Source organism: Symphalangus syndactylus, chromosome 11, assembly GCF_028878055.3.
Source record: "Symphalangus syndactylus isolate Jambi chromosome 11, NHGRI_mSymSyn1-v2.1_pri, whole genome shotgun sequence".
Taxonomy (NCBI): domain Eukaryota; kingdom Metazoa; phylum Chordata; class Mammalia; order Primates; family Hylobatidae; genus Symphalangus; species Symphalangus syndactylus.
In genome coordinates, this window is record NC_072433.2 from 83,641,888 (window position 1) to 83,930,245 (window position 288,358).

The 288,358-nt window shown below is 39.0% G+C and overlaps 1 protein-coding gene and 1 long non-coding RNA gene across 2 annotated transcripts; one reads left to right on the top strand and one right to left on the bottom strand.

Annotated features, from left to right (window-relative positions):
• Nucleotides 1-22,817: 22,817 nt before the first annotated feature.
• Nucleotides 22,818-225,624, top strand: LOC134731747 (uncharacterized). The gene is made up of 3 exons (XR_010114305.1): nt 22,818-23,740; nt 87,354-87,440; nt 225,413-225,624. It is a non-coding gene; the product is annotated as an uncharacterized lncRNA (long non-coding RNA).
• Nucleotides 98,444-140,807, bottom strand: PCSK1 (proprotein convertase subtilisin/kexin type 1). Its single transcript, XM_055233367.2, has 14 exons — nt 140,422-140,807; nt 136,767-136,871; nt 133,512-133,622; nt 131,090-131,236; nt 129,668-129,744; nt 123,851-123,939; nt 120,120-120,292; nt 118,560-118,772; nt 115,996-116,096; nt 108,068-108,301; nt 106,988-107,145; nt 105,450-105,583; nt 102,956-103,117; nt 98,444-101,470 (listed from the first exon to the last, which is right to left on the bottom strand). Exons 1-14 carry the CDS (start codon nt 140,599-140,601, stop codon nt 101,093-101,095), a joined length of 2,262 nt encoding a protein of 753 aa, XP_055089342.1. The 5' UTR covers nt 140,602-140,807; the 3' UTR covers nt 98,444-101,092.
• Nucleotides 225,625-288,358: the final 62,734 nt, after the last annotated feature.

A 288,358-nucleotide genomic window follows, 5' to 3' on the forward strand; every position in this document is an offset into this window, starting at 1 on the left:
TGCCAGATTATTATTATTATTATTTTGAGACAGAGTCTTACTCTGTCGCCCAGGCTGGTGTGCAGTAGCCCGATCTCAGCTCACTGCAACCTCTGCCTCCTGGGTTTTAAGCAATTCTCTCTGCCTCAGCCTCCCAAGTAGCTGGGATTACAGGCACCCAACACCACGCCCGGCTAATTTTTGTATTTTTAGTAGAGATGGGGTTTCACCATGTTGGCCAGGCTGGTCTTGAACTCCTGACCTCAGGTGATCCACCAGCCTCGGTCTCCCAAAGTGCTGGGATTACAGGCATGAGCCACTGCGCCCGGCCCTGGATTATTTTTACTGTAAGTTTCATTCTATTCAAATATTTATTTTACTGAGTCAACTCATTTTTGACTCAATGTATTGCTATGTAAAATGTTCAACTAGCTAACAACTTAAAAAAATTAGATCATGTGCTATCTCTATGCACTGACTTGGGCTAAGTCTTTTCCTCTGCCTTTGTATTTATTTCATTCCTATATATAACTCTTTTGGACTTAGAGTCACAATGGTTTGAAGAAAATATGTGGAAGAAAACTGACCTGTTGTTTTTATTTTTAAATTTGCAGTATGCTTCTTCAATGTAGCTCACCTCAGGGAGCATTTTAGAAGTCTTTTCCTGGAATCCTATGAACCCTATGGCATAGAGTTTTATAAATGACTGTTTTGGTTTGACTAGCATGGCTCCAGCTGAACCAGTTCTCACTGTAATGTCCAGGAAGTTGATTTGCGTTTCTCTGTCTACACAGAAGAAACACATGTTGTGTAGAAAAGAAATTGCCAGTCTCTGAACATTTCCCTTTGCAGTGTCTAATATAGAAATCTGTAAGCATTTATGTAGATTCTAGAAATATTTGATCTTTTAATATTTTTGCAAGTGTCCAAACCTAAGTGATATGTTTATATACATTTTCTCGTTTAAAACAACTAAGTCACCAGCTAAGGTTGCCAGCATTTCATTGACTATTTCTAGCCACCAGGCTTTGGAAAGGTCACTCTACTTTACATGGTAGAGGAAAGTAAATAGTTCTGTGCAGCTGTCAGCAGAGGCCTTCTCACTTGAAGTTATTTTCATCCTGTATTGAAATGCTCTATTTCCTGTAACATTAAGTTTTCCGAAATAGAGGGAGAGCAAGGCATATAATATTTGTCTGCTCATGTCACCTTACCAAGGCTACTTGGCACATAAGCATCTCCAGAGGAAAGCTTCATTAGTTGATAGGGAAACAGTCACCAATGTTGTGTTTCTCTATCTGTGGATCATTCACTACAAAGGGAAAAACTGCTTCCCTGTGTTTGTTACTATGGAGAATACTGAAGCAAACAAACTAATAGAAATTCTCAATAAGAGACTCAAATGCATAATGGAAATAACTTTGTTTTTTTCATGAAGAAAAATAATTGTTACCTTGAATAACTATAGTGCTTTTTGAATCTCTCTTTTGAATCGAATGCCCCCCATGGAGATGTAGTAAAAATGAACTACTGCTTTTGTGCCTGAGTGGGATAAGCTGATTTTCGAAGGAGACATGCTTGACTTTGGTCCATGTCACACTATTTAGAGGGTGATGGAAAAGTAGTACAATGCAACCTTTTTGAACCAATGAAATCACTGAGGACTTTATGCCCTGGGCATGACACACTTCTTTCAAAAATGGGATTTGATAATGACATTGACAGTGGGAAACAAAAGTGTTTCTTCACTAATTTGAAGACAAGACAAACGATATTTTGAACAAGAGGCTAGTCCCTTATTGCCTAACAGAATCGAGGTGTATCAAATCTTTACTAACTTAGTCATCTCTGAATATTTTAGTCTAGGAAACCAAAATATGTTCATATCAACCTATGATATTTCTTCAGCTAATGATTATTTCTTTCAGACAATATAACTGGGGATTTATTTGCAATTTTTCCTACTTGCCAGACATAATGGAGATTGAAAAAAATAAGTGTCAATGAAACCAGAATGACAAAAAGTCCTATGAGAAGTGTCACATAAAGCAGACTGCTTGTTTCAAAATATTGAAAGTGGAAAAAATACACGAAATGGTATGTGCAGTAAGATGTCCAATTTTGTGTACAAAGGGCATCATGGATGCACACATATATATATATATGCACACACACATACACAGAGTAAATTGAAAGATTAACAGTTGTTATGTCTAAATGTGGTATTATAGAAGATTTTAACTCTCTTCTTTGTACTTTACTATATTTTTCAAATGTTCTACCATGAACAGTTGTTACTTTTATAATTAGAATATAAATGCTATAAAATTCCTAAAGTTTTGTGCAAATGTTTTCTATAGTTTTTCCTGTTTAAGAGGAGCTGTATTATTTCAAGTATAAAACTAGACAACATGCAAAAAATCTAATTGGATTTCAGATCCCACATTACAACATTTCCTTCTACAGAGTTTGCTACACTCTCCGGCCTGGTTAGATCCTCTTTTATTTCTCTACATCATGGTCTTTTCACTAGAAATAATACAGTATCTTTGACTTTGCTGGTACCTTCCATTCTTCCCACTGAAAATTGATGTCTGTTAAGTCCCTTTAAAATATGTTACAAAACCATCTTCAGGAGGCCTTTTCTGGCTAAACCTCTCCTAGTTTGATTCCTTTCAAATGTAAATCTTCGGCTTATGTGTATTAAATTCATAAGATATTACTTTATGGTTATTGTCACATTGTTTTATAATTCTTTGCAAATTATCTTCTGTTGAAGCATCCTTCTGTGTCTGGAGAATAAATTCTCAGATTACAGAGGCTAGGTCTTTGCTATTTTTGTTACCTGCAAAACAACCTGAAGAGTGAATCTATACTAATTTCATGATGCTAAAAATAGATAGTATCAGATAAACCAAGAATCTTGTGAATTGAAACTGAGCAGAGATATTTGGGTAAATTTCTGACTCTTAGTTGCTGGTTGTGTTAACTCACTGCTGATGTCTGCTCAACTGTGTTGGTTATATCCAGGCTATTGTAATACTGCGGGTTTGGAGGAAAATGTGTCTTTGCTATCTGTTCCTCAATTTTCATCATGGACTGGTTTTCAGTAACAGAAATGCTAGGAAGTTGTCCCAACTTCAGATTTCATAATGGCTTGCTGACTACCCTCTTGGGCCCTAACTGATGCTTTTCTATTGCTTCTCTATATTCGATAGTGTTTGGTAATTGGGTTTGCATTACTCTGAATTGTTTTTATGTCTTCTGGTTCAGTTATAAAATCATAAGAATTGTAAAACTGGAGTATATTTTCAGTGTGAACAATTAATTACATTCTCTTAGAAAGATTTTAATGCACAAGATAGAAATTAGTGCATTTTTTTACATATTTAGGCAGCTTTCTTTTCCAGTAGGTTATTTTGTCACTGATGTGTAGCATTTGATAAAGAGTCAGAATCAGCTGGAAAGTTTTGAGCAGGGAATTAATATGACTGAGTGCTTGTCCTTTCCAGGAAAATGTTTTTGAAAGGGAAATTCAAGGAACAACAACTGCTTTATTCAAACGAATCATTTGAGGAAAAACTTGGGGGTAGAGAAGGAAGCAACCTAATAGACAATTTCTTATTTCTACTGTGAGTAAGGTTTTCCTCCATATCCAACCAGATGTAGCAGTGCATGTGTCTGGTGGCTTTGCTGTTGCTGTGGCAAGCTGCTGCTGGTGAGGGAGAGAAATGGGGTGATGTCATCCCTTCCCTCATCCCAACCTAGATGCTTGACATGAAACAGCTCTCGGGATGAGATTTTTGTAGCAACTCTCTCAACCCATGGAACATTTTTTATGCTCTCCTCATGTCTTGCTGTTAACTAAGCAGGAAGATAAACCTGAACCAATGGGAATTAGAAGTTTATCCTTTGCTAGTGACAGAGGAGACAAAGATGAACTAGGCTCAAGTAATCTGAAATAGCTATCATTTTTTGTTTGCTTTTATTCTTTTTTTTCTTTATCTTAAGTAGTGGTATGGCTATGCCTGGCTTCCACGTTTTTAAATCCTAGTAGAACCAACAAAATTTTTCTTCATAGTTTATTGTGTCTTTCATATAAGACCCGGGAGCACTATATGCAGAACAATTTCTAAATAGAATGCTTGTAAGCAAGTTAGAAATGACTAGAGTTCATCTCCCATGGTCTTTTTTGTGGTGAATGTGCGCATGCTCTCAGAGAATAGAGAAATGTAGAAGCATCTGATTCACATTCATTTCACTCCAGCCAAACTCCAGTCTTACCACATATACAGATCTGTTGCCACATAGTATTTGCTTAATGCTAAATAGAAATCTTGCTGAACTTTAAACATGTGCATGTAGCCTGATGACCTTAGGCCCACAGGAATCTTACACAACTCATCCTGGACTTGTTGGAAAAGAAGCTTCTCTGTAGCAATGGTGCAAAACCTGTAAGCCACCATTACAAAACAGGATGTAAACAATCCAGAGGCCTGGGCTCAGAATATTCTCTTTCTCCTCTTTTGACTTTAAATCTATTTCTTTTAGTTTCTGCTTAGTAAGAAGTGCTTGTAGCTGAGTAATACAGACCACCCTTGCTAGGCAATCCAATAAATTAATCTTTGTTTCAAATTGCTATTTGGCAGTCATTAACATAGGATAAGAGTAATTGGTCACCTAGATGGCAGAGACAGAATTCTGGATGCAGAAGGGTATTTGACTTCATTTCTCACTGTTGAAGTAATTGTACTTACTTCTGTGTATTGCCGTGAAGTCCAAATAAGTTATTAAAAGTAAAGTGCTTGGGACAGGGCCTGGCAAATGGGAAGTTTAGCAATTATTATTAATTCTAAATATATTCTATTGGGAATATTAGTGTCTTTTTTTAGTGACTGAGGACAAATTTGAACTACACTTGACAAATACATAGGCTTTTGAAAACCACTAACTGTGGGTTAAGAAACTTTGTATGTAAGCTTTTATAACCTTTTCCATTGAAATTAAAACAAGTAACAATTTAAGGCCAAAATACTTGAATAAGGGGTCTACATATTAGCTACTTTAAGCAATTTCAGTTAGGGAGAAGATTTGTGAAAAATGCTAAGCTCTCAGGACCCTAAATTAGGAGAGTGTGTATGTGTGCACCTTAAAAATTAAAGACAGAATTCTCTATTTCTAGAAAGGCCTAGTAAATTTTTAACTGGGCCGGGAGCAGTGGCTCACGCCTGTAATCCCAGCACTTTGGGAGGCCGAGGCAGATGGATCACCTGAGGTCAAGAGTTCAAGACTAGCCTGGCCAACATGATGAAACCGTGTCTCTACTAAAAATACACACACACAAAAAAAATTAGTCAGGCGTGGTGGTGGACACCTGTAATCCCAGCTACTTGGGAGGCTGAGGCAGTAGAATTGCTTGAACCCGGGAAGCAGAGGTCGTAGTGAGCCGAGATCACACCATTGCACTCCAGCCTGGGCCACAAGAGCAAAAAACTCAGTCTCAAAACAACAACAACAACAAAAAACATGTAATTGATTCATTAGCTGGATCTGGGATCAAAGGCAACGAAGCACCAAAAAAAGAAGGCAATAGAAAAAGACTGAAATATTCTAATAATGTCACTTTAAAGTGGTTAGCCATGGCTTCTAGTAGCTAACTGAAACGGTTGGGGGAGCAATCACAGGGTTAGAAAATATCACAATGCCCTCCTCTTTGATAAAGTTGTACTTCTTGGCTCCCCTGCTCCCCTGCTCCTGTTGAGTGCAATCCTCTTTCCTCCTCCACAGCACACTGGTCCCTGCTTTGTTGAAGCATGCATATTTCATAGAAGCACTACTACTACAAGCTCTGGGTAAAGGACCCTGATATGAAGTAATATTTATCGTCAGCATTCACATATACATCCATAGCATTTGGTTTGGTAGAAAGTTTGTCTAATAAGACTATGTTTTATCATTTCAGTGCTATGTAACTTTTATTTTCTATTGTATTTATTTTTATTATATATTGACAAGTTATAGTTGTATATATCTTTGAGGTATGAAGTGATGATGTGATTTTTTTTGTGGAATGATTAAATCAAGCTAATTGACATATCCATCACCTCAAATATTTAACTTTTTTTTTGCGATGAGGACATTTTTTGAGATTTATTCTCTTAGTGATGTTGAAATGTTTAGTACTCAATTAATAACTATGTTCACCGCACCATGCCACAGATTTACAAAAAAATCAAATTTATTTCTCCTATCCGAGGCTTTGTATCTTTTGACTGTCCTCTCCCTATTTCCCCCCAACCCCCATACCCCAGCTTCTGGTAACCATCATTCTACTCTTTGTTTCTATAAGTGCAATAGTTTTTATTCCATATGCAGTGTTTGTCTTTCTATGTTTGACTTATTTCACTTAGCAGAATGTTTTCCAGTTCCATCCATGTTGTCACAAATGACAGAATTTCTTCCTTTTTAAAGGCTGAATAGTATTCCATTGTGTATATATACCATATTTTCTTTATCTGTTCATCCATTGATAGACACTTAGGTTGATTCCATAACTTGGCTACTGTGAGTACTGCTGCAATAAAAATGGAAGTATGGATATCTCTTCAACATATTAATTACAGATCTTTCAGGCAGATACCCAGAAGCAGAACTGCTGAATCATATGGTAATTCTATTTTTAGCTTTTCAAAGAATCTTCATACTGTTTTTTGCAGTGGCTGTGCTAATTTGCGTAACCACCAACGGTGTAGAAAGGTTCCCTTTTCTCCACATCCTTGCCAACACTTATTATCTTTTGCATTTTTGATAATAGCCATTCCAACAAGTGTGAGGTAGTATGTCATTGTGGCTTTAATTTCATCTCCCTAATGATTAGTAGTGTTGAACATTTTTTCATGTGTTTATTAGTCATTCATATGTCATCTTTTGAGAAATGTCTATTCAGGTTCCTTAAACTTTTCTTTATCTAGTTATTTCTTTTCTTTACAGTTGTTTGAGTTGCTTATATATTTTGGATATTAATTACTTATCAAATGTATGGCTTGCAAATATTTATTCTCAATTCGTAGGTTATCTCTTGATGCTGTTAGTTGTTTCCTTTGTTGTGCAGTAGTTTCTTATTTTGATGTAATCTCATTTACCTAGTTTTGCTTTTGTTGCCTATATTTTTGGGGTCAAATCTAAAATATTATTGCACAGACCAATGTTGTATAGTTTCTTCCCTGCTTTCTCTAGTATTTTTATAGTTTCAAGTCTTATATTTAAGTCTTTAATCCATTTTGAGTTGATTTTGTATATGGTGAGATCAGGGTCCAATTTTATTCTTTTTTATATGAATATCCAGTTTTCCCAATACCATTTAATAAGGAGATTATTTGTTTCTCATTGAATATCCTTATCACCTTTGTCAAAAATCAATTGACCATAGATATGTGTTCATTTCTGAGGCTTCCCATTCTGTTCCATTGGTTGATGGAACTGTTTTTATGCCAATACCATGCTGTTTTAATTACTGTTGCTTTGTAGTACAGTTTGAAATCAAATAGTATGATGCTTCCAGCTTTGTTTTTTTTTTTTTTGCCCATGCTTGCCTTTGCTATTTTTTTTTTTTGAGGTCCATAGACGTGTTAGAATTTTTGTCTATATCCATGAAAAACGACATTGAAATTTTTACAGAAATTACATTGAATCCACAGATAACTTTGGATAGTATGAATATTTTAACAATATTAATTCTTTCTATCCATGAACGTGGGATATCTTTCTATTTATTTGTGTCTTCAATTTTTTTCATTAATGTTTTATAGTTTTTAGCTTACAGGCCTTTTACCGCCTTGGTTAAATTTATTCCTAAGCTTTTTTTTTTTTTAGTAATTGTAAATGAGATTGTTCTCTTGATTTTGTTTTTGGAAACTTCATTGTTAATATAGAGAAATGCTAATAATTTTTGTGTGTTGATTTTGTATCCTGCAACTTTACTAAACTTGCTTTATCAGGTCTGTATTAGTCTGTTCTCACATTGTGATAAAGAACTACCTGAGACTGGGTAATTTATGAAGAAAAGCAGTTTAATTGGCTCAGTATTCTGCAGGCTGTACATGAAACATGGCTGGAGAAGCCTAAGGAAACTTAGAATCATGGCAAAAGGCAAAAGGGAAGCTGACACATCCTACATGTCTGGAACAGGAGGAAGAAAGCAAAAGGGGAAGTGCCACACACTTTTAAACAATCAGATCTTATGAGAACTCACTTGCATTATAAGAGCAGCAAGGGAAAAGTCCACCCCCATGATCTAATCACCTCCCAACAAGCCCCTCCTCTGACACTGAGAATTACAGTTTGACATGAGATTTGGCTGGGGACACAAAGCCAAATCATATTATCCTGCCCCTGGCCCTTACCAAATCTCATGTCCTTCTTACATTTCCAAGCCTAATTATGCCTTTCCAACAGTCCCCCAAAGTTTTAACTCATTCCAGCATTAACCCAAAAGTCCAAGTCCAAAGTCTCATCTGAAACAAGGCAAGACTCTTCCACCTATAAGACTGTACAATCAAAAGCAAGTTAGTTATTTCCAAGATACAATGGGGGTATAGGCATTGGGTAAATACACCCATTACAAGATGGAGAACTCAGCCAAAACAAAGGGGCTACAGGCCTCATGCAAGTCCAAGCAGGGCAGTCATTAAATCTTAAAGCTCCCAAATCGTCTCCTTTGACTTCATGTCTCACATCCAGGCCACACTGATGCAAGGGGTGGGCTCGAAGGGCCTTGGACAGCTCCTCCTCTGTGGCCCTGCAGTGTACAGCCCCTGCAGCTGCTTTCATGGACTGTCATTGAGTGCCTGTGGCTTTTCCAGGAGCATGGTGCAAGCTGTTGGTGGATCTACCATTCAGGGATCTGGAGGACAGTGGCCCTCTTTTCACAGCTCTGCTAAGCATTGCTCTAGTGGGGACTCTATGTGGGTGCTTCAACCCCTTGTTTCCTCTCCCCCTGCCCTAGTAGAGGTTCTCCATGAGGACACCACCCCTGCAGCAGACTTCTGCCTGGACATCCAGGCATTTCCATACGAGCTCTGAAATCTAGGTGGAGGATCCCAGGATCCCAAGCCTCAACTCTTGCCCTCTGTGCACTTGCAGGCTTAATACCACGTGGAAGCCCTTGTGGCTTACAGCTTGCACCCTCTGGAGCAGTGGCCTGAGATGTATCTGGGGTCCTTTTAGCACAGCTGGAGCTGGAGCAGCTGGGACACAGGGCGCCATGTCCTGAGGCTGCAAAGAGCAGCAGGGCACTGGGCCTGCTGACAAAACTATTTTTCCCTTCTAGACTTCCAGGTCTGTGATAGGAGGGGCTGCCACAAAGGTCTCTGTAACACCTTGGAGGTATTTTCTCCATTGCAATGGCTATTAACATTTGCTTGATCTTTACTTATGCAAATTTCTGCAGCATTCCTGAATTCCTCCCCCAGAAAATGGGTTTTTCTTTTCTACCACATAGCCAGGCTGCAAATTTTCCATTTATGCTCTGCTTCCCTTTTAAATATAAGTTCCAGTTTCAGGTCATTTCTTTGTTTATGCAGATAAGCACAGGCTTTTAGAAGCAACCAGGTCAGTTCTTGAATGTTTTGCTCCTTAGAAATACCCTAAATCATCTCTGTCAAGTTCAAAGGTCCATGGATCCCTAGAGCAGGGGCACAATGCCACCAGTCTCTTCGCTAAAGCGTAGCAAGAAGGACCTTTTTTCCAGTTCCCAATAAGTTTCTTATCTGCATCTGAGACCACCTTAGCCTGGACTTCATTTACAATATCACTATCAGCATTTTTGTCACAACAATTTAACAAGGTCCAGAATGTTCCAAACTGTCCCTTATCTTCCTATCTTCTGAGCCCTCCAAACTGTTCCAATCCCTGCCCCTTACCCACTTCCAAAGTCACTTCCACATTTTCAGATCTCTTTATAGCAATGCCCCACTTCTCCGGTACCAATTTTCTGTATTAGTCCATTCCCATATGGCTATAAAGAACTACCTGAGACTGTGTAATTTATAAAGAGAAGCAGTTCAACTGGCTCAAGGTTCCACAGGCTGTACAGGAAGCGTGCCTTAGGAAACTTAAATCATGGCAGAAGGTTAAGGGGAAGCTGGCACATCCTACATGGCTAAAGCAGGAGGAAAAGAGTAAAGGGGGAAGTGTTACACACTTTTAAACACCCAAATATTATGAGAACTCACTCACTATCATAAGAACAACAAGGCATAAGTCTGCCCCCATGATCCGATCACCTCCCACCAAGCCCCTCCTCCAAGATTGAGGATTACAATTCCACATGAAATATTGACAGGGACACAGAGACAAATCATATAAAGTCTTAACAGTTTTATTTTGTGAAATATTTAAGATTTTCAATACATAACATCATGTCATCAACAAACAGGAACAGTTTCACTTCCTTTCATATTTGAATGCCATTTATTTATTTATAGTATACTTTAAGTTCTGAGATACATGTGCAGAATGTGCAGGTTTGTTACATAGGTATACACGTGCCATGGTGGTTTGCTGCACCCATCAACCTGTCATCTACATTAGGTATTTCTCCTAATGCTATCCCTCCCCTAGTCCCCCACTCCCCGGTTTGGGATGTTCCCCTCCCTGTGTCCATGTGTTCTCATTATTCAACTCCCATTTATGAGTGAGAACATGTGGTGTTTGGTTTTCTGTTCTTCTGTTAGTTTGCTGAGAATGATGGTGTCTAGCTTCATCCATATCCTTGAAAAAGACATGAACTCATCCTTTTTTATGGCTGCATAGTATGCCATGGTGTATATGTGCCACATTTTATTTATCCAGTCTATCATTAATGGGCATTTGGGTGGGTTCCAAGTCTTTGCTATTGTGAAAAGTATCACAATAAACATATGTGTGCATAAGTCTTTATAGCAGAATGATTTATAATCCTTTGGGTATATACCCAGTAATAGGATTGCTGGGTCAAATGGTGTTTCTAATTCTAGATCCTTGAGGAATTGCCACACTGTCTTCCACAATGGTTGAACTAATTTACATTCCCACCAACAGTGTAAAAGCATTCCTATTTCTCCACATCTTCTCCAGCATCTGTTGTTTCCTGACTTTTTAATGATCGCCATTCTAACTGGCATGAGATGGTATCTCAAAGTGATTTTGATTTGCATTTCTCTAATGACAAGTGATGATGAGCTTTTTGTCATATGTTTGTTGGCCACATAAATGTCTTCTTTTGAGAAGTGTCTGTTCATATCCTTTGCCCACTTTTTGATGGGGTTGTTTGTTTTTTTCTTGTAAATTTGTTTAAGTTCTTTGCAGATTCTGGATATTAGCCCTTTGTCAGATGGACAGATTACAAAAATTTTCTCCCATTCTGTAGGTTGCCTGTTCACTCTGATGATAGTTTCTTTTGCTGTGCAAAAGCTCTTTAGTTGAATTAGATCCCATTTGTCAATTTTGGCTTTTGTTGCCATTGCTTTAGGTATTTTAATCATGAAGTCTTTACCCATGCCTATGTCTTGAATGCTATTGCCTAGGTTTCTTCTAGAGTTTTTATGGTTTTAGGTCTTACATTTAAGTCTTTAATCCATCTTGAGTTAATTTTTGTATAGGGTGTAAGGAAGGGGTCCAATTTCAGCTTTCTGCATATGGCTATCCAGTTTTCCCAACACCATTTATTAAATAGGGAATCCTTTCCCCATAGCTTGTTTTTGTCCGGTTTGTCAAAGTTTTTTGTCAGGTTTGATGGTTGTAGATGTGTGGTGTTATTTTGCAGGCCTCTGTTCTGTTTCATTGGTCTATATATCTGTTTTGGTACCAGTACCATGCTGTTTTGGTTACTGTAGCCTTGTAGTAAAGTTTGAAGTCAGGTAGCATGATGCCTCCAGCTTTGTTCTTTTGGCTTAGGATTGTCTTGGCTATGTGGGCTCTTTTTTAGTTCCATATAAAATTTAAAGTAGTCTTTTCCAATTCTGTGAAGAAAGTCAATGGTAGCTTGATGGGGATAGCACTGAATCTATAAATTACTTTGGGCAGTACGGCCATTTTCATGATATTGATTCTTCCTATCCATGAGCATGGAATGTTTTTTCATTTGTTTGTGTCCTCTCTTATTTAGTTGAGCAGTGGCTTGTAGTTCTCCTTGAAGAGGTCCTTCACATCAGTTGTAAGTTGGATTCCTAGATATTTCATTCTCTTTGTAGCAACTGTGAATGGGAGTTCACTCATGATTTGGATCTCTGTCTCTTGTCTATTATTGGTGTATAGGAATGCTTGTGATTTTTGCACATTGAATTTGTATCCTGAGACTTTGCTGAAGTTGCTTATCAGCGTAAGGAGATTTGGGGCTGAGACAATGGGGTTTTCTAAATATACAATTATCTCTTCTGCAAACAAAGACAATTTGACTTTCTCTCTGCCTATTTGAATACCTTTTATTGCTTTCTCTTGCCTGATTGACCTGGCCAGGACTTCCAACACTATGTTGAATAGGAGTGGTGAGAGAGGGCATCCTTGTCTTGTGCCGGTTTTCAAAGGGAGTGCTTCCAGGTTTTGCCCATTCAGTATAATATTGGCTGTGGGTTTGTCGTAAATAGCTCTTATTATTTTGAGATACCTGCCATCGATACTTAGTTTTTGAGGGTTTTTAGCATAAAAGGCTGTTGCATTTTGTCAAAGGCCTTTTCTGCATCTGTTGAGATAATCATGTGGTTTTTGTCATTGGTTCTGTTTATGTGATGGATTATGTTTATTAATTTGTGTATATTGAGCCAGCCTTGCATCCCAGGGATGAAGCTGACTTGATTGTGGTGGATAAGCTATTTGATGTGCTGCTGGATTTGGTTTGCCAGTATTTTATTGAGGATTTTTGCATCAATGTTCATCAGGGATATTGGCCTGAAATTTTCTGTTTTTGTTGTTTCTCTGCCAGGTTTTGGTATCAGGATGATACTGGCCTCATAAAATGTGTTAAGGAGGAGTCCCTCTTTTTCTGTTGTTTGGAATACTTTCTGAAGTACCAGCTCCTCTTTGTACCTCTGTTAGAATTTGGCTGTGAATCTGTCTGTTCCTGGACTGTTTTTGGTTGGTAGGCTATTAATTGCTGTCTCAATTTCAGAACTTGTTATTGGTCTATTCAGGGATTTGACTTCTTCCTGGTTTAGTCTTGGGAGGGTATATGTTTTCAGGAATTTATCTATTTCTTCTAGATTTTCTAGTTTATTTGCGTGGAGGTGTTTATAGTATTGTCTGATGGTAGTTTGTATTTCTGTGGGATTGGTGGTGATATTCATTTTTTATAGTGTCTATTTGATTTTTCTCTCTTTTCTTGTTTATTAGTCTGGCTAGTGGTCTATCTATTTTGTTAATCTTTTCAAAAAACCAACTCCTGACTTCACTGACTTTTTTGAAGGGTTTTTCATGTCTCTATCTCCTTCAGTTTTGCTCTGATCTTAGTTATTTCTTGTCTTCTGTTTGCTTTTGAGTTTGTTTGCTTTTGCTTCTCTGGTTCTTTTAATTGTGATGTTAGGATGTTGATTTTAGATCTTTCCTGCTTTCCCTTATGGGCATTTAGTGCTGTAAATTTCCCTCTACACACTGCTTTAAATGTGTCCCAGAGATTCTGGTACATTGTGTCTTTGTTCTCATTGGTTTCAAAGAACTTATTTATTTCTGACTTAATTTTATTATTTACACAGTAGTCGTTCAAGAGCAGGTTATTCAGTTTTTACGTAATTGTGTGGTTTTGGAGTGAGTTTCTAAATACTAAGTTCCAGTTTGATTGCCTGGTGGTCTGAGAGACTGTTTGTTATGATTTTGTTTCTTTTGCATTTGCTGAGGAGTGTTTTACTTTCAACTATGTGGTCAATTTTAGAATCAGTGCAATGTGGTGCTGAGAAGAATGTATATTCTGTTGGTTTGGCACAGAGAGTTCTGTAGATATCTATTAGGCTGGCTTGTTCCAGAGCTGAGTTCAAGTCCTGGATATCTTTGTTAATTTTCTGTCTCCTTGGTCTGTCTAATATTGACAGTGGGGTGTTAAAGTCTCCCACTATTATTGTGTGGGAGTCTAAGTCTCTTTGCAGGTCTTTCAGTAGTTGCTTTATGAATCTGGATGCTCCTGTATTGGTTGCATATATATTTAGGATAGTTAGCTTTTCTTCTTGCTTTGATCCCTTTGCCATTATTTAATGCCCTTCTTTGTCTCTTTTGATCTTTGTTGGTTTAAATTCTGTTTTATCAGAGACTAGGATTGTGACCCCTGCTCTTTTTTTGCCTTCCATGTGCTCAGTCAATATTCAGCTCTCCCTTTATTTTGAGCCTATGTGTGTCTTTGCACATGAGATGGGTCTCCTGAATACAACACACAGATGTATTCTTGTGTGCTGACTTGTGGTCTTGACTCTTCAACCAGTTTGCTCATCTGTGTCTTTTAATTGGGGTATCTAGCCCATTTACATTTAAGGTTAATATTGTTATGTGTGCATTTGATCCTGTCATTATGATGCTAGCTGGTTATTTTGCCTGTTAGTTGGTGCAGTTTCTTCATAGTGTCTATGGTCCTTACAATTTGGCATGTTTGTGCAGTGGCTGGTACCGGCTGTTTCTTTCCATGTTTAGTGCTTCCTTCAGGAGCTCTTGTAAGGCAGGCCTGGTGGTGACAAAATCTCCCAGCATTTACTTGTCCATAAAGGATTTTATTTCTCCTTCACTTATGAAGCTTAGTTTGGCTGGATATGAAATTCTGGGTTGAAAATTCTTTTATTTAAGAATGTTGAATATTGGCCCCGACTCTCTTCTGGCTTGTAGGGTTTCTGCCAAGAGATCCACTGTTAGTCTGATGGGCTTCCTTTTGAGGGTAACAAGGCCTTTCTCTCTGACTGCCCTTAAAATTTTTTCCTTTATTTCAACCTTGATGAATCTGATGAGTATGTTTCTTGGGATTGCTCTTCTCGAAGAGTATCTTCGTGGTGTTCTCTGCATTTCCTGAATTTGAATGTTGGCCTGCCTTGCTAGGTTGGGGAAGTTCTCCTGGATAATATCCTGCAGAGTGTTTTCCAACTTGGTTCCATTCTCCCTGTCACTTTCAGGTACACCAGTCAAACACAGATTTGATCTTTTCACATAGAACCGTATTTCTTGGAGGCTTTGTTCATTTATTTTCACTCTTTTTTCTCTAATCTTATCTTCTCACTTTATTTCATTGAGTTGATCTTCAATCTCTGATATCCTTTCTTCCGCTTTATCAATTCGGCTATTGATACTTATGCATGCTTCACGAAGTTCTCGTGCTGTGTTTTTCAGCTTCATCAAGTCATTTATGTTCTTCTCTACACTGGTTATTCTAGTTAGCAATACATCTAACCTTTTTTTTGAGGTTTTTAGCTTCTTTGCATTGGGTTAGAACATGCTCCTTTAGCTCTGGGGAATTTGTTATTACCTACCTTCTGAAGCCTACTTCTGTCAATTCATCAAACTCGTTCTTTGTCCAGTTTTGTTCCCTTGCTGGAGAGGAGTTGTGATCCTTTGGGGGAGAAGAGGCATTCTGGTTTTTGGAATTTTCAGCCTTTTTGCACTGGTTTCTCCCCATCTTCATGGATTTATCTACTTTCGATCTTTGATGTTGGTGACCTTTGGATGGGGTCTCTGATTGGAAGTCCTTTTTGTTGATGCTGATACTTTTCCTTCTGTTTGTTAGTTTTCCTTCTAACAGTCAGGCCCCTCTGCTGCAGGTCTGCTGGAGTTTGCTGGAGGTCCACTCCAGACCCTGTTTGCCTGGGTATCACCAGCAGATGCTGCAAAACAACAAAGATTGCTGTGTGTTCCTTCCTCTGGAAGCTTTGTCCCAGAGGGGCACTCACCAGATGCCAGGCAGAGTTCTCCTGTATGAGGTATCCGTCGGCCCCTACTGGGAGGTGTCTCCCAGTCAGGATACATGGGGGTCAGGGACCCACTTGAAGAGGCAGTCTGTCCCTTATCATAGCTCTAACACTGTGCTAGGATGTCCACTGCTGTCTTCAGAGCTGTCAGGCAGGGATGTTTAAGTCTGCTGAAGCTGTGCCCACAGCCACCTCTTCCCCCAGATGCTTTGTCCCAGGGAGATGGGGCTTTTATCTATAAGTCCCTGACTGCAGCTGCTGCCTTTTTTCCAGAGATGCACTGCCCAGACAGGAGGAGTATAGAGAGCCAGTCTGAGCTACCTTGCTGAGCTGCAGTGGGCTCCACCCAGTTCGAACTTCCTGGTGGCTTTGTTTACACTGTGAGGGTAAAACCACCTACTTAAGCCTCAGCAATGGCAGATACCCCTCTCCCAACCAAGCCTGAGTGTCCCAGTTCAAGCTCAGACTGCTGTGCTGGCAGTGAGAATTTCAAGCCAGTGGATCTTAGCTTGCTGGGCCCCATAGGGGTGGGACCTGCCAAGCCAGACCACTTGGCTCCCTGGCTTCAGCCCTCTTTCCAGGGGAGTGAATGCTTCTGTCTCACTAGCATTCCAGATGCCACTGGGGTGTGAATAAAAACTCCTGCACTTAGTTTGGTGTCTGCCCAAATGGCCTCCTAGTTTTGTACTTGAAACCCAGGGTGGTGGCATAGGCACCAGAGGGAATCTCCTGGTCTGCCAGTTAGGAAAACCATGGGAAAAGCACAGTATCTGAGCCGGAGTATACTGTTCCTCCCAGTACAGTCTCTCACAGCTTCCTTTGGGTAGGGGAGAGAATTCCCTGACCCCTTGCACTTCTAGGGTAAGGTGATGCCCCACCCTGCTTCAGCTCACCTTCTGTGGGCTGCACCCACTGTCCAACCAGTCCCAATGAGATGAACTGGGTACCTCAGTTTGAAATGCAGAAATTGGCCGGGCGCGGTGGCTCACGCTTGTAATCCCAGCACTTTGGGAGGCCCAGGCGGGCGGATCACGAGGTCAGGAGATCGAGACCACGGTGAAACCCCGTCTCTACTAAAAATACAAAAAATTAGCCGGGCGTGGTGGCGGGCGCCTGTAGTCTCAGCTCCTCGGAGAGGCTGAGGCAGGAGAATGGTGTGAACCCGGAAGGTGGAGCTTGCAGTGAGCCGAGATAGCGCTACTGCATTCCAGCCTGGGAGACAGAGCGAGACTCCGTCTCAAAAAAAAAAAAAAAAAAAAAGTGAAATGCAGAAATCACCTGCCTTCTGCATTGATCTTGCTGGGTACAGACCAGAGCTGTTCCTATTCAGCCATCTTTTGGATGCCTTTTAATTCTTTCTCTTACTTTATTGGTCCACAAGGACTTCCAAACTGTTGAATGTAAGTGGTGAGAGTGAGCATGCTTGTCTTGTACTAGATTCTAGAGGAAAGGGTTCCAGTTTTTCACCATTGAGTATAATGTTAGCTATGAGTTTCTTACATATCATCTTTACTGTGTTGAATCACTGTTATTCCATAGCTAATTTGTTGAGTGTTTTTATCATGAAAGAACATAATGAAAAATTTTGTCAAATGACTTCCTTCATCTGATGACATGATTATATAATTTTCTGTCCCTCATTCTGTTAATGTAGTCTATCACATTTATTGATTTGTGAGTGTTGAATCATCCTTACATCCCAGGAATAAGTCTCACTTGATCATGGTGAGTGATCCTTTTAATGTGTAGCTGAATTTTGTTTGCTACTGTTGTGTTGAGGACTTTTGCACTGATGTTAATCAAAAATATTGTCGGGTAGCTTTCTTTTCTTATGATGTCTTTGTCTGGCTTTGGTATCAGAACTATGCTGGCCTTATAAATAGGTCTGAAAATATTCCTTCGTCTAATTTTTTGTAAAAGTTTGTGGAGAATTGACATTAGTTATTCTTTAAATGTTTGGTTAAATTCAGCAGTGAAGCCATCAGGTCTTGGGCTTTTTTTTTTTTTTTTTTTTAAATGGGAGACTATGGATTACTGACTTAATCTCATAACTCATTATTGGTTTGTTCAGATTTCCTATTTCTTTATAATTCAGTGTTTAGAGGTTGTATGTGTCTAGGAATTTAACCATTTCTTCTAAGTTATCTAATTTTTTGGCATATAATTGTTCTTATGATCCTTTGTATTTTTGTAGTATCAGTCATAATATCTCCTCTTTCATTTCTGGTTTTGTTTATTTGAATCTTTTCTCTTTTTCTCCTGGTTAGTCTAGCTAAAGGTTTGTAAATTATGTCTTCTCAAAAAAAAAAAAAAAAAAAAAGCCCCAACTTCTATTTGTGTTGATCTTTTGTATTATCTTTCTAACTTCTATTTTATTTATTTCTGCTCTGATATGTATTATTTCTTTCCTTTTCATAACATTGAGATTACTTTGTTCTTCTTTTTCTATTCCCTTGGGGCACAACATTTTTTTTTTTTTGCTATCTTTCTTCTTTTATGACATAGGCATTTATTGCTATGAAGTTTCCTCTTACAACTGCTTTTGCTGCATCCCATACATTTTCATATGTTGTGTTTCTATTTTTGTTTGTCTCAAGATGTTTTTAAATTTCTCTTTTAACTTCTTTGTTGATTCATTGGTTTTTCAGGAACATGTTGTTAATTTCATATATTCATGAGTTTTCCTAGATTCCTTCTGTTATTAATTTCTTCTTTTATTGTGATCAGAAAGATACTTGATATGGTTTTAATCTTAAATTTGCTAAGACTTGTCTTGTGGCCTAACATATTACCTATCCTGAAGAATGTTCTATGTGCACTTGAGAAAAATGTGTATTCTGTTGCTGTTGGATGGAATGTTCTGTATATGCCTGTTAGGTCATTTAGTCTAAAGTGTTGTTCAAGTCCAATATTTCCACATATCCATTACTAAAAGTGTTGTATTGAAATCTCGTATTATTACTGTATTGCAATCTGTATCTCTCTAAATAGTCTTAATATTTGTTTTATATATTTAGGTGTTCCACTGTTGGGTGCATATGCATATGTATTTATAATTGTTTAATCTTCTTGATGAAATCACCAGTTTATCATCACATAATATCCTTCTTTGTCTCTTTTTACAGTTTTTAACTTAAAGTTTATTTTATCTGACATAAGTATTGATATTCCTAGAAAACAAAAATTCTTTTTTTTCTATTTGCATGAATATTTTTCCATCCCTTCACTTTCATCTAAGCATGTCCTTAAAAGTGAAGTGAATTTCTTATAGGCAGCATATAATTGGGTCTTGGTTTTGTTTATCCATTTATTCACTCTATGTCTTTTTATTGGAGAACTTAATCCATTTACATTCAGGTAATTATTTATAGGTAAGGACTTATTATTACTGTAATTTTGTTAATTGTTTTCTGGTTGTTTTGTGGATACTTTGTTTCTTTTTTCTCTCTTGTTGTCTTTCTTTGTGGCTTGATGGTTTTCTGTAGTAATGTATTTTGAATCTTTTTTTATTTTTGTTTTGTTTGTCTCCTACAGACTTTTGCTTTTTGGTTACCATGAGGCTTACACACAGCATCTTATAACAGTTTATTTCAAGATGATAGCAACTCAAATTTGATTGCACACAACAACCTTACACTTTTACTCCCCCATCGCTCCATTTTATGTTTTGGATATCTGCATTTACAGCTAGATGAATTTTAAAGTTAATTTTCTCCCCTGGCTCTCCTTTTATGAGTACCTGGTTGTAAACTTAGTGCCAGATGTCTTCTAAGATACCTCAGATTTCACAGTAGAAAATTAGTCTAAGGGTTACCCCTTTGTTGTATTTCTTGAGACCCACTGATTTTTTTTCCTGCCCCTTTGACAAACATTTTATTGACTCAAATTAGCTATTCATGAAAGAAGCACTGTCCTGTCTATTTAGGGAACACCTCAGGAATTTTACATCCCAACACCAAGGCTATCAAAACAAGGAAGATAAGAAATGTGTTTTTGAGAGGTAAGGCTGACTGCCCTGGTGAATTAGTCTTGGTTTTGTGGTTTGAAACTACTCTCTGTTAGTGTTCTAACTAAGAAAGCAAAAACAGCTGGTGCAGACACAAACTAGTTAAAGGAATCTTTCCATATTTTCCCTTTGTAGTATTCAGAATTACTTCATAAAATGAAAAAGTGCTCAAAAACATAGTTACTTAGCTATATTGTGCTAATATGCCTAAGTGGTCTCTTTTTACTAGTTTAACCTACATTAGCTATAAGTTCAATCAAAGTTCCTCATCTAAACCATAAAACAGAGAAAATAACTTAAGTGACCTTTTCCTCAGTTTTCTCAAAGGTGGTACATAACTAGGACCTCTCTAGCTTCAGAGAAGAGACATTTGTTCATTACATACTATGGATGTTGTAGTTATTAGGGCTTAATTCTCTCAAAACTGGCTGAAAATGGTTGATTGACATTCAAGTATACCACTGGATATATAGGATATAAATTATTGCCAACAAAAGGATAAAGATCAAAAGCCTTCAGTAGTGAAAATGGTCAAACCATAATCAAACAAAAAAGATACTGCTTTCTTCAACTCAAGTTTTTTTCTGTCTTAGACATAAAAGTTTATTTTAAGATATAATTTATATACAGTAAAATTCACTGTGTTTATGTGTACAATTCAATGAATTTTGGCAAATGTATACAGTCAGGTAACAATCACCAAAGTCAAGATATAGATTTATTTCCTCATGACTTTTGTAGGAGTCAATCTGCCTTCTCCACTTCCAGTCACTGGCAACGACTGATCAAACTTCTGTTCCATAGTTTTTTCTTTTCCAAATACCGTATGCATTGAATCATTCAATATGTATTCTTCTGAGTCTGGCTTCTTCCTCTTAGCATAATGCTTCTTAGATTCATCCATGCTATTGTGTATCAGTAGTTCTTTCCTTTTTATTGCTATGTAGATATAATGATTTATCTATTCACCAGTTGATAGACATTTTGGGTTGTTTCCAACTTTAAGCATTTATGAATAAGATTGCTTAAACATTCATATGCAGGTTTTTATGTGGACATAGGCTTTTAGTTCTCTCGGGTAAATACCTTCATCTAACCTTCACTTTATAAACTGCCAAACATTTTACTAATGTGGAAATCCCACCAGCAATACATAAACATTCAAGTTGGTTTGCATTCTCTTCAGCATTTGGCACTGTCGGATTTTTTTTTTTTAATTTTGAGCCATTCCAATAGGTGTGTCATGATATCTCATTTTGTCTTTCAAGTTTTAATAATTAGATTTATAAAATCAGTTATGAAAAACATCAAATAATTGAAGGTGTATCAGACATCAAAAAGATGTTTCTGTTGTTTTGTTATCATTGAGTCTTGGCTCTTCACCATGTTTTCCTGTCCATGTTGGACCACTGAGCTATCATTAATCCTAAATTACAAGTATGCAGTACCCAAATATACATGGCTGTGTATTCACAGGAACCTGCTTTCTAGCTTGTTTGGGACCTTGCTATCATAGGATTTCTAATGGAATTATTAGAAGAGTTTTTGCTCATTTTTTCACTCAGTGGTCAGAGAAATATTTTGCTGATTATCTCTAAAACTGAAAACTTGTAAATTATTTTCTGTAATCTTCCAAGCCAGTCTCATGTAGAAAATTGGTTTTTGCCATAGTGAGAGGAGAATTAAAGTTGTGGGAGCTACAGCACCAATTTTCTTTTCATCCTTGCTGAAGTTGGGCATCTTTCCTCTTGCCTTTATTTTGATTATTTGTTGGGCCTTGTGATCACTTGCTTTTGTTAGGCTTCCTCTTGCTGTTGCTAAATGTTGGGATGAATTAGGAACCTCGTCCTTTTTATGTATTTGTAGCATGGGTGAAGCTGAGCAAATGGGTCTCCAGTGCCTCTTCTCCAGCTTTGACTAGACCAAGAGCCTTCTCTGCTACACAAACATGGCAGGATCCTTCATGACTGTTCATTTGTACAAGTTTGTTTATTTGTTTTTGTTTTCTGCTGAGAATGACTTTGGCTTCCTTTTCTGCCTAATTCTTACTTGTTCTTCAAGATCAGACCAAGTATTACCTCCTCTATGATGTCAAATTCCCTAAGCCTTTTAAGTCATACCTGCTGAACTCTTTTCTTGTTTTATTTTAATTCACATTGCTCTGTGATAATCTGTTCACATTTCTGTATCTTTCCTAGACGCTGAACTCCTCCCAGTCAAGAAGCACATGCTGATTGTTACTGACTTAACATAAAGTACACAATAAATACTTTTGACTGACCCTTTAAATTTGCAATATAGCTACATTTAAATGCAGAGGTTTTCTTTAACTTCAAAAAGGAATGATAGAAGCATTTGCTAGACAAGAAAGTTTGTTTAGTAAAAGCCATTTATATATTAATATATTTAGGCAAAGTGGTGGTCATAAGATTTGACTGATCTCAGGATTGGATTCCTCTCACCCTCACCCAATGAGTGTGATTATAAACCACATGTTATGGGAAAGAAAAGTCAAAGAGTTAAAATAATTCTGTGACTCTTGTCTCCATTGTTAAACTGTGATACGTGTATAAGTAATTGCTTTAATCATGTCAGCAAAATATTAGGGCTGTGGGATTAAACAATTGTTTAGTATAAGTATGTCCCATGCAATATTTGAGACATTCTTATAATAATAAAAAAAGTTTGTTGTTTATCTTAAGTTCAAGTTTAACTACATGCCCCTTCTTTTATATGACAACCGTAGCCAAAGGGAAACTTCTGCACTTCACAGAGTGGAAGGACTGACAGGGAATACAGACAGCGCTCTTGGAAGTCAGTTCAGAAATATACAGTGGACAATGTGAGGCCATGATTCCTTAGACTGGTCAGTATACGTCAACTCAGCAGCATGATCATCTTTGCCAGGGTAGAGTGCAAGACCAGAAACTGAGATCAGAAAGAGAAGTGGGAGTGGTGAAGTCACTGACCATATGGTCATTTGGGTCAAAAATGGCACCATTTAAAGGTCTGTAACTATGGTAGATTAAAGATAGCCGCAAATTCTTTGCTACTATTTTTAGTAGAGGTCTATTGCCTTCCCTTTGAATGTGGACGGGCTCTGTAACTGCTTTGACCAATGGAATAATAGCAGAAGTGACACTGTGCCAGCTCTCTGAGCCCAGGCCCTAAATATCTGTAGATTTTCACTTTCTGTTTCTTAGGACACTATTTTTGAGATCTCTGAGCCTCCATATAAGAAGTCCAGATTTCCTGAGACTGCCATGCTGGAGTAGCCACATGTAGGCACTTTGGGTTGACAGATCCAGCTGAGGCCAGACCTCCTGCTGTCACCATCAAGTGACATGAGAGAGAACTGTTGTGGACCATTCAGACCAGCTAAGGGTTGAATACCCCCAAGTGAACTCCTTCAAGCCACCCAGAGAAAAAAAAAAAAAAAAAAACCCACCCAGCTGAGCCTGAGCCTTCTCTGAATTTCTGACCCATGACATCTGGAGATATAATAAAATGCCTGTCTGTTTAAGCTGCCAAGTTTTGTATGGCTTTGTGACATAGTAATAGGTAACCAGAATAGTGAATATAAACAGAAGGTTCCCTGACCACATGGTGACTGAAGAAAGAAGTACGTGCCATCATTTTAGTATGTAAACTTCTCCATTTGCTTGTTTGCCAAGAAGATCTTGCTTAGAAAGAAATCTTACCTAGAATGTGATACATAATAGAGCTCAAAGTCAAGCTGCCCGAGCTGAAGCATAGCTAGGAGTCCAGAGTCACATCTTCTCTGTCCTCTTGTCCTAAACTCCCCAGATGCCAGGAGATGTTCTGTAGCCCAGCTGTGAAAGATTGTGAGGTATGTCTGAGACCTAATCTAAGAGGCAGGGGAACCACAATAAGATGTGCAAACCTGGGACTAGATGCAGAGAGTGTTACCACGGGAAGCATGGCAAAACTGTCAGCATCAGATAAAGCCCTGCTTAAATGTGCAGAGGAGATCAAGAGGTCAGGTTGAAAGCACCAACAGCTGAACATGTTGTAACAAAGAAACTTTCTAAAGGTAGAGGGGAACCCTGAGAGAATGCAGCGAGAATCTGAGAACCCCCACAGGGAGTGTCATCAGGAATCCCAAAGGATAATGATGCAAGAAGAGGACTCTGACCTAAGCCACCCAGGGCCAAAAGACTATACTAATTCCTTTGTGAGGAAAGATGAAATGAGACCACACCTGGGTTATATATGCTGTAATTACTGATATTTATCTAACTTAATTGCAAAGTAAATCTGTTTCTAGTTTTACTCTGGCTCTTCTCAAATTAAGTCTTTTGTTTTCCGAATATTACACATAAGATCTCTGTGTAGATAATGTTGAATGGAATGTTGAACTGGGAATGGGTGGCCTCAAAAGATTATCTAGTTATGTTCTTGGTGCCTAAAGAGAGACTAGGTTTGAGTGAGCAAGGCCTCTGTATAAAAGATAATAGTTAGATAACATACACCGAGGGAGATACTTGTCCAGCTTGAACATTACCATACACATTTGACATTTCAGAAGACCACTGGTTTATTTAAAGCAAGGCACATGTACATTATAAAGGTGTCATCCTGGCCAGGTGTGGTGGCTCACACCTGTAATCCTAGCACTTTGGGAGGCCAAGGCAGGTGGATCACTTGAGCCCAGGAGTTCGAGACCAGCCTGGGCAACATAGTGAAACTGTGTCTCTACCAAAAATACAAAAAAAAAAAAAAAATTAGCTGGGCATGGTGGTGCACGCCTGTAGTCCCAACTACTAGGGAGGCTGAGGCAGGAGAATCGCTTGAGCCCAGGAGGCAGAGGTTGCAGTGAGTTGAGATCATGCCACTGCATTCAAGCCTGGGCAACAGAGTGAGACTCTATCTCAAAAAAAAAAAAAAAAAAAAAAAAAAAGAGTGGTGTCATCCTATTTTAGAATTAAAACCTAGCATATTTTGTTCTGTATATACTTGAAAAATAATTTTATCTAATGAATATGTATGATGATCATAATAATTATTTAGTCATATTACATGAACCCTTCTTCCAAGGAAGTGCAAAGCTTTTAAACAAGCCACTTCTAAAAACTGTCACATCCTATTGCATGCAGCAACAATCAGAGAAGCCCTGACTTGGCATTTTAGTATATTAATAGGCTGAGTGAATTCCTAGCTTAACTGAGGTGGGCCCCTTGGAAGATCTTATGGGTGTTTTATTAGGAAACAAACCAAACATATAAAGGTTTGGTAATATCTGCACCCTGATATTATTCTCAATATGCATCCACAGCCTACAAAGCTGAAGCTCCTTCAGAGCCAATAATGCTGCATGCTGTAAAAGCAGATCAGCAAATAGTTCAGATTTATCCCCAATCCATAATGCTGACCACATAACAACAGAAAAACAGCTATGATAATGCTATCATGGCGTGGTCAGTTGTTGTAACAATAGCTCAATGGCTTGATAGCCTCAGCAGTAAAATATCTAGGCATCTGAACTTAAAAAAAAAATCACAGCAATTTTTAGTGAGAGCAGCAAAAACATATTTGTAACCATGTGACGCTGATTCATTTTCTTGCCTGTTAACCTTCCTACCGGAGCAATTGCTCCCCTGGCTGGATTGCTGGATGATGAAGTGATCAATTTCTGGACACCCAGCAAATTGCTATATATTTGAAACTCTCCAGTGCTGGAGTAGGCAATTATTTTCACTTCCAGCTCAGCTTGGTATGTTTAACTGAACTCAAAGAACTTTCTATGGGAAGTGAGTGCTTTTTGCCAATGTATTGGCACACACATTTCAGAGATAATGGTAATAGCTCCACAAGTTTTCAGGAACTGTGTTTCTGGACTGATTAATTTTATTGCTCCCATAGCTTTTGGTTCCAGAGGGCCATAGTCTTCATATACTTTAGCACTCCATGAAGGCTTTCTTGGTACTGTTCAAAGTAAGATATAACAAGTTGCTGTGTTACATACATCTTTACACCTTCATTGCTTGTTCTCCCAGGCACACTATCATACCCAAGGCCACATGGTGAGATATAAAGACACTGCATCTGAAGTCAAGGGACCACGGTTTCAAATTCTCAATGTCCCCCTTGCATGATGGGCAACTGACATATCACTCCGCACTTTGCTTCTTGATTTCTTCATTGAGTGGCAGTAAAATGGTTGAGTCTGTTCCCAGCTGTCAGACTGCCAGGGATATCCAGTAGTTTGGTTTCCTATTCTGGAAAATGATATTAGTAGTTAATGCTACAGTGTTTACTTTGTGCCAGGCCATTTCCCAAGTACTTTACATATATATTTACTCTTTTAAGTCTCATGACAACCCTATGGGAGTGTGTTAGTACATTTTGCATTGCTATAAAGGAATACCTAAGACTGGGTAATTTATAAAGAAAAGACATTTATTTGCCTCATGGTTCTGCAGGCTGTAGAAGCATGGCACCAGCATCTGCTTGACTTCTTATGAGGCCTCAGGAATCTTATAATTATGGCAGAAGGTGAAGGGGAAGCAGGCATGTCACAAGGCAAGAGAGGAAGCAAGAGAGATGCCAGGCTCTGTTAAACAACTAACTCTCATGTGAACTAACAGAGTGAGAAATCACTCATTACTTCAAGAACAGCACCAAGACATTCACAAGGAATCTGTCTTCATGACCAAAACACCTCCCACCAAGCTCCATCTGCAACATTGGGGATCACATTTCAACAAGAGACTGGGAGGGGATGCACATCCAAACCATATCAGGTCAATGCGATTATTCTCATTTTGCAGATGATGAAAATGAAACACAGAAAAATAAAGAAACTTGTCCAAGCTTGTACAGTTGATAAGAAACAACTTTGAACCCAGGGATTTGAACCCAGGCAATCTGCTCCATAATCTGTGCTACACTACCTTCCCCTTGGGTTGTTATATAGGTTAGTTTACTATCAATGAAATGTGTATAGTAAGACCAATCCTACAGACTTCACAGGCGTGATCTGTGTATCAGAGTCACAACAGATGCGAAAACAATGTGAGATGAGCTGAAAGTGCTTTAGAAACCATAATGTATTGTTACCTTCTCTTCAAAGTTACCAGTAAGCAACCTCACCTTTGGGTTCTAGAACTTCCAGATGATATTAGGTGATAGAAAACTGAATCACTATTTAGTTATTTGAGAAAGTCCATGCCAAGTGCTCCAAAGTGAGTGTCTGCTGTCCAAGTCAGGTGTCTGAACCTAGAAAAAGGCCAGATAAAAGTTCCATCAATGAGCAGTGAAAAGTCCAGGGTCAGCGGGTGGTTTTTAATTAGTGATACCAATGAGGAGCCTAGTTAGCTATGAAGAGGTGTCAACACCTTTCCTCACTACTAGGCATAGCAGAGATCCCAAAAGGAAGTAGTGAGGAAAGGTGTTGATACCTCTTCGTATCTAATCAGGCTCCTCATAGCAGAGATCCTGTTGAATTCCTGTGTCCCCCTGCTGAAAAACAAATGTTTCTGGAGCCTTCAAATTTCATGCCCTGGTGAAACATGAGGGCTCTGCAGTAACTACTCCTCCTAAGAAAGTTACAGCATTCAAAGGAGCTGAGACTGACGGCTCATTAAAAATGTTGTGGCCTCTTTTGCAAAGGCTTTTGCTTTTTTTTTTTTTTTAATTTATATATTTTTTTGAGACGGAGTTTTTGCCCAGGTTCCCAGACTGGAGTGCAATGGCATGATCTCGGCTCACTGCAACCTCTGCCTCTTGGGTTCGAGCAATTCTCGCGTCTAAGCCTCCCGAGTAGCTGGGATTACAGGCGCCTGCCACCACACCCGGCTAATTTTTGTATTTTTAGTAGAGATGGGGTTTTACCACGTTGGCCAGGCTGGTCTTGAGCTCCTGACCTCAGGTGATCTGCCCGCCTCAGCCTCCCAAAGTGTTGAGATTACAGGCGTGAGCCACCGTGCCCGGTCGGCTTTTACTTGCTTTCCTCTGAGCAGCACTGGGGCTCCTGGATTAAATCTGACTTAAAGGAAGAGAAAATCAAGTTGGCATTAACATAAACAAAACCTGAATATAGGCTAAATTCAAGATTGAATAAGAAAAACACATGTAACTTGCTGTTCCTCATCACTCACTGCATGTTTTTCCTAGTTGTGCAACTAGACAGTCCCTCGCCCCTGAAAAACTATTTAACCTTATAGAATTGCAGAATAGTTCAAGTGGCCACATTTCCTTTGAACAATTTCTCTTGCAGGCTAGGGGGATGCAGTTGGGTGTCTGCCATCTAAGACTTAAAACAGAGGTGGCGCACCAGCAGCCTGCAGTCTGAATCTGACAGTCCCCCTTCCCCCAGAAATTTAATATGTTAAAATAATTGGTGACTTGTCACCATGATTCAGAAGTCAGATGAGTTCCTACAAAATCTAGACTGATGACAGGAGAAAATGGAGGATTGCAGCAGTAGGCCCTCATCCTTATATGGGTACAGCCTGGTAAAGGTGAGAGTGCTTATCTCTCCAGGTTACCTGCCTGTTTCATCACTCAGCGATCTGCCTAGCCATTGTATTCATTGAGCTCCACCTTGGCCCTAGTGGCATTTGGGACCAGATAATTTTTTGTGGTGGAGACTGTCCTGTGCGTTATAGGATGTTTAACAGCAGCCCTGGCCTCCACTTTCTGGATGCCAGTAACATCCTCCCACTCCTCAGCCTCTTACACCCCAACCCCACTCCAATTGTGACAACCAAAAATGTCTCCAGACATTGGCTGGTGTCAGTGAGAATGGCTTCTGGTTGATAACCACTTTGTTAGAGCCTGCAAACTCATAAAACAGTATTGCATATTCTGACACATTAATACTGCTGCCTTCTTATGCTCAAAGTGTCATAGTGATGAATAATTGGCAAAGTGTGTCTGGATGGTTGTCTTGAAATTTCTGACCAGACTGGAATGTTCTTTTCTTCTAAATGAGTGTTCTTATAATCATGGTCCAAGATTATTGGGCCATTAATTGGCACTTGAAGGAACTTTACAAGTCACCAGTGTCCTCATTTTATAGGTAGGAAAACTGAGTCCCAAGGGGGCAAATTGCCCAAGGTCACATAACTGGCTAGTGACAGAGCTTGAACTGGAAGCTAGATTTGAATTCCTAGCTTGTTACTCTTTCCACATTATAAAACATTTGAGCTATAAAGAAAAATGTAAGCATGACATACAGATGTCCTGGTGAGTATATTTAACTATATTTATCATGGCTGCTCTTCTAGGTGACTTCAGGTCCATTGTTATTATTTCTGTATACTGCCATGCTATGGTATCTCCCTTCTCCAAGTAAACTGCTTTGTTAAACAAAACAAAACAAACCCAACAAGAGCTTTATTCACTGATTACCTATCTGGTTGTTTTAGGTTAAATACTTGGGGTTTAAATAATTAATCACAAACTACAATCCTTTCAAACCATCTACTGCCAAAATAATTTTTCTACTCTTTGGGGCCTGAAAGAATGGGCTCCCTTTGATGTGCAGTATCCATAGAAGGGAGTCTATTTTTGGTGTGCCCTATTTATTTGGTGGTCTACTCTTGGAATTTACATCACTGCTTAACTTGGGAAACAAGGATACAAGTAGAACCTCAGAGTTGGGAATTGTGATTCTTCAGCTACATTTTGGGAGGCTGCTTCGTTGGCGCTGAGGGTGCTACAGAGGCTGGTAAGCTGTGTAAGGAGTCCCAGAGAAGAGAGCCTTGCCAGAGGTGCTGAAAGTGCTATGGTCATTTGCAGGGACACCAGCAATGAACTTTACCTGCTGCCTCACAGCCTGCCCATGATCCCTCTCCAACTGGGAGCCACAGCCCTTATCTATTTACACCTGCTTGACAAGCTGCCTGTCACTGAATGACTCTTGTTTTCCCCTTTGAAAACGTTGCCTTGCTGTTCATTTTCACACAGCTTTTCTGGTGCCTAGGTGCTTGTGGAGAAGAGAGAATATGCCATCTGAGACCCTTGGGAAGGGCGCAGCAATTTAGATGTTTCAGGACTTCCCATCCACCCAAATGTGCAGCAGCTTCTGGCCCAGAGAAGAACAAGGGGACAGGGGCAGAAACTTTGAAAGAGACCCCATTGTTTGACTTTTTTGTTTCTCTCAGTTGCGTGTTTTCCTGCCGCAGCTTCTGATATCTTTATATTCAAATTCTAAATAACCCCACATTGCCTCAACATATCAGAAAATTACTAGATTTTGTAAAATGCTTTTCCCCAACTCCACTACTACATTGATGATGGTAGAAATCAGAGGTGGCTGCTTTCTTCACCCTTACATTGCATTCTCCCAGTATGGTGGGCTTATAAGGAGGAGAAAGGGACTCTTCTCTTACTTCTGCCATCTTTCTTCCCACACGTTGCTTTTATTTTGTTTTGGGTGAGTATAGGGTGGCATGAAGGCTTTTGTCCCCTCCCTGCTTAACCTGCCTGCCTTGCTTTTTGGCCTGAGGAAAATTGACTTTTGCAACTCTCTGCTCTGACCCTTCAGTTCCATTTGTGTAAACTTCAGCCTAGAAACTTCAGTCCATGTTCAGGTATTGAAGCCTTTTGGAGAAGTGGGAGGTAAATTCAGGTCCCAGCAAGCAGCTGTCTGTTCTGTCACTTGCCTCTGTGTACATAAGATATTTGGTGCCTTTCTTCAAAGATGTTTTTACCTAACCACCAGAGTGTCTGATTAGCAAGGACACTTCCTAGTTTAACAAGTTACAGGGATTTTTAAGCTTTGGTTTCCAGAGAACATTGTCACTGAGGGGATTGAACTTTGAGGTGAATGCTTTATGTTGTTTCTTATGACAAGAGGTATTTTGTCAATAGTTGTAGCTAGACCTCCTGTAACCATAAATTATCTGGTTACAAGTATTGGGAGCTGCCAAGAAAAATAAACCATAGTCCTTGCTTTATTTTTCATTTTTATTTTCAGGTGCATGACTTAAGAAAATGGGACAATTCCTTCCATATTTTTCTTTTTAATTTTTTTCTTTAAAGTCAGGAGCTTTGATGCTTGTTGGTGTCTAAACACCAATAGCCAACAATGACCACTTATTGTTCTGGCCCAAGTGTTCATTTTTAGTTTTTAAGGGTTGTCATTGTTAAGGACCTGTGTTTATAATTCAAGTTTCAGAGCTTCAGGGAACCATAGAGGCTATACAGTTCAATCATCTCATTTTACAAATGAAGAAACCAGGGGCCCTGAGGAGAAGCGCTTCCTTCCGGGTTGACACAGCTCATCTCTGGCAGAGGTGGAGGTAGAACCCGGTCCTTCCCTCTAGACCATGTGCTCTTTTCCATGAACAGTGCTGTTCTCCTTTACCTTCTCCCTGCCTATTTCTGACCTTCTTTCTGGCCTCTCTAAAATGTTATAGGACATGAAATTCCAAAAATCCTGTTAATTAGAGTGTTATTTTTTAGCAGATGGCCTTCAGATACTAACCTTGACTGCCTTAAAAATAGCCCGTATCTTATTGATAGAAATTCTCCAAGCTGATCTTTATTTAATTCACCGTTCCCTAGGACCCTTATCCTTTCCAGCTGGTTATTAATTATCAGGCAATATCCTCTTGAGCTGTCTCTATTTCTTAATTACCTTATTAATCGTAATCACATAAATTGATCTCTCTGACATTCTAAGTCTGACTCACTGAGGAAATACGTCTAATATTCACAAGAGACTCCAACAATCTTACTACCTTAACTTATTATTTCGATTATGTAGAATGGTATCACTAGAAGCCAGATGTGACTGCTTAGCTGAACTGGCCTTTATCCTAATCATAATTAGAATGTCCTTTAATAATTCTCCCTTAGCCTTTCTTGCTTATTTAGACACACATGAGACATATCAGTTCATTTCCTCCTTACTTTCACTCTTTAGTCTTTAAAATAGAAGGAGTGTTCCTCCTCATTTCATCTTGTGGTAATTCTTTATTTGTAATTCAAGGCATTTATGAGGAAAAAACATTAATATGAATGTATTTTAGTTTTTCAAGGTTTTTATTGTAACACTGCACCATAAGGACCTGATACCCAATTAAACATTTAAAAAAATGGTCAAGCTTTTATATACAAAAATAGTAATGTGTGTTATTTGAGAAGTCATTTGTTTTTCTTCATGACAAGGTACACTAACCCTTACCTTTTTCCCCAGGTTCCACTTAACTTTTATGAAGTGACAAGAGTTAACAGGTTCTTATATATAAGTTGGTCGTTGTTCCATATGATCCTTTCTATATTTGTATAAGAAATGGTTGATTGGTCGCCAGGCACAGCAACTCACGCCTGTAATCCCAAAACTTTGGGATGCCAAGGTGGGTGAATCACTTGAGCTCAGGAGTTAAGACTAGCCTTGCCAACATGGTGAAACCTCATCTCTACTAAAGATACAAAAATTAGCTGGGTATGGTGGTGAGCACCTGTAATCTCAGTTACCTGAGAGGCTGAGGTGGGAGAATCGCTTGGGCCCGGGAGGTGGAGGTTGCAGTTACCTGAGATCACACGGCTCCACTCCAGACTGGGTGACAGAGTGAGAGCCTGTCTCAAAAATAAAATAAAATAAAATAAAATGGTTGATTGGTAGGAAATTAAAGCTGAAGACTAGAATCTCTATGAAAAAATAGGGTTAGAGAATTCCTATGCATGCTTATTTGCAGGCATATAAATAAATTTGGGATGTAAAATCAGCCCAAGCAATCTATCTTTCTTTCCTTCTTTTCTTTCTTTCTTTCTTTCTTTCTTTCTTTCTTTCTTTCTTTCTTTCTTTCTTTCTCTTTCTTTCTTTCTTTCTTTTTCTTTCTTTTTCTTTCTTTCTCTCTCTCTTTCTTTCTTTCTCTTTCCTTCTTTCTTTCTTTTTTCTTTCTTTCTTTTCTTTCTTCCTTTATTTTATTTATTTTTTATTTTTTAGCTAGGGTCTGGCTTTGTTGCCTATTGCCTAGGCTGGAGTGCAGTGGCATGATCTGAGCTCACTGAAATCTCCACCTCCCAGGCTCAAGCCATCCTCCCACTTCAGCCTCCCAAGTAGCTGGGACTACAGGCACACGCTACCACATCCGGCTAATTTTTGTATTTTTGGGGGAGACAGGGTTTCACCATGTTGTCCAGGCTGGCCTCAAACTCCTAAGCTCAAGCAATCTGCCTGTCTTGGCTTCCCGAGGTGCTCAGATTACAGATGTGAGCCACTGCACCCAGCCTCCAATCTCTTAGAAAGAAGCAATATAAATGAACAATGCCGATGTCTTGCATGGTGAGGAAAATGGCACAAATGGGTAGATGGCACGAATGGGTAGATTTCTGTTTTGGCTGGGTATGCAAGGACCCAGTTTGGTGATCCACAGGATACATTAAGTCTCTCCACATATCTAAGGGTCTGCAGAACATTCACCAACGGTGTGCTACAGATACCACTATCTCAAACTATTCCCAACTGAATACCTTGTCTTTTCACCCAACTTGCTCATTCAGTCATCCAACCAAACTAAGAACTTGAATATCATCCAAATGACTTTTCCCCACTCCCTATTACCTGCCAAACTGTCTCATCTAATCAGTCATTAAGTTAATTTATGTTTATTTGGTTCCCTTATTACCTTTCCTCTTTAACCCATTTCTTCTGGTGCTGCTGCTTTGCTCAGTTCCTAGTCCACTCTTTCCCAATCTATTGTGGTAATCTCCCTTCTGATTTCAATGGCATATCATCTCACATCGAATGACCTACAAGGTCCTCCATGACCAGCCTCATTAGTCTAATGTCTCTACTACCCTTACTCTCATCCTAAACTTTAGCGATGTCGAACTATTCACAGGTCCCCACTAGATGTGTTTTTATATCCCATGGCTTTGAATGTTCTCTTCTTCTTTTCTTGGAGTGTCATTCCCACATAATTTTATCTGTCAAACTCCTATTCCTACTTTAAGACCCAGCTCAAGCATCTTTTTCTAGAAAGCTTTTTTGGAACCCCAAACTGTTGATCATTGTCTTCACTGGGCCCCCCTCTTTAATTTGTACGTACCTCATTATTATACTTCTTAACGGTATTGCCATTGTTTGTTTGCAGGCCTGTATTTCCTTTAAAAATGTAAATTACTCAAACGCAGGAACTATGGCTTTTCATTTTTTTTTTTTTTTGTCTTCAGCATCTGTCGCATTATCTGGCACACAGCAAATTCTCAGTGTATTAATTGAATGAATATGAATAGAGTTCATGATCACTTGAGATTTCACCAAGTTCTATTCTATGATTTATGATGTTTTACTTATTTTAGGTTTCAACACGGATTCAAATGTCAGGGGCCAATTTGTTACTTAACCATTGTTTTTATTGGTCTGCTCAGAAGTGGTAACTGCTCCTTCTCTGGAACGGTTGAAGGGGGATGGAGCAGAAGCAATCACCTTGTGCAGCAATGGAAATGGTAAAGTGTACCATCTATAGTGAGAGCATATCATGGGCAAGGGGATGGTTTTGGAGTGAAACTGATCTCAGTTTAATTTCAGTTCTGTTTCTTATTCCGTGTATGACTTTGGACAAGGTTATTTCACTTTCCTGAGTTTCACATTTGTCATCTGTAAAGGGGTAATAATAATAACACCTGAATCCCAAATTTGTTGTAAGGATTAGATCAGGTAATGTGTGTAAAAGACTTACTATAGTTTTTGGCATATAGTAACTTCTCAATAAATGGTAATTGTTATCATTATCATGACTTTTATTGCAGTAGCCACACACGAGAAAAAAGCATGATACTGCCTTCTGATCCCCAAGGGATTCCTCCTTCAAAGATAAAGTATACTACTGGGATCCTTATTGAATCTACAGAACACAGAAAATTATTTGAGGAACTATTTTCTCATTTCTCTCAAGAATGGTAGCTAACTAGTGCCATCCTTTTTACAGGAGAGATGTTAGTTCATGATTTACAAATAACATTTTAGGGCATTAATTCTCTCCCCTTGAAAAAGGCAGAGTGACCCCCAACACTCAGTGGAATAATGGACTGAAAATGTAATTTTAGAATCAGTAATAAAGTTATCAAGACACTTAGAGACATCTTGGATTAGCACAAAATAAAAGAGAAGGTTTTCTTCACATGTATCTTTTAACTGTGTTGTGCTTCTAAGGTAGAGAAGACAATTCTGTGACCAATGGATCAGAGATCAGAACAGCAATTCAACAGCTCACTCTAGGGATAACTTAGGGCAGTCCCTTACGCACCAGCAGCTTCTATGTATTTATAATGAGGATAACACTCACTCTGTTGATCTCACTCGGCCTTGGGCATTTTAAATTACATCATATATCTGGAAGCGCCTTACAATTTGTAAAGTGCTGTAGAAATCTTAGTGATTATGAAGATGATTATTCTGCTTTCCTGCCATCCGGCTTCCTCCACCAGATGCCCCTAATGAGCCCAGATCTCTACCAGCAACTCAACTGGTTGTGAAATGAGGACACATGTAGCTTTGGTTTAAATAATCAACTTTTGTTTATTCTTTTGCTGCCTTTCATTCTTGTGAAGCTGGGCTTTCCTTGGCATTTCCATTGACTATTAAAGATCCCAGGTACTATTTCTTTCTAACTGCTCTTCTGAAAAATGTTAAAAACTCATAGCATCTGTCAGCTCCATCAGGCCACTTACTGGGAATTGCCCAGAAGGCCTGGATGAGTGTTTTAATGCACTGGATGGAGTTATCTTCTGATTTGTTTTTGCAGGTCAGAAGCATTAATAATGAATTTAGCTTGCTTTTTTCTCTGTCTTTCTCTCTCTCTCTTTCTCTCTCTCTCTCTCTCTCTCTCCTTGTGACATGGCTACAGAACTGAATATCCATTTGCTACTAGGTTTCTTTTCTGGGCATTTGTGTACACTTTTCAGAGGAGCGGAAATCAAGGCAGATTCGGTGCCAGTTATTTTAATGGAGAAAAAGATTGACAAACCATCAGTCTTTCTCACTCGCTCACTGCAAGAAAAGATGTGATATGACCTCCAATAGCATTTCAGACCATCTGACTTAAGACTTGAGTTAGTTAGGTTTTATCTCCTCCAAGAAAAATATTTGGCCCTTCATTTCCAGCCAAGCTGTTCTATACTCACTAACTATCATGCCATTTCCTGCTTCTTGATCCTGGCTCTTTACTGGGTATAACTTACCTTCCCTTTCTCATTGCGGAAAAGTGAAGCAAAACAAGAAATCCTCAGGTAAAGCTCTGCCTCTTCAGTGCTTTCCAGACCCCTCCAGTTTCCATCTGAGATTCCCTTTCTCCTTAGCCCTATGGCATTTATTATTCATATGGTATATTTTGAAATTATGAAAAATGTCCTATCTGTGTTTTATTTAGTAACTTTTAAAATAATTTATGAATTCTTTTTCTCCAACCCATATGGCAAGAATCATATCTTAAATTTTCTTTCTTGGCATAAAGTTTTAGCTGGCCTTATTATTACAAGCTTATTATTATTACTATCTATCATCTACTATTAGTAGCAGTAATGCTTGTGGATTCATTGATAACTGAGGGTCCAGTGGAGACCCTGGATCCTCTCTGAAACCACTTGGGTATGTGCAAGAGTGCAATTAGCCTCATTTTTGCACCAGGAAGAGAAATGTTAAGAAAACAGTGTGATAACATGTGCTTTTAAATTGGTGAAAGTTGTGAATTTTAAAATGTCAGCATGTTACTTCTCTTAATATTTTGACTCAACCACAAAGCTTTCTCTTATTAGGAATTTCAACTCATTATAAGAAACTGAAGCAAGCCCTTTCTGGCTCCCTCAGGAAAAAGCTGAACAAACAGATGGGCCTTGCTAGGAATGTCAATCAACAGGAGCCCTGCTCCTGCCCACAGATACTGTAAATTTTACAGGGATCCCCCCTAGAACATAGGCCCCACTGCCCAGTTTCCCTGGGGAGCTACAGCTAGAAATAACAAAGCCAGAGTCGTATTTTACTGCATTATTGCTTTCTTTAGAAGGCCTCATGTCCAGTAACACTAACACAAGAAGTCAGGCTACTCTTTATGCTCCTGACATTTTCTGCTCCTAACAAAGCTGTAATCGTTACTGTCAAGATTTAACAGTTTCAGAAATGGTGCTGATGACCCAGATGCCTTTCTTTGTTAGCAAATAATTCCTGTGGCATTAGCTATTCCCCATGTATTGAAGGATTTCTCCCTCACTATCTGATTAATCTCAAGAAACTCTGCAAATATTCCTATATTCAGCAGTCTGTGCTTTGTGCAAATTAGGCTCTGAGCAGAGATTTGTTAAATTGAATTCTGTAAGAAGCATAACTCTATTTTCTGTGCTGGTTTAAAAGATGTCTTGGAAGTTAAACATTTCTGTCTTTTTAAGACATTATTTTAATCATCAAGAATGGGCCAACTTGATTTCACAGTGAATTACCCATCTCTTGTCTTTTTCTCCAGAGTTAGTCATTTCTGCCAAAGAACAATGAGTCAGGAACTCCTTGTCATTACCCAAATGGTTAGGATGTCCTGCTTTGGAGATATTGCATAGTTGGACCATATGAAATTGCTGATATTTGATCATTTTTTAAAAAATTTACAGAGATGGCAGTTTTATATGATTCATTTATAGGATTCATTTTATGGACAAATGTATTGGTTTGGGATTTTTTTAATGGTCACATCTTTTCAATAGCTCATCATTTTATTATCACTTCTTCTCACCCCTTTCTCCCCAGTTCCTATGCAGTTTATCAGCCTCTGTACATTTAGATGGCAACCAAAATTATGCTTTTAAGAAGCTTCTAACAATCAGCATATGACTTCAGTCGCTCTAAAGCTTCCCTTGACAGTGTCACGAGGAATTTTCCCTTTAGTCAAAGCTAATGAAAATAAGATGTTGTGGGAGCTGGGCAAATCTAGTTTGTGAACATCCAAGAATTCTTTTATGATTTTGTAAGAGCAAAGGTGTTATGTCTTGTGTTCTGAACCCAGGGTTCCCTTCTTTTGAGAAGGTAGCCCATTATGTATGAATGTGTGGACTCTGGAGTGACTGGGAGAGGATGAAGAGTCATGGGTGCTCAGCATCAGGAGAGGAATAAGGAAAGCAGTGACTTCTGTGCCCGTCTCTGTCACTTGGATCCATGCCACTGCATGTCTGCTGGGATTTTTCTGCCTGTGACAATAATAAAATACTAGATCAGGAAATGACCTTAAAAATAATCTAGGACAACAGTTGATGACACTTGCAAATCAGATAAAAATTATGGATTCCGTCTCCAGGAAAGATTTTTATGTTCAGTTTTAGAAGGTTTATGTAGCTGAGGGTGTGGACTACATGTTAAGAAACCTTGACTCCGGAGTCCTATCACATTATTTTACACATGAGAAAACTGAGGACCAGGAGAAGAGACTAAAACCCAGTTTAATGATACCACATCTAGTTCTCCTTTATCTTTCCTTAAATGTCAGATTACCTGCGTTACTCTTGTTCGCTCTCTTACACACACAACCCCATGAAACCAAACCGAAAGAGGAGGTAGGAGAACATGACAAAGGGGAAGTATGTGGCGTCCCCCACTTCTAAGTTATGCAACCAGGAAACACAGGCAGAGCCTGTACCAACAGCAGTAATGAACTCAATCAACTTGTTGAAAAACATTTCAGTTATTTTAAACAAAAATACTACATCATTTATGTTTTCAGTTATTTTAGGCAAAACACCAAATCATTCCTGTTTTTCAATTCAATCAGCTCATGCTGTATTGCAGTTTATTCTCCTTGTTTTTATATACTCACCAGCATATAAAAACATGCTTTTAAAATATGCTTTTATTTATTTTCTGCAAGTAACTAGCTGAATCAAAGGTCAGAGTTTAAGGAAATTATTTTGTTGACAACATTACATATTTACTGAGTCTCATCTTTATCCTGGCACTATCCCTGCCTGGTGGGTTTATAGACAGAAATGTCACAGATTTGGAAGGCTTTTCAATGCAGAGATTACTATGGATTAAATCCTTGTCTAACTGGTTTTGCTTTTTCTGCCTTAGATGATAGTGATATGGAGAGGAAAGATGGGGATATAATCATTCATGGGCCAAAGTTTGTTTCTTATCACACAGTCAACATGTCATTGGCATAAGGTGGAACAGTCACTCCTGACACATTTCTGCTTCTTCTATAAGAGAACTTTGTTAGAAGCCAGAAGCCCCTCATGGCTCACCTAATCACTGGCTCTGTAAGTGATCTAGGATAAAGGAGGCCTCAGAGTCCCCCAGTTGTAAAATAGGAAAATCAAACATGCCCATCTGGAAAGTTTATACAAGAGATCAATAAATGCCTGCTTCTCCCAAAACAAACAAAACAAAACAAACCTCAGGGGTAGCCACGGAAGGTAGGAGAATTCACACCATTTATTATAAGACCGTGTTTCAGCCTTGTATTTTTCCTTCAGGCTCATGGTGAGACAACAGCTCATTCTGCAGCCAGATGTTGCCCCTTGTTTGGGAGTACCTTGAGCAGGATTTCCCAGACTTATGGCTATTGTATATCACCTTCATTAATTTTGCTGGAATACTTTTCTTTCTTTAAATTGATTTCTGCTTTTTTTTTTTACTTTAGTAAATTTTTAAATGATAAATAAAATTAACATTGCTTATCCTAAGTAGTGGGTGATGATAAAAATAAATATATTGAAATAAAAATGGTTGTGTACGTCTAAAATCATGTTGCATGCAGAATATCGTGCCTTCCTTTGAGATACCTGGTCTTACAAGTCCCAGAAACTGAGATGTGAGTCCAAACTTGAGGACAGAGCGATGACATGGAAGTCTACGAATGTGACATGATGGGGTTTTATCTCTAGGTGCAAGTCAGGGAGAGGATAGTGAAGAAAACTGTCCGGCTCACACTTCAAACTGGTGACACTTCATAGGTTTCTTAGCAGCTCCACAAGGACCTGCCGAGCTGTCCCACGCCTTTACGTACACCCCATTGAGGCTTGAGTTTGCTGTAAAGGTATCCTAACAGCCTTTTCTGGCTCTGCCCAGCCCTGTTTTTCCCTCCTCCACACAACTTGGTCTCCTGGCTTGGGTTCCATCTGTACCTTTGACTCCAGCCAGGTGGTTTCCTTTTGGCCACTGTTGCTCAGCGTGCTGATTGCTGCCTTGGTCCTTGTTGTTTGGCGTTTCTCTCTTTAAGGAACTGGGGCTTGAGCTGCCAATTTTATAAGGGAAGAAGTTCTTGTCTTTTTATAGCGTCTCTCCTTGCCATTCCCCGATTCCATTAATATCCCATCAACGAAGTGCAAATTGTTGCCTTTCCCCTCCCACTTCTCGGTGTGAAGCGGTGACCCAGTTAACAGGGGCAGGGGCTCGGGGCTCCTCTGGTTCTGTCTGCACTTCCAGGACTCAGTGTGTGCCTGAGTTAGAGTGACCTGTACAGTGTGTTCCTGGTGGCACTTTAATACAGGGAGGCTTTTGCTGTTTTCTGCACAGTCAGATGAGGAGCTCTATGTTTGGAAAAGAGGCTTGGAAAAAGAAAAACCAGAATGAGCAGCCTTTTTCTGTTGACTTAGACGCCCTAGGTGGCCGGGCAAGTCTCTGACCTGCTGGGAGGCCTCAGTTTCCTCCTGTATGAGCGAAGTGAATGGAAAGGAATGGGGCCCATGAGCCTTCTCACTTTTTTTTTCTGCTTGATCTTCCCGACTGAAACCAGCATCCTCCTGGTTCTGATCTGGGCAGCCTCCTGGAGTCAGGTGGGGCCAGGGACCAGGTCCAAAGCTGAAGCTCCTTCTTCCTGCTGTTGGAGGTCAACTGTGGGTAGGGAACTGGACTGCTCAAGCTTCTGTGGTGAGACCTGGAGTCGGGGAGGCCTCTGTGTGGAGCAGTAGTGGTGGGCGAGGGGTGTACTCAGCACAGTGATTGCTCAGGGGGGCTGCTGGAAAGGGTGTCTGTTCCAAATGAAGGCAAAATGAGAGAGAACAGGCTGAAGCTCTGCTAAGCTGTGTGGCCTTAGATGCAACCCTTAGCCTCTCTGAGCTTCATTTATTCTGATTTTAAAAATACATGCAAAAGCAGTACAGTGCAGCTTCAACTGGAGCAAGCAGCAGGTCCCATCCAACATCAACGTTCTTTGAGTTCATGAGTCCAAGACTCTATATTTAAAAACTATTTTTATGGGTCTCAGACCCTCACTTTAACACCCATTTCATATGCTCCTCACTATTAGCAAACTTGCTACCTACTTTGTTAAGAAAATTGAGTTGTATTAGGGCTGAAGTTTCGTTATAATACTCAGGTGCAAGAAATGTCATATAGCACAGTTTTGTTGTTGTTGTTGTTGTTCATTGTTAATTCAAGTTTGAAATTCTCCCTCCAGAGTGTGGCAAGGGTCAGTAGCAGTCATTATTGGAGGTCCTGCTCTCCAGGGGCAGTCAGGCATCCTTGGAGGATTGCTCAGTGCAGAAAATTCTAGGAGAGACTCTTTCCTCTAGCCTATCACAGTCACTGCTTAGTTGTTTATTGTCTGGGCCAGAAAGGTCCATTTAAAGGCTGGAGGTTCTGTTCCTAAGCCCGCCCACCCGCCTCCACCCCAGTGCAACTGGGGTGAGGTGGCCTGGTTCTCAGTACTGGGAAACTCAGGACCCTTCACATCCATAAGCCACCCCATCGGAGGTTCTGCCATCTTCAGGGAACTGTGTTGGAAGGGCCTGGTTTTCAGCCTGCTGCACAACTTTCTGCCACTGGCCCCTTTCTCTGTTCCAGAAAAGTCACCCCCATGGTCCTGTCACTCACTTCCTTCAACTACAATGCCACTTCCTCAGGTATGAATATAGCCACACAGTAGGCATAGTAGTGACTATTTGTAGAATCCCAATTAAATAACCACTTCAAACAAAAGCCTAGGATGGAGCTGCTACCTCAGTGTCCCAGAAACTCGTTTTTCACCTAGAAGCACAAAAGTGATCCTTACCCTTGGAGGCAAGATCAGGAGCGCACAATACAAAGGCTGACTTGTTCATCCACTGGAGACTCTGCTACAGTATAAATGCAATATCAAAAATGATATCTAAATTCATTATGCTGCTATAGGGGCAAATGAGCATGAGCTCCTTCCATTTCTTGCCTCGCCCACCCCTAGGAACAGAGCTCCACTCACACCCTGCATTATCGTTCTCCAATTTCAGAAGACGCATTGTCTCCTTTTGTTCCAGGCCGACCCCAGTTACACATGCCAAGACCGGGTTCCACAGCCATCCTCCCTCTTGAAACATCCACCTTTCCTCTTGCAGGGGTGTGTCCTCTTCAGACTACAAGCTTACTCATCTCCTTCCCATTCATTAAAAAAGAAGTCTACCTTTGACCCCCATGTCCTCTTAGTAATATCCTATCTCTTCTTCTATTTCATCCAAACATCTTTAAAGAGTTACCTATACTCAATGTGACCACTTCATGTGCCATTCACTCTGCACCCCCTGCAATCTGGCTTCTGCTTTTGGTAGGCCACCCATATTGTAGCTGGAAAATCCAGTGATATTTTCCAATCTTTGTCTCACTGTATGTTTCTGGGGCATTTGGCCATGTTGCTTGTGTGCACCACTCACTCTCTATGATAGTCATATTATATTCTCTCAGCTTGCCTCATGTGTTTCTGTTCCTTCTCAACCATGGGCTCCTCTCCCTCCATCCACCACCTACATGCTGGGATTACCTACCTTTCTGTTTTAGCCTACTGCTCTTCTCATTACTGATACTCTTCTTGGGTGGATTTTTCTACACTCAGGATTTCAGCTACCATCTGTATAGTAATGACTCTCTAGTTCAATCTCCATCTCCAATTTCTCCCCCAAGATTTAGGCTCACCAATTCCATCACCTGCTAGGCAGCTTTTCTTGGACACTCTTCAGACATTTCGGATTCAATTGCTCAAAAGCTTCATGTGTCACTTCCCTCCAACCTAAACCTCTATTTGTTCTGTTATTTTCTCTTTACCCAGTGACCAAAGTTATAAAATGTCTGCCTTGACTTTTTTCTTCTCCTCACTCCCTTTATCCAACTGATCATTACATCCTGATGGTTTCCCCTCCTATGCATTTCTCAAACCCATCCTCTTGACTCCACTCCTACCACCACTACCCTATCTCAAATGCACCTTCTTTTAACTGGACCAATATAACGTCTCCCAACTGGCTTCCTAGTTTCTAGACCTGGCCCACTCCATTCTCTCTCCAGAGCTACCTGAATGATTCATATATAAAACACTGATCTGACCCAGTCCCTCTCTTGCTAAAGTCATTCTGAATCTACACGAGGAAATTCAACCTCCTTTCCTGTGGCTGTCTCTTGTCTATCTCTTAAACCTTAGCTCCTACCACCCGCTGCTGCCTATTTTGACTCCAACTCTCAACCGGCAGTACTTCTCTGCAAGCCTTCTGTTCTCTTTCTGTTCTTTACTTGCACATTTACCAATAAATACGTTTCACTCCAGTGTATTAGGTTAGTATTATAAGGGAAATTTCAAGTTCATTTTATATTAAACATTAGAGCCTTCATGCTTAGGGAGAGAGGGAAAAAGAGAAAAAACCCATAGCTAAATACATAGTTAAGTGGTGTTCTTCTCCAACGCAGCCAAAAATTGGACTGGACCTGAGATATTTGTGTGCCCTGTTTGATTGAAAGCTGTTGGAAAGTATGCCAAACATTTTAGATTTTCACTCCCAGAGTTCTTGCAAACCCGGCAGAACTTGTCTGTTATGAAGAGTGCACTGCCCTCTAGAGGTTCCCATTGGAAGGAGCACATCAAACCCACAGTGTTAAGGCATCCTGCAGTTTCTTGTGAGGTTTTGCTGTAGACCTTTACTATTACTGTTCTTTGTCCCCAAAATGCTTTTCCAGATGTCTAATTCTGAGTCACACATTTTTAATTTACTTTGAGAATAGAGATTTGGGGTAAAGCACGTGATGGACCTCAAAACACTCAATTTGGAGTCGAGAGATGTGACTTTTAGTCCCGGTTCTTCCTTTAATATCTGAGGACTTAGATTTCATGTCTTTAATCAAGATCACACTTCAAAACTGAATCACCAGAAAGTATGTTTTAGGAGTAAAACTGGGAAGAGTTTCATTAATTCAATAAATATTTAATATGAAAGACCCTGGGGTAAGAGCCGTTTTGCAGAAGCTAGGAGTTTACGTTTGATCTTTACAATGTTAGATGAAAAGTATTTGAAAAGAAGACACTTGGAAAACATTTGGGCTTGCAATTTAAATGGATGAATTTAACCCTGATATCATAGAACCTGAAAGTGAAACTGAGCTAAAACAAAGTAAAAATTACTCTGATTCCAAGAGTCTCTTCTGACATGAGAGTGGAAATGAATCACACAACCACACACACACACCCATAGACACTCTAATATGCCATTAAGCTCTAACGCAAACCCCATTTAGCCTGGTTTCCCCTTTTCTATTTTCAATCAGGAGAGAAAAAAAAAGGAAGTCTTTCATTTAATGGTAAGAGCCAACTATGGTCTCTGTATGCTCGTATAATACTAAAGAATTATAGGTAAAATTATATTTTATGTACTTTATTATGGTACTATGTCAATTGACATCGAACTTCATAGTATACTGGAGAAAGGGAAAAAATATTAGGACATCATTTATATCCGTAGTAACACTGGAAGTAAGATGCCGCAAAGCTCGGGACACAGTAGCTAGGAAACAAGACGTCTTAATTCCTGTGATTCCATCCATGTCTGGAGGGATCTGGGGACACCAGGTGGATCTTCTGTAATGCAGGTAGCCACATCTGTGCACCATGGTTATGATGCTCACTTCTGTGGAGTTCAGTGTTAATGTCCTCTTTGGCATCTACCTCCTCCAAGTTCAAAGCTGGACTGCTGTGTTGAGAATCCAGCAACCTGAACCTTTTTCTTCATTACAAATCTGGACATTTTTGGACTTGATTTCTGACATCAAATCAATGGTTTTACTTCTCTCTTCATTAGTTTACTGTCTGTCTTTACCAAGTCCTCTGGGCATTAGCAAAGACATGAACCTAAGAGGATACCTCAAACATTTTGAACACATATAAAACATTAGTACTTGAAATTTTTTCTTATGTTTCTATAGCTAAGGAAAACTTTTAATTTTTTTTCTGTCTTAGCCTAGTCTATCCAGCATTCCTTGCTGGAGGCACAGCTGGGACCAAAGCTTTGGAATGAGAAATGAAAGGAGTAAATAGACTTGACTTTACTAACAGTGTCCATGTTTTATTCCTGAAAGTTATGACACAACAATTGTTAAACCATAATCATTAAGAAGTTCTTGTCATCATCTTCTCTTAGGTTGAAACGTTCAACAAACAATACAGCAAACCTATTTTTATTCTGCTTTCATATTTCAAATGCATTTATGCACTTCAAATTTCAGTTTCAAATATTCTTGAGATAAGACTCTGCATAGTTCTTTGACTTATGACTTAATGGTATATGCTGCCTTATGCTGGTTTACTTCTGCTTTCTTCATACTTTGCTTCATTTATTATCCTATTCTTTCCTTCCTTCTTCCTTTGTAATCCTTGTTTATGGTATTATTAGAACTTGTAAATTTCTGTAGGTAGTGGTTACAATATAGGTAACTCACAAGGCCTAACAGGTATATTTAGATAAAAAAAAGTGTTGAATTCTGAATCTGGAGTGGGAAAAGTTGATCACATCACTTCTCCCCCCAGACAACATTGCTCTGAGATTTAGTTTAAAGAGATTCACTTTTCAATATGTAGAAATGTGATTTGGTGGATAGCTTGCTGCTCATTCCAAAGTATATTATATTTCTCTTTCCGGAAGCGAACCCCTGGGAAAAGGGTGCTTGGTGAGCAGTAGATGCCCTGCCCAGAGGCCAGGGGTTTTTGGAAATGCTGCAGAACATCCTGTTCCTGGGAGCCCTTCTGCCTGGTTGTTTGTGTTCTAGAGACTTGGCTCCTGGTGTTCTTGCTCAGACCTTTGGACTTTGGCAAGGCTACTTCTCATGTTTCTGTCTTCCTCTGTGTGCCATTCTGGCTCTGTAGATGATTTGGTTTTTTGTGTTGTGACAGTGGAGGCTGCTTGGAGTGCACTGCCAGGCATTGGCTCATGGGCACTCTGCTACATTTCAGTAACAGCAGAACTTGGATTTGACTAGGAAATAATAACTATTACTGGAAGAAAAAAGTAGCAAAACATATTTCCTAATATGTGCTAACATAATGAGGGGCCGGGTCTCCAGCTTTACGGGTGATTATTAAAGTTTTTGATTGTTGCCAGGTACCAACACTAAGTAATTTAGCTGTGCAACTTGATTTGAATAGCATTGCCAGAAGAGCACCATCAAAGGCTTTTGATAACATGCTACCAAGAAAATATATGACCCCAAGATAACATATGACCCCAAGAAAATTATTTAATCATCTTGGTGCATCTATAAAAATAGACCCAAGTAGAAAAACAGTATAAATAACAAAACCTTTCTCACTGGGGTTTTGTGAAGGATACCAACTAGCCCTCATGAAGTATTGTTTCCTGGAAGGAAGGCCTTTTGTAAGTTCACGTTATTGCCATTCACTAATTATTGGTCATAACATTGCACATGATAGATGGGAAATGGAAGAGTGGGAGAATTAAGTGATTAAGCTAAAATCACACAGTGAGCTGGGGGAAAACCCAAAAGTGTGAAGAGTTCTAAATTTGTTTCATTGGAAGAACACAGTTATATCTGAACAAAGCCCCAGAGTTTAAGTGACAAGGACACCTAACATAAAACTTGAAGTCATAGGCATGTAGCCAAATAATACAAATATCCTTGTTAAATGCAAGTGTATCCATACCAGTTATGGATACACTTGTCATTGGAGGAGAGCTAAGGTGAGTCCTGCTGAGGACAGAAACTATTCTGTGTTTGGTTTGCAGGTAGAGCGAGTAGTTGACCCTCTGAGCCCAATGCTGCAGAGAACACGGTAAACCTAGTAAACTGAGTGTGGCTATCTCTCCAGGGTGGCCCTCTGAGAATTGCCCCTCGGTTCCTGAGAGAGACAGGTAGACAGGCTATAGGTGGAAAGAGACAAAGTGCCTTGAGCTCTGTGGGTTAGGATCCTATCTTCAACCCCTAGACACTTAAAAGTCTTGCCTGAACTCATGGCCTTTCAATGAGGAAAGCATCACAGAAAGACTTTATGGTAATCAGACAGGAAACAATGACTGGGCAAGATTTTTTAAGCAGTCAGTGTTAAGAGAAAGAAGGAAAGCCATGTCTTTGCTATTTACCTCAAGGTTATATTTTGCAGCACCTAATGCCAACTATTAAACAAGGATACACTCTTATCTAATCTGCGCTGTTGCCTTCCCAGGATCTGGAACATTTTCTGCGGGAGTCCACCTTTATCTTTAGAAGCCTCTGGCAAACTGTTTCATTTCAGCTCAGGTCCTTTTGTAGAAAAAACTTGATGCTGAAAGCAGCTGGCCCTTTCTGCCCTCAACCCCCGCTCTCCCCCTACCCTCCCCATCATGGTTAACTTGTTTTTTCATCTTTGTTCTGAGTTGCTCTAAGCTGATTCAATTTTTATTTCCGTTTTTAATGAGTTAGTAATTCAGTGATCTTGGCTTTGTATCTTTAAAACTGTGGGTTGTTAGTAAGGATTGAATCAGCTTGTTGGCTCCTAATAGACTCAGAAATCCAGTAATATTCGTGATGTGTTTGTTCACTCTGTTGACTGCCAGGTCCCAGTAGGAGCAGTGGCCAACAGAGAAGAATCAAGGTAAATCCTCCTTGGTTGCCTAAGAGCTGTTGTTGTTTACCCCAGTTGTATAACCTCTTCACATCGAAGCATCACCCTTCAAAGGAGGATGTTGCTCCCCACTTTGATTATCATCTACTTGACTTTACAAGAAACTTTCACATCTTCCAAAACAGTAAGCTGTAAGATTTGCTCCAAGCTCTACGCAGTATATACTATGACCATTTTCCATTTAGAAATTAACTTACATTACAGCTGTAAGTCTATATGCTAAACTTATGATGCTCATTACTAAATGAATGATAATGGACATGAAATAGTCTGTAATTCATATTCAAAATCTACCATTGCTATGTTTGTCTAAGGAAGCTTCAGTGAGTATACTTCAGATGCATATGAAGTTAGAAAAACAATTAACAGAAATAGTTCAGTAGAGAAATCCTGATCCTAGGACTAATAAAACTAGATTTTCTTAAATCCATATGCCTGTGAGATTATATGCAGAAGGATAATTTGTGTCCAGCATGTGAATAATCATGATTCTCAGAAGGAATTATTTTCACTTTAATTGCTCTTAGTAATGCAGAGTTGTGTCTTCTTATTTGTCCCCTTGTCATTAGAAAGTATCACCTACCATACATTTAATTCAAGTTTTCATCTTAAAAAATGTTACTCTAGAAATCTTGATCGCAATCTCCTTTCATTCCTGCTCACTCGCATCCCCCCCACCCTCCACCCCACCCCTCCACCCTGCTTGGTTTTGGTTTGTTGTTTTGGTTTTTACAAATCAGTGTATAACTCACTAAGGCTCAAGATACTATGTTTGAAACCTGAAAGCCAGCCCGAAGGTCAAATTCGAAATAACAATTTTCTTTTTGAATTTGAAGTCTCATTAGTGTAAGTGCCAGGATAACAACCCACAGTCTTCTTAATATAGTGGTTCCCATTTACATACTGTATCCTTAAACCACCTCTCTTATCCGTTTCTGGGTGTTTTTCTTTCAAATGGTGCTTGTTTTACTTAAATAAACTTTCTTTAGATTGAACTTTCAGATAATGACTTCAAGTAGAAAACCAGTATCCTCTGTCACAATAAATGATATCCAGGAAGAGAAATAATGGTAAAAACAATAGAATATTATTGAATTCTAGCTAGAAGCATGAGCCTACCACGGCGCTGAGCCTAAATCTTTTTCTCTTTGTGTTAAGTGTTAAAGATATATTGAATACACTAAATGGAGACTTTCTCTAGACATTATGATGAGTACAGGGAAGTTGAAAAGAACTTTCTCACAATGTGATTTCATGGATTTAATACCTTCTCCCAACCAAAAATTACCTTTAACTTAGAAAACAATGCCTTGATAAAACCAACTCAAATCCCCTAAGTTTAACAAGTGATGGTGGTAATGTACTGTCCTCCATGTGAGACCAAACTGAACCCAAGGCGCTATTCCCCAAGATTCTTCTTCCTCACTAATTCTCACTAATATGGAGTGGCTGCTGCCACCACCACCATGATGCCCTCCAGGTGTGCCCTCCTGGACATTCTGGCTCAAGCAAACACAGGCCTCCTTCCTTAATTCCTCTGAGGACACCTGGGAAGAGCCTGGAAGTTTAAATATGACTTCATAGACAAATAGGATAATAAAAAGGAAATAAACAGAAAAACTTAACTCATTTGCTTTTTCATTGTTGGTTAGGGGTTTTTTTGAGGCAGTGGTTCCCCAACTTTTAGCACATATTGAAACCAGCTAGGGATTGTTAAAACAGAGTGCTGGGCCCACCTCCACATTTTCCATTTCAGCAGGGCTGGATTGGGGCCTGAGAATTGACATTTTGAACAAGTGCTCAGGTGAGGCTGGGGCTGCTGATCTGGAAGCCACACTGGGAGAACCACTGTCCTTAGGAGACCCATTGCTGCCTGGTTTCTGCCTACCTGCCTTTAAGCCAGGTCCATATTTCAGGTTTATTTGGAGACTTGTCAAGGGCCAGACCCTAATTATAAAATGGAAAGGCAGCTAGTCCCATACGTAAGATTGAATTGAATTCTCTCTTTTTCTTGCAAGCTAGCATAGATTGGCTCTTCCCTCATAGCTAGCCATATGACTCCTTCTCATTGAGATCACCCAGCCATATCTCCTCAATTCTATATTTCCCACATTTTCGCATCTCTGAAAATGGGATGTGTTTCACAATCATGCCGCAAACGCCCTGAGCCTACGGGAATCCTGTTGTACTTGTTCATGGTATCATTGCTTCACTGAGTTATGTGCATTTTTGGTACCGCATAAGTTGATTTCATTGCCATTTAAAATGTCTTTAAAATTACGATACTGTAATTGAGCATTGAGACAAAAAGTTATTGTGTATGAAGAAAGGCGTGGGAATAGGGCAATGAAGCTTACATTTGGTATTGAAGGAAATATTTTGTTTCTAGAAGAATGATCACAATTTCATATTTTTTAAAAGAGCTATAACAGTTTTATTTTAAAATAGCAACATGTACAATACACTCATCCATAGTTTGCAATTATTAAAATGATGATGAAAATCTTTAACCTCACTAAAAAAAACACATTTACAGATTTTAAAAATTCTTTTGGGGGTACACAAGATAAAAATTTGAAGACCTCAGCTGTAGATTGCAATTTTCCAAATGGATCTCACAATACTGACACCTAGCCAAAATAAATTCTTTAACCAAAGATAGGAAAATGAGAAAGTAGGACAACTTATTGATTTTTTTATAAAATGATGTTAAATGTTTTCAGTTTAAAGTTCTGTTCTATATTCTGAAATTAAGGTGCTTTCTACCTTTTTAGAGGGCTAGGAGGAGTTTAGTTTGAAAATAATGATGTTAATATTAACATGCTTTTCTTTTTTCGTTTCTACATTGCCTTGGAAAGCAACAACTATGTGCTTTACACGGCTTGCATAAGGAGGCTACCTATAAGGAGAAGAAGCTGAGTTTCATTTTGCTACTGAGAAACACACAAAGGATTGCCTTTAACTTCCTAAGCATTGCAACTGAAAGCAGAAGAAATTGCCAGATCCCTGCTGATTTATGAAATGCATTTCAAAGCCACAGAACTACCATTTTAGGCATTGCAGCACAATTTAATTGGCATTATTTTTCTTACTGGTCCAGAAAATAATGGCGTGATTTACAGATGTTGAAGTCTTCAATTTGATCAAACACTGTATTTAAAATTGTATACCTCTTCCTGCTGACCTACTTTATCCTGTTCTACTGCACTATATGATTCGCTAGTTAACTCTAAATTTACCATCAGTCTCCTTCAGCTGGAAGATGAGCTCCATGAAGGCAAGCATGTTTGTTTATTCATCGTAGGGTCTAGATAAACCAATGTTTAATACATAGTTGTTGAATGAATTAATGACTGAAGAAATTGGATTGTAACCCCTACTTGAATGTAATTTTACGCTTACCCTTGTGACCTTGATAGAACCAATAGTCCTGCCTTTGTCAGGCTGGCAGCTTTATGTCAAATCTACATTTTGGATGTGTAGGAAGACTGGCCAAGGGACAATATCAAAGGCTAGTACCGCAAGCCCTAAAGCAATAATGAAGAGTAACATAGTTTCTAGTGATGAGTCTGTATGTATAGGAGGGAAGTGGGCATTGGGATGAGGAAGGAATCAAGGATTATTCTCTTACAGCCATGGATATATTCAAATGTGTGGAACGCATGGATGAGTAAATGCAACATTTGACAATTTCTCCAAATATGGTTTTTTTTCCTCATGTACTAATGTTTATACTTTTTAAGTGGTAATCTCATTACCTCTCCAAGACCACGCAAGACATCAGTCAAATGGTGTGAGAAGCAAATTCATGCATTAACTTAACCATGAAAGCAAGCAGTGGCTCATGTGCCATGAAAAGAATTCAGATTCAAAGGAATGAGAATCAGGTAGCAGGCTGAGTAAATATTCTCACAATCAGACTTTGACCTAGTGAGAAATTAAACATACTCTACTTTTCCTTTAGTGTTCATTTATTTTTGCTTAAGTTTGTGGGGGATATGCTGGCTTAATTTGCATCTGATGATTGTATTTCTTCTTGGGAGAAATGGAACAAGTGACTAATACCTACCAGGTGGATGGCAGGTAGGCAGAGGTGAATGGAAGCAGAGCCAACACATTTTCTGTGCCAAGTACAATTCCCCAGGCTGAATTATATTTCAAATGTGTTTGCATTGGTTCTTTCATTATTGCTTACACAAATAGAGCTGAAAAACCAGATGGTTAAGTACAGAATACCGTGATATAATGACTTGTAGACACAAGGGGTCAGCATTTGAACACAGATGATTTGGTTGAAGTCTTGCCTTGTTCCCTTCTGCTGCTCTACTCTGGCTTGATGTGCTTATGTGTATGAGGGTAGATAGGGAAATGAAATTCAATTTGTATTTTGCACATCACTTTCTTTTCCAGTTTAGAATTTGGAGATCTCCCTTTTATATTTAATCAGTCTGTTATTGTCATGGGAGATGATCTCTAACAAGGAGTCTTACCAGTCTCACTGGCCCCAATGGTTTCAGCAAACTTCAGTGACCTCCAGATATACACTAATTTTCCTCTTCCAAAAAGAGCTTCTTAACCTGAAGAGTCCCTAATCTATGCTTGCTTAATACACGTATTGGATGATACACTATTTTACTGGCACAAATCTACCAGAAACGGGAGATTTGTGGTTGGAGAGACTGTATCTTGATTCTGAGCGTTCGACTTAGCATTGGGCTCCATTATCATTGCTCTGTCTTTGATCTGTCCTTTCACTTTCTACATCTAACTCAGTGCAAATGCATGCTACAGTATCTCTTAAGAAACACTATATTATTCCCATAATTAAAAATTATTACTTATAGCAAAATTCACTTTTTTGGGCGTACAGTTCCTTAGCTGGGTGTCACTGGCTCAGGGTCTCATGGAGCTGTAATTGGGATGTCAGCCAGAGCTGCTCTCCCATCTGAAGGCTTAACTGAGGGAGAATCCACATTTGCTCATGTGGCTATGGGTGGGATTCAGTTCCTCATGGACTGTTGGACTAGGGACTTCAGTTCCCTGCTGGCTGTTGCTGGAGGCTTCCCTCAGTTCCTTGTCATATCTCCATAGGGCAGAGTGACCCAGATGACACAGCTTGTTTCCACACAGGTGAGAAAATGAGAGACTGAGAGCAAGACGAAAGTCAAGGTGTTTTTGTAACCCATGTAGAAGTGACATCCCATCATGTTTGCTGTACCCTATTTATTGAACGCAAAAGTAGAGAGGATTACACAACAGTGTGAACATCAGAAGGCAGGGATCACTGGGGACCATTTTAGAGGTTGCCATCATAAAGGCTGTCACAATGATCCAATTGAGAAATGATGGAGTTTGCATTTGGGTGGTGTCAGTAGGCTAACATCCTCCGATTGCAAAATATGAGTGACATTTAGAAGAATAAAATTGCTAAAACATGATGGTTGATTGGCTATGGTAGATAAAGGAATAAAAAATTTTGAAGAAGACTCCAGACTTTGGGCTTGAGCTCCTGAGTAGATGGCAGTACTATTCACTTATAATGATATCCTGCAGAAAGGGAGAGATCATGACTGCTGTTTTGGACATATTAGCTTGCAAGTACCTGTGAGGCATCTAATTTGAGTATCAGGCAGGTGGTTAGATGTTCAGATTTGGAGCTCGTAAGAAAGTTGTGGATCAGATGATAGATTTGGCTTTTGTCACTATAGAGATTGTAATTGAAGCCTGTCTTAGGTCCAGTTTCTAGGAGCACAAATTTCCCAAATAACAAGTGAGTCAGTAGGGATGAAGTGAATGGACTCTTTCTAGTTCTACCCCTTGACTCCTGGATTCATATATTCTACCATTGGATTCTACCATTGGATACACAGTACCACATAATGACCATTGGTATAAGGTATATACTACATCCTAAAGCAACACCTAAACCTCATAATGTATCGTCTCTAAGCTGGCACCTCAGTTGTGACTTTAAGAAACTGTTCCAATCTCTATCAGAATAGCAATATATGGGCTATACAGTATGTGGGAATTGGTGGATTCCATACTCACGCACCTGTTCTGTGACCCCCGTCATAAGTTGGCTTCCTGGTCTGATGCAATATTATTCAGGATTCCGTGTCAGTAAATCAAGTACTCTGTGAGTCTTTGAATAGTAGGCGTGAATTGAGGCACTGCGGGCAGAAAGGCAAACCTATACCCAGAAAATATGCTATTCCTGGATAAGACAAATCACTTCCCTTTTCAGGGTAGAAAAGGAATTATTTGCAACTAAATGGTGTCTTCTTGAGAGATAGCATACTGGGCATCTTTCAGATGGGTTTCAGCAGTGGAAGTAACTAGATCAGCATTGGTGGGAGGGAGACCCTTCCACTGGGCTCACGCAGAGCCTCCATTTGAATATCCATGACTATTCTTTGAGGAGGCCCAGTGTGCCAGCCCTAGTGTGGCCAGGGCTATCTGACATTTACCAGTTAAGTCATCCTGTCCATCCAGTTTTGTAGAGCCTCTTCTACAGTGAATACTCCCTAATGGACATTAATGCATGATACACAGTTTGCCCATTCCTATAGGTCCATGAACCTGTTTCTACTCTGGATCTCTTTGTTCCCAATCTTCCAGCCCAAATAGTCCAATTCCAAATGATCCATTCTGCACTGCTCAGAAGTCCATGCTTATTCTTCCTTCAAGCCACTCTCTTCACACAAAGTGGATGACCAGGTGCACTCCTGTTCAAAGCTGGGACCTCTGTCATGCAGCAGCAGTCTATTTTTGTTTGTACTAGCATACCAAGCTGGTCTATCTGTGAATCAGACCTTGGTTTTTTCTCTCCTTCATCACTGGTGGGTCCTCAGTTATTGTATTAGAACTATTTTGGCATACCCACATCTTGGGCTTTGGAATCTCTTCCTTAGAACTCTGGCAAGACTACTCTGGTACCTCCACCTCATTTAATGTGAGTCAGCCTTATCACCCCACACCAAGTTCCTAAGAGTCATCACAGCAGTGGAATAAGACGACTTCTAAACCCCACAGGAAATCCTCTGAAGGGTCATTGGGAGCAAAAGTGAACTAAAACCAGGGAAGAGGCACAGAGACTGGTAAAGATGATTTGAAGACAGCTGTGCAGCCACCAACCGTGTCTACTATGAAGCCATCAGGGTGGATGATGTGGAGAGAGGGTGAAGTGAGAAGAGCACAGTAGTTCAGAGAGAGCCCTCCCTACAGAACCCCCAAACCCCAATAGTTAATGATTAATAGAGAAAGTATTGCCTACAAATAAGACAGAAATCGAGTTGCAAAAGATGATGCCAGACAGTGTTTAAGTAAAGCATTATTTCATTGAATTGGCAGATGCTGAGTCATTAAGTAAGCTGAAAAGTTCAAATGCATTCATTGGATGTAGTATCATGGAGGTCAATGATGACCTTGGCAAGGGCAGTATCAGTGGCATGGTGGGCCCAGGAGCCAGATTTAGAGTGAAGAGTTGGAGGAAAGTAAATAAAGCCAAATAAAGATAGGTAACAGAAGAAGGAAGGGCAGAAATAGGATGATGGATGGAAAGGACTATAGGATTAAGGGAATATTTTATTCTACTCTTTGTTTTGTTTTTAAGTTTGAAGAGACATGAATAATGCTAGTTTGAAGGAGGCCTGGGAGAGAGAGGGAGAGGGAGAGAGAGAGAGAGGGAGAGATAGAGAGATTCGTTGGTGCCTGATTCCTAAGGAGAAGACTCCAGGGAAAGAGATTCTAAGTCCAGATGAAGGAATTGCTTTTGATGGCAAGGGACAATCTCCATATTGCAACAGAAAGGTGGAGAAAATGATAGTTTTGGGATTTGATGGTGGGAAGTCGAGGCTATATAGTTCCAATCAGATGGTTTATTTTCCCCCAGTAGAAGACAGGGTCATTTGCTAAGAGTTCATGGGTTGGAGAAAGTAAGAGGATTGAGGATGGTGGACAATGTCTGAAAGAAAGGACAGATCGTGTACAGAGGTGGCAGATGGCAATGGCAATGAGGAAGACAGAGACTGTAAGCCTGGACTCAGCAGGTCCAGGATTTACAGAGGCTGGAAAAATATTTGTCTGGAACATGAACCCACTTCCAGCCCTGAGATACTTGGGGAATTAGGAAATATGCCACTTCTATCAAAAGGGCTGTAACGGAAGTGGTGTTCCACGTGGGAAGTTAGGGTTAATTATGAGCAGAAAGTGCAAGGAAGACGTGTTTGAGAATGTAGAAGAATTGTTTATCATAGACCTGGGGTTTCTGAAGAGTAAAATGAAGATTTTGGGAGTTTGGGAAGGATTGGGACAGGGGTTAAGTCAGGAAGAGGAAAACATAGAACGTTACACAAGCCAACAAAATATTCTATAATTTTTTTTTTTCTGGTCTCTCTCTCATTTTTCTTTTCAACCAACAAGGACACTATTTTTTCTTTCTTTTTTTTTTTTTGCTGGTTATCAGTATAAACTGTTCTCTATCCAAGGGAATTCAATAGGACAATTTGCAAAATTGAACTAAAATAAATCTCAGCTGGAATTTAAGTTGACTGGTTGCTCTGGTCTAAACTGAGATACTGCTTTTAAGAATATATTCATGTCTGGGCATTAATAGTTCACTGTTTTCCTGTGATTATAATTAAATATTATTAACTTCTCTCTCCTTGACCTCTCTGTGGCACGACTATTTTGCTGTAATTTTAAAAAGATCTACTTTTAGCCTTTGGATGCAACACATGTAACTGTTCATCAAGGATCAACTGCAGATATTTTTGTCTTTCATATCTATCAAGAGGCCTAATTGTTATCATGAGTCTATTAAAAACTCTTTGGAGTCAGCAAGACATTTACACTTATAAGGAAGAGTAGATAAATTTGTATCTTTCAAAATAAGAGAATGTTAGCTGCTGAAAAATTTTCACTATTTTCAATTGCATACTTCATTAAACCTAAGAAGGTGCATTGGAAAATAAAGACTAAAAAGTAGATTGACCTGTAGTTGTTGAGGAAAGGGTGTGCTTAGGAACTGGACATTATTCTGTAAGTGATAGGGAGCCAGTAAACTCCTTTCTGTTTGTGTGACTTTCACCATCAGAACTGAGCTTTAGTAAAATAGCAGCTATGTGGAAGTTGGAATGGAGAGAGAAATTGGAGGCAAGAAGGAAAGGAATAAGCTAGTGCAGTGGCTTAGGTGAGAAATAACATGAGTCTAATCTACACAAATGACCAGGAATAGAAACGTGGTGATGAAGTAAACTGGATAGATAACGCACACTTGATTGGCAATCAAGTAAACTGCTTGATTTGTCAAATTATACTGGAAAGGTCATAATTCCTGACCTCATGTTTGTAAGCCAAAAAGTGTCTGAGACAGGTCTCAATCAATTTAGAAAGTTTATTTTGCCAAGGTTAATGACGTGTGCCCAGGAGGCAAGTCTGTGCCTTTCTCCAAAGATAATTTTAAGGGCTTCACTATTTAAAGGGAAAAGGCACATATTGGGGAAAGAGAAATAAATTGTTAGAAGGTGTGGGTAGATAAGAGACAAACAGTTGCACTCTTTTGAGTCTTTGATCAGCCTTTCACCAAATACACAATTTACATATGAGAAGGAGGTAGAGGAATAGTCACTTATGCCTTCATCTGGCTCAGTAAATCTGCATTTTACATCAGAGGAAGCAATCAGATATCCATTTGTCTGAGGTGAGCAGAGGGAGGACAAAGTTCTGTCTTTTGTCCCCTACCTGTGAAGATAAGCTGTCAATTTACATTGTCAGGGTAAAATTCAACAGAATTGTTTTAGGGTAAAGGTATTGGAGCCCACAAGGAATTTCCTAGTGGGCAAATTGTAAGGGACGTATGTAGCTTTTTTATCTTTGTAGCTGTCTTATTTAGAAATAAAATAGGGGGCAGGTTTACCTGACGCAATTCCCAGCTTGACTTTTTTCTTTGGCTTAGTGATTTTGGGGTCCCGAGATTTATTTTCTTTTCACACATTTTTCAGTATTCCACTCCAACTTCATCCTTCCCTATGTGCCCCCAAGTATCTTTCTGAGCCATAAAGAGTTAATGTTAAAAGGAACAGCACATTTCCTGACATCCATAACACTAGGCAAGAGGAATAGAACACAATTGCCTAATTATCATTGCACAATCACAACTGGAACTGATTGTTTCAGCTTGAAAATGGCTCTTGGTTTCCCCTGGTGACATTTTCAGACCTTCATTATAAGTGAAGAACCTTGGTAACCATGTCATACATTTTTCCGTGGTCTGAAACATATCCATTTAATGAGATGATGACCTTTATTTATCTACAAAATGTGAAACCATTAGCTGTTAACCAAACATACAGAGTGAGGTTGAGACAGTAACTTGGGACTTTGAATCTCAGAATTTAGATATTTTTCTAAACAACACTTAGAAAAAGTGAACAGAAATTTCCTCTATTACTAGGGATTTTGATATAAAAACACATAACATCATAACTCTGTAGTTGAGTGTGTATAATGGATTATATAACTGTTTACTAATATTCAGTGCCCCACCTGTAAGAAAAATTTGTATTTATCTGACCCTTAGGTTTGGCCATGTGACTTGCTATGGCCAAAGAGATATAATGGCAGTAGCATGCATGTCCTTTTCAGGTGGAAGTTTAAGAACCAGTGCATTTTTTGCCATACTGTCTCTACACATTGCTTCAGCAATGGGTAATGTAGATTGTGTCCACTCTCTCAGGCTAGGTCTCTGGGTGAGGACAAAGTGACAGAAAGCAGAATACTCAACTGGCACATGAGGGAAATGTATTATAAGCAAGAAATAAACTTTGCTGCTTTAGGCCACAGAGATGTAGGGTTGTTTGTTATCCCAGTATAATTAAGCTATCTCAGTTTGTTAAGGGTATATGTCTACTGCACACCTGTATTACGTATCTGGAGTCATTTTTACAAGAAAGAAATACTGAGGGGAAAGGTAGTGTGGGTGTAATGAGAAAAAACTGGTAGAAAACAGTCTTTAAATTGTCACTAGAAATTGGTGAAAAAAACTCACTGTTCTTTTATGTTTAACTATATACTGCTATAAAAATGATCAAATATTTTGTTTTAAGTGCTTAGGGATAGAGAATAAGGTGGAGAAATTGGATGTGCAAAATAATAAATGTAGAAAGAAATGGAAAGTTCTCCAGATTTTCTAAAAGGATCATAGAAACGTTAACAGAAATGCCTTTAATTGCAGAGACCAAAATAATTATTGGGTGGGTATTTTTGTGACTCCTTGTCTGGAATTAGCCTCTAGGTGTGTACCTCACCAAACAATCACATCTTAGAGGATCATCCCAACACTTAGAATATTAGAGAGGTCTATCAGATCTGCCCATAGTGTGATGGCCAAAGACTGGCTGGAACTCAAGAAAGTTCGTGAAGAGCCTTTCTCCAAGGTGCTTAAGACTTTATCATGTTTATACATGTCTTTTTGGTCAGAAAGAATTTGTTCTGTGTCTCTTGTTGTGTTCTTCAAAGTGAAATGTGTAAAGTGAATTAAAAAGTCTGTTGGGAAAAAGTCTGGTGAGAGTATAAAATCAGGACCTTACTTTAGTGTTACTTTGAAGAAAGTAAGCAGGAGTTACTTCACCTGATTCATGAAATTTGCTTACGTTTCATTGCTTTGTATATGTGTTTGTGGAAGGGGCTTCAAGAAATTGAACATAACATAATTGACTAGCAATGTACCAGGCAACTGTTCCTAAGGGTTTCAGAAGGCTTTTTAAATTTTGTTGCTTGAGAATCTTGGCATCCATGATTCAGTGTGATAGGAGATCTGGCTTTAGCTTTTTCTCTATGTAGGAAGAATTTGTTTCCACCAACAGGGGTAACAACATTCCTTTTAACACAATTATCAAAATAAAATAAATCTGCATAAAGGAACCAAAGTCTTGGTAAGACGTGCTTAGGTTTTCTGGACAGGTATGCAGTTAATATGGTTTGGTTCTCTGTCCCCACCAAGATCTCATCTCAAACTGTAATACCCACATGTCAGGAGAGGGATCTGGTGGGAGGTGATTGGATGATGGGAGTGGATTTTCTCCATGTTGTTCTCTTTTTTTTTTTTTTTTTTTTTTTTTTTTGAGACGGAGTCTTGCTCTGTCACCCAGGCTGGAGTGCAGTGGTGTGATCTCGGCTCACTGCAAGCTCCGCCTCTGGGTTCACGCCATTCTCCTGCCTCAGCCTCTCTGAGTAGCTGGGACTACAGGCGCCTGCCACTACGCCCGGCTAATTTTTTTTTTTTTTTTTTTTTGTATTTTTAGTAGAGACGGGGTTTCACCGTGGTCTTGATCTCCTGACCTCGTGATCCGCCCGCCTCGGCCTCCCAAAGTGCTGGGATTACAAGCGTGAGCCACCGCGCCCGGCCGTGTTGTTCTCTTAATAGTGAGTGAGTTCTCATGAGACCTGATGATTTAAAAGTGTGATACTTCCCCCCTTGCTCTCTCTCCTGCTGCCATGTAAGACGTGCTTGCTTCCCCTTCGCCTTCTGCCATGATTGTAAGTTTCCTGAGGCCTCTCTAGTCATGCAGAACTGTGAGTCAATTAAACCTCTTTTCTTATAAATTACCCAGTCTCAGGTAGTTCCTTATAGCAATGTGAAAATGGACTAATACAGCAGTCTTACATGAGCATGGTCAGGATTTGCTGACAATACCAGAAAGAGGCAAAAACTTACAAATACTGATTGATAAAAAAAAAAATACTTGAAGACTTATTTTTGAACAAGCACATAAACAAAAACCAAGACTTAGTTTATTATTACCTATAAAAGCAGGTGAACAATAACCATACTTTTTAGATGGGGGATGTAGGAAAGTGAAGAAACAAACCCAAATTTTATCTTCAGTTTAGCTAGTACAGCACTCCAGACTTGTGTATATAATTTGCCTACTAATCACTTCCACTTAGATGTTTAAGTGGCACCCAAACTTATATGACCTAATTGCACACTTGATCTTCCTCCTTCCTTATCCTGCTGTGATGGTTAACTTTATGTGTCAACTTGACTGGGTTGCAGAGTTTCCAGATTGCTGGTAAAACATTATTTCTGGGTGTGCGCATGGGTGTTTTCAGAAGAGATTAGAAGTTGAATCTGTAGACTGAGTAAAGAGAATCCACCTTCAACAATGTGAGTGTGCATCATCCAGTCTGTTGAGGGCCTGAATAGAACAAAAGGACAGATGAAGGATAAATTCACTCTTGTCTGGAGCTGTGATTTTCATCTCCTTCTGCCCTTGGATAGCAGTGCTTCTGGCTCTCAGGCCTTTGATCTTTAGGACTTAACATTATTCCTCTCCTTCCCCTACCCAAGGCTTTCAGCCTCAGACTGAATAACATTACCAACTTTCCTGGTTCTCCAGCTTGCAAACAGCATGTGGTGAATCATCTCAACCTCCATAATTGCATGAGCCAATTCTCATAATAAATCCCCTCTTATCTATCTGTCTGTCTCTCTCTCTATCATCTGTATCTATATCTCCTGTTGGTTCTATTTCCCTGGGGAACCTTAACTAATACCTGCTTTTCATATAGTCTTCCAGATCTCAGGATATTGAAACTACATCCTTCCAGCTCCTCAGGCCAGAAACCTTTTAGTCATGTTTGATTCTCTTCTTTCTCTCATATTCCACATTCAATACATTGGTAAACTTGGAAAGCTTTATTTTAAATACATATCAAGAATCTGACCAATTACCACCACCTCCATTTTTATCACTAAACCATCACCAGTCTCCTGAACCAAGCAAGAGCCCCTGCTCATTTTCCCCTTCCCAATTTTATCCTCCTAGTGATTCTTTTCCACAAAACAGCCAACAGGATTTTTAAAAACTTTTAAAACATAATTTAAAAGTATTTTTTAAAAATAAAGTACACATATACATAAAGAGTCAAATAATTTCACAAGGTTGTTACTACAATAGCAGTCCCTTACCACCCTCACCACCCCATCTATGTAGCTTCTCAGAGGCAGCCGTTTTGAACTCTTTCAACTGATTGATATTGACCGCATTTCATTAAATCAATAATGCCTGAGATTCTATAATGCAACAAATGCTGCCAGTTAAACAATGATACGCCATGGGTTGAGACGTATCCTGATTATGGAGATGTTGAAATGTAAAAAAAAAAAAGTATGTCTCCTAATTGATGAAATATGGTATTTTCATTTCTTTGAATAACATGTTTATATGTGTATGTGTATGTATATTTACACATGCTTATGTACCTATAGACAGTATATATTATGTATATTAAATATAATATAAATTATGCAATGTAAATATAATATATAAGATGTTATGCATATTATTAATTTTATATATATTTACGTATGTATTTCTTTATTCTGGAGCTTAGGCAATAAATGTTAACTTCCAACTGTGAAAGATGAAGGTCTAGTAAGCTTTTATTTATTTATTTATTTATTTTTAATCAAACACTTAATTTACTTTTTATTTTTTCTCAATTTTTTAATATTGCATTTTCAATATCAGAGTATTTTCAGACAAATACATTTTGGTCAGTACAGATTTCAAAAATTTTACCTATGTCTCTGGTTGCTTCTCTTTTCATTCTTTATAGTTCTTTTCTTTTATATAGTTTAAGTTCAGGGATACATGTGCAGAACATGCAGGTTTGTTAAACAGGTATAAATGTGCCATGGTGGTTTGCTGCACCCATTAACTTGTCAACTAGGTTTTAAGCCCCACATGCATTAGGTATTCCTCCTAATGCTATCCCTCCCCCAGCCCCCCACCCCCCTGACAGGCCACAGTGTGTGATGTTCCCCTCCCTGTGTCCATGTGTTCTCCTTGTTCAGCTCCCACTTGTGAGTGAGAACATGTGGTGTTTGGTTTTCTGTTCCTGTGTTAGTTTGCTGAGAATAATGGTTTCCAGCTTCATCCATGTCCCTGCAAAGGGGATGAACTCATCCTTTTTTATGTCTGCATAGTATTCTGTGGTATATATTTGCCACATTTTCTTTATCCAGTCTATCACTAATGGCATTTGGGTTGGTTCCCAGTCTTTGCTATTGTGAACAGTGCTTCAATAAACGTACGTGTGCATGTGTCTTTATAGTAGAATGATTTATAATCCTTTGGGTATATACCCAGTAATAGGATAGCTGGGTCAGATGGGATTTCTGGTTCTAGATCCTTGAGGAATCACCACCCTGTCTTCTGCAATAATTGAAATAATTTACACTCCCACCAACGGTGTAAAAGCATTCCTATTTCTCCACATCCTCTCCAGTATCTGTTGTTTCCTGACGTTTTTTATTTTTTTTTTTTTGAGATGGTGTCTTGCTGTTTCACCAGTCTTGAGTGCAGTGGCGTGATCTTGGCTTACTGCAACCTCTGCCTCCTGGGTTCAAGCGATTCTTCTGACCCAGCCTCCTGAGTAGCTGGGACTACAGGTGCATGCTGCCACGCCCAGCTAATTTTTGTATTTTTAGTATAGATGGGGTTTCACCATGTTGGCCAGGATGGTCTCGATCCCTTGACCTTGTGATCCGCCCAGCTCAGCCTGCCAAAGTGCTGGGATTACAGGCATCAGCCACTGCACCTGCCCTGTTTCCTGACTTTTTAATGATCGCCATTCTAACTGGCATGAGATGGTATCTCATTGTGCTTTTGATTTGCATTTCTTTAATGACCAGTGATGATGAGCTTTTTTTAATATGTTTGTTGGCCACATAATTGTCTTCTTTTGAGAAGTGTCTGTTCATATCCTTTGTCCACTTTTTGATGGGTTTGTTTCATTCTTGTAAATTTGTTTAAGTTCCTTGTAGATTCTGGATATTAGCCCTTTGTCAGATGAATAGATTGCAAAAATTTTCTCTCATTCTGTAGATGGCCTGTTCACTCTGAGGATAGTTTCTTTCGCTGTGCAGAAGCTCTTTAGTTTGATTAGATCCCATTTGTCAATTTTGGCTTTTGTTGCTATTGCTTTAGGTGTTTCAGTCATGATGCCTATGTCCTTAATGGTATTGCCCAGGTTTTATTCTAGGTTTTTATGGTTTTAGGTCTTACATTTAAGTCTTTAATCCATCTTGAGTTAATTTTTATATAAGGTGTAAGGAAGGGGTCTAGTTTCAGTTTTCTGCATATGGCTAGCCAGCTTTTTCAACACCATTTATTAAATAGGGAATCCTTTCCCCATTGCTTGTTTTTGTCAGGGTTGTCAAAGATCAGATGGTTGTGGATGTGTGGCATTATTTTTGAGGCCTCTGTTCTGTTCCATTGGTTATATATCTGTTTTGGTACCAGTACCATGCTGTTTTGATTACTGTAGCCTTGTAGTATAGTTTGAAGTCAGGTAGCGTGATGCCCCCAGCTTTTTTCTTTTTGCTTAGGATTGTCCTGGCTATACAGGCTCTTTTTTGCTTCTATATGAAATTTAAAGTAATTTTTTCTGATTCTGTTTAGAAAGTCAATGGTAGCTTAATGTGGATAGCATTGAATCTATAAATTACTTTGAGCAGTATGGCTGTTTTCACAATATTGATTCTTCGTATCCTTGAGCATGAAATGTTTTTCCATTTGTTTGTGCCCTCTCTCATTTCCTTGAGCAGTGGTTTGTAATTCTCCTTGAAGAGGTCCTTCACATCCCTGTAAGTTGTATTCCTAGGTATTTTATTCTCTTTGAGCAATTGTGAATGGGAGTTCACTCATGATCTGGCTGTTTGTCTATTATTGGTGTATAGGAATGCTTGTGATTTTTGCATATTGATTTTGTATCCTGAGACTTTGCTGAAGTTGCTTATCAGCATAAGGAGATTTGGGGCTGAGACGATGGGGTTTTCTAAATATACAATCATGTCATCTGCAAACAGGGACAATTTGGCTTCCTCTCTTCCTATTTGAATACCCTTTATTTCTTTCTCTTGCCTGATTGCCCTGGCCAGAACTTCCAGTACTATATTTAATAGAAGTGGTGACAAAGGGCATACTTGTCTTGTGCTGGTTTTCAATGGGAATGCTTCCAGGTTTTGCCCATTCAGTATGATATTGGCTGTGGGTTTGTCATAAATAGCTCTTATTATTTTGAGATACCTTCCAACGATACCTAGTTTATGAGAGTTTTTAGCATGAAAGGCTGTTGAATGTTGTCGAAGGCCTTTTCTGCATCTATTGAGATAATCATGTGGTTTTTGTCTTTGGTTCTGTTTATGTGATGGATTACATGTATTGATTTGCATATGTTGAACCAGCCTTTCATCCCAGGGATGAAACCGAGTTGATCATGGTGGATAAGCTTTTTGTTGTGCTGCCAGATTTGGTTTGCCAGTATTTTACTGAAATTTTCGCATTGATGTTCATCAGGGATATTGGCCTAAAATTCTCTTTTTTTGTTGTTTCTCTGCCAGGCTTTGGTATCAGGATGTTGCTGGCCTCATATAATGAGTTAGATAGGAGTCTCTCTTTTTCTATTGTCTGGGATAGTTTGAGAAGGAATGGTACCAGCTCCTTTTTGTACCTCTGGTAGAATTCTGCTGTGAATCCATCTGGTCCTGAACTTTTTTTGGTTGGTAGGCTATTAATTACTGCCTCAATTTCAGAACTTGTTATTGGTCTATTCAGAGATTCAACTTCTTGGTTTAGTCTTGGGAGGGTGTGTCCAGGAATTTATCCATTTCTTCTAGATTTTCTAGTTTATTTGCATAGAGGTGTTTATAGTATTCTCTGATTGTAGTTTGTATTTCTGTGGGATCAGTGGTGATCTCCCCTCTATCATTTTTTATTGCGTCTCTTTAATTCTTATCTCTTTTCTTCTTTATTAATCTGGCTGGTGGTCTATCTATTTTGTTAATCTTTTCAAAAAACCAGTTCCTGGATTCATTGATTTTTTGAAGGGTTTTTCCAGTCTCTATCTCCTTTAATTCTGCTCTGATCTTAGTTATTTCTTGTCTTCTGCTAGCTTTTTAATTTGCTGGCTCTTGCTTCTTTAGTATTTTAATTGTGATGTTAGGGTGTTGATTTTAGATCTTTCTTGCTTTCTCTTGTGGGCATTTAGTGCTATAAATTCCCTCCTAAACACTGCGTTAGCGGTGTCCCAGAGATTCTGGTACATTGTGTTTTTGTTCTCATTGGTTTCAAAGAACTTATTTATTTCTGCCTTAATTTCATTATTTACCCAGTAGTCATTCAGGAGCAGGCTGGTCAGTTTCCATGTAGTTGTGCGGTTTTGCTTGAGTTTCTTAATCCTAAGTTCTAATTTGATTGCAGTGTGGTCTAAGACACTGTTATAATTTCCATTCTTTTACATTGGCTGAGGAGTGTTTTACTTCCAATTATGTGGTCAATTTTAGAACAAGTATGATGTGGTGCTGAGAAGAATGTGTATTCTGTTGATTTATGGTGGAACGTTCTGTAGATGTCTATTAGGCCTGCTTGGTCTAGAGATGAGTTCAAGTCCTGAACATCCTTGTTAATTTTCTGTCTCATTGATCTGTCTAGTATTGACAGTGGGGTGTTAAAGTCTCCCACTATTATTGTGTGGGAGCCTAAGTCTCTTTGTAGGTGTTTAAGAACTTGCTTTATGAATCTGGGTGCTCCTTTTTTGAGTGTGTATATATTTAGGATAGTTAGCTCTTGTTGTGTTGATCCCTTTACATTATGTAATGTTCTTCTTTGTCTTTTTTATCTTTGTTGGTTGAAAGTCTGTTTTATCAGAAACTAGGATTGCAACTCCTGCTTTTTCTTGCTTTCCATTTGCTTGGTAAATATTTCTCCATCCCTTTATCTTGAGCTTATGTGTGTCTTTGCATGTGAGATAGGTCTCCGGAATACAGCACACTGATGGGTCTTGACTCTTTTTCCAATTTGCCAGTCTGTGTCTTTTAATTGGGACATTTAGCCCATTTACATTTAAGGTTAATATTGTTATGTGTGAATTTGATCCTGTCATTATGATGCTAGCTGGTTATTTTGCCTGTTAGTTGATGCAGTTTCTTCATAGTGTCGATGGTCTTTACAATTTGGTATGTTTTTGCAGTGGCTGGTACCTGTTTTTCCTTTCCATATTTAGTGCTTGTTTCAGGAGCTCTTATAAGGAAGGCCTGGTGGTGACAAAATCTCTCAGCATTTGCTTGTCTGTAAAGGACTTTATTTTTCCTTTGCTTATGAAACTTAGTGTGACTGCATATAAAATTCTGGGTTGAAAATTCTTTTCTTTAAAAATGTTGAATATTGGCCCTCGCTCTATTCTGGCTTGTAGGGTTTCTGCAGAGAGATTCACTGATAGGCTGATGGGCTTCCCTTTGTGGGTAACCCAACCTTTCTTTCTGGCTGCCCTTGACATTTTTTCCTTCATTTCAACCTTTGTGAATCTGATGATTATGTGTCTTGGGGTTGCTCATCTCGAAGAGTATCTTTGTGGCGTTCTCTGTATTTTCTGAATTTGAATGTTGGCCTGTCTTGCTAGGTTGGGGAAGTTCTCCTGGATAATATCCTGAAGGGTGTCTTCCAACTTGGTTCCATTCTCCCCGTCACTTTCAGGTACACCAATCAAACATAGGTTTGGTCTTTTCACATAGTCCCATGTTTATTGGAGGCTTTGTTCATTCCTTTTCATTCTTTTTTCTGTAATCTTGTCTTCACACTTTATTTCATTTAGCTGATCTTCAATCTCTGATATCCTTTCTTCTGCTTGATCGATTCAGCTATTGATGGTTGTGTATGCTCCACAAAGTTCTCATGCTGTGTTTTTCAGCATCATCAGGTCGTTTATGTTCTTCTCTAAACTGGTTTTTCTGGTTAGCAATTCCTCTAACATTTTTTCAAGGTTCTTAGATTCCTTGCATTGGGTTAGAATATGCTCCTTTAGCTCAGAGGAATTTGTTATTACCCACCTTCTGAAGCCTACTTCTGTCAATTTGTCACACTCATTCTCCACCAGTTTGTTCCCTTGCTGGTGAGTAGCTGTGATCCTTCAGAGAAGAGGCATTCTAGTTTTTGAATTTTCAGCCATTTTGCACTGGTTTTTCCTCATCTTCATGGATTTATCTACCTTTGGTCTTTGATGTTGATGACCTTTGAATGGGGTTTTGGTGTGGACGTTCTTTTTGTTGATGTTGATGCTATTCCTTTCTGTTTGTTAGTTTTCCTCCTAACGGTCAGGCCCCTCTGCTGCAGATCTGCTGGAGTTTGCTGGATGTCCATTCCAGATCCTGTTTGCCTGGGTATCACCAGCGGAGGCTGCAGCACAGCAAAGATTGCTGCCTGTTTCTTCCTCTGGAAGCTTCGTCCCAGAGGGGCACCTGTAAGATGCCAGCTGGAGCTCTCCTGTATGCGGTGTCTGTCAACCCCTGCTGGGTGGTATCTCCCAGTCAGGAGGCACGGGGGTCAGGGAGCCACTTGGGGAAGCATTCTGTCCCTTAGCAGAGCTCAAGAGCTGTGCTGGGAGATCCACTGCTTTCTTCAGAGTCAGCAGGCAGGAATATTTAAGTCTGCTGAAACTGCACCCACAGCCGCCCCTTCCCCCAGGTGCTGTGTCCCAGCCTGATGGGAGTTTTATCTATACGCCCCTGACTGGGGTTGCTGCCTTTTTTTCAGAGATGCCCTGCCCAGAGAGGAGGAATCTAGAGAGGCAGTCTGGCTACAGCGGCTTTGCTCAACTACGGTGGGCTCTGCCACTCAAAATTCCTGGCAGGCAGCTTTGTTTACACTGTGAGGGGAAAACTGCCTACTCAAGCCTCAGTAATGGTGGATGCCCCTCTTCCCACCAAGCTCGAGTGTCCCAGGTCAACATCAGACTGCTCTGCTGGCAGCAAGAATTTCAAGCCAGTGGATCTTAGCTTGCTGGGCTCCGTGGGGGTGGGATCCGCTGAGCTAGACCACTTGATTCCCTGGTTTCAGCCCCCTTTCCAGGGGAGTGAACAGTTCTGTCTCGCTGGCATTCCAGGCACCACTGGGGTGTGAAAAAAAAACTCCTGCAGCTAGCTCAGTGTCTGCCCAAATGGCTGCCCAGTTTTGTGCTCGAAATCCAGGGCCCTGGTGGTGCAGGCACCCTAGGGAATCTCCTGGTCTGCAGGTTGTGAAGACCATGGGAAAAGCATAGTATCTGGGCTGGAATGCACTGTTCCTCATGGCATGGTCCCTCCTGGCTTCCCTTGGCTAGGGGAGGGAGTTCCCTGACCCCTTGCACTTCCCATGTGAGATGACGCCCCACCCTGCTTCAGCTCACCTTCTGTGGGCTCCACCCACTGTCTAACCAGTCCCAGTGAGGTGACCCAGGTACCTCAGTTGGAAATGTGGAAATCATCTGCCTTCTGGGTTGATCTTGGTGGGAGCTGCAGACACAAGCTGTTTGTCTGCAGTCATTTTGCCAGCCACACCCCTCTAGTATGCTTTTTTTTTTTTGCTTCTTTTCTTTTCTTCTTTTTTTTTTTTTATTATACTTTAAGTTCTAGGGTACATGTGCACTATGTGCAGGTTCATTACATATGTATACATGTGCCATGTTGGTGTGCTGCACCCATTAACTAGTCATTTACATTAGGTATATCTCCTAATGCTATACCTCCCCCCTCCCCGCACCCCATGGCATGCTCCAGTGTGTGATGTTCCCCTTCCTGTGTCCATGTGTTCTCATTGTTCAATTCCCACCTATGGGTGAGAACATGCGGTGTTTGGTTTTCTGTCCTTGCGATAGTTTGCTGAGAATGATGGTTTCAAGCTTCATCCATGTCCCTACAAAGGACATGAACTCATCCTTTTTTATGGCTGCATAGTATTCCATGGTGTATATGTGCCACATTTTCTTAATCCAGTCTATAATTGATGGACATTTGGGTTGGTTCCAAGTCTTTGCTATTGTGAACAGTGCCACAGTAAACATATGTGTGCATGTGTCTTTATAGCAGCATGATTTATAATCCTTTGGGTATATCCCCAGTAATGGGATGGCTGGGTCAAATGGTATTTCTAGTTCTAGATTCTTGAGGAATCACCACACTGACTTCCACAATGGTTAAACTACTTTACGGTCCCAATGGTATAAAAGCGTTCCTATTTCTCCACATCTTCTCCAGCACCTGTTGTTTCCTGACTTTTTAATGATCGCCATTCTAACTGGTGTGAGATGGTATCTCATTATGGTTTTGATTTGCATTTCTCTGATGGCCAGTGATGATGAGCATTTTTTCATGTGTCTGTTGGCTGCATAATTGTCTTCTTTTGAGAAGTGTCCGTTCATATCCTTTACCCACTTTTTGATGGGGCTGTTTGTTTTTCTCTTGTAAATTTTCTTGAGTTCTTTGTAGATTCTGGATATTAGCCCTTTGTCAGATGAGTAGATTGCAAAAATTTTCTCCCATTCTGTGGGTTGCCTGTTGACTCTGATGGTAGTTTCTTTTGCTGTGCAGAAGCTCTTTAGTTTAATTAGATCCCATTTGTCAATTTTGGCTTTTGTTGCCATTGTTTTTGGTGTTTTAGACATGAAGTCGTTGTCCATGCCTTTGTCCTGAATGGTATTGCTTAGGCTTTCTTCTAGGGTTTTTATGATTTTAGGTCTAACATTTAAGTCTTTAATCCATCTTGAATTAATTTTTGTATAAGGTGTAAGGAAGGGATCCAGTTTCAGCTTTCTATATATGGCTATCCAGTTTTCCCAGCACCATTTATTAAATAGGGAATCCTTTCCCTATTTCTTGTTTTTGTCAGGTTTGTCAAAGATTAGATGGTTGTAGATGTGTGGTATTATTTCTGAGGGCTCTGTTCTGTTCCATTGGTTTATATCTCTGTTTTGGTGCCAGTACCATGCTGTTTTGGTTACTGTAGCCTTGTAGTATAGTTTGAAGTCAGGTAGCGTGATGCCTCCAGCTTTGTTCTTTTGGCTTAGGATTGTCTTGGCAATGTGGGCTCTTTTCTGGTTCCATGTGAACTTTAAAGTAGTTTTTTCCAAATCTGTAAAGAAAGCCATTGGTAGCTTGATGGGGATGGCATTGAATCTATAAATTACCTTGGGCAGTATGGCCATTTTCACGATATTGATTCTTCCTACCCATGAGCATGGAGTGTTCTTCCATTTGTTTGTGTCCTCTTTTATGTCATTGAGCAGTGGTTTGTAGTTCTCCTTGAAGAGGTCCTTCACATCCCTTGTAAGTTGGATTCCTAGGTATTTTATTCTCTTTGAAGCAATTGTGAATGGGAGTTCACTCACGATTTGGCTCTCTGTTTGTCTGTTATTGGTGTATAAGAATGCTTGTGATTTTTGCACATTGATTTTGTATCCTGAGACTTTGCTGAAGTTGCTTATCAGCTTAAGGAGGTTTTGGGCTAAGACAATGGGGTTTTCTAAATATACAATCATGTCATTTGCAAACAGGGACAATTTGACTTCCTCTTTTCCTAATTGAATACCCTTTATTTCTTTCTCCTGCCTGATTGCCCTGGCCAGAACTTCCAACATTATGTTGAATAGGAGTGGTGACAGAGGGCAACCCTGTCTTGTGCCAGTTTTCAAAGGGAATGCTTCCAGTTTTTGCCCATTCAGTATGATATTGGCTGTGGGTTTGTCATAAATAGCTCTTATTATTTTGAGATATGTCCCATCAATACCTAATTTATAGAGAGATTTTAGCATGAAGGGTTCTTGAATTTTGTCAAAGGCCTTTTCTGCATCTATTGGGATAATCATGTGGTTTTTGTCTTTGTTTCTGTTTATATGCTGGATTACATTTATTGATTTTCATATGTTGAACCAGCCTTGCATCCCAGGGATGAAGCCGAGTTGATCGTGGTGAATAAGCTTTTTGATGTGCTGTTGGATTTGGTTTGGCAGTATTTTATTGAGGATTTTTGCATCGATGTTCATCAGGGATATTGGTCTAAAATCTCTTTTTTTGTTGTTTCTTTGCCAGGCTTTGGTTTCAGGATGATGCTGGTCTCATAAAATGAGTTAGGGAGGATTCCCTCTTTTTCTATTGATTGGAATAGTTTCAGAAGGAATGGTACCAGCTCCTTCTTGTTGAATTTGGCTGTGAATCCGTCTGGGCCTGAACTTTTTTTGGTTGGTAGGCTATTAATTATTGCCTCAACTTCAGAGCCTGTTATTGGCCTATTCAGGGATTCAACTTCTTCCTGGTTTAGTCTTGGGAGGGTGTATGTGTTCAGGAATTTATCCATTTCTTCTAGATTTTCTAGTTTATTTGTGTAGAGGTGTTTATAGTATTCTCTGATGGTAGTTTGTATTTCTGTGGGATCAGTGGTGATATCCCCCTTATCATTTTTTATTGCATCTATTTGATTCTTCTCTCTTTTCTTCTTTATTAGTCTTGCTAGAGGTCTATCAATTTTGTTGATCTTTACAAAAAACCAGTTCCTGGATTCATTGATTTTTGGAAGAGTTTTTTGTGTCTCTATCTCTGTCACTTCTGCTCTGATCTTAGTTATTTCTTGCCTTCTTCTAGCTTTTGCATGTGTTTGCTCTTGCTTCTCTAGTTCTTTTAATTGTGATGTTAGGGTGTCAGTTTTAGATCTTTCCTGCTTTCTCTTGTGGGCATTTAGTGCTATAAATTTCCCTCTACACACTGCTTTAAATAGGTCCCAGAGATTCTGCTATGTTGTGTCTTTGTTCTCATTGGTTTCAAAGAACATCTTTATTTCTTTTTTTTCTGTGCATATATTAATTTAATAGAAATAAATGACAATATAGCTATCAGAGAAATGGGGTGAAGGCACTATAGGGCTCTGATTACTTTTTGCCTGGGGCTTGCAAATTTATAGCTATTTGTTTCTTTTTTTTTTTTTTTTTTTTATCCTGCATCAAAGCAGGTCCTATTCTTTTTTTTTTTTTTTTTTATTATACTTTAGGGTTTTAGGGTACATGTGCACAATGTGCAGGTTTGTTACCTATGTATCCATGTGCCATGTTGATTTCCTGCACCCATTAACTCGTCATTTAGCATTAGGTGTATCTCTTAATGCTGTCCCTCCCCCCTCCCCCCACCCCACAACAGTCCCCAGAGTGTGACGTTCCCCTTCCTGTGTCCATGAGTTCTCACTGTTCAATTCCCACCTGTGAGTGAGAACATGCGGTGTTTGGTTTTTTGTCCTTGCGATAGTTTACTGAGAATGAGAACATCTTTATTTCTGCCTTCATTTCCTTAAGTACTCAGTAGTCATTCAGGAGCAGGTTGTTCAATTTCCATGTAGTTGAGCAGTTTTGAGTGAGTTTCTTAATCCTGAGTTCTAGTTTGATTGCACTATGGTCTGAGAGACAGTTTGTTATAATTTCTGTTCTTTTACATTTGCTGAGGAGTGCTTTACTTCCACCTATGTGGTCAGTTTTGGAATAAGTGTGATGTGGTGCTGAGAAGAATGTATATTCTGTTGATTTGGGGTGAAGAGTTCTGTAGATGTCTATTAGGTCTTCTTGGTGCAGAGCTGAGTTCAATTCCCGGATATCCTTGTTAACGTTCTGTCTTGTTGATCTGTCTAATGTTGACAGTGGGGTTTTAAAGTCTCGCATTATTATTATGTGGTAGTCTAAGTCTCTTTGTAGGTCTCTAAGGACTTACTTTATGAATCTGGGTGCTCTTGTATTGGGTGCATATATATTTAGGATAGTTAGCTCTTCTTGTTGAATTGATCCCTTTACCATTATGTAATGGCCTTCTTCGTCTCTTTTGATATTTGTTGGTTTAAAGTCTGTATTATCAGAAACTAGGATTGCAACCCCTGCCTTTTTTTGTTTTCCATTTACTTGGTAGATCTTCCTCCTTCCCTTTATTTTGAGCCTATGTGTGTCTCTGCACGTGAAATGGGTCTCCTGAATACAGCACATTGATTGGTCTTGACTCTTTATCCAATTTGCCAGTCTGTGTCTTTTAATTGGAGCATTTAGCCCATTTACATTTAACGTTAATATTGTTATGTGAGAATCTGATCCTGTCATTATGATGTTAGCTGGTTATTTTGCTCGTTAGTTGATGCAGTTTCTTCCTAGCATTGATGATCTTTACAATTTGGCATGTTTTTGCAGTGGCTGGTACCGGTTGTTCCTTTCCATGTTTAGTGCTTCCTTCAGGAGCTCTTTTAGGGCAGGCCTGGTGGTGACAAAATCTCTCAGCATTTTCTTGTCTGTAAAGTATTTTATTTCTCCTTCACTTATGAAGCTTAGTTTGGCTGGATATGAAATTCTGGATTGAAAATTCTTTTCTTTAAGAATGTTGAATATTGGCCCCCACTCTCTTCTGGCTTGTAGAGTTTCTGCCGAGAGATCCACTGTTAGTCTGATGGGCTTCCCTTTGTGGGTAACCCGACCTTTCTCTCTGGCTACCCTTAATATTTTTTCCTTCATTTCAACTTTGGCGAATCTGACAATTATATGTCTTGGGGTTGCTCTTCTTGAGGAGTATCTTTGTGGCATTCTCTGTATTTCCTGAATTTGAATTTTGGCCTGCTTTGCTAGGTTGGGGAAGTTCTCCTGGATAATGTCCTGCAGAGTGTTTTCCAATTTGGTTCCATTCTCCTTGCCACTTTCAGATACACCAATCAGATGTACATTTGGTCTTTTCACATAGTCCCATATTTCTTGGAGGCTTTGTTCGTTTCTTTTCGCTCTTTTTTCTCTGTACTTCTCTTCTCACTTCATTTCATTCATCTGATCTTCAATCATTGATACCCTTTCTTCCAGTTGATCGAATCGGCTACTGAAGCTTGTGCATTTGTCATGTAGTTCTTGTGCCATGGTTTTCAGCTCCATCAGGTCATTTAAGAACTTCTCTACACTGGTTATTCTAGTTAGCCATTTATCTAATCTTTTTTCAACGTTTTTAGCTTCTTTGCCATGGATTCAAACTTCCTTCTTTAGCTCAGAGAAGTTTGATTGTCTGAAGCCTTCTTCTCTCAACACGTCAAAGTCATTCTCCGTCCAGCTTTGTTCTGTTGCTGGTGAGGAGCTGCATTCCTTTGGAGGGGGAGAGGTGCTCTGATTTTTAGAATTTTCAGTTTTTCTGCTCTGTATTTTCCCATCTTTTTGGTTTTATCTACCTTTGGTCTTTGATGACGGTGATGTACAGATGGGGTTTTGGTGTGGATGTCCTTTCTGTTTGTTAGTTTTCCTTCTAACACTCATGACCCTCAGCTGCAGTTCTGTTGGAGTTTGCCTGAGGTCCACTCCAGACCTGTTTGCCTGGGTATCAGCAGCAGAGGCTGCAGAACAGTGAATATTGAATAGCAAATTCTGCTGCCTGATCGTTCCTCTGGAAGCTTCATCTCAGAGGGGTACCCGGCCGTGTGAGGTGTCAGTCTGCCCCTACTGGGGGATGCCTCCCAGTTAGGCTACTTGGGGGTCAGGGACCCACTTGAGGAGGCAGTCTGTCCATTCTCAGATCTCAAACTCTGTGCTGGGGGAACCACTACTCTCTTCAAAGCTGTCAGACAGGGACATTTAAGTCTGCAAAGGTTTCTGTTGCCTTTTCTTTGGCTATGCCCTGCCCCCAGAGGTGGAGTCTACAGAGGCAGGCAGGCCTCCTTGAGCTGTGGTGGGCTCCACCCAGTTCAAGCTTCTGGGCTGTTTTGTTTACCTACTCAAGCCTCAGCAATGGCAGGCGCCCCTCCCCCAGACTTGCTGCCGCCTTGCAGTTTGATCTCAGACTGCTGTGCTGGCAATGAGCTAGGCTCTGTGGGCATGGGACCCTCCATGCCAGGTGTGGGATATAATCTCCTGATGTGCCGTTTGCTAAGACCGTTGGAAAAGTGCAGTATTGGGGTGTGAGTGACCCAGTCTTCCAGGTGCCGTCTGTCACAGCTTCCCTTGGTTAGGAAAGGGAATTCCCTGACCCCTTGTGCTTCCCGGGTGAGGTGATGCCTTGCCCTGCTTTGGCTCACGCTCCGTGGGCTGCACCCTCTGTCCTGCACCCACTGTCCAAAAAGCCCCAGTGACATGAACCCAGTACCTCAGTTGGAAATGCAGAAATCACCCGTCTTCTGCATCGCTCATGCTGGGAGCTGTAGACTGGAGCTGTTCCTATTCTGCCATCTTGGAACTGCCCCCTCTAGTATGCTTTTATAACATGTTCTTCATTGTCCTTCTCACCCACTTACATAATTTGATTATATAAGTATCCAACATTTTCATAGTCTAATTATGCAAACATGTTCATAACTGAACCTTATAGTATTCTTTAATTACTTTTCTTTTTTTTCCCCCTTTCATTTCCTTCCCTTTCCTTTCCTTTATGCTTTTCCATGGAGTTACTAATTACCAATTTTTAAAAATTGTTTAAATTTCTATAGAAGTGGCTGGGCGCAATAGCTATCACTCCTGTAATACCAGCACTTTGGGTGGCCAATGTGGGTGGATCACCTTAGGTCAGGAGTACGAGACCAGCCTGGCCAACATGGTGAAACCCTGTCTCTACTAAAACAAAAATTAGCTGGGCATGGTGGCACATGCCTATAATCCCAACTACTCAGGAGGCTGAGGCAGGAGAATCCCTTGAACCCAGGAGGTGGAGGTTGCAGTGAGCCGAAATTGCACCATTGCACTCCAGCCTGGGCAACAAGAGTGAAACTCCATCTAAAAAAAAAAAAAAAGAAAAAAGAAAAAACCTATAGAATTATTCTCAAACTCCACATGTGTAAATTTCAGACACATTCAGTTCTTACTCTTGGAGCCTTCTGATTCGCTCCAGTAGGAAGTGGCTGATCTCTCAGCCTGCTGCAGAGCTGTGAGCTTGGTATTTCTGTCCACTGTCTCTCTGGGATTCTTGTTTTCTCTCTTAACAAGCTCCTGTTCCTTGGATCCTATGTTTTCTTGAATTGCTCCTTCATATTGAGAGAACATCTATTCTCTTACTTTTCTGAAAAGTTTTGCAAAGTAATGTTTTTGAAACCTTGCTTGTCTAAAAATAATTTCCTTCTACCCACACCCTTAATTGGCTAGGTAAGAAATTTAAACCTGGCAAGAATTTCTCTTAGTATTTAGAAAGTGTTACTCCGTTTTGTTCCTAAAGCTTGATATTGCTGTTGCATGAAACCTGTTTTCTCACCTGTTTGAAAGTGATCTTTTCTTTGTGGTTAGAATTCTGAAACTTTACAATGATTTCTTAATAATTGCTTCAATTATTTAATGATTATTTCATCCATGCACCCTCAATATTCTATATCTCTTTTTTAGAATTTTACTATTTGAATGTTGACCTTATATTGTGTTTTTATCTATATATTTTATATATTTTTTCTATTTCTGATTTCTCATATATTTAATTTTCTTTTAAATAGATTTTTCTTAGTTCTTGATGGATTATTATATAAATCTCTTATTTTTTCATTTTTTTATTCTCTGAATTAGCTTTTTAATATCTATAAGTATCTCTTCTCTCTCTGAAAATATCAAACATTTTTGAAGTTTTCTTCTCCTTGTGAAATCTTTGTTTCTTCTAAGTTACTGTTTTTGCTTGTTGGCTTTGTCTTCTAACCTTCAGATTCGTGGCTGAAGTTTAGAAGAAGGTCTGGCAGCCCTTAGCTGCCGCTTGGTATTTAACTATGGAGCATCAAAAAGCTTTCTCAGAAGCTGTGTGGCAAAAATTCACTCTGACGTGATCTGGCTGAGTTGTTTTGTTAAATGAAAGCCAAAGGTAATTCCTTTAGATCTTTTCTCTTGGAAAGATGATCATAGAAGAATATGAGAAGACATTTTAATCTCCCTTCTGATATTTAATTACACAGCTGCCAAAAATCTGAAATCCAAGTAAGGAAATGTGGCTGAGAGTCTCAACATTCAGTAGGTACATTTTACTCAATTCTCCTTATTTTAGTATGCCACCCCTCCCCTCAAGTGACTCTTTGTCTCTTTATTCTGTTTTATTTTCCTTCTAAGCTCTCTTCACCGCATGACCCACTATACTTTCATCTCTTAATCTGTTTATTTTTGTCTTCAATTAGAATGTAAAGTCAATGATAACAAGTTTTATTTTTGTTCACTGTTGTATCCCCAATGTCTGACAACTATGCTTTGCACATAGTAGCTGCTCAATAAAAATGTATGTCATGACTTCGGTTAAATAATATGAAATTTCTGCTATTCATCTTGTTTTGACCTTCAAAATGGAAATCTCTTACATTTCAAACTAAATAAAAGAGGATCTGAATGGCTAAGGATTATCACCATTTTCCTTGTGATATGAAACTCATTATAGGAGGTGTTAATATATTTATAATAATATATTTTATAATATATTTTTATATATAATTAATTAGTTAAATGTCTTGCTGACTTGCCTAAGATTACACAATATTAGGCAGTACTGCAGTAGAACCAGGACCAGAATTTTGTATGTACCAGGGACTGTTAGAGATTCTGGGGATAAAACAGTGACTATAATAGACTTCTGGGGATTTCTAGGAGTAAGACAGACAAAAAAGAAGCAAGCAGCCATAACAGGGTATTGAATGAAATTGTTCTTACTTTCTTGAAACTTTAAAGGTCCCAAACTGTGGACAATATGCAATATGGAACCTCATAAACTAAAGAGAGCAACATAGAGCTGCCAAACACCCCTTCAGGGCCAGACTGGTTCTTTAATTTTTGCACCCCACAACTGCATCCAACCTGTATACACAGAAAACTGAAATTCACAGGGATAGCAGCACTGATTCATGTAAGGGGTAGGCCTGGAAATCAACAGTACTGTTGCTTTATTCCAGCTCTCTTCATATTCACAGTAGGGATATGAAGAGTTTGGATTGTAAATGCCTAGCCTGCCTGCTTGGACTACATTGTGCAACTATTGCTTCAGAGAGACCTGATGTGGTGGAATTATGAGAAAACATGTAAAGCAAATCCACAAGCAAAACAATAGAAGAAAGCACATGTAATTCCTATTTTCCCCGTAGAGAAGCTGTGAGTAAACATGAGGTGCTGTCTTAGGGATTCACCTGTTTATGATATAACTCAAATTGGAGAGTTATAGTCTCCAATCATGTAGACCTAAACGAAGCCAAGTTAATGTCCACAATATACTCACTCACACTTCCAATTCCAGGTACCTATCTTTATATTTAAAGGAAATGAAGAACATCCGTTAGCAGATGGCAGTCTATATAAGGGCCCATGAAATACATCTGTGTCTTGCAGACCCCAGTTACAAAGGAAACAGCTGTTGACCTGGACCAGCATTTGTTAGTTTTCCATTAGCTCATAGTGTTCGCTAGGCCATCTGTAGCATAGAGCTAAGTAAATGGAGTCACTTTTCTATGGTTGGCTCATTTCCATAGCTCATTATGTAGGAAGGCTGATAAAGCATTATTGTGCCAAAGCATTAAAAAACTCAGGTTCTAGAAAAGTTTCCAGAAAGGTCATCATTAACAGGGCTAGTCAATAAGCTCCCACCTCATGTAGATGCTGTACTAATCCTGCGATAGCCCATGGGGGAGGAGAGCTTTACTTGAATTGCTGTCAACTGTTGATGAGGAATGGGGCAGAGGCTTAGCATATTCACATTTATTTTCTGATAGCACACTTCCTGCCCTCTCTACCTTTCTTCCTTTCTTCTTCCAGAAACATTTATTGTCACTGACATGGAGATGAAGTATTTTATAAGGTGTCTGGACCCTCAAAGTGCAAAATTATACTTTCCTTTCATTATCTTCTATTAGGAGGCTCTGTGTCTCTTTCACTCGCTGGACTATAAATCACAGGAAAGAAGGAACCATTCTGGGTGGTGGGTTCTTGTTACCTATCATACCATCTGGCACACAGTAGGTGTTCAATAAATACCCATTGGTTGAAAGTATGAAAAAGGAATTTTGATCATGAGCCTAGACAACCAGTCTATACTGGTCTTTAAAAGCACTCCAGATTTATAGGCTGAAAATGGGATTAAAAATCCAAAGACAAACAGAAGAAAAAAGCCTTAAACACAGCAGGATTTATGACTATTACAGAGCTAAAAGTACATTATATTCTAATACTAAGGCAGCATACCAGGCTGCCTTTGTTATCATTCATATAAACTCCTCTAGCTCACTTTCTGATTTTTCCTTCCAATAATTTGCCCTTGATTAACTTTCTTTTTTAAAACTAACATTTATTAAGTACCAATATTGTGCACAAATACTGTGCATTTGTTTTCTCCTGTAAATTACATGAAGCAACGATCACCCCAATTTTGGAAATGGGAAAAATTGAAGCTCTCAGAGTTTAAGTAATTTCTCACAGGTAATAAATAGAATGACTAGGATTGGAACCCAGGTTTATGGGCTACTACAACACAGTTTGTTAAATATCAGGTGGCTTCTTCAGTGTTCCTTGCTATACCTCACCCTTTTAAATTCCATTTTGGAAAAAAATTCCTGAGAGCTTTGTTCTTCAGTCCTTTATTTATTTTTCTTTTGCCCATGAATCTGATTACATATAAGTTATACCCATTACCTTCAGTATTTTGCCAGACCTTGGCCAGGGGTGGCTCTTCTAGCCAATGGATATCATGGTGGCTGCCCTCAGAAGGCATGAGAACCTGCAGGAGGAGGACTTTGGAAATTTGGAACCCATTTGCCCAGGGAAAGAGCTGAATATTTCTAGGGAGGCCAGACCCACCAGGGACTGCTGCATTGGTCATAAATGTAATACCATGGGACTTAAGCAGAGAACAAGCAAGCCTGATCCCAGAGTTGAGGAGTAGCCAGGGGGTTATGGCTATTTCCAGATTCAAATACTGTCCCTGTCTCTACAAAAGCAATACATCTTTCTGGGGGGCCCCACACACCTTCCTGAAAATCCTGCCAGATTTCTGCCTTTCCTAAGGCTGCACCTTGGGAACTACTGTCTTATTTCCTTCATCTTCTGTGACCCTCTTTCCTGGCTTTATGGATATTTTCAGCAGGAGCCACCATCAATGCTCACTGAAAAGGACATCTTTTGCATTATCATCTAGGAAGATTGGCTCCTGGGTGCCTCTTTCATCAATTTATACTTAACCCAATGAAAAAGAGCTTCACAGATGATAGCACAATGTCCAGGCACATCTAGGAAAGGACATTACTAATTAGGATATATTAATATCCTCTCTTGAACTGATTCTCCAATTTATTTTTGCTTTCTTTCTAATGAAAGAATCCTTAGTGTCTACTTGAATTCAGGCATGCATATTTTTCTGCTGTAATACTTTCTTTTCATTTGACAGGCAGGATTGTCTTACAAGGAAAAGCTGAACACTCTGACAGCTGATTACGTTACATGCCTTTTTTATTCTGCTCCACAAAGAGAACTGGATGACAGTGATGATGACCTATGAAAAGCAATTAAGGCCTCAGGATCATTTCTACTTGTGGGCTGGAGATTAGATGACAGAGGGCACCAAGGGATTGTTTATAATGGATAATAGGTTCTTTGTGTAAGGTGCAGGGTAGGACATGAAATATCTTAGATTCTGTAAGAACATGTCATTTTTCTGTCCCAAAATAGGTAGACAAACCCAATAGAACTCTTTAGTGCTGGTAGATCAACTTAATCTTTTCTGCTTTTGCCAACAATATTTCACAGAGGATGTGTCCATTTGTCTTTTTCAGGAACAGCCAGTTTTCCTCTGTCACTGAGGTGCAGGACTTTCAGAAAATTACTTCATATCCTGGATGCATTGCAGCCCTGTGGACATTTCCATAGGGAATAAAAGCAGCTATCCCTTCAAAGACAGACTTTTGAATAACTTAACATCTAACAATAGAATCATAATGCTTAAGAGCACTTCCTAAGCAGTTTTATCATCTATGAGGCTGGTTGTGCTGGACATGGAGCATTTCATTTCTTTTTTTCTTTTCTTCTCTTTTTTTTTTTTTTTTTAAGACAGGGTCTCACTGTGTTGCCCAGGCTGGACTACAGTGGCACAATCACAGCTCACTGCAGCCTCGAGCTCCTGGGGCTCAAGCAATCCTCCCAGCTCAGCCTCCAAAGCAGTGGGGACTACAGGTCCACAGCACCATGCCTGGCTAATTTTTGGTATTTTTTGTAGAGACAGGATCTCACTTATCTACTTGAATTCATTGTTTTTGCTGAAAGACTTGATGTTTTGCCTGTTCTGATTGTGGGCATCAGTATTTGCTGTTCAGTTTAGCATGTGGAGTTGGTATAAAACATGTGTAAAAACATTAAGATTTGGCACCTTATGTAGAAAACCTGCTATACTTCAAAGTAGAATAATTGCCAGCTACTCAGATAAACTTGGTGGGGAAAAGATGAGTTTCCATAACACCAAAGCAATGTCTGCCTGAACCATATGTTTTCCAATTCAAAAAACAGGTTTTTGGATTCAAAACGTTCTCCCTCTTTCTTTATTTTATTCTTGGTAATATGACAAGTAGAAAAACAGCAGGAAACATTTAGGACCACATAATAGAGGGCCATTTCCAGAGAAGAAACAAATTCATTGGGACAGTCCAGAAAGAAAACCTTGATATGCCCATGAATATTTGCTCTATTCTGGAACTTTTGACATACAGGAGGTGTAATGGAAAGCGTCTTGGACTGAAATAATTTCTGATTTCCACTCTTCAAGCTCAAGGTGTGAAAGGTAAAAATGATAAATAAGGAGAATACTGTACTATCCACTAGACTCTCTGCATCAATCTGCGTATTCATGTGTCGATGGGTACAGTAATTATTTGTGTCTGCTCAACATCTTTTGAAAATGCTGTCTTATAGTTTTCCATCTTTTGAGTCCTGTCTCATCAAAGTATGCTGCAAAAACTGCATCAGAATCTTTTGCTACTTAAGGTACAAGCACGTGACCTAAGTTTCCTCATTCAGATACACCCCTACCAAAGACCGATGAGAAAGAGACCCATGTTAGGATGTGGCCACAGAGAGATTTTCTGGTAGTTGTGGTGGAAGAAAGGTTCCCGTTCTTCTGGGGTTGTGGCACTGGAGTTTCCGGCACTCAATCTCGGATATGATCAGGGCTGAGCAGTGGGTGGTGGTAGCAGGGCTGTTTTCACTAATACATTTCCCCACGGGTAGAAGATGGCCATTGTTCCTGTATTTCTAGCTGCTTAGCATTTTAAGTTCAATTCTCTGACTCTTTGAGATTCTGACACTTTCTCATATATTCAATAAGTCTCATTTTGCTTAAATTAGTTAGAAATCATCCTGTGATTTTCAACTAGGAGTCTTGACCTGAATAATGGAAATAAGAAATAGTAACAGAGGGGCAGTTTAACGTCAGTTATTATAGCTAGAAAGGGCATTGGAAATGGAATATTGGATGTGACCATAGAATAAAAGAATCTGATAGAGATTTTCAGGTGTCTTCAAATATGGAAGTTGTTTTCTTGCTTAAATATAGAGGGATGTTTTCTCAACTTCCCCTATAGCTGTACAAGAAATAGCATTAAGGGAAAAAATCTTGAGCATTTACAAGAGTTTGTTAAATAGCATAAAGAAAGTAAGTCCTGAATCATCATCTGGGATAATTTATTATTTGCTTTTTGGTGTGTTTTTTTTTTTTTTTAACTATGCACATGCATTTACTCTTATGAGTTTACTACACAATGTAGCTTTGTTAAAGAAAAATTAGAAATATAAAAAACACAAAACCAAGGGAAAAGTCTCCTGTGATGATTAATTTATGTGTCAATAGGCCAGGCTATGTAGTTCCTAAAGTGATTTAATAAAACCTAACTTAGGTGTTACTGTGACGATATTTTAGCAATGTGGTTAACATCTACAATCAGCTGACTTTAAGTAAAGGAGATTACCCTGTATAATGTGGGTTGGCCTTACCCAAGCAGTTGAAGGCCTTATAAGCAAAAACTGAAGGTTCCTACAGAATAAGAAATTCTGCCTCAAGACACTATTATAGAAAATGCTGCTTATGTTTCTAGCCTACTGGTCTATCCTTTGAGTTTTAAACTTGCCAGCCCCCACAATCCTATAAACTAATTGCTTAAAATAAATCTCTCTCTCTCTATATATATATATATGTCATTAGATATATAATTAGATATAATTAGATATAAAATTATATATAATTATATATATAAAATTATAAAAATATATATCTAATTATATATATATCCTATTAATTCTGTTTCCTGGAGAACACTGACTGATACATTCACCCGTAAGACCATCACCCTCTAATATCACATGCTAATATCATGGTGTCTTTACTCATTTTTTTCTTTTCTTTTCTTTTCTTTTCTCAGACCTCTCAGGGTTAATTCATATTTTTTCTATATACATATATACAGTCATATAATGCATAACAACGTTTCAGCCAGTAATGGACCACATATACAATAGTGGTCCCATAAGGTAAAAATGGAGTGGAAAAATTCCTATTGTACAACAGTGTTGTAGCCATCCTAATGTAGCACAATGCATTGCTCATGTGTTTGTGGTGATGCTAATGTAAAGAAAACTACTGTGCTTCCAGTTGTATAAAAGTATAGCACATATAATTATGTACAGTACATAATGTTAGCTAATGATAATAAGCAACTATGTTACTAGTTTATATATTTACCATACTGTACTTTAAAAAATTTATTTCTACTTATTTTTTATTTTTTGAGACGGAGTCTCACTCTGTCACCCAGGCTGGAGTGCAGTGGTGCAATCTCGGCTTACTACAACCTCTGCCTCTTGGGTTCAAGTGATTCTCCAGCCTCAGCCTCCTGAATAGCTGAGATTACAGGCATGCACCACTATGCCTGGTTAATTTTTGTATGTTTACTAGAGACAGATTTTCACCATGTGGGCCAGGTCGGTCTTGAAATCTTGACCTCAACTGATCCTCCTGCCTGGCCTCCCAAAGTGCTGGGATTGCAGAAGTTTGCCACCATACCCAGCCCCATACTATATTTTTAATCATTATTTTAGAGTGTACTTCTACATATATATAAAAAGAGTTAACTGTAAAACAGCCTCAGGTAGGTCCTTCAGGAGGTATTCCAGAAGAAGGCATTGTTATCATAGGAGATGACAGTTCCATGAATGTCATTCTCCCTAAAGCCCTTCTAGTGGGATAAGATGTGGAGGTGGAAGACAGTGATACTGATAATCCTGATTTGGTGTAGGCCTAGGCTGTGTGTGTTTGTGGGTTATTTTTTAAGAAGAAAATTAAAAAGTAAAACAAAATAAATAAAATAGATAAAAATCTTATAGAATAAGGACATAAAGGAAGAATATATTTTTGTACAGCTGTACAATGTATGTTTTAAGCAAGCGTATTACAAAAGAGCCAAATAAAAAAGTCAAACTTTGATTTTTTTAAAGTAAAATTTTAATTTTTAATTTTTTTAAAAATTAAATTTATAAAGTAAAAGTCTACAAGAAGCTAAGTTTAATTTATTATAGAACAAATAAAAATATCTATGAATTTGGTGTAGGCTAAGTATACAGTGTTTATAAAGTCTACAGTAGTGTACAGTAATGTCTTAGGCCTTCACGTTCAATCACACTTGTTGATTCACCCACAGCAACTTACAGTCCTGAAAGCTCTTTTCATGGTTAGATATACAGGCAAATCATTTTTTTCTCCTTTATACTGCATTTTAACTGTGCCTTTTCTATATTTAGATATGTCTAGATATACAAATATTTACCATTGTGTTACAGTTCCCTACAGTGTTCAGTATAGTAACATATTCTACAACTTTGTAGCCTAGGAGCAACAGGCTATACCAGGTAGCCTAGATGTGTAATAGGCTATACCCTCCAGGCTTATGTCAATATACTTCATAATGTTCACACAATGATGAAATGGCCTAATGACACATTTCTTAGACTGTATTCCCATTGTTAAGTGATACATGACTGTATATATGTGCAACTATTTACACATTTATTTACAAAATAGGATAATACTATTCACACTGTATGTTAGGATGCTTTTTTCCCCCACTCAACAGTGTACCCTGAATACATTTCCAAATCAATGAATGTACTTTTAAAAACATCATTTTTAATTTATTGCTGCATTATTGATAATAATCAAGATATGTAAACAACCTAAATATTCACCAACCAATGATTGGATAAAGAAAAAATGTGGTGTATATATATATATATATATATATGCGCGCAATGGAATGTTCTTTAGCCTTAACAAAGAAGGCTATCCTGCCATCAGTGACGATATGGATGAACCTGGGGGACATTATGCTATATGAAATAAACTAGACACACAAACACAAATACTGCATGACTTCATTTATATTTGGAATCAAAGATAGTCAAACTTATAGAAGCAGAGAGTGGAATGGTTTTTGCCAGGGAATAGGAAGAGGGAAAGTGGGAAGGAGAAATTGGGAGATGTTAGTCAAAAGATATAGTTTCAGTTATACAAAATGAATAAATTCTGGAGATCTAATGTACAGTGTAGTGACTACAGTTAACAAATACTGTATTGTATACTTTACATTTTTTAAGCAGATAGGTCTTAAATGTTCTCACCGCACCGAAAAAGAGAAAAAAGAAAATAAGAATGGTAAGTATGTGCGGTGATAGATATGTTAATTAGCTTGATTGGGATAATATTTTACAGTGTATATGTATATCAAAACATCAAGTTGTGCACTTAAATATATAGTTTTGATCTGTCAATTATACCTTGATAAACCTGAAAAATGTTTGCCAGTTTTACAAGCAAAAAACTAAAGAAACAAACTCATAAACCCCATCATTTTTAGTGCCAGTTTATTATCCCATTGTGTGAATAGTACAATTTCTGGAAGTAGGTCTAAAGATATCCTTTAAAAGTCCTAGAATTAGAACTTCTGGATGAATAAAATTCATATTTTTAAAACTTTTGGTACATACTGCCAAATTGCTGTAAAGAAAAAGAATACTAACTTATACTCTTATTTATGAGTGTCCTTTCCCCACACTTTAACCAATTCATTTTATTATCATTCAAATTATTTTCTAGTTTAGAGCTTTAAAAAACTAACAGTATTATTTAAAAATTTTATGTTGGTGTATATGTATTTTATGTAATTGAGATTACGGTGTATGTATATATGCAAGTAAATATATATTCTACTTTTAAAAATAGTTATTACAAATAATTTCTTATAAAACTTTCTAATTCATTTTTAGTGACCTAATAACATTCCACTTCACAGATGTGCCATAATTGATTTATGCATTCTGCAATTAGTTATACTCTCTCATTTTTGCCAAAATTTCTATTTCCTTAGGATATTTTCTCAGAATGGGATTATAGGATCAAAAATTAGGAATGTTTATGAGCTTTTGATACCAGTGAATGTTCTCATTAGTGGAATAAGTCTGTTTCACCATATTCATCGATTTTGAATATTGGCTTAAAAAGTGAGAAAAACGTTACAAATGCAGTATGTAAGAGCGAAGCAGGTATTGCATTAAAAATACTAATGAGGGTTAATTTTGGCCCTCATCTAGATTCATTTGCTATTTCTATTTCTTGTTTTATAAATGAGAATGAGGGACTTGAAACAAGTATTTAGTGAATCCGTTTACACTGGGCAAATGTTTCCCAGGTTTCTACATTTGTATTAACTTACACTGTAGCACAGGAGTAATAGCTAGGGCAACAAAAATGGAGTTGATGAAGTATATAAATTGTAAACATAAATTCTGATAAATTACAGATATGAACATAAAAACCTTTTACAATTACCTGTCTTTTAGGGCCAGAGGATCTACTACCACAGAACCATTCTAGATGTGAGTTCCTAGTGTGAAAGGACTGGGAGTTAACAGAAGAGCCACAGTGAGGTAAAGTTTGCTGTGTTTATATTTGCATTGAAGTTATTTTAAAATATTTTCTCTCTCCTGCACACGATATTTTTGATTCTACAGCATACATAGAATCTGTATGTTTGATTCTATAGCATAAGTTCATTTCTTCTCAATCAGCCCTTTTGGCCATTTTGTTAAAGATCAGAGGTGTAGCCACATTAAGGAAAAGCATTCGAATCTGGGTTAGCCCTATCCACGGTGGCAGTTATTACCTGATTGCCAGCGCCAGGATTGGATAGAGGGGGTATACAGCAGCCCGTCCTAAATGGTGTCTGAACAGGACCATTTCTGGTTCAATGTAGCCTTCCTTGGTTTTAACCTGTATTACATGGGCTTGCGTGAAAGGAACAATATCCCTTAATATTGAAAATTCACTAACACGGCAATTCTTAAATTATCATCCACACAACCCTGGAAGTCGTGATATCTTTTCAGGGTGTCTGCAAAGCCGGAATGATTTTCGTAATAATTCTCACATGATTTGGCTTTTTCACTTTGTTGATATTTAGATTGACGGTACAAAATCTATTGGTGGTACCTTAGTTACACCAAACTGTACTAGAAGTCATTTTATGCTTCACCCTTACATATTCATAATTTTAAAAAAATTTCCAGATGCAATTAAAAATACTCTTGGTGAAGCAGTAAAAATTAAAAATAGGCCCTTGAATATATGCCTTTTAAGTTGGGTGATGAAATGTGAAGTTTATATAAAGCACTTTACTGCATGCCAAATTATCAGGCTTTTCTTGAAGAAAAACATTTGTGTAATTGTTTGAGTTGCAAACTGAACTAGTTGCTTTTTCATCAAACATCATTTTTACTTGAAAAAGGAAAAGACTTATAGAAAAACTGTGGTTATTCTGACCTGAGTATTTGGCAGAAATTTTCTTGTAAATGAATAAAATGAGCCTGTCACTTCAAGGAAAACAAAAACTGATAGTCTTTGTTGCCGGTGATGAAGTTTGAGCTTTCAAGTGAAATTAAAGTTTCAGAAAACTTGTATCTACTACCATGAGGTTGATGGCTTCTTAATATTTAGAGGTTTTATTATGAAATTAGGAATATTAACTTATGCATTTTTAAAAAAATATTGTATGATGAAATATGTCAATATTTGGAACATTTGCATAACTCAGTGAATCAGTGTTGTCCAAATAGCAATGCTTGGGGTTACAAAATTATGCATGGATAAAAACTCTATTCAAAGTTCAAGATAGACCAATGGATTTTAATTTAGGAGAGCCCAAAAAGTTTATTGGTATAGTTTTCAGAGTCTACATTGTATCTTTTAAAAAACAACTTGTTGAATCTTGGTGTAGTATCACAGGAGAATATCCACAACTATGTTCCTTCCTTTTTCAGCCATATCTTTGTGAAGCTGCCTTTTCTTCATATACCTCAACCAAAATTTCATATTGCAGCAGGTTGAATGCTGAAGTACATATCAGAATCCAGCATTCTTCTATTAAGCCAGAAACTAAAGAGATTTGCAAAAATATAAAACAATGCAATTCTTCTCATTAACATTATGTTTTGGAAATATAATTATTTTTCATAAAAATATGTTATTTATGTTAATATACAGTGGGTTTATTACTGTAATTTTAGAATTAATTAATAAGTAGATATTTAATTTTTTCCATTTTTAAATACAGAAAGTTTCAATAGATATAACCCATATAAACAAAAATCCTTTGGGGTCCTCAATAATGTTGAGTGTGAATGGTGCATGATTCTAAAAACTTTAAGAACTGCTATCCCAATCAATTATTCTTGGATAATTTTGCATGTGAATATCATGAGGCTCTCCCAAGCAAGGTAATGTATTCAGCAATAGATTAGGATGACCTCCTGATTTGAATGTAAAATTGGGTGTTATGGTCAATAACAGTCTCACAAATAATTAATTAAGAGATGTCAAAAAGAAAAACACAGCTTTCAAAAGCCCCTTGAGTATTTCGCTCATGTGTGCCCGACTGTTGGACGTGGTTACTGAGGTGTGCTGGTGAGTGCAGCTCTTGGTCTCCTAGGGGAGCTATTTGCTTTGCCTTGTTACACACATGCTCTTTTGATCTCAGATACTAGTCTCTGTCTGGCTTCCTTGTGGTTAATACATCTGACATATGGCTTGTTTCTTTGTCTACCTTTTATTGTGTTATTTCATCAGGCTACTTTGAAATCAGTATAAGCAATAATCAGCAGACTACAATTCGGTTTTAAGTGCATTTTCTTATCAAGATACGTAGAGTTATATGGTATTCTTATGATCCAGTGCTTCAACTGATGGCATATAATGTGGCGTTAAATAAAACTATACAGCCTGACATAGTTAAGTGTATTATTACCTGACATTGAACATAAAAACAGAAGAGTGAAAAAGGTGTATGAAGTCTTCATAGATAACTAAGCAGCTGAATGAAAATACAGAAAGATATTTCCCTGCTGCTATTCTAATGTCGCTACTTCACTTTTTCTAAGCTTTGGATTTCTCTCCTCATTTCCTCTTTCCATAGGTTTCTGTTCTCAGCTAGTGTTTGATACCACCTAAGGGTTCTGTCAGTTTAGTGCTCACGCAGTTTATCACGCATCTTCACCACTTATTAGCTATGTGACCTTGATCGGGTGAATTCTGCTGTTTGTGCTACTACTGTATTTCCCTCTCTGTAAAGTGGGGGATAATAATAAGTGTATCTACATCACTGAATGAAGAATATGTGAAACCATCCATGAACTGGGCTCAGCATCCTGACTACCACCCCCAGTGGATCCTCCCTGGATATCAGCTATTATTCTTCTCTACTTTTACTCATTGGCACTTTCATCTCATTTGCACAAAGAGCTATATTAATTAATTCAACAAATACATATTTAATAGCTATTGCGTGCTAGGCATTGTACTAGGATGAGGGATACAATGGTGAGTAAAAACATTGCCCATGAGAGCAGAGGGCATGTCCACATAGTACTTAATACATTATGCTATTTCTGGCCTCTATCACAGTGTCTGACAGAGAGTAGGTGTTTCATCCAAATAAGCAAATAACCAACCCTATGAAGTAAGTGAAATTATTATTCCTATTTTACAGATGAAGAAACTGAGACTTAGAAAGGAAGAGTAATCCATCCAGTGACACCCAGGTAGCTAGTCACAAAATCCCTCCTTAGGGATCTAGGAAGAAAATGCTAACGCTGCCAATTCATGCTACTTGAGAAGGGTTAATCTGGCTTCCCAATTTCTAATTTCCAAAGCACATCATGGACCTGCAGATAAACTAAATGCTCAACAACACTTTCCATAAGTACTCACTGATGTCCACCTTGTGGTACAAAGACACTGTGCTAATCTTTGGGATACTGCAGTTAACCTGAGAGACATTAGAGGAGCTTACATTCCGTTCGGGGAGACAGCTATAAACAACTGGTTATGTGTGTGGTTGCCTTGTGATAAACACTATGTAGACACATATACTAGAGTTTCTGACTTAAGCTGGTATGATGGTCAGAAAGGCTTCCCTGAGGAAAGAATTTGTAAACTAAGCTCTGAAGGGTGAGTAGGAAAGAAGTGACTAGAAAAGAAATGGAGGAAAAGCATTTCTAGTAGAATAGCATGTTCGAGAACTTGGAGCATTATCATACTGGAGGAAGGCCAGTGTGCTACACCCAGAGACTGAGTGGGGCAGGGAGATGACATGGAGCTATGGAAACAGGTTAGGGCCAAATTGCCCAGGGCTTCAGACACATGCTAAGCATTTTGATTTTGTTTTGTTTTGTTTTTTTGAGATGGAGTCTCGCTCTGTCTCCAGGCTGGAGTGCAATGGTACAATCTCAGCTCCCTGCAACCTTCACCTCCCAGGTTCAAGCAGTTCTCTGCCTCAGCCTCCTGAGTAGCTGGGACTACAGGCGCAGGCCACCACGCCCAGCTAATTTTTTTGTATTTTTAGTAGAGATGAGGTTTCACCATGTTGGCCAGGATGGTCTTGATCTCCTGACCTCGTGATCTGCCCGCCTTGGCCTCCCAAAGTGCGGGGATTACAGGTGTGCATTTTGGTTTTATCCTAAGTGCTCTTCAGTGAGTTTTCAAGAAGAGAGTGATGTGGTAAGATACGCAATTTAGAAACATCACAGTATGAATGGAGACCAGGGGCACTCTGTTGCAATAGCAATGTGAAAGAAGATGGCAGTGTGGACCAGGATGGTAGCACTGGAGACAAGTAAGTGGGCAGGCTTGAGAGATACTCAAGATGTTGCGTTCATAGACCTGTGACTTAGATCAGGGAGATGAGCAGGAGGCAGACCTGAGTTTTATGGGGTCTGAACCTCGTGGAACTGGAGAGCTCTTTCAGAAATGGATACTGTGTATGGGAAGGCCCTAGGATGACTGTCAAGGTCCTAGGCATTTTATACAGGCACAGTGAGATATGTACAGGCACAGTGAGATATGTACAAAGAAGAGGAGGTATCTCTTCTCTCCACCTCTTTTTATTAAGAAGCCGCACTTTTCTCAGAATCCTCCCCAGCATTCCTTTCATGCGTAGGAAATTGGGTAGAAAATTAGATAATTCCTTCCAATTCTGAGACTCAGTGATTGTGGTGGGAACAAAACATTTTAGGAAGTACAATTCTCATCAGCAAGCTGAGAAGACAGTCCACATCTGTACTCTAGTGACAAGATATAATTATTGTTCAATAAGATACTTTTGATATAATTATGCTGGGACAACAGGGATAAACGAAAGCTGTCCTTGACAAATTGGAACAATGACCACTCTACCTCTTATGGACATACATAACTGGGTGAGTTCCCTCTCTTCTTCCCACCTCTGAGCAGTCTTCCCTGCCCTTGTATCCCTGCTGCTGGGCTATGACTCATCTTCCTCACTGACCACAGTTGGCACCTGTTTTCCATCAGCTGACTGGCACTGCAGCATTTTCCACTGGGGCAAGGAGAAGGCATGAGCTGTAAGATCTCAGAAATAATCAGGAGCATGGGGATTGTTAGCCTTGCTTCCGATGGAACCCAGACTCAGGCTGGGAAATTATTGACGGGATGTAGTTGGCTGGGAAATAGTGTCTTTCCAAGTGAGCCGAGAGAACACTGGTCCCTGAATATGCTCCAGGAGAAAGGGATTCTGTCTGGACAAATGCTGAAAAACACAGCCCTAAAGAGTCTTAGTGCACACTAGTATATTTAAAAGGCTATTGAGAAGTCCTACAATGAAAAAATGCAAAAAACTCAGGTTTTGTCCACAACTATGCAAGACCAGGGCATCCTTTTTAAACATACACACCCCACACCACTGATAAATATCCCGAAGAATAGACTTGGAGAAACTTTAAAAAGAAGACACATTAACATCAAGGCAGGAAGGCCAAGAAATGGGGAGACAAATAGAATGGCCCAACATACTAGAATACTCCTAGAGTCAATGTGCTGGTTATTAACATATCTTAGCATCCCTGGGGCTGAGCCACACATGAGTTCATGGGATTGATTCTTCATCCAAATGTTGCTTGAGTTATTGGATTGGTTTGTTGCCTCCTAAGAACTTTGGTTCCTTTCAAAATAGGTCAAAGAGTGATGATTGACACGGACAACTTCTCTCACCCTTAAATTTATTGGGGTTTCCAAAATTTGAAGAAGCGGTATAAACTCTCTAGGTGTTCTTGGAAGCATGAGATCGCTTATTAAGGCATCAGTTTGCAAAATTTGGAAGTAAAGCTAAAAAGTGAAACAGAGTGAAAGAGCAAAAAGATGGGGTTGGATAAACCAGTTTTAAAATCGTGGCTTAACTGTACAACCTTTGGCAAATGATTCAACCTTTCTGAATCTCAGTTTCCATATATGTAAAAATACTTCACTTGTAGGATAATGCAAGCATTAGAAATAACATGTCTTATTCATGAATTATCATTGTGAAAATATAGAAAGTGTGTGCTTAATGCAAAGAAAATGTTCAGTTAACAAAAGCTATTCCTATTATTTCAAATAACAGAAAAGAATCTACAGTAGATTCCTATGGTTCAGGAAGGCATACTCTGTTCATGGAGCAGAAGGAGCAGAGTGGATAATTCAAACTGTCACGTATATTAATGCTATTGCCTTGCAAATTACAAGGCAGTTAGGAAAACATTTATCTTCCTTCTCATGAGTTTAAATTTGTATTTAAGAATAAATATTTATTCCGTGCTATAAATATCTTCTAAAGTGTCATGTCACCCTTTTTGTCTTGCTAGTATAAAGCATAGCTTGGATGCTGGAATTACTGCCAGGTTAAAATCTCAGCTCTACTCCTTGCTATCTGTATGACCTTAAGCAAGCAAGCAAAACACGTTACCCCTCAGTGCCTCACTTTTCCCATCCTCAAAATAAGAACAATAATATTATTTATCTCAGATTTGTTTTACAATTCTTGTGAGAATTTAATTAAACAATGCACTGTGCTGTGAATATAGTTAAGAAAGAATCTGTTTTGTATTATTATTGGCATCTTGATGCTTTAGAAATTTTTTTTGGTTTGAAAATTGTTACTCCAATTTCCTTCTGGATGCTAGGAGAAATCCTTACCAATTGGATGTGAGACAAAATTAAACAATGATTTTCTTTATTCAATATCTTCTTTTCCCTCACTTGTTGCCTCTGGCTTTCCTTAGTCCTGGGGAACTGGCTTTTGAGCCTCAACTGTCACTTCAAGGACTCCTCGTTGCAGTTCAGTCTACACTGGTGATGATTAACCCATTTTCAGTGTGGCATTAGGAAAGGAAGTTTCACATTGGAATGATAATTCACGAGGCCACATAATCTTAGCCAGAGATATTTAACAGTATTTTCATCTTCTTCATCAATTCTTACATTTTCTCCTTTATTGAATTTGCACATAAGAGCTACAAATTCAAATCTGTTTGGTTCTAAAGTCCATTTTGTTTTCATGACACCACAATAAAAACAACAATCTCACAAATAATGAAAACTAACATTTACTGAATATTTACTTTCTACAGAAACCATACTTTGCCAGGCACGGTGGCTCACGCCTATAATCCCAGCACTTTGTGAGGCCGAGGCGAACAGATCACTTGAGGCCAGGAGTTTGAGACCAGCCTGGCCAACATGGCGAAACCCCGTCTCAACTGAAAATACAAAAATTAGCTGGGCATGGAGGTGGGCACCTGTAATCCCAGCTACTCAGGAGGCTGAGACAGGAGAATCAGTGGAACCCAGAAACAGAGGTTGCAGTAAGCTGAGATCATACCACTGCACTCCAGCCTGGGCAACAGAGCAAAACTCCATCTCAAAAACAAAAACAAAAACAAAAACAAAACAAAACCAAAATAACTAAATTACTTCTCTGCATTATCTTATTTAATCCTAACAGCAAATGCATAAGAGGTAGACTTCATTGTTGGAGATGAGTAAATAAGGCCCAGAAAGGTGAGGTAACCCAATGGCACATAGTTAGAAGGTGGTAGAGCCTGAATTCAGATTGATTTGTGGCTGACTCAAGAGTCCACACCTCTAGCCTTTAAGTTGTTAATATATTTTCAGACATTTTTGGTCCTTTAATGATTAGAATAGTATCATTTACAGCAACTGATTGAGAAAAGCTAAGACTTGTGGCTTTTTGGTTTCTGTAAGTAAAAATAACATCAGCAGGTTCACGGCCATTCATTCATGTTACGAAAGCTTAGTAAATGCTAGTAAAGAATGACCCAGAGCCAAGGGCCTAGATGCTCAGATAAACAAGATGGGTTTGATCCACCTCTGAGAAGCCTGATGGGATGGATAGGATCTCACAGGTGGGCTTTCTTCCTTCTAATTCTCTCTGGCAAGAGAATTTGAAACAGCCCATAAATTTCTTTATTATTACAAATCTCTCTTAACATTTTGGTCTCAAAATTTATACTATTCAATAAGCATTTTCTTATCCAAAACAGACTGGCACTAGGCACCCTACCACGGAACACTCAAATTACACTCTTTTCTATGAATGTGACTATGAACTGAAAATTATGCATGATATGTGGGGAGCACTGGGCCCTCCCCAAGAATGAGTTTTGGGCTGAGCCCTGGTGGTGCCTGAAATAGGAGAAGTGATGATGCCAGAAGTATTTAAAGTATGTAAGACAGAACTAAGTCCGAAGGCTACTCTCCTGTCAGTGAGACATCATCTAGGTTTATAAATCACCTGCCACTGGGGCTACTAGGGACAAGGATACGTGAGATGAAGGGATCAATCATGACAACCCTGCAGGAAGAAATTCGAGGATGTTTTCCTCTATCCTCTTCTAAGAACAAGAATTCCCTTCAAGATTGGGGGTCCCTGTTCAGACACATATTTAATGAAGATACTCTCAATATGGGGGTGTATAGAGATGGGGTGCATATGGATGTGGAGGAGAGAGAAAGTGCTTTATGGCATTCCAGGCAAATTGACTGAAAGTGGCATGCATGGTAGAGAGAACCAGTATAGAAACCAGGAAAGTGGTCTCTGCCTCCCTGGCACATGCATGAGAATGATGGGCACATAATGACTTCAGTCACCTCCTTTTACTGATACATTAATGATAGAGTAATGCTTATAAAATATGTACATATAGCAACAACATACAGGTTTAGTTAGACTGTTCTCCTCAGGATGGCTCTGCTTCATGCTATGAGTTGGCTGGGCTTGGTTCCAGAATGTGGTTTCAATTTACATCTGGTTCATATGCATCTGTTCTGGAAATCAGGCTTAAGGGGCAGTAGCTCCTGGGGCACACTCTCCTCACAGCGCTGGGTCACTGAAAAGCAAGGGCCAAGCCAAACTGTGCAAGCACATTTGAGGCCTCTGCTTGCATCGCATTCATTAATATTCCATTGGCCATAGTAGATTGCACGGTCAACATCAGTGGTCCAGGAAAGTATACTCTGTCCACAGGGGCAGAGGGAACAGAGTGGATAGTTCTAACAATCAGTTATATGAATGCTATAGCCTTGCAAATTACAAGGCAGTTGGAAAGCATTTCTCTTCCTCTTCATGAGTTTAAACTTGTATTTAAGAATTAATGTGTATCCTTTGTACACGTGCATGTATTTGTGTTTGTACTCACAGCATGCACATGGTTAATCCAATAGTTACCAGATGGACATTCAAAAGAAAGTAGAGACCATCTATGGAAATTGCTTTATATACACACAAACACACACACACACAACTATTTCTGTATATATATATTATATATATATATACACACACACATATGAAATTCAGCCTTTAAAAGGAGATCTTGCCACTTGCAATAAATGGATGAACCTAGAGTATATTATGCTAAGAGAAATAAGCCAGACACAGAAAGAAAAATGCTGCATAATGTCACTTATATGTAGAATTTTTAAAAAGTCAAATAGAAACATAGAGTGGAATGGTGGTTGCAGTGGGGTGGGAGAGGTGGGGGGAAATGGGGAGATATAGGTCAAATAGTATAATGTTGCAGTTATATAGGATAAAAGTCTAGAGATGTGATGTACAGCATGAGGTCTATAGTTAACAAAAATGTATTACATACTGGAAATTTGCTTAAAGAGTTTTCTTAGCATTTAGGTGCTTTTACCACAAAAGAAAAAAGAAAAAACATAACCGAGAGAATGGATATGTTAATTTGTTTGACTGTAATAGTCCTTTCACTATGTATTTATATATCAAAACATCACATTGTATACCTTAAATATGTACAATCAATCGATTAATTATATCTTCAACTAATCCTAATGGAAAGAAGTCCTTCTGGAATTTCTGAAACATTATTCTAGTTTTGCTGAATGATTACGACTTAGGAGAAATGAATGGATTCTGAGGAAAAACCAGTCCCCAAGGGGGGAAAGGTCAGATTCTGAGATGGTGGGTCGAAATTCCAGGAATGGAAGTTTGAAGCAAGAGAGAGAAGTGGGCCTGAAGTTCGGAAATCAAAGTTGGGAATTGGGGCCTGGCACAGTAGCTTATGCCTGTAATCCCAGCACTTTGGGAGGCTGAGGCAGGTGGATCACCTGAGCCCAAAAGTTTGAGACCAGCCTGGGCAATATGACGAAACCTGTCCCTACAAAAAACACAAAAACTAGCTGGGCGTGGCGGTGCACACCTATAGTCCTAGTTGCGAGGGAGGCTGAGGTAGGAGGATCATTTGAGTCTGGGGTGTGGAGGCTACAGTGAGCCATGATCATGCCATTGCACTCCAGTCTGGGCAAAAGAGTGAGACTCTGTAGCAAAAAAAAAAAAAAAAAAAAAAAAAAAAGTTGGGACTTTGAGGGTTCTAATGAGAGAACCTCTGGGAAGGATTTCACACTTAGCTGCTTTACTCTGGCCTGTAAACTAAGTCCTATTTGGTGAACTGTTGGAAATCATTTCTCTTACATGTAGTAAGTCCCTTTAGTTTAGTTTAGATAGTTTGTTCATTTCTCAACATTTCAGTTAAGGCTCAGTCATACAGCTTTGCATGTTGTCAAGAAAGTGAAGGATAAGGCCGGGCGCGGTGGCTCACGCTTGTAATCCCAGCACCTTGGGAGGCCGAGGCAGCTGGATCACAAGGTCAGGAGATCGAGACCACGGTGAAACCCCGTCTCTACTAAAAATACAAAAAATTAGCCGGGCGTGGTGGCGGGGGCCTGTAGTCCCAGCTACTCGGAGAGGCTGAGGCAGGAGAATGGCGTGAACCCAGGAGGCGGAGCTTGCAGTGAGCCGAGATAGCGCCACTGCACTCCAGCCTGGGCGACAGAGCGAGACTCCGTCTCAAAAAAAAAAAAAGAAAAAAAGAAAGTGAAGGATGGGCTAGAGAGGAAAATAAAACATACCTTGTTCAGGTAGATTCTTAAATTGACTCCTAGAAAGCCCAATATCCTAAAAAGGAATTAACTCCTTAATGTAAACTTTCAGCCTTTCTTTTGTGTAGTCCATTTGGGAAACACAATAAAAGAGGGAGATCTTGTTTGTGGTGGAAACATGAGCTTTTTTCTTTTGAGTTAGTGAGAAACAATTTATTTTTCTGATTTATAAGCATATTTTACATATTCTGGTCAATACATCAAATGTATAATGTGGAAGTTCCCTTAAGAATACCAAGACCACACATGTTAAACTCAGCTACACGTTGTATTAGGCTATTAGACAAATGTCACTTTTAATATCACAACACATACATGTACTTTTTTTCACTGACAGAGGAACATGCCTTTCAAAAATATTTTATTGGATGAAACTTTCTTATTCTCAGGAAAACTTTTGGTTCTTTAATATAATTTATTATGCTCTTTAAAATTCTGTTTGATAAAAGCATTGGTATGTTATAAATACCTGTAAAGAAAATATAGTTTAAAATTTCAAGGGAAATAGTATATAAGTTTCCTCTTTTACATTTTCACAAAAATCCACACAGGCACTAAGAAAGACTGACAAAACTGTTTTATATCTGAATATTATACTCCAGGTTGGAAACATTCAATATGATTTTATTTAAATATTAAAGCTTCTTGAGAGTGAACCTTTGGCTACAACCCAAGGAGTTGGTTGGGGTTTTAACCCAGAAAATATTTTGTTAGGAAGAATCAAAAGAAAGATTTATGCATCTAGCACTAGACCGGGAATGGAAAAGTAATGAGTTTTCATTCTAACTCTTTCATTTATTGGCCTCTCCGGGCCAATCTAAGGATTCTCTGGTCCTTTTTAGTTTTAATACTTTTTGATATGCTCCAATATTGGAAATTCTATCTAACACTTTATATCGAACAATATATGAAACTTCCAAGGACAGAGTGATTCTGCAAGTCTTTTAGGAAAACATTCTCTAAGCATTATGGGCATTGCTCTGCAAACGCCCTCGTTCTACACAAATTCAAATGGTAGAAGAGCAGGTGAAAACCATACTTCAAGCCAAAGCACATGACAGACTCTAGTGTTCTTTTTATGAACCAGTTCAATGCCATGAATTGCCTTATGAAGTTCAAACTTCATGGAAGAATTGCAAACAGTAAACTCAGTGAGAGAAAGCCAGCGTTGTAGGTGACTGCAGACTTTGTAAGCATATTGAGAGAAGGAAGCTAGAAGGTTAGTAATAAATGAATTAGTATTAGTGAGCATCCAGGTGAGGTGAGATTACGTAAGCAAACTCATAATTATTATTGTACAGATCCTGCCTAACAGAAGATGCGGGTAGTTTGCTTTTTCCTGATGCATTTACACTTTGTACACATTCGCTTAGTGTAGGAGTGGGCAAAATCAAATGCCTATTGGATACCGCCCAGCAAGGAATCAAGCACCTGCTCTAGGTAGCATGGAGCAGGGTGCCATGGGGACTGAGAGCTCATCTAATCAGGCAGCTGCTACTCAGCTCCAGCTAACTGCTGCCATGAGCAAAGATGGGTCTGAGAATGAGGTTTTATGTGAAACATCATATTTTCAGTAACCACTCATATTTTAAAAACATTCTGCATGCCAAACAAAATCTACCCGAGGGACAATTAAGGTCCATGGCCCGCCAGTTTCTGCTTCTGATTTGAAGCTTAGGAGCAATTTGATGAGAATTTGGACGCTATCAGTGATAGGATTGGAGAAGATCTTTTAGTATCAAGGAATAAACATTCAGTTTCAAAGACCTAGAACACCCTGTTGTAATGAACACAGTTGGAAAAAAAACAAAAACAAAACTTCTCATGGTTTCTCCCTATTATGAGTATTTTTCTATTATTACATTGGGTCTCCATGTGATGAGTGGTTTCCTGTTACTGCTGAAAAAAATTGTGACTAGGAATTTGCCAAGTCCCAAGTGTAAGTTTTCTTTTTTCTGGGAAAGTGGTATAAATCATTTCTCCCAACATTTATTTTGTGGCTGAGAAAGGAGACAGGTATAGGAAACTTTCAGAAGAAGGAGAAACAGAGGAAAGACCAGGCATGCAACACGAGTCATAACCACCTTTGGATCCACGGACGCCTCTGGCACCACAGACACGGTGCACCAGGCAAAGAATGTTCGAAAATTGCTCAAACCAGAGCATTCAGATTTCAAGGTCTGTTTCTAGATCTAAATAATCCAGCTTTTGACCAACATGACCAGATTTTGACTACAGGAATGAGTGGCACTTTGGAATAGAAAGATCTAGGGAATGAGTCTTACAGTGAACTCCTTCATTAGACCTACCAAATACTTTCTTGGCATCAAAATTTGAAGAACCACATGGACAAGGCAGGAAACAAGCTACAGAAACAGTTTCTGTCTCCTTCTCATTCTTTGCAGATTATGTTTTCAAATTAATTGATATCCCAGGTTTTGCCTTTTCTTTTGAGAATTGAAATGGGCTCTAATGCAGTGTTCTAATGTCGTGTAAGAGCTTTTTGTCAACTGTGACTCCAGAAAGAACAAAACACTTTACTTGTGCAGACAGGAAAGATGTGTTTTGAAATACCTATGATCAATTCTGGAAGTTGAACTTTCTGCTTGAGCTCATCCCCTTCACATGTACAGTTTAGGGAGAAAAAGAAAAGGTCCCACAAAGGATATTATAAGCATAAGAATTCATGACAAAACAACCACTTCAGACACAGGCAAAATCTCAGGGTAAGGAAGAAGCATGAATATTTCCAACTTGGGACCACACACTTATTTTAATTTTCCTCATTCAGAATGTCCACCAGAGCTTGAAGCAGCCGGTCATCTCTGTGCTTGTAAGGTTTAGTGTTATAAAAAACATCAACATAGTCATTATACAGACTGTCTTCAGAGTCTTTAAGCTGGGAAGGTTTGTTCAGCTTTTCCAGGGCTTCGTAGAAGTTTTCATAAGGGATGTTGAGCTTTGCACTTGGGGACTTCTTTGGTGATTGCTTTGGCAATGAGTTTTTACTGAAAGCACTTTGCAGGAGTCGCAGCATGGCCTCGGAAGGGGCTCCCTCCTCCAACTCATCCCTCCGGCTCCCTACACCGCTGCTGCTGGGGCTTTTGGACACCAGAGTGTTCTCCTTAGGGTTCTCTTGTGTGGGCTGCTCCTAAGACAAAGAATGCCATCCACAAAGTGAAGAAGGTTCATTATTTATGGCCAGACAAGCTAGGTGCAACCCTAGCACAGGAACGCTGCCTGCCGCTTGAGAGGCAATGAGGGGAGGGGAGAGAGTTCAAGACTGGGAGCCACATGGAGTTGGGCTTCAACCCTCATTTGCCTACCCTCTGGGGTACCTTTAGCAACCTTTTTAGTCTCCCTCAATTTCACCTGTCAGGTGGAATAAGAGTACCTCCATTTGTGGTGGTTGTGAAGACTGGGTGAGACAGTATAGGGACGTACTCAGTACATGGTGGTTTTCTTCACTTGTCAGCCTGCTGTCATGGAATCCATTTTGGGAAGCAGAGGATATCAAAATATCTAACAAGTCATATAGAAGGCACCCACTGGTTGCGGTAGCATGGGGGTGCCTTCTTGGAGGCACTTGCTTTCAGAGCTACCCTTTTAGCCACTGAGTTGTAAGAAGTGGTCAGGGGAAAGACTGAGGTGCTAGGCTGGGGAGGAGGGAGCTGGAGAGCTCGGAGAAGCCACCCTTGGCCAACTGCTGTGGAAGTGTTTCAATATTCCAACACTCACAAGGTTAACCTGCTTCCCAGACTGTGAAGAAAAGTACTCAGGACTCAGGTCCTGGAGGGAAGCTGCTTTGAAGAATATAAATGGGACTAGAATTCAAGCTGAGGCCTTCACAGTTCATGTATAAGTTTCTTGAATACTTACTTTGCCTCTGTATCTTCCAAAACACCCAGCTCAGAGCTGGACCTATTCAGAGCAGGGCGTTCTGAAAAATCTGAAAACCTATCTATTACACCTGAGGCACTGTGCTAGATGCTGGGATACAGAGATAAAGAAAATGTGAGCTTTTTCCACCATCTGATAGAAGGAAGCCAGGAGCCATAGCAGGCTGAAACCCAGGAATGTGAACGGCTTATTTTAGCTATCCTCTGAAATTTTTTGAGAAAAAGTGTGATCTATCGCTCTCCTTCGTGTTGCCCAGAAGTGTCAGTTAATGAATTAATAAAAAGAAGCCTACATGATTTGGCCATTTGAGCCTTGTTTTTCTTTCTGCAAAATGGATACACAAATGTCTATCCTTCCTAGGTTATAGGGATTATAGGTTAAGGAGACAATGTGGAAAATGCTTAAAAACAAAGTACAGGACAAATGTTAGATATATGTGATTGTGCATAAAGACAACTTTTTTTTTCCATTTGTTATCTGTCATAAGTGGAGAAAATTCATGTTAGGAAATTTAATACTTTTGAATTCATTAATTGTGATTTCTAAGTTCTGGATAAAATATTGAATGAAAAAAATACAGTTTTATCCTATGAAAAAAATAGTTTACCACTATCACTTCTTATCCTCCCCATCCATGTTTGACTTATTTCCTGCTTGGAAGTTGGGTACAGCTTCACTGACTACATTGTCTACCCCAGTTCAAAAAAGAGCATGCCAAGAACAGAGCCACACAGACCTCCCCTGGATCCACCATCTTCTCCACCCCTCTTCTGTCATTCTGAACAGTGTTGTAGGACGTGTACACACGAGGCTGCTTCATATGCTCTGGCTCAGAAGAGGTCCCATGCAAAATCAGCTTCCAGTTCACAATTCTTCCTTCATTTTGAATTCTTCCAGACTAACAAATAAGCATACCTATATTTAGTATGTGTTTTAGATAATATAAAACAAACTCATTCAAAATAGCTAAAAAGGATTTCATTGTTAAAATCTCATTTTAAGATTCTGTGCATTTCATGTGAAAGAAACCATTGGATCCACTCTTGCTATAAAAATTGATAATTTGTAGGTTCAACAATTTAAAAACTGATTGCTTCATAATCAAACATTTAATTTAAAAATCAGAAATATCTATGTAAGTCTTCTTTTCCATATTGGATGTATTCTTGAAAAGCTGACTGTACCTTCTATAAATATATTTCCCAATTATCAACTTATAGAAACATTCCACTGGGGAAAAAGTCAGCCTCTATGGAGTATTATAAACAACCTCTAGTATTAATAAGCCCTTAAAAGTTGTGTGGCACATATGCACCACGGAATACTATGCAGCCGTAAAAAAAGAGTGAGTTCATGTCCTCTGCAGGGACATGGATAAAGCTGGAAACCATCATTCTCAGCAAACCAACACAGGAACAGAAAACCAAACACTGCATGTTCTCACTCATTAGTGGGAGTTGAACAATGAGAACATATGGGCACAGGGAGGGGAACATCACACACCGGGGCCTGTCAGGGGGTGGGGGGTGGGGGGCAAGAGAAGGGATAGCATTAGGATAAATATCTAATGTAGATGATGGGTTGATGGGTGCAGCAAACCACCATGGCATGTGTATACCTATGTAACAAACCTGCACATTCTGTACCTGTACTCCAGAACTTAAAGTATAATAAAAAACTAAATAAAAGAGGTCTATGAAGTTCAATGACAAAAAATAAATTAAATAAATAAAAGAGGTCCATAAATTCAGTTACAAAAAGTTGTATATTTGGGGGAATAGTCATAATTTTCAAGGCTCAACAATTATAAATAATGTGTTAAAATCTAAAATATCTTTAAAAATTTAGAAGTGTAAGGTCAGATTTTGCAGAGTTGACATGAAATGAATCCCACCTCAGTAAATAGATTTTCTTAGTTTCCTGATGGTGAAATTGAGTTGAAGAATAGAGGCCAAGTTCAAGAACAGGCCCATATACTAAAGAACATTTTTTTTGCTCTACGAGAGCAGGACATTTTACAACTTCCATTTCTAAATCACAATTTTAGCAGTCTTTAGGAGAAAGCTATCCTCAGAGAAAAAAACATAACAAACGACTATAGAATTTGTATTAATTTGACATCTCCAAGAACTTTAAATAATTTATTTTCAAAAAGTTATCTAGGCCGGGTGCGGTGGCTTATGCCTGTAATCCCACCACTTTGGGAGGCCAAGGTGGGTAAATCACCTGAGGTGAGGAGCTCGAGACCAGCCTGACCAACATGGTGAAACCCCGTCTCTACTAAAAATACAAAAATTAGCCAGGCTCGGTGGTGGGTGCCTGTAATTCCAGCTAGTCGGGAGGCTGAGGCAGGAGAATTGCTTGAACCCAGGAGGCAGAGGTTGCAGTGAGCCAAGATTGTGCCACTGCACTCCAGCCGGGGCGACAGAGCAAGACTCCATCCCCCAAAAAAAAAAAAAAAAAAAAAAAAAAAAAAGTTATTTAGGCGTATAATTCTACACTGCTGATATTACACTTTTGTCTCAGAAGAACTCAGAGCCAAAACATTATTCATTTATATTCTCACCTACAGAGAATGTTGGAGAGATGATGCAAAAATAAATAATTAAGCTATATTTGGCTTTTTTCTAACTTTGGCTCTGTCCTTTCATTTTTGTGGCTGTGTGTTAAAATTACAGAAGGATATCAAAGAATGTTAGTAAACAGAATGAAAAAGAAATGAGAAATGCTTTCGGTTTGTTTCATGACTAAAACTGTTTTAAAAAGTCATATTAAATAAGATATCTCTCCAAACATTAAGCTACGTCTAAATAGCTACTGCAGAATAATTGTAAGCATGCCTTTAAGATGTGACTGTGGCAGAATGTCACACGAAAGTTGGTCTGAGCATTTAAGTATCTTTGTGAATATGATTGATTTTGTTAGCTGAATAGGTCAGATGGCTAGCTGCATGCAGACATGGGAACACCTGGCTTTGTCCCACAGTCTGTCACATTGTTTATACAAGGGTTTTTTCCCCTCTTATAGTATGGCTGGTGCCTAATCTTCCTTTTTGAATATTATCTACATAACCAAGCAGTCAGGGCTTGAAATACTCTACTTTTCCCTTACTTCTACTAAGAATGGGTACAATTCTTTAGGGCCCTAATTAATGATGAAATCAACCTTAAAAGTGCTTCAAAATGTTTAAAAGTAAGCTTGTGTTTTTTCATCCTCTCATTCACACTTACCATGTCTGTAATTCGCAAAGTCCAAGTACCTACAGGGTTCTCTCCCCATGTGTGAACAGACATGAAGTCCCAATTCTTAAAGCCATTAGGAGATGTATCCCGTTCTCTTTCAGCCAACAGCACAGTGCTAGTTCCTATGAAACAAATACAAGTTAATGAATGTCCTAATAGCTCTGATAGTAGGATACACTCTAGCATCTGATAACTGAAAATAAAAGCTGAAAAAGATGAGTTCTCCTAATTTTCTCTTTTAGTATAAGACCAGGATAGAGACGCTCACAAGGAAAAAATATGTTTTTATCTATAGTACTTAGCACATTGCCTGGCATATATAATAATGAATAATATTATTTGCCTCAATAAATATTGTGGAAAAAATAATGAATGAATGAATGAATGAATGAATATGTTGACTAAGGTTTATTTAAATAAGGAAAACTCGGCGAACTACATTTACAAATTGAATTAGTCAAAAATCTAAAAATATTTTAATGAAACTATCATTTCTGAAGTGTGAGAGGAAATCTTGAAAATTTAGTAGGTGCCTGACTCCATGATGATTTAGACATAAAAATTATTATTTAATTTATTATACAATCATTAATAATCATAATTATTTAATTAATGTATTAATTTCTTAAAGATATATTAATTTAACAATCTCTTATATTAAAAGACAAGATTATCTGTAAATTTGCAAGTCCAAGCCCTTTCTAGATCAATTAATAATAGTTCTATGTGGAAGGGTTAAATAACTGTAGGTCTATCAATTAAAAAATCATTCCACCAAGATTTCAGGTTAATTCCAATACATCTAGAAAGCATAACTTCAAAATTAACACAGCCCATTCCAAACCTCTAGGAATTAATATTCAGGAGGAAGATCATAGAGATAGCTCATCTTTCCTCACATATCACCCACAGAAACCAAATTTAGTCAGTTGAGTCCTACTAAAACATAAAGGAGTGTTGGGACTGCTCCTCCTGGTTAGATTATACGAGCTCTTTCCCATCAACTATCTTATCTGAATTAGTGCCCTCGCAGGAAAAAGCAAATGTTCATACATCATATAAAATGGCCTTATTCATGTTACTATGGTAAATTTGTTAATCTTCTCAATCTCCTCTAATCGATCTGAATTCCCAGTTTTCAGTGGACTCCTTGTATGTTTCGGATATATCTGTGAGTTTGGTTAATTATCAGAGTAACTTTCATTAATTTGTTATCTAAGAGAAAAGTGATAGGTCAATAAAATGGAAAAGTAAACAGTTTGAAAATGCAAGACTTCAGAAAAGTGTATTAATTAGCATTATTTGAATGGGCCTCATTCTCTGCTTATCAAAGGATCAGTGGAAATGGGCAGGGCAGAGGGAGACCTAACACCAAGAAAAAGGAAAAAATAAGCATGTTTTTTAAGACCTGAAAATATCTATTAGGAGACTTCGTTCTATGAATAAACAAAAGCAATCAGTTATTTGAATCATTCAACTTACACTTAAAAATGTAAATGGCTTAGAACATTTTTCTTTTAATTTACCAGCAGCAGAAGTAAGTGTGACATGAAGGTCTCCTCTTCGGGAATATTCAATTGTTGCTTCAAATTGTACATGCTCCAGGGACTTGATAGCATTTTCTTGCCCTTCACAAGCTCTTGTTGGAATTTCAATGATAACTTCTCCATTAGCTTTCAGGGCTCTAAATACATTAAAGAATCAGCATTGAATAAAGTATATCCAAACTTCCTTGCATTTTATGCATGTCTGCACGCATCAATCTTGACTAGACACTCAACTAAGCTTTTTGTCACTCCCTGTGATGTGTAAGAACCTAATTCAGAATTATGTATACATGAATTTTAATGCATAAGAAAATGGTAAGGGGCACTAATACTTAAATACAATGCTATTTGCTGTGGAGTCAAATTCAGGCAGATTTATTGTAGACCCATCAAAAAGCTCCTCTTAAGAAAAAAATGATTTTATCTAGAAGGCCTTCTGAAGGCATGCCCCAAGCAAGCCTCCCATCCTTGGATATCTTGTGTGAGCGGGTCTTCAGTATTATTTTGATTGCTTTGATAGAAATTACAAAACACTCATAGGAGAAATTTCTTCTGTGACAAGATGTGGTGTGCTAGAGGGAGTCTGTGCAAGTGTATGATAAAGAATCCTTCATGGAAGAAAAGCCGTGAATCACACAGCACTGTGGCATGAAGCAAGGCTATTTTGCAAGCAGATTTTGGGTAAAACTGGTTGGCAAGTGCTGCATTTCATCAACCCTAAGATGCATTTTAAAAAAATAGTTAAACATTGAATTTAGAATGAATCTTAAAACTGATGGGTGGTTGATCACAGTTTAATTGACAATGAAACAATGGTGCGTCTTAGACTGGGTGCTATGTGGTAGGTGGACTACAAGAGGAACATGCAAATGTGTTAACATGGTTTCTAGAGCTTTGGTCTCTCAGTGAATCCCCATGGAGACCCACAGAAAACACTAGAAAACTCCACCTCCATCTACTTCAGAAGAGTAAGTACAAAAAAATCAGGCAGAATGGCAAACACAGTAATGAAATTATGCCATGGGTACACATGTGTTTAAAATTCCAGGAGATACTTACCTAGGCTCAAAGTCATTGTCCTTTACAACACACTCTTTCTTCTCAGGCACACTCCTCCAGGTCCTGGGATCAGCTAAATCCACCAGAGCTTTGGCATTTAGCAAGCCAAATCCAAATCGACTATTCACCATCAAGCCTGCTCCATTTTTTTTCCATCCAGGGTTATTGGCCAGCGGGTCATACTCAGAGGTCCAGACAACCAGGTGCTGCATATCCCGCCAGGTGAGATTTGGGCTGGAGGGGAAGTGACCCAAAGTGTCTTTCAGAGAAAAATGAAGTTTCCTTGCAAAAGCAAGTGCTAACAATAAGCATCTCCATTCAGGGATTATGAAGTGCCTTTTGCTATTGTAGTTATATTATTCTAGTGTACTATTACTGTTCATGTATCTTTTCATTCAGAATTCAAAATACAGAGCTGAAAACTTCTCCCTGTAACATGTAAGTTATGACTTCTCTCCAGAGCACATAAGCTTTTACTATGAGTAGAATTCAGTCCTCAGCAATGTAGAAGTATAAAACTTTGTCCTTAATTTCTAATTACTTCCATTTAACTGAGCAAACATTTTAAATGGTAACATTTTCTTTATGCCCTCCAGTCTCATGCTGTCCATTAAAAGCCTTAGCACTTTCAGCATTATGAACCCACAGATGAGGCCTTGACTTCCTTCTTAGGAAGAGTGAGATGTTAAAGACACAGACTGGCTACCTGCTGTAAACATGTATTGCCTTTTTTGAGCTCACTCTTGCAAGGCACTATGCTAATACTGTGGGGATATTCAAGGATGTGGTTCTTGTCTTTTAGAAGTTTACAACCCAGTAAAAAGAATTAAGGCTTTTTATAATTCTATCTGGTGAGTGCTATATTCATACCTTAATGCATTGTGGGAGTTTAGAGTAGAAAGAATTTCCATGGAATATAAAGATCTAGGAAAACTTTGTGGGGGAGAAATATTTGAGCTGGACTTTGACGGGGGTAGAGTGTTAAGAAGTGGAGATAGAGAAGAAGGCCACGGGAGCAAAAGCACCAAAGTGGGACGGTACAGGTGTGGCCAGATGACAGCCTGGTTTGCTGGGGCAGGGGAGAGGCAGTGAGGAGTACTGAGCCAGAGCGATGAGAACCTTGTATGCCAGAAAAGAAGCTTATACTTTATCCTTTGGGCAGTGGGAATCAGTGAGGATTTTTGAGTAAGGAAATAGTAAAATCATAAGTCTTAGTAAGATTAATTTAGCAACAATATAAAGATAAGTCAGAGATACAAGGGATTGTTGGATCTATTATCCTGTGATGAGGCCTTCCTTGATCAACCTATTTAAAATTTCCACCCTCCCACCTGCTCCCGAGCTCTCTTATTCTGCTATATGTGCATGTTCTCCTTCCATTGCACTTACAGGCTTCTAACATTCAAGAAACTCATTTGTATTGTGTTTTGTTAATGTCTCTCTCCCTGGTTCTAATTTAACCATGAGAAGTGGTGAGATCTTTATCTATCTTGTTCTCTGATGTGTAGCACCCAGAAGAATGCTGGGCACAGGGTATATGCTCAGCAGATATGGTTGGTTCAGAGACTGAACACGCCTAAGTGCTAACTAGCCCCAAATATAATTTTAAAACATATTGCTCCTAGTCATCAGTCAGATTCTCAGACTTTTCCTTGACTTTGAGACCTGTATTGTTCCCTGAAGCCAATCAAGCATTATGTAATAAGTAGATGCCCCAGTTTTTACTCCTCAAGTTTCCTGTCTCAGCACTTGGTTGGAGAACAATCATCAGGGGAGTCTGGCTCACTTTGCTGCCTTCACCCCAGAGCCCATCATGTACGGGCTCAGTAATCCCCTGTGACAAGAAAGAGGCAGTGGACATTCCTAAACGCTGAAGAGTCTGGCTCCTAGTTATAAACCGTGTGTGATTTTTCAGGCCTGACCATAGGCGATTTCAAAGGTCTTACCTGGCACGACACACGGGAAAGCTGCCCTCCCCATGCAGACACAGTGCACAGCTTGTGGCTTGCAGCCTCTGAGAGGAGTTTCCATGAAGGCCGCAGGCCCCCTGGCCCCTCGTGTTCTTCCCATATTGACATTCCTAGCTGGTGAGAGCCTTCCTTCCTAGGTCCCTCAGTCAGGCCTCCTCGTGGAGAGAGGAGGGGAAACATCTAGACACTGTCCTCACTTGGACTCAGTGCCTGGTGCTTCTCCACTCCCGTACTCTCTTGGTCCCTCCCCGCCTCACACCTTAGAGTCCATAAAATTGCCAGAGCCTTTTGTTCGGGGCTCCCTCAGCAGTGAGATGACCCTCAAGTCTGTGCCGAGCCACTCAACCGGTATGCCAGGAACAGGGCGAGTAAGTGTTTTCTCCGGTTTCAGACTCTTGATTATGTCATAGCAGTAAGTGACTAAAGGCTCAATGCTTTCATTTTTGGCTTGTTGAATTAATAGGCTACTCCACACCTGACAGGTCAGCTCACCTGAGCTGAGCTCCCGACAAACATACCACTTTACCCCGGAGAGGGACTGACAGAGGCCTTGGAAGGACACCAGTTTAGGGATCCTCAGTGAGTCCCAGAATGCTTGCCTCATAATCACCTGGTACACTTGTAAATAGAATAGGGCATTTTATTGAAATGCTTGCTTCCTTCCAGTCTTTTAAAAGGAGTTTTAGGTAAAAGCCTCTTATCAAGGCAGTCAATGGGCAACACACCAGTTTTCCGTTTGGATCATCAGTGTGTGCAGGTGCATGTGTGGAGGAAGGAAGGAGGAAGCGTACTGAGGAGGCTTAAGGCAAGGTGCTGATAATCGTGATTATCACATATAGCACATGTGTCCTATGTTTCTGTAGTAGAGCATTTATTTTATATGTAGTTGCAGGTTTTGTTTTAAAATTTTCCTTTATCTAGTCTCTGCAAAATATTAAGGAGCTTCATTGTCATGCAATTAGAAAAACCTATTTTTCTTTTTTTATTATTATTATCCTTTAAGTTCTAGGGTACATGTGCACAACGTGCAGTTTTGTTACAGATGTACACATGTGCCATGTTGGTGTGCTGCACCCGTTAACTTGTCATTTACATTAGGTGTATCTCCTAATGCTGTCCCTCCCCCCTCCCCCCACCCCACAACAGGCCCCGGTGTATTTTTCTAACAGAGTTATTGTTCATTCCTGTGCTTGTATTTCATAAATGAAAAGGAGCTGCTAACAATAGTGCTACTCATTCCTGACAGCCTTCCTTTGTTAATTTGTGCTCAATGACATCCACGATAATTAAGTTTTTAAACACTGCATTGAGTTGCTAATCAAAGATATGTTTACAGAAAGTAAGGGTATGGAATTAAACACTGAATTAAGCATTGCTTCTAATTAGAAGAGATGTAGGTAATGTAATTTGGAGACAAAATTCCAGAGTGAAAAGTCTTAGGAGCTGTCTGGTTCAGCCTCTAATCATACCTAAATTAGCCTAGATCTTAAAATTTTTCTAACTTGGACTTTCTAACATTTCACAACCCACTAAGTCAAGAATTTTTTGTTGTGATTTTTTCCCAAAGGTTTCATGCAGCATTGAAAGTCCATTTCTCTTTCTCCAGGCTTTAATAAGACCAGAAGTTTGGCTCATCTGTTTGTTTAATATTTCCAAATGTGTGAAGGGATTCAATGGTTCACTTCAGAGTTTTCCTCACCTATTAAAAATTATTCTGATTCTTTTGATCTCTCCTCAGAAGGCTTAGGCTATTTTCTACAGCTTTCTTAGGTATACTCACTACATAATAATAATAGTGCCACAAACATTTGTGCAAGGAACTCCTTCCTCTCTTAGTATATTTATCTCCAAGATACACCTATTAACTACCCTAATGCGTTTCTACACAAACACAGGTGGATGAGGTTGTAGGAAAACACAGTGGTAAAAGTAACTCTTTATAGCATTTGTTTCTCAAAACTTGGTTAAGGTATTACTAGCATTAAAAAGTGCCTGGGAGATTTGTTAAAAAAGGAATTCCTAGATTGCATACCAGAAACTTCTAGGCAGATACAAGGTCTGAATAGTTGCTGGCAAAATGACCTGGGAACCTTCATGTTAAATAAACTCCCCAAGTGATGACTATGTATGCTGGTGCTTGAGAAACATTGCTTTGGGGAAGGAAAGTATTTCTTTGTGCATATTTCAGCCAGAAACCATTCCTTCTCCTTTCCTTTTCTCCTCCCATTCCCCAACACTCTGGCTATATAACATTTAACACAGCATATTGAGTAGTCTGCTTGTGACAGAAAACTTATGAGAAACTCATAAATGCATGCTCATTTATCAGCCTCAATCTTCCAAACCTTCCTTTATTTGAGGGGATGATAGGCTGCCATTCAACGTTGCCTCTCCCTCACAGGGCCATGGGAGGCTGCAAGGTGTGGTTGCTGATAGCACAGGCCTTGCAGTCAGAGAGACTTGAGTTTGAATTTCTTTGTGGGATATTGGTTATATATCTCAACCTCTCTGAGCCTTATTTTTTCCCATTTATAGGTGAAATTAATAATTTCTATGTCATAAGAATGTTGTAAGGATTATAATTAATATTGTATATAAAAAGGCCAGCTGTGTCTGGTCTATAGTAAGAACCTAATCAATATTGGATGCCATTATTCTTGATAAATTTAGGCAAGGGCTCTTCAGTCTCCATAGTTGTTCCCGTGGGATGGCACATGATTAAATGATTTTCTCATTCTTGAGTGCCTTGGGATAAGCTTGGTCACACGTCTAGAAATTCTGGCATTCAGCTTTGGTATAGACAATTGAATAGAGTTCAGAAAAATGTTCAATTGAGAACAGAAATCTTAATAATCTCTATGTACCTTGGCAGTAAGGATATAAATGTTAAGATAGATCAGTCACATCTATCTTACTGATGAATTGAGTCAAAATGAATGGAATTAAATTCTTATGATATGCACCTGGGAGATCATAGACTCTTAATATCTCTTAAATCACGAGCACTGAGAATCTGGTGAAACCTATAAGCCATTCCCCAGAAATATGCCATACATACATTTATAAGCAATTCCACATTTAGTTGCAAAGAGATTCATGGACCCCTTGGAACTCATCCGAGTGTTTCACAGAAATGAAACACCTGCTTTAGAGACTGTCCATCAGAGACCAAGATTAATGAGGCTAGATCATTCCTAGATCATTTTCTCCTATATAGAAAAAAGAAGGATCAAATTAGCCAGGCGTGGTGGCACATGCCTGTAATCCCAGCTACTCGGGAGGCTGAGGTACGAGAATTTCTTGAACCTGAGGGGTGGAGGTTGCAGTGAGCCAAGATCACGCCACTGCACTCCAGCCTGGGTGACGGAGTGAGACTCTGTCTCCAAAAGAAAAAGAAAAGGGAAGGATTATTTTCTATATAGGATCATTTTCTACTATACAGAAAAAGAAGACTTGAGATTTTAGAAACCAAGGATTGCACTTTTACAATTTCAGCTCTCACATAAAATTGACATTACATCTGTTCAGCAGATGGATATTTCTACTATATTGGTCACTATACAAGGATGGACTAGGCACGACTAGTTATATTTACATGCATCTGACAGGTGTTGGATAGAGAAGAAAGGCTCTAGACATAAAATTTTAAGATTGCTTTCTTTTAACAGCACCCTGGGGTAGTAGTCTGTGTTTTGAAATCTTAAATGTAATAGGTGTGTTGCACAGGATCCTATAATCCATAGGACCCTATTTTCTTCCAGTCCAGACCCTCATCACTGACCCCAACAGTTCATGTTGGATTACCTATACAGGCTGACATTTTCAGTCTCAACTCTGAGAATCTTAGGAAGAGAAGAAGTTTGTAAAAAAAGGTCTGGTTTGACCCCTTCATTTGATAGATGGAAAGACTGAACCCCACAAGTAAATTAACTTGCCTAAGGTCACATAGCTAGTGGTAGAGCTAGAACTTGAAGCCAGGTGTTCCTTGCAATTTTCACTGCTTGGACAATTATTTCTCAGTTAATTTGGATCTGCTGATGCCAGTGTCAGCTTGTGTTCATAGATTTCTGTCTTTTGTCCATCTAGTTCCTATTATAAGTGAATTTAGATTCTGAACATAGCTTTTCTGGAGGGCCCAATATCTATATCTACATGAGCACCTGAATTTACTTCTTTCCTTACCAAGCATCTTGCCAGCCCCTCCAAGTAGGTGGACTCTTGGTAAGAGTCTTGCTAGACTTCCTTGCTTAGCAACACTGTGGCCATCTCACAGCTGAGATACCCAGGAATATACCCCATCTCCATAGGAAGCCCCAGGGATCCTAGAGATAAACTGGACTTTCCTGGACAAAGGCTCAGGAACCTCAGGGCTTTTCCAGTGATGGCAAAGGCCAAGATGTTCTTCTGTTCTGTTATTATGAACTGAGTCTACCGAACATGACATAAGGACACTGCTTTGTTCTCTCTCTAGAGAATATGTAATTTATTCTAGGATAATCTCCTTATTAGGAAGGATAATAGTAATTTACAAGTTTAATCACTTCTTCTAATATTCAACCATAGCACCCGACTTGACATTTCAAGATTCACTGTCACCACACATCAGAAAGCAGGAATGAGGACACATAAAAAGCTGTGATGTGCAGTGAGAGACAGTTCAATTTTTTTCCTCTGTGTTAAGTATTGGACTATTGGGTAATTATGAGAAAAAAAAAAGTTAAATCTTTTTTTAACATCATACACTAAAATAAATTCCAGAGGGATTTAGAATTTAAATATGGTAAAGAAACCATAATAAAAGACATATAAATAAATGTTTATCTAATTTGGGGTTGTGAAGATTTTTCTGAGCATAAAAGCAAAGGAAGAAGCCTTAAAGAAACAGACTGACAAACATAACTACATACATATTAACTACATTTCATTAAAAATTACATAGAAACAAATTAAAAGGTAAATGTCAAACTTATAAAGCATCTAGCTTTTGTGAACCAAGGCCATAAAACAAAACTAAGGCCATAAAGAAGCAACCCCAGAAGACAAAGAGCTAAAGGGTATGAAATATTGAGCTTCATTAGTAATTAAATACAAGCATATTAAAATGAGATACTGTTTTCACCTATCAACATAGCAAATATTTTAAAAGATAATAAAAGTAGTTTTGACAAGGGTTTTGGAAACTGGCACTTTCACGCATATACTCCTGGAGGGAATATAAAATGGTATGGTCGTTCAAGGTAGCACCTTGTCAATATGTATCAAAATCATTAAAACATGCTTGCCCTTTGACCCAGAAATTCCAATTCTGAGTGTTTATCCTGAGGAAATTATCAGAGATGACAACTAATATTTACTGACAATGGTGTTTAAGCATGATTAGATGACTTTAACAAAATTTGCATTTATACAATGGAACACTATGAAAATATAAAAATCCTACCTTTAAATCTCCTGTCCCCTGATGTGGTTATATCAGCTCCGGCACTAGGCTTATATATTCAAAGAAAGGAGTTTTTTAAACTTGTTCCTAATACTGCCCACTGGACACTATTTAACTATTTAAACAAATAGTTTAAACTAATTTAAACTGGACGAGAATAAACAAAAGGCGTTGTAGCTGAGTGGGAAGAAGATTTGAGGGGCCGCATGAGTTTTAAAGGTCAAAGCATATTGATTTAGACAGGAGAAAGTACGTTTAATATATTGTAGAATGGGTTTTAAAAACAGATTACAAAATAATGTCTATATTAAGATCCCAATTTTGTAAGATGTGTGTGTGTTAAATCTACATTGAGATGTTAACTATGGTTAGTGACCTCAAAGTGGCAGGAAAGAGCTTATCTTTATTTGCAGTATTCCAAAATTTCTTCTGTAACCATGTATTCAGAAAAAAAAGTGTTATTAAAAGTAAGGAGAATCAGCCTTTGTAAAGGTGATTAGAAGCTTTCTGGGCCTTACTTTGCTTCCAGGGCCAGAGCGAAGATGCCAGCAGCCAGAGGTGCAGAGGCCGAGGTGCCCGTGTGTGTCTCCGTGCAGTCATTGTGCAGGTCAGCGCTTGTCTGGATGACGTCAGGAAGGAGAGAAAGGCAGGGAGAACATGTGAGGAGTGTGAGCCTGTCTTGGGGGTTAACTGTGCCAAAGGCACATAGCATCTGCTCTGACCAGGAAACTCAGCTGATTCGATTGCCTACTTTCTCCTCTAAACCACAGGCGGATGTTTGCCATCTGCTGATATTTTAGTTCACTCTCCTCTATATGCAACTTCTTTATAATTCTGGCAGCAAGATGCCTTTTCTGGGGATGAAGTACTCCCACTATGAATATTTTCTTTTCTGAGATTCCCATACGAAATGCTGTCTATAAAAAACAAAGTTTCAAAATCACTGTGAATCATGCTGGCCCATTAATCATCAGGTCCATTGTGTTTGGTCTGGCATATTTAGAAATTCTGTCTCATACAAAATTCCCTTTTGCCTTCAGATTGATATTCGGCTGCCTCTCCAGCACAAGGATATGAAGCCATCCTGGTCTTAGCCTTTTGAACTACTTGCACAAAAAATGCTTAGTATGTAGTTTGCACTCACTGTTGAACTAGATTTGATACCTGTGAGTTGGTGTCCACATTTACACTTTGAGGAAAATGGTGGGTCTTTAAAATGAAAAGTGTGCTGGACTTAGTTCTAGGTTCAAATTCTCTAACTGCTACTTAATAGATTTGTCCTCGGGCAAGTCATTTGGCTCCCCATCTGTAAAATGTGATTTATATTTTCTGACTCATATTCTGAGACTTACCCGAGATGTTCTCTGTGAAAGTAGTTTTACATAATTTTCTTGCAAGTAAGGAATTACCCTGGCTAACTTTAGGGTAATGAAGAGATTGCTGAGATGAAGGGAAGAAACTAAAAAGACTTCCTGTCTGCCTTAAGGACCACGGCGCTGCCGGTTGGGCCAAGGGATTACTAACAAGACACCCACCCAGGCTCCAGCACCAAAGTTCTAGCTCGAGATTTCGATGTGTGGGAGGGAGGTGTAAAAAAATAATTTGTTCTATTATCACCTCCACTGGCTTCCTGCTTGGAGTTGCTGAATTTCTCAAGTTATGATGGCTCTGCTCCTAGGAGGGCTGCGGAAGCAAGGTTGCCCTTTTTACCTGTTGACGCAAGCAAGCCCCCAGAGATGACTATGCTGAGGAAAAGGTTTGCGTAAGAAAAAGGTTATGTTACTGAGACTGTCTCAAATAGAATCCACCAGCTGTCTCTCCTAAGGCTGGCTTTCTTAAGGAGGGAGTTTTACAAAGATAGAAAATCTTTCTTCTGCTTCAGTGCAGGGTACCCAAGATAAGGAACAGTCTGTGAAATGGTGATTCTGAAATGCCCAACAGGCCATTTTCAAAGGGCAGCTCTGGACACCCAGGGAAATGACAACAGCCAGGGGCTCTGAAGACAAGTGGGGCAGATGTCTGATATGCCCCTTTCAAACCCTATCAAATGTGCCTGCCATAAAAACCCCTGGGTAGAATGCCACTGTCTATTACTTGAGTAGCTGAAGAGATGCGCATGAGAAGCAGGCCCACACTTCTAAGTTGAGACCACAGCTTTACTGTCTAAACTAGGTTGCAGAAGTGATCCTGTATGAAGAAGATGTTCATGTTGACAATTTTGTTGAGATGCCATTAATAGGAATCTTGCACGCATTCCAAGGTCATTATTATAGGGTTCACCCACCCTCTAATTAGATCATGACCTGCTATTTGAGATATTGAGATAGGTTCTATATACTTTAGCTAGTTGGTTCTTTCTGTGTCAGGAGTTAAATTGGGGGCCTTACATTTTTTAAATTAAAAGTGCCTCCCTTTGTTCTCAAAGCCCCTAAATGCCCCTCCATCATCATGCCCTTGAAGGGAAATCTAATAATTGCCCTTGGCCATCTGACTCATGGAAGCAAAGGCACAGGCAAGTGTGGGCTGGAGGAGCTCTCTGAGCATACAACCTCCCCGAACTGCTTACCCAGATGCTGAACAGTTCACCTCAGGGGACACTGAAACTGCTATTTTCCTGCAGGTCATCCATTCTTAGGAGACATAGCTGGTGTAGACTCTGTATTTTTATCATCTGCTACAGGGCAAGTCAGACTATATCCCTGTTATTAAAGGATCAGAAAGTACAAGGGTGATAAAGCCCCTACAACCCTGAAATCTCCTTTAAGGCTGTTTCCAGGGAGGCATCAGACAAGCAGAAAAGACATTTGGAGTCTCGGCTGTGTGTAATGACAGGTTTGGTGGCTTCTCAAGGCTGGGTTTAAAAATGACAGAGGGGAAGATCATCTTGGCAGAAGTGTCATTATCCCTGGAGAGAAAACTTTCTGATGGATGCCAGCCTTTCAAGTGAGTAAGTGTGAGTCTCCCCAACTGAGACATCAAGCTTAAGCAAATCAGTCGTACCAAAGGTCAGTTAGGGGAATCATTTTGCATGCATGCCACACTCTCCTAACTAAGCAGAGAGAATTAGACAAAAGCAACATACGATTCTCTGGTCGGTGTAATCCCCGCTGCTGTAAGAGGTGGCCAGTGTGGAGGAGCACTTCTCAGCGTACCAGGGGGATAGGCCTTGCTGGGAGGCACTGCTGATGGAGATGGTGTAGATGCTGTCTGTGTAGCCATCACAGTCACAATTATCTCCCTGACGCCCCCCGTTTCCCGAAGCCCAGACGAAGATGGACCCCTTCCCCTGTCTCCCCTAAAGGAAAAGCCAGAATGCATATCATCTGTTATCATCTATTGGGGTCATTGTTATATCCCAATAAAATCCCCAATGACTATGTGTGTAAAATTCTCAGAGACAGCTAGTTGGGATCTATTTTCAATTCCAGATCTTTTGGCTTCGATGTTGGAAATCTCACAAGGCTGTGTATTAGAAGCCACTGGACTCTGGCCCTGCCAGTCTCTGGGCCCTCCTGGGGTAGGGCTGAGCACACGCTTTTCTTTCTTATGCAGATTCATAATCTAGCGTTTTGCACTTGCTCATATTTTTCCACCCTTCTCTTAGTTTATGTCACTGCACTTAAATCTTTGAACTTCCTCTCTTTCTTTCTGCTTCAATCTTCTGGCTGACTGATAGAATGACAAAATTAGGAATTATTCAGATCTGCCTTGCAGCTGCATTAAAAGGGACTCTTCAATTGAATGGAACTCGTCAAAGCCACCCTTTCTGTGATTTTTCAATTTGTGCTCTCCAGAGTTTCTACTTTTGTTTCATCTTGTGGAGCACAAGGCTTTAGAATCTGTGCAAGAATACAGTAAACCCAAGTGACAGAGCAACCCAACCAAGGCACAGGTATTCAACAGGCACGTGCAGAGCAGAAGGTAACACGTTTCTATATTTGAAAGGCATTTCCAGAGCACTTGGAAGAAGTCTGGGTAGTTTTTTACTAGTGTAAAAACCCGAAAGCAGCAGGAAAATGAGTAAGGAGAAAGAAATGTCCAGAAGTGCTTTTAAAATAAATATGCTAAAAGTAATAAATTTCCATTCAACCTCAGACCCAAATAGGGAAAATTCATTTTATTTATTTATATTTAGTTTTGAGGCAGGGTCTCACTCTGTCACCCAGGCTGGAGTGCAGTGGTGCAATCTCAGCTTACTGCTACCTCCACCTTCTGGGTTCAAGCAATTCTTGTGCCTCAGCCTCCCAAGTAGCTGGGACTATAGGCGTCTAAGTTGAGACCACAGTTTCACTGTCTAAACTAGGTTGCAGAACAGTGCAACCTAGTTACACCTGGCTAATTTTTGTGTTTTTAGTAGAGGTGGGGTTTCTCCATGTTGGTCAGGCTGGTCTCAAACTCCTGGCCTCAAGTGATCTGCCTCCCTTGGCCATTGTGCCTGGCCACAAATAGGGAAAACTTTCTTAAGCCTTAACTCGCATCCCTCTGAAGAATGATTTGGCTCTCTAAGTGCATTTAAAATTGTAAATGACTTTGTTAAGAAATCCGCAACAATGTTTTTCCATGTAACCTAAGTGTTCTTTCCTTCTTCTCATATCCAGATGGTTAGGTTTCATTTCATGTGAGTCTGTGTAAAGCATCTTACCTGTTTGACACCATATTCAAAAGCCTTCTGGGCTAGCCGGCCAGGCCCCTCCACAGTTTTCCCATCATCATTAGGGCCCCAGCTTGCACTGTAAATATCCACGTGTCCAGGATTGAATCCAATTGAACTGGCCTCAATAGCATCCGTCACAATGCCATCCAGCATTCTTATGCCTGAGAAACAAAATAAACAAACACACACAAAGGTTGATGTCAGTATGTACATGGACAAAAGCCCAGTACTCTTACTATTTGTATTTTTAAAGGATTTTAAGAGTCAAAAACCAGGTAACTACTAGATAGATGTCCCCAATTTCTGTAACACAGCTACTGACACCATGGAAGGAAGGAACACGTCGCTGCCCCCATAAGATTTTTTGTCGCACTTTAGAGATAATACTATGCACTGTGTAGGCAGCTGTGATTTTTTTTTTTTTTTGGTCACACTCAAGGCTCTCTTCCCAGCAATAGCTCTGGGCATTGAGTCTGAAGCGGAGCAGCATCCTTGGATGAGAGGAAGTGGCCGTGATTGTTGTCAATTACAAAATGTTTGCCCTCCCTCCCACCCCAACAAAATGACAGACCAGCTTTCAGAAAGACCCTCCAAGCAGCCCTCCGCTGATGCACCTCCTCCTGGCTGTCCCACAAATGGCTGTGGCCCAGTCTACACCACACAAGGACTCTGTACGGGAAACATGTAGCTTCAAAAGATCTAGCCACAGCAGGAAACTAACAAATAGAGAAAGCACTTTTGTTTCTAAGCCCTGATTAAAAATAACCCAGAGGCCATCCTTTCATGTGTTTGCTAAGAAACATTTTCAAGGAACATGCTTCCTTTTCTTCTAAATAATCTCAAGGATGACATCATTGCCATGGATTTCACCCCCAAGGGGAATCATTTTTCATCAGGACAACATAGGTGCGGTAGCTCTTTGTGCTTTCCAACAGGCTGTCATCCATCATCAGACTTATGAATTCAAGAGCCAGGAAGGCAAAAGCAATCTGGACAGATTACAGGCAGCTACCTGGTTATTTCTGGCTTCAGGCTCATAATGCAATAAAGTGCGCAGCCTTAGATTTTCACACTTATTTACTATGGAGCAAAGGTAAAATGATATGAAATTGATATGATCAATGAAAGTTGTATTTGTAAAAAAGAAATTGTTTAAAAATGCATTTAGGGCCAGGCGCAGTGGCTCATGCCTGTAATACCAACACTTTGGGAGGCCAAGGTGGGTGGATCACTTGAGGCCAGGAGTTCAAGACCAGCCTGGCCAACATGGAGAAACCTCATCTTTACTAAAAATACAAAAATTAGTCGGGCATGGTGGCACGCATCTATAATCCCAGCTACTCAGGAGGCTGAGGCACAAGAAATGCTTGAACCCGGGAGGCAGAGGTTGCAGTGAGCTAAGATTGCAACCACTGCACTCCAGCCAGGGCAACAGAGCAAGACTCTGTCTCAAAAAAAAAAAAAATGCATTTAGAAAAAAAATGGCTGGATGTGGGGGCTCATGCCTGTAATCCCAGCACTTTGGGAGGCTGAGGCGGGCAGATCACGCGGTCAAGAGATTGAGACCATCCTGGCTAACATGGTGAAACCCTGTCTCCACTAAAAATACATAAAAAAAAAAAAAAAAAAAAATAGCCGGGCATAGTGGTGGGCGCCTGTAGTCCTAGCTACTCAGGAGGCTGAGGCAGGAGAATGGCGTGAACCCAGGGGGCGGAGCTTGCGGTGAGCCAAGATCGCGCCACTGCACTCCAGCCCGGGCGACAGAGCAAGACTCCATCTAAAAAAAAAAAAAAAAAAAATCCCAGCTCGCTCTTACTAGCTGTGGAATCTTGGGCAAGCCAGTTAACCCTCTGTGCCTCAGTTTCTTCAACTGTAAAACAGGGATGATAATAACAGCTCATGTGGATTCGTGATAGTCTATATGCAGCCACCAATCCACAGGCTTTACATGTATAAACTCATCTAAACCTTACAACCACCATTTGAGGTGGGTGCTGTAATTCTCCTCACTTTATAAATGGAGAGATTGAGGCCAGGGAGGGATAGTGACTTGCTCAAGGCCACATAGCTTGAAATTGGGGAGCCAGAATTTGAACCCTACAAATCTTGCCCCTAAATCTGTTAACCACCAGGATACACTGCCTATAATATTTGTAGAGTAATTAACTGACATACAATAGGTGCCTAATAAATGAAGATTATTGGTAAAAAATGCATTTGGGGCCAGACCATCAAAGGATGGAGTAATGGAAAACATCAGTAGGCTTGGAATCTTGTGTTTCAGTTCTACACTACCACAAACTCGCTTTCATTACCTTGAGCACTTGCTTCTGATTCTTTCTCTACAAAATGAAGGGTTCAGATGATTCTTTCACAAACTATAGCTATTTCGTTCATCATGACTTAAAGAGTGAATTCTTTTACTAGCTGATTACATAATTTGTGCTTCTCCCTTCATTTTTTTAAAAAATTAACAGAACACTTTGAAGATGTTAGTATCAAGGGAATCAGGAATGACCCTTAAAATTCTAAGAGTGCCCTGTATTCGTGAAAGATGCATTACATGTCACGATGTATATTTATTTGGTTTCTAAAAAGGAATGCATAACCAAATGCAAGGTATACTCATGTAGAGTTTAATGGGGTTTTATTGTAATTGGCATGTTCTACAATTGATTCTTTTTGTACAATTGATTAGGGTTTTTGAAAACCAAACTAAACTTGAAGCTTATAACATAACATGAAAGCCTGAGGTAGGGATAGCATAAAGAGGAGAGACAGTTTTTTTTCTTTTCTCTTGGCCCCTGCAGATCCACTTTCCACTGTTCACCATTAGAACATGGACTGCAGCAATGGGCTCTATCTTTCCACTGGGTTCAGCCAACTAAAGACACCAGCAAGAGGGTGGGAATCAAGAGGAGAATGAGGTGCCTATACCCCTGGATCCCCTTTGCCTAGAAGTAGCTCTCCTTTGCCTGGATCCCCTTTGCCTAGAAGTAGCTCTGTTGTTGTACTCAAGGCCTATCCAGTGGCTCTCTCCTGTGACCACAGCTTTCCCTCTCTATTTTCTACTGACTTCTTCCCTTTGCTCCTTGAGGCTAAAGGTGGTAACATCTGCCTACCACTTCTTAGCCCCTTGTTGGTTTTCTCTAATTCTTGTAAATAGTTTCTTTATTAAAATGTCCACAGTTGCCCTAATGCAACTTACCATGTGTTTCCCCATAAGGACACTGATGAAAACAATTAAATTCTACATCCTTGCTATAAAAGATAAAATTTGGCTACTTAATATAAGAAGTATGTATTTTTTTTTAAATTTTGAAGCTGTTCTCTATAAAGTGAAGAACGTCTACAGAATTGAGACACAGGAAAAGTCTTTGCCTAAATTTACCTCCTCCTTCTGTTTCCTTAGCAAGCACTCAATAACAAACCATTCTAAATCAGAACATAGAGAAAATTAGATTTGATTCAAACGCTATGCAACATTTCCACATTTTTTTTCCTGCAAAGATGTATATGCTATATTCAACTATCCATTTTCCAGGAATCCATATCTATTGACTTGCTAGCAAATCATATTCAAGTCCTGTAGCAACTTTGGCATGGAACTAATTTATTCCTCCAGTTGTTAAAAAGAAAAGCTCCCCTCCCCCATTTACAATGGGTGATGTGAACTTCACATTAAAACACCAAGCTATAGGGACAATCCTCTGTTTTACCTCCAACTTTGGAATTGTATGCAACTCCAACCCCGCATTTGTGATTATTTGCTTGCATGGCAATTTCTCCTGCACATCTGGTCCCATGTCTGAGGATTGAAAAATAAGAATTATAAAACATACAGAAGAACAAACATTTGTTTTGCATATGAATGAATTAATGGGGCATAGGTATATTAACTTTTTGTCAGCCTTGTTACGGTTTTTGTTTTGTTTGTTTGTTTTAAATTAGTATAAGATAAAACTTATGTTCAGATGAAGGGCACAAGTATTAGAGCCAAAGTATGTGATTTCAAATTCTGGCTTCTGCCATTCACTAAGGGTGTGACCTTGGGTAAGTTACTTGTCCGCAAAGGCTTAGTCACATGACAAATTATGTGTAAAACACTTAGAACAGTGGATGGCAGATAGTAAGAACACAGTAAGTGTTAACTATTGATACTATTATAAGAACTCTGACATTCAGAAACAATTTCAAAGAAATGGCTTCTGCTTTGTACTTTTTGTTAGCAAAGTGGCTCCTCACTTTTCTCCCTAGTGACGGCCTTGGATTAGATTATCCTTGATCAGCCTTAGTAGGATATGCTAGAACAAGTCCCCTATTAAGCCATCCTCCTCTCTAAATATATGCCACACTAATATGTCTGAAGATTATCTGGTACCAAGAGGAGCCTGAGATATTTGCAAGACATTACAGCTATTTGGAAAGCCAAGATGCTCCCGAAATCCCAACTGGGGCCAGAAGCCTGAACATGATTGGTTTTGCAGTCAAGCAAAGAGGGTAATTTATGATTTCAGAGTATTTGGAAGAAAAATGCATCTTCAAAACACCAAATTCCACCACTAAAGCATCAATTCTGAAATTCTGAGGATGATAATTGTCTTTTCCTACCACTATCCTGACTCAGGAGGGCCAATAAGCCAAAAGCACATTAATGTGAATTCATTTATTTTGTGATTTTATTCTATTGTGGAAACAACCTGTAATAGTGTGAAGGCTGTTGGTGGCTTGGAGGAGCCTACCAGATATACCAACATAGAGTGAAAGAGAAGAAGGGTTAGCTCGGAGCAATAATGTTGGCCAGTTACATTTCAATTCTACTATACTGGCCATCTATTAATTCAGCATAGCATGGAATATAAAATTCCTAAATTGACTGGGCCATCAAAAAGAATTGTTCGACTTCTCTTTTTCCTAAAGTAGCAAAGATAATTTCCTGGTCTCCTTCCACAAAATAAGATTCCTGCTCCTTCATGTTAATCCTGGCTGGGAATTCTAAGTCAGGACAATATAATTATCTTTAATTCAAGATCTTTCCTGATGCAGCAAACACCTGCTTCTTTTATGTATGCTAGCATTTTCCTGTTTGGGGAAGCAGCCCTCCTGACTTTTTGTGATTTTTTTCAATCATAGGGCCCCTCCTCTCAGACAACTTTCAAGGACTGATGCAGATTACAGGGAAGAAACCCTACTCTTTCTTGAGAATCATGAGCTTTAAGTTCCATGTGAGTCATATGGGTCTTGCTCTGCCAGGCAGGATTCTCTTGAAAGTGAAGCCAAGCAGAGGCGAGCAGCAGTAGAGATGGAAACAGAGTGCTTGGTGTCCTGAGAACATATTGTTTGAGCTCTTGGATCTTGCAACATCAGAAACTAGAACATCACTTGGGTGAATATTTTTAAAATCCCTTTGTTACTTAATCTTTGAGTTAGGATTCTTTCATTTGCAACTGAAGCTGTCCTGAACACACCCATTCTCTGAGAAAAGTGTGCACATCTGAACACACAGAAGGCACCTTATGCCTTGTGGATGGATTAACGCTCTTTGCCTTAGTAGAAGGAGTAATTCAGTTGTCATCTCTGAGAAATGTACTTCCAGAAGTCACCACTGCCTTCTTATATATTTCCATGTATACAGGATGGGAGACAGGGCTCAGGTCAGCAAAAGAATCCAGTGCAAGTCTTCAGCCTGAGCCAACAGAATCAATCTGCTGACAGACATCCCCAGGTTTGTGCCTTTGTCCTAAAAAATGATGCAGTGTGACAGCACCTATTATTTATCTCCCCTTGTATATGGACGACTATTCTCTAGTGAGAGCTGCAGGAGGATCATGGTACAAATATGTGTTGACATGTTTTCCTCCTCTTATCCTCAGATTCCAAATGTTGAGAGAAAGAAAAGTGTTCCTATGTCATTCTTTATAGGCTGCAGCTCTTTTTCTTTTCTAAGTGAGGTGCTGCAGTAAAAGAACTCTCTATTATCTTAGAACAATGGTAGTAACTGGCATTTAAACAAAATGATTTGTTTAAAAATTATTCCACGAGATAGTTTAAATACTACCCTTATTCTGGTTAAAATATCCTTGTCACACTTGTTATTTAACTAGAAAAACAATCTGTAATTGGTGTTGAAATACTGAATACAGATTTATGCCAGCTTAATAATAAGTATTACCTGCACTGTTAAGATTTTATTATTTAGTGATTCCTCTTTTGACTTTCAGAGTAGCATTCAAATGTAGCTTCTATTAATCTCATTTACATGGTAATAAAGAACAACAGCAATACAGATAGTTTGAAGAGATAATACCCTTGGAATTGGGGTATAATACCTCTCCAATTGCTGTAAAGGCCAAGACAAAATTGAGCCATTCATTTTCCAAACCTAAGGGATTTATGTCTGACAACATGCTAGAAGGCAACTCTACATTTTATTATACCTTCTGATAAATGATAAGGATGCCACCTTTTTGGTTGATAGTCAAGAGGATCCTGAGAGAGAGTTGCTCATTATGTCATTTCCAAATAGCAGATTCTGAATTGGCTCAGAAAATTGACTTGTCTCTGCTGCTCCCATCGGATGATATTATTCTTGTCATGTTGATTTCTCACTGAAAGAAGGTCTACCTCAGTTACTAAATGAGAAGCTGTGATCATTATCATCACCATCGTCACCACAGCAAACATTTAACTTTTTTATGTACCAGTGTCCAAGCCATGTATGTGTGTATGTCCAAGCCAAATATCCTTGTCACACATGTTATTTAAGCCATATATATATATGCACACATACACATATATGGCTTAAATAACATATGTGACAAGAATATTTTAACCAGAATAAGGGTAGTATTTAAACTATCTTGTGGAATAATTTTTAAACAAATCAATTTGTTTAAATGCCAGATATACAGATATAGATATAGATAAATAATCTACCTCATTAAGTTAGAGGTATTAAGTGAGTTTATATGTATATATATTAAGTGATATATATATATATATATAAAACCTCACTTAAACCCCTAACTCAATGAAGTGTTATATATGTTATATTATACTTATTATATATATAAACTCATTTAATACCTCTCTCTCTCTTATATATATATATATATATACTCACTTAATACCTCTAACTCAAGGAAGTAGAGATTCTTTTTCAAAAGATGATAAAACTTAAGCACAAAGAAGTTAAATAATTTGTTCAAGATCACCCAACTACTAAGTAGCAGATCTAAAATTTGACCTAAATTTGGCTCCCAAGTCTGCTCTTAACTGTTGGGCTATGACATGCTCTCTCAATGCTATGTGGAAGATTCACAGCAGGCTATGATCTGGAAGCTCAGGGCTTTCAGGCACAAAACAAATAGCATTATATGGGCTGCTTCCCTGGGGCCTTTGCAGCTAACTCCCTGAGTCAGGGAAATTATATTTTATTTTAATTATTATATTCATATATATAAAACAACTATTATAAATGCTGTGCTGTGAGATCCCCTTTGTTTTGAGGAAGGTCTGAGTGTTCCATCTCCTGACTGGAAAAACTCCGGAGAATATCATTTCATCAAGAATTCGCCCACCATGCAGCCATCATACAAGTTATCACCCACACTGGATCCTGGGGCCAGACCCAGGATCTGCCTGGAAGGACTGTATACTGCCTAGGAAGGAGCCAGTGCCTCCATCTAAGTCTCCTGAGCTGCACTCAAGTGTTGGGGAACAGATTTCCTGTAGTCTTAACCAAGGGGGTGGAATGAAAGTCGTTTCTACTCCACTCTAAGAAGGCTTATTATTCCAAGTGCTTATTACCCATTTCCTCAGGAAGTTCATTTAAGAAACATAGGGAGAAGGTACATTGACACCCATTTTAGGGGAAGAAAATGGAATAGAGGCAAAGAGAGGTAAGTGATTTCCCCAAGGTCACCCTCTACTCTGGGAATTGGCAAAGCCATAACTACATTACAAGGCTGTGCCCCAAAAGAGTAGATGTCCTTACTGGTCCTGCATTATCCTGCTTCAGACATAGAGCAAAAAGTTTGTCTGAGGGTCTGCTGTAAGCTCTTGAGACACTCCCACTTTGCTCCAAGGGTACGCTTGCCAGTGGTTCCTATTGTATTTTTACTGGAATGTTTTTACCTCTAAGGGGTATTTGCGGTTAACCCCTTTACTCACCCTCAAAGAAATAAATGGTACTGAAAGAAGTCATATCTCTGAACTATCCACAAGCCTCCCCTTCTCCCCAGGGAAGAAATAAACACCCAGAAGTTGAGGCCAAGTCCCTGTACCCCAGCCTCCCATCCTGGGGTTTGTTGGCTTTCTGGAGGGAAGACCATCCAAAGAAAGAAATAACTTTGGATCAATATTACTGCACCAGCCACTTGGGAGTTCTGAGGGAGAATAAGGACGGGAGGGAGGGAGGAAGGGAGGGAGAGAGAGAGAGAGAGAAAGAGAGAGAGAGAGAGAGAGACAGAGACAGACTTGTCTGACCCAAGTTGGGTAACAGTCCAAGAGACAGAGCCATCCAGAGAGAATGAAGAAGCACTTCATGTGACTTATACCAAGAGCTATTAGATGCTTGGCTTTTTCCATCCTCACTTGTAGCAACAACCCTAATTTTGACCTTGGCTTTGATCATTTCGGTGCAAGTCTCTTCTGTGTAGAGAAAATGAAGAGGAAAGTTTGAATGTCTCCTTGATGTCTATGAGAACATCGGTATGAACAAAGATGGTCTCTCCCAAGGGCATGGACACTTTGAGGGTCCACATGCCTAGAAGGTGAGGTTTCTTTGGGGCTAGGAGAGAAGTTGAAAGTCTCTTGCTTCTGGGTCTTTCTTTCACCTCTCACTTTAGAAGATCTTTCTCTTGGCCTCTGTGGCTCTTGGCCTCTGTCACCATAATGTGGCTTCAAGGGAGAGATAGTTAATCTGGGAGTCAGGTGCTGTCTCCTCTCTCTTTCCTATGGCCTTATAGCAGCAGGAACTCTGGAGGAGACTTCCGGCTGGCTCAATGCCCTGGAAACTGTGTTGGATTCAGGGGCCAGACCTCAGAGGCATTTCTCTTGTCTGGAGTTTGGCCATGCTCTTCTGAGAGAACTGGTGAGGGTGACTGTAGCCACCGTCGGAAGTTGTGGGCATTGTTCATATCCATTTCTTTACATATATTTCTTTTCATGACTAATATAAAGCATGTTGCTAAGACTAAAAGATTGATAGAGGAAATGGGGGAAGGGGTGGGCTCAAAGTGTGTACTCTTTATGTCTCAAACATTCTTTCTAAAGCTACAACAGTTCAGTAACATTTGAGAGGAGAATTTCGTAATGTAAGAAGTTTAATGAAAATATGGTTCTATAAACCAAAGGGAATATAAAAATAGAAACTTTGGTTTCTGTTTTAAAAGCAACAAAATATTGTGGTATGTATATTTTGCATTAACATTTCCTGAGCACTGAAATGTGGATGAAATGTATGGTATAATTTTCTCAAACAAGATAAAAGCATTGTAAAGTACTTTATTTCACACGAATGCACATTTACTCACTTGTTCTCATTTGTGGGATCGTATCGGGGAAATGGATCATGGTCATTATCATTAAAATCATAGCTAGCCTCTGGATCCTAAAGAGACAACAAAAAATAACACTGTGGCATCATTAAAAAAAAAAAAAAAGCATCACTTCCCAAGCCTCTTACCCTATGCCTTCCCATCTTGGCTGATAGCTCAAAAGCCTGCATTTTACAGATTCTGGCCAAGTCACTGAATATTTATTATACCCACAAACCAGGCAGAGATGATGAACACAGCCAGGTGAGCCAGCTTTCAATTCTCAGTGAATGTTACCAAGCCTATGGTTCACAGGCACTCATAGGATATTGGAGTTGGAAGGAGTTAGTTTACTTAGTTCAGCCACCTCAGTTTTCAGATGAGAAAATTGAGGCCCAGAGAAGTTAAATGACTTCCCTAAGGCCATAAAGCTAGTTAGTGACACTTTGACACTCATCTCTCTTATGAATATAGGTGCAAAGAAGTGGCTGAGGGTGGGACTCAGGTCCATGGTGCTCTCCTTCAGCCTCCCAGGCACACTAAATAAACATGTGATTTAATTTGAGAGAGAGTGCTTGAAATTCAAGACAAGCTTTCAGGTTCCACTCCCTTTTCCAACCCAATAGCTACATTTAAACGCCTCCCACATACCATTGCTGTTACTTTTCAATGCTTTCCATATATTTCAATCATTCTTAATTTCTACTCTGTGCTACTATTTTTCCTTCTCTTTTCCTTGGCTCTTTAGCTTGGCGTTATAGCTGGGGAATGTTTGATAGGTGGAAAGGATGAGAGAAAAACCAGGGATAATCTTAAAGATGAAACACCAGCCTCCTGATCTAAAGACCTAAGATATATGATGGTGTTCATATCATATTATAAACTTAATAAACAATGAAGCAAATTGTTTTTATTTATTTATTTTCCCATTTCTAGAAAACTTTTCCTTTCTCAGCTTGGCATAGGTGCATTGTGTGGTATTCACTTTGGATTTGCATGGAAGGAATCACATTCATATAATTTTACTCTGTCAGGGATATAGACTCATAAAAGAGGTGAGGAGGGAAACTGTGAAAATGATCTCAGGCAAGGGGCTTGATTTGATTACTTTAATGCCCCAAACACTGAGCAACTCAAAGTCATCAGATTTTGGTAACTTAATTGGTATAGGCACTGCCCCTTCTTCTCCCAACACATATACTTTTGTACAATTTTTGATCCCACTGAATTATTTCAATGCCCACTGGTACAAAATAAATTCATATAAGCTAGTGGGAAGTGGGAGAAGGGACATAACCTTGGCCCATAATTCCAGGGACTGACACCAGAGCAGCATCCCCTTGAAAAGAAGGAAAGCCCTAACTGTGCATCTGCACAGACAGCTCCCTAAGTCACAGTCATGAGAAGGCACACACTTACATAGTTGGCATAAATGTCCGTGTGATTCCACTCCAAACCATCATCCAGTACGGTGATAACAACTCCTTTGCCCGTAATGCCTTTTTGCCAAACAGGTATCACATGAAGGTCCAGCTTGGGCAGGGCTGCCGTCATCCTGGTATCTTGCTGGTAAAGAAAAAGAAGCATTGGTAAAATCATCACTTGCTTGCTACAAAATGGGCACTTAAGTTCCAACCTGGAGACCCATCTTTCTTTTTCCTTGGGTCACTCTACTCTTTAGAAGAAGCCAATTCAGTGAAATAAAAAACAAAGTTGAGAGTAGGGCCAAATGAACCCCCAGAGTGCTGCTCTTCTCCCAATTGTCCCAAATGGACATCACTTGAAAAGATGAATCACCTGTGCTCCTTCTCTTTGAACTACATGGCTTTGAAGAATTTTATCCCTAAATTTCTTTCATTTATAATAACATGCTCAACCCTTTCATCTATGGAAGCTCTATTTGATAGTCGATGTTTTCATCTCCCCCCCCAAATCCTGATTCTCCATTGCCACATTGAGCTCTCATTATATTGCCTGGTGCATAGTCGTTCATGAATGTTTTAGAATTTTTCTTCTAAAGGAAAAAGCAGAACCTGAAATGCTCAGGAGACTGTGATTGCCTCAGGAATTGCAATGTGATTGCCTATTTTTAAGTATGACTGATTTAGGGGGTAAGTGTCTGTGAGAGGAGATTCAGGGTTTTCCTTTTCAAATACATTTTCTGATAGTCAGAGTGTGGGACTGTACAGGAGACAAGTTGGGTAGCAAGGGAACACAGATATAAGCACATTTCTAAGCATGTGAGACAGAGACAGAGACAGTAAAAGAATGCCAGGTACCCGGTGAAAGGGTCAATAAGAAATCTATAAATAACCACAATCAAAAGTGTCAGCAAAGGAGCTGCCCTCTTGCTGTTGTGCCCTCCTCCCCATAAAGAGGTTGGGGGGTGGGGTGACAAGTATTTGCCAGGCTGGTATGAAGCTGAATCACAGGAGGCTGGAACTGTACACAGATTGTTGGCCAAAGTCAGAGAAGAAGGCCTCTATGTCAGTTGCAGGAACAATTTTAGACTGTAGTTGTTAAGAGTATGGACTCTGGAGTCATGAATTATGGTCCCACCACTTCAGCCATGGATTTTGGCAAATTACTCTACTTTTCAATATCTCTGTTTTTCCATCTGTTAAATGGGCATAATTACTATTTCTACAACACAGATAATCATGAGAACAAAATGAATTAACTCATATCAAACATTTTAGAATAGTGTTTCTCACACAGGAAATGCACAAGTGTTAACTGATAAGTCTCTTCTGCTGCAATGAGCAAATACTTAAGATAGTGGCAAGAGGCCAGCTGCGGTGGCTCATGCCTGTAATCCCAGCACTTTGGGAGGCTGAGGTGGGTGGATCATCCGAGGTCAGGAGTTTGAGACCAGCCTGACCAATGTGACAAAACCCCATCTCTATTAAAAATACAAAAATTAGCTGGGCATGGTGGCGGGCATCTGTAATCCAAGCTACTCCAGAGGCTGAGGCAGGAGAATTGCTTGAAGCTGGGAGACAGAGGTTGCAGTGAGCTGAGATCATGCCATTGCACTCCAGCCTGGGCAACAAGAGCAAAACTCTGTCTAAAAAAAAAAAAAAAAAAAAGAAAGAAAGAAAGAAAGAGAAGATAGTGTCAAGAGAAACTGATCCCCTTTTCTATCCATTATGCAACAAGAGTATCTAAGTCTTTGCTTGTGTTTTTCAAGAGAAATAATCTTTTATAAAATTCTCAACAACAAATCTTTCTATTAGCCTATACTACTACCATACAGACATAACATTAAACAGAAGAGAGGACACCCTGCAGGTAGACAGCAACACTTAACAATTTCTGCACTCAGGATTTGGTAACTATCTTAAAGGTAGAATGGTTTGCAAGTCTAGACATTTGCAATAGACTTTTCTTGTGTTCCTTCTTTTAACCTCTTTCAGAGATTCTCATCTGTGTCATATAAGAATTGTCATTCAGGGTTGTATATGCCAAATTATGTTCACTATACTCTGTGAGTGCTTTAAAGGATTCTAAAGAATAACTTTAACCAAATGAGATTTTTGCCATAAGTACTGTTCTTGGAACCCCTAACCTGCAAGATACTATTTTTCTGCATTTATCCCAAATAAACTTACGAAGACAAAATTTCTATTTTTTTCACAGCAGCTAAAGATATCTGTTTCCAACATCATTACTCAGCAAAACAGAAGAGGCAGATCAAGAAGGTCCCATCAGCCCTAATCTCCAGATAATATAGCTCCCTATGAAATTCTCCATCATAAAAAAAAATCCATGTTGCAAATGTAATAACATAAAGAAGCCAGGTCCCAGGTCCCACCCACACAGTCCTTCTGTAGGTACTTACCAAGTACCATTGCTGATTCCACATGGGATCATTGAAGAGATTTAGTGCTGAGTCCCTTAGAGCTGAACGTTTACTTCTTTCTTTTTCATACTGTTGTTCAGCCCATATCACCTACAAGGATTTTTATAGCACGAAAATCAAAAGTCAAATATCTACCTCTGTATACTTCCTCTAACTATCTCCAGTACCCTTCCCATCAGAGTTCAGGCAGCTCTGCAATATTTTCATTTGACTACAGATTAAACTGGCACCTCAGTGAGAAGAAGGGATTGCCCACTGGGGCGATGAACATTTCCTCTATTACAGTAAAGTGCACCTTTAGGGGGAGGAGAAGGAGTCAGTGAAATGGTAATCCCCTCAAATTATTTATATTGTGGTTACAGTGGAAGCAAAAGTTCGGTCTGCTTTCATCAGCAAATGGACCATAATACTCATTTTTATATTGAGGTTTCAGGGCTCCATGGCTGAAAATTTGTCTGCTTTTATAGATTGAGTCAACAAGCCAAGAGACTGCTGTTATAATGCTTTTATAGATTAATTTCTCTTTCTTTACATACAACAGGCAGAAATTGCAAATATTTTATAAAGTAAGAATGGTGCTGTATCCATGCAAATTTGAAACTCTCCCTCCCCTGTGCTTCGACCTCTGCTTAAAAGTACTTAATATGAGACACAGATCCTGGGTGATGAATGAGCACTACTGACCACGCACACTTACCATTAATTCAGTCTCATGTATTATGCAAAGAGATCTGACAATACGAAAATTACCTGCCCCATATTTACAGCATAATCCTATTATACTTGAAGCCCTGAGAGAGTGAGGGGCTGCCTTGTAGTTATATTCATTATGAGATAATTCTATACTCTTATTTTTCTTGGCAACATGACTATTTCCTACCCCAAACACATCTTTTCTGCTGTATGCATGATGACAATTCAGTGTGTGGTGGAATATTGTTAATGTGAGAGTACTCATGAATCAGCTCCAAAAATAAAAACTGAAAAATAATTTGCAACTGAAGGATAAAACCATCCACTAAGACTGCCCTGAATTTTCAATTAAAAATATACTGCAAACCTATTAAAAATAATGGGAAGAACTTGAAAGCTAGAAATTAGTCACTATGATTTATTTTTAAAGTGCTTGTATTTTCAAGCTTAATTGTTTTGGCTTAAAATACCTCAATGCTTGGAATGCTGCCCATCATCTGAGTTGATCTCTGGAAGCTGACTGCTAGGGAATAAGTACTAATCTTTGAGGTGGAGGGTCACTTATGCTTGGAGATTTTATTAACAGACTTGTAAAGATAGACTATTGCTGCATTTCACAGGGCTGATTTGAAAGAATATTATCCTCCATCAAAAAAGAGCAATAAAATGAAAACCAAGAGCAATTTTTTAGAAATGGGATATAAGAGGAGGCACTCTGCCATCTGATCAGATAAACATCCAATTGTAGAAAACAGTGTTATGATTAATGTCATTAACTCAGAATCGTATATTAATCTCTAGAAGAGCAGGCTGAATGGTATAGAGGAAAATTGGTAGTGTGTTTCTATTATGCATAATAGGTATCATGTACTTAATTATAAATAATACTTTTGATCTGGAAAGAGCATTGAAGATCATCTACTTCAACCTTCCAATGCAAGTTTCTATGGTTCCAGAATGTTTCCTAAAATAAAATTATTCTTGGGCTAATTTTTTACAAAGTTATACCTGTGCTGGAGACTAAATTCTTAGCTTTTTTCCATAATATCTTGAGATGCCCCCCACCCCAAATCAGCTATCAAGGGGATGTATAAAGAGTAGAATGGGCCATCTTCATTGTCATGAGATACTTTGAGTAAGAATAACAGTTAGGTATGCTCTATTCTGTCCAATTTTCTCCTGTGAAAATGAGAAGACAGGTCAGTTTGACTTCTATGTGCATTAATGGGCATGCAGTTTGGGCATGCATTTAGGCAAAGAAGGAAATCTCTCCTCTGCTTAGCCTGGGGACTAAGCCTAGCCAGAGTGCTAGAAGTTATTCTGCTTTTCAGAGGCCACACATGATGAGCCCTCTCCCTTGAAGTGAGTAAGGGAAGCCCTCAGTGGACAAGAAACTTCTGTAATAAGGTCCAGGGCCTCTGATTTGGTCTCTCACATCAAGCAATAACTTGACAAAAAAGAGCTATAGGGTCACTGTCCGTGGTCCTAATACAACATTGTCAGGATGTTGTTGTTTCTTTTACATTCGAACACTGGTGACCCAGGCCATTCCCATTCCCCACCCTCATAATTTGTCTTTTTCTTCTTCTTTTAAAAATTCTATCAGTTTCAGAATGAATAAAACAGCAAATTATCTTACAGGCCTCATGAATTCCGTCTACTTTCAACAGTTCTATCACCTTTCTGTCATATATATATATATATATATATATCAGGATAAATTTCTTCCAGTATGGCATTTCTTTGAGAAAAGGCAACACTGTATGAAAATTACAATACTCCCAACATAGTCAACATTTTCTGATATGTTTGTTGACCTTGAAAATAGACTTCAAAATCAATAGGTACATTAGCTATCTATTCAAACTGCCTCTACGTTATTTACCTATATTTATTTCTGCTGTTACCTAATCATTGAAGCAAGATACAAACTAGGATGAAAAGAGATCAAATGGTTTGGATCCAACAATAGATTACTTATGGAAGCATTTGCCTCATGAAGACATGGATTTATAGTTCTCTCATAAACACTAGCTCCTTACACAGCAAAACCAATAGAAATAATAGACTTTTTTTTCAGTTATACTGAAATGTTATTGAAAGTAAGGCTCATGTATTTCTTTGAGCCCACATTGGTATTAAAGTGTTTGGTACATAATAGGTACCTAATAAAAGGTTGTTGATTGACTGTATTGTCAAACATTTTTATTAGTGCTGCCCTCTCATTTTAAATATTCACTTTCATGCTCTTAGACTGAATTTGTGAGTGTACATATAAAATTAACTTTAGAGATATATATAATTATATAATTAAACTGCGTATATATGTGTAAAATTAACTTTGGCTCAACCAATTCAACCCAATCTTGTTATTATTATGTGCCATTATAATTTAAGGAAAGAAATTAGAAATATTACAGATAAACAATCTTGGTCACAATAAAAAAGAACCACATTTGCAAAATGCTTGTTTTTATTAGAAATCATAAAGAAAGCAGATAAGTTAGAGTATTGGTTTGAACACAAATGTACAACACTTACACGATCATCATCAGATAATCTCTTAGTGATATGAAAGGCACTCCTTCGAGACCTTCTGGGGTGGTTTTTATGTTTGAATAAGTAGTGATTTTCAAGTGAACCAATCTATAAAAGGAAAGAAATAAAATAAATATCCACTTTCCCAAACAAATATATATGGACTAGTTTAAAACTCAAATAGCTTAGAGATAGGCAACTTTTATTAAGCCCATTCCTGGTATCTGAAGTTAACATTTTTCTTTTCTTTTTTTAAACTTTTATTTTAAGTTCAGCAGTACAAGTACAGGTTTGTTACATAGGTAAACTTGTGTTATGGAGTTTTTTTTGTACAGATTATTTCATCACCCAGGTATTAAGCCAAATACCCATTAGTTATTTTTTCTGATCCCTTCTCTTCTCCCACCCTCCACCCTCCAAAAGGCCCCAGTATATGTTGTTCCCCTCTACGTATTTAAGTGTTCTCATCATTTAGCTCTCACTTATGAGTGAGAACATGCGGTATTTGGTTTTCTGTTCCTGTGTTAGTTTGCCAACAATAATGGCCTCCAGCTTCATCCACATTCTTCATGAAGAAGGCACTGATAGAGGTCTTAAGATGACCCTCAGAATATTATTGCTTGAGTTCACAGTATATTCACTAGCTCACAGTAGGGGACTAGTGATACTTCTATTTTACACACATTGGAGGGAATACATGTTTTTCGTGTGTGACAATATCATATTAAAATGCTCATTTAATCAAATATATCTGTTCAAAGAACAATTATTTGTGGTAAACAGGCAAACACCTGGGATACTATCTATGGTCAGTGCCACTTTCCACTAAAATAAATTATCGTTGTTATGAAATGTAGCCATTGAATTCATAGTGATAAATTGCTATTAGCCGCTATTAGTGATCGTTTGATTTTCCACTAATTCAAGGCTTTCAGAAAAGAACATGCTACATTTAGGGCACGTGTTCCACTTTAGAGGGTGTATACTTCTCTGGGTAGCTATTGACACCTTTGGTTCATTTAGAACTATATTCATTATTCTTTTGAGCTAGTCTCCCTTTACTTAGTACTAAATTTGAAGCTACCAAATCCTCTAGGTAACCCTGCATTTTTAAAATTAAGAAACAAACAATTGACAACAGTATATTACAGAAGAAACATGTTCTTTAAATTGGTGATTCTTATCGCCTAGAGAATTTTAAAATAGAGAAGCTTAGGCCCTGCTCCACGCCTGAATCTTAGTGAATCTTCCCATAAGCTGTGGATGGAACTGGGGAGAGAAATCAGCAGCTGTAGAAAAAGATCGCCAGTGCTTACCTCTGTTTTCTCTGCTGTCAACTGATTTTTCTTCTTGTCACTACCTTAATCCAAGCTTTATCCTGAGTCAATAAGGTACCCAATATATAATGCCAAATTAGTGTAATTTTAGTAATATTAAACAAAAAGAGCAATAAGCAGAACCAGGAACATGCTATCAGCCTTCTACAAAGAATTATTATTCTAATAAAATAATTTTTGTTAAATTTGTTTTAAAACTTTTGTTAGTAATGCCATTTTAACTAAAAATGGATAGAGGAAAGATAGTATTGTAAATCATATATAAATATAGATGGTTTTCCACCACTATTTGTTAATGCTTTTGTGACTATGCTATCCCTTACCCAAAGATCCTCCCAAGAATGATGATGTATTGTTTTTTACTATTAAGATTTATGTTTATTTATTTTGAAATGCAATTTTCACATTGAATGGTCTAGGTTTAGATGCATGCCTAGAGCTAACAGGTGGGAAAAAGAAAGATTTAGTTTTTGCTGTCTTCCCCAGTCTCCTCCTACACGATTACCAGTGCTATTTAGCCTTTCAGTAGCTGCTCAAGGAATACACAATTAAATCCCCAGTGTCTACCCCCATAGGACATACATGATTTGTATGAATGCCCACAGTGCCCACCAGCACAATTTCATCTGCTACTCACACCCTGTTTGGGTCGCAAAAATTACTAATAATTGCGTGCAATTCCCAGATTTACTACTAAACTGTATTATGTCTCACTGTTTTCCCACAAGTTGTTTTCTATGCCTAGACTGTCTTCTCCGATCTCATTATGTTCTCCTGGCAACCTCTGACTCCTCTTCCCGGAGCAAATGTTTTCTCATTTGGGCAGTTTTCATTCACCCCTCTCAAATTCCCTACTACTTTCATTCCTTCAACCAATGAATATTGAGACTTCAAGTACAACTCCTATTATTACACAAATTACAATCAGTTGCAGTCATTTATCTCTAAGCTAGTCTCCTCTAGGTTGTTGATTACTTGAGAGCGTTTCTTTCCCTCCTCTTATTCCTCAGCCCCTAACACGGAGCCTGGCACGAGGGCAAGGGCTGGCCAAAAGCAAAAGACTCGTCTGCTGCTGGGACACCAGGAAGCCAATCTGCATTGATTTTCCTTTCGGGCATTTCAAAGACAATTTGGTTTATAAAGTCGAGAATGAAGCCTCTAGCAAGAGCAGGCGAATTCCCCAGAGGGTTCGGTCTGCAGAATCGCCAACGCCCCCGCCGATTACTCATCCGTGACTCCAGCGGCGTCTCAACCACCACCTCCAGAAAAAACGCGCCAAAATGTTTTACAACTGCCTCCTCCCACGCTTCAATGCAGACCAACTTCCCAAGCAGGGGGCGAGGGCTTGATTTTGAGCCAAGGAAAGGAAAGCTCTAGCCTAGAAGTCACACTCCCTAGGGTCCCCTCGGAATCGCTCAGCTATAAGCAGTCTCCCACTTAATGTCTTGACGCCCACCCACCTCCAACCAGCTACCTATTGACCAAGCATTCACTTGGACAGGCAACAATAAGCTGAAATTCCTGGGAAAACGATTACGTACTTGGCTGAAGAACAAGAAAGAAATAGATCCCTTCCCCACAGTCAGTTCGGCATCTCGACCCTGCAGTGGGACTGGCCGGGCAAAGTTATGAAGCTTGGACTTTATAAGTTCCCAGTGAAAAGCCGGAGCTCCCCAGAGAGTCGCGGGGATAGATGGTCCCGTGTCTTTCACCCACCATTTCTCCCCCCAGCTTCCCAGGCTACTCCGCGGCCTCCCAACCTCCTGGTCGCGAGTCCCAGCAGCTGGCACTCTTCCAATGCCCTGGGCGTGCCCTTACAGGCTGCCAGGGCGGACAGCCCCAAGCCTGCTTAGCCCCTTGCATCAGGACTTGGATCTGATGCTGCCATATTGAAAAGAAGGCAACAGCCGGCTCCTGACGCAGACCGCCTCAGTCCCGGGGGATGGAGCGCACTGCTTCTCCCGGGGGCGCTTGGTTGGTAAGAGCTTGAGTGCATCTTAAGTTCCCTGAACAAGCGTGGAGGGATTTTTCTTCCAAACCGCGCGGGAACGGATTTCAATTCTAGAGCGGCCAACAGTAAGCATAAGCCCTACCCAGCTGCAGCGGCTTCCTTCTGCTTGGCTGCGCCCAGCCCAAACAGTAAATAATGCAAGCTTTCTCTCTCTCCAAGCGCGCCAGGGGCGAGAGCGGGAGCAGCTCCTTGTTCTTTGCTACACTGGGTTCTGGAGAGTGCAACCTGGGGCTCCCGCTTGGAAGACCGCGCTCCAGTCCCGCCAGTCCCCTGGGGCCCCGGAAAGTTTCTTGAAAGTGGAAACTCTTACCTGACCCAAAAGGTCATAGCCCAGCTCCTCGGCGATGGCCGAGGCTGCTTCCGGGCCCCCGGGGATCTCCGCTGCCCATTCATTGACAAATTGCCTTTTCGCTTTTGCACTGTTCAGTGCACACCAAGCGCAAAAGAGGACGAAAGCAGTGCACTGCAGACTCCAGGCTCTTCGCTCCATAGCTCACACACTCGCTTGAACACGAGTGGGAAGGGAAGAGGAAAAAGATGCAAGATAGGAGAAAAGCCAAACAGACTTCCCCTTCCCACCCTCGGGCTCTGGACCACTCCTGGCTCCTGGTTGCTCTGCGAAGAGCTAGGAGGCGCGCGAGGAGAGGCTGGGCGGCGGCGAGCGCTCAGTGAAGCGCTTCGGTCTCCAGGCTGAGTGGAGCCCCAGCCCTTCCTAGCCAGAATGGAAATGAGTGTTTACACGTCAAATCGACGAAAGCCATCTCTTGACGTCAGATCTACCTGGACTAAGATCTGAATGGTATTCCCGGCGGGGCGGAGAAGCGGCTAAAATAAGCAGCCAGAGATTAGGAAAAGGAAGGAACTGTTTGCTGGGATCAGTTAAGTCTGCTCCTTGTCTGCCCATAAATTCTGTACCGTGAGAAACATCTTCACTTTTCAAAGAGAAGTGCCCCACTTGAACTTAACTACCAAGAATCAAAGGCTGGGAGTGCTTTCCCTCCCTTCCATCCATTTTCTCTGTATTTACTTTATTATCTCATGTGTGTGGCGGGGAGGGGGGAGGCTATAGGATTCTTATAATGGCCCTTTGTGTATCAGCACCTGCTATGAAGAACAAGGCTCTTAGGTCTTTCAAAGAGAGAGGCTAGGAGGGTAAGGAGAAGAAGGGAAGCTACTACTGCCCAAATTCTGTTCTAAATTGTCTAAGAAAATGAGCATGTCTCCAAGACAATGTTAAAGCAATACTTTTAAAAATGAATTTTTAACCATTCAAACCACCTCAGTTTACAAGTTTACTTCCTCCTTCCCTTTGTTTCTCAACCTCAGGAAAACAATATCAGCAGTTATACTCCGATATTGCAAAGCCAGCGCCACCACGACCTTTTAGGGTGTTTATCAGTAAAATGATTAATCATGTGATTTAAAAAACCATATTTTTAAGAATTTGTCAACAAGGGGATCTAGGATCCCAAAAGCTGTTGTGTTGAATCAGGGAGGGAAAGAGCAGTTTTTATTTACCTCGACTTTCCATTCTGCCTCAGTAGAGCTCTTCACTTTGGTGCTGAACTGGAGCTGTGCCATTATTTTCCCATAAAATGCACAATGCCTCTTTGTGGAAAAATGGTTTCCTGTGGAAGGAAAGCAAGCAAACATCTAAATGAATTCTCCACCCCTCACCCTAGGGAAGTGAGTTCAGTCTCCCATGGTGGAGGTTTCGAACCCTGAGGGATTGAACCTGGCGGCAGATACCAGTGCCTAGTATTCAGCACCGAGGTCTGGACAGCGACACACGCAGGACTGCCGCAGGAGCTGCTCTCTCTTCTGAGCACCAAAGACCTCCACCGTTCTGTAGCTGGCCAGCACCAAGCTGTTTTCCTTTTGATATGTGCATTTCCCTCTTTTGAACAGCAAAATAGGAAATTGGCCGCAGGGGGGAGTGTGGTTAGGTTCATGATCGTGACAACTTGTGTCCAGCTCTTGGGAACGTGTTGGACTCAGGCCAAAAGTAAAATCGCCGGGAGGTGAAATTGAGAGAGTGTGCTGCACCTGGGAAGTTTTTGTTTGTTTGTTTGTTTGTTTGTTTTTTAAGCTCAACCACCTGAGGGCGCGATCTATGCTGTAGAAATAGAAGAAAGGGGAGAAGGTTGGAAAGAAAGCATATGAACAAGTGGAGAAAGGAAGCAAGAGATATTCCTTACAAGAAGCAAATGCGAGAAGACTTGGTGGAGGATCAGGCTCTGCAGTGCTAATTTTTCATTTGCCTCCACGTTTACAGAAATGTGCACTAGATAATTTCTTTAAACATAAAGCATCTTTACAAAATCAAATGCCAATGTTAATAAGCCACGTGACATGGTTAAGTGTTTTACAATAATGTAACTCACATGAGATGAAATGGAATGGGCTCCGATTGATAGCTTTGTTGTCTGTTCTGTAAATCTACATGTGTGAATGTTGATGGCTGGGTAAGCTGTCTTCTTTTCCCTTCACACCTCGGCCTGAGTTGTGGCCTCCAGCTCTCAAGGGTGTTTCATTCTCAGAGCAGACAGACGCTAACTGTGCACTAGCAAGGCAAGAGAAGCCCAGGGCAAATGTTTTATAATGGTAGATGTGTCAGAGGAGGAACATATTTGTCCCTTTCTTATTATTGTTCAAGTAAATCAGTTTGGCAGAGTGTTGGCAATAGGGTCTGTGTTCTCTCATTAATGAGGCATTTGTCTTAAACGGAGCACCATATAAGCCTGGAATAAACATTTGGTTTATATACCTAATAGGGCAAAGTAAACTCTCACAAAAAGAAGATAATATCCTCATCCACACAATACGTTATCGGTACGTTAATCTGCTATTGTCTGATTTTTATCCTATGAACCTCTTTGCCAGAACTTCTGGCATGCAGAAGAAATAAATTTCTGCCAAGACTAGAGGTGCAAGTAGATTTAGAATCCATTTTAACTTTTTGTTTCAAGGGCTAGTCCTATCCTGATTTGTAGATCATGGTAGTGACCTCCAGGCCCATCAGTGTTATATTTCATATTATAAATTGGAAGAGCCAATTATCACCCTTAGGTTGGTTTTAATAGCATTTGATTCATCTGATTAATTTATATAGAAAACTGGATACTCCAGAAACTAAAGAGGACGTGTTTCCATTATAAGTTATCAAGTGATTGCCATGCCTTTCATGATGCTCACAACTGCCCAGTGATACAGCTAAGCATTCATTAAGGTTTCTTGGAGAGTAAAAGAAGCTACTAAGAGCAGGAAGTAAGAATATGCTCAAAGGAGATCTATAGATCACCATATCTCTTTAGTCTTAGGAAACAAATGTTTTAAACATTTTGTTACTATGAAATAAAACATATACCCTTGGGCATACTAAACAATGTGCTCAATATTTATCACAAAGTGGACACAGTGTAACCATTTGGGCCAAGAAAAAGAACATTTCTAGACACACAGAATAACAGAATAATATTGCTAGATCTTCAAGAGATGTTAAAGAATGGTTAAGGAAATAACATAGGTTTAACATTTTCCAGTTATCATGTAGACTTGCCTGTTTGCTATGGGTAACATTAACTGCACATTAACTCAAAGGTGTAACGAATTAGTCTGTAATTAAACTAGAAGATTTTTGGTAGCAGAACACATTATAGGGGCAAACCTACCTATAGCAGTGTTTTCCAACATAGAAAATAACAATATTTTTGTGGCACACTGGGGTAAACTGGAGGAAATTTGAAGACATCTGTATGGAGCTGGGTGAAGAAATTCATAACATTTTCTTTATATGATACAATTATGATAACAAAATAAAATATAACATTTTGGGTAATACATTAAATTGCATATTAATAACTTTAAATTGAGAAATCTGAATATGCTTTCACCAATATAAGTTTTTATCTGAAGTTTTATGCTTAAAAAGGCTATATATCATTTCTAATTAAAACATTTTAATGACAAATGATCTTTTTATATTCTTAATAGCTGCTGTCAATGAAACTTTTTTGCAAAATTCTATTTTAAATAATATAGCAGTCTTTCTTTTTATTTTCTTGACAAATTTATCGTTGGAGTTTTATATGAGAATGCATATAGATTCAGAATCCATCTAAATTTTACAGGTCAAGTATGACAAAATAATATTGAAATTTTAAATTGGAAAATACACACACCTTTTAGAGAAGTTACCATCTACCAACTTTACCACAAATTGAGAAAAGTATCTAGTATACACAAAGACTGATATTGGGGTTACCACTTAAAGATACACCTGCCAGAACTCCCTGAATTACTTTCTCATGATACCTCCTCCCATGACCAAATTTTGGTGGGCGTGCTATGCTAATTAAGTACTTAGAGTATGAACTCCTCCAGCAGATCCACAGACACTTTTCACGTGATGGAAATAGACATGCTTGCAGCAGGTTGCTGAAGTAAATACAGCATCAAGGTGGTGGATACGACTTGGTTGAGTTCCAAAAGCTCAGCAACAAGCTACTCACCTGGCCTTCCCAAGTGATGAGAAGACCAAATATCTTGAGGGACATCTTTAATTCTACTGGTTGGGATGCTCTGACCTATAGAAATGGAAGTAAAAGAGTAACAAAGCAAAGTCTATACACTGCAAAGGCTTTGAGGTGGATGAATAATTATGAAGGATTTTTGCTGAATGAACTAGATAAACACAAAATCTTGAATTTAATGTAGAATTGAATTGAATTATTAAAATTGAAGCAGTGAGTGCCATAAATTCCACTTGCTAGAAATAATTGATCTTTTCTAATGAAAATGGATAATTAAATGTGGCCATATACAAGTATTTAGGTTCTTTCTTTAACAGGTTCTTTTAAAATATGCATTTACTGAGTGAGTTTCAGAGCATCCCTGCTTCTGCTTGCAGGCAATGCTCTTGCTTCCTCTATGCTCTCGAACATTGCCATTTTCGTATTAAAATCTCAGTGTATAACTGCTATCTCTTCTCCTGAAGTGTATCTTTCTATGAGAATTATAGACTTTAGTGTTGAAAAGTGACCTTGAATATTATACAGCTCCTTGCTTCTCAAAGTCTTGTCCACATACCAGCATTATAGGCATCACTTGGAAGCTTGTTAGAAATGCAGACCCTCAGCCCCCACCCCAGAACTACTGAATCAGAATCTGCATTGTTAATGAGTCCGTAGTGATTCATATGCAATTAAAGTTTGAGAAGCACTGATCTAGTTAACACGCCTGGTATACATGACACTCCTCTGTGATATTTTTTATCAAGTTGTTAGGCAATTCCTGGTCTCCCAAAGCAACCCATTCTTTGGTTTGGATTGGCTGAAATGGTTACAAAGTCCTTCCTTATAATGATATTATAAAACCTTTCCTCATTACTACCTCCAGTCAAGCATGCTAATTTTGCCCTCTAGTACCACACTGACAAGTCTCAATCTCTTTTATACATGATAGCAATTCATACTTCGAAGGCAGATTGTTATATCTTGCCTAACTTTTTTCTGCTCTAGGTTAAACATCCCCAACCTTTTTAACACTTTGGCATTCTGCTTGCTCATGTCCGGATAGGATCTTTTAACAGAATTTTTTAAATGTGGCACCCAGAATGGAATATAGTATATAGTTGGCCAACTAAAAAAAGATAATTTATTTTTCCAACTTTTTATTTTGAAATAACTTTATATTTACAGAAAATTAAGAAAAAACAGTACACAAAGCTCATGTATACCGTTCATGCAGCTTTCCCAGGGGTTTACATCTTGTGTAACCATTATCACTATTAGCTAAACCAAAACATTAACATTGATACAATATTCTTAACTCATTTATAGACCGTTATATTTTTCCAACTGTTCTATTAGTGTATCTTTTTTTATGGTCCAGTATTCAATTAAGACTCCCTATTGCATTTGGTTATTATGTCTCCTCCAAACTGGGATATTTTATCTTTGCCTCTCATGACCTTAAAACTTTTGAGGAGTACTATTCAGTTATTTTATATTATGGTCTTTAATTTTGGTTTGTCTGGTGTTTTCTAGTGATTAGGCTGGGATTAAACATTTGTAGGAAAAAGTGATGTTATGTCATTTTCATTGGCTTATATCAGGAGGTACATGGTGTCCATATGTCTAATTATTAATTAACTAATGTTATCTCTGATCACTTGGTTAAGATGGTATCACATCAACCAGATTTCTCCACTATAAAGTTACTATTTGAAAAATAATATTTTGGTGCAAAAATTATTGACAAACTCATAATGCAGAGAGCCATAATGTAGTAATATTCTCCAAATTTATATTTTTGGAGAAAATGAAAATAATTTTACTTTCATAGACATTTATGCTTGTGATATTCATAACTTCTCATTCCACATGTCAGGAGATTTTTCTGTGAGATTAAGTGAAATAATTCATTTAAGATACTTAGCAGAAGGGTGAGGACAGAGAAATCGCTTAGTTTGCTACTATTATTAATGCTATTAACTTATCACTTTCCACTTAATATGTTGATAAATTTCCATGTCAATAACTGTTCACTGGCATAATTTATAATGGTTGCATAGTTTTCCATTAAATGTGTTAAGTATACTTAAACTTTTCAAGTAACGGGAGACACTTAGAGTGTATCTATTTGTTTGGCTACTATACTTTCAGGTAAAGTTGGTTGATTAAATATATGTGTCTCCTTTCACGCCCCACTAAAACCCCTCAAAAACTACAGAGAAGGGATGTTTTTTAAGGACATAGACTTACGAAATGGGGAGAACAAGAGTGGAAGCAATCACAAAAAATTATGAAAGCAAAAAAGCAAATAATTTAGCAGACCCAAGAAAATAAAATGTTAATCCAGCAGCAAAGAAAGCCAAGAACTAACCCTTTCTATGCCTCAGAATTCCCCATGACTTAGGAATTGGCAGGCACCAAATAGCTTGACATTAGGATGAAAATAGATGGTAAAATAAAAAAAAGATTGCTTTAAAGTCTGTTTCAAAAGCAATCTTCCCCAGCTTCCGTCATCACTCTTTATTGCAGAAAACTATCCCTTTGTCACCCAGCAAAGAGACTGAGAGTGTGTTCCCCAGAGACATCAGGCACTTAAAGGTGGAGGCTTCACACCCCTGAACCAACTGCAAGAAATTGGTCACCTTGGGGTTGCTTTCTAGCAGGTACCACTGAGGGATAAATAATAATGGACTGACCCTAACTTCCCCTTTGTTTCTCACCTCCCTCCAGTGAACACAGGGATTAATCTGCTTGTTGTTTAAAATAATATAATCCTTGAAGCCGTTGTAAACAAGTAGAGGAAAGCAGACCTTCAACAGTTGTCTCTAATTGTGGTTAGAAGAGGGACCAATCTTGATCCCAGTTATGACAGGCAAAAAAATTGTACAATCAGTAAAACTGAAAGAGAAAACAAAGGCACTAAAGCAGAAGTGGCCCACGGCACATTACTTTAAAAGTTCTAAGTAAGCTTCTGATACTGAAACTCAGGAAATACCTAACAAAAATCTGGTTTTCTGGCTTCTCTTTAAAAACTAGAAAATGTTAGTCTGGAAACAGTGACCCCTACAATTCTCAGACACTGAGACAAAGTATGAATTTCTGCAATTATGTTTATCCTACCTTTTTTTTTTTCTTATAATGGAGTTCAGAAATCCTTAACTCTATAAGGGGAAAACAGCAGAGAGAATTGAGGGTTTGGAGCTTCTCTCTTATGCCTGCCTTATTCCATTCAGTTATGGTATCTGCATGTCTCCTGTGAGCATCTGTGTCTCTAGCTCTTTCCTTGGACCCTGCTGTAGACTTGCACCTCTACTGTTCAGACCTAGCCACTCTGCAGCTATAGCTATTTACTCACAGCAAGAGAGAGAGGCTAAGACCAGCAAGCCCTGTGGGTGCCCCAACTCAAGCAAACATGTATTGGCCAGGTCCGAGTTGTTACATGCCAAGGAAAGGAGCAGGTAGCAAAAGTTTATTCTAAGCCCATGGACTTGGGAAAGTGATGGACTTGTGGGTGGGGGAGGTGGGTAGGATGAATGGCAGCAGGGTGAGGGGGTCCGTTTAAGGCTACTCAAGTTCTTCTGACTCTCCAGTCAGAATTACTCAATAATTCAGGGTAGGGCCATACATATACATGGGGGAAATGTCAGGGTTTGGTGTTAAGAAAGCTAGGAAAGAAATAGGTATAGGAAAGTATTTCATGGGTGCAATGGTTGATGATCTAGCATCTACTTTCCTAGTGCTCTACAGCTGGAAAAGGCAGAGGCAATGGCTTTAATTTTATTTGCAAGGCTAGAAGAGTCAATGGAAGAACTGATACTATTTGATAAACTGTGCCCAAACTCTAGATGAACACTATTTCAAAAAGCATTAAGCACAGATAAAAGAGCAGACTCAGACCACCTGGATTTGATTCTCAGCTCTGCCACTTATTAGCTGGTAACATCCAGACACATTTTGAACATGTCTTTGCTTTGGTTTCCTCATTTACAGAATGAGGGTATAATAGTAATTTACCTGTTGAAGTTATTATACATAACATACTTACAACATTGTCTGGTACAAGTAAATGATAGTTATTTTTATTGAGAAAATAGCACCCTAGTTACATAATAGTTTGTTACACAAGTTTGTCAAATTCTGGAGTGGGGAGGCGTCTTGGACAGAGAGATGATTTCAAAGTGTAAAATTGGCTAGTTCTGGCACTCAATTCTCACCTCTCTTTCTCCTTTTTTTCCTACTCACTAATTTTTAGTGTGTTCCCCTTCCTCTTTTTTTCTTTGTCTCATAATTCTACACATTCCCAATTGAATTTTCCCATAAGCCTGTTGAGAGAGCCAGAGCAAGTTTTATTAACCCCAGTTCACTAAAATGCAGACAAGTGAAGCAGTTTATCCACGGCTCACAGGGTGAACTTCACACATCTGACTTGAGAACCTGATCCTTCCTCTTGGAGCAATTTGCATCTGATTTCTTGGTGGAGAGTGAGTAGTGACGGGTTTAAGGGCTCTGAGAAGACTAGAAAGTTGCTCTCTCTAAACACATTTACTGAAAGTGGCACCTTAGAAAAAAAGGGACTATGTAAACTCAATATTATTAAGTATGCTGGAATAGTATAAAGTATGAAGAAAGGAGGCATTAATATGTTTGACTTCAACATCAGTAGAGGCCAGATCATGATGCACACAGAGAAAATAGTCAAAAGGGGCACTTTTTTATAATGTGCTTGCTCCTCCACCTTGCCCACCTCCTGATATTAGAAACAGCCTTTCTGTGATTATGCCTATGGGTGATTGAGTAGTAACACAATGACTTCATTTCCATTTCCCAACTTCCTGTGGGAAGGTTTGGATCCAGCCTTCAAGAGCCATGATTGTAGAAGTATAATGATAACTGATGTTTATATAGTACTTTATGATTTTCACAAGGATTTCCATCTATTGGCTTCTCACTACACCTTTATTACCATTCCCGCTTCACAGGCAAGTAAACTGAGTCACAGGTAAGCAAGGCTAACAGAGTTTGCATAGATAATCTCACAGAGCTAACACCAGAACTCAGGTCTGTAGTGCTTCTACCTTCCACTTATGTGGAATAGTTTGATGTTTAATATTTTAAGCAGGTAAGTATTTGAGTCCTCTCTACCCCTTACCAGCACTGTTACCTGGAATAGCTCCTGAATCTGCAGTTTCCTCATAAAACAGAGGAAATAATACTATTTATGAGATTTGAATGGACTAAATTATGTAAAGCACTGAGAACATGGCTTTGCCCATAGTAAGTACTCAATAAAATCTAGCTGTCATTATGATTGGTCTGTCTTCTGCCATTTTCTTTGCTTTGCATTGAAGAGAACTGTCCATATTTTAGATTGCACTCAGAAGCCCTATGTTTCTAGGTTTACGTTATCCTAAAATATTGTTACCATTTGTTGCTTTGATAAGACTAGGAACTTGGAAACTAAGTGAGTTAAATGGACAGTATCCCTGGCATTAATGCCCAACGTATTGTAGGACAATCATTTTCAAATGGTTTACTATGCATAATACTTACGTGGATTAAGTATCAAGGTAGTTTAAAATGCAGCTTCCTAAGCATCACTCCTCCCATTCTGATTCTGGAAGGCCTGAGGCCAAGGAATCTACAAACTTCTACAGATACCCTTGGAGGTCATAAAGAGGGCTGTGAAAAGCTTTAACTGGCGTTGGCCCTTACCCCACCACTGCTGCTGCTGTTGCTGCTGCTTCACTTTCTTCTTCTCCTCTTCTTCCTCCTGATCTACCTCCTGCTTCTTTTTCTCCACTTCCTCTTCTTCCTTCTTTATTATTGTCATCACCATCATTCTCTTCATTCTCTTTGTCTTCCCCTCCATTTCTTCTCATTCTTTTCTTTCTTCTCCTTCTTCTTTTTCTAATAGACTACTGGAGGTTATTTTCCACTATTAGGGTAGCTCTATTATTATCTCTTCAGAGAAAATGCTGCTGAACCTGGGGGTAAAAAACAGAGTAATGACTCAATGAAAATATGTTTATACATAACTTCCCAGGAGCCCATTAGGAAGATAATCATTAGGTTCAGGTGATCCTTTGCTCACGCATCACTGTAAGGCTCTGGCCCTCTCACCAAGAGTAAAATAGCCCATTCATGTTTCCAGAGCTTATTAATGCTGGATTCAAACATAATGCCCTGAAAGTACATTTTAAAGTCTTTCCTGTGAAGATGCATAACTAGACACAGGATCATTATTCTTACAATCCAATAAAACGTATGTATATCAATCTTTTGCTTCAAGCCAGCCAGGCACTCCAAGAACAATGTTAACAGTTTCTACATCCTGCCCCAACACCCAACCTATTACATCTAGATTCTGGGAACGTAGTCAAGAAAGCCAAGTGCCAATTATGAAGCTACTTAAACTAATTAATTGTGATCACCAATTTGGATACTATATCTGTATAGCTTCAAAGAAAGTAGATATTTTGTAATCACCGAATTTAAAAAGTATAAATAGGCATTGAAGTAACTTTATCAGTGGTTGTCAATTATTGCTGCACTTAGTATCTTGAAAACAACACTGATGCCCTGGCCCTAAGCCCACAGATTGTGATTTAATTGGTGTGGCATGGGTCACACCAGGTGATTCTATTGGGCATCATTGATATACATGAATCAAATTTATTTAACAATTGCCTGCACTCTATATCCTTCTGCAAGTCACGGACAGAGATTAAGCCTAGAAGTAAAACGAAGTAGAGAATTTTAAGAATACTTTAGTCTCAACTACGTGCATATTTTAGGGAAAGTGAAATATTAGTCTAGCATTTCTTCTTAACTATCTCAATTCTCTATTTCATGTTGCTAGGATATACTTGATCTTGTCAAAATATTTCCAGCATCTAATAACATGTAGAACCTCAAGGGCATTCCAAATGAATCACAGCAATATAAGAAACGAAAGTAAAAGCAAATTAAGTTTGGTCAACAATTTCTTTTGGTTGAATCAGAGTTGTCATAGAAGCAGCCACAGGGGTTGAGAGTCCACCCCACCTTGCCCCTTATGCAGCTTGTAAAGACTAACTGGACCGACTCACATAAAGGAGCATTCTTTGCATTAGTCTGTGAGTCTAGGTTATGTCTTCATTTCTCATCGAAAATAGGTGCATTGAGATCATGACTTGCTAATAAGCCTCATGTAACAGATTTTTCACTGTATTGGTGATGGAAGTAAGACTCATTTAATTTAGTGTTTGAGAACTTGCTACTTGCCTTGATGTTCTGACACTTAAAGTTTTACTGTTTTCTATGTTTTGATGTTTAAAGAACTTTATAAATTGAATTCTTCTCTCATTTTATCTCAAGCTGTACAATCTGCTGGTTTCCGTAATTTTAAATATCCTCTTTCCTTCAAATATTACCACCAAATCATTGTCTATAACAGATTAAAATTATTCTTTCTCTTATTTACATTTTTTCTTTATGCCAAAGTTTCTGAAAATTTTTTCTCAACTAGAATTATTTTCTCCATCATATTGTTAATTTCTAAAATGTCATTTTTATTTTATAAATCTTTCTTTTAATTTCTTCCTGTTCTTCTCTCATGGTTATAATATCTTCTCATGTCTGAAAATATTAATGCTAGGGGGTTTTATTTGTTTGCTTGTTTTGTTTTATTTTTATTTTTTTATTTTTTGCTTTTTTTCCTACAAAAACAAAGTGACCATTGTGGTGTTTTTTCCCATATGGTTCAGTCCCTTTTCTCGTGGTAAAGACATTCCTCAAATTTCCAGTTATCCATGTTGCTAGATCACATTTGAGAGCGAGAAAAGAAAAGCTGTAATCATTTAAATGGGAACTGGCAACTGTGAGTTTTGCTGCAGCATGGCCTGGCCAGGTAGAAGAGTTGAGAAAACCTCAGTGCCAGAATCTTTAAGTCTTTCCTCTTGGGTTAGTTGGATTCCAGAGAGAAGACTCCCTGACCTGCAATCTTCAGCAAAAAGGGCCAGCCACCAGAGGAAAAGGACAAGAACCCTGAGGACCGCACTCACTGTGCCTCACTTAGTTCCGTGTTTCAGTGTGAAGCCTCCACACTTAACTGTGCCTGGTGTCTCTGGGGAAAACACCTTCAGTCTCTTTGCTGGGTGACAAAGGGATGGTTTTCTGGCAATAAAAAGTGATGAGAGAAGCTGGGGAAGATTGCTTCTGAAATAGACCTTTAAGCAATCTTTTTTATTTTCCCATCTATTTTCATCCCAATTTCAAGCTGTTTGGTGCCTGCCAATTTCTAAGTCATGGGGAATTTTGAGGCACAGAAAGAGTTAGCTCTTGGCTTTCCCTGCTGCTGGATTAACATTTCATTTTCTTGGGTCTGCTCAATTATTTGCTTTTTTGCTTTCATAATTTTTTGTGATTGCTTCCACTCCTGTTCTCCCCATTTCATAAGTTTATGTCCTTAAAAAAAATCCCTTCTCTGTAGTTTTCAAGGGGTTTTAGTGGGGCATGAAAGGAGACACATATATTTAATCAACCAAATTTACCTGAAAGTATAGTAGCCAAACAAATAGATACACTCTAAGTGACCCTCAGTATTTGATAAGTTAAAGTATATTTAACCCATTTAATGGAAAATTATTCAACCATTATAAATTATGGCAGTAACTAGTTAATGACATGGAAATATATTGATATATTAAGTGGAAAGTGATAGGTTAATAGTATTAATAATAGTAGCAAACTAAGCAATGTCTCTGTCCTCGCCCTTCTGCTAAGTACCTTAAATGGATTTTTTCACTTAATCTCACAGAAAAATTCTATAAAGAAGCTACTGTTATTGTGCATTTTATAGATGGGGAAACTGGGGTTTAGAGATTAAGCAATTTGCCCAAGGTCACAGTGTTTTTGCTCCAGATTTGAGAAGACTATCACTGGACTCTAAATAAAAGAAATAGAACTTACAGGTGGCAATGAATTCTGTTCATAAGCTGTATCAAGCATCAAATGGGTAAGAGAACAACATTGACAAGGATGCATTTGACCAAGCATGGGCCCTGGTGTTCTCCTACTTCTTCGCAGGGATGAGACGATGGTCAGCAGCTTGTGCAAGTGAGATATCTGACAGGTCTTTAGAGGCCCACAAGAGTGGTCAGGCTTACTTTCTTTCCTGCTTTTCGGGCTGTTTCATTGGCCAAAGATAACTTATTCTACCATGTAAGGTGATAATTCTCCTAGTCAGTAATCCTGACATCCAGGTCTTTGTCTGGGTTTTGGGTCTGGAGATTCTTATTGTAACACACTGACGTGATTTAACTTTATTGTGAGCCTGAATTTTGGGAATTTTCCATTTATATGCATTTAGTGGTTCTCTGTAGACAGATCTGCCACAGCCTGTTTTATACAGTTAATAAGCAAAGTTTGAAGGATATCATTCAATTCATGTAAAATAAAAGGAAGTGTTTTTCTGTAACTCATATAAAATTCTTTTTGAAATTTCAAAAAATGTGCCTCCAGCTGTCCTTAGGATGTGTGTTAGAGTAGCGGACACTGTTATTGGTTTCACTGTTATGGCGGTCTGTCCTTTACAGCCTAATGTCCAGATAAAAAACATTTACCAACGCCCAAGGAGGAAGGAAACTCCTCCTTTTCTTTCTAATGAAACACCTTGGCCATTGGTCCCCAAAATGAGCACATATACAGACTTAACAATAGTAAATTCAAAACATGCAGAGTGAGATTGGTTGAAGATTAAAAAATAAAGGCAATGTGGTGAAATCTCATCTCTACAGAAAATATAAAATTTAGCTGGGCATGGTGGTGTGCACCTGTGGTGCCAGCTACTACGCAGGCTGAGGTGGGAGGATGGCATTAAGGCCAGGAGTTCAAGGCAGTAGTGAGCTATGAAAGAAAGAAAAAGAAAGGCTTTATGTAGCAACTTTATCTTCTTGCTCTGCAGAAAAGAACTGGACTTATTGCCCAGACACATAATGGGTCCCTTTTGAATGTACTCTAGACCTCCATGGGCTGTCATCTGAAATGGTTCCTGTTTTTCTAACTTTATCTCTCTTTTCCTCTTCATACAGTTTCTTCATAGATTTAAAAAAATCTTATCTCTTCTCTCAATGTTCCACTCTTCTATTTTGGGAGCATGCCACGGCCTACTCTGGAATTCTTAAGTTCCCAGTCAGGTCTTGTCCTGTAAATTTCCTCAGTCTTGTGCATTTTTTGCAGATGGCTGGCATTCTCTTTTCTGCCATTTTTGGTGCTGGGTTCTGAACAAAAAGAAGCCCAATGTCCATCCCATGGTATGTGTGAATCTGGGTAAGGCCGGGGGTAATGAAGGTGAAGTGTTCTACTTAGAACTGCAAAATAATCTTTTTCTTTTGAGGCAAGGTCTTACTCTGGGGCCCAGGCTGGAGTGCAGTGGCGGAGCTGGGCTCACTGCAGCCTCGACCTCCAGGGCTCAAGCAAGCCTTGCACTTCAGCCTGCTAAGTAGCTGGGACCATAGGCATGTGCCACCACTCCTGGCTAATTTTATTTTTTGTAGAAACGGGGTCTCACTACGTTACCCAGGCTGGTCTCAAACTCCTCAGCTCAAACTCAGATTTCCAAACGATATAGTGACTCTCTTTAAAGTGCTGTGATTACACGCATGAGCCACCATGCACAGCTGCAAAATAATTTTTAGTGTACAAAAAAAAAAAAAAATCAGAGAACTCCATAGATTACCTTTCTGAGAAAACCCCTCATTTGCTCTACGTAAGAATCCTATATTCTTATTGTTAATATAACTTGACTTTATTGTGGTACAAGAACTATTTTTTCATAACCATGTATTACATTGCAAACTGCTCTACCATTAACATGGCTTTAAGGGATATCATGGCCAATTGTGTCTCTGTAATTTTGGGGCTTTTTTCTGTGTTTGCAGAAAGGAGGGACTGGACAGCCCCATCACTCGTATGTTTGTGGCAGGATGAAATTTTGAGATATTAACCAGGGTTCCCCAAGCTCCTTTCCTATTCAGACAGCAGCAGGAATTGCTTCAGAGAGGATGCAGGGTTTTAAGCCAAGAACACAAAAAGAAAATAAGCAGTCAGTGCTCAGCTTTTGAATCTCTAAAAATAAAATTTAAACCTCACGGTGGAGATGGAAATCTATAAAGTCAAGGTCATTGATATTCAAGATCCAGTTTCTTTTGAGCAGCAAGAAGCCAAGCCCAAAGGAAGTCAGGCATAAGGTTTGTGCCATAAACAATGGAATGGAAAGAGAATAGATGAAGAGTCAGGCTGCCGTATCCTAGAGACTAAAGGTTGCCTGGGCTAGAAAAAAAGAGTTACCTTGAAGAGAAAGCATCTGTGGAATATGAGCATGCCGCTTCAGTTTCTGTCCTCATCAGACCAACATCTAGAAAAGAAAGAGGGTGACTGAGCTTCCTGTCGTTTGGGGGATTTGGGAGGAAAGGTAGGATCCTAAGTACTCAACAAACAGAAAATCACAAGCACTGGCCGATTAGAAGAGATGCCCAATTAATCCAAATTATCATTCTGGTGCATGTTGGTTAAATTATAGACCTGGAGAGGGCATGAATGCCTGGCTCCCATCGGAGAATTCAGTGTGGCAGCACTCTTGGATAGGTGCTGCACAGCATGGTGGCAAAGGAGGAATTAAACAAAATGAGCCCAGGTATGAGAAGCATGAGACACAGCTTTGAGTTTCTCTCAGACTTGCAAGTGATACAGTGACAGCTGAAAGCATGCAGGCCCTAGGGGCCTTGGATGTGGCTGAGAGAGCACAAGTGGACTTCAGGAAGCTTAAACCCATGTTAGGACCTCAGGCAATGGCAGAAGTCATGGGCATAAGGACCAATTTCCACAAGCTAGGAAGTTAAATAGCAGCTGATGCCAGCAGAAGGCACAGAATAGCCACTGACTACATATACCCAGCACACACACGTGTGCACACAAACCCACACACACTCATCCACATGCTCACACACCCATCCACACACTCACACACATCCACACATGTGGCTGTGTGAGCCCTCTGTGGAATTTAAATGTTGCTCATGGGCAGAAAATAGACAAGGGCACAACCTTAAAATTGCCTGAGTTTAAAATGAAAATGACTGACGAATAATTTGACTGGGTTTACTTGGGAACACTTGGTCAAAGGTTCTGATTTTAGAAGGAAACATGAGTTACAATAAAAATTACATTTATTTATAGAAAAGTAAAGTATATGTTACCCCTTGGATGCCTACTCAAGCATGTGGGAGTTGTGTGTGTATAAAATATATCACATATATTTTTAATATATGTGATATCAGCTGAGGTGCCCTCTCAGTGACATTCTAACTAAATTGGGTCTAGTGCTGTCCACTGTGTGTTGAAACCCCACGTCCACTCTGATCTTTATGGAAAACATAAAACAAGAAGTAAAAACCTGCCCTGCTAGAACAGCTCTGTCCTACATCAGTGATTTTCAAACATTTTGAGTGCTGGAGACATCATTCTGGATGGAACTCTCATATGTTTAAAAAAAAAAAAAAAAGAAGATAAAACCAGGGCCATTCTGGCTGCACAGAGATGAGGGACAAGAACCAGCTCAGGGCATCTGTCTGGAATATTTTTATGCAACTGAAATGCCCTTACAAAGAAAGGCATTTTGAAAGCTACTGCTCATTGCTATCCTAGGTGAATTCCAGAAAGCGTATTAACATTTGTGGGGGCTATAAATCTTAAAGTCTTAGGTTTGACCAAATGGAACAGGAAATCTATGCATCAAATGTTTCTAATTATGTCCCTTGAGGTTTTGAGGCTAAGTGTTTGTGATGCTGGATTTAAAGGATAAGTGAAAGCAAGTGACCAAATGGTTTGCTCTGGCATATGAAGGCCATCCTGTCAGCTATCCAAAAAGCAACTTGCTATATTTCATTGATTCATTCATTCATTCATTCATTCATTTACTCAACAAATGTATATCATGCTTTTATCAAGTACTAGGCACTGTGCTAGCTGCAATGGAAACAGTTTCCCTGCCCGCAATTGACTGTTACAGCTTTACATGAATTCTTTGAACTATAATGTTTCTGCTGCTTGCTGCCTTTTCAGAACAGAACAAACTGAATGTTTGAATGTATTTCTGTTAGTGTGCAAACCCTTGAAGCTCTTGGTGGGTTTAGTCACTTTCAGGAACATCAGTACAGACACTCTAAATATCTAGAGCATGCCCAGGTTTACCATATTCACATAAGGGAGGAGTCTGGTCTAATATACTGGACCGTAAAGATCATATCACTGATCAAAAAATGTAGTCAAGCAGAGCTCTTCAAAGGCATTTCTATTTGCTGCCTAACTGGATCATATGCCATTTAAAAAATGCAACCATTCCCCAGACCTAAACTCCCTGGATAAATTGTGAAGAAAAATAGTATCTTTAAAAATACTTAGTGCTTTATTTATTTAGTTTATACACCTAGTTAGATCAATTACTTCTGCTAGGCTTATTATGAAAAATAACAATCCTCTGCCCTCCGCAGTCTGCCCCATTTCCAGCTTCTCCAAGACAATCTTCCCACTTTCATAGCTTTCAGTATTTTGCCTCCATATCTCTAAATAATATCATTTTCCTTTTTCTTGATAGTTTTTAGTTTTAGGCATTATGTAGTCTAAAAGCATCTCTCTCCTTAACCACCAATGCACTCTTGCCATACACAGTAACTTCTGCCCCTTCATAGTTATATCACAATTCTGTATAGACACATATTCAGTGTTAACATCAGGGGTCCCCAGCCCCAAGGCCATGGAACAGTAAAGGTCCGTGACCTGTTAGGAACCGGGCTGCACAGCAGGACGTGAGCCACCAGTAAGCAAGCATGACCACCTGAGCTCTGCCTCCTACTGCACGTGCGAGGAATCTGGGTTTCATGCTCCTATGAGAATCTAATGTCTGATGATCTGAGATGGAAAAATTTCATTCTGAAACCATCCCCCAACCCTGCACACCATCCGTGGAAAAATTATCTTCCATGAAATCAGTCCCTGGTGCCAAAAATGTTGGGAACCGCTGGTTTATATGATTAGGCTATGTAAAGCCTATTTCCTCCTGAGGTATATAATCGACTATGATTGCTTTTTTCTTCTTAAATACTTTGCCATGTGTATTTTTGCTTAGTTTTCTATGTATTTCTCACCAATTCAACCCTAAATTCTCAGCCATTTGTCCAGTCTTCTCTCATTATGTTCAAATGCGTTAGGTAATCCATCAATGCCATCTTCCTGGGAACATTTTCCAGAGCCTGCTGGCCTGGACTGTCTGGACAGGACTCTCTTTATGTCTGGTGCACCTTGGTGTGAGAACCCTTCACCATCATCAAGGATTCTGTTACCACCCTCTTAACATGGAGTCAATATTCTGGACCCCGTATCTCCTGCCATCTTGGTATTTTCCCTTGTTTTTATGGAGCACTTTTTAAAGTAGATTCCTGAGAAACAGTGTATGTCTGAAAATGCCTGAAATATACCCCCATATTTGATTCCTCAAAGAACTAAAAATAGAATTACCATTTGATCCAGCAATCCATTACTGGGTATCTCCCCAAAGGAAAAGAAATCATTTTTGTCAAATGCACTTGTATGTTCATCACAGAGCTATTTACAACAGCAAAGTCATGGATTCCACCTAAGTGCCCATCAAGAGATGACGACTGGATTTTAAAAACGTGATATCTATCTATATATCTGTATCTGGAGATAGATATATAGATCCTGGAACACTACTCTGCCAAAAAAAAATAAAATTATGTCTTTTGCAGTAACATGGATAGAACTGGACATCATTATTCTTAGTGAAATGACTCAGAAGCAGAAAGTTCAAAACCTCATGTTCTCACAAGTGGGAGCTAAACAATGGATACACACAGACATACAGAATGAAATGACAGACACTGGAGACTCCAAAAGGTGGGAAAGTGGAAAGGAGGTGAGGGTTGAAATACTACCTATTGAGTACCATGTACATTATTCGGGTGATGGATATTCTAAAAGCCCAGACTTCACTACTAGGCAACGTAGTTGCCTATAAACTATGTAACACAACTGCACTTGTCCCCCTAAACCCGTATAAATAAATAAATAACCCTCATATTTAATTGAGGGATAGGCTAGATATACAATTCCACATCGGAAATATAATTTTCCCTGAATAATTGCAAACATTGCTCCAATGCCTCATTGCTGACAATTTTTTGTTCAGAAGTTCATAACTATCTTCTGTATTTTCTTTCTGAAGGCTTTTTAAAAATTAAAAAATGCACCCCTAGCGTTCTGAAATTTCACAATGATGAGCCTCAGCACAGGTCTATTTTCATCCTCTGTGCTGGACATTTAGGGTATCTTTCAATCTGGAAGCTCGTTTTTATCTCTGAGTACCAGGTAGCTAATCTTAGCAGTCACTCAATAAATGATGATTGAATCAGACTAAACTAAGAGTTCATATAAAGAAAATTCCCTCCTCCTGGGATGCTCTGCTTCTACAGCATCTTCATAAAGTGACATTCTGCTCATCCACCAAGATCTGACCTATGCCCTCTTTGATTCTTTCCGTCTTTCTTCGCAGCACTTAATTGCACTTACCATTTGCTCTTGTGATATCTGTTTAATTGCTTATACGAATTCTATGTAATCTTAGACTGTACACTCCTGGAGGGCAGACACCTAGTCTTATACGTCTTTGTGTACTATCTATCACCTCCATACTACTTCCAAGAATCTACCCTAGCACTTAGCACTATGAAGTTCTTAATAAATGTCTGTTGAATGAATGAATAAATAAATAAAGTAATACATAAAAGAAATTAGAAAACTAGTGCCTTTCAGAAAAAATCCTGTCACACAAACCTGACAAAAACAAGCAATGAGGAAAGGATTCCCTTTTTAATAAACGGTGTTGGGAAAATTGGCTAGCCATATGCAGAAAACTGAAACTGGACCCCTTCCTTACTCCTTATACAAAAATTAACTGAAGATGGATTAAAGACTTAAACGTAAGACCTAAAACCATAACAACCCTAGAAGAAATCCTAGGCAATACCATTCAGGACATAGGCATGGGCAAAGACTTCATGACTAAAACACCAAAAGCAATGGCAACAAAAGCCAAAATTGACAAATGGGATGTAATGAAACTAAAGAGCTTCTGCACAGCAGAAGAAACTGTCATCAGAGTGAACAGGCAACCTACAGAATGGGAGAAAATTTTTGCAATCTATCCATTTGACAAAGGGCTGATATCCAGAATCTACAAAGAACTTAAATAAATTTACAAGGAAAAAAACAATGTCCCCATCAAAAAGTTGGCAAAGGATATAAGCAGACACTTCTTAAAAGAAGATATTCATGCAGCCAACAAACATATGAAAGAAGACTCATCATCACTGGTCATTAGAGAAATGCAAATCAAAACCACAATGAGATACCATCTCGCACCAGTTAGAATGGCAATCATTAAAAAGTCAGGAAACAACAGATGCTGGAGAGGATGTGGAGAAATAGGAATGCTTTTACACTGTTGGTGGGAATGTAAATTAGTTCAACCATTGTGGAAGACAGTGTGGTGATTCCTCAAGGATCTAGAACCAGAAATACCATTTGACACAGCAATCCCATTACTTAGTATACACCCAAAAGATTATACATCATTCTACTATAAAGACATATGTACATGGATGTTTACTGAAGCACTCTTCACAGTAGCAGAGACTTGGAACCAACCCAAATGCCCATCAATGATAGACTGGATAAAGAAAATGTGGCACATATACACCATGGAATACTATGCAGCCATAAAAGAGGATAAGTTCATGTCCTTTTCACGACATGCATGAAGCTGGAAACCATCATTCTCAGCAAACTAACACAGGAATAGAAAACCAAACACCGCATGTTCTCACTCATAAGCAGGAGTTGAACAATGAGAACACATGGACACAAGGAGGGGACCATCACACACTGGGGCCTGTTGGGGGGAGGGAGGCTAGCGGAAGGATAGCATTAGGATAAATACCTAACGTAGATGACATGTTGATGGGTGCAGCAAAGCACCATGGCACATGTATACATAGGTAACAAACCTGCACATTCTGCACATGTATTCTAGAACTTAAAGTGTAATGAAAAAAAAGAAGAAGAAAATAAAAAATCCTGTCACAGAAATTCCGAGTAACTAAGGAATGACTTCAGCTAATGAACAAACATGATCCCTACAGTTAAAAAGAAAAAAAAAATCTGTTTATTTCAGTTAAGGAAGAATGCATATACAAAAATGGACCTGCAAGGTGTGATGAAAAGTAAATCCTCGAGTCATGTTTCTGAGTCTCAAAACACAGCAGAAACAGCTGCTCGAAAATGCCAGTTGAATACTTGCTTTTCTGTTAATTTTCACCACTGTGTGTATAATGCATCGAATTTTGAACTCTATTGGCATTGACTTAGGCAGAGTTATTGATGTTATTTAAGGAAAGTATATAAGCAATAAGATTTACAATTGGGCTACAAAATTATTTTCCAGATTAACTTTATTTCACCTATGTGTAGTGAAATTTAATATAATGCTTCTAGAGAAGACTATAAGTATTGCAAACTGAATCTTAAGGCAATAAAATTTCTTTATGAAATCAAGAGTGGACTAATATAAAAATGAAACGTGCAGTCTTGAGTATATCACAATAATGTGTCAGTGTAGCTACAGGAAGTGTGTCAGGCATCACCATCAAGCACTGAGAGAAGAGATTCAGTGTGGTTTTCCTATTGACCTATTGACCGTGACTGCTGTGCTTCTCTCAGTGGCAATGTTTGGCTTAGTCTGCATGTGATAATTGTTTCCAAAGCATGCATGGAATATGATTCATTGACTTTTTCAGGTAACTAGACTCAATAAAAAATGTTGATATATTGATCTAATCAGAATAAATGCTTTGGCATCAAGTAAACATCTTAAATCTAAAAGTAATTCTTCAATATACAAAATATCCTTAAGACAAAGATAGACAAAGTAGTGTATTTGTTACTCCATATTAAAGCTCTAGCCACATTGGAAGAAAAAAAAGAGAAGAATTTAGAAAATGATCTACATGCATTCACACCAAAACAACAACAATAGAAGCACACCTTGATTAGTTCTACTGCACAGGATTTTTGACCTGCAAGACCTGCATAATTTCCTCAAGATTTCTTTCTAACTTATATCCATAGATAAGAATTTGTTTTGCCTAATTCTCCAAATATATCTTTTTCTTTTTCAACTGTTATATAAGACAAGGTCTTAGAGCTATTGTAGCCTATCTATGTGTTGTTCTTAAAACTAGCTCCAAATTAATGAACCCTACTATGTGGCAGCCATATAATCTATGTCACCTCAATAATCCTGATAACATTCCTTTGAAAGGTGTCATCAGACCCATACTACAGACAAGAAAACTGAAGCCAGAGAGATAAAATAACCAGTCCAAGATCTGAAATTAATGAGTTCCTAAGCCTATATTTGAACCGAGGTCCAAAGTCAATTCCCCTTTAAAATGCTACACTGCTACTTTTATGTTATTATTAACAAAAAAGAGGGGCTGGTATTGACTGGCAACAGTCCCAGCCCTATGATTTTATTTTCCAGCAGTTCAGTCATCTCATGGCGCCCTAATATTTGTAATAAAAATAAACACTTTTGTGGCTGTCTGCTAGAGGCAGGGGTGCCGTCTTTGCCATACACATCAAGGCAATTGTTAAGTGTCTGTCCTGTACCCGGCCCTGTGCTGAGTCTAGTGGGAACTACTCAACACTGAAAGACCCAGTTCCCTTCCTTGGTAAATTAAGCTGAACAGAGATTGTTTCTTTTGAAAATTCCTGTATTTCTCGAGTGTTTCACCAGTGGCGATTGGAATGATTTTAGGCGGCTCATTGATCTCTGAATTAAGTAATATTGAATCTCAAAGAGAGATGTATTCCCTTTTCTATCCTTCCAATAACCATCAAGGATAATGACTCGGTTCGGGGCTAATATGCTTTTAAAACTACTGCTAATCTCTTTGGCCAGTAAAATGAAAGCAAGCATTTGGCTCAGAGCCTTTGGCAAGCAACAGAGAATTTATTTTATTGGCATTTCTATTTATGACAATTGATGCTAATTTTCTATTTGTGATAGTGTTAAAATTTTCCGTTCTAAATGAATTTAGGATAAAAAGTGAGTCAATTAAAATAAAGATATTTTAAAAATAATAACGCAGGCATATGGCAATAATACATATTAAATAACACAAGCCTATGGCAAGAACGTTCACTCTGTAAGATGAAAAACTGAAACACGACCCAAAGGGAGTAGGCAGGGTCTTGGGAAACCTAGCCTGCAGCCCCTCTTGGGACTCGGCTCATCCCAGCTCAATTGTAGGGAAAAGCTGTCTCCAACTTCTGTGAAGAATGAAAAGTCAAAAATTCTTTTCAATAGAAGAGAAATTATGCACTAAAAATTATTCACGTAAGCTTGTTCTCAGTAGTTAGATGCTATCATAAATAAGCAGAGTGACCAACAGGTGACTTTTATTCCAGGCAAACTCTAAATGTCTTCTGGAAATAAGAGTTGTTTATACAAAATACAGACAATCAACCTTGGCAACATGGTTCCAGTAATTAAAAAGAGTTTCATTTGAAGAGTTCAAACCAGAATAAGCAGGAAATCCATTTGCTACTTAGTTGCAACAGCTAAGAAGGGTCTTACCTCCTCTTTAACCTTTCTCCTTTCATGAGCATGTCTATAACCTTTCTCCTCTCATGAGCGTGTCAACAATGCCAAGCTCTGTTCACTCAGGACCTCAGTCCTGCCATTCCCTCAGCTCCTAACCCTCTCCTTCCTGGCTTTTCACATAGTTTAACCATCGCCTCCTCACAGAGGCCTCCATTGAGCAACTTAATTCCATCTTCCCTCCATATTTTTTCTCTTTTGCTCCATACTGTTTTTCTTCATAACTTTTACCATAGCTTGGAATTATTTATGTGTCGATTTGTCTTTTTTTCTGTCTCTTCTTTTATACTTTAAGGTCTCTGATGGCAAATGCTGCATCTATTTAGAGATGGTCATATCTCCATCACCTGGCCCAGGAGGCCTTCAACATGTGTTGCTGAAACGAAGTAGGGATGAGGCACGGAGCTCCTGAAGTTGGAGGAAGCAGAGGCCACGTGGGAGGAAAATGATAGCAAATACAAAGAAGCGCTCACTCCAGAGATACAGCAGGCAACTAAAAAATCCCTCTGGGTCCAAAACAGAAAATGAAAGTGAGAAAGAGGGCTAGGTATAACATGACAGAATAAACTTCCCCTCATTCTCGGTATTTGTAAGACAATAGGGAATAGTGGGGATATCTAATGATCTGAAGAAAAGATGACCCAAGCGCCCTAAAGACAGTGGATGGAACTTAGCTCCATCTAATATTTGTGATGAAGGAAGAAGAGACCAATAGGACCAGACCTTGATTTCTTCAAGAAAAGCTAGAAATCTAAATATTTATGTGAATTCTGCTTATTTTTAATGCTTGAAACTAAATCAAAGTGTTTAAAACTTTGTAGGGGCCAACATTTAGTGAGCTAAACATACATATCTGGGCTTCCACTTTGTGACCCATGCTGTCATGAAAACCTCTATTCCCTTTGCAGGTTTTCCTAGAGGCAAAATCTCATAAGTATACATTTACAGTAATATATAACTACTCCTCAGCACCCACTCCCACCATTTGGAAATCTAGATGGTTGATCATTCAACTTGTCCAAGAACTCAAGAATATCAAGACTATTATTCTGAATTCTCTGACAAATACATGTTGGTTCAATAATCTCCCTTTAATATGCCCAACTTATTTCACTCATTAATTTACTTAAACACTTGAGTGCCTACACTGTAGCAGGCACTGGCATGAAATTGTAAGTGACGTGGACATGTTCTTGGCCTCCTTGAGCTTCTGTCTCCTGAGGGATCTAGAGAGGTAGTGATATAGGCTGGCTGTGTCCCCACCCAAATCTCGTCTTGAATTGTAGTTCCCATAATCCCCACTTCTTGTGGGAGGGACCAGGTGGAGATAATTGAATCATGGGGGCAGTTTCCCCATCCTGTTCTCATGAAAGTGAGTTCTCACGAGATCTGATGGTTTTATAAGGGACTTTTGCCCCTTTTGCTTGGCATTTCTCCTTCCTACCATTGTGTGAAGAAGTATGTGTTTGTTTCCCTTTCTGCCATGATTGTAAGTTTCCTGAGGCCCTCCCAACCCTGCGGAACTGTGAGTCAATTAAATCTCTTTCCTTTATAAATTACTCAGTCTTGAGTATGTCTTTATTAGCAGCGTAAGAACAGACTAATGCTGGTAGACAGCAGTTATATTGCTAGCACCCAGAGGTTATTAGCACCCTCCCTGATTTCTCCTTCTCCTTCATTCCTCACACCAAATCAATCCTCACATCTGACTAGTTCTTAGATCTCTCAAAGGTCCCCATTCCTCTTTGCTTCAGACGCATTTCTGTTGCTCTAGCCCAAGTCAACATCACTCTCATTTAAACTACTGAAACAACACTTTAATTCACCTATCTCTCTTTCTACCCTTTGGCCATCTGCCATGGTCTGTCCTCAACACAACAGTCAGCATAATCCTCTTTAAAAAGGAGCTAAATCATGTCATCCTTCTATTCAAAACTCTCCAATAACTTTCCGTGTCACTCGGAGTACAGCTGTTAGATTGACTAACGAGGCCCTGGATATGGCTACATTCCCTCCTTGTCTCCTCCCATGTTCCACCTCACCTATGTTGCTCCAGCCACCCTGGCTGCCTTCTCAAACGTACTAAACTCACTCCTACCCCAGTGCCTTCACCCTTGCTCTTCTCTCTACCTGGCATAATCTTCTTCCCACCTGCACACTTTGCACAAGCAAATCTTTTGGCATTCTTGACTCTCTTTTCTCTTCCAATTTGAATTACACTTTTTGAAGGAGTCTGGATGGTTTGTTGTCTTCCTCAACCCGGAATGAACCATCACTGTCCTCCACTTGGAAGCCACCACACCTAACAAAAGGATGGTGTGGGGACACACACCTGACCAAGGCCACATAGGAAGGCAGCTGTCATTTTTCCCTATTAGGGGTTTATAACTCATTTGTGCAGCTTGTAATTGGGTTTTAAAACTTAACTCATTTCATCATTTTTACATTCCTGATTTTGCTTTGGAAAATTAATGAAGGATGATGTGTATTTACATAAAAGGAGATTGTCAGGATAAGTCTTGCTGCTCTCTGATTTCATGGGTCAACAGCTCACCCAGTCTGTTGTCATATAGAGCAGAGATTGGGAAACTATGGCCCCAGGGCCAAATCTGTCCAGTCACCTATTTTTGTATAGTTGCAAAGCTAAGAATGGTTGTTACTTTTTAAAATAGTTGAAAAAAAAAACTGAGACTAATAATCATATTTCGTAAGACAGGAAAATGTTATAAAATTCAAATTTCAATGTTCATAATGAAATTTTATTGGAATGCAGCCACACTCATTTGTTTATATGTTGTCTATGGCTGCTTTTACACTATGCTGGCAGAGTCAAACAGTTGCAAAAGATACCGTATGGCCTGCAAAGCCTAAAATACTTACTATCTGGCTCTTTACAGAAACTTAGATCTAGAGAAGTCATTACTACACTTTGAGATTTCATGAATCAGGAAAATTTAAGGATGGAGGAGGAGGGGTAAACACATAGTTGCCAACTTTCAGGTTTTTGCCAAGGAAAGACACAAACAAATCTTGCCATCTGTCATCACCCACCACAATTTAATAAAAGAAAGAATAGCACAAAAAAGTAAAAATGGATATAATTTCAGAAGAAAAGGGAATCTTACACAGTTACAAGCTCAGGCCTTTAGCATTAATTCTAACTCCTTTGAATCCAGGGTCCAGTTTTCTCCATGTGTGGGAAATGGGCCTCATTGTGTAACCCTTTTAATCTTTAATGTCCTTGATTTAAACTTTTAAGGGATGTCATAAGAATTTTCAGAATTAATTCTTTTTTCATATTATTAATTACTTCAGTAAGCTGACAAGATTCTAGGTTTCCCAACTTTCTCACATCATCTTTATCCAGCTCACACCCTCAGATCTCACCCTACTAAAATTGCCCATAACGTGGGAATGTATGACAGTTTTCAGCATTCAGCATATATTGCTTTTAATTATTTATTACTTTTATTTATGCATTCTAGGTACCAGATTAGTTTTAATGTGCTTGAAGATGGTTTGAAGGTAGAGACTAAATGTGTAAACTTTTTCATGTTTTGATACCTAATGTGATACCAAGAATAAAGTGAGTGCTTCTATACGGTATATAGTTTGTCCCCAGGATCGAGCAATATCCTGGCTCCCAACACTGTCCCTTCTGCTTAATCCATGGAAAATGCTAAGAGTGAGAAATGAATAAAATCGTCAGTTGTTTCTCCTTATCAGAAATAAATGTCTGTTTTCTAGGGCTGCTTAGGGTGCTCCAGTCTTGGCAATACAAACATGACAGAAGGCCTCCTTGTGTTAAGGAGATGACCACCCTTTTTATATCATTCGTTTCTCTCGTGGTCGTATATTGTAATGTAGATCTCAAACTCAGGGGCATTTTGCATGCCAACCATGTGGCACAAAATTAGGTAAAGTCCCTGTCAAAATGGGGCACTGGGTTAATAAAGCCTGTGATCCTCCAGAAATCACACCAAGAGGAAAATTAATAAGTAGTTGAAATGTATAATTTGCTGACTTAGAAAAAAGTGGGCCATGATGGCTTTTAAAAAATTAAGTATTATAATTACAGGATTCAGCTGCTTAAGCTTTAATTCAGCAGAGGACCAGAGAGCCCTCAGAACTCCCATGGAGTTTTCTCTCTTTCTCTCTGCTGGAGCTAACCCTGCAGAATAATTAAGAAATAATTTCTGAGTAGCCACACATGTAGGCAATCAGACCCAATATAGGAAACACCTGCTTTTACTTAATTCTGGCCTGCTTACTAACAGAACATATTTGTCTTGGGACATTGTGTTTGCTTGTGTAATTATGCATAGCACATTTTCGGATTTTACTGCACATTGGCTCTGAAATCAGTTTTGAGTGTGTCTAGGTAAGCAAGACACAAAAAGCCTCCCTCATCTTCTGTACCAACAGACGTAAGCAGAACAAGGCTCCACCTTCCCTTCTGCCTACACCATGCAGTGCAAACAGGAAGCAATCAGTGAACAGCTTTGGTCTTTCCAGGCTTAGCAACCAGTGTTCTTTAGTTAACAATTCTAGACCCATCCAGCCAAAAGGGGTGGAAAATACACAGGTCAACAGCTAGACAAATAGCGCTGATAAGTAGCCCTGATGCCACCGAAGTAGAAGAGGCTTTGATCCAGTGGGATGATCCTCTTCAAGTGGTTGAAGTTTCAATGTCCTGCATATTAGCTGCACTTTGACAAGAGTTTTCATGACATAACCCAGAAGAAGACTATTATGAGAGTCACAAAAGAATGAGAAGAGTCACTTGAGAACATGGAGAACATGGACACAGAGAGAAGAATTGTAAGGAGAATATGATTAGAAGAGAAATAAAACTCAAATACAGGGAGGGGAACATGACACACTATGGCCTGTCAGGGGGTTGGTGGGCAAAAGGGAGAGAGCATTACGACAAATACCTAATGCATGTGGGGCTTAAAACCTAGACGATGGGTTGATAAGTGCAGCAAACCACCATGCACATGTATACCTATGCAACAAACCTGTGCGTTCTGCACATGTGTCCCAGAACTTAAAGTAAAATAAATAAACAAATTCTAAGTACAAATAAAACCGACGCTCAAATATAAAGAATCAGGTTAGAATTAAAAGTGACATTTGATAGCTCTGTTTGCATACATAAATTGAAATGAGAACAGAGACAATGGAGTGGAAGAAGTCATGCTTGCATAAAGTAGCTGCATATTTATGGTAAAAGTATTTTTAGGCTTCAATTATCTCACATTTTCCTCAATTTTATACTTGTTTGGGGTGGACAGAAATATGTGAACATATTAAATATAGTCATGATTTCTGTATAAACTACATGTCCATCGATAGACCACAAATTTTTTAGATAATAGCTTTATTGAGGTATAAGTCACATACTGTAAAATTCACCACTTTAAAATGTATTATTTAGTCAGCTGGTTGCATTGTGTGCAACTATCACACACTACCTAATTTTAGAACATTCATCTCCCTCCCCCAAAACCCCATACCCATTAGCAATCAATCACTCTCCATTGCCTCCTCCTCCAGCTTCTGGCAATACTAGTCTGCTTTCTGTCTAGAGACATTGGAGATATTCTACACAAATGGAATCATACAATATATGGCATTCTGTGTCTAGCTTCTTTCACTTAATGCAATGTTTTCAAGATTCTTTCATGCTGTAGCATATTTCATTACTTCATCCCTTTTTATGACTGAATAATATCCATTTTATGGATATCTCACATATTGTTTACCCATTCATCAGCTGATGAACATTTGAATTGTTTCCATTTTTTGTCTATTACAAATAATGCTACTATGAACATGTGTAGACAAGTTTTTATCTGGACATCTTTTTGGTTATCTTGGGTATATAACGGTAGAATTGTTGGATCATATAGCACCTCTATATTTAACTTTTTGAGGAATTTTCTAGAACTGTTTCCACAGCAGCTGCACCATTTTTCATTCGCATCAGGAAGGTAGGAAGGTTCTAATATCTCTACATCCTCACTAACACTGGTCATTGCCCATCTTTTTAATGATAGCCATCCTAGTGAATTTTTTAGATTGGATAGAATGATTCTGAATGAACCCTCGAGAATGGCCTACCGAGGTAAAACATGCCTTGGTCTCTCATTTTGTTTTATCATCTCATCCATGTTATTTGAGGGTTCTAGACTAAATTTATTAAATTAATAATATATTTTTTATCTTAACTTGAGGGTAGTTTTCCCTTCTCAACCATTAGTCAGCGAATATCACAGGTTATGTTTTAATACTTATCATAGGCTCAGGTCATGTTTTAATACTTATCATAGGCACAATACAAGCATGCTTTTATTTGAGAAGTCAAGTTTTGTGCTAAGTGCTGATGTACATCAAGTGATTAAGTCCCAGCTTGAAGTAGATAAGTGCTCCATTTGCCTGAGCGTGACCAACGCTGACTGTAACTGCTCACTAACCAAACAGAGCAGCACAGGTGGATAGCACTAATAATAGCTGATTAAGCCTTTTCCCTATGGAAGTACAATGAAGCAGTATAGCATGGAGTCTTGAAAAGAGCCCTAGCCTAGGAATCAAGAGATCTGGATGCCAGTTCTGTGAATGAACTGTACCCAACTCTGTTCCCCAGTACTGACTCTTCCCAACCAGGTTAGATATATCTGCTGTTTGCTTACCATAGTCTTCCTTTACTTACCCTAACAGTGCAAATTTTTACATTATTGCTTTCTTAATTGATTGCTTTTGGCCCCTAGATTCTAAGCTGCATGAGGTCTGGGCACCACTTGTGTTTTGTCTACTATCACTTCTTTGGCACTTCAGCCCAGCTGACATCAAGTAGCTAGTCATTAAATATTGTGGAGATCTTGTACAAGCCACTAAACTACAAATTCAACTGAATATTAGTACAACACGTTATCATTTACTTAAATAGTACCTCTCCTCTACAAATAAAGATTCTTATCTATAAAATGTAAAATAGGCATATTAGTAGTACATACTTTCTTGGGTTGTTATAAGGACTTTATTAAATATAAATTAATACACTTAAATTGGTGGCATACAGTAAATAATCAATAAATATTCATCATCATCATTATTTTGACTCTCATTCCCAGGTATCCACTTCTCAATAAAAATTTAAAAGGGTGGAATGAGAGTCTCCCTAACATGCCTTTCTGCACCGATATTCTGATACATTTGCTAGCAAGACGATATGGTTTGGCTCTGTGTCCCCACTAAAATCTCATCTTGAATTGTAATCCCCATGTGTCAAGGGACAAAGCTGGTGGGAGGTGATTGGATCTTGGGGGCAGTTTCCTCCATGCTGTTCTCGTGATAGTGAGGGAGTTCTCACTATCAGATGGTTTTATAAGTGTTTGTCGGTTCCTCCATCCCTGTCTTTCTCTTCCCTGCTGTCTTGTGAAGAAGGTCCTTGCTTCTCCTTTGCCTTCCATCATGATTCTAAGTTTCCTGAGGCTTCCCCAGCCATGTGAAACTGTGAGTCAATTAAACCTCTTTCATTTATAAATTACCAAGTCTCAGATGTTTCTTTATAGCAGCATGAAAACGGACTGATACACATGATAACGTGTATCTAAGGTATTTATTATTATTTCGTATCTGGGGCAGGTGGTAATGTGTCCCAGGTAGACATATGTATACAGCAGCTTGGCGAAATGTAAGTGTTGAATTTTATTCATGGAGACAAAATTACATTTGATGGCAGCTATTTTTCTCTAAATCATTTGTAATTTGAAACTCAGCTTCATTTCTCTCTTGTGTAATACATTGATGGTGCACAGTGAATTAGGGCGGATTTGGAAAAGGTCCAGTAAATGTCAAGTGTTCTTTCCAGTGAAATCAAATCCTGTGTGTTGGTTGTTTTTTGATTTACAAAAGGACATTATCATGGAGCATTTCAAATTCTCAAAGTTAACTTTGAGAGCACACAGCTTCTTGGCGAAACCACATTGCAGGGAAAACACAGGTCCTTCCTGGTTTTCCAGCTATGCTCTGCAACTCTAAACTTAATTTCCTGATCTTATCCGGGATGTAAACACAATACTAATTCCTGATCTTCTGAAAGTATTTTCTTAAAAATACTTAACCTCCATTTAGAGGAAATGGCTGTTTCACAGATTCAGTCTATTCTGACTGATATAAATTTGTGTTAAAGGACTATTTAAATGGCTTTGTCAGTCATATTTGGATTAATGGGGTATGGAAGGTGGTACCCCAATTAAACCCCACAGATTGATTTCACCCCCCTCCATCTGTCTTTGTGCTTCTCCTTCTTCTCTGCCTTCCCTACCCATAACTAAACTCTCCTTCTCTTCCCCTGTATCTTTCTTTCTTTCACCACCTGTGTTCATTTGACTTTCATTTTATCTTCACCTCTTATTCTTTTTATGAACCTCTTGCATCTTTAACTTCTCTATTTTGACATGAAGACACAGAAACAGATACAGTGAGTCAGAAGTAAAAAGTAGAATATGGAGAAGAAAATTTTGGAGGAGGATGTAGAAGCAAAGAAGATGATTATGATTGAGGGTGAAGTGAAGGAGAAAACAGGCTACCAAAATACTTCAAGAAACATGTGTGATAGATTTTCTGGGAAGACTAGGTCTAAAGGTTTTGTTTTGTTTTGGTTTGGTTTTTGTTTAAGATACCTAGGCTAGATGTGAACACACTTTTACTGACATTGACAAAAAAAAAAAAAAAAAAACAACTACAGAAAAGCTTCTGGCAAAAGAAACATGCTATCTAGCTTTTTAAAAAACTTATCTTCCTTTTGAAATAGATATTATAAACTGTTTTTCTATGTTATTTTTCTCTCACTGTTACTCAGGAACTCCTTTGTTCAGTCAAAAATGACAGTATTTACTGTCTGTGACATACTGAAATAGGGCCTCATATAAAGGGTCATTATTTAATTGAATTCAAGGTCCAGGCCCAAGATACATATACAAAAGATATTTAATGAAAGTCCTGGGTTTTACATAGTTCATTCTTACATGGTATTGTCAGTATACTTGAGATTTTTCTCAGCTAGTTCTACTCAGGTCAAGGAGCATTTAGCCAAAATACCACTGAGCAAATTGCATATTACATGGCTTTGAGCCATTTGCAACCCAAACATTTAATACCCACAAATCAATCTTGGTTGAAATGACAGAAAGAGGGAATCATTTTAAATTTCCTTTTTCAAATGGCACTTTTATTGTGAAACATAATACAGTAAAAATTGTCTGTTCTTCCAAAAAAGTGCATAAGCATAAATGTATAACCTAATGTATATGGTAAACACCTAGGCAGTCATTAAATAGCTCAAGAAATACAACATTGTTGGCTACAGATTTGTAAAGGCCTTGGCATCCAATACAGCAAGTGCTCCCAACTTGTTCTTTGGCAGTATTGTAGTTCTTCTTCACTCCTTGTTATTCCACTTAAATTTTAGGCACAGATTTTCAAGTTCCTAATAAAAATCCTGCTGGGATTTTTGACTGCATTGGATTTATAGATCAATATGGCAAGAATTTACTTCTTTATAGTATTGAGTCTTCTAATCTATGAACACAGTATATGTATCAATTATTTATTTAGGTCTGTTTTTCTCATAAATTTGTATAATCATCTCTGTAGTAGTCTGGCATATCTTTTGGCAGATTTTTTTCCAAGTATTTGATATTTTATAATAGTGTAAATGTTCTCTTTATTTAAATTTTATTCTTTTTATATTTTGTCATTTAGAAATAAAATTGAATTTTGTATTTTTGTATATTTTTTATCCCGCAAATTTGCTCAGCTATCTTTTCAATTATAATAAGGAAACTGTGGATTCTTTAGATTTTTAAATATACAAAACCATACATGTACAAATAATGATAATTTTAGCTCTTTATTTTTTATTCTTACACCTTTTCTTTTCTTGCCTTCCAGCACCAGGTAGGGCTTCCAGCACAATGTGAAATGGAAGTGTTGATGGAAGACATCCTGTCTTGAAAGGGAAACTTTCAGTATTTCTTTTTTATTCGCCAAATTCTTTTTTTAGCTTTCTTTTCATTAATACATAATAGATGTACATATTTTCAAAGTACATGTGATCATTTAATGCACTCATATAATTTGTAAAGATCAAATCAGCGTAACTGGGATTTTCATCACCTTAAACATTTGTCTTTTCTACTTTCAATATTTTGACTACTGAGCAGAATTTATGTTGTAGGTGTTTAGAGATATTCTTTGTCCAGTTGAGGATGTTTATTTTATCCTTAGGTTACCATGAGGGTTTTTAAAAATCATGATGGATATGGAATTTATCAAGATCTGGAACTAAGTTGTTCATTGTTACTGGATTCTCATTGGTTCTAGCCTTTTCAGTGAGCAGATCTAGGAATGGGCACAGCCATACATGTACATAGATCTATATCTATTTCTTTATCTATTCATCTGTGTGTGTATATCCATGAGTTTATAACTGATACCTCCAATTCCAATCCAACACCACAGAATTCCTTCTAGTCTTCATCCTTTCCTTATTTGCAATTCCTTTCTCCAACAAGACTTCTGGACCACATTAGCCACAATATACGTACTTGTTTTCTCAGTCATAGAGTACACATAAAGTAATTTTAGAATTTCTTTTTTTTTTTTTTTTTTTTTGAGTCGGGGTCTCGCTCTGTCGCCCAGGCTGGAGTGCAGTGGCATGATCTCGGCTCACTGCAAGCTCCGCCTCCCGGGTTCACGCCATTCTCCTGCCTCAGCCTCTCCGAGTAGCTGGGACTACAGGTGCCCGCCACCACACCCGGCTAATTTTTTTGTATTTTTAGTAGAGACGGGGTTTCACCGTGGTCTCGATCTCCTGACCTCGTGATCCACCCGCCTCGGCCTCCCAAAGTGCTGGGATTACAAGCGTGAGCCACCGCGCCCGGCCAGTAATTTTAGAATTTCTAATGCATACAACTGTGAAAAATAAATTCACTAACTAGAGTACTATCTATATAGTTCATTTTGTCTTTAGCCTTAGAGTTATTAATTATTTTACAAAGTTACTTAGCTTTGTCCTTCTCTCCCATCCCACTTCGTTGACTGGGACTATATTGTTGATTAGTATTTTAGTTAGGTGTATTTGTTCATGTTTTTATTCCATTTGGGGTTGCTTCCACATCTGAGATGAATTTAATTTTTCAAAACTGGAAGTACAATAATATTTTGAAATAAAATGAGTGTGAAACATGACCATGGTTCTACAAGTCCGAACTGTATGAAAGAGCACACTCAGAGCAGAGCCACTAGTCACCTTCTGCCCTGCCTCGGTCCCTCATGCTTGCCACCCTATTCCCACCCACACTTTGTAGTCATTATTTTCTGTTTTATTCTTCCTGGGTTGTTTTTTGTGTTTGTATGGGGTTTTTTTTTTTTCATAAACAGGCAGACAAACTAAGATAGCTTACCATAGATATGCTTTCATACTTTGCTTTTTATATACTTAATGATATCCTGGAAACCACTTTCTATCAATTCATAAATATCTTCCTCATTAATTGTATTACTGCTGTATAGTACTCCATAATTTATCCAACTACTCTTCTTTATGTAGAAACTTATACCTCTAATATTTTGCAATGCATGAGATGCAATAATGAATAACCTTGTGAATGTGTATTTGTATTGCTGGAGGTATAGATTTCTAGAATTGGGATTGCCTGATCAAAAGGTAAGTGCCTATACAGCTTTGCTAGAAATGATCAACTTCTCTTAGAATGGTTGTACCAGTTTGCATTTGCACCAACAATTTATAATACTTTTTCCCTACATCTTTGCAAAAGAATGTGTTGTCATACATTTTAACAAGTGTTGATCAGATTGGCAAGAAACGTAATCTCAATGTTTTAATATTTATCTAATTATTAGTGACTTTGAACATCTTTTTATTTGCACAAGAGCTATTTTTATACCATTTTTTTCTGTAAATTGTCTTCCCTGTCTTTTCCTCGTTTTCTATGGGTTTTGCCCCTTTGTCCCTCAAGTTTTAAGAGTTCTTTGTACATTAGGGATGTTAGTCCCTGGTCTGTGATATATGTTGAAAATATGTTCTATTAGTACATAAGTTGTCTTTTGACTTTGATGTGGTTTTTGCCACGCAATATTCTTTGTTATTGTTGCTATCAAGTTTTTTAATTGTTTCTTTTATTCCTTCTGTATTTTGAAAAACTTAGAAAGACTTCCCCTGTATTGAGATTAAAAAGAAAATTACCCATGTTTTTCTTCTAGTCTTTGTATGGTTTTAGTTTTTACATTTTGATCCCTAATCCTCTTGGAGTTCCTTCTTACATAGGGATCTAATTTCATATTTTTCCAAATGGCTTCCCAGTTTTTTTGGTATCATTTATTTAAAAGTCCATCCATCTAATTGCAGCATGGTAGCCTGGATTGGATTCTGGACTTGATGTGTGAACCTCCATGTCCTCGTTGGCAATACGTGATAATATCTTTTTAAAAAATCTGTGTGCCCTTACTCAAGTCAGAATGGTCATTATTAAAAAATAAAAAAACAATAGCTGTTGATGTGGATGTGGTAACAAAAAGGAACACAAATGCACTGCTAGTGGGAATGTAAATTTGTACAACTTCTATAAAAAAAAAACAGGAGATTTCTCAAGGAACTAAAAGTAGATCTACTGTTCGATCCAGCAATCTCACTACTGGGTATCTACCCAAAGGAAAAAAAGTCATTATATTAAAAAGACACCTACATGCCTATGTTTACTGTAGCACAATTCACAATTGCAAAGATACGGAACCAACCTAAGCGTGCATCAACTGATGAGTGGATAGAGAAAATTGGTATATATACGCACCATGGAGTGCTACTCAGCCAAAAAAAGCCTCCAGTGCTATACAAGTTGCTGCAAAAGACATTATTTTATGGCTAAGTGAAGTAACTCAAGATTGAAAAACCAAATACTGTATGTTCTTATTTATAAGTAAGAGCTGAGCTATGGGTACACAAAGGCATTCGGAGTGGTATAATGGACACTAGAGATTCAGAAGTGGGGAGTGTGGAGAGGAGTGAGAATAAAAAAATGGCACATGAGATACAATGTATACTACTTGGGTGACAGGTGCGCTAAAATCTCAGACTTCACCACTATACAATTCATCCATGTAACCAAAAACCACTTGTGCCTCCAAAGCTACTGAAATTTTTAAAAAGTACCGAAAAAATTCAGGCATGCAATTTAAATGATATAACCTATACACCATGGTAGGTCCCTGATGAATGTTAGTGGGACCACAGCCCAAGAAGCGTTAGCCTTAGGTGTGCCTATCTCATTCAATCCCATTGTAATGGCTACAAATATGCAAAGATTATAACCCAGGTAAAGCCATAAATCACCATATTCATAAAACAATTTTACATCGGTTACAGAGCAGTATGTCAGATAAAAATGCTGAAGATTTCAAAACTAAAAGTACAATTAAAGTTGATTTTAGCTAATTTGAATATGCAGTTTTTGAGGCAGATCATAAAGAAAATTAGGAGTGAGAATGAAAGGAGCAGTTGTGTTTGCACATTCAGTGGCTCTTGGGCATGTTATTAAGCTGCTCAAACCAACGCATCTTCCCCTTCTCTCTGACAACATGGAGAGAAAAGGTAGAAAAATGTATCTTTCTACTGGCCTTCCACAGCTAGTTGGGAAAAATAAAAGATAAAGGGGATCTCGTCTAAAATAGTTGCCTTTGAGCTTTAGTTAAACTAAAAATAATATGTACTTGACTTACGCATAAACTTAAATTTTGTCCTGGTCCAGTTACTGACTTAAATAAATAGATTCCTGGCTAAAAACACATTTAATGTTTATAACTATTATAGAAGAACACTGTCTCTATGTCTTGCTCCGATACTGAAATAGACAGCAGGTGACAGGGAAACCATAGCTATGATTCATTCACGAGTATTGAGTATTGTGTCTAAAAGTAATTCTTGTGGCAACTCAACCACGGAGTGATTTCACATTTTTAAATAGATGGTAAAGTACATCAGCGTGATTAAACGCACTCCCACAAGAACAAGTGTTTGTTCTCAATATCATCATGTAGCCTATACAACTCTAATTTGAGAGTCTAGATGTTCAAAAACACCTGTCACAATACATTGAATATGATTATGTTTTGTTCAGTGGGATGGTTTGTGAAAAGCTCAGGCTCTTGACTGAAGAATAAAATATGAAGTGGTCTCCTTTCTCCAATAGGAATTTGACTGCCAACGTGATGTTTTTTTCCTATTGGCTAGGAATTTTTTAAGATTAGAAACCAATAGTTTGCATTTTTAGAAAACTTGATTATTTTATTCCTGTTGGATTATTCCTCAGGTTGTTGACTTTGAGGGGTCAATTACAAACTGACATGAGAATTCCCCTTTTCTCTTACCAATGGAGAAAACAGAATGCATTGAAAGAGAACTGTCAAAATGATGTACAGATAATGCACACATATGTATATGCATATATACATACGATTTACATCAAATACTGTTTTCTAGTTGGATGATACAATGTGGTCTTTTGAAAATATGTCTGTAAAGGAGCATCCCATGCATAATAGAAAGGGAGAAGAGAGAGAGAGGGAGAGAGAGGGAGAGAGAGGGAGAGGGAGAAAGAGAGAGAGAGAAATATATATATATATATGTGTGCGTGCGTGTGTGTGTGTATACCATATATATAATATTTGTATAAATTGTCCAAGGAATAATGCTCTCTCACACACACACACACACACACAGAAAACTCTGAGTTTTTAAATGGTAGAATGGATGACTCATATTGAAACCACAGTTATATGTCTTTTATATTGAAAAATATATAAAAGCTAGTCATTACAAAAATTATGGAATTATGGCCAACCATATTGCCAATGCACATATGGATCATCAAGCACTATAGCAGTAACCAAACTACCACAATAAATAAACAGATAATGGTCAAGCTAAAATAATGATATATTAGAATGGAGAGGAAACAAGACCAGCATCTGAAAATCATATTTTAAGACAACACTGGTGCTGTATCAATACCTGATTTCTGGTATTCAAATTATGAATATGCCTGAAACATTTCAGAGCACTGTGTGTCAACTGGTCTTCATAGTAGAATACTGAATTTAAGTCCTTGGTATGCTTAGTTAATGTGCTAATTTATTTTAGGAATAGCATATGTGAATAATAGCTTACCCATTAATTTAGTCATAAATAGCCTTTGATTTTATGTAAAAGTAAAAATTTATAGATTTGCATATCCTTTACAGGGACTTGCCTTTTGAGAGAGTTGTGAAGTATATTAGTAGTCTGCTTACGACCTCCAGCTTACCTTAAGAGTCACTGGTGTACAGGACCAAAAGGAAAGTACATAATAGTACATAATATTTTTAAGTACTATAGCTATAAATCTAATACATGCAGATGTTGCAAATTGTTGAGATTCAGTGCTCAGTGAAACTGGTAAAAATGACCTTAGGGCCTCTTCTCACAAAAGCACATTCCAGAGTTGAGAAGGGCTTTGAGGTCATGGAGATAGGACATTCCTTACAATAGTCCTGCAGCCAGATTAAACAGACTTGGAGATCTTTGTAATTGTGTGGGATCACAATAGCTCCAAGCAACTTGGCTGATAGTCACAAACCAGATTGAAGACAGGTCAAATTTGCACAGTTCTATAATTTCCAAACATTGAATCAATAGCACCCAGAGTCATATCTTTGTAATTGTGTAGGATCACAATAGCTCCAAGCAACTTGACTGATAGTCACAAACCAGATTGAAGACAGGTCAAATTTGCACAGTTCTATAATTTCCAAACATTGAATCAGTAGCTCCCAGAGCCATATTCTCCCAGAGTCACATAAGAATATGACTCCCAGAGTCATTCTTCAGGTATCGAGTGACAGAGAATAAAATATTTACCAAAATGTTTACCAGAAAATTCACACTGAAGCCATACCTCACCATAAACCTAAGTGGCTCCACTGAGATTACCATAGTACTCCTGGATTTACTCAATCTCCAGCCAAAATTACATTCCCTCTCATCCTTTTACAATTGAATTGCAATTTAAAAAATTAATTTTGCTTGAACTAGCTAAAATATTCATGCAGGTGTGATCAGAGGAGTTTGTATAACATGAATTGAGATGCCTGGCATTTTTATGTAAAAACGACTGCTACACAAACTGAAGAATTTAGAGTTGTCACAGACACTGAAAACTTTATTAATCTGGAAAGCCGGTTTGCTGCACTACATTTGTTTCCAGTCCATTCCTGACTCTTACCAAATTTTAAAACTGGTTGAGATCAAAAGAATACTTTAAGTGACACACAGAAAATCATTCAAGATCTTGGTCTTATTTCAAACAAAAACAAGATCTCAATTATCCTGTCTTTTGCCTGTTTAATTACCTTTTAATTATTAAGAAGTTATTCTTTCAAATGGAGTCTGTGTGTGTGTGTGTATGTGTGTGTGTGTGTGTGTGTGTGTATGTGTGATTTGCATATGCATATTGGACTGAATAAGCTTTTAAACTTAGCTTACATTTTTTTTCTACCATTTCTCAGAAGTTCAGCTAAAGACACATTCAGGCTCATGCCAGCCTTTATCTGGACAACTATCCACAGCTATTATTTTAGAGTTATGTACATCTTCCAACTTCTAGCTTTTACTCTGTAATGCAAAATAAAATTATTTGCTTCACGGCTGTATACTCTGAATATGCGACTCTGATTTAGGCAGAAGAATGTCCTTAACTCTACCTGGACTTCAGCAGTATTTGGTACAGCAATAAAACACTCAGCCCAATTCCTCTAACTGGGGTCTACAACTCCTGTGCTTTTTCAACATCAAAAGTAGAAAGACCTCTCAGCAGAGGTGAGTGGAGCAAATTGTTTATATGAGCTCCAAAGATGAGATACACACAATTGTGGAACTGCCTGAAAATCTGATTCTATGACTAGATTTAATCTGGAAGGATGGCAAATATATGGTAAGATGCCTCAATTCCTCCCTCCCATGTTTATGGAAGACATCTATAATCCATCACACCATTCTTTCCAATGTCAGCTCTATGGGGGGGGGGGGGCAAGTATTGATTGATTGGTTAACTGATTTTGCTCTTGTGTGTGTTGCTATATTCCCAGGACCTAGAATAGTACCTTGAATATCACATTGTAGGCACTCAATAAATAATCGTTGAATAAATGGAATAAATGACTCAAAAGTTGTTTCAGAATTCTTTGCAACACAACACTCTAGGCAAGCAAGATACAGTGTATTTGCCCTCCTTGGATAAGCCAGCCTCATTGTGAGGAGACAGAGCAAGAAGGCAGCCAATTGTCTCCTCACACAGCAGGCTCAATATATTTTCTAGCTCTGATCTACCCCATGTAATGGCTTTAGGTCTGACTTGCTCTGAGGAAAATATTAATACTAAGGTTGGTACCTCTAATGTAAGAAGGTATTGCACCACACACAGAATTCTAAACAATGTAGGCATGATCACTATTTCAGATTCCAAATCTAATTACCAAGTGGGTCTGACTTAAAACAATAGAAGTATATACCGTCCTGGTTCTTGAGGCTAGAAGTCTGATATCAAGTGTTGGAAGTAGCCTACTCCCTCTAGGAGAGAAGTCTTCCTTGCCTTTTTCAGTACATAGCAGCCCAAATCATTCCTTAGCTTGTGGAAACATAACTCCAATCTCTGCTCCCATAGCCACATGGCCTTCCCTGTATGGGTCTCTGTGTCCAGTCTCCCTCTCCTTTCTCTTGTACAGACACACTGGACTAGGGGCCACCCTAATTGAGTATTACTTTATCTTAACTTGATTACATCTGCAAAGACTCTATTTCCAAATAAGGTCACATTCAGAGGTACCAGGGGTTAGGATGGGAACATGTCTTTTTGGAGGACACCCACTCCAGTCACTGTCCTCATGGATCTTACAACTGAGGGTGACAATACAGATGAGTAAACAGGAAATTACAACTGAGTGATAATGTGTTTTCATAGGGGAAGTAAAAGATACTGTGAGAAAAATAAAAGGAGCGCCTAATCAGATTGCCTGAGGGGCTCAGAATTGCACTGGATGGCAGATAACAGAAATCTGACAATAAATTATATCACATTACACAACAAGAAATTGGAAGCAGGCAGTTTATGTCTGGTGCAACTGTTCCAGGAAGTCATTGAGAGTCCAGGGTCCCCTTGATTTCTTTCTCCTCCAGTGTGGCTCTTGTTCTCATGGCCACAGAATGTCTGCCAACACCAGACATCACCTCTGCATTACAGATAAGGAGGAAAGGAACGGGGAAAGACACATGTGAACTGAGCCTGACTATATCGGGAAACCAATAGCATCCCATGGGCCACACCTGGTAGGCTTCTCCTTACAGGTCACTGGACAGGACTGATTCTCGTGGCCATTCAGTCTCTCCTGGTTTCAGAGAGACTTACGAGGTGAGTACAACTGACTGGGCGCATGACTGGTCTGTACAAAACTGGACTTCTGTTAAACAAGCAGAAGGGAAGAGGGGATGTAGGTGGATAACTAGCACATTCTGCTACGGAAACTGTCCCAATGATGGTGATGCAAAAACTGAAACTTAGAGGAAGAGTCAGTGTCCTCCCAGTGCAGAGGGTTTTTCAGACAAACGGCAGAGTATTTAGAGAGACTGAGAGGCAAGAAAGATGCAGGTAAGAAAAGACTTCCAATATAGCTGAACTACAGCATGCTATTGGGAAGTTAGGCTGAGAGGAAGCAGGGGAGGAAAGGGGCGAAATCCTAAAAGACCCTGTAAGCCATGTGGATCAGTTAGGGCTTTTAGATGCAATTAGGAGCAAACTTTGGCCATTTTAAGCAGAAAATGAGAGTATTAAAATGTTCTTGGGCAGCTCACAGAATTTTCTAGGACTGCCAGGAACGAGGTCCAAATTATGATGCAGAACTGAGACAATAAGGCTGCTGTTGCCGCCACAGCTAAGCACTGACCTCGCTTGCACCACACACAGAACACCACTGCCACCAAAACCCCAGCCTCTGAGGGCCCAGGAACTTTCCTGCCCTAGAACATCTTTTTCATCCACAGAAGCTTGTATCATCTCCATATTCAAGTCTGACTAAGAGTGTCTAATGGTGGGGGGGTGGGGCCTGTTGTGTGCCTAAATTCTAGCCACAAGGAAGTGTGAATATTTGGCATTTATTACTTCTGACGTAAAATGTAGATCTCCTTCTCATCAAGAAACTCCTCCAAACATGGGAAGAGGCCTCAGATGCTGAGCAGCCAGCGGATGACAATGGGCAGGTTTATTCTGAGGGCAGTGGGGTGTCCAGGAAGAGCTCAGAAGGCCATGGAAACTTCCAGGCCCCCTGCTTGTCACATGAGTAACCAGCATTCTGGTAGGGGAGTAACCAGTATTCCGGACAGATCCTTCTGGCTGCATGGGGAAAGGAAGTAGAGCCTCTCTTGCCCTTTGGTTGGTGCTACTGGGCCAAAAGCAGCAGGCATGCCATACGTATGGCAAAGCAGCTAGTCAGTCTCTCCTCGTCCGTTCCTGCCCCCAGAGTGAGCCATGAGTGTAGCTGGCCAGTGGAGGTTCTGTCAGAGAGGCCCCTCATCCCAGTCTGGGGAAAAATGAAGCACCAAGACTGAGTGAGTAACTGGGGATGCACCTGAGATCATGCCTTCCTAGTTTCATCTCCCGTGGTAGCATCTTCATCGAAAATGAATTAATAAGGATTTATTACCATGGTACTTTTCTCCCTCAGCACCTGAGAAACTAAAGTCTCTAAATCCCACTAAGATTAAGCCCCAGCTCTGGTTTCAAAGAGACATAAATAATGACAATCTCTGAATGTTGTCCTTTCGGTCTTGCACCAAACCATGAGAAAGAAACCTGGGTATTGACGTTTTAGCAGCTTTCAAGGCCAGCAGTTTTTCCTGTGAAATAGTACAGTGACAGAAAACTGCAAAACAGGCCAGATGCGCTGAGTACCCTGGTGTTGTCAGGTAAAAGAGCCTCTGTGTAGAGGTTTGCAGCAGTGTGGGGTTGCCCTATTAAGCACACAGATTATTTTGGCGAAATCTTTCAGTCCATGTGTAACAAGCAGGGGGCCTGGAAGTTTCCATGCCCTTCAGTGAAGGGATGTGAATTGGCAATGGTTTGGGGATGGAATAAGAGGCTGCTACAAAAGAGACTACAAAAGAGGGGACCTGTGGCTGGGACTTCAGATCCAAGGGTAGGTGGCAGCTCACCTTCTCAAATTGCGAGAATGACTTGTTGCAGGTCTAGGGTCACCAGTGCAGGCAAAGAGTAGACCAGCCATATCACAGAAGAGAGAAGTGGGGAGCCAGGGGACAGTCAGTGGATCTAAGAGTCCAGTTGCCCTGCCGTAGAAATGCAGATAGTTTCCCTTCATATACCAGGACTCCATTGCTCCATCTTGAGCAGAAAAAGAAAGCCATCCAAAAGCGGCCATTGAGGCCATTCTTCACTAGCTATTGGACATTCAGAAACAAGGCAATTTACACTAGAAGAAACTGAAAAGCTATTGACCAGCAAATCTTTTCGCTGCTAGCAGGGACCTTTTAAGTAAAATCAGTTCAGCCATTAAAAATAAATAAGCTGTTGTTTTAGTGCACACTGGAGACTAGAGAAAGTAAACAATATGCAACTACATTTTCCATTAGAATTATTTTTATTGATTTTTTCATATTTAAGACTTTATTTTTAGGTTACACCAAATTCATTTTCTCCATTTTTATGCTTGTTTGCATAACTTTATTATTTCGTGACAACATTCATTCGAAAAAGTGTCATGGTCATATGATGCCAAGTTCACCACTTATGTGTCCTCCCAGCAATATTTCTAAAGTGATACTAGGAATTATCCAAAATATTTAGGCAGAACTATGGGCAGGAATTCCTTAAAAAGCTAGAACAGAACAACATCACTCTTTGCCTTGGCCTTTCTTGTTCTTTGCTTTTACACCCAAACACATGAAGCATTCTTAAATGTAAGCTGCAAGGAAAATTATAAGCACGTTTCAAATACACCCAGTTCCTTGGCTAGCCACTTCTCTATACTTAGCCTGAAAGAGTAGCCATATGCGTATCCCTTAAGACAGTCCTCATGCTCTTGGCAAAGTATCTTAACTTTCAGTACACTGGAAGAGAATTATGAAATTTGAGACCTTTCTTTTCTCTCATTCTCCCAAACACACACATGTACACAAACACTCTTAAAACACCTCCTTGCACATGCACTTCACAGTCATCTCTACATGAGTTGATGGTTCTTGTCTTAGTACAGCAGGAAATACTTTCAACATCAGTCATGATGTGGATGGCAAAAAAAAAAAAAAAATACAGCCCTATTATCGGAACCCTTTTAATTAAGTCCAAAGATCTCAGCTAGACATCAATTTTCTGTTTCCTTCAGAGTTGTTGATCTATCTAGTAACTAACTGGTAGATCAATGTGCCAAAAAAAACACACACACACAAATTATCACAGTCTTAGCAAATCCAAAAGACTACTTTTAATGTTTCATAAGGCAGAGATAGAGTCTGCTGATAACTTGCAGGGCTTCCTTGGTCCAGGTAGGATGCTTATTATACCAGTTTAATGAGATTTCATCAGGCGATATATAGAAAGATGCACAGGTAGAGAGAAATAGAGATACATGCGCGTGCGCGCACACACACAAACAGCTGGGGCATTTCTGGCCTCTCGTGTGTGTGTGTGTGTGTGTGTGTGTGTATGTTGCCATCCAGTTTTTCTTTTATTTTCCTAATTGAGCCATCAACTTTGGTTAACTAGCGACTCTGTTAAGCTTTCTTACACAATAGTTACTTCTAGGGCTAATTCAGCAACCACTTTCACAATTTGCTTTAACAAGACATTGTTATCAGCAATTCCTCTTACCATAGTCACCATAGTATTTTGACCCATAGTGCTTCAACATTCAGTAACGATGTCCAGTACTCCTAGGACATTATATTTGCTCTCAATGTGACTCCTGGGATATTTTAAGACATGTTAACACAAAAATCCGCATGTCCTTTTTCTCTACTCGTCATTATCCCATCATTTCTTTTGCAGGTGAGAATATTCATTTTCTCTCACCAATTTGACTTAATTATCCAGGTTGCAAGTGCCGTGTTGGAACATATAATCAAGGGTTCTAAAAGGAGGATCAAGGGAATGAGAGAGGATCAGAGAGTAGGAGGGTAAACAGGCTTGTTGATTTTCCTCATCAAGCAAACCTTGGTAAGAAGACACCTTCAGATATAGAGACTGGGAGGTGATAACTAGGCCAGAGGCAGTGCCATTAAAAAACACATGCTACCCAGAGACACAAACCAAATGTTCAAATACCCATTTTCATGCCCCTGATTCACATGGCTAATTTAAGCATTTCCTTTTAAGCAGAGATACAAGTATGTTTCTGGATAATTGATTACTTAAAATACTTATATATCTTGCTCTTTTTTAAATAGATTAATATTGTCTAAAAGCTTGCATTTTCATGATTTATTACAATTTGTTTTGTCAAAATCAAGCATTAATCCTTTTCTCATACCTTTAAATAAATGAGTATATTATCTATCCTAAGAAAGTCCCAATAGGGAGTGGTAGTATCTGCAAGTAGTAAAAATATTTATTTCATTCTTACTGTGAAAAAAACTTATAGAATTAAAAATAAGTGCATTTCATGCCTCATTTTACCTCACATTTAATTTGTGTGTCTGAAATATTCCACCGACATTGTATGATGCACATTTGATGCAGAATGCACATTGACCAAATTATAGGATTCAAATGTAAAGTGAAAAATACCCAATTATTTGTTTCCAGCCTTCTTGTCACACTCCATTCTTGTTTTTCTGTGCTGTCACTTCTCTGGAAGGTCAACAGTCGTTACCATTGGTTAAGGTAAAGCCTCACACCCTTTCACTCTTTGCTCTTTCTGTTGCTTAATTATTTGGCTCTGGTTGCAGGTGGTGCTTAATATACCTATACACAGTCTTTAAGAAACCACATTAAATGGATTAACATAAAATAGGAAGACCATTCTCTCCTGTTTCGAACATCTGAATTTCTTTTTTTTTTTGGAGAAATTTTTATTTATTTATTTATTTATTTTAAATTATACTTTAGGTTTTAGGGTACATGTGCACAATGTGCAGGTTTGTTACATATGTATCCATGTGCCATGTTGATTTCCTGTACCCATTAACTCGTCATTTAGCATTAGGTATATCTCCTAATGCTGTCCCTCCCCCCTCCCCCAACCCCACAACAGTCCCTGGAGTGTGATGTTCCCCTTCCTGTGTCCATGAGTTCTCATTGTTCAGTTCCCACCTATGAGTGAGAACATGTGGTGTTTGGTTTTTTGTCCTTGCGATAGTTTACTGAGAATGATGTTTTCCAGTTTCATCCATGTCCCTACAAAGGACATGAACTCATCATTACATCTGAATTTCTTTACTGACTTTTACCTAATGAGAAGTATTTACCACATGCCCTGAGCATGACAGGTGACAATGATATGTAGGAAGGGTCTGCACCCTCCAAAAACCATAAATTGGGCACTGACATTGGAGCTCAAAGCTCAACTCGGCCACTGCATATCTATATAATTAAAAACTAGTCTTAGTCTCTTCACTGTTACATAGGGAGAGCACTGGCCAGGTCACAGGATAACTGATAGACTCAATTGAACACATGAAGTGATGCATAGGGTAGGAGGTGAGAAGAGAAATAAAGTGCTAATTGGGTGTAACTGGGGAGGAGAACAATCATAGTAATTAAAGCAGTAGAAAGTGAGCACTGAGGAGGAGCCACATAAAGTAGGTGAGCAGCTAGCAGAGCCCAAATCAGGTCTTCCGGTCATCCAGGAATAGAGGGCAATTGGAAGCCTACGTGCTGACACCTGCTTAGTGCAGGCTCTTCCCACAGTACTTGGATGCTCATTTCTGTCAAGTCCACTGAAAGCTCAGAGGTCAATGTTGACACAAGAACTCATATCACTGGTAGCTGCTTCTGGATCTGATTATCTAATGTAATTAGTGGACAATCAACTTTTTGACACTAGCTCAACAGAGCTCCTTGAAAGTCGAAACATGCATAGTGAGGATGTTTTGGGATAAGGTTGCTGTGAAGTTAGACTTCGAAATATATTCAATCATTCAAAAAATATCTAGTGAGTAACTACCATTGGCCAGACACTCCTTTTTGTTTTGTTTTTTTTTTTTTGTTTGTTTTTTTTTTTTTTTTGAGATGGAATCTTGCTATGTCACCAGTCTGGAGTGCAGTGGCTCAATCTCAGCTCACTGCAATCTCTGCCTCCCAGGTTCAAGCAATTCTCCTGCCTCAACCTCCCCAGTAGCTGGGACTATAGGCGTGCGCCACCATGCCCAGCTAATTTTTGTATTTTGAGTAGGGACAGGGTTTCACCATGTTGGCCAGGATTGTCTTGATCTCTTGGCCTTGTGATCCGCCCTCCTTGGCCTCCCAAAGTGCTGGGATTACAGGTGTGAGCCACGGCACCCGGCTGGCACTCTTAAAGAGTAGATAATGTCCCTTGCCTCCATGGGCCTTACAGTCTATGGAGTGGGGTGGGAATTGTAGTAAATTATAGGAAGAAAAATACAGCTGAGGCCTAAAGAAGAGTAAGATTTTAACAGGCAAAGGAGGGTGGCAAGAGCACTCCAGGCAGCAGGAGAAGCACACGAAGATCCTCTAAGTTGAGGGAAAGCTGAGCCCTTTGGAAGATCTGTGGGGAGAGGGGATTCTGGGTTTATCAAGAAAACAAGCTGGAGAATTAAGCAGAGACCAGAACAAGTAGGCAATTTTAAGTCATGTTACAGAATTTGCATTTAATCCTAAGAGCTTTGGAAAAACATTCACCATTTTGGTGGGGAAAATAAAATGATCAAATTTACAGTAAAGAAAGATGATTCTATCTGTAGGATGGAGCATAAATATAGGGAAATAAGGCAGGTTAGAACAGTTAGCATGCTATTGGGGAGGTTCAGGCAGGGAAATTTGGTGTTCAGGATTATGGTAGTACAATGGAAACAGGAAGAATAGAATTGAATACAGAAAATAAGTACAATGTAGAGGGATTCAGGGGAATAATAATAATCTGTTTTGAATTATTATGAATAAGGAACATAGGGTGTGTTTTGATGACTGGCTTGGGAAAGAGAGGATGTACTCGATTCTAGACAGATTGATTTTATAGTCCCTGCCATATACTGAAGTAGATATGTCTTGTAGACCATTGTCTCAATGGGTCTGCTCCTCCCATGAATAGGCTAAACTGGAGATAGAGAAAAGAAAATTACTGACACTTAATAGAAACTGAGGTTATGGGGATGAATGACATCACTAGGGAAAGTGAGAAATGGCCTAGAAATGAACTCTGAGCAAGAATTACATGTAAGAAACTAGCAGAGGACAAGAGTTCCATCCAGAAGACAAAGAAAGAGTGGTTTAAAAGGTTGGAGGAAACCCAGATATTGTGGTACCATAGAAATGAAGAGAAGAAAGTGCTTTAGGAAGAACGGTGGTCTATACTGCCAAGTTTTACAAAGAAGCAACCAGTGACCTTTCGAAGCAGTTTCAGTGAAATGGAACAGGCATAAGTCAAATTAGGAACAGAATGGATTAGAGAGGATGGTGAGCAAATGGAGATAGCAGGAATAATTCAAGTATTTTGGACATAAAGGTGAAGAAAGAATTAGGGCAGTAGTTATGGAGGGGACAGATTATAGAGCACAGATAGCCAACCAAAGAACAAGATTGTCACTGAAGCTAAAGTTATTGGAGCTAGTGGATACCTTTCACAGTCTTCTCAGGAGACAGGCTTACAGCCAAATTGGCATGTGGAGAGAAAAGCTCTCAATCAAAGTTTTTTTTTTTTTAAAGGAGCTCCTCATTAGAAGAAATAATCACTAACACTCACTCATCATAGCCTTGCCCTGTGTCCATACAGTCTTGACGTCCATTTTTCATATGTCACACTGCACAGCTGCTTCTGTCTTTGCATACTGACTGTGAATCTACTAAAAAAAAAAAAAACCCACAAATAGCCATGTCACAGGTAGCTCTTGAGATAAGAGCCTTCTTTTAGATCCTTTAAATACAGTTTTGATATTTTCTAGCATTTTAAATAAATATGTTGATATCTAATTTGTAACACAAGAAAGCTAATTTTAAATTAATTATTGCCTACCCACTCTAAGAGACAATTTGAGCTGAATCATTGAAAAGCTGGATTGTTGCTTGCTTGTGGTCCAATAAGAAACAGATGTATCCTAAGTGAGAATGTATTCATTTACAAAGCAAGCCATGTTTCAGTCTAGTCATAGCCATAACACTTCAGGAACTATCTTTAACATGATCTCACCCTGGGAGCAAAGCATCTTTTCTCATGAGAAAATCTATGTAAGACATTTGGTTTCAAAATGGACTCAAACAACTTGCTCATCTGGAGAACACATGAAAAGGGAAATAAGTGGGAAAATGCTTTTGAAAACTTCCAATAAAGACATATATCTTCTTGTAGTCACAGAAAAGATTAAGTTGGTGGTGTTTAGTAACTAATGGCAAGACCCTATTGGTTAAAAATTGCCTACTCATGTCTGCAAGGGAAGTAATAAAGTATTATACCAATAAAAAGTAATTATCACAATCACTGTGGATCTATAAAACATTATTAAATATCCCTTGACAACTTAAAAAAACTCTAAGTAATTATGAAGCCTCATTTTAAATTAAAATCTGGACTTGGTGCCCCACATCACTCTTACATGAGCATGGTAATGAAGGAGATTTATGATGCCTTTGTGTATATTGCTGCAGAGTTAGCTGGCTGGCCACCCTTGTGATATAATCTCTTTTCTCTGCAATTTAATTAAAACAGTGAAAGATGTGACCTTTGCTGGAGGTTTTCTTATCCATAGCACTAAAAATATCCCCTGGAAGCAATCTGTCAATATGATCTTTCAAACACAATCCTGCTCATACTGGAGAAGAAGAAAAAGACAATGAGAAATACCAGAACCCAAAAGGTTAGCACAGGTTAGTACATGGTTAGTTGCCATGAAACTGAAATCAGAAGGCTGCCTATAAAAAGGGTAAAAAATGAATTTAAGCCACGTAATTATGTGAAGCAATGAATGAAAATTCCCCATCTAGTATCCAGCTTATGATAAGGTTACAATAATGAAAGTTGTCAGCCGGGCGCAGTGGCTCACGCTTGTAATCCCAGCACTTTGGGAGGCCGAGGCGGGCGGATCACGAGGTCAGGAGATCGAGACCACGGTGAAACCCCGTCTCTACTAAAAATACAAAAAAAAATTAGCCGGGCGTGGTGGTGGGCGCCTGTAGTTCCAGCTACTCAGAGAGTCTGAGGCAGGAGAATGGCGTGAACCCGGGAGACGGAGCTAGCAGTGAGCCGAGATCGTGCCACTGCACTCCAGCCTGGGTGACAGAGCAAGACTCCATCTCAAAAAAAAAAAAAATAAATAAATAATGAAAGTTGTCTCTTATTCCCCCAGCTCTATTAGAGGAATTATCCTGATGTCTATTTTGCTTTGTATGGTGCTTATAGGCATTAGTGCCTTGATGTATAGATACCCATGGGAGTCTTACCTGTTCTCATAACCCCCAGAATTCTATGCATTCTGTAGTAAAATATTTTGCAACAAAGAAAAAAACTCTTCTTTATTGATGATAACAGATCACTACCAACTCTGATCTGGTGATTGACATGTTCCTGTCTGGTCATAGGATAACTGTCATTTATCTTCATAGCTACGGTGAGAGAGGAAAGTTCCTCCTTTTCACTGTGTGAACGTGGCCTTCCATTCTGAACTACAATCTGATGGATGAAGAATGGAAGTGCTAGAGAGAAGTAGAGTATAACCCAAGGAAAAATGGAGCCCATGATGGGGAAAAAAATCCTGTTAAACGTTCACTAGGAAATGGTTAAAGGCCCAAATTTGAGGTCAAACAGACCTGGGTTCAATTCCTTCACCATCCTAGTCACTATTCCGTGGAAAATACATCAATCACTTCTGAGCTCTTGGCTCAGCCTGCAAAATAATAATAGTGTTATTTATTTTGTAAACATGTCAAGATAATAAGTTTTGTATAATATACATTTTATCATTTGATGTTTAATAACAAGTAGAAGAAAACATCAATGGTCAGCAAAAGAAAAAACAACACTAAAGAAACTATGGGTCAAGCTAGTAAGTCATAAATTTCCATTGAAATATAAATGTAAGTTAGAGTCTATGAACCTCAGGTGTGGGCAAAGGCTATGAGAAACTGTGTTGTATTAATCCTTTTATCTAGAGATGATAGTCAAAATCTTTAACAACCAGTATGGAACAAACATCAACAAATAAGAATGGGTGCTGACCATAGACAAGTAAAATAGCTGTGCCCATGTATACTGGATGTGTATCGGTCGTGCACTTTTCCATGCCTAACACTGCACTTTGTATCTAGTAAGTTCTCAATTAATATCTATCAGAGTAAATTCACACTGTATTAACCTGGCCATCTCACAAAAGTGAGGTTAATTTAAAAAATACTAAATTAATAATTATTTATATTTATCATTAATAATAATGATTAATAAGGATTTATAAAGGAATTATTCTGACTTTTTATTTCCAGGAAAGTTTTTCACTTTTCATGGATGAGCTTCATTGTAAGTTATCTGGCTTCAATCTGATCTTTCGTTGTTTTTTCTTTTAATGAAATAACAATTTGGATACTTTACATGATAGGCTTTTTGTTCATTGATTATTAAAATCAATTTGTATCTTGACTCATTCTAAAAGAATATAAAATAGCTCTATCTTGATTTACAGTTTATGAAGAATTTTATTGGGATTCTTGTGGCAACCCTTCAAAAACAAGAAGACAAGCTCAGAGAAGTTAAATGATTTTCCAAAATCAGACAACTAGTGAAGTGCTGAGTCAAGACTCACACTCTAATCCTATGTTTCAAGTTCAGTGTTCTGTTTCCCTCTACACCACACAGCCTCTTGACCGCCTATGTGATCTTCCCAGGAGGCCTTATTTGGGGCAGATTCAAGCCTTACTAACAATTAACTATCCTTAGTGCTGTGTCTACCTTCGTGTACTCCAAACTTCAGAACCTAGGACAGCACCTGCATAGCCACCTGTTTAATAAGTCTGTAGCCGTCATTGTGAGTATGATTTTGAGGACTCCTGCCGGCCTTTTTACATGACCACAACTCTCTGGTTCTGATGAGGAGATTGAATTTCTCTAAGCCTACTCCTCTCTTATACCCAAGGTTGCCATTACCAATGGCTGTGCCTGCCATCATGACTAAGTTTCCCCAACACACTCCAGTTGTCACCCTTAAGCACACTTTTAGCATAGCTAATGATTTCATATGACTAGATTAGAGTTGTTGGAAAAGTAAAAGCCAACACAATTTTAATTGTGATTAAACACTATACTTTGCCCTTCTACATCTGTTTTTAAATCAAGTACAAACTTTAATAATACACTCAGCAGAGGCATCTGTAAGATGTGTTGATCCTAGCTGGCAGCAGACACCAGATGGGTTAGTCAATCTGGAACAGATGGTAAATTGATATTAATTAATTATAAGCCTGGACTTTTCCACCATTCATTATTCTCAGTTTCTATGAATGTTTACCATTTTTGGTTAATCTTGGTTTACTAAATTCCTCTTTCTAACCTATGTGATTGTAAGAGAAAAAGAGAAATTTTCTCTCTCATTAGAGAATATCTTGAGCTCTTGAAACACTCTGCAGGTGAAAAATGAACTCCAACAAGCTCATAACATTGTGGTAGAGCTGGGAGGCTTATCATTAGCATGATCACAGACCTAGGATTTTTCTATTCCTGCTCTGCCAATTAATGCTACTCTCTTCCCACAATTCTCCTCCCCTACTCTGTACTGTCAATAAAATTACCTGTGAGAACTCTATGCAAAGAACAACAACCAAGTAAGTGTGAAGTTCAGTCCCATCAATAGCTACACATATATCCACTATTCAAATGTAGAGCTCTCTGGAAGACAAAGATTGAAGTAAACAATTGAGAATTAAGTTCTGAGCAGAACTTCTACCACTTCTTATATTGTATTCTTGGGCTAAATGCATGGAGTAAGAAAATTGAGGGAAGGAAGGAGTGAGCTTTCAGGTTCTGTGGAGCAGCTTCTGATTCATGTTGAGAGAAATGGTCAAAAGGTCACAGAGGATAGGCCATGGCCCCACTAAGACTCATGGATTGAAAAGTGAGTGTGGATTAGGGAGTGCTTTCTTACCTGAAGGAACAATACAAACACTCACAAGTCAACATTGCCCAAGTTGACCAGTCAGATCATCAACTCCTCTTCTTTGAAGTGTGGAAAGAAAGATGGTAAGTCCTCACGTGGAGTAATGTTCAGAGTTCTAGAAAGTTATTACCATCTTTAAAATCCTTATTCAACTCCCTGATGCCTAAGATTCTGCTAACATAATCAGCTTACAATTTTATTTTAAATATTTTTGGTTAAAATTAAAAAGTAAAGCTAAAAGTAAAAAATCATAGAGCTGATTTGGTGGCCTAAAGAAGAGAGTAACAAGGCAGTGGGTACCAAAAGTGGAAGAAAGGATAGAAGGGAGAGAAGAGACACCCAAATATGAATAGTTCGAACCTGGGACCATTAACGAAAAACATGTTTTGCCTCAGGCTGGCCTTAGAAGTCAGAGAAGATATGGCAGAATCTTCTTGGTAATAGTCATATCAGCTGTTTAATTTCTTTGTTGCCTACCCAAAGTGTACTTTTTCCAGGGAGGAAGGGAGAGAGCTCAGAGAATACATAATTCTTCAGCTTCATCCCAGTCAAAAGTTTTTCTTTCTGTATTGAAAATAGACCACTCAGGACTCATGGAAGCATCCTTATTTGTGAACCATTCACCTTACAATTACTGGGGGTGTACAAAGACACACTACAACTAAAAGTTAAGGTTTTCTTTTGATCTCTTAGATTTTGTTGTATTTTTCCCTTTAATTGTACCTAGAGACAGCTACAGAAATTAGATTGGTGGTCCCTGAGACCACAGCGGAGTGCCTCTGGACTTCCAGAGAGGTCCAAACAAATACAATTTGCCTTTACTAAGTTAAACAACAAAATTAATAGAGTAGATCAGGACAGCTATATAAAAACCCACCCTAATAATAGACAATGTCTTCAAAGGTAGGAGAGAGATAATGAAAAATACTGCTGTATCTAGTCAGCAGTGAGCAAAGTGTGGGGATGTGCACTTGGGCACCAAAGAGAATTTAGGATACTAGGACGGCAATGTACAGCCTCAGAAGCATGGTCTCAGGAAGGGAGGAGTAATCTTTCCCAATGCAGGAGTAACCTCATGCTTCTGAGGAAAAGGTAGCCAGGTCTGAATTCCCAGATCTAGAAACAGTTGTCATCTGCCATTGGAAACTCCTGAGCACACACTCCAGACAGAGACACACCATTTTACTAGGTAGAGTTTCGGCTTCAAATCCATGTGTCATTGTCTACCTTAATGAGCAGAAACAACCAAACCCTCCATGAGCCTAGATCAGAGTTTTTAAAATTGTTATCCTTAGAACACTAAGGCTTCACATAGTTATCTCATGGGGGACTGCCAAGGAAGTTGAGCAGACAGAGCGTCTCCCTCCAGCTGTCCCCTACCCTCCACTGCATCAGCATTGCTACCAAAGCACTTCACTCTTGTCTGAAGATTACACTGGAGTTCTATGTAGGATCTTTTGGGTTGGGGGCGGGGGCAGATTCTGCCAGTAAAAAATGTACCAAGATGCACTTCCATTGATAACACAGACCCTTAGAGCCTGCGCCTTGATTCTTCTCCATGGACTCTATCCTGATCCCCAGGTAGCCTCCTGTGAGACGTCCCTGGTTATCATATCGTATCTATGACATGACCTCTAAGAGATTATCTAAAGAAAGAGAAGCACAAGGCCAAATAATCTAAGAAAAAAAGCCAATCAAAAATTGTGCATGCTGTGTAAAAGGAAAAGGTTTTATAATTTCTTTACTCTTTCCAACTGAGGCCCACCTGTGGACCTTAACTAGGAGTAGATTCCTTCCCCCCATGGGGCAATGAAGAGTATGTGAGGGTGCTTTTGGTTGTTGTAAGGATTGGGGAGCATCACTGTAATCTGTAGTAGGGGTCAGAAAAGAAAAACATCCTGTAATATGTGGGGCAGTTCTGCAAAATGAGATTGGACCTCCCCACCCACCACCAGAATGTCCATACCATATGTGTTTAAAAATACAACAGAGCCACGACCTATTCTGCAACATAGTAAAATCATGGGTAATATTTCCAAGACTCTCCCTTGAGGCTAGACAATACAGATACGTGTATTTTATATGAATGAGTACATCATACTATCATACCATAATAACATTTAACATACAATAAAATCACTATTTCTGAATCCCATATTTTCTGATCTTCTGATGCCTTTTCCATTTCCCACATCAGTTATAGTCTCATCATAAATTAATATATAAGCCATCTGATGTTTAGACGTTGGTCTCTCATGAGCTTGGGTTGAAGTGAGTCGGTCCATGAGACAAATCTATTCTCAGACACTAACTGAATCAGGCATTAATGCCTATGGAACAAGACTCCTAGACCAAGGATAAGGATAACTCAAGTTTAAACAACTTCAGAAGGCTTTGGATAGCCCACTGGCCTCTCCTTGTGACATTTCTGCCATTAATTTGAACCTTCTTTAAGCCGTAATTTAAATATTCCTCTTGAAGAAAGTACTTAGATGAGGGCAGATCCAAACTTTTCTTCTGGAGTGTGACTTCTGAAAGCATGTGAATGAAACTCAATTTGTATTCTGTCATTGCTGTAAATCAGGGTGGCATCACGAAAGGGCACCAAACACATAATGTTAAGCAGAGGACCGGGGTATATGCCATTATACATTAGGAACAAAATGCAGACATTTTTATGTAAGATTTTTCTCCAGCATTCCACTAACCATTAACAACCTCCTCCCATTGCTTTTATGTAACTTTACTCATGGGAATTTTATACAATATGACTAACTCATAAAATTTTAATAGAATTGGACATATGGCTAAAAATATCATCCGTTACTGTAATTATTAAGCAACTTTATGCTTCAGAACAGAATCAAGTGAGGTTGGGAAAAACAAGTCCTTAGAGAAAAGTTATTTGCTTGCTAATTCAATGTGTATGGAGAGAGTTGTCCTTAACTCAATAGTCTAACACAGGTTCGAAGTAAGCATAAGAGACTTAGAGAATTTTAGTCCCTTTTCCTGGAGATTTAGTGTTCTGTGACAAATAGAACTCATGTATTTCTTCTTGAATGGTAAAAAGTCACCACCGGCATTTAATGATAGCCAGAATTTTTAAAAAGAAACAGCCAAAAAAAACCCTCTAAGTATTTGCAAAATATACATTGATGAACCTTCTCTTCTCTTATTTTACTATTTGTTTCATCTTATATTTTCAGTGTCAAAAAATGCAAAATTTCAAAATAGTGACAGCTTAATAATAACTGCCATTTCTTTAATGCTTAACAAGGCACATTGCCAAATACTTTACATATTGTCGTGTAGCTAGTGAGATGTAACTTTTTTCAGTCTTGAGAAGCTTCCAGATAGTTGTGTCTAAATGGAGGCAGCAGATCCCTTAGAGTAGATCTTCACTGGAGAGGACTCCGTTTCCTTTCTTGGATTTTTCAAGGTATGCAAATGCACCACGAGTAAGTGGTAATCATTGTCTTGGAGGAAGGATGTAACAGAATCTTCTACAACCGAACAAAGTCTTCTCTTCCCAATGTCCTGGCATTAAGAAAAGTTTAGTAAATTTACTCAGAAAATTAAAAATGCTCATTTGGGGAGAAATAAGAACAAGATCCAAACTCTCTCTTTTTGAGGCTCAACTCTACTAAAATTTCAATGATAAATGAAAATGGCACAAACCAAGATATTTATGTAGGAAATGATACCAAGGACCACAAAGGGCAACTTGGCTTTAAGGAAGAGGGCATAGAATGGAGACCTGGATTTGACACCAGATCTGACCACTTTTGTACAAACTTGACTTCAGAAGAACCTGTTACTAGTAATTGGATTCCGAAAACTCCTGGAAAACCCCTTTAGTTTACACGGCACATGCTCAGCCATCCAGCTCTTTGGACAGACTAAGGAAAAGAGAGGATTGAAGAGGATAATTACAAACTCTTGTCTTGCTTTTGGACATGTAGATTTAGGTTCCAATAGAGACTCATCACCACAATTATTTCTGTTCTGCTTTTTAAGCCAAACTGAGGCAGATCAAAGGATGCCTGAAGAGTAACTTGGGCTGGCATCTTCTTCCATCAGTAAAGAAATGCATAATGGCAGCAGGGCTGCATTTACAAGTGAGCAGATTGAGTAATGCACAACCACAGAGAGTGATGTCCTCATTGATTATGAAGGGAATAGCTCTCCTGGTTGATAACTGTGTATAATTCTCTACATTTTCAAATTGTATATATTATATATATGCATACACACACTTACATATGTTACACAAATCCATAATCAGGAGAGGGTAGAGGACCCAGGGACACTCAATATGAGCACATATGAATCCTGGCTCATATTGGATGTAAAAGTTATGTAGGACTCAATTTGCATGCTTCTCTTCTCCTTCCTGTCTTTCCCAGTATGACCCCCTCCCCAAGACTATCAAAAACCACAGCTGTCTAGGGGATGCAGCTCTTCCTGTTTGCTGAGAGGCTATAAAGATACTACTTAGACAATAGGCTCCAACAACCCCGTGGAGATGCCCTGCTCTCTCCACACAGCTGGAGACGGCATTCCTGTCACATAGATACAGAGGCCAATAAACTGACTGTGGGTTATTAGTACCACTTAGTCTAAGAACAATGAATTTGAGGCTGTGAATAAGAAAGAAGCTATTTTTTTTAGATGGACTTCATCCTCTAGAAGTCACTTCTATGTAATTTTAGATAGGAATGAAGAGGATAATGCAGCTGTAGACTGGACTTTGTAAGAAATGGCATCTGGACATATGTGCTTTCTGGGTGTTTTACACTTCTACAAAGCAGAATTCTAGCTTCACAAAGCCAACCATTGGCAAGGGCCATATAAGTATGATCAACAATTGTCAACACTCCCCTGCTTCTCTCTGTTCTTGGAACAAAGTTCAAAATACCTAACATCCTCTTTTGTGCCCTGCCTTATCTAGGCCCACTTACCTTTCCAGCCTCCTCTGCCTGCAGTTGCCCACCTGCCATACACACAGAACCCAACTGGCCCCTAACCAAGTGATCCAAATACTCAATACAATCCCAACACAAATTTCAGCAGAGGGGTGTGTGTGTGTGTGTGTGTGTGTGTGTGTGTGTGTATGTAAACAGACAAATTGATATAGTAATCCAAAATGCATGTGAAATGGAAAGGACTAGGTATAGCAAGTCATAGTCAGTCTAAAAGAAGAACTGCAAAATTGGAAGAGGAGTTCTATCCACTGCCAAGGCAAATTATAAAGCTAGAGCAACAGTGTAGTATTGGCATAGTCATATACAAGTAGGCTAATGGCATAGAATAGGGAGTCCAGAAGCAGACCCACATATGTAAGAATACAAATGACAAAAATCATATAGCAGAGCAGTGGAGATTAGTCATCACAACAAATTATGTTAAATTAATTGCACACCTATACAGGAAAAACATAAATCTGAACCTCCTACCTGATACTACTAAAAAAATCAACTCCAGATAAATTGTAGATCTAAATATGAAGTGCAAAACAATAAAACTTTCAGAGGAAAACATGACAGATTATTTTGGAATAAACAAAAGTTTATTAAATAAGATACAAAAGGTACCAGAAATTTTAAAAATAAAAATGAAAAAGTTGTATTTATCTAAAAAACAAAACAAAACAAAACAAAAAACCAGTGACCATGAAAAGATAAGTCATTCAGTGGGAAATGGTATTTGCAACACAAATGTCTGACAAATGGCTCATATTTTTCAAGAATATATAACTCTTATAATCAATAAGGAAAAGACACACAAACCAACAGAAAAAAATAGGCAAAAGAGGCACTTTACAAAAGAGAATATCGAAACATGAAAGTATTCAACCTCATTAGCCATCAGAAATATGCAAATTAAAAGTACAATGTGATATATCTGTACACTCACCAGAGTGACATAAATTAAAAAGACCAACAATACCATATTCCAATGAGGTTATGTACCGCAGGTGGCAATGTAAATAGAAATGACCATGTTAGAAAACTGACAGTATTTATTTAAGCTGATTATATTCCTGTGACACAGTAATTCCATTCCTAGATATATGCCCAACAGGAATGTAAATAGGAATATGTGCGTAGGAATAGTCATAGTAGCAGCATTTGTAATAACCCCAAATTAAAAACAATCCCAATGTCTATCAACAGTAGAATGATAAATAAATTGTGCTATATCCCTACAATCGTGCACTATATGCAGTGAAGATGAATGAACTAAAACTACAATGAATCTCTCAAACATAATTGGCGAGAAAGTTGTCAGATGCAACCTTGTACATAGTATACAATTCAATCACTTATATAAAGTTCTAAAACAGGCAAAACTAATGTATTGGGACAGAGCCAATATAACATTTATCTCCAGAGGAGCTAATAACTAGAAGAAGGCACAGAGGACTCTGGGATGCTGGTAATATTCTGTTTCTTGACCTAGGAGTTAGTTACAGAGACACACGTAGTTAATAAAGGATCATTGAGCTATACATTTTATTTGTGTATTTGTCTTTATGTATGCATGCATGCTTAAATAAAATAATTCACATTTTAAAAAAGCATTTTGTAGGAATCTTCAAGGCTGCCATTTACCCTCGTTTGAGGGAGGCTTTGATTCCCTTAAAGCTTGACCAGTTGAAGTTGCAGGGAAGTCCTATTTAGAAGTTAAAAAATTAAGAGTTCCATGGAAAGTGACAATTGCTTAAGTTGGGTCTTGAGTATGTCTAATTACTTTCCATTGTCTCAATATATTAGTCTCTCTAGTTTTGTATGTTTTACATTTTCTATAATAAAAGCATTTTTTTTCCCTGAAAATCTATGGAAGTTTTGCTTCCAACTCATATCAGCTACAGGGGTCTATTTCTAGTCTATCTAGTATGTTAGTCCCCTAAGAAAACATTGTCATCAAAGCTTTTTGCTTACATAGGAAAGCTCTCCTCCTAGTTATCTGAATCTTTGGAAGTTATTTCTTGTGTATTCTGGTTTCTTTTTCTTCTTCTTAAAAATAAATATGATCGTGATTTCCTCTTGATCAAGACACCTACCAGCCAATTACCTTTCTTCCCACCCTCCTGTCATCACATAATGAATGACCAAATGGCAAAAATAAACACCAATGGAGAACACACATGGAGGTAGATAAAACTAAAAAAATATGAGCTGAGAAGAGGAGACATCTATGTCTGGCTAAAGAGAGGCCCCGTGCCAGATTAACTGAAAAGGAAATGATTAATTACAGCAATGTAGCAATAGAGATGCCCCAAGCGTTTCAGTGAAATCAAATGACGCAGGTTAGAGTCCAAAATAACAGGACGATTGACTTGGGAGTGGTGAAAACACTTTTAAAAATGTGTATGTCACATAAAGATGGCCCCGTTTTTACAAAAACAAACAAAAAAATACTTTAAAAGATCAATACAGTAAAGCTACAGATAAAAGCTACAGATAATTTTATTTTCTATACACCAAATGTTCTTCCTAAATTGGAGGATAGAAACAGTGCTTTATAAGTCACTGATTTATTTTTTTAAACCATGGAAAAAGTGGTTACCATTCAGGAAGTCACAGATTCCTACATGTAAAAATATCTAACTCTGATCTATTTTTATTTTGGAATTACCATTTTTATATTCTGTTTCATAACATTTTTTATGCCATTTTCACTTCTCTTTAAGGTTGAACTTTTGTTCATTTTTTTCTTCTCTTCAGCCTAGATAAAGTGCTGTGCCCTCCCAGGTAAGGAATAGAGTGAAGAGTCCCTTTGTCTTGCAATCTAGTGCTACCGCCATCTTGCCTCTTCATAGAGAGAGAATAAGGGAAAGTGGCTCAGCTTTTTCACTAATTAAATTGCAACTCCCCAGTTGGAAGTTGGGCAGGCTGCAAAAATAAACCCCATTGTAGCTCAGTCCCTTGGAAATTCTAAACCAGTATGTACCCCCACCGACCCAAGCATCATGCTGGGTGTACTATGAGACTCCAGGCTTGAATTTCAGCAGGAAGGAGGTTTAGTGGTGTTACACAGGAAGTAGCTTAGAGTCCATGTTTCTTTGCAATGAAGAAATTCATTGAAATTAACCAAGAAAAGCATCAAAATATAAAACATGCCTGCTCTTTCTCTTCAGCAGTGTCTAAACTTATTTTAGGCCAGGAACGGTGTCTCACGCCTGTAATCCCAGCACTTTGGGAGGACAAGGTGGATCACCTGAGGTCAGGAGTTCGAGACCAGGCTGGCCAACATGGCAAAACGCTGTCTCTACTAAAAATGCAAAAATTAGCCACGCATGGTGGTGCACACCTGTAATCGCAGTTACTTGGGAGGCTGAGGCAGGAGAATCGCTTGAACCTGGGAGGCAGAGGCTGCAGTGAGCGAGATCATGCCCCTGCACTCCAGCCTGGGCAGCAGAAAAGGATTCCATCTCAAAATAACTAACTAACTAAATAAATAACTAAATAAATAAACTTATTCTAATCCCTCATTGAATGGAGGCAAAGGACAGAGAAGAGTTGGGGATAGCCCAACAAAAGCAATTCCAAGCAAACAGAGGCTGAACCGTTCCCCAGATAACAAGAAAAGAACCTCAAGTTTCTCACAGGTGATGAACTACCTTGTAGCAATGCAGTATAAAAGTAATGGTAACTTGTGGTAGGTAGCTTTCAGTATGTATGAAGGACCCCTCGTTATCCATAACTTTAAAAAGAGCCAGAATTTAAAATAACAGTTATCACTTAAGCTGAGGTTGAGATTTATTTTTTCCTGTAACTGATAGTAAAAGTTTTGATATAAGGACATGGTGGCAAGAAGAGCATGGAATAACAAGAACAGAATCAGACACTGAGGAATGCCATTGGCTTTATGAAAGAGCCTACATGAGAGGCTAAGAATATTGTACACAAAGACTCTTGATATTCTTTAGCAAATCCCTAAAAATGAAGCATATAAAAAGTATACAGAACAGATTACAAATGACAAGCTGGCTATGGCTGAAGTGGAACCAGATGTTAAAGAACTAGAAGACCAACTTCAAGGTGGCCCAATAGAAGAGCAATTCTTCAGGCTGCAAATGAACTAAGTCTGGCAAGAAAAATAATGCAGTGGAAACTATGGGAACCATTAGTATAAGAGTTCCCACCAATCAGTGGGAATGACCAATACAATCATTAAATGATTTTAGCAGGTTGATGGGAAACTGATGTAACTAAATATTCTGTTATATTAAAAGTGCGTTGGCCGGGCGCAGTAGCTCACGCCTGTAATCCCAGCATTTTGGGAGGGCAAGGCGGGTGGATCACGAGACCAGGAGATTGAGACCATCCTGGCTAACACAGTGAAACCCTATCTCTACTAAAAATACAAAAAAATTAGCCAGGCGTGGTGGTGGTCGCCTGTAGTCTCAGCTACTCGGGAGGCTGAGGCAGTAGAATCGCTTGAACCCAGGAGGCAGAGCCGATATAGCACCATTGCACTCCAGCCTGGGCATCAGAGCGAGACTCTGTCTCAAAAAAAAAAGTGTGTCCATGTTATCAATATATTGTAATCAAGAAAACTCATGCAGAAAATATTTAGGAGACTTGTTAAAATAAGTGACTTGTAATACTGTTTTGTAGATCAACTGTTTTTTGTTTTTTTTTTTTACTTTAAGTTCTGGGAGATATGTGCAGAATATGCAGGTTAGTTACATAGATATACATGTGCCATGGTGGTCTGCTGCACCTATCAGCCCATCATCTAGGTTTTAAGCCCTGCATGCATTAGGTAGTTGTCCTAATGCCCTCCCTCCTCTTTCCCTCCACCTCCCAATAAGCCCTGATGTGTGATGTTCCCCTCCCTGTGTCCATGTGTTCTCATTGTTCAACTCCACTTATGAGTGAGAACATGCGGTGTTTGGTTTTCTGTTCTTGTGTTAGTTTGCTGAGAATGATGGTTTCCAGCTTCATCCAAGTCCTTGCAAAGAACATGAACTCCTTCTTTTTTATGGTTGCATAGTATTCCGTGGTGTATATGTGCCACATTTTCTTTATCCACTCTATGATTGATGGGCATTTGGGTTGGTTCCAAGTCTTTGCTATTGTAAATAGTGCTGTAATAAATGTAAGTGTGCATGTGTCTTTATAGTAGAATTGTCTTGTGGATCAATTTTTGATTTGTATTCACAAAAATTATTTCAAGATAAAGTTTTTTTGAACAGAGAGGCTGTGGGAAGATTTGAAAATTAATTAAAATAATTGCTACAGATCTTCAATGCAGAGGCCATAATCAAGAAGTGAAGCTTCTTTAGCAGTATCTTAAATGTCCTTTAATTTTTTTATTGTCCTGAAAAAGAAAAGGCCTTTAATTATTATTGTCTAAATAAATTTATAGGTCACTGTTTGAAGTAAAGTAGTAAGAGTGAATATTTTCAAATGTGATAAAAAAGTACAAGTGGCTGGTCATAAAATTTGAAATTAACCTCCTTGGCTGTAATCTTATGTCTATAAAGTAAAATTTAAATATATAATTGTGTACTGATTACAAAATCCATAATAAATGTCATTTTATTTTAGTCTTTATTTGAATTATTATTCCATTTACTCTATTTTCATGTAGTCTTAATTTTATCATATTTTGTTGTTACTCTATTATTTTTGAAAATCTTCAAATTATAATTCATTGTACAGTTGAAGAAATTGGTACTTGAAAGAAATATTTCTTATTGCACAGTGGTAGTTGGAAAAACTTTTCTTTTTGTTGCATTTAAGGAAATTAGCTTTCTGGCCCCTTGGCTTCTAATTTTCTTGATCAACCCTGTTACATCAAGATAGAGGTGGAATTTCTGTAAAAGAAGAGACATTAACAGTTCCTGAAGTTTTTCTGGCATATGGATAAGCTTATACTCAAAACATTTTAGTCATAAGGCTGCAAATTCAAAATGGAATCACTAAGTAGTTTTTACTAATTTTCTAATATGATTGTAGGTGGATATCAAAATAAGACAAATGCTGTCCAAGGAAAGAAAACATTGGCAAGCTTTTAAAGAAACTGTGGATAGAACTTCTGCTTATACAGCACTGTGAAACATCTATTATCATCTATTCTGTAGATGAAGAAACCAGTTAGGTTACTTGCCCAAATAACTTTTTTATTCATGGAAAATATTCGTCTTTAGAATTAGCATATTTATTGCAATTTGGGAGAAAAATTAGACCTAGAAACAGTTTTTTTTTTTAGGGGTGTTAGTGCTGTATTTTTTTTTTTATTATACTTTAAGTTTTAGAGTACATGTGCCAAACGTGCAGGTTTGTTACATATGTATACGTGTGCCACGTTGGTGTGCTTCACCCAGTAACTCGTCATTTAACATTAGGTATATCTCCAAATGCTATCCCTCCCTGCTCCCCCCACCCCACAACAGGCCCTAGTGTGTGATGTTCCCCTTCCTGTGTCCATGTGTTCTCATTGTTCAATTCCCACCTATGAGTGAGAACATGCAGTGTTTGGTTTTTTGTCCTTGCCATAGTTTGCTGAGAATGATGGTTTCCAGCTTCATCCGTGTCCCCACAAAGGACATGAACTCATCATTTTTTATGGCTGCATAATATTCCATGGTGTATATGTGCCACGTTTTCTTAATCCAGTCTATGATTGTTGGACATTTGGCGTGGTTCCAAGTCTTTGCTATTGTGAATAGTGCCGCAACAAACATACGTGTGCATGTGTCTTTATAGCAGCATGATTTATAATCCTTTGGGTATATACCCAGTAATGGGATGGCTGGGTCAAATGGTATTTCTAGTTCTAGATCCCTGAGGAATCGCCACACTGACTTTCACAATGGTTGAACTAGTTTACAGTCCCACCAACAGTGTAAAAGTCTTCCTACTTCTCCACATCCTCTCCAGCACCTGTTGTTTCCTGACTTTTTAATGATGGCCATTCTAACTGGTGTGAGATGGTATTTCACTGTGGTTTTGATTTGCATTTCTCTGATGGCCAGTGATGATGAGCATTTTTTCATGTGTTTTTTGGCTGCATAAATGTCTTCTTTTGAGAAGTGTCCGTTCATATCCTTTGCCCACTTTTTGATGGGGTTTTTTGTTTTTTTCTTGTAAATTTGTTGGAGTTCATTGTAGATTGTGGATATTAGCCGTTTGTCAGATGAGTAGATTGCAAAAATTTTCTCCCATTCTGTAGGTTGCCTGTTTACTCTGATGGTAGTTTCTTTTGCTGTGCAGAAGCTCTTTAGTTTCATTACATCCCATTTGTCAATTTTGGCTTTTGTTGCCCTTGCTTTTGGTGTTTTAGACATGAAGTCCTTGCCCATGCCTATGTCCTGAATGGTATTGCCTAGGTTTTATTCTAGGGTTTTTATGATTTTAGGTCTAACATTTAAGTCTTTAGTCCATCTTGAATTAATTTTTGTATAAGGTGTAAGGAAGGGATCCAGTTTCAGCTTTCTACATATGGCTAGCCAGTTTTCCCAGCACCATTTATTAAATAGGGAATCATTTCACCATTTCTTGTTTTTGTCAGGTTTGTCAAAGATCAGATGGTTGTAGATATGCGGTACTATTTCTGAGGGCTCTGTTCTTTTCTATTGGTCTATATCTCTGTTTTGGTACCAGTACCATGCTGCTTTGGTTACTGTAGCCTTGTAGTATAGTTTGAAGTCAGGTAGCGTGATGCCTCCAGCTTTGTTCCTTTGGATTAGGATTGACTTGGCAATGCGGGCTCTTTTTTGGTTCCATATGAACTTTAAAGTAGTTTTTTCCAATTCTGTGAAGAAAGTCATTGGTAGCTTGATGGGGATGGCATTGAATCTATAAATTACCTTGGGCAGTATGGCCGTTTTTTTTAAAAGGATAAACCTCAACTCTAATTAGCTACTTAGCTCTTAGCCGTGTAATTGCTATTGCATGTAATTGCATTTTCCCTCTAGAATTCAATATCAGGTTTAAGGCTATGGATCTCTGACTTTAATAAAGTAGCGGTGTATAATAAAATATGTCAAGCAATAAGGATCAAGATAATACAATTGTACCATTTTATTTGTGGTAAATAATTATCTTGTTAACTAGTGATGCACCATTCAGATTTTCCTTCAGTGAAACAATGAACATCTTGTTGTCCTTACTGTTGCGAGTATGTCTGCTGCCACCTTTTCATAGCCAGCCCCTCTGAAATTGTGTTAACCCAGCCTCTAGGTCCAAGGCTACATGGCTCACATTCAATGACTGATGGACATGGGGCTACAAAGGACAAGTTATGTCTTTTGAACTCAAGACCACTATGGAGGACCATTCTTCTTCCAAATTTTTCCTGTGGGCTCAGTTGAGGATGTAGCTACCCAACACTTTCTTTCCCTTCTGCTTTATAGATGTCGATCCCAGAGATTTCTAATAAACATTGTGCATGCACAAAAAAAAAGAAAGAAAGAAAAAAAAACATTGGCAAGCTTAGGGTTAAACAAAAATAAAATGAAAATAAAATACATTTAAAAAAAGAACAGAATCAAACCAGAAATAGTCCTCTGAACCACACCTGCTAAACCTTTTATAACTAGTTCCCTAGTGTGGAAGAACTGGGTAAAATATATAAATGAACGTCAATCCTTTTCTAGACATTATACTTCTCTTTATATGAGCATACCTCAGAGATAGTCTGGGTTTGGTTCCAGACCACTACAATAAACAATTGAAATAATGCAAGTCACAAGAACTTTTGTTTCCCAGTGCATATAAAGTTATATTTGCACTGTACTGTAGTCTACTAGGTGTGCAATAGCATTTTGTCTTAAAAAAAATGTGCGTGTCTTAATTTTAAAACTATGCTAAAAAGATGCTAAAAATTATCTGAGCCTTCTGTGAGCTGTAATCTTTTTGCTGATGGAGGGTCTTGCCTCCACATTCATGTCTACTGACTGATCAGGGTGGTAGTTGCTGAAGACTGAGGTGGCTGTGGCAATTTTTAAAAATAAGACAACAGTGAAGTTTGCCTTATTGACTGACTCTTCCTTTTGTGAAAGATTTGTCTGTACTATGTGACGCTGTTGGATAGCATTTACCCATAGTAGAATTTCTTTCAAAATTGGAGTCAATCCTCTCAAACCCTGCTGCTGCTTTATCAACTACATTTATGTAACCTTCTAAATCCTTTGTTGCCATTTCAACAACTTGGCTAACTGGTGCAAGAGGCCTAGCTTTCAGCCTGTCTCAGCTTTCAACAGGACTTTCCTCAGTAAGCTTAATCATTTCTAGATTTTGATTTAAGCCAGATCAACACGTGAGTCTTCCTTTCACTTGAACACTTAGAGGTCATTGTTGGGATATTAACTGGCTTAATTTCAATATTGTGTGCCTCAGGGAATAGGGAGACCAGAGGAGAGGGGCAGGTCTTTGGAGCAGTCAGAACACCCACAACATTTATCAGATAAGTTCGCCGCCTCATATGGGAGTAGTTTGTGGCCCTCCAAAAAAATTACAATAGTAACATTAAAGATCACTGATCACAGATCACTATAACAGATAAAATAATGATGAAAATGTTTTGCAATGTTTTGAAAATTACCAGAATGTTACACAAAGTAAACACGTGCTGCTGAAAAAGTGTGCCTATAGACTTGTTCAATGCAGGTTTGCCATAAACCTTCGATTTGTAAAAAATGCAATATCGGCAAAGCACAGTAAAGAGAAGCACAATAAAACGAGGTACGCCTGTATAATTAACTGTATAGTAATATATTTATTAACAGTTTCACTCTATAGTGGCTGCTCACATATTCTAAGCTACTTTGTTTCGTGCTGTAGGTAGAGGAATGTTTGTCTGTAATTGATGTCAACAACATTTGGATCTAGTTGTACCGGTTCTAGGACTGACATCATCAATAACCTAGGCTTTTCCACCTTTCTGCTCTTCACCGTATTGATTTTCATCTTCAAGCTTGTTCACTTATGGACACAGAGGGTGGTCTCAGTTTCAGATATTCCTTTTGTGTGCAATCACCTCCAAACACAGGAAGACTAATTTCTCTCCTTATGTGTCCCTTTGTCTCAGAGAAAAACTTTTCTAAGAATCTCCCAGTGACTTTGTCTTACATAACATTAGCCAGAACAAAGTCAAGTGCTTAAATGTATAACTAATCACCGTCTAGGGAAATGGGATTGTAGCTGTTAAATGTGTAACTATGAAGTGCTAAGAACCTAAATGTGGGTTGTGATAATAGTCATGGAAATAGATGATGGAAAAGAGATATATTTTAAAGCACAATGTCAGACCATGTTGACTACAGAAGTCAGGAATGAAGATGAATCCAATGGCTAGAGCTTAGATGACAAGAAATGCCTGATTGCTCCTCCCCGAGAAGTGGTGGCCCCAGGGACTGGAGGTGGAGTGGGCTGAAGAGTGTGGCACCAAGTGAAAATAAAAATAAAGTTAACAAAGTCAGGTAGAGTGCCTGGCTGAGGCGTCAACCTGGAAACTTCGGCAGAAAGGCCATATCTAGATTAAAAAGTTACAGGTCAGATACCAGAGGCATCAGAAAAGGAAAGACGTTATTGAATGAAAAGGCCTGAGACAACTATAAAATATTAAATAGTACAGGACAAAAAAAACTTAAATATGTCAGTAACACAATAAATGTACATGGGCTAAACTCTTCATTTAAAGATTAGAAGTATAGATTTTTAAAAACTCTTATCTATAAACAATTAGTCAGAGACATACCTAAAAAATAAAACAGGCATAATCATCTCATACTAGTTAAATATCAGTCAAAAAAAAACCTTGTGGAACAACATTAACATCTGACAAAATTTACTTTAAGATAAAAAGCATTACTAGGGGTAGAAATGGTAACCATACAATCATAATAGGATCATTTCACCAGAAAGATATGAAAATTCTTAATTTACGATAGCTGCAAAAATACAAAATGCAAAAATTGACCAGAGAAAAATTTGTTGTGTTTCTATATACACCAAATAAATCCCTTTTGTTTCTGAAAGTAGAAGAAACAGAGATCAATAATGCAATGAACCCATCACCCAATTTAAGTAATATTCAAAAGGAAATGGACAAATCTATCATTAAACAGGAAATGTTAAAACACCTCTTTTAGTATAGTCATGTGCCACATAACAGTTCAGCCAAGGACAGACCACATATAAAATGGTGGTCCCATAGGATTATGATGGAGCTGAAAAATTCTTATTGCCAAGTGAATTGTTACAATTGTCTACAGTATTCAGTACAGTAACATGCTTTGTAGTGTATTGTGTGTAGGTGTGTAGTAGGCTATATTATCTAGGTTTGTGTAAGAGCAGCACACCTATGATATACATACAACAAAGTCATCTAACAACACATTTCCCAGAACATGTCTCTGTTGTTAAGTACACAGGACTTTATTTTTTTCACATAAAAAATAGTCAGCAAAAATTTGGAACATTTGGAAAAAACACAGTTGACAAGATTGATGTGATAGTTCCACCCAGTAGATTTAACCTTTTTTCTCTCACAGTACTCATAACACAAATCCTGTACTTCAAATCTCTGACTACCTTCTCTTCCATCAAATAAAAATAACACATAATTCTACCCTCTTGCCTTGGCCCACATTGTTGTCCAGCCTCCAAAGGCAAAGAATATCTTGACATGTATTGTCATTTGTTTTCCTCTGGTTGCTTTTGTTTATATTATTATTTGAACTAGGTTGTAAGCTGTTTGATAGCAGAAACAGGATCTCAGTACAGGACTGAGTTCATAGCAGTCTTTCTTTCTTTCTTTCTTTCTTTCTTTCTTTCTTTCTTTCTTTCTTTCTTTCTTTCTTTCTTTTTTTCTTTTCTTTCTTCTATTCATCTAAACATTGACCTCTATATGCTTTTGGGGGTGGGGTGGGAATTTCTGTTTTTTACTAAGTATTAGATCTACCATATGTATTACTTAGAAACATTTGCAAACATAAGACTATGGAAATTTTTGCCAGATTAATCAATATGACCCCAATTCACATCTTTAAATATCTACATGTCCCTCTATAATATAGATGCCCCATAATTCTTCATCCCTCTTTGATTCATGGTTCATGGCTTTGGGTTGTTTCCGGTTTTTCTGCCATCCAACAATCTGGTGCTTTTCATTTCTGTGAGGTTAATTATAAAGAGGAGGACTTGGGGGTCTTTTCTGATTTCTTTTTAGACTTAAAAAGCTAGTTATTGGTTGCCTTACTAAAAGGCTACTGTAATTTACATTCCCACAAGCAATATATGGAAGGCCCTTGTCTTCAGAGTACTGTAATACCTTCCAATCATTTTCAATTAGAAATGTAAAAACTGGTATCTCATGTTTGCTTTAGTTTGTATTTCACTAGTTACTAGGAGTTTCAAGCCTTTTCCTATATTGATTTTCACTTATATGTCCTTACCTATGAATAGTTTGTTTTTATTCTTGGCTCATTTTCCTCCTTTTTGCTTCAGAAGTACTTATTCACAATATATTCTCCTATGTAAGATGGAGGTGAAAGGGGGTGGCCAGCACAAATCCTCTTTGGCCTAAATTATTTGAGCTCTGCCTTAAACCTCCCTTTTTTCTTTGGCTGTGAAGACATGGTTCCATTTCTCTGGGAAATTGAATGCCCCCATTAAAAAGAAAAAGAAAAGAGAAGAAAGGGGGAAAGAAAGCTCTTCCCCACCTCACATAATCCTCTTTCCTATCCACAAAGGCTGCTGCTGCTACACGATTCCCGTGGGATTTCTATTCCAGCAACCAAAGAGCATGACATAAAACCCACCCACAGAGACCTCACAGTCTGAAGTGCCAGTGTTCAGAAACCATCCGCTTAATGTCGTGCTGCTCTATTGAAAATGCGGACTCCTTCTGATAGTCTCACTTGAGGGAATAGAAGCCCAAGCGCAGCAGCCCAAATGACAGGGCTCACGCCTTCCCCTCCACCATGCTTTTATCCCACCTTTCCAACACCTCCACCCTCTTAGTCCTTCCCCTGGCCTACACCCCACCTTTCATATTTCCTAAGAGTGCTTCACTCTCATTCCTGACATTAACGAGCTTCAAGCTGATTTTTGCAAAAAAGAAGAAGAAAATGGAAAAAGAAACCTCATCTTGCAGCCAATATGCCTCCAGCAGGCTTTCCCACAGAGAGAGAAGTGACTCTCCAGGCTGCAGGGAGGCTGACATGCAGGCCAGAAGGCAGCTGTCTGCTTTATTGAAATGCCACCTTGACCATAGTGTGCTTCCTCTGAGGGCCGATTGATATTGTTTGAATGCAGGGCCTATGACATGCTTTGTGTCTTACGTCCATTGGTCCTCTCAGCAGGCCAGCTGGAGGGAGGAGAATTCGAATCTTGCTGCCAGTCCTACCTTATCACTCTCCACCCTCTCCCCAGCTCTATCTGGCCCCGTTAGCTTTTTCAAAAAGACCTCACCGGCACATCCAGTTCAGCACAGATATTGTCTCTTTTCTCATTTCCCATACACGATGGCAGTTTATCCTGTGATCTTGTCAAAAAAAAAGTCCTCCAAAGAATTCCAAGAGGTAACACGGATGTGCTTGCACATTTCCACCCACACAGGAACCAGCTTGAAATGTCAGATGATAACTGTGTTTGAGCAAATATTAATTTCCTCATGAGCAGATTTTAAATTTGCAATCATATCCCAAGGAAATAGTTTGTGCTTAGAATACTTGTTTTTTTTTTAATCTAACATGTTTTTTGCTCATCTTAAAGACAGACCACTGCCTAACCAACTTATTCCTCTTCTCCCTTCTCATAGATTTATTGAGGTATAATATAACCATAAAAGTCACCCACTTGAAGTGTACAATTTGACAAGATTTGGTAATGGTACACACAGTTGTGCAACTGTCACCACAGTCCACTTTCCCCAAAGTCTCATCATCTCCAAAATTCCCTCTTGCCATTTGCTGTTGATTTCTCCTCCCACCTCAAATCCAGGTAACAAATGATGTGCTTTCTGTATCTGTTGTTTCGCCATTTCTAGAAATTTCATATAAATGGAATAACACAATATGTAGGCTTTGCGTCGAGTGTGTTTTTGAGGTTCATTCACGTTGTTGCTCATATGAGTATTTTGTTATTTTTTAGTAGTCAGCTGGCAGTGTGGCCATTGTGGGTAGATCACATTTTGTTTATGCATTCACCAGTTGATGGATCATTGGTGTGTTTCCAGTTTTTGACTATAATGTCTCTGCTATGAACATTTCAATATAAGTCTTCGTGTGGACACATGTTTACATTTCTCTTGGCTAAATGTAAAGGAGTTGAATTGCTGGATCAAATGGTTAGCATGTGCTTAGCTTTCTAAAAAGCTGCCAAACTTCAAAATGTTAAAAAATAAAACCATGCCTCGTTTTCAAGGTTGTATTGGCCATGAAATCACCCAATCTCAAAGAATAAACAAAAATTTTGAGCATCATTTAGCAAAGTTTTTAGACATAGAATCATGAGCAATAAAAGTAGTAGAACTTTAGCCGGGTGTGGTGGCAGGTGCCTGTAATCCCAGCTACTCGGGAGGCTGATGCAGGAGAATCACTTGAACCTGGGAGGTGGAGGTTGCAGTGAGCCGAGATCCCGCCACTGCACTCCAGCCTGGGCAACAGAGTGAGACTCCGTCTCAAAAAAATAATAAAAATAAATAAAATCTAAGGAAAAGGAATATTAAATCCTCTTCTGTCACTGCTGAATCTTTAGCCCATAGAGAAGGGCCTTTTTTAGAACTCTGCTGGCAAAGGAAAGGCATAGAATCACCACTGGCTCTCAGTTCTTTTGCCTCCACTTTCTATGCCCTGCTTCTGTGCACTGAGCCTGAAGGGGCCTCTTTCAGAGATCTTAGGCTAAGGGGCCTCTTTCAGAGATCTTAGGCTAAGGGGCCTCTTTCAGAGATCTTAGGCTAAGGGGCCTCTTTCAGAGATCTTAGGCTAAGAGGACCCAGTTGAGGCTGCTCCTAAAGAGGTAAGAGCAGAAGGGTTTTGGGTGCACAGTCCTTGTCAGTCCTACTGCCACCAGCTGGGTGGAAGCTACATCCACAGGCTTCATCAACAGGGCACATTATGGGTTTCCTCAGCCTCCTTCTAACAGCCTTCTGGATGCCTGGGAAGTGATAGGCCAGGATTTCCCTGACCTTGGAGTACCTGAGGATTCTAGATCCCTGGGATCAGAAACGAAGCTAAACTCTGCCCTGGTGGTTTGGGATGACAAGGCCATGGCACCAGAGAAAGAAGAGATTTTTCCAATTTCATTTCTGCTACCTACAAGTTTTATGATCTTAAACAAATTATGAACGTTTCTAGTTTTCCATTTTTCCCCGCCAGGATAGCTGTGAGGATGAAGTGGGATAATGAGAGGCTGCACATAACACAAGCTCTTTGATGGCGGGAATCTTTGTATAGATCCCAAGAACCTAGAACAGTGCCAGACACGTAGTAGGTATTTCAAAAATGTTCATGGAATGATTGAAGTACTTAGCAGAATTCCTGAAGAGATTCTTGGTTCATTTGTTCAATCTTTTGCATAATATTTATTGAGCACCTACTAATGTTTTAAAGAGCTAAGCTGAGGCACCAAGTATCAGAGCAGCTGATTAAGACAATTAAGCTCAAATGAAAGTAACAATCAAACCTTTAATCCCTTACTATGAGTATTAGCAAGAGGAAGTTGGAGGAAGCACCAACTCCCTTTCTGTTTCATTTTTCTCTGTGGAATGACACCAGTGAGGGTCAGATGGATCAACACATATGTAGGGAACTGTCTCACTATCAAGGGAGCCCTGACCAAAGATTCCTGCCATCTTATGGAACCAGAGGGAGGGGAGAGGAAGGGAAAGAGCTAATGTGGGAAAGTCTTGAGTCAGAGTGGAGAGGCTTCTCCTCCCACTATGAGGAGGTCTCAGCAGTGGCACCTGAGAAAGTCTCTACTGAAGGACCCCCATAAAGAGACCTCCACATAGAGGCTTCCTGGGCTAGGAATACAGATACGTCTAAGAACAGGGCTAGCCAGGGGGCCTCAGGCCTTGACTGCAATTCCATCAGAGGCTGCAATGCGTGGGACCGTACACCAAGCCTGGTGTGGGGAGGGCAGCTTCCACATGAGGCCTGGAAAATCACACACAGGTTTTGTCCAGGAGCCAAACTCCTCAAGGTTGCTATTGAAGAGCAGATATGGCCTCTGCCCTCACTAAAGTGTGCAAACTATTGAGTAGGCACACCATAACCAAAGAAACACACAAATAAATACATAATTGCAAATTATGATGAGGGTGGGGTGAGGGTGGAGGGGATGAAACACCAGAGCCCTGGGAGAGGATGACGAAACACTGCTGTATTGGCCTGAATGCTCAAGCCAGCACCCTCGGAGGGGAAATCCCAGCTGAGACCTGGGGATGAGAAGGAGCCAGCTGCATTCGCGTCGGGGAGAAGAGGTTGGGAGAAGAGGGGCACACAAACTAAATATTCACTCTACCCTCTGTTGCATCAGGCTGCCATGCTTGAGGGGCCAAAGTGACTTACCCTGAGCTTCATCCAAATCTGTGTAGTAAGTCATCACTTTGTAACCATTTTTTCTTTGATGTACGAAACCAGTGCATCCAGTCAAATCTTACCTGTGGTTAAACAGATCTCGAATACATATGAGTCAGATGTTCCCAGGATCTCAACAAACTTTTATAAATGGGAATGAACCCACTTTGTGTAGGTCTGTGGAGAGCACCAGAAGAATAGGTTTCGCTGAATGAAACTCCTTAGCATTGTTGAGCCCTTTCTGAATATTAGAGCTGGGAGATGCTGCAGAAATCAGGAGTTACTTTCGACTTTAGGGAGAAAGGATGAGTTTATGACTATTTTCCTCACCTAAACAGGACTCTGAAAGTTACCCAGGGTGCTCTGTCCTCCTGGGCCTGTCTTTGTAAGCCTCTGATGCAAAGTTTGTTGTCAAGAATGGGGTAGGCTTTCCAGTAATTATGAAAAGCCATTAACACATAGCAAAGAAACACTAGCACTTATTGTAAATCTGAGTTTGTATCAACATTTTTTAATCCACTCCCTTTCATGATCATTGTTTATAGTCAGTAGAAGGTGCCAATTCATTTCACAAAGCCCTAACACACATCTAGATTCTCAAAACTTTGTTTCTAGAGTTCTCTTTGAACAACATTGGATTGTGCCACTAAACTAGTTATATCCCTGAATTATTATTATTATTATTATTATTATTATTATTTATGTTATGTAGAGACAGTGTCTTGCTACGTTGCCCAGGCTGGTCTTGAACTCCTAGCCTTAAGGGATCCTCCCACCTTGGCCACCCAAAGTGCTGAGATTACAGAAGTGAGTCATCACACCTGGTGTGTTTTTTTGTTGTGTTTTGTTTTGTGTTTTAAATGAGAAAATGATGCTGCAAAAGGAGAATAGACTTTGGGGCAAGGCAGGCCCAGATTCTAATCCTGACTCTGTCCCTTCCCAGTGTGTGACCCAGGGAACATCCTTGTTTCCCTGATCCTCAGCTCCTTCACAACTGGATTGGCTGCCTCTCCCAGGGATGTGGGGTAAAGATGAAAGATAATTCATTCAGAGTACTAGTACTTCATATGTGTTTAATAAATTGTAGCTACGATTATAATAGGAGTAGATTGCAGTCACCATGCCTGCAACTTAAAGCATACTGAATTCACCACACTTTAAAATTTGAGACATCCAGTTGAATTTTGGGGAGTCCATAAAGTGAATTTCTGGAATTTTGTTCAACTCTCTTCTTACCCCAGATAGGTGATTGGAAGAATGCATCTTGTAAAGAAAAATTCTCTTAAAGGCGCATAGATGGTCTTATTGGCTAGTACAGGGTAGGCATGGGGTCAGAGAGGCGCTACATCAGGGAGGAGGTATTGTGGAAGTTGGAGGGTCTCAGGAAGGCACAGCTCCCCTTCCATCCCTCCTGAGAATAATGCCACCTTTGTTTCTTCCTGGGTCTTAATTAGAGTCATAAGCTTGTAAAGTGAAACATGGCAGAGTAGTTAAGGGTGCAGACTTACTAACTAAAATGGAGGGGAGCAAATCTTACCTTTGCTACTTCCCAATCATGTGACCTGAAGTAAGTTGCTTATCCAATCTATGTCTCGCTTCCTTGCTTGTAAAGAGCAATTTAGAATAATAACAGTTTCTATTTCAAATGGTTGTTTTGAGAGAGATTTAAACAGTTAATACATGTGCTTAAAATAGGCCACAGGTAAGTGATATCATTGTCATAGGTGTAAAATTATCTTTCAAAGTGAATCCCAAAATATTCTCCATTGTAATTTTGAAGTTTCTAGATCTGTCATTTAAATATAAAATACTTTAAATAATCTCTGTCACACATTGTGCAAAAGAGAAACAGCAATTATGATCGGCAAAGAACAGACCCAGTAAATAGCCAAGAGGGCTACAATCTGAGGAATGGGTCTTTGCAACCAGTGAAGTGACCGATCCATGCTTCCCTGCAGCACAACAACGGAGGTGTCAGGGTTAATTATTGTAAACTATCTAGTGGTTCAAATCCAATTTTAAATGGTCTGGATGTGTATAAGGCTCTGATTTTTAATTTGTCTTTGAAAAAGTGCTATCTCAATTTTTAAAATCCCCCTGAGCTCTGTGACTCATACCACCAGAAATCTGACCTTTCAACCAAAGGGGGGAAAATCTAAGTTGTTACCCTGACAACAAAAGGTAAGCAGGATGCTTTGAGCCCTGGCACTTCTGCTATAAATAATCCATCTTTGGCCAAAGAATATAACATAAGCATGGAGGGGAATAACCTGGATTGGCTATGGGAACAGTCTGCATTTCAGGAGATCATTTTAATCACCACTTTTAGGAATCATTCCCAGAGGCACTTTTGTGTCAATTAACCAAGAAATCAATAAGAAGGAATGAAATCAATTTCTAAAACTGGGAATTTACACAAATCAAGACTGATAATACTTTTTCATGTGAGAAATTTCTCTGTATGTATTTGTACCGTTGTCTAACTTCTGTTGTTTTTCTTTAAAATAATTGTTCTCTGGTTTCCCAACAACCTCTAAACCAGAACAAAGAGATGCTAACAATGAACTTTGGTCCTTTAGCTGTAATTTACACGGTCTTACCCTACACAGTAGCAGGAAAGAAACAGCAATAAAGTTGGAGGACTTTTATAACGTTGTGGATTATTTTTTAAAAAAATAAGAAATCAAAGTCCTCTTTTGGTTGAAAGTCACAATATACTATTGAATTTTTTTAACCCAGCTGTACACATGGATAGATTTAAGATTTATAGTTGTGATTATCCTTTTGCTTGCTGACGTAAATTAGTCTTCTGGGAAGTCCAAGTTATTTCTCAATAAGCTGTAATAGTCTATGAGTCAGAGTAGGTGCTGCTGATGAGTCTTGCAGGATTTATAGGAAGGCAACTGAGAAATTGAGGGGCACATTCATCCAATGGCCTTTGGAAATAGTGCATAAAAATATTTCCTGAATAAGAGTCTTTGCTCCAGTAGATTCTAGCTGCTTTTCAGTAAATACAATTCACCCAGGAAAATTTCCTAAAGTAACCTTCCAGTTTGATGATATTCTCCACAATTATTAATGTTTCTTATTGTTGTAGCAGGGTGAGAATATCTACGCTGAAGCTCAGGTGAGCAAAATAGGACAATGGTTTATTTTTTTTCCCACTGATCTTGTTTTGTTCTTAAGTTCCTACTCTTGATGATACAAGGGGACTGCTCTAGATTAAAAGACACTTAAGAGACATAATAACCAAATGCAGTATGTGGATTAAATCCCCACTCAAACAAGCCAGCTGCAGAAAGGCAATCCAAAACAATCAGGGACATTTAATATGAAATGTATATTAGATAATTCTTGAAGCAGTTGTTAATTGTTTAAGATGTGATAACAGCACTGTGGTAATGGTTAAAATTGCCTATATTTTTTGACATGCACACTGACGTTTGTATGAATAAAATGACATTATGTCTGATATTTGATATTAAATATTCTATCCAAAAAAGAGGTGGACTATAGAAAAAAACAGGACTGAGAAAAATCTAGAATATGAGTGATGTATATGTGGGGTTTATTGTACTATTAAATTTATGTGTATCTTTGAAAACATTCATCATTTTTTACAAGTCTCTTCCAGCCTAAAACTGTCCCTCTCTCCTCTCTCTGATTCTAATCCACTCCTGGCTTGTGTGGTCCACACTGTGGCTCTCAGCCACAGTCACATTGCTCCTCCCATAGCCTTTGTGTTTCTCCTTCATGAGTTAGTAAAACAACAAAACAAAACAAAAAACACACACACACAAAACAAAGACTATATTCTTTTTTTTTTTTTTTTTTTAGATGGAATCTCACTCTGTCACCAGGCTGGAGTGCAGTGGCGCGATCTCAGCTCACTGCAACCTCTGCCTCCCGAGTTCAAGTGATTCTCCTGCCTCAGCCTCCTGAGTAGCTGGGCCTACAGGCACCCGCCACCACACCCAGCTAATTTTTGTATTTTTAGTAGAGACGGGTTTCACCATGTTGGCCAGGATGGTCTCAATCTCTTGACCTCGTGATCTACCTGCCTTGGCCTCCCAAAGTGCTGGGATTACAGGCGTGAGCCACCACACCCGTCCACAAAGACTATATTTTATCCACAAGGTTTGAAATATAATATGATGCTAGCATATTGTGTTATATTTCACCAGCAAGTACTCTCAGCTATTTCTGCATGCCACCACCCCTCCCTTAACCCCTCCTCTCCCAGCCATGCAGGAACTTCTAGATCCCAACACTCCAGGGGAAAGTCTTGGAGAATCAGTGGAATAGAAAGAACATTTTATACTATCCTTCAAGCACCTTTCTTAGCCAATTTTACTCTACTCCTAATTGGTCTGTTGGAGATAGTAGCTCAACACTAGCCTCTGGGCTTCTCTGAGAAGCATGCAATCTTTCCAGAATGACCTAGAGAAGACAAATCAAGACTTTGGTTCCAAAATCACCCTAGATTTATCTGAGTACTTCTCTCTCATCTTCTGAAGCTTGGTCCCCAGAGTAGCAGGGAAACGAAGTCCCTCAAATCCAACCTCTTGCCCTTGTCTTTCTTTTCCTCCTGGCCTGGTTACCTGGCACAGAAAGCCTTCTCAAAAGGAAATGGCATTGAAAACCATATGAAACTATCCCATTTGAGTATGTGTTCATTGTCTGTTTTCCTCACTAAAATGAAAGTTCTGTGAGTGCAGAAATTTTAATCTGCTTTGTTTGCTGTTGTATCTCTAGCACTAGAGCAGTGTTTGATATACAGGAGGTGCTCAATAAATATATATTGAACAGTAAATGAACAATCACTGTATACAGTTTTCCATAGTACTTATTTTAGAAATTGTACATGTATTAGTATAAACTTGAATAATGTTGATTTCTCCCACTAAAACTGTTACCAACGCATGCCTAATAAAAATGAACTTGCACGCTTGGTAGACATACAATTTCTGATTCTTTCCTTGAGATTGTGATTCTGTAGGTCTAGGGTGGAGCTTATAAACCTGTATGTTTTGCAAGTGCTTCCCACCCTCAATCAGTAGGCCACTTCAGAAAACATGGCTCTAAGACATAAGTCCTAGAAGGGTAGTAGGGCTTATGATTGGAGATATATGGCACATAGTAGAACCTCATTAAGTTTTCTTGAATAAATGAATGACTGACGGATAGTGGCCTCTTTGTGACTTGGTATTCTCTTTTTAATAATTAGACAGATCTTTCCTATAAAAATTGGGTGAGTTAACTAATGGAAAACCATCGTTTGATTTTCTAGCATCATATTATATTTCAAATCTTGTGGGTGGAACATAGTCTTTTATTACTACCTCATTAACAAGAAACACAAAATATGACGATCAAGATATCAGCCATGATCCTTTCCAAAGCTGAAGTTATTTACTAAACCATAACAATTAAATCCTTAGTATTAATATCAGTAATTAAATATTTAGTATGAATAATCATGAAAGAGGAAGTAAATCTCTTGTCACCTTTTCAGATACTAGGAACACAAACAAAGATTTTTTTCAGTTTTGTTCTGAAAACATGTAGCAGATGAGAAATTAGACATAATACATAATGGTTATCATTTCTCTATTATCATCTTGATATTTCTGTACTTAAGATCCAAGCACTATGACTACATGAGCAGGGAGGCAGCCTGAAACCACAGAACAATCATGGGACTTGGGACAGAAAATCTGCTTATCACTTATTTGGGTCCTGATTATCACTCATTTGGCTACTAATTGGTTGTATGACCTTTGTCAAGTCTTGTCCCCTCTGCCAGCCTGGTTAGTGGGGGTTGCATTCATGGATTTCTGAAATTTATCCCAGTTTTTGCATCCTGTAACTTCTGTATTCATGAGCAAGCCTCTGCTGTAGGCACTGGGGCTACCACAGTGAACAGAACAAACACATATCTGTCCTTGGAGAGTTTATATTCTAGTAGAAGAAGACAGACAATAAAAAGCACAGAAGTTAAAATAAATAGACAGACAGATAGATGGGTTCCATGGGGAAATACAAAGCAGGGAAAAGAGTGCAGGGTTGATACCCTTGACTAGGATGGGCAGTGAAATCTCCACTGAGATTTGGGTAAATCAGTTACCCCCTGACAACAAAGAAGTCACTGGTCAGGTGCATTAAGTAAGACTGTGGCCAGAAGCAGACAATGTAGCTAAAGGCAGCTGGGTATAAATACAAATTCCTATGAGAGCCACAGAAAAGTAAGCCAGTCGAGTGCTACCTCTGGAGAAGATGGTAGTTACTCAGCTCCACCCTCGTTGCCAGTCTTGCCAGATCTGCTCTGTTCCAAGAGAAAATGAAAGTGTGAATTTTTGCATAAAAAGTCCTGATTTTTTTGAAAAATCTTAGCTTATTTGTTTCCTAGGGTTGCCATAACAAAGTACCACAAACTGGGCAGCTTAAAATAACAGACATTTATTCTCTCGCCATTCTAGAGGCTAGAAGCCCCACGTCAAGATGTCAGCAGGACCGTGCTTTCTCTAGGACTCTGGGTCCTTGCATTCTAGCTTCTGGCACTGGTCAACAATCCTTGCCATTCCTCGATTTGCAGCTGCATGAGTCCAATCTGTGCCTTGGCTGTCACAGAATACTTTTCTGTTGTATGTGTAGGTGTCAGTGCCTCTTCTCTTCTGTTTACAAGAACACCAGTCACGTTGGATGAAAGGCCCTCTGTGCTCCAGTATGACCTCATCTTAATAACTACACCTGCACTGACCCTATTTCTAAATAAGGTCACATTCTGAGGTATTGGGGGCTAAGGACTTCAATGCATATTTTTAGGGGCACAATTCAACCCATAATTGCTATCAGTTAGTTTAAATATTTTTTCATACTGCATTAGTTAACATTACGTAGGACAAACAAATTAAGTATGTGGTTCACAGGTTATTCATTTATGAGTGCTGGACCAGAGGTTAAGGAGCCTGTAAAAACGAATGTAAGCTTAAGGAGGGCAGGCATAACTCTGTATATTCACCCTTATACCCAGTACCTACCACAGTGCCTGCCCAAGTATTTGCTTATTACTTCTAATAAGTGAATGAATTAATGAATGAATGAATGAATGATATTTCTTTTATGTATCCAAATATCTGGAAGGGTATTCTATTACTAGAGAGAGAACCCAATTTTACTTGTAGTTGATCAAAACTATACTCAAAGTTTAATCATTCCTGCAAATTTCTACTCAAATTTAAATAGTGCTATATAAAATTATAACCCCCACCCTTAACCCAGCACTCCCTGCCTTGGGTCCTACTGTATCATGAGACGTATGCCTGTGTCTGAGATGCCCCCCAGCCACTCTATTGTGTTTGTGCTATTTCCTCTTCTTTGTTTGTTTGTTTGTTTGAGACGGTGTCTCGCTCTATTGCCCAGACCCAGGCTGGAGTGCAGTGGCACAATCTCTGCTCACTGCAACCTCCGCCTCCTGGGTTCAAGCGATTCTCATGCCTCAGCCTCCCAAGTAGCTGGGATTTCAGGTGTGCGCCACCATGCTCAGCTAATTTTTGTATTTTTAGTAGGGACAGCATCTTGCCATGTTTCCCAGCTGGTCTCAAACTTCTGGTCTCAGGTGATCTGCCCACCCTGTCCTCCCAAAGTGCTGGAATTATAGGTGTAAGCCACTGTGCACGGCCAGTGCTATTTCTTAAATGTCAATCTTTCTCTTTTTCTGTGGTAGAGATTGTCTGTGGTTTGCCCAATACCCAATCTTCTCTTTTCTTAAATGCAGAAGAAGGATGGGAGTGCTTCAAACATGAAAAACCCACGACAATTTGCCCAGCTGAAAAATAACACTTTTCAGCTGATTTTGTCAACAGGAATAGCTAATTAGACATAAGTTGGTAGTCCTGGGGATGAAAATATTGGGGAACAATGAAGAAGAACGCATATGGAAAGTTCTTTATGTCCTGTCCATCTAGCCTGTTTCCTGCTTGAAAGGTGAGCGTGATAAATGGCACAACAGCAGTCATTTTGGGACCATAAAGTGATCTTGACAATGGCAGCTACACACTGTGAATGGTAAAGCAGAAAGAGAGAGAGGTTTGGCTTCCTGGTGCTATCTTGGAGCCACAGTATTCACGTCCGATATCTTACCTCCAGACTTCTTTTCTGTGACAGGAAAATCAACCCCTAATTTATTTCAGCCTCAGTGCCGGTGATATTTCTGTTTTCTCCTAGACTCAGTCCTGCCCTATTCAGTTCCACTCTGCATTTTAGGAAATGATGTTTCCCAGGCTCCCTTGCCTTCTGCCTTGCAGCAAGATTTAGTGAATGGGTTGGGTACCAGAGAGCAAGAGACAGGGAAAAGCCAGAGCATTTCTTCCCCTTCCTTCCTGCTCCTGAAGAGACTCTAGCAATGGGTACAAGTGCTCCACTCGTACACTTTCCCTGCCCTGAGACCAATTCACCCTTCTTTAAATTCTGTATTGGATCAAAACAGGAGTCCAAAGTCCTCATTCCTCCAACATCTTCTGTAGGAAATCTTGGGTGGAACCACTGATAAACTCTCCTATTAAAGCATTCTTCTAGATTACTAGTGAGACGTAGTCTATTCTCTCACCTTATAGCCCTACACCACTCACCTTATAGCCCTTGACCACAAATTTCAGTGCTTGATCGCCTCTACCCACCTTGGTTTTTCTCTCTTAAGAGGATACACCAAGTGGCCCAACAGCTCAGGCTGGGTCTGAACATAATATTTTCTGTAGCAGTAGAGTGATGTTGGCTTTCTTCCCTTGGCATGGCCAGTTCCTCTACTGCAATTCACTAAAGCTCCCTCCCCCTGTTTTGGAAGGCATAATCCCTTGCAAGAATAAGCACAAATTTATTTGTAAGGGATCATAAGCATGCATGGAGTTTAGAGGATGGGTCAAAAAAATTTTTTTTATTATTCCTTTGAAGGTTACTTTTAGGTTAGAAAGAATTCACCAGGAATGCACACTGAAAAACTCTTTTCCCCTTTGCCACTCTCTATCCTTTCCTCAGGGCATAAGTGCTTCTCCTTGTGATTAAGACCTGTACCCACCTCTAGTCCTACAAACAAAGATGGATCCTTAAATTCTTCAACGTGAAACACCTATAAGGCAAACAAACCTCTTTTTGGCTAATATGGATCACTTATAATATAATACAATTGCAAAGTATGCTTGTTCCAAAAGATATCCCTTCCCTTCTGGGGCAATAATGAGGACATTGAAGGTGACAGAAGACTTCATTCTGCTACAGAAAAGAATAAGAAAATGGATTAATTTTATAACAAAGAAAATCAGTAAAATTTAAGTTTCTAAAAGTTTTAGAGAACATATAATTAGAATAAATAAAGATGGATAAGTCCAAAAGATTTCTAAGAAATATCCTATATTTAAGGGTTTTTTCCTTTAGTCTTTTTCTATATAATTGTCGTTTTATAAATAATATTTTTAAGTTTAGCGTGCCACAATGCTTTTTAAAGAATCTATAAAGATAAATAGCTAGCTAGCTAGATAGCGACAGATGGACAGACAAGTAGATAAACCAGCAATACATACCCAAGAATATCAATAATGATTTTGCATCAGAGTCACTAAGTTGCAGAAGAATTATCTATGAAGAATAAAGGATCTCCTTAGATGGTGGCCATGCATTTCAGGGGGCAAAAATAATCATGTGCGTATTCTTTCTACAAAAGCAATTATTTTTCTTCAAGTGGAAATTGTTTCAAGGGACATACAAATGCTGTGAACTGAAATGGAAAAACCAACACATTGCTCTGTTCAAAACATCTCTGCTCAGCCCAATGGATCTCCCACACTCCTGAATAACATGGTAAATTTCCAGCTATGTGAAAATAAAAAAAAAAATGAGACTTGTTTGGAATAATTTCTTATAGTTTTGGCATGTTGGTTTTTTAATTGCTATGGAACAAAGAAGCATGTTGATGCATCTTTTGACATCCATTCTCATTTATCATGCAGAATTAGGAAGGTGAAAAAGTCTACATGTCAGTTAGTTTCTTAATGGTCGTTAGAGTTGTTTTGCAATGGCAGGATGATGTGCCCTAAATGACACAATGTTTTTGAAGAAGAAATGCAATTAATTCACTCTTAACTCCCTCTCCCTGCTATCAAAAAATTGTCCTTGTTTGATGAAAATGCTGGGGAACAATGAAGAAGAATGTGTATGATTAAGTCAGTTGGCTAGAGTTCACAACTTGACAAGTTATTTGACTCAGCTCTAAAAGAAATGCACTTCTACTTCTAACATGCATTTGTGTTTGGGAAATATGACACACTATTCTCACAGTGAACTAGGATGCTCCTGGGGAAAATGCCCAGCTCTACTTTTTTAGACTCCCAAAACATTAGATCTGAAAGGAACCACAGCAATGATTTTCTTTAACCCCTCAATGACATGACGAAGATGATGACGGAGGTATCAGCAAACTGTTTCCAGTGTGCACACCAGAGTTAGCAGTCATCTCGATTTCCCCAGGTCTGTCCTAGTTTTAGCAGTTACAGTCTCATATGCCAAGAAAATCTTCAGTCTTGGAATGGTTGGATTTCTTAAAATTAGATCCAGATTTCAGATCTTCTGATTACTAACTCAGTAACGTTTGTTCTACACATCTTTGTTTTTTTTTTAACTAAGAATCTAGTTTTTCTACTGTTAAAAGACAATTTGTATATATGTTTAAGTACTAATTACGTGTTCCTTACTTATTTAGGAATGAAATACAAATGCTAGCTTTGGTTTCCCATATAAGACATGACAAATATTATTTCACTTCATTTTCTCTCCCATCTTTCCTTTTTATGCTTGGAAAGAAGTAGATTTGTGTTGTTATGCATGGCTTAGGCTGATAAATCAAATCAGTAGACGTTTCAAGTAAACAAAGTGAATTTGAGAGGTTATAAGTGTTTGCAAGTGTCACCGTGGAGACCAGAGACTGGATTGTTGCCATGGAGACTTACATAAACACTCTGACTGTGATTATTTCCATGTGAAATCAGATATAGAGGAGATTTGGGAAGGAGGATACATAAATGGAGCTGGCACTCACTGTAGCTGGAGATGAGTTGTGTCAGAAGGCTGGAGGATGCTAAAGCAAGTTGACAGTGTGAAATGTGTCTGTGCTTATTATTGCTCCATCGATGAGCAGGAAAACACCTTTAGGGAAAACCAAGTTTAGAGGGTCAGGTGGGTGTGCACCATCAGCTACTAAAATACTATAGGATTGGAGGTGATTCCCTTTCACTCTTTCCCTCATTCATTCACATTGGCACCTACCATTGTTATAATAACAAGTTCTATAGGGTTGTGGTAGAATAATAATGACAGCATGTCTTTATTAAAATGCTTATCACATTACAGAGACTGTGTTAAGCCCTTTGTGAATATTATGTCACAGAAGCTGAACAACACTTATAAGATAAAGCAAATATTATTCCCATTCTACCAACAAAGAAACTGAAACATAGAGAAGTTAATCACCTTGCCCACGGGCACACAGCTAAAAAATGGTGAAGCCAGAATTCAAATCAGGTAGTCTGTTGGCAGAGCCCACATTCTTAAATATCACACTCTGATGAGAAGATGAAGTCTTTGTCTCTGAAGTGTTTTACATCTAAATCTGGGAGAAAAAAACATAGTAGTGAAGACTAACACTAGGATGATGACATGTAATTCTAGTCATCTGTACACATTTTAGCTAGTATTTAATTATAGATTAACGTCAACTTGAACCTCATACCCTTCCCTCTTCCTCCTCTACAGATATTATATCACTGAGATTCATATTTGCAAGGAACACATTAGCTAGCCAAAAAAGAAAAGAAATGCATTAGCATATCAATTAGATTATGGGATATCTGGGAGGGTGAGAGACTCGTGCTTCAACACCTTCCTACTTCAGTGTACACATAATTGTGATCAGCTTTGAATAAATTTTATCCTAAAATGTACATTTGAGCTTTCAGATGAATTGACTCAAGGCTTGGACCCATTTACAATAACACTGACTCTTCCCTATACGCTGTATATCCTCACAGAACACCTGTGGACAGCATTCCATGGCCAAGCGATTATAATGATTGCAAAGGTTTAGACATGGGATTCCTGGTGACCGTAGCAGGCTTTGTTTGGGGCCAACCAACCTTTCATGAGCAGGAGTGATATTGAACCCTGCTCAACAGCAGACATCAAAAGAGTTTATTGTAGTCTTAAAGAATGGCTGTGAGGGGCCAGGCGCGGTGCCTCATGCCAGTAATCCCAGCACTTTAGGAGGCCGAGGCGTGTGGATCATGAGGTCAGGAGTTCAAGATCAGCCTGGCCAAGATGGTGAAACCCCATTTCTACTAAAAATATTTTTAAAACATTAGCCAGGCATGGTGGTGTGTGCCTATAATCCTAGCTACTCAGGAGGCAGGAGGCTGAGGCAGAGAATTGCTTAAACCCGGGAGGCAGAGGATGTAGTGAGCCGAGATCATGCCACAGCCCTCCAGCCTGGGTGACAGAGCAAAACTCTGTCTCACAAAAAAAAAAAAAAAAAGAAGAATGGCTGTATCAATAATTTTAGATAATGTCCTTTGATTCAAATCTTCTGGAAGATTTCCTCACAGATTATTGATACACAGAGGGTCAACCTTCATTTTGCACAGATGAGTACTTGGCAGAGAGTGAAATATATAGAACCATCTTTCTCTGAAAAGAAATAAAAGACAATGTAAAACCCCCTGGTTTGGGACCAAAACAGGACTAAGTTGTTATGAATATTAAATTAGAAAACAGGTATAGAGGCTGGCACCAAGCAAATATGCTGTACCTGGTGGTTCATTTTGTCCACCATATCTAACCCAATGGCTGCTCTGAACGTGTACACAATTCCAGACTAGGCTTGTGTAAATCAAATTGCAAGCAGCTAATTTTGTCTTTAAGTCTTTGGATGCTGTCAGTTATGTAATTGTTTTCCTTTTCCTTTTCCTTTTGATTGAAAGTTTGTTGCAAAATATGCGATCACCTCTATCTAGCAAATGCATACAATTTCATGGCATGATTTTTAATATACTCCACGCCTAGCTTCGTCTTACTTTTTTTTTTAAGATGGGGTCTCACTCTGTTGTCCAGGCTAGAGTGCAGTGGCATGATCTCAGCTCACTGCAGCCTTCATCTCCTGGGTTCAAGCGATTCTCCTGCCTCAGCCTCCCGAGTAGCTGGGACTACAGGTGCTCATGATCATGCTCTGCTAATTTTTGTATTTTTAGAAGGGATGGGGTTTCACCATGTTGACCAGGCTGGTCTCGAACTCCCAACCTCAGGCGACCCACCCGCCTTGGCCTTCCAAAGTGCTAGAATTACAGGCATGAGCCACTGCACCTGGCCTTACTTTCTAATCCTTATTTTCTCTTTCTGTTTTTTAAAAACTATTTATTTGCATTCTATCTCACTGTGTTATATGAATGTTTTTGTACTTAAATCCTTTTTTGGAAAAAAGTTGTCCAACCACTTGGCTACTCCCATAATATCCTCAACGAATCACCCTCATGTCCAAGATCCCCTTCTAGTCTTCATACCTCCAGATTTTGTACTTGAGACTCCCTCAAAACAATTCCCTTTTTTGCCTGAGTTTTAGGCCAGCTGTGATTTTCTTAAATACAACACATCTTTTATCTTTCAGAGGTTTCTCATTATTTCTAGTCCCTAAGCGTCTCCCATTCTGTTTCCCAACACTGATTTGGATTTATTTTACTTTCTATTTGTTTCTGCTATTTCCAAGGGTAGGTGGGAGAGAATGGAGAATGTGCTCTGTCAGCCATCTTCCTACAATGTCCTCTGCTCCCTTCTTCAGTTCAGATTTGTATTTCCAACAGTGTTCTGAACACATACACTCAGATGCCCCACAGGGGCCTCAACACATAATGTCCAAAAGAAACGCTTCACCTCAACCAGACCTGACTCTGTGTGTATGTATGTGTGTGTGTGTATGTATGAGTGTGTGTCTGTGTGTCAGTGTGTGTGTTTGTGTCAGTGTGTGTGTTTGTGGCTGTGTGTGTATGTGTGTCTGCGTATGTGTGCCTGTGTGTGTACCTGTGTGTGTCTATGTGTGTGTGTGTGTGTGTGTGTGCTCGCTCCTTGCATAACCAAGAAGGAAAACATGTTGACATGTTGGATTCTGGCTTTTCCCCCTCTCAAATCTCTTTTACTGAATAAATGTCTGTCTAGTTATGCCATTCTAAATATTGAAATTCATAGTTCTTTGTCATCATTTCATTGCTATAACATAATCCACCTACTGTGCATGACAGAATCCACCTACTATGTACAGGCACCATTCCAGATACTGAATGGAGCAAGTTGGCTTCATTCTTATTTTTAAGGTATATTTAATTTAATAGCTACTTCTATAATGTTTACTGGGTGCCAGGAGTGCTATTAAAATTCCATAAAATCCCATTGTAGTAGAAAACACCAATTAGTTACATGAGTCCTTCGAGACTCAGTTTAGGGCTTCTTGGAACCTTTTCTGAATCTCCCAGGCTGAGCTAAGCCCAACACATCTTGTATAGACCACCACCCCAGCATGTTGTGTTTGCCTCTTCCATGGACTGTGAGTTCCCTGAGGTGTGCTCTTTTTTTGATCCCTAGAACAGTGCTCAACACCAAATAGGAACTCAGTAAGTGTTGACTGAACACCTGTCAAACTAAGCCAATTTGATTATCTCACTCTGCTGCTTAAAACCCTTCAAGGAGTCACCACTAGTAAAAGCGTGAGTCCAATTCCTCAGCACACAGTACTCTGCAGGCTGGCCCCATCTGTCCTTCTGGCCTCACCTTACCCGGTCCCCAGTCCTTCTGCCATTGCTCCAGCCACACCAAACTCTTTCTCACGTTCCCAAAGTAATGTTCTCCATAGTTTCTCGAGGCCTAGTATGCAATGCCCTACCTGACTCGTGTGTCTTTAATAAAGTCTTCTATTTTGTTCATGACCGAACTCAAAGATCATGTATCCCCACATGTCACATGTTCCCCATAAGACTTGTGACTCTTGTTCCCACATAGTCACTTAGATTCATTTATCACATGATATTGCAATGATTTATTTATTTGTCTCTTACTCTTTCTCTCTCCTCACTCAATAGACTTTGAGTTCTTCAAGGATAAGAATTATATTTTACTCATCTTTGAATTTTCTCTGCTTTCATATGGCACGTAATTCCTAGAATATAGCAGATGACCAAGTAATGTTTGATGTAATGAACATATGAATGAATGGATTTGTGCAGCTCTTCGCTGTGCTATATAAGATGACTAGGCCGGGTGCAGTGGCTCACGACTGTAATCCCAGCACTTTGGGAGGCCGAGGCGGGCGGATCACGAGGTCAGGAGATCGAGACCATCCTAACATGGTGAAACCCCGTCTCTACTAAAAATACAAAAAATTAGCCGGGCGTGGTGGCGGGCGCCTGTAGTCCCAGCTACTCAGGAGGCTCAGGCAGGAGAATGGTATGAACCCTGGGGGCGGAGCTTGCAGTGAGCTGAGCTCGTGCCACTGCACTCCAGCCTGGGCGACAGAGCGAGACTTTGTCTCAAAAAAAAAACAGACTAGAGAAAGGTCAAACCTCTGTTTATTTAATGTTTCTTCAGAAGGGAGGATTCAAGGCCTTAATTCTCAAATCGGATTGGGTACTTTTATTATCAAGTGCCTTTTCTAAATAAACACATTTGCTTTCTTGGCTAGCCACCCACTCTCCATTTTTGTTACTTTTACAATGTAGGAGATTATGTGTCCTTGGAGTGTTTTTTTCCCACTTCTAGTAGAATCCCATGTCAGAACCATCACCTACTTATTACCTCCTACACAGTCTATACATAAGACATTGTTTGTTTCTTCTAGGCAAATCTCTATTATCCAATTTACAACAGTTTTAGGACGTTGTAGCCTATGTCAAGTCCATATATTGGTAAAATGAATGTTGCACAGTGAAAAACACAATAGTCATCTGTAAAGAGACTTTAAGAAAATGTTGCCTATGCTTTTCCTGGGCCTCCTGAACCTCAGGGTGAAAAGGGCTGACGTTAATGATAATAAACTTTCTCTAGTGCTGACCCCCACTAACCATTATAGGACCTCAAAGTTTTGCAAAACTTTCCATTCATTTGCAGATATCTCTGGAGGGTCCTCACAGAGTTTCACAATCAGCCCCGCACTGCCTGCCTGCTTGCAGACTTCTTCCACCCGAGAGAGATTAGCTCTTATCTTTAAAATAGACATAGTTATGAGCGATCCCAGCTGATATTTCTCAAGTGGCTGAGGAGTCTCCCGGCATGGAAGTCATCCTAAGCAAAGAGAGAGTCGGGCACCCAAGCTTAATGTGGTCACTGGGGTGAGTGGGGTGAGTCTGAGGATACTGAACATGTAACATGTTTCAAAATAATGAGTTATCTCAGCATTCATTCAGCATCCACCATTTCTCCTGGCCCCTCCTCACCTCTGTAGTTGTCTGCTGCTGAAGAGGACTGACTTCTGCTGCCCAGGTTGTTGGTCAAAGGGCAGCTATGCCACCTCCAATGCTCCCAGTGCTACTGGAAAACCTCCATTCATTGGCTCAGCCTTCTGCTGCCTTGAAAGTTTTCCTCACCTGTGAGAGTTAATGGTGTCAGGAGGAGGTGCTGCCTGGTGTGCCCACACATGGCACTGCTGCTGACTGGTCTTAGAGCCACTGCCACCACCAACACTCCCTCCTCTTGCTCCCCATAGGGATGCTATGCAGGACCCCAAGCTGTGTGGAAGGTGTTCCCAATCTCACCAAATATCTTAAGAAACATAATAAATTTCAACTTTCAGACTCTTCTCATATTGTTATTTGAAACCAAGAAAGTCAGGTTTTGGAAATAGGCTAAGTGTTACATGTTCAGTATCCTCCGACTCACCCCACTCGCCCCAGTGACCACATTAAGCTTGGGTGCCCGACTCTCTCTTTGCTTAGGCTGACTTCCATGCTGGGAGGCTCCTCAGCCACTTGAGGAATATCAGCTGGGATCGCTCATAACAATGTTTATTTTAAAGATAAGATCTAATTTATCCTGGGTGGAAGCAGTCTGCAGGCAGGCAGTGCAGGGCTGATTGTGAAGCTCTGTGAGGTGGTCATGGCCAGGACTACATCAGTCCTGCTCTTCCACACTCAACATGCTATGTCCACTGCATGGCTCTGGGTGGCTGTTGGAGCCTTGGGCACGGTAACTGCATTCCAGCCAGCAGGAAAAAGGAAGGACAAAGAAGGATGTGTCCCTTCTTGAAGACACTTAACATACATAGAATTTATATACATTTCCACTTAACCTCCCATTGGACAAAACTTGGCTGCAATGAATGCCACATTTAGTTGCAAAAGAAGCTGGGAAATGTAGTGTCTATTACCAGTACCCCGGTCTCCAGCTAAATCAGCAGTTCTACAAGGAAGAAAACAAGAGTATACATGTGAGGATAGCTGGGAATCTCTGCAAGAAGATACAGGTTTCTTTTGTCCTGCCTTTTTATGGATTTAAAACTAGTACAGGGAGCAGGGTTAGATCATTGAATTTCTTGGGCCACACAGACAAATGTGTGACAGGACGATGTACTGAGAATGTGATTCTCATTTCATTCTCATACTGTTCATACAGTTCCCTTCCTCATACTGAAAAGGCCGCTAAGCCGTGTGTTCCCATGCCTAATAGACTCTTGAGTTTTGAGGCCAAAAGCAGAAGTTGCCAGGTATCTGGCAGATAAAACTGGTTTCCACTTTTGTTTTCAAGGCATGAGCTCAAGAAGACAATGACAGTGAAGTATCTGAAAGCAGAAGGAAACTTCATAGTTTGAATAAAGCAAACTTGGGTCAATTTGAGAAGTAGAGGGGCTTTAATATTTCCTGGAGGCTGAAGGGGTCAGGGCCTCAGCCTTCCAGCAGAGAATAGAGACCAGGGCCACCATGCTCATGCTTGGCACTCTGGGACACCCACACATCCCATAGGGGGATGGCCATGTGTTATGGCCTGGGCAGTGGGATATCGGCCCTGAAGCATCTCCCAACCTTGGAAACGGTTCCTATGCCCAAGCTGCCTATTTCTCAGAGAGCATGAGCAAGGGGAACCCAGAACTAGGGCACCCTGCCCCTGTATTCTGGATCTACCAGTCAGTTGAGACTGCAATTTAATACTAGGGAAGTAGAGGTGGCCCCCAAAAATGAGACCAAAGATGTATTTCCCACCACTACAGGCAGACAGAAGCTTAGGGAGAATCTGACTTTTCAAACACAATGTTTTAAGCCCACATGTTGGTTAATATTGATTCTTGCTATAAAGGGTAGAGCTTAAGTAGAGCTCAGGCCTCCTGGGTATTAACCTTGTGAAATGTTCTTGCCTAGCTCTGTTGTCTCTGAGGCTCCAAGAGGGAAGTGGGAATAATATTGATTACTGAAGAGTGTTTCATCTTCACTCCTCATCTTGCTTCCTTGGCTCTTCATGTGTTCTGTTTTTCTACATGGATGTAATGCCACACCGTCACGCTTTAGGCTGTAAACTCCTTGAGGGCAGGTCTATTCTGTGACATGGATCACAGGTGTGTTACATTGCCTAGAGAGCTGGTCATTTCACTGATGCTTTGTCAGATCATAATGGCTGCTGCAATACATGAGCCAGGATTTTTTTGTTTGAGCTGAATTACACACAGTACTTAGAAACCAGATCTGGGCAAAGCTCTCTCTTTGGCAAAGTTGGGGTGCAGATGGAGGGATTGCTCTCTGTTGGCTCTCATGATGGTTCTTTCCCTGTATCTGAGGCTTCCTACAGACTTATATGCCAGAACCAAGTCTCCAAGGGAAACCCAAGGTGTTACAGCCAGTGATGATATTGATGATTTAGTAGGCAACATTCTTTTTGTACATTTTAAATGAAAACATTGGGTTACGAGGAACCATCCTTCAGCTGAGTCATAAAAACCAGTTCCTGTCCTCTTGCAGTTAAAAATTTATGAAGTGTTTTCCAAAAGGCTGTTTTGAATCAGGCTTGATTATATTCTTTCTCTCTCTCTACTTAAATATTATCTATATGTTAAATACTTTTAGAGGTCTTTACTTTTGCCAACGAATTGTAATCCGGTGTTTCTGGCTAATCAAGTACAAATGTTAGACCTAGTTACCACTTAGTTAAGTTAAAGAAAAATATAAGCATCATAGGAAACCAAACAACAACAAATAAAACTGTAAATGTGAGTCAGCTTTACTGCGCTGTGCTGCAAAGGTTGGAAATCTTTGAAAATTGGCGTGCTGAGGTTGTCTTCCAAAGGTGGATAAACCTTATTGTCAACATGAGGTTGGAGACATTTGTCAGCTGCTGTTTTTATTGTCTAGTGATAGTTCCTTCCAGAGGGAACTTTGGTCCAGAGTGTGGGCGTGAGAGTGGGGTGGCAATTGATCCCCCTGACAATGAAAACTGTTCTGTCTGGTAATTGGCACACATGCCATCGGTTGGTGATGCCTGCAGTAGTACCTCATAACTGGGTTTCAAATAACAGGTTTCAACACTGCAGTGTTGTCAAGAGATTTTTTCTTCTACCCTTCTAGGTTCTGTGGCTGTTCTAAGAATTAAATTAACATAAGACAAATTAACAGGAGAAAAATAATTTTAATTATGTATGGATGCATGGCAGTCCCACAAATACATGAGATCCCAGGAAGCAGCCAGATGACTGAGACTTATATAGCATTCTGAGCTACAGGAAGGAATAGGGGTTTGGGGATTTGGAGAGCAGGGAGGAAGGTGCAGATAAATTATGGGAAGGTAGAGGTAGGAAAGGTATGGTGAATAAAGGTTGCCTTGTAATGTAGATAAAAGTCTCTCAGGTGATAAACTTTTCTCTAAGTAGTTCTTTTCCTGGTACAGTACCTTTACTAATAAAAGTTTTCTTTATAAATATAAATCTCCTTTACCAAAGGGGAAACTTACACTTTCTTTTAAGTAGTTGATGGGGAAGTAAAGAGCTTTTCCTTCACTGTTTTTTTCTCAATTTCCTTTAGTTCAAAATAGTCAATATGCCAAAGTGGCATATTTCGGGATAACATGTTCTGAACCCATTCAGTCACATAACTTGCTGCCCTATTGCCATTAAAAATTAGTGAAGCATTCTCAGAAAGGCTCTTGGGAGGCAACACTGGACCCCAGGTTGCTCTGTGCCTTAACTCTTGTAAGCCAAAGTGTCTGAGACAGATCTCAATCAACTTAGAGGTTTATTTTGCCAAGGTTGAGGACACACCCAGGAAAAAGAGACACAAGTTACAGTAGGATCTGTGGCCTGTGCTTTTTCCAAAGAGGGTTTTGAGGATTTCAATATTTAAATGGCAAAAAGCAGCAGGAGAAGGAGAAAAGGAAAATGAGGGTGGGAATGGCAGGGGTAGGTAGTGAGGCAAGTGGTCACATTCTTGTGAGGTTGTCTTAGCACTCACTGAGTCCACATGTTATCTGTGAAAGGAGCAGGAAGAGAAGCAGTCAATTATACATTCATCTGGCGCTCAGTAGATCTGCATTTTACGTAGGATAAAGTAAGCATAGAGTACAGGAAGAAGTTAAATATACATTTATCTCAGGGTAGGTGGATGGATGATTTCTAGTCTGTCTTCGTTCTGTATCTGTGAAGATAAGCTACACATTTACATTATCAAGGTGAGATTCAGCAGAATTGTGTTTTAGGGGGCCAGTGAGGAATTTCCTTGTGAGTAACTTGTGAGGGAGGCCACCTGGGGAGATGTGTGGCCTTCTATCACTCCAGCTATCTGTTTAGGAACAAAAAGAAGGCAGCTTTTGTGTGACTCAGTTTCCAAGCTTAATGTTTTCTGTTAGCATAGTGAGTTTGGGGTCCCAAGATTTTTTTTCCTTTCACCCTCTTATCTCAAAGGTCCTAACCCGTGGGGTGTCCTGTGGAGATTCTGAACTTGTCCCTTTCCGCTGCTCGTGGAGAAGTTCAGTAAATCCCTGTCTATTTTGTGAGCAGTTCTGACTCCTCCCTCTACAGCAGGCTCATAGGTGATAAAAGCTAATGTCAGTATCCTTAAGAAAACCTAGAATAGTAATACACAATTAATAATGTAATAGTAATAGCAACAATAATAATGCCACTGCCCTTCTGAAACCTCTCAGAAAAGCAAGCACACTTCTTTCCCAGAAGTCCCAAACAATCACCTTAAATCTCATCAAACCAAATTTGACCACAAACCCATTCTAGAGCCAATATCCATGGCCATGAGGTGGGACTATGCTGATTAAACTGGGCTCGAGCCAGGGCCCCCATGACTAGAACCAGAGGTATTTTGAGCCAAGAGTGTGTGGAGCCTTATTCAAACTTACAAAGACCTTTGAGGGGTAGGGATGCAAACCCAAACAAGAATGGCATCATTTCCAAGAGAAAAGAGGATGAATGATGGGAAGATAGCCATAAAGTCTATAGCAACTAATACTATTTATTTAGTATTCATTGTACGTTGCCACAGTTTTAAGAAGTTTCTCACTTCATTGCCACAAAGACAATTAAGTCTCTTGGACAGAGATTCCAAGTTTATGCACATTTTCAGATGAGAATATTAACATTCAGAGAGGCTAAATGACTTGTTAAAGTCATACAGCTAGGAATTGGCAGAGCTAGTATTCAAATCTAGGTGGTCTGACTTCAGAGCTCAAACTCATTCAGCCTCATTCATAATGAAGCATTTTTAAGCTTAGCCAGAGCCCATTGAGGGAGATAGCGTCATCCTGGGCTTAGATCAAGGGACTCAGAGAATCAGATCCAATTAATTAGCACAACTTCCTCCCCACCTGCGGCTCTGTCATAGTCACCTCTCCAGGCAACCATTGGCCCCCCTTCCGCTGGGCCCCTCCTACTTGCATGTACACCTCCCCTAGGACGAGAAGAAGGCCTTACGAGGTAAGTGTGATTTCCTGTGAGCAATATCCCCATGGGATGGAGCAGCCTGCAGGAGGATACTGAAAAGTCTTCAACTGGCTCACAAGATGGTGGGGGACAAGAATACATGCCCACCCCAAGCAGTTGCTTTCCCTTGGATGTGATAAGACAAGCTCTGATTACTACACAGAAATAGCTCTTATTACTACATCAGAAATAGGGTATTATGATAATTTCTAAGAATTGTTTTCATTAAAACCAAAAATTATAGCATGTAAGACATCAGCTAATAGCATTTATAAGGTTGGCACAAATGATTATTTCTAGTACCAAGAGATAATAGAAGGCTCTTGTGGTGATGACTAGACCACACAAAATATCACATCCACAGTCATGAATAGTATCTTATTCTGCCTGTCAATTCTCAAGTCGTATTTCTTTGCATAATCCAGTTTTTGTCCCTGTTTCTTCCCTGAAGAAGTGAATGTTGGGAATTAAGCCAAGAATCTGTAGCAGGACAAGTGACATAAACCTGGTGGCTACGACTCCTCTGGACAATGAGATCTTCTCAATCCATCTGATCTATTTGGTGGCATTTATTTGGCAGGTTTAAAGGAGTGAAATACAGAGAGATGTCTGGGTTTTGCAGGAAAGTCTTGCCTCTTTATTATTCCTGTGTTCTCAGGTGGTGTCATGATTCATAATTCATTTTAAGCTGAGTATTTGTGGCTCTTATCAAACAAAACTTGTTAATTTCATCAAGTTGGGTCAAGTAAGGATAAAAGGAAGAAACTAAGAGAAAATTTAGTTGGAGCTATAAGCCTATAGACTGTTAGGAGTCATCCAGGAAGTGATAAATGCCAGTTAAAAGTTACTCATATTGTTTTCTGGTCTAAGCTGTGTTCATAAGCATCATAATCGTTGGGGCTTTTTTTTTTTTTTTTTTGGTTTGTTTTTTGTTTGCCAGTTTTATTGAAGTATAATTGAAAGATAAAAATTATACGTTTTAATTGAGCCGTGTTTAGGTTTCCAGTTTAAAAAATTAAATAAGCAATAAGATGAGTTGTTACAGTATTTTTGAGACCTGTTTAAGGCAAGTTTCAGATCATTATAAATATGCTTTTTGAGATTTCAGCATTTATTTATTTTGACCCATTTATATGGTTTGGTTATGTCTCCACTCAAATCTCATCTTGATTGTAGTTCCCATAATCCTCACGTGTCATGGGAGGGACTAGATGGAGATAACTGAATCATGGGGGCAGTTTCCCCCATCCTGTGATATCCTTGTGATAGTGAGTTAGTTCTCATGAGATATAATGGTTTTATAAGGGGCCTCCCCTTTGCTGGGCACTCATTCTGTCTTTCGCCACCCTGTGAAGTAGTGCCTTCTGCCATGATTGTAAGTTTCCTGAGGCCTTCCCAGCTATTCACAACTGTGAGTCAATTAAACCTCTCTTATTTATAAATTACCCAGTCTTGGGTATTTTTTCATAGCACTGTGAGAATGGAAGAATACAGCCATCCTATATATATATATTTGGTGAGTTCCTCCTATGTGTCCAGCACCATGCTAGTGTTGGAAAAGCTGATAAATATGACCAAACAGTTCTACCTGCAGTGGACCTCACTATCTAATAAGACAGAGAAAAAGAAATAAACATAATAATTTCAAATTTGTAAAGTTCTATAACAGTTAATAACAGAGTGTCAAGAGACAGACTAACGTGGGAGGGAGGGAGAGAGGGAGAGAGGGAGGAAGGGAGCAGCCTTAGGTAGGGTAATCACGGAAGACTTCTCTGGAGAGGAGGCTTGTACATGGAGAAGGAGGAAGAACCATGGGAAGGATGAGAAGCCATGCAAATAGAGAAGAAAACAGTATTCCAGGAAGAGGAAACAGGATGTGAAAAGACCCTGCAGAGGTAAAGAGTCCTTTACTGAGCTAGAGAAGCCTGAATACAGGCACTATATTGGAGAGGGTGATACTGGAAACCAATAATTGAAATATCTGTGAAACATTGAAGTGGAAATTTCAAGTGGGCAATTGGATGAAGAGTCTAGAGTCCACAAGTAAGTCAGGGTGATGCACAGTAGAGACCTGCTAGCATGTCCATAAACACTTTAAAACAATGTAGTGAAAAATTGCCCAGGAAAAGAGTATAGAGAAGAGAGAAATTAAAATATTGAGCTATCAGTGCAGAAGTAGGAGCCCACAAAAGAGTCAGCCCAGGAGGAGAAAAACTGAAGGAATGGCTTCTTTGAGAAGCCAAAGGAAGGGAGAGAGGGACCGGTTCAGAATAGTGGAATGATGAGCACATGCATTTCTCCCCTTTCTATACTAAGACTCTAGCAAAAAATAGCAATTTTTTTTTTTTTAATTTTCTTTTGAGAATAGCTCTTACTCTGTCTCCAGGCTGGAGTGCAGTGGCGCAATCCTGGCTCACTATAACACTGACCTCCCTGGGCTTAGGTGATCCTCCCACTGTAGTACCTCCCTAGTAGCTGGTACTGCAGGCATGCACCACCACGCCTAGCTAATTTTTGTATTTTTTATACAGATGGGGCTTTGCCATGTTGCCCAGGCTGGTCTAGAATTACTGAGCTCAAGTGATATGCTAGCCTCAGCCTCCCAAAGTACTGGGATTACAAGCATGAGTCACTGCACCCCACTGCAAATAATTTTTTTAAAGACATAAACCACAACAACAAAGACATCAGGAGACAAGCCATCATAATGGCTTCATGTCAATAATTTCTGGAGGATGGAAAGCAGATGGAAGAGTGATTGAGTGTGACAGAGGAGGCCACAGCTCACAGAACACATAGGGGTGGCAGGCTTAAGGAGAGACCCATTCTGTCCTGTGCAGCCCTGGAGCAGTCCAGAACATGCTACAGGTGAAAGAATAGAAGCAAAACTGGGGCTGGAAACAGGGAGATTGATTGGAAGGGAATGTACAGAACTGTTGGTATACCACCACACTCACCCCCGCATTTTGAATTTCTGACACAAAAGAAAAATCCTCCATAGAAACTGAGACGTACACTCTCCAGCTTCTAGAGATTGCCTAGTATAAATAATGTCTACTTTCCTAAGAAGCACTTTAATGTAAAATCTATAAGTTGGCAAGGCCTACCCGTGTACTAACAGCTTTCAATTAACTTTTTAGTGTCTCATTCCTGAAGATAAATAGACAATTTAAGATCACAAGATTTTTCTAAGGAAAGCCTCCTACATGAAAGAAAAAGATCAGGATAAATCAACAGGTAAAGATGGCACTGGAGAAAGTGAAAATTTAACATATGGAATAGAAAAGAAACTTCATTAAACTTTATTTCATATCTGCAGAGAGCTTTAAGAAAATATTGCCTCATGTTAACAAGAAAAATTTGCTCTGAAAAAGGAACCCTCAAAGCCTAAGAAAGATGTCTTGACTATTAAAATGTGACTTCGAAATAAAAAATTCAACAAAAGGAAAATTCAATGGGAACTGTACTCAGAAAGTAGGACAAAAAGTCAAAGAGATAGAAAATACTTAAAAATGAAAGTTAGAGCAGGCGTAGTGGCATGCACCTGTAATCCCAGCCACTTGGGAGCCTGAGGCAAGAGAATTGCTTGAGCTCAGGAGTTTGAGTCCAGGCTAGGCAACAAACCAAGACCTCCCCATCTCAAAATAACAAAGTTAGACGTGTAGACTGAAAACCAAAGGATATTTCCAAGTGTTCCAACAACTGACTAATGGAAGTTCCAGAAAAAAAAAAAAAAAGATAGAAAATAAATCATCAAAGAAATAATGCAAGGATATTTCAAACAACTGGGAGGCCTGACTGCAGATTTAAAGGGCCTACTGAGGGCTTATTGTGATGAATGAGAAACAAAGACTCCTGTCTTTGTTTGTTGCACATCTTTCTGAAATTTAGCATCACTAAGGGTATAAACAAGGTCAGAAATTCTTCCACAATCAGGGTGTAAAGGAAACAACTTACAAAGAATCAAGAATCACCTTCTCAGTCAGAGTGTGGTGGCTTATGCCTGTAATCCCAGCATTTTGGGAGGCAAAGTCCAGAGGACCACTTGAGCCTAGGAGTTTGAGACCAGCCTGGGCAACATAGTGAGTCCCTGTCTCTACAAAAAAAATTTAAAAATTGGCCAGGCATCGTGGCTCACACCTGTAATCTCAGCACTTTGGGAGGCCAAGGCAGGCAGATCACCTGAGGTCAGGAGTTCAAGACCAGCGGGGCCAACATGGTGAAATCCTGTCTCTACTAAAAATACAAAAATTAGCCAGGTGTGGTGGTGCACACCTGTAATCCCAGCTACTTGGGCGGCTGAAGCAGGAGAATCACTTGAACCTGGGAGGCAGAGGTTGCAGTGAGCTGAGACCGTGCCATTGCACTCCAGCCTGGGCAACAAGAGCAAAACTCCATCTCAAAAAAAAATTGTTTTTAATTAAAAAATCAGCCAGGATGGTGGTGCACAACTGTAGTCCCAGCTACTCGAGAGGCTGAGGTGGGAGGATTGCTTGAGCCTGGAAGGTTGAGGCTGCAGTGAGCCGTGATTGTGCCACTGCACTCCAGTCTTGGTGACAGAGGGAAACCTGGTCTCAAAAAAAAAAAAAAAAAACAAATAAAACTAGAATCATCTTCTTGCCGACAAAATAGCAACAGTGAGCACTAGAAGACAACAGAGCAATGAGAAATTTTTAGTAGAAATTATTTTCAAACTATAATTCCATGTTCAGCTAACCCTTCATGGGTAAAGATGGAATTAATGAACTTTTATATATGCAAGAACTCAGAAAAATTTACTATCATATAAATTTTGTGCTGTAAGAAAACAAAGAGGTAAGAAACAACAAAAAGATGACCTGGAATCCTGAAAGCAACAGCTGTAATGCAGAATTACCGAGGAAAATCTCTGGATTAGAGCTCAGAGAGAAAAAAGAAGGCCCACAGAGGAAAGTCTCCAGTACCAAACTAGACTAATAGTTCCCTGACTGTGTCCCATGAATCCCTGGAGAACACCAATAACTTTCCAGGGAGTCTAAAATCAAAGGTATTTTATAATAATATTAAGACATAATATGCCTTTTTCACTGCTTTGAGATTTGCACTGATGGAGCATAAGCAATGGCGGCCAAAACTGCTGACACTTAGAAAATTGCAGATACTTCAGCAAACTGCAGCATGGTGGTACCAAGCAGTACATGTAGGCTCCAAATTTGCAGCCATGCACTTCCATAGAAAAAAACAAAATGCCACTTTTCGTTGAGATGGTCATTGATGAAGCAGCAAAAATATTAACTTTATTAATCCTGACTCTTGAATTTTTTTTAATATTCTCTGTGTCAAAACAAGAAGTGTGCATAAACTTCAGTCTACTCAAATATGTGAGTGTACCCGGGGATAGGCACTTGTGCAATTGTTTGAGTTGTGAGCTGAATTAGATACTTTGGCCATCCTACACCGTTTTTAATTGATTGGACAATTGCTAGACTATGGTTATTCAAACTTAAAGTTTTAGCAGATATTTCCTAAAATAAATTAAATAAGCCTGTCACTTCCAAGAAAACAATTGACAGTATATATTGTCAATGATAAAATATAAACTTTCAAGCAGAAATTAGAATTTTGGGAAATTTGCATCCACCAGTATGAACCTGACAGATTCCTAATACTTAAAGTTTTTTTCTGATGAGATCAGTAGTAATAGTAACAAATGTTATCTTTTGATAGTGTAAAATGAAATGTGTCAACATTTGGAGCATCTGCAAATCACATTGAATCGACATTTTCCAAATAACCAATGCGTGATGTTACAAAATCATACACGAGCAAAAATCTATTTAAAGTATGAGATAGATTGATGGATTTAAATGTAACAGAGTATGAAAACTGCAACTATATGATGTCAGATTCCATATCACAAGTAACCTTTAAGAAACCATTACTTGTCCTGTTTTGGTGAAGTATAAAAGAAAAACAGGCTGGGCACGGTGACTCACGCCTGCAATCCCAGCACTTTGGGAGGCTGAGGCAGGCGGATCACGAGGTCAAGAGTTCAAAACCAGTCTGACCAACACGGTGAAACCCCGTCTCTACTAAAAATACAAAAACTAGCCAGGTGTAGTGGTGCGTACCTGTAATCTCAGCTACTCAGGAGGCTGAGGCAGGAGAATCCCCTGAACCCAGGAGGCAGAGGTTGTAGTGAGCTGAGATCATGCCACTGCACTCCAGCCTGGGTGGCAAAGCGAGACTTCATCAAAGAAAGAAAGAAAGAGAGAGAGGAAGGAAGGAAGGAAGGAAGGAAGGAAGGAAGGAAGGAAGGAAGGAAGGAAGGAGAAAGAAAGAAAGAAAGAAAGAAAAGAAAAGAAAGAAAGAAAGAAAGAAAGAAAGAAAGAAAGAAAGAAGGAAGGAAGGAAGGAAGGAAGGAAGGAAGGAAGGAAGGAAGGAAGGAAGAAAGAAAGAAAGAAAGAAAGAAAGAAAGAAAGAAAGAAAGAAAGAAAGAAAGAAAGAAAGAAAAAGAAAACCACAGTAGGCATTATTGGCTCTTCAGGGAACAATATCTACAAAGCCACAATAATGTAAACATTTCATTGACTTTCAGTTTTTAGAATCAACTTGTAGGCCTAATTACTGTTACAGAACAAATGGCATATAGTATCAACCTTGTAGATTCAATAAATACAGAAAGCAGAGAATGAGAGGAACCAGTGGAAAAAAGAAAACGTGGGCAGAAGCCTAATTTCCCCACCTTAGCAAAAGTCAAAGAATGTTACCTAAGGTTGATGTAATAAGAATATGACAGTGTTGGCATTTTGCTAAATATTGTAAGGAAACAATAATTGGCACAGCGAATACTGAAAGCATAAGGAAGAGGGAAATGGGAAGAATATAAGGGAGCTAACTTTTCATTTATCATTATGGAAGCAAAGATAAAATGTAAAAAATCAGTATTTTAAAAATGTTATTTAGAAATATGGAGCTAAGTGAACAAACAGCTTTTTAAAATTAAAAAATATTGCCTCTGGGGAGGAAGAACAGGCATAGGACATGGTGGCATGAGTTGCCAGGTAAAATATAGGAGACTCAGCTAAATTTGAGTTTTATATAAATAAACAATTTTTTTTTTTTGAGACGGCGTCTCGCTCTGTCACCCAGGCTGGAGTGCAGTGGTGCGATCTCAGCTCACTGCAAGCTCCGCCTTCAGGGTTCACGCCATTCTCCTGCCTCAGCCTCCTGAGTAGCTGGGACTACAGGCGCCTGCCACCACGCCCGGCTAATTTTTTGTATTTTTGGTAGAGACAGGGTTTCACCGCGTTAGCCAGGATGGTCTTGATCTCCTGACCTCGTGATCCTCCCTCCTCGGCCTCCCAAAGTGCTGGGATTACAGGCGTGAGCCACCGCACCCGGCCAAATAAACACTTTTTAAACCTAAGTATGTCCTCAGTGGTACCTACTTTTATTTGTTAAAACCGACAATTGAAGATACTGTTGTTTTGTTATGAGGAGCCCTTTAGTACATTTAAATCTTTTAACTGTATGTTAAATAACCGTATGTTAAATATTTAAGTGTTTTTTTTTTTTTTTTTTTTTTTTAAAGGAGGAGGAGGGCTGGGTGCAGTGGCTCACGCCTGTAATCCCAGCACTTTGGGAGGCCTAGGCGGGTGAATCACCTGAGGTCAGGAGTTCAAGACTAGCCTGCCGAACATGATGAAATCCTGTCTCTGCTAACAATACAAAAAATTAGCCAGGCATGGTGGCAGACGCCTGTAATCCCAGCTACTAGGGAGGCTGAAGCAGGAGAATCACTTGAACCTGAGAGGTGGAGGTTACAGTGAGCCGAGATCGTGCCACTGTACTCCGGCCTGGGCGACAAGAGCAAAACTCCGTCTCCAAAAGAAAAAAAAAGGAGGAGGAGGACAGTGGAGCGACAGTATCCAAAGGCAGTGAGATGTTGAATAGACGAAGTTGTAGACTTGTCTGTTGTATTTGCAACATGGACATCAATGATGTCTTTGACAAGAAAAGTTTTACTGGAGTGATGGTGATGCAAGCTGGTCTCTAGAGGATTAATGGGCAAATAGAAGTAAGGAAGGAGAGGTAATTATAGAAGTGGAAAAGAGTAAGGTACAGGTATGGCATCTGAAGAAAATCCATGGATTTCCGGAGTGATGATATATTTTTCTTTCTCTATATTCATCACATTTCTCAAGTAAATCTTTTCTGAGCTGTCCTATTAAATCTGTGCATTATGACAGATTGGAAATTCTAATGATAATTTGGGATAATACCATGAGAAATGCTCCCCTCCCAAATAATTGAGTAGGTGACGGTCTGACATTTTGATGGAGGGATATTTGTAACAGTATAAATTTTTTTTATAGAAAGAAGGAAGCAAGTAAGAATATAATGTGTGATTTAAATCAGATATGGGGCTGGCATGGGAACTTCTGATCTCATTTCCACTGATAAAAGTTATTAAGCCAAGCTATCTTCTCCTATGAGCACCCAGAACTCTAATTCTCATATAATTTGAATCTACCCAGTGCTCAAATTAAGCACTTAATTATGTATGGTCTTGGAGAAATACAAATACGACTAAAATATGGAGCCTGCTTCTAAAGAAGAGAAGCTTTCAATACAGTGGCTGGAATATTTGAACTTCCCTGACTACCTGCTGCCTTGTTGGCTTCATGCCAGACTGAAGCCCACCCTTGCTGAGCTCTGTCCCATATCCTCTTCACCCAACTCAGTTACCGTCCTTCACTTCGCCCAAAAGCTACTCTTACTCACAACTCTGTTTGAACTGGATTCTTTACCAAAAGATATAAAACCAGTCTGCCTCTTTTCAGCAGATTTTATTAAAATGTCTGAACACATTTTGCTAAATTTGAAGCAATAGACTATCCCTCCTGCCCCCATTTAAGCTTTCCAAGTACTCTCTGTTCCCCTTCAGTTGTGCTATGATTTGAAAAAGCCATCTAATTTGTATTGCTGGAGTCACATATGTGTATGATGAGCCATTGATGGCCTTGAGATGAGAACTTTTTATTAAAACACTTCAGTTACTATACTTCTGTGAGCAACACAGGAAGAGAAAAAAAAGTCTTATCTTTTCAACTCCCATGGCAACTGACTCATCATTTCCTCTCCAAAGAGGTTAACCTCATCTCATTTCACTGTTCTGCATGTTACTATAGACTCTGCCATCTTTGAAGCGGCAGAAAAACAAAGGGTGGATAACTTTCTCTTCTTTTGTTTTAGAACTGCTGCCTCCAGGAGTAATCTGATTGTCACTCGGTCACTTGGGCCATGGTTCTTTCTTCCCAAGACCACTCACTCTCAGCACATTTTCCCCATCAAAACTGTAGATACCTAATTTTTATATTTGCTAATGTTTTTGAGGGGGGGCAAAATTATATTGTATATCATGTAGCAAAAGCATCCTTTACATCCATATTGATCCTGTCAACTCCTCCCCCAAAATATCTCCCTGCAGTAGCTTTCATGCTTTCAGCCCTCTGTTTCACTTGGCCTCATTCTTCTCCTCCTCTCTAGTAGGCAGGCTCTATCTGTTTTCTCTCCCACCCCTCTAAAAACCCCAATCAGAGCATGCAATCTACACACAAGGCAAACACTGGTTAAACAGCCAGCAAAAGAAAAACTATTTGTTAGACAAACCAGGTCACCTGGTGTCCTTCAAGCCTTCCAGCGAGTAGCTTCCTTTCAAACCTCCACATAGGTTATCAAGAGCAGTGTCAAGTTCTAGGGATGGGCTCTTTAAAGGGATACAATTACCAGTTAATTTGAAGCATCTAGGAAAGGAGGTGAGTGAATAGTAATTGATAGAGGTATGAAACTACATAGCGATATGTGGATATGATCCTTATATCATGCCTATCTGAAAGTAAAAGAATTTTACTTTTCTCATATTTATCTGTTAGAAAAGATAATGTTTGGAAAGCCATTTGGAAATCAACTTGCTTTGGAGACCACTGAAAGCATGTAGATTAAAAACAACAAACACTAGGCTAGCAAAGCAAATGACCAATTACCTAAAAGCATTGGAAGATGTTATTAAACTTTGGAACATCTCTTGAATTTCTGAATTGATAATACAGTCAGAATTAATGCGCAAATTAGGAGATGCTCAAGTAGTTAAAAAATGGTCCTGGACTAACCTCAACCTTAGTTTTGCAACATTTGTTTTTTTAAATTAAAAAAAAACAGAAAATGTAACATTGAAACACTGCCTCTTCAGTCATACATGAGACCCCTACACACATACCCCTCCCTCAGCTACATGATCTTCTTGTCAGAAATGAAATGAGCTTTGGGATATTGTCTCTGTATCACATCATAAGACATAGAAATATCAAGTTGCTCTAATTTGCAGTTTGGGGTTTAAAAAAAATCTCAGGAAGTGAAGATCAAAAATCAATATCAAATGACTCAGAGAGGTACTCTGCTGCTGTCATGTCACCCAAAGAGGAAGCACTTCATATTTGGTCAATATGGTAGCAGCATATCACTCAGAATTGTATAGGAAATAGACCACAGAGCTTTCATTATAAAGATCTTGCTAAATCAATGACTAACATTTGCAGTTAAAACAAATCCAGACTCTGTTCTCTCTTATTTGTATTTTCTCATAAAAGTATGTATGAAGACAATCACAGCAAACATCAAAATATCACTATTTTTTAAGATTCAGCAGAACTGACTCATAGTGTTCAAAGTTCAGGGATATAGTGAGTTGTTGAGAAAAACCAAAAAACTTAAAAGTCAAAGTCTTGGAACAATACACTTAGAGCCTACTCTAATGGGCAATGCAAACTTTATATCATGCCAATTGTTTGAAGTGGCAGCTTTTATTCTGTTATTAGGTGTATAAATGTTTAGAGTTGCATGTCTTCTTGGTTAATTGACATTTTATTATTTTGTGAAGTGACAGTTTTTGTTCTAAATAATTTTGGTTTTTGTGAAATTTACTTTGATATTAATATAGCCATTCAAACTTTCTTTTGACTCATGTTTCTATGTCATCACTTTTCCATCCTTTTACTTTTAACCATCACTTTTCATCCTTTTATTTTTGCTCTGTCTTGTAAAGTTCTATAGGTTTTGACAAACATATCATGTCATGTATCCACCATAATAGTATCATACAGAACAGTTCCACTGCCCAAAAATTCCCTGCGTTTCACCTTGTCATCCCTGTCTCCTCCCCTAAACCACTTATATTAAAAGTGAGTTTCCTTGTATCAATAATAAATAAATAAAAAGTAAATCTAAAAGAATCAATTTCTCATAGACAGCACATAGTTTGATCTTCCTTTTTAAACCTAATCCTGCAATTGCTGCCTTTAATTGGTGTATTTACACCATTTACATTTACTGTGACTACTGAGATGGTTGGGTTTAAGTCTACCACCTTGTTTTCTATTTGGCCAATCTGTCCTTAGTTTATTTTTTTCTGCCTTATCATGAATTAATTATTTACATGATTTTATTTTTTGTTCTTGGTTGGCTTATTAGGCATAGCTTTGTTTATTGGCTGTGTTAGTATGTATAGTATACATCTTTATCTTACCATAGTATACCTTCAAATATGTGTAGTATAAGAATCTTACAACAGCATATTCTCATTTCTCCCCTCCTAGCCTTATGCTATTGTTGGCTATAAATCTGTTTATACATGTTAGCTCCACAATGTGTTGTTTCTACTTTTTTGTTTTAAACAGTTAATTATATTTTTTAAATATTTAAATCATAAGGAAAAAAGTCAGCCCATGTAGTTACTGGTCGTATTGCTTTTCATTTCTTTATATAATCCCTATCTCCATCTGTTATCATTCTCCTTCGGCCTAAAGGACTCTTTAAAACATTTCTTTTCTTTTCTTATCGCACATTTATGCTGTTTATGGATCCTTTCAGATTTTGTAAGTCTGAAACACTATTTATTTTACCTTTATTTTTATTCTTGCAGTAACTTTTTATTAATGACTTTATTTTTAGAGGAGTTTTAGATTTACAGAAAAAAATAAGCAAATAGTACAGAAAGCTCTCATATATCCCCACATACACAGTTTTTCTATTATTAACATCTTACTTTAGGATAGTACATTTGTTAAAATGAGCAAACCAATGTTGATACACTATTATTAATTAAAATTCATAGTTTATTTAGATTGCTTTAGTTTTTATTTAATGTTCTTCTTCTGTTTCCGGATCTCATCCAGGATACTACATAACTTGTGGCTCTCAGGTTTCCACAAGTTCCTCTAAGCTCTGGTAGTTTCTCAGACTTTTGTTGTTTCTGATGACCTTGACAGTTATGAGGAGTATTGGTCAGCTATGATGTAGGATGCTCCCCTATTGGAAACTGCCTGATATTTTTCTCATGCGTACTATAGAGGTATGGGTTTGGGGGAGAAAAATTGCAGAAGTAAATTGCCCTTTTCATTGTACATACTTTCAACAAGATTTATCGCTGATGATGTTGACCTTGATCTCCTGGCTGAAGTAGTTTTTGTCAGGTTTGTCCACTGTGAGGTTACTCTTTTTCCTCCTTTCCCGTGTGCTCTTTGGCGAGAAGTCACAATGCATAATCCCTAAGGAGTGTAGAGTCACGTTTCCTTCCCTGTAGAGTGGAATATCTACATAACTTACTTGAAATTCTTTTGTATGAGAGACTTTTGTCCTCTCTCATTAATTAATTTATGAAATCATTTATGTATATCATTATGGTCTCATGAATATCTATTTTATATTTTAGATTATAATCCAATACTACTTTATTTTTTGCTCAAATTGTTCCAGCTTTGGCTACTGAGAGTTCTTTCAGTTGACTCTTGCATCCTTTTAACATATATCAATGTGTTTGTTGTTTTAAAAAAAAAAAATTGAGTAATTCTTTATTTTTGACACTACAAGTTGCTAGGCTGCTCAGGTTCATATTGCATATTTTCTTCCCCAGTCCTAGAAACAGCCATTTATTTTCTAGAATCAATCCCCTGACCTTGTAAATGATGTTTTCAATTTGCACACATGAAAGTCTGTTCTTTATGTTGTAAAGCTCTACAGGTTTTGACAAACACAACAGGTCATGTATTCACCATTATAGTATTATATAGAGCAGTTTCACTGCCCCAAAAATCCGCTGTGTTTCACCTATTCATTCCTGTCTCTTCCCCTAAACCTCTGGCAATCAATGAGTTTTTACTGTTTTTATAGTTTTTTTCTCTTCCAGAATGTCACATAATTGAAATTACACAGTATATAGCCATTTCAGACTGATTTCTTTCACTTAGCAATATTATTTAAGCTTTCTCAGCATTGTTTTAGAGCTTGATATCTCAATTCTGAATTATAATGATGAATAATACTCCCTTGTATGCATATACCAGAGTTTATCTGCTCATCTATGGAAGGACATCTTGGTTGCTTCCAGTTTTTGGCAATTATTAGTAAAGCGGCTATGAAGATTCATGTGCACGTTTTTGTGTAGACAGCTTTTAAATTCAATTGGCTAAATACCTAGCAGTGCAATTGCGGGATCATATGTTAAGACAAAACTATTTTTGGAGGCCGGGCGCGGTGGCTCACGCCTGTAATCCCAGAACTTTGGGAGGCCGAGGCGGGCAGATCATGAGGTCAGGAGATCGAGACCATCCTGGCTAACACAGTGAAACCCGTCTCTACTAAAAACACAAAAAATTAGCCGGGAGAGGTGGCAAGTGCCTGTAGTCCCAGCTACTCAGGAGGCTGAGGCAGGAGAATGGCGTGAACCCCGGGGGGCAGAGCCTGCAGTGAGCTGAGATCGAGCCACTGCACTCCAGCCTGGGTGACAGCAAGACTCCGTCTCAAAAAAAAAAGACAAAACTATTTTTAGTTTTGTAAGAAATTGTCAAACTGCCTTTCAAAGTGACTTTACCATTTCGCATTCCATTAGCAATGACTGAGAGTTCATATTGTTCCACATCCTCACCAGCATTTGGTATTGTCAGTTTTTTATTTTAGCTATTCTAATGGGTGTGTAGTGGCATCTAATGGCTGTTTTAATTGCAATCTTTTAAGGACAAACGATGTTGAACATCTTTTCATATGATTATTTGCCATAAGGCACCAAAGATGTGTGTATTTTCTTTCATGAACAAAAGATATATGTTCTTATGTTTTGCCCATTTAAACTTTTGTTCTATTTTGTTTTCCTACTGTTCAATTTTTAAGTTATTTGTATATTTTAGATACAAGTTATTTATAAGATATATGTTTTACAACTAGTCTATGGCTTGTCTTTTCATTCAATTAACAGTGTCTTTTCCAACCAACATAGGAAGAAAGCTCATTATCACTGGCCATTAAAGAAATGCAAATCAAAATCACGATAAGATGCCATCTCACTCCAGTTAGAATGGCAATCATTAAAAAGTGAGGAAACAGATGCTGGAGAGGATGTGGAGAAATAGGAACGCTTTTACACTGTTGGTGGGAGTGTAAATTAGTTCAACCACTGTGGAAGACAGTGTGGCGATTCCTCAAGGATCTAGAACCAGAAATACCATTTGACCCAACAATCCCATTACTGGACATATACCCAAAGGATTATCAATCATTTTACTATAAAGACACATGCACATGTATGTTTATTGCAGCACTTTTTACAATAGTAAAGACTTGTAACCAACCCAAATGCCCATCAATGATAGACTGGATAAAGAAAATGTGGCACATATTCACCATGGAATACTATGCAGCCACAAAAAGAATGAGTTCGTGTCCTTTGCAGGGACATGAATGAAGCTGGAAACCATCATTCTCAGCAAACTAACATGGGAACAGAAAACCAAGCACCACATGTTCTCACTCATAAGTGGGAGTTGAACAATGAGAACACAGGGACACAGGGAGGGGAACATCACACAATGGGGCCAGTGGGGCTTCGGGGGCAAGGGAAAGGATAGCATTAGGAGACATACCTAATACATGTGGGGCTTAAACCTAGATAATAGGTTGATGGGTGCAGCAAGCCACCATGGCACATGTATACCTATGTAACAAGCCTGCACATTCTGCACATGTACCCCAGAACTTAAAGTATAATAAAAAATAAATAAATAAATAAAAGTGTCTTTTACAGAACAGAAATTTTAATTTTAATAAGTCCAACTAATCAATGGTTTTTTCCATAGTCTGCTTTTGTTGTATATAAAAATTTATTGACAAACCCAAAATCACCCAGAATTTCCCCTACATTATCTTCTAGAAGTTTAATGGTTTTAATTTTACATGTATGCCTATGATTCATTTGAGTTTGTTTTTGTTTGTTTGCATTTGGACATCCAATTGTTTCAATACCACTTGTTGAAAAGATTATTCTTTCTCTATTAAATTACCTTTGCTCCTATGTCAAGGATCAGTTGGTTATATTTGTATGAATCTGTTTCTGGGCTCTCTATTCTGTTCTGTTGATCTATCTGTCTATTCTTTTGCCAGTACCCAATACCATACTCTCTTGGTCACTGTAGATTTACAGTGAGTCTTGAAGTGAGATAATGTCAGTCCTTCACCTTGCTTCTTCTTCAATGTTGTGTTGGCTATTCTGGGTCTTTGCCTTTCCATATAAACTTTAGAATTAGTGTGTCAATAACTAAAAACAGCTTGCTGAGATTTTATTGTGATTGCATTGAGTCTGTAGAGCAAATGGGGAAAAACTGATATCTTCACAATATGGAGTCTTCTAATCCATGAACATGGACTATCTCTCCATTTATTTAGATATTCTTTGTTGTTTTCTATTTTTTTTAGTTGTAGGCATATAGATTCTGTACATATTTTGCTAGATTTATACATATTTCATTTTATGCTAATGTAAATGTTATTGTGTTTTTAATTTCAAATTCCAATTGTTCATTGATGGTATAAAGAAAAGTAATTACATTTGTATATTAACCTTGTATCCAGCTACATTGTTACAACCACTTACTAGTTCTAGAAGGACTAGAATAACTTGTCAATGATGACTTTTTGGGATTTTTTATATAGATGATCATGTTATCTGTGAACAAATACAGTTCCTGTACTATCTGTGAAGTGGTATAGTGTTATGTAAAACTGGGATTAGGTTAGTTATAAATTTATATTATAATTTTAAGGAAATCATTAAAACATTAATTAAAAAAAGTATAATTGATAAGCTGAGAGAGAAAAATTGAAGAATATAAAATTCTAATCAAAACCACAAAAGATAAAAGGAGATTTAAAAAAATAAGTGCAATGAATAGAAAAGAGATAAGAATATGGTAGGTATTAACCCACTATATCGATAATCACCTTAAATGTGAATGGTCTAAGTACAGCAATTAAAAACCAGAGAGTTTAGGAGTGGATTTAAAAAAAAAACAACTATGTTGTCCACAAGAAACTCACTTTAAATATAAAGACACAGATAAACTAAAGGTAAAGTTATGAAGAGAGATATATTGTAATAACACTAAGCAAAATTAAGCAGGAATTGCTATATTAATTTAAGAGAAAGTAGACTTCAGAACAATTAAGATTATTAATGACAAAACGGGGCATTATCTAATGATAAAGAGGTCAATTCTCTAAGAAAATACATCTTGGAAATTGTCTCCAGGAAGTAAGCTGGGGCAACTGTAGAGCTGACTTTCTTTCTCATCTCTCAAAGATCACTGTCTTTTGTTGTCTGATGTCTGATGTCTAGAAAACCATTGTTTTATATATTTTATCTGGTCTCTTAATTATTTCATGTAAGAGGATAAATCCAATCACTGTTACTCTATCATGGTTGGAAGCAAGAATCTCACAAGTATTCAGCAAACCAAGCAAACTTTTAACAAGAATCTGCATTTCCACATGATGGGTATGTTAGTCCTATGGACATGGCCTCATTGCTGGACTTCTCTAGTTGTGAAATGAAGCAATGATATGGGGAAGGCCTTGACAAAGGCATTCTTTCTGTGAGTTTACAGATAGCAGGGCTGCCAGAATAATTATGTGCAAGGAAGGCAAATCCATATACTGAATTGTTTCCATTCCAACAGAAACAAATCTCTGCCTCTCCATGATGGAAGACGTCTAATCAATGTGCCACCAACTGATTTGCCAGTTTCTCCATGTAGTGATGCCATATCAGGGCTGTGTTGATGTCTGCTGTTGACAGATTAGGCAGTCATTAGTAATGTTAGACAAGTCAGCCTTAGTAAGAAGTCTATACTGTTAAGCCCATACATAGCCTCTATCCATATCACCATGACCACTTATTTCATAGGCCCATTAAGCAGCAACAGAAATGGCCAAGGAATGAGGCTGACGGACATGCATGGGGTGTGTCATTTTGCTTCACTTGATTATTAAGACCTCCTTTGAAGTGAATGTCCTTTGATAACCATTTACATGGCATACAAATACCTTCACCATCTGTGCCCATTCACTGTCTTTAGTCTAACCACATCTCTTCCCTAGACTTCTTTGTCACCAGTCTCTCAACCTTGTTCCTTTGAAGTCACTGACCATTATCCAGGCAGTTAGCCATTGCCCGTGAATACATTAATTTTTTGTTTCTGGCTATCTCTTACCACTGGAAAAGTGGATAATTAAATTTACTGCTTAAAGTTCTGCCCACTGGGAGGATTTTCCTTTATTATAATCCTGTAGGGTTACCTCTGAGTGTGGTTGTAGTATTATAGCTATCCACTCTTGCATAGTGCCAACATAATGTGCAGACCCATCCATAAGTCAGATTTCCTTTTCTTCTTCAGATAGGTGGTGGTTTGGAACATCCCAGGAGGCCAAAGTCATAACTTGAGGGAGAGATGATGCAACCCTAACCCAGGTTAAAGGGTTCTGAGTCACCTGCTCAGTTTACTTATTGGCTCTGCCCAAGCTTGGTCTTTTATATTTTATTTCCACTTGATTATACGTTGCTTCTTGCCCGAACAACCTTATAGCTAGGTGTGTCAGAAACACCCAGTTCATAATGGAAAGCTCATAACACATAGTTACCTGACATCCCATGGTTAGAGATTCTGTCTCTCTTCTAAGCTTAGTATAAAGACAGAAGCTGTTTCTCAAAATGGAAATAGTTATCTGCAAAAAAAAAAAAAGTGCTCCAAAATCCTACAGATATTCACTGTGACTTTCCCATTAATGTCTGCCAGAAGATCCACACAGTATCTCTATTTGTCACATATACTTCAAGTATCATTGGATCTGGTGGATCATAGGTTTTTTATGTGACTCTATAAGGATCAAAGAAGCACACTCTAATCCGGCATATAATGCCTCCAAAATACAAAAAGGCCCATCGAGTATTGCACCTTTTTTTCCACTCTATAGTTCTCACGTCTTCCTGATTGCTATTTGTTGTGCATCATATTCAATTAGCATAGTGTCATCAAAATAGTAAACAAATGTGATGGTTTCTGAAATGCGAAAATAATCAAGGTCTCTCCAGACTGTAGTATTGCAGAGAGCAGGAAAACTGACATAGCCCTAAAGCAAGGCCTTGAATGTGAACCATACCACACCAGGTAAAAGCAAACTGCTTTGGGTGATCCTTGCAAATTGATATGGAGGAAAATATATTTTCCATGTTAAGGCTGGAAAACAAGTACTAAAGACACTATTCACTTTATGCAGTAAAAATATTATATTTGGGATAGCACCTGTGTATTCCCTGGGGTTCTCCAGAGAAAGAGAACCAATAGGATTGATTATGTAAATTGGCTTGTGAGATTTAATTATAGGTCCCAAAAAGTCCCATAATATGCCATACACAAGCTGAAGAACCAGGAAAGCCAGCGATGCAATTCAGTATGAATCTGAAAGGCCTGAGGACAAGTGTAACATGGTATAACTCCCAGTTCAAGGCTGAAGGCATAAAAACCAGAAGGAAGGAGGGTGCCACTTGTGTAAGTCCTTGACTCTGAAGGCCCAAGGACCAACCCAAGGGCAGCAGACAGATGTCCCAGCTCAAGGAGAGAAAGAATTCACCCTTCTTTTGCCTTTTTGTTCTATTTGGACCTCAACAGATTGGATGTTCACTAACACTGGTGTGGATGATCTTCTTTACTCATTTATTGATTCAAATGCTAATTTCTGGAAACACTCTCACAGACATGCCTAGAAACAATGTTTCACCAGCTACCTTGACAACTTTTAACTCAGAGTAGTTGACATATAAAATTAACCATCTTAAGCTGCAATTGGAGTCACTCGCTAATTAAGTTTGTGATAGTCCGCAGTCATTCTCTGAGGTCCTTTGACTTCCATGCAGGCCAAACAGGTGAGTCAAATGGGGTCGTGATAGACTACTATCCTTACTTCTTTCAAGTCTTTGATGGTGGCATTAATCTCAACTATTTGGGGGGTGGGGTGCAGTATTGCTTTTGGTTCACAATCTTGGTAGGAAGTGGAAGAAAGTTCCAAGGTCTGAGATCCAATATGGGAGTTCTGCCAATAACAAAGTATGTCTATTCCGATCTACATTCAAAAACTGGGCAAATAAACACAATGTAAGTCTTTGAGCCAACTTGAGCCAGGCTTGAGCTAAGACTCTATCTATTACCTGCAATCATAAGCTCTCTCTTTGACAGACAGGCCACAGTGGCATTTTAGGTCCCCAGAAAGTAGACAATTCAGAGTGAGTATCCAAGTAATTCCCTCAAAGATCTGGGTATTTCTTTTTCTCCGGTACAAAATCACCATAGGTCCTCTAAGAAAAGCTTGGAGAAAGATTTACATTTATGTACTTTCAATTCTCAATGAGGCAACAAGATTCAGACCCCTTTTTAATCAAAAAGGATTTGGGGTTTATGAATTGACTTAGATCTGAAAACTGAGTGGAGGCTATGATTCTCCACTGTGGTAACTCAAGTCAGGTTTTTGACAAACATAGCTAGAGACTTTTTAATGTTATATAGATCAACCAACACTCTAGTAAATTGCCCATCTATTTTGTTCTTAGGGGCACTGTGATCAATTAGCTACCACCAAGCATTCTGCAGAATAACACATTCTGATTACCAGGACTTTTCTGCTGTCCTTTGTGGTAGATGCACCACCCTCCTCTGCCACCAACCCTTGTGTTTGGCTATTAAGTGCTGCTGCGGGCCTCTGCTACTCTGGGTGTCATTGTCCTCACTGAAATCAGGAAACTTCTATTTCAAATCAAAACCACCAATGACAATACTCTGCCTACAAAGGGGGAAGAACCCTAGAATTTTCAAGGATGCTGGTACTCTTCTCTCTAGTTTATTTCTCAGTGCCTCAATAAAGGGAGCATCTTCTGGGCAGGGCTGCCAGAGTTAGCAAAAAAAAAAAAAAAAAAAACCCAACCGAACAAAAACAAAAGATTTCCAGTTAAATTTGAACATGGACAAGTACAAAAATTCAGTATAAGTATGTCCCTGCTCTAGCCCTGAGTTTTCCCCAGGCCAGAGTTAGTTCATAGCTGTCAGGCAGAGTACAGAGAGCAGGGCAAGGAAGAAAGGACCAGGCCTGGCAAGCCTGAAGGTGAGCATCAGTGGGTGAACTACATGCTACTGGCCACTGCAAGAAAATTACAAGGAACCAGGAAGAGAAGCATCCTTACTGTGGTGACCTTCCAGTGCTCTCTACTGGCAGGGGAAAATCTACTAGCTTACAGGAGCCAGCTCCAGTATCTCCAACAGCGCAATAAACTGTAGATTTAGAGCTACAATTCAGCTGGTTTTAATTAACTGGCACAAGTACAAATGATAAAATTCTGTGCTACTAGCACATGAATGTACAAGTCAATGGTATGGACCAAAATTTCAAAATAGACTCAAAGGCATGCTGGCATTTGGCATATGATGAATTAGGCATTTCAAATAAATGGAGGAAAAGTGATTACTCCAAAATTGGAGTCATCAAAAAATGAAGCAAACTAGGCCCTTACTTTATTTATTTTACTAGAATTGTAGGTAGATAAAAATAAATAAATGTTAAAAAAATTAAACTGAAGATGGCCAAATAGGAACAGCTCTGGTCTATAGCTCCCAGTGAGATCGACACAGAAGATGGGTGATTTCTGCATTTCCAACTGAGGTACCTGGTTCATCTCACTGGGACTGGTTGGACAGTGGGTGCAGCCCACAGAGGATGAGCAGAAGCAGGATGGGGCATCGCCTCACCCTGGAAGCACAAGGGGTCAGGGGATTTCCCTTTCCTAGCCAAGGGAAGCCATGAGTGACTGTACCTGGAGGAACAGTACACTCCTGCCCAAATGCTGCACTTTTCCCATGGTCTTTGCAATTGGCAGACCAGGAGATCCTCTTCTGTGCCTGGCTTGGCGGGTCCCACACCTATGGAGACTTGCTCATTGATAGCACAGCAGTCTGAGATCGATCTGGGATGTGGGAGCTTGGCCAGGGGGAGGGGTGTCCGCCATTGCTGAGGCTTCAGTAGGCAGTTCTATCCTCACAGTGTAATCAAAGCTGCAGGGAAGCTTGAACTGGGCGGAGCTCACTGTAGCTTAACAAGGCCTACTACCTCATTAGATTCCACCCCTGGGGGTAGGGCATATATGAACAAAAGGCAGCAGACAACTTCTCCAGACTTAAACGTCCCTGTCCAACAGCTTTGAAGAGAGCAGTGGTTCTCCCAGCACAGCATTTGAGCTCCGATAATGGTCAGACTGCCTCCTCAAGTGGGTCCCTGACCCCCGTGTAGCCTGACTGGGAGACACCTCCCAGTAGGAGCTGACAGACACCTCATACAGTCAGGTGCCCCTCTGGAATGAAGCTTCCAAAGAAAGGATCAGGCAGAAATATTTGCTGTTCTGCAGCCTCCACTGGTGATACCCAGGCAAACAGGGTCTGGAGTGGACCTCAAGCAAACTGCAACAGACCTGCAGCTGAGGGGCCTGTCTGTTAGAAGGAAAACTAACAAACAGAAAGGAGTAGCATCAACATCAACAAAAAGGACGTCCACACCAAAACCTCATCTGTAGACATCAAAGACCAAAGGTAGATAAAACCACAAAATCAGGAGAAACCAGAGCAGAAAGGCTGGAAATTCTAAAAACCAGAACGCCTCTTCTCCTCCAAAGGAACACAACTCCTCACCAGCAAGGGAACAAAACTGGATGGAGAATGAGTTTGATGAGTTGACAGAAGTAGGCTTCAGAAGGTTGGTAATAACAAACTTCTCCGAGCTAAAGGAGCATTGTTCTAAACCATCTCAAGGAAGCTAAAAATCTTGACAAAAGGTTAGATGAATGGCTAACTAGAATAACCAGTGTAGAGAAGAGCTTAAATGACCTGATGGAGCTGAAAACCACAGTATGAGAACTTCATGAAGCATACACAAGTTTCAATAGCCTATTCAATCAAGTGGAAGAAAGGATATCAGTGATTGAATATCAGATTAATGAAATGAAGCAAGAAGGCAAGATTAGAGAAAAAAGAGTGAAAAGAAATGAACAAAGCCTCCAAGAAATATGGGACTATGTGAAAAGACCAAATTTACATTTGATTGGTGTGCCTGAAAGTGATGGGGGGAATAGAACCAAGTTAGAAAACACTCTTCAGGATATTATCCAGGAAAACTTCCCCAACCTAGCAAGGCAGGCCAACATTCAAATTCAGGAAATACAGAGAACACCATAAAGATACTCCTCGAGAAAAGCAACCCCAAGACACATAATTGTCAGATTCACCAAGGTTGAAATGAAGAAAAAAATGTTAAGGGCAGCCAGAGAGAAAGGTGGTGTTACCCACAAAGGGAAGCCCATCAGACTAATAGCAGAGCTCTCTGCAGAAACCCTATAAGCCAGAAGAGAGTGGGGGCCAATATTCAACATTCTTAAAGAAAAGAATTTTCAACTGAGAATTTCATATCCAGCCAAACTAAGCTTCATAAATGAAGGAAAAATAAAATCCTTTACAGACAAGCAAATGCTGAGAGATTTTTGTCACCACCAGGCCTGCCTTACAAGAGCTCCTGAAGGAAGCACTAAACATGGAAAGGAACAACCAGCACCAGCCACTGCAAAAACATGCCAAATTGTAAAGACCATCAACACTATGAAGAAACTGCATCAATTAATGGGTGAAATAACCAGCTAGCATCATAATGACAGGATCAAATTCATACATAACAATATTAACCTTAAATGTAAATGGGCTAAACGCTCCAATTAAAAGGTGAAGACTGGAAAATTGGATAAAGAGTCAAGACCCATCTGTGTGCTGTATTCAGGAGACGTATCTCACATGCAAAGACACACATAGGCTCAAAATAAAGGATGGAGAAAGATCTACCAAGCAAATAGAAAGCAAAAAAAAGCAGGGGTTGCAATTCTGGTCTCTGATAAAACAGACTTTAAACCAACAAAGATCAAAAGAGACAAAGAAGTCCATTACATAATGGTAAAGGGGTCAATTCAACAAGAAGAGCAACCTGTCCTAAATATATATGCATCCAATAGAGGAGCACCCAGATTCATAAAGCAAGTTCTTAGAGACCTACAAAGAAACTTAGACTCCCACACAATAATGATGGGAGACTTTAACACCCCACTGTAAATATTAGACAGACCAATGAGACAGAAAATTAACAGGGATATCCAGGACTTGAACTCAGCTCTGAACCAAGTGGACCTAGTAGACGTCTACAGAACTCTCCACCCCAAATCAACAGAATGTACTTTCTTCTCAGCACCACATCACACTTATTCTAAAATTGACCACATAAGTAAAACACTCCTCAGCAAATGTAAAAGAACAGAAATCACAACAAACTGTCTCCCAGACCACAGTGCAATCAAATTAGAACTCAGGATTAAGAATCTCACTCAAAACTGCACAGCTACATGGAAACTGAGCAACCTGCTCCTAAACAACTACTGGGTAAATAACGAAAGGAGGGCAGAAATAAAGATGTTCTTTGAAACCAATGAGAACAAAGATACAACGTACCAGAATCTGTGGGACACATTTAAAGCAGTGTGTAGAGGGAAATTTATAGCACTATATGCCCACAGGAGAAAGCAGGAGAGATCTAAAATTGATACCCTAACACCACGATTAAAAGAACTAAAGAAGCAAGAGCAAACAAATTCAAAAGCTAGCAGAAGACAAGCAATAGCTAAGATCAGAGAAGAACTGAAGGAGATAGAGACACAAAAAGCCCTTCAAAAAATCAATGAATCCAGGAGCTGGTTTTTGAAAAGATCAACAAAATAGACTGCTAGCAAGACTAACAAGAAAAGAGAGAAGAATCAAATAGACTCAATAAAAAATGATAAAGGGGATATCACCACCCATCCCACAGAAATACACACTATGATCAGAGAATACTATAAACACCTCTACGCAAATAAACTAGAAAATCTAGAAGAAATGAATAAATTCCTGGACACATACACCCTCCCAAGACTAAACCAGGAAGAAGTTGAATCTCTGAATAGACCAATAACAAGTTCTGAAATTGAGGCAATAATTAACAGCCTACTAACAAAAAAAACTCCAGGACCAGACGGATTCACAGCTGAATTCTACCAGAGGTACAAAGAGGAGCTGATATCATTCCTTCTGAAACTATTCTGATCAATAGAAAGAGAGAGAATCCTTCCTAACTCATTTTATGAGGCCAGCATCATCCTGATACCAAAGCCTGACAGAGACACAACCAAAAAAGAGAATTTTAGATCAATATCCTTGATGAACATCGATGCAAAAATCCTCAATAAAATACTGGCAAACCAAATCCAGCAGCACATCAAAAAGCTTATCCACCATGATCAAGTTGGCTTCATCCCTGGGATGCAAGGCTGCTTCAACATATGCAAATCAATAAACATAATCCATCACATAAACAGAACCAATGACAAAAACCACGATTATCTCAATAGATGCAGAAAAGGCCTTTGACAAAATTCAACAGCCTTTCATGCTAAAAACTCTCATAAACTAGGTATCAATGGAATGTATCTCAACATAATAAGAGCTGTTTATGACAAACCCACAGCCAATATCAAACTGAATATGTAAAAACTGGGAGCATTCCCTTTGAAAACCAGCACAAGGCAAGGATGCCCTCTCTCACCACTCCTATTCAACATAGTATTGGAAGTTCTGGCTAGTGCAATCAGGCAAGAGAAAGCAATAAAGTGTATTCAGATAGGTAGAGAGGAAGTCAAATTGTCTCTGTTTGCAGATGACATGATTGTATATTTAGAAAACCCCATCGTCTCAGCCCAAAATCTCCTTAAGCTGATAAGCAACTTCAGCAAAGTCTCAAGATAAAAAATCAATGTGCAAAAATCACAAGCACTCCTATACACCAATAACAGACAAACAGCCAAATCATGAGTTAACTCCTATTCACAATTGCTACTAAGAGAATAAAATAGCTAGGAATCCAACTTACAAGGGATGTGAAGGACCTCTTCAAGGAGAACTACAAACCACTGCTCAAGGAAATAAGAGAGGACACAAACAAATGGAAAAACATTCCATGCTCATGGATAGGAAGGATCAATATCTTGAAAATGGCCATACTGCCCAAAGTAATTTACAGATTCAATGCTATCTCCATCAAGCTACCACTCACTTTCTTCACAGAATTGGAAAAAACTACTTTAAACTTCATATGGAACCAAAAAAGAGCCCGCATAGCCAAGACAATCCTGGGCAAGAAAAACAAAGCTGCAGGCATCATGCTACCTGACTTCAAACTTTACTACAAGACTCCAGTAACCAAAACAGCATGGTACTGGTACCAAAACAGATATATAGACCAATGGAACAGAACAGAGGCCTCAGAAATAACACCACACATCTGCCACCATCTGATCTTTGACAAACTTGACACACACAAGCAATGGGGAAAAGATTCCCTATTTAATAAATGGTGTTGTGAAAACTGGCTAGCCATATGCAGAAAACTGAAACTGGACCTCTTCCTTACACCTTACACAAAAATCAACTCAAGATGGATCAAAGACTTAACTGTAAGACCTAGGACCATAAAAATCCTAGAAGAAAACCTGGGCAGTAACATTCAGGACATAGGCATAGGCAAAGACTTCATGTCTAAAACACAAAGAGCAATGGCAACAAAAGCCAAAATTGACAAATTGGATCTAATTAAACTAAAGAGCTTCTGCACAGCAAAAGAAACTATCATCAGATTGAACAGGCAACCTACAGAATGGGAGAAAATTTTTCAATCTATCCATTTGACAAAGGGCTAATATTCAGAATCTACAAAGAACTTTAAACAAATTTACAAGAAAAAAAAACCCACCCCAACAAAAAATGTGCAAAGGATATGAATAGACACTTCTCAAAAGAAGACATTTATGCAGCCAACTGACATATGAAAAAATGCTCATCATCACTGGTCATTAGAGAAATGCAAATCAAAACCACAATGAGATACCATCTCACACCAGTTAGAATGGCGATCATTAAAAAGCCAGGAAACAACAGATACTGGAGAGGTTGTGGAAAAATAAAGCTTTTACACTGTTGGTGGGAGTGTAAATTAGTTCAACCATTGTGGAAGACAGTGTGGCGATTCCTCAAGGATCCAGAACTAGAAATACCATTTGGCCCAGCAATCCCATTACTGGGCATATACCCAAAGGCTTATAAATCATCTATGATAAAGACACATGCAAACGTATGTTTATTGTGGCACTATTCACAATAGCAAAGACTTGTAACCAACCCAAATGTCCAGCAATGATACATTGGATTAAGAAAATGTAGCACATATACACCATGGAATACTATGCAGCCATAAAAAGGGATGAGTTCATGTCCTTTGCAGGGACGTGGATGAAGCTGGAAACCTTCATTCTTAGCAAACTATCACAAGATCAGAAAACCAAACACCACATGTTCTCACTCATAATGAGAGTTGAACAATGAGAACACATGGACACAGGAAGGGGAACATCACACACTGGGGCCTGTTGGGGGTGGGGAGATAGGGGAGGGATAACATTAGGAGACATACCTAATGTAGGTGACGGGTTGATGGGTGCAGCAAACCACCATGGCACGTGTATACCTGTGTAACAAAACTGCATGTTCTGCCCATGTAACCCAGAACTTAAAGTATAATAAAAAAAATTAAAGTATAAAAACATGAGAAAGATATATATGTCCATATATATGTATATATGTATATATGTGTATTATATATATGTTTCTACATATGTATGTAAAATATCAAGAGTGGACAAGTCCTTTTAAATATAATGAAAAATTTAGAAGCCATTAATAAAACTTTTTATGCACACACACACACAAATCCATAGGGTAAAATATTATAAAAACTCAAGAGAAATGACAACTGAGAAAAATATTTGCAACTTATATCACAGACAAATCAGTAAGAAATTAATAAGCTAATAAATTATCAAAATTACATGAATAATATTTCATAGAAAAAACAGTACAAATGCCTCTTTAATGTATGAAAAAAATGCTCAGTTTCCCTCATAAGGGAAATGCTAAATAAAACTACAATGAAATACACATCTTTGCCTCTCAAACTGAGTACCAAGCGAAAAACTTGATAACACATTGTGATAGTAAGGGTGTGGGGAAACAAGAGCTGTCATACATATTGGGCGGGAGTACAAAATGATACAACCTTAATCATAAGTAATTATTGCAAAATTATCAAAACTACCTGTACACACACTATTTTACTCAGCACTTGCACATCTATAAATTTTACTATACTTGCATAGGTGTGAAATGACATATGGGCAAGGATACTCATTGCACTATTGTTTGTGATAGCAAAACATTGAAACTGCTTCCAACCTCCAGGAAGATGGGATTGGTTAAATGCTTATGATATTTTCATTCAATAGAATACTATGTGGCTCATAAAAAAAACAAAATGAGGCAGCTCACTTGGAATGTGGAAGGATGTCTGACAGGATTCAAGATATACTACCCCAAAATATTTTAAGCTGAAGGAATTTGAGAAAACAGCAGAAGCAGGAAGTTTTCTCTGAACTTTCCCTGCCCTTCTCTCCTGAAGGAGGTCAAAAACCTAGGAAGGATTTTCTGTCCTCCATCTAAAGCAAGTTGTAAGACCCTCAAATGAGAGGTGCCCTCCCTATACCTGGAGGAACGAAACATCCTTAACTCTGAAGACACAGATATGGCAAAAAGAATCTGAACAAACAGGCCTTCTAAGTTTACCCCAGTTTATTGCCATTAGATCATACTCTTTTCGCACCATTATATTCTTCATGACTCTTCACTCTTCAACAAACCTACCATAAAAAATAGTCAGGTTTAACTATTTCTTTGGGTCACCATTTCCTTGTGAAGGCTCCAATGTCACATGAAGCTTATATTAAATACATTTGTATTATTTTCTCTTGTTAATCTGTTTTTTGTCATATGGTTCTCGGCCATGGACCCAGGATGAGTAGGAGGAAAAATATTTTTCTTCCCCTACACATGTACAAAATCATTGTAAGTGAAAAAACAAAGTGCATAAAGTTTGCATAGTATTCCACTATTTCCGTAAGTGCTTATATGTATCTATACGCTTCAGATTCCCTGAAAAGAGAAACAAGAAATTGGCAATGGTAGTTTTCTCCAAGGAGGTGAACTGTTGACTGGGGCATGGAAGTGGGAGTGAAACATACTTGTCACTGTGTCTATCTTCAGATACTTTTTGAATTTTGTACCATATTACACGTATTACTTATAAAAAAATATCAGTATTCTTTATTTTTAAAAATCTAGGATTATGGTATACTGGTGATGTTCACTGCTGCACTTACTGAATTCCATTGCTAATTGGATTTTATGGAGCACAGTTTTGCAAAGAGCCTCCTCCAACGAAGCCCCGTCTGGCGGAGGACGTTGGTGAGGTCTTCTGAGCCTAAATAGGCCTCAGCGTCTGATCTGATCTGCAGATACAAAGAAGCAAGCGTTTTTTTGCCTTTTGCTTACCATGTTAGCAAGACTCAGACTGTCAGCAGGCTATGAAACATATTCATCTTAAAAGGTGCTGCTTTAATTTATGAGCTATGCAGTGACACAGGCTCTGTAGGAAAGGACATTCCCAGGCCATTATAAATATCATTTTGGCTCCATGACAAGGTCCTGTTTCAGGAAGTATTTCATAAAGAACCGTGACCGCTGCGTAATGGCTTTTGCCTCTACTTCTGAACAATGGTTGATATGCAGGAAAGAGATCCACTTTTATTAACCCACAGTCACCAATTACCTTCGTTTTATAGGAAATAGGTACAGTGAGGAATCCTTTTATGCCTGACCAACTGTAAGGATCACAGATAACTTATGTTCAGTATCTTTTTGTTCATTTGCTTTGGAATTACAACAGATGCATCTCTCAATATATCGATTCCAGAAAAAAGTTAATTGACAACAAGATCTTCAAGTTGACTTTTTCACTTGGGCTGGCTCTGATTCCAAAAAGTTTTCTGAAGTGTATTTTGTTTTCCAGATATTTTTCCTTTTTAAAACAGAATCCCATTCTACTTGCCAGAAAATGTTTTGCATTAAAGAGGATTAATACACATTCAAAGTGCAATCAGACTTTCATCCAGATAATACCTTGCTGTAACGGAAGTTCTTTATGTTAACCACAGTTCTGAATTGCTGAGACATTCTACTGGATGACACATCTGTGAAGGCTCCAACTTAAATGTCACCTACTTAGAGGGGTTCAGTGGCTCACGCCTGTAATCCCAGCACTTTGGGAGGCCGAGGTGGGCAGATCACTTGAGCTCAGATGTTCCAGACCAGCCTGGGCAACGCGGTGAAACCCCATCACTACAAAAAATTAGCCAGGCATGATGGCATGTGCCTGCAGTCGCAGCTACTCAGGAGCCTGAGGTGGGAGGATCACTTGAGCCTGAGGTTGAGGCTGCAGTGAGCTGTGATTGTGCCACTGCACTCTAGCCTGGATGACTGAGCGAGACCTTGTCTCAAAAAAAGTCACCTATTCTGTGAAGTATCTACCAGCTCACCCAGGCAGAGTGGAATCAGTAAAAAATGAATTAAGCTATGCCCTTCGTTTACTTTTTTAACTAAAATTCTAGGTAGATCAAAATAAATAAATATTTAAAAAATTAAAGTATAAAAACACATGGGAAAGTGTGTGTGTGTGTGTGTGTGTAAAGTATCAGAGTGGACAAGTCTTTTTAAGTGTAATGGAAAATTTAGAAGCAATTAATAAAAATTTTCCCACACTAAAAAGAAAAAATAGCCTCTCCTTACTCTGAACTTTCAAAACGTGCCCATACCTCAATTAAAATATATAGAAAGGATTTTAAATGATATGATAAATACAAAGAAATAAATATTTGAGGTGATAAATATGCTACTTAGCCTGATTTGATCATTCTGCAAGGTATACATGTCTCAAAACATCACATTGTACCCACATATATGTATACAACTAATATTTTCCAATAAAAAACAAGATAAAACAAGTAATACATCACATGGTATTATAAGCATTTATTCATACACACTTTTTCCCTCCTTGTTGGACACATCCCCAAATTATACTGTGAATGACTAGGGTACAAATTAGCAACTGCACATGCTATTTAATGTGATCCTTGGCCCACTATAATTATTCTGCAATTAAATGAATGAGTGAATAAATGAAGTGGTACTGGGTCCACTCAGTGTAAGCATTTAAATCAGTGGTCCCCTGGGTGAGCTTGGAAGGGGACACTGAAAATAGACAATCTAGTTTTTCCTAAGCCAGCCTGCCAGGCTAGAGAACGTGTAGGAGAAGACCGTGAGGGGAACGGCCATCTCCCCATGAGATGTACGGGGCAGAAGGGAATACCTGCTCTCCTACAGGGTAATTGGTGCTCAAATCAACCTAGAAATCCTATATTCTCTCCTCCTTTTAGTAGAAAGCCTCTCTGCCTGGCTAGAATTTCAACAGGCATATTTCCAACTGGCTTTATTATCGTGACCCAGATATAAATATCATGGCAGGGGCCCATGAGGTGGGAGCACAATTTATCCTAACTGAAAATAGAGGCGGAGAAGCTTCAGGCCTAGTATCCCTGATACTAGAGTGAGGTTTCCATAGCAACCAGCTGAGTCACTAATGAAAAAGAATAGTTGCACTATGACTAGGCTGACATTCTGTGACATTCTCTTATTTTACTGTAGCTCTAATGATGTCTTCAGTGGGAATGACAGAGAGAAAAGGTTCTGACCTCTCAATTAAACCTGTAGCTGACTTGACACGCTCTGCCTTTAGCCTAATGAACGTGAATTTCTGTGTGCAAATTCTGCCTTGGAGAAAAGCAACTTTGAAATTTGTCTGAATCATATATTAGACTTGTTGATTCCATTGTTCCTTTAAAGTAGTCCCTTCTTTTCCAAATTAAGATGGCAATGAAACAGATGGGTCCCAAAAGCAAAATAGGAAGGGAAAACATTAGTGAAAAGACGTGACAAGGTGATGCTAATCTATCACTGATGACGCAAAATTGAAGAAAACAACCAGAAGTGGTTCTCTCCCTTCTTCAAACAGGATGAACCACAGGTTATAAAGCAAGAAAGCTAGGAGTCTGCAAAGATGGAGGGGACCTGCTGAAGACAAGGTCTGAGAGCTCCATGACCCACTATATTCATTTACTAGTCACCATATTCAGAGCACTGAGCTAGGCACTACAGGGTGTTGCAAAGCAGAATACCTCAAGTCATTTAAAGTCTAAAACTAAAGGAGGGGTGAGATAGATTCGCAATTTTAAAATGCACACAAACTACACATGACCCCTTCTGCTGACAAGAAACATATACAGAAACCAGCACATTGATGATACAAGTTTTAAAAATTCAAATTAATAAAATAAAAAACTGCCACAACTTTGAGCATAGAAATGGAGTTTTAAAATAATCAAGATGGTCATTGAGTTTATAAAACACTGAGAGTGCTTTACTTATGTTTTAGTTTCATTTTGCTTTGTTTTGTTTCAAATGTACTTGTTTGCAAACACGTACCAACTTGTTTTAAGCCCAGCATTGGGTTCCTTTCATCTGCACAAGAAGGGCCACGAGGGCTGGTGTCAGCATTTGCTGCAAATTATATGGGAGTTTCTGCATTTGAGTGTAGGCATCTGCATCTCCTTATCAGCAGAAAAGAACAGAGCTCATTCATTATTAAAACAGCCTTCTAGCTACTCTCTTTCCCCAGCACAACACTGCCAGACAAATTTTCTTAGTCTAAATAAGACTTGAATCATGTTTTTCCTCTCCTCAAGATCTTAATTTACTGCTTTCTTCATGGCAGTCTCCTAGTTAAGAAGAGATGATGGTTCCATATTACAAATCAAACCACACCCAACTCCGCTGCCTGATTTATAACGCCCCCAACAGCTTCGCCTCAGCATATCTATCCATGCATATTTCCTATGCCTCCCCAGTGGTAGTCCTTCCTTCCTGCCAGACCGTCTCTTTCCTGACCACAAAAAGGCATTACTACTAATTCTCAGCTCCACTGCATTCCACCAGCAGGAATTGCCTTCTCAGTACCTAATCAGTTCTAATTCATCCTTGGAGAAAGTGCAAATGCCACTTCCTCCATAAAGGTGTTCTCTGAGTGGCTGCTGCTTGTGTAAACAGGGACTTCCATTCTGTTTGTACTTAACTATTTTCCTAACCTACTCTTATTTTTTCCGTTGACTAAATTGTTGACCCCTTGAGATCAGGCTTCCCATTCTTTTCTTCTTTTCATGTATAGATGCCTATAGTACATTTACAGCCAGTCACGTATTAATTCAGTAAGTATCTATGGAACATTCGGCCAGAAGAGATATAAAGACCCATAAGGAGGCTTCACCTGGACGTTTAGAGCTTGTAGTCGGGAATGCAGACAGGGATGATAGGGACAAGGTAGTTCAGAACCAGACAATGCAGACATTTTAAAGCCCCCTCAGGATTTTGGCCTTTTAATCTGCTTTGTCAGAGCTTCAGAGTTCCATGGAGGAAGGGAGGGTGGCAGGGGAGGCAGGATGCCTTCTTTTTCCCGATCAGAGCTGCTTCGTTTTTATCTGCTTCAGGGGTTTAGATTTCTTAGACTTTGGATTAAAACTTCATCTAAAAGTGTACTTTTTGACTGAACAAAGGCTGAAAACCTCTTTTCTTGGTACTGAAGATCCTTTCGCATTTTTAGGTGTGTAGGAGCAAGCGTGTATCTGATGCTGGGTTGAGACTTAATCCATACCAGAAAGTTGGTGGATTGCTTAAACCCTCGTGACTCTCAAACTATCATACATCGTTGACAGATGTTCTTTCATCTATTTGTTTGCTATTAAGAGTCAGAAGGCCGGGCACAGTGGCTCACACCTGTAATCCCAGCACTTTGGGAGGCCAAAGCAGGCAGATCACTTGAGGTCAGGAGTTAGAGACCAGCCTGGCCAACATGCTGAAACCTTATCTCTATTAAAAATACAAAAATTAGCTGGGCATAGCAGTGGGTGCCTGTAATCCCAGCTACTTGGGAGGCTAAGGCAGGAGAATGACTTGAACCTGGGAGGCGGAGGTTGCAGCGAGCCAAGATTGCGCCACTGCACTCCAGCCTGGGTGACAGAGCAAGACTCCATCTAAAAAAAAAAAAAAAAAAAAAAAAAAAAGAGTCAGAAGATAAAGGTAGTTGGTTTATATCTTTAATACTGAGGGAGTTTAAGAATATTATATTTTGCCTCCCGTTACTAAGAAATAAAGGTGCTCCTTCTTTCTGTGCATATTTTTTTTGTTTTCATGGGAATATTTACTTTTTTTTCCTTGTTGGACAGGGGAGTTATTTAAAGGAATGGTCAAAGAAAACTAAAAGGACCAGCTCTCCACCAATAGCTATAATAACTAAATCTATGCCTATGCAGAATCTTGTGAGAGAAAACCAAGCAGAAGGGACAATGAATGGAAGTTGTATGGAAAGGTAATAGCAAGGATGAGAAGTCAGCAGTGAAGCAGCTTTTGCTGTTGTGTCAGAGCAGAAAATAGAAGAGTGGGCTGGCACAAGGCAGCAGCTACACTCTGCTCAGACCAACTCTTCTCTGGACATTGCCACTCCAGGAACACAAACCCATGGCGGCCACCTCCTCAGCTGCTGCTGTGACACATTTTAGGATCATGAGTGGAAGGAACTCCCTGAGCATTTCTAGGTACCAAACCAATACAAACAAACTTCATTTTATGGAAATCCTCCCTGCTGAAGTAGACATTCAAAAAACATTCTTAATGTCCCAGCTCTTGGAAGAAACAGATGCAATGAGAGACCTCCCACTCATGGCTCTGTTTCTGCCACAAAGGTACAATGTGTGTGACAATCAAGAAGTGGGAAGCATTCATGATGAAAAGTCAAACTGACCTGGGTTCAAATTCTGGCTCAGCTACTTGAAGATAGATGAATAATAAACAGGAATAACTTATATATATTTTAAAAGGAAAGCCTACTGGGAAACCCACTGAATGCAATATTTCTAAGACCCAGATGCCAATCCTATGCCACTGTTCTTATAAGCCACTTCTCTTTGCACCTGTTGCTCTTTGCTTCCCTCATCCCAAACATACCAGACTGTGCAGGCTCCCCTCCTCTGAGCCCCCATTACACCCTGTCAATTTCCACATCCATCTGTGATTTCCCGGTTTGTGATTCTCAAATTCTTTTGTCTTACTGCTAACCTAGAAATACTAGAATTTAGGAAAGTCTCACTTGAAGGGACTAAAAGTCTCAACACAGCACTAAACAAGTCATCCATAGCGACAACACAGTCACTGCTCCAGTATAATATCTTACAGTGCCTAGAAAAGCACTCACAGCTATTACATTCTCCTCAGCATTGTTTTACTGTTTATTGCCTGCCTTCCCTCTTATATGTGCACAAAGCACATTTCTCCTGTGAGTCAGTAAACTAGACATCTGATTCGGCCGGGGTTTAACATTGTGCTTCACCTGTTTCATTCCCACAGAGAAGGTGGCACCTGGCGCTCAATCACATTTCCCAGTCTAAGACCTTCTCAATCTAATTCCATCTGACTGACATCATAGTGACAGGCTATATCCTCAGAGAGAACAACAAAGAAAATTGTATTGTGATCTAAAATCAGTTGCTCACTTGTGAATGTTTCACAGCACTGTGGTTGAGAACCACAAGTTTATGAACTTGTCTGTCTGCCTAACGTGACAATAAGATCCTTCATATCCTTAGGAAGAAGACTTGTCTTTTTCACCATTGTGTGTATGCCATGATGCTGGGCAGAGTAGGCACTCAAAAAGGTTTATAAAATGAGTTTCAAGAGCAATAAAAATAATATCATTTACATATTCACAGCTTCCCCCAACCATGTCAGCTGGTGAAGAAGGAAATACTCTAGTAATCATGGAGCCATGGCCTGGATTACTGTTGTAGATATCAAGGTAATGGAAAGAGTGGCTGAAATGAAAGGATTATGGAAAAGCCAAATTAGTTTACATTAGAATAGCCTAGAACTCAAAGAAGGGCAATTAATAATAAAGGTGAAATTAAGGAGAGAGAGGGAGTGAGGGAGACAAGCCAAGAAAAATAGAGGCGAAGAAGGGATGGATGAGAAAAGAGACATTTGAGGGGATTCCTTTCTGTAATGAATACAATGAAAATATAATGAAGGTAAAGGGGATGCTTAAAACATGTAGAGTGTGCCCTATAGCGAGTTTCTCCCCTGTAGCATTTTTCCAAGCAACTTCAGTAAAGATTTAAATTAGTTTTTACTACTTTAGGAAAAATATTAAACTGGTATCTCTTTTGAATGAATGCAATGCTGAAACATCATAAGGTAACCCAAGTTTGAGTCACCTTCAACTCAAACCCAAGTTTGTTTGAGATATAGATCGAATTGGAATAATTTCCTGGGTAAGTGGAGGGGTGAATGCTGTCACAGACCAAACAATCCAATGTGAATTCCCCTGACTTTTTATTGGCTGTGTCTGGTGCTCTCTCATAAGTTTGAACACTATTATAAATTTGGGGCAATTCTGCATGATGATATTACACAGGGTGGAAACAAGTACATATTCAGAAGAGCAGGATATAGCCAGCAGAGCTTCATCCTGGTGACTGTTGCAGTTTTCTTGACCTCTGACATTGAATGTCAAGCATTGAGGAGTGGTCCAATAATCCAGACCTGTCATCTGCAATGAGTCTGAGCTCAGAGCCATCTCTAATGTATTCAAATCTGGACCTTATTCCGGCTCCATACCCTGCAGGGCTCTTCCATACCCTGCAGAGATAGGCAGTGCAGGGAGGGCTATAGGGTCTCATAAAGCAATAGCCTAGTCACTGGTGCTTTTAAAAAACACCACAGAGGCTTAGTCTGATTGCTTATTAATATCTCTCCACTTTGACCAGCAAAAACTGCTCCACCCTTCCTTATACAAACATTCTCTGGGCATCCTTTGTTAAAAAATTTATTTAGTATAAAAATATTATTAATTTTCAAAATATTTCATAGTTATTGATGGGGCTTGTGGCAGAATTGAGTTATAAAGAAACACATGTGTTCTGATCTAGGTCCATTTCTCTAAAGATGATCATAGTTACATAGTTAACTGAACCGACCATTGAATGGAGCTAGCATGCTTGATAGGTTTTCTGTTATCAACAATCATTCCAGGAAGCAAAGGGGAAAAGAATCACAAATTTCCAGTAGATTTCTCCCTCACATCTGTCAGGTCTTCATTCAGTTGTGATCTCCCCAGAGGCGGTTTTTGACCAAAAATAGCATCTTGTGCCACCTTCTATATCCCTACCCTGCTTTACTTTCCTTTGTAGCTCTTATCACTCTGTCACTGTAACGCATGCTTATCCACTTACTTATTGCCTGCCTCCCCAAATGGAATGTAAGTTACATTAGGGTTGGGACTTTATGGATGCATCCTAAAACAGTTTCTAACATATACAAAGCACTCAATGTATATCATTACATATATTCATGTTGAGTTAATAAATAAATTGTTGAATGAAATTAATAGAATGAATGGACACATACAATGTGCCAGCAATGGTGGATAAATGGTTTACAAATAATAAACATTTAAATCAAGTTCAACCCTGTCAGGGAAGTGTTGCTTTCATCTGATTGACAGATGTAGAAAATGAGACTCAGAGAGGTAAAATAATTTGCCCAAAATATATGCACACCATAGGTTGCATTAGGATTTGAACCTGGCACTTTATGATGACACAATTTGTGCTTTTTTTTTTTTTTTTTTTTGAGATGAAGTCTCACTGGGTCTCCCAGGCTGGAGTACAGTGGCATGATCTCGGCTGACTGCAACCTCTGCCTCCTGGGTTCAAGCAATTCTTCTACCTCAGCCTCCCGAGTAGCTGGGATTATAGGTGCACGCCACCACACCCAGCTAATTTTTGTATTTTTGGTAGAGACGGGGTTTCGCCATGTTGGCCAGGCTGGTCTCGAACTCCTGACCTCAGGTCATCTGCCCGCCTTGGCCTCCCAAAGTGCTGAGATTACAGGCGTGAGCCACTGCACACTGTCCCAACTTGTGCTATTTTTATAACACTTCACTTTGTGCAAAAGCTATAGGTCAGTCTAGTTTAACATCCTTCAAAACTATCATCCTGAAGAGAGTTCTTAAAAGAAATGATTTAATGATGCTTTAGTGTTGGGCTGGGTATCTCCTGGTCTTTTTTTCCATCACCTACCTCCTCCCAATTACATCTGACTTGGGCATCAAAGCAAGACTTGCCTGGGTCCCTGGGCTGAAAAATAAAGCTTGCTTGTGCTGGTGTCTACATCTTGGGCAGGCTTTCTCTTTCCTCAGGCATGTGAGGAAAGCAGAACAGCCAAGAGTCTATCAGAGCTGAGGGAGCTAGCTGTGTGTTTGTCTACCAAGTGTTGGCAGTCCTGGGAAGTATGGACGCACAGCATCATTCACAACCTGATGGGACTCAGTAAGGCAAAAGGAAGGAAGGTTAAGTGAGTAACAAGTGTGTTCAGGACAAGATTGAAGTAAACCAGGCAGGGAGTCCAGTGTTGACAGGAAGAAGTTACTTGATGACTAATGGAGAGAAGGACAAAGCTGTGATACTGAAGGACAAGAAGGAGCAATGCATGATGTAACTGTGTGGTTGCTGAGTCTACCCCATAAGGTAATTGTTTACCTTTTATGGTTTATGTTCTTGGATTGTGCACTGGGTTTGATGACTCAACTGGATAAGGGCCAGATGGTTTTCTAACATATCTTTTGTCTCCAGAAGGACAGAAATTTGAGCTTTAAGGCATCTCCAGTTACCTTGAAGTGTAATTTTTTCTTTTTTTGTTTTATTTTTTATGCTTTGTTATTGAGGCATAATTTACATTAAATGACATGCACAAGCCAGACGTGGTGGCTCACACCTGTAATCCCAACACTTTGGGAGGCTGAGGCAGGAGGATCGCTTGAGTTCAGGAGTTCGAGACCAGCCTGAGCAACATACTGAGACCTCGTCTCTACAAAATAAATAAATAAATAAATAAATAAATAAATAAATAAATAAATAAATAGCAGGTGTGATCGTGCATGCCTGTAGTCCCAGACACTTAGGAGGCTAAAGTAGAAGAATGGCTTGAGCCCAAGGAGATCAAGGCTGCAGTGAGCCATGATCATGCCATTGCACTCTAGCCTGAGTGGCAGAGCAAGACCCTGTCTCAGAAAACAAAAAAAAGACATGCACAGATCATAAATGCACAGTTTGTTTGGTGAATGCTGACAAAGGCATATCCACATAACTCATACTGCAAACAAGATAGAGAATATTTACATAAATTTAAACAGTTCCCTTGTGCCCCTTCTCAGACAATCCAACTTTCTCAAACAACCACTCTTCTGATTTCCATCATGAGGGATGATTTTTGCCTGTTTTAGAACATCATATAAATGGAATCATATAGTATATTCTTTGTTTCTGGCCTCTTTTGATTATTATAATGTTTTTGAGATCTTCTATGATTTGTCTTTAGTATTTGATTCATTTTTATTGCTACGTAGTATTCCATTGTAAATACACCAGATTTGTTATCCAAACATCACACATTTGCCCACTTTCTAATTGGATTGATTCATTTTGTTCTGTTGGGTTTTGATAGTTTTTCTGTGTATCTTAGGTACTAGTCATTTATTGAACATACGGTCTGCTAATTTTTTCTCCATTGTGTAGCTTGTCTTTCATCTTTTTGCAACATGGGCTTTCACATAGCAATCGTTTTTATTTTGATGAAGTTCAATGTATCAATTTTTCCTTTTATGGATTGTATTTCATGCGTGGAGTCTAAGAACTCTTTGCCTAGCCCTAATTCTCAAATTTTCCTCGTGTTTTCCTAAAAGTTTTGTAATTTTACATTTTACATTTATGTTTACAATCCATTTTTGGTTAATTTTTCTTTGAGGCATGAAGTTTTCTTGCCTATGTTCATCTTTTTTGCATATGGATGTCCAGTTGCTCCAGGATTTGTCAAAAAGACTGCTATCCTCCCACCATTAAATTGTTTTTGTACCTGTGCACCATACAAAACAGCACATTCCTATGGGTTTATTTCTGGGTTCTCTATCATGCTTCATTGTTATATGTGTCTATCTCTCTGCCCATGCCATTCCAAATAAACCATAGAATAGGTTAGTATATTAAATTAATTAATTAATAGTGAAAGAGATTGCATTAAACCTATAGATCAATTTGGAAAGAATTGAAATCTTTATTGGATCTTCTAATCTAGCTATATGGTATGTTTCTCCATTTATTTAGTTTTTTAAAAATTTAATCTGCATTTTATGATTTTCAAGATATAGATCCTATAAAATATTTTGTCAAATGTATATTTAAATATTTTAATTTTTGGAGGAACTGCAATGGTATTTTTTCATTTCAGTTTCACGTTATTGTTAGTATATAAAAATGAGATTTATTTGTGTGTTGATCTTGTATGGAGTCATTGCTGAATTCATATTAATTCTAGAAGGATTTTTTGGTACATTTCTTGAAATTTCTGCATAAACAACCATATCCTCTGCAAACAGAAATAGTTTTATTCTTTTTCAATCGGTAGAATTTTATTTCTTTTTCTCAACTTTTTGCAATGACTAGGACCTCTAGTACTATGCTGAGTAAGAATGGTGAGAATGAACATCCTTGCCTTGTTACTGATCTTGGGGGAAAAGCATTTAGTCCTTTACTATTATGTATGATGTCAGCTGTAAGATTTTTGTAGATGCTACCTATCAATGTGAGGTAATTCTCCTCTATCCTAACTGGAAATTTTTATTATGAATGAGCATTGGATTTTTTCAAATGCTTTTACAATTTTTGTTTTTTTTTTAAGACAGAGTCTCACTCTGTCACCCAGGCTGGAGTGCAGTGGCACGATCACTGCTCACTTTAGCCTCAATCTTCTGGGCTCAAGCAATCCTCCTACCTCAGACCCTTGAGTACTTGGGGCTACAGGCACGTGCCTCGATGCCCAGCTAATTTTTTAATCATTTGTAGCAATGGGGTCACACTATGTTGCCCAGGTTGATCTTGCACTCCTGGGCTCAAGGGATCCTCCCACCTCGGCCTCCCAAAGTGCTAGGGATACTGCACCAGGCCTTCAAATACATTTTCTGCTTCAATTGATATGACCATATAATTTTTCTTGAATGTTAACAACTTTGTTGATATGGTTGATTATACTGATTGATTTGGGAATGAGGAACCAGCCTTGCATACCCAGAATAAGTCCCACATGGTCATGGTGCACAATTCTTTTAAATCGTTTTTAGATTTGATTTGCTAGTGCTTTGTTGAGGAAATTTTTGTCTAATTTCATAACAGATATTGATCTGTTGTTTTCTTTTTTTACTATCTTTGTCTGATTTTGGTATCAGGGCAATACTGGCCAGATAAAATGAGTTGAAAAGTGTTCCTTCTTCTATTTTCTAGAGGAAGTGGTTATAAAATTGGAGTTAATTTTTCCTTAAGTATTTGGTAGCATTCTCCAGTTAAATCATCTAGATCTAAAATTTTGTTTTGTTTTGTTTTGGTGACAGAGTCTCACTCTGTCACCCTGGCTGGAGTGCAGTGGCACAATCTTGGCTCACTGCAATCTACTCCTTGGGAGTTCAAGCAATTCTCGTGCCTCAGCCTCTGGAGTAACTGGGGTTACAAGCACACATCACCATACCCGGCTAATTTTTATATTTTTAGTAGAGATGGGGTTTAGCCATATTGACCAGGCTGGTCTCAAACTTCTGGCCTCAAGTGATCCACTGGCCTCTACCTCCCAAAGTGCTGGTATTACAGATGTGAGCCACCACACCTGACATATATCTAAAGATTTTTTTCATATTTTTCATTATGAATTCAATTTTTTAAAATGTTGTAGGGCTATTTGTATTACCTATTTTATCTAGATTGAATTTTGGTTATTTGTGATATTTCTTTTTTGTTGCTTTCGTTTTTGTTTTTTCTAGTTATACAGCTTGTAAGTGGCCCTAACTGACCCTTTTTCAGTTTTATTTTTTAAGTTCCAAGGTACAAGTACAGGATGTGCAGGTTTGTTACATAGGTAAATGTGTGCCATGGTGGTTTGCTGCACCTAACAACCCATCACCTAGGTATTAAGCCCAGCATGCATTAGCTCTTTTCCCTAATGCTCTTCCCACCCTTCGCCCTCCCACAACAGGCCTCAGTGTGTGTCATTCCCCTTCCTGTGTCCATGTGTTCTCATTGCTCAGCTCCCACTTACAAGTGAGAATATGTGGGTTTGGTTTTCTGTTTCTGCATTAGTTTTCTGAGGATAATGGCTTCCAGCCTCATCCATGTCCCAGTTTGTGGTTTTTCAGGAAATTGATTGATTTATTCTAAGTTGTTAAATATATGATCATAAAGTTGGTCACAGAATTCCATTATTATCTTGTAGGATTTGTAATAATATAACTTTATTTTCTGCCTTTTCATTTTTCTTAGTCTTGGTGGAGGTTTATCAATTTTATTAATTTTTTTAAGAATTAGCTATTTTCATTGATTTTCTTTGTCATTTTGCAGCTTTGAATTTTATTTAATTCCACTCTGATCTTTATTATTTTCTCCTTTCTGTTTGTCTGGGGCTTATTTTTCTCTTACTTTTCTAGTTTCTTGAAGTAGGAACTTAAATTATTGATTTGAGACTTTTCCTTGTGTTTAATGTAAGCATTTAGTGCTATAAATTTCCCACTCAGCACTACTTCAGATAGATCCCGCATATTCTCATATGTTGTATTTTCATTTTCACTCAGTTCTGTATATTTTTAATTTCCTTTGAGACTCCCTGTTTGACCTATGAAATATTTAGAAGCATGTTATTTAGTTTTCTTATTTTTAGAAATTTTCCTGTCTTCTGTTATTGGTTTCCAGTTTGATTCTATTATCAACATACTCTGTATGATTTTAATTCTTTCAAATTTGTTGGTGTCTGTTTTATGGTCCAGCATACAGTTTATCTTAGTGTGTGTTCTGTGTTCTCTTGAAAAGGGTAATAGTTTACTGTTTTGGGACAGAATCTTCGTTCTATTATGTTGATGCAAAAGTAATTGCAGTTTTTGCCATATATATATTTTTTGACATCAATATATATGTCATTAGATTCTGTTTGTGTATTGTGTCATTCAGATCTTCTATATCCTTGCTGATTTTCTTTCTAGTCTTTCTGTCAGTTGCTGAGAGAAGGGTATGGAAGTCTTCAACTGTAGTTGTGTGTATCTATTTCTCCTTTCGGTTCTATTGGCTCTTGCCACGTGTATTTTGAAGTATTGTTGCTTGGTATGTAAACATATGACTTTCTAGTGAACTAGTTCCTTTATCATTATGTAATGTCTCTCTTTGTTGTTAGCAATTTTCTTGGCTCTGCTGTCTAATTTATCAGATATAAATATAGCCAATTCTGCCTTCTTTGTTAATATTTGCAAGATAATCTTTTTCCATTTTTTAATTTTTTTTTTATTTTCAACATACCTAAGTCACTAAATTTGATGTGAGTTTCTTATGGAGTGCATATAGTTGAGCACATGCAGTCCATAAGGAAAAGGTAATACAATCTCATGTTTTGATTGGTATATTTAGACAATGTACATTTAGGGCACTTAGGGCTTCCATTTTATTATTTGTTTTCTGTTCATTTCTCCTTGTTTTGTTTCCTCTGTTTATCTTTTATTGTCTTCCTATGGGTTACTTCAGAAACAAAAATTAAAATTTAGTCGTGACATATTTATTTCTTTACTGAGATTTTCTACTTTTTCATTCGTTTGAAGTGAATTTGCAATTTATTATTGAAACATTTTCATGACAGTTGCTTTAAAATACATGTCAAATAATTCCAACACCTGACTCATCTCAGTGTTAGCATTAGTTGATTGTCTTTCCCTGTTGAAGTTGTGGATGTTTTAGTTCTTGGTGTAGCCAGTTTTTTTAAATTGGATGTTGGACATTTTGTCTACTTTATTAGGAGATGCTAGGTCTTATTTAAATCTATTTTAGCAGGCAGTTACCCTATTTAGGTTTAGAACACAGGTCCTGGCTTACTTTTGCAGGCTATGATTCCAATAGCAGTTTTATTTTCAGAGCTTTGGGCTGTTATTTGGTTTGCTTGGCTTATCTGTTGCTACTGGGGCTCTCACTGGTTCCTGCTAGTATTGCTTGAAGAAAGTGGAAGGGGTTTCCCTAGACTGGGCTGCTTCTGTTTCTCCATGGAGGAAGAACTCAGGTCTCAGGGACAAAGAGGCTTTCTGGGCCAAACCATTTGTGTGGCTGGGTCCTTTCTGCTGGTTCTGCCTGGCTGTTCCCGTGTGTCCCAGTGGGGAAGGAGTCTCAGGCACGTGGAAGTGGAGGTGGGGAACTTCCTAGGCTAGGTGCCTGCTGTGGCATAATCCTCTTACAAATACGCCCCAGTGCTGCCCTGGTGTCCCTGGGCAGGGTCCTGAGCTCAGAGAGGCTTCCACAGGCCGGGCCAATTGTTATGGCTGCATCCCTCTTGCCAGTTTCTCCCTCTAGCTTTGGTATATTTTGGCACAGGAGAATAGTCACCACCTGGCAGAAAAGGGGAGTGCTTCCCAGACACCTATTGTTAGCAAGGGTTCTAGCTCTGTTCCTCTTGCCCTTCGTGTCACCTGGTTTCAGAGGGATATTTTCAGAGAGACTCTCTTTTGATGTGGGAGAGAAATGAGCCAACTTGGGCTATCTTCTATTGTAGGTTGGGGGTCAGGAAATACCAAGTCTAAGTTGCCTTCCTGTGGCAGGTAGGGCCCGTAAGATGCCCTTCCACTGTGCTATTCCTCCTGACTAGTGTCCCACACCAGTTTTCCTTGTTCTTACCACCTTTCAGAGTTCTCTTTCAGCCATCTCTTGAGTAATTTCAAGGGTTTACAGTTAGTTGTAGTTAATGGGGCAGAACAGGAAGAAACAAATTTACAACATCTTGTCCAGACCAGAGGTTCAGTATACTTTCGAAAAACAAATTGTCTTTGGCTCTCAGATGCCTTCTACTGCGTTTAGAAACTTAGAAATATTATGGGCCTAGACATCATTGCAGTAATGATTTCCAGGCACCGCTGCCGTGGGGCAACAACACAGTCCTAAGTTGATGCCTGGATCTATCATACAAGCAGCTGGTGAGAACAAGGGGTCAATAGGTGATTATTTTGTAAACAGGATCAAAGTCACTGTAGTACTTCCACATACATAGATATTTTCATTTAAGTGTTGTACATGATATCTTCTTCCTTCTCTTTTCCCGTAAGGCTAGTCTTAAAATTAATCTTAACTGGATTTAATATGTCCATAAGATAAAGGAAAGTGAGTATAATGGGACTAATCTGGCACCCTATCACACCTCTTTATTAAAAATTTTATATTAATTTCCCCAAAAACTGGGTAATGAGAGCTTCTACACTAAAATGTAGAAAAAGTGTCATAAATCAGAAGTATGAATTGAAATAAATGTGATGAAATTTAATGAAGATAATGACAAAATATTGCATTTAGGGACAAAATGTTCATGATTAACTGAAGAAACAGTTTACCAATAGTTTGTTTGAAAACCAAATAGAGAACTTCGTTACTATGATCTACAAAGCTTTAGTAATCTTACTGTAAACACTGAAGTCAGCCTCAGGAGTTATGGGCCCTTCATGCTCTACTACAGTGTTTCTCAAGTTTTAATGTGCAAGCAGATTAGCTGGGTATCTCGTAAAACTTAAGATTCTGATTTAGCATGTCTGGAGTAAGGCTTGGGATTCTGCAGTCTAATATGCTTCGGGCGATGTTGGTTCTGTTGGTCAATGGATTACATTTTGAGTAGCAATGTCCTGCCATATACGGAACACTTCTAGGGTGAGATATTTATTTATGAGAAAGCATCACATCTTAAGAGAATCACTGAAAAATGAATATGTTCAGAAAAGGTAAGGCAAGGTAGTAAGAAGCTAGAAATTGCTATGGTATGAATGTTTGTGTCTCCTCAAAAATCGTATTGAAATCCTGGACCCTAAGGTGATGATATTGGGAGAGTTATGAAGATGGAACCCTCAGGAACGGGATGAGTGCTTCTATTAAAGAGGCCCAGTGGAGCTCAATTGTCCCTTCCTCCATGTGAGGACACAGTGAGAAGGCACCATCTATGAGAAAGCAGGCCCTCACCAGACACTGAATCTGCTGGTGTCTTGGTCTTGGATTTCCCAGCCTCTAGTACTGTGAGAAATAAATTCATGTTGTTTACATGCTACCCAGTTTATAACATTTTTTACAGCAGCCTAAAGGGCTAAGACAGAAACTAAGTTTTAACAGTAACAGTAGAAAGGTCAACCCTTAATTAGCTAAGAATTCTTTCAAATTTATAATATAAACCATCCAAAGAAAAAGAGGCTGACAAGTTAACCAAAAAGAAAAAAAAAAATCACAGAAGACCAACACAGATAACAAACAAACATATGAAGAGATGTTTGACCTCAGCAGTGATCATGGCACGCAAATTAAAATAACAATGAGATATTTTTTCAGCCAGTACATAGGTAAAAGTTTGATAAAATCCAGTAGGAAAATAGTCACCATCATAAATTGTTGGGATATGAATTGCCACAACCTTTTTGAAAGGTCACATAGCATTATCTATTTAAAAAAACCTTAAGCGCACGCATATGCTTCAGTGTGTCAATTCTACTTACGGGAGTCTTCTTTAATGAAATAAACTTAGAATTACATATATACATACAAATATGTTTACTGCAAAGGCTTAAAAATAACCTGAATACCCATCAACTAATAATTGACTAAACTGTAGCACATGCAATATGAGAGAACTTTCTAATAAATTCCTGCCTTCCATGGGTGGGATGAGGAATTGGTAAACTCTTTGCACTAGAATGTTCAATCTGAGGTCATAAGAAATATTGTTTGGTAAATTCTTGCACAGGACATCTTGCAAGACACAGCCTGCATTATTTCTAAGTTTCCTTCTGACTCTAATATATAAGTCAACAAATTAGGCAGAGTGAACTTCTTATGGTAAAGGAAAAGAAAAAGAAGAGAGTCAAATTTTCCCCTGTATTTACATCTGCTCTCCTCATTTTAGAATTGAGGCTTTGGGAGTAGGTTTAAGGGGTAGAATATTTTCATTAGTATGTATAGAGGCCACAGACTGAAGCTATTTCGTTTAGATACATAATAAATTTGGAAAAATGGTTATTGGTTTCTCTATCTCTAATTGTTCAAACAAGATCCATATTTCAGAAAATGCCTCTTCATATTCACAGTCACTCATTGAAAGTGACTAATTTATGACTGGGCAGGGACACAGCGTCAAACACCCTGAGCATATGGATAAGTGACTCTCTGTATGTCTAAGATCGATGGAGCCTGACGCCTGCTCCCTTGCCAGGAGCGTGGGCCAGCATAAATGTACTCAGGAAGAGGAGAATGGCATCTCATTATGTACTGGGACGGAGTGAGCAGTGAGCGGCTGGAAGCCTGCATTTCCCTCCATTAGCGGTTTGCAAACTGTAACATTCCCTCAGAGTTGTTTCTGGGGCTCAGCAAGCATTTATTACAAGTGTTTAAAATATATTTAAATAATTATTTTTAAAAAACTAATTAAAAACCAGAAAACACATTCAATGGAATATATGCCAAATTTTAACACACTAGAAACCAGTAAATATTAACATATATTCTTGTTGATAGGCTGTTTAGAAAAGATTATGAATGTCAATGCATAAGTTTGTATAGAAAATACTGTTTTACCTATTTTGTGATTCATGATTTCATGATTTGTGATTTCTTTCGGAAAAAGCAAATTATGCTAGAATTTTTATAGACCCTTCCCAAAATCACAAGTTAGGGAAAGACAGAAAAGTAAGGGTGAAATGAACAGAGCCTGAGAAATCGCTGTTAGAACGATTAGTGCATATATGCCTAAACCTTTAATGGTTTTTATGACTGTCCTTCAGAACGCCCCACCTTAAAAAAGTCTTTCTTAAACTTAGAGCATTTAAGTGTATTTTATTCTTTTCAGAATTGGATAATTTTCTTCTCTCATTCTTATTTTTTTACTGTATTTTTTTTTTTTTTTTTTTTTTGGCTGGGAGGGGGTTGATGCTAGGAGTTGTATTTGAATTGAATTTTTGGTGATAAGGTGTAATATGATTACTTGCTGGACAATTTCTGTTCAAAGGAGGAGGCTCTTCTCAAAACACTCAGTTCTTTTTCTATTATAAACATATTTTGAGACATTAAATGAACGCGGAAACTTTCCAGGACAAGGTCTGGAGTTTAAGCATATAGGTTCAAATTCTAGATCCACTATCTTTAAAGTAAAGCTTAACATGGGCACAATTTTGAAGTTCTGGCTCAGTTTCCCTTTTTGTAAGATGAAGATAATAATAATATTGACACTATCAGGTTCTGGTAAGGACCAACAGACTCAATATATGTAAAATGTTTAACATGGTGTCTAGCACATGATAAGCATTCCACAAATGTTAGTACCATTATTATTTTCATACAACTTTTTGCCCAAATTTACTTTGAGAACTGTAAGTATCAAACAGAAAAATAAAAAAGAGGGAGACTAAAAGAAAAAAGAGATACCATGTGCATCCATTTATGTCGTACACTCATCAAAAAGACATTTGTATTATTACTTGATTTTTCAATAAATCCTGTGAGCGTCCACTAGTAAGAACCAAGGTATTAAGAAGTTAAGATACCAAACAGCAAGTGGTAGTGGTAGAGGGGGTAGACACAAACAAGGGCTTTTGACTCCAAGTCCAGTACGCTTTCTTCCATGGTGTTCTTTCTCTCATAGATGCCAAGATTTATTAATGTTAACCATGGGTTGCCAAATTTTTGTTCTCTTCATTATTTTTGATAGGTATGGAATTCTGATGGCCCCTAGGTCAGTAGTCACCAACCTTTTTGGGACCAGGGACCAGTTTTGTGGAAGACAATTTTTCCACAGACAAGGGGGGGGAGGAGATGGTTTCGAGATGAAACTGTTCAACCTTGGATCATCAGGCATTAGTTAAGTTCTCATAATGAGTCCACAACCTAGATCCTTGGCATGCACCGTTCCCAATAGGGCTGGTGCTTCTATGAGAACCTAATGACGATGCTGATCTGACAGGAGACGGAGCTCAGGCAGTAATGCTCCCTCGCCACTCACCTCCTGCTGCATGGCCCAGGTCCTAACAGGCCAGGGATCAGTATCAGTCTGTGGCCAGGGGATTGGGGACCCCTGCACTAGATGGTAACCACCCATTCATTTCCTCCTCTAATATCTGTTTTGTGTAAATATATATGACAATGGGCAGCACCTAAATTGGGTGGAGCAAAGTAGGAAAGAATTTGGCAAAGATGTATCAGGAAAACAAAACAAAATCACTCCAGTTATTTTAATAGACAAAATGTCATATAGGAAATTGGTGTTAGAGGACTGAAAAGGCAAATAGGAACATGGACATAATATGGAGAAAGTGAGTGCAGCCTTCACCTCCAGGGATGGGAGAAACACAGGGAAGAAGTTGGGGTCATTAGAATCCAGAAGTTTAGAGGAGGAGTCTTTTCAAGTTAAACTCAAACTTCCCAGGAGAAGGCGGCTGATTGGTTGGCGCTGGTGTTTCTGTGGGTGTATGAGGGGGAGGCTTCTCCAAGGGAAAAAAACAACTGGAAACTAGAACAACGCAGGCTGCCAGGGCAAAAATGCACTGCTGGGTGATGCTGCAGGAACAGGAAGCAAACAGGAAGGACTCGGTCACTTCCCTTTTCTCGAGTTTCCCGTCTCCCTCTAGCGCCCTTTGGCACAGTCTAGCATGGCACTATCAGGCCAAGATGAATCGTGGTTTGCAGAGAGCCAGCCCCACCATCACAGGTGAGTTTGGAACTGAGACAATAGATTAACAACCGGCAGATATACGCACATACTGTTATGGTTAATTGATATTAATATGTAAGTTGTGCTACAGAGGAAGAAACTATTTTTTTTACTGGGAAACTCCTAGACTCCATTATATCTAATCAGACTTTGTGTCCTGATTTCCTGTTTATCTTATATATTATCTCAGCTTCTTCAGCCCTTCTCCATTCCCACTCACAGTGCTCCAGACTAAACTCGTATCATGTCTTAGTTGGCTTATTCCAGTTGATTTCCCCGCCTCCAGGTTTACTACCTCCAGCCCATCCTACCTGCCAACAGAACAATTCCTATTACTCCACTCTTAAGGCCCTTAATTAACCTTTAACCTACAGAATAATATCTAAACTTGTTCATAGAATACAGGCTGCCTCTCCTTCCAACCTGCCCACCTCCTACCTCAGATCTCATCTGTACTAAAACTGCTCAAAACCTTTGCTTGAATATTATACCATAGCAAAGTTGAGGGGTAGGCTGGGGAGCTAAGGAAAAGCAATATGTGTTTAGAATGAAAGAATTACCACAATCAAGCACATCTATGATTAA

Bases quoted from the DNA above. Each gene is read 5' to 3' on its own strand.
- PCSK1 (XM_055233367.2), bottom strand. From the start codon at position 140,601: ATGGAGCGAAGAGCCTGGAGTCTGCAGTGCACTGCTTTCGTCCTCTTT. The intron at 133,623-136,766 runs GTAAGTGTTGTA...AAATCCTTGTAG, and splicing joins GATTATCTGATGATGATCGT to GTGATATGGGCTGAACAACA. The intron at 103,118-105,449 runs GTAAGTGTGAAT...CTTATTTGTTAG, and splicing joins CTTTGCGAATTACAGACATG to TCTGGAAGAATTCAAAATGA.